Raw genomic sequence first — 288,358 nt, 5'->3', positions numbered from 1 at the left:
TGAGCTAGTCAAACAGAGGAAGAAAATTTAAAGGAAGAAGGACTATCAGAGAAAAAGTTACAACAGGAGGCTGCTACTAAAACCTTTCTATCACCAGAGGGCAAAAGTGACCAACCAACAGCTCCACCTATGGAGACATAATATGCTGGGGGGGCCCCAAACCCCATAGTGGATAGATGGGACCCTAAGACAGGACCTCAAAGATTAGCATGCCCTGTATTTGAGCAGGCAGGAGGGCAACAAATTCACCATGCTCTAGATTTCAAAACAGTGAAGCAGCTAAAAGAGGCTGTAACCACCTATGGTCCCCAAGAACCCTTCACTGTAAGCATGGTCGAATCCATTACCAACTTGGACATGATGCCAGCAGATTGGACTAGCATATGTAAAGCTGTGCCAAATGGAGGATAATATTTGTTATGGAAGATTGCCAATCAGGAATTTTGCATGGAGATGGCTAGGAAAATGCAGCAGGTGGTTATCCTCAGAGAAATCTAGATATGTTGTTAGGAAAGGGACCTTATGAGGGTCAGTGGCAACAAATTGAATATGATCCTGCCATATACTCACAAATTGCTGCAGATGCAGTTAGGGCATGGAAGACTTTACAAGGACATGGAGATTTACAAGGTCAATTATCTAAGGTAATACAAGGAGCTAATGAACCTTACACTAAATTTGTAGATAGGCTTATTCAAACAGCTACCAGAGTTTTGGGGGATACATAACAAGCAATGCCATTAATAAAACAACTGGCCCTTAGTTGGTATTACTTAGATCCTTTTGACTTTCCTTATACGCATGAACTAACATAGCTTGTTTTGTTTCTACTTTGTTGAGCCTTTTTTTGAAACATTTTAAAATAACATATACTAAAACAAGAAAAACTATGCCAAAATAAGTGAGGTTCCAATTAATAGGGTCAATTAAAGCTAACAATTTATCCCAGTCACTGATCAGTAATTAAAGCTTCCCATATAAAAAGCAAGACCCAGATGTCATCACTGCTGAATTCTACCAAGCATTTAGAGCCCAACTTATATACCAATTGTCTTAAACTCTCTCAGAAATTAAACAGGAGGAAATTCTAACAAAATCATCTTATGAGGCCAGCACTACCTGCTGTGGTTCTAGTCAAGTAGTTGCTCAGCTACCTTGTCACAGGGTGGGGTGGGGTGGTGTACAGACGTGGAATCAACACACAGACTCCAGGAGCTGGTAAGAGAACTGGCTGGAGACCCACCTCAGGTCATTGTCCAGTAGCTCAGTTTATTTTTGGAATGCATATAATTGTTATAGGGTTCAAGTGGGGCGTGCCCATCAATCATACACAAGCAAAATAGTATCCATAAGCCAATCATCTTATGCCTAATGTAACCACACTATGAGGATGTTCTAAATATTGCTATTATCTGGAAGGGTCTTTGTCCCTAGGGGAAGGGGTTTCAAAGTTAGAAGTTCCATTCCTGAAGCTCCTGGCTATCAGTTTCATGGTCTGGCAGCTTGGCAATGCTAACCACAAGTGCTAAGGATGTGGTTTCACTAATGGCTCACTAGAGCAGAGCATCCCATCCTTCAGGCCTTCCTATCAGGCCTGAACGAGTGCAGATTCTCCAAGCACTCTGAGATGCTCATAGCTGCTAACTGCTAGCTGTAAACTGAAAGTTATCCCAAAATTTCCTCCCTTTTTATTAAATTTGTTGCTGAAGGAGAACCATGATGAGAGAAGAAAGGAAGAGGGAAAAGCATAGAAAAAGGGAAAATAATCAAGAAAAAGAAAAGGGGAAAGATTCTGACCTGGCCCATTCCTGTAACTGCAGTTGTTTCTTGCTGTGCTGAGAGGGCAGCTGTTGCTGACTAGGTTTCTGTCTGTCACTTGGGTCCTGATATGAGCTGGACATGGGCAGCAAAGCAGCCATGGGGCAGGAGACCTCTCTCAGAAGGGGTGAAGACTTAGGCCTTTGCACAGGTAGGGGGGTTGGGTTCTGGGCCTCACCTCTGTTGTCCCCCAAGTTTCTTCCTGATGGCACTTCTGTGGCTGTGCCTGTCTTAGGTTGTTCCTCCCTTGAGGAATCTTATCCATCTTTGACTAACTGGGTCCAAACAGGGTGATGTGGAGTGTGCAAGGCATTGTCCCCAAGAGGGTTCTCTGTCTCCTAGGTAGATAATGCCCTCATGGCTTCCATGCCAGCATTTACCTTAGGATTGGGAAATTCATGTTTCTTCTCCATGGAGGGCCCAGCTCACAGCACTGGGCTGGTGATGCTGCATTCAGGAAGGAAGGAAAATGCCATAGACAGACAAACAGTAATATAGTGACAGAGCTGAGAGAGACAGATGAAAAGGAGAGCAGTGCTAAGACTCAGGGCATGATCCCTCATAGGAAACTGGCCCTTAGTTGGTATTACTTAGATCCTATCCATAGCTACCACCCATACAGATGTGGGGGAATCATTATTTTCCTTTTGACTTTCCTTATATGCATGAACTAACATAGCTTGTTTTGTTTCTACTTTGTTGAGCCTTTTTTTGAAACATTTTAAAATAACATATACTAAAACAAGAAAAACTATGCCAAAACAAGTGAGGTTCCAATTAATAGGGTCAATTAAAGCTAACAATTTATCCCAGTCACTATAAGATTGAGGGGTTAAGAATTATCTCTGCTCTGGTTTCATTTGGGCTGAGGATCTGAGCATGTAGCATCATAGTGAAATCTCTAAAAGTCATATCCTGTTGAGAGCCACAGCTGAGTTGGGATGGCACCTGGCATTTAGCCAGAAGGAGTGGTTAAGAGGTGACACCAGCGAGCCATTAAGATGATGATAATTAAGTTAAGCTGTGTATAATTACTGGGACTGGATGATGCTGGATTGTAACAGACTGTGTATTCAGTTGTATATAGACCCCTGCTGTCCAGCAATAGGGTGGCTCCTGCTGCCTCGGGTGCCTGCTACTTTTGAGTTCTCATGGAGTTCCTGTTGAGTTCTCATGGAGTTCCCGTTGAGTTCTCGTGAAGCCCCATTGAGAGCTGAGAGAGTTCCCGGGGAGTGCGCGTGGAGTGCTGGTGGAGTTCGGGCAATAAAGTAGTTCCTGTTTGAACCTACAAGTGCCTTGTGGCGGCTCAATTATTTTGTGCCCAGCCAGACTGTGGCATTTGGTGGCCCATATGGGGAATGCCTGAAGCTTGGGGGTAAGTGAAATTGCTCGCCCCTGAGTGCAGGGCGAGAGAATGGGTGACCATTTCAAAAAACAACGTGTTCTTGTTTTGATTTGTTATTTGTTATATTTCAAGCTGCCTGCCCCTAGAAATAAATAGGATGCTAGAAAAGTTGTTCAGCCCTGAGGAAGAGATAAAGATAGACCACAAATATACATGTCAAGAAAATTGAAAAACTGATACAATGGATTTTGTACCGTTTTTGTTTCATTTTGCTTCGGTTTTGTTTTGTGTTATCTTGCTGGGTTGTGTTATTTTTATAGCAGAAATATGGAATTAAAAATTAGTAAAAACCAAACCAAAAGGGTGTTAAGTAAATTGCTAGATGAAGGAGGCATCTCAGTAAAATCAAGAATAGTTAGGGCGTACGTTAAGACAATACAAAGGTGTAGCCCATGGTTCATTAAAAAGGGGTTATTAAATATATCACAATGGAACCATCATGGTGAAGATTTAAAAAGGATAGAAAAGGAAAGCCCAAGAACTCTTCCAGTTGGCACATTACCGTTATGGACGTTGGTACAATCTTGTTTGCTTAGTCAAGGAGAAGACATTTTAGGTCAAGTAAAAGAGGAAGTCTCTTGAGTTAGTCAGACAGGGGAAGAAAGTTTAGAGAAGGGAAGGCTATCAGGGGAGAAGTTACAACAGGAGGCTGCTACTAACACCTTTCTATCACCAGAAGGCATAAGTGTCCAATCAACAGCTCCACCTATGGAGACAACATATGCTGGGGGCCCCCCAACCCCTGTAGTTGATAGATGGGATCCTGAGACAGGACCTCAAAGATTAGCATGCCCTGTATTTGAGATGACAAGAGGGCAGTGAATTCACCATGCTGTAGATTTCAAAACAGTGAAGCAGCTGAAAGAGGCTGTAACCACCTATGGTCCTCAAGCACCCTTCACAGTAAGTATGGTCAAATCCATTACCAACTTGGACATGATAACAGCAGATTGGGTTAGTATGTGCAAAGCTGTGCTAAATGGAGGACAACATCTGTTATGGAAGGTTGCCAATCAGGAATTTTGCATGGAGACGGCTAGGCGAAATGCAGCAGCTGGTTTTCCTCAGAGAAATCTAGATATGTTGTTGGGAAAGGGAGCTTATGTGGGTCAGCAGTAATAAATTGGATATGATCCTGCCATATACTCACAAATTGCTGCAGATGCAGTTAGGGCATGGAAGACTTTACAAGGACATGGAGATTTACAAGGTCAGTTATCTAAGGTAATACAAGGAGCTAATGAACCTTATGCTGAATTTGTAGATAGGCTTATTCAAACAGCTACCAGAGTTTTTGGGGATGCAGAACAAGCGATGCCATTAATTAAACAGCTAGCCTATGAACAAGCAAATCAATGGTGCAAGGAGGCCATTAGACCATGGAAACATGAATATTTAAACACATATATTAAATTATGTAGAGACATTAATGAACAAGGGCAAGTCGTGGTAGCTGCAGTACAACAGACTTTAGGTGCCAGGCCAAAAACATGCTACAATTGTGAACAAACAGAACATTTTTAAAGGAATTGTCCCATAGGAGGAGGGTTTAACAAAACTAGGTATCAAAGGGGTAGAATACCGGGTATTTGCCCACGATGCCATAGAGGGAGACATTGGGCTAATGAATGCCATCCTCAAACCACCAGAGAGGGTACTCCATTATCAAAAAATGGACAAGGACCAGGTGTTTACCCACAATATCATGGAGAAAAGCATTGGGCTCCATTGCCAAAATACAGACAGGTGGACCCAATGCTCTGGGGCCCATGACCACAAATATACGGGGCACTGGAGGAACCCAGCAACACCATCAGGGTAGTGCCCAGGACTCATTATCCATTAGATCCCTCATTAGACATACCAGAGGGAGTGCAGGATTGAACATCTGCACCTCCACCAGAGAAGTACTAACCCCAGAGATGGGAGTTCAAATCATTCCCACAGGGGTAAAAGGGCCTCTTCCCCAAGGAACAGTAGGCTTATTATTGGGACACAGCTCTTCTACTCTAAAAGGACTTATGATAAGTCCTGGGGTAATTGATCCCGATTATGAAGGTGAAATAAAAAATTATAGCCAGTTCTCCAAAGGGTATATCAGTAATTTTACCAGGAGATAGAATAGCACAGTTACTAATAATACCCAGCCTACATGATAAATTTTCCAGTTGTACTGTAGAAAGAGGTTCCAAGGGATTAGGCCCCACAGGTGTAGATTGGGCTATGCTTTCTTTAAATTTAGATTCTCGCCCCATGCTAAAACTAAATATTCAAGGACATGAATTTAATGGGCTACTGGATACAGGTGCAGACCTTAGCATCATCTCTCATCAAGAATGGCCAAAACATTGGCTATTACAACAAGCCACTCAAATGCTTTGAGGCCTAGGAGTGGTGACTAATCTCCATAGAAGTGCAATGGTATTAGATTGGAAGGATCCTGAAGGATGTGAAGGAACTATACAGCCATATGTATTGGATCATCTTCCTATAAATTTATAGGGATGAGATGTCCTAGATCAATTAGGTTTGACATTAACAAATAACATCAACCAAAATGCACCCACTATTATGACTAGACAAGGTTTTAGGAAAGGAAACAGATTAGAAAAACAAGAACAAGGTATAGCAGCACCAATACAAATAGATCAAGGAACAGACAGACATGGGTTGGATTTTCAGAAAGGGCCACTGAGACAATAAAAATTACTTGGAAATCAGAAAGACCAGTATGGGTTCCTCAGTGGCCCCTGACTAAAGAAAAGATAAAAGCAGCCCATGACCTGGTCAAACAACAATTAGCGGAAGGACATATACAACCTTCTGTATCTTCTCATAATATTCCCATTTTTATCATCAAAAACAAATCTGGTAAATGAGATTATTGCAAGATTTAAGAGCCATTAATAATGAGATGGTTATTATGGGACCTGCTCAATCAGGGATTCCTCAATTGTCTGCTTTGCCAAAAACCTGGTATGTTTTAGTTATAGATATTAAAGATTGTTTTTTTTTTCAATTCCAATTCATCCTGAGGATAGTCCACGTTTTGCATTTACTATCCGTGCACTCAATCATGAAGGTCCTGATCAGAGATATGAATGGAAAGTACTCCCTCAAGGGATGGCTAACAGCCCAACTATGTGTCAAATTTATGTTAACAAAGTAATCCAGCCACTTAGAAATCAAAATCCTGAACTACAAATATTTCACTATATGGACGATGTATTATTAGCACACAAAGCTAAAAACACATTGCTAGAATGTTATGCCACACTTACAAACTTATTAAAAAATTATAATCTAGAGATAGCAATAGATAAAGTACAATTAAATTTTCCAATTAATTATTTAGGAGTTCTATTATCCTCAACCATGGTCCGTCCACCAAAAATTCAAATACGAGTAGATTAACTCAAATCACTTAATGACTTTTAAAAGTTATTAGGAGACATAAATTGGATAAGGCCTTATCTAGGTATACCAACAGGAGAGTTGGGACCTTTACTTGATATCCTAAAAGGTCCATCAGATCCAAATTCACCCCGAATATTAACACCTGAAGCAAGAAAGGCATTAAAAATCATTGAAACATATATGGAAAATATGCATTTGGATAGAATTGATATAAGTTTGCCTTTATTATTTATTGTACTACCAACAAAAAATATTCCTACAGGAGTATTTTGGCAAGAAGGTCCATTATTATGGATACATTTATCTTATTCTCCTAACACTATTCTTACTAGGTATCCTGAGGCTGTAGGACAATTAATACGCAAAGGAATAAAAGCAGCAAAGGGAGTTTTTGGAATTTCTCCCAATAAAATTATTACTCCATATACTATGAATCAAATTGATGAGTTAGCTAATGAGTTAAATACTTGGGCAATAATCATGTGCAAATCTAATGTTTCACTTGATAACCACTTACCATCTAATCCTTTATTGTCTTTTTGGTCCTCGCATCCTGTAATTTTTCCAAAAATAACAAGAAAAACACCTATCATGAATGCTCCAAATATATTCACTGATGGATCAAATAATGGTACAGCAGCAATAGTTACACCTGATCAAACTTTTACATTTTTAGTACCCAAACAATCAGCTCAAAAGGTAGAGCTTAAGGCAGTATTACAGGCTTTTGTGATGTTTAAAGATTCTGTATTTAATTTATTTTCTGATAGTCAGTATATAGTTAATGCTATAGTATCCCTTGAAGATGCTGGTAGGATTTCCCCTTCCTCTACTGTTTCCTCTTGGTTTTCCACTATACAAAGTCTAATCTGGGACAGAAAAGATCCATTCTTTATAGTACATATCAGGTCACATACAGGATTGCCTGGAGCCCTTAGTTTGGGCAATGATTTAGCAGATAAAACTACACATGACATACATATTTTCTCTACACTAGAAGAAGGTATAAATTTTCATAAAAAGTTCCATGTCAATGCTAATACTTTACAAAAGCATTTTAAAATAACCAAGGAACAAGCTAGACAAATAATAAAACAATGTCAAAATTGTGTGACCTTTTTACCACAAGTTAATCTTGGAGTCAATCCTAGAGGATTGATACCTAACCATATTTGGCAGATGGACGTCACACACTTGCCAGAATTTGGAAAATTAAAATATTTACATGTTACAGTTGATACTTCTTCTGGATTTTTGATGGGCTCCCTTCATCCCGGAGAAAAAACTAAAGATGTTATAGCTCATTGCTTACAAAATTTTGCCACTGTGGGCGTTCCAAAACAGTTAAAAACAGATAATGGCCCTGGCTATACTTCTACCTCTTTTAAACAATTTTGCTCATGATTTGGCATTACTCATATAACAGGAATCCCATACAATCCACAGGGACAAGGCATAGTTGAAAGAGCTCATCAAACTATTAAAATGCGCTTATTAAAGCAAAAAGAAGGAATTGGGAAGGGGTATATATTCCCCAAAGATAAACTTAAAATAACCCTTTTTAGTCTAAACTTTTAAAATTTGGGTTCATCAGGGCTTAGTGCTGTGGAAAGGCGTATGTGTCCAAAAAATGTACATAAGCCTAAGGTACTTTGGAAGGATATTCTAACAGGACAATGGAAAGGTCCTGACCCAGTAATTGTCTGGAGTCGGGGGTCTGTTTGTGTGTTTCCACAGGGAGAACAGCAGCCGATTTGGATTCCAGAGAGATTAACTAAGGTCCTGACCCAGTGATTGCCTGGAGTCGGGGGTCTGTTTATGTGTTTCCATAGGGAGAACAGCAGCTGATCTGATTCCAGAGAGATTAACTAAAGTGATTTCTACAGACCAAAAAGAAGATGATTTGGCTCAAATACATAACTGCTGATACCCAGAACTCCAGTTTAATTATTCTTACATCTGCAACAGAACCAGAATGCTTTTTTCAATATCTATTTTATTATTGCCCTTTCCCATATCATGAAGTTCTATTTTGTTTTTTGAGCTCATACAGACCTAGGTTAATGTTTTGCTGATCAGTTCTATTTTTTTGACTATAGAGTTTTTAAACATTGCAATGGAGATTTCACCTGTAAAAAGTTATAAGGCCTTTACTATTATGTTATGTGTTATGTATGTATTATATTATGTGTGCGTACTTGTGTTTTGTGTTATATGTTTGAATGTACGTATGTCCATATATCATATATGATGAGCGTTCATGAAAAAATGGATCCAAAGTTTTTTTTATTTCACGTGATTTAAATGGTTTAATTTAAATTGGGTAAACAACTGTTGATGATTGTTTTAATATGTGAACAAAAAAGGAGGTTAACAGATCTGTTTGTTTACTTTCACCTTTCCTTTTCATTATATTTAATAATTCTCTTCAAGATAATGTAAATTGTTAAGAAAATTGTTTTCTTTTAGTGCCTTCTGGAATGTTACATAAGTTTTTCTTTAGCCATTATTGCCAGAATTCCTATCTTCATCCCATGCCAGTGAAGACAAAGATAAAACCAATCTACAGCTTCTGCAATAGCCATCACTGAACTGCTTGCAGAACTTGCCTGGACTATGTGTCACTTGTATGCATTTTGAACTATCTGTTGGTGCAGCGACTTGTGGTAGTGTTGGGGTATTTATGCTGATGGTGTCATCAGTGGTACAATTTTTCCAAAAGGAGCCATCAATTGGCTTGGTGTATCTTCCTCCCTTCTGCTTGTCATGATCGTTCAGCTAAAATTTGGGGGCCAACAGAGGTGACACAAAGAACCCCCCCCACTGGTACAAAGACCTCTACACAGGTGTGGCTGTATACTGGACCGGTAGTCAGTGACGGGTAAGATCCAATTACAATGGTACCAACCTATGACAGGAGGCTGACACCTTGAGGTCAGCTCATCCGATAACGGGTAAGAACCATATGTACTATTGGACAATGTAAGGCAGGCATGGTCCCTAAGCCACATGCTTGTTGTTTAAACAGAGAGGGGGAGATGTTGAGAGCCACAGCCAAAGGGGCCCCAGCAAACTTTCAGACTGCCAGCTGATGATTGGCTCACAGCGGCCCCAGCAACATCTAGCTGATTGGCTCCTCTGCAGTGATGCTCATTGGAGATGCTCATTGAGCTGTTTCCCCGCCCTTTCAGACTACCAGCTGATGATTGGCTCATAGCAGCCCCAGCAACATCTAACTGATTGGCTCCTCTGCGGTGATGCTCATTGGGCTGTTTCCCTGCCCTTTCAGGCCACGGAGCTACTCATTGGGGGACTTTTTTGGCTCTGCCCACGTGACCCAGCCAATCGGCCTCAAGAGCAGGAGGATTGTGGGAGGTGGAGAGGCTGGTGGTGGGGGGAGTGGCTTGTGGGAAGCCAGTGGTGGCAGTTGGGCTCTGAAGGTTTTTCCTGAGGAGCTGTTTTGTTTGGCGTGTTTGGTTCTAAAAATAAAGTTAGTTTCTTTTGACAAGTGGCTCCTGAATTGTGCCCAGCCAGACTGCAGCACTCCACTAGAGGAGAACTATCCCACAGACAGTCATTCATGAGTGATATAGCTATCTGCAAAGCAATTTTCCCTCATGGTACATACTTTGAAGTGTGTCCATTTTTCTTGGACAGGCCAGCATAGGGCCTTGAGTTATCAGGCAGAGGCCTTTCTTCCTCCATACTTTCCTGTGAGTTGCAGGTTATAACTGCACACATAAGCAAGAAGAGAGTACCAGGGCTCTGGTCTCCGGCAGGTGACATGGTCTGAGCTTGATCTGATAGGGCTTTGATATCACCCCAGGTTATCTTGTAATCCCTCAGGTGGGGAGGTTGTGATGATCTCTTCTTCTCCTTTTGGCTCGGTTTCCAAGGCCTGCCTATTGGTGGCTGGTCAGACATTTCTTGCTGGTACCCAAATTTGGTGAGAGGCATCCTCTGGAAAAACACAGGTGAAGCCTCTACCCTGGGTAATCAAAGGGTGTGGCCCTTTCCATGCATTAGTGAGTGAATTTTTACACCATATCAGGGGGACTAGAGTCAGGGAGGGAAAGGAACCCCAGTTCTTTTATGCAGGGCTTATTCCATTTGAGTCAAAGGTAAGAAAATTGAGGGCAAAGAGAGCATGCATCAATGCAAGGATCTAATGTATGAGCATTCTTTTGTTCTGCAATGTTTCCTTAAGTGTCTGGTTAGTCCTTTCCACTATACCTTGCCCTTGTGGGTTATAAGGAATGCCTGTTGTGTGAGAAATCTTCCAGGACACCAGGAAATTTTGGAACTCCTGTGAGGTATTGGCTGGTCCATTGTCTGTTCTTAGAGACCAAGGCACCCCAAGCACTAACATTGCTGCTTTCATTGCCTTTATGGCATTTGAAGCTGTGTACATTTGGAGTAAGTGTCCAGTATAACATGGACATACTTGAGCTTACCAAGGGAGGGGAAGTGAGTGACATACATTTGCCAAAGTTTATTAGGGGAGAGGCCTCAAGGATTTATTTCATGTGGTTACAGAGGTCCAAGTGGCACCAGAGGGGCGCAATTCTTGCGCCCTGGACTAGATGCTTGCATTGTGTCATAGTAAGGTCAGGAAACAAGGCCTTCAAATTATTTGCAGACAGATGAAACAGTGTGGAGGATGCGGGCTTGCTCCAGCAAATCCAATGACACAGGACAGCAGGAAATAAATGCATCAGTTTCCTGTGGTACAGCATCATTATATCCATTGGAGATGAGTTTGTCCACTTGAGAGTTGCCTGTAGCAATGAATCCAGGCAACCCAGTATGGGATCTCACATGTGAGATGAACCATGGATGTTTCCTGTTTTCTGTAAGATCCTTAAGGGTCTGGAGAGCTTGATCAATAGGCTTACCTGTGGGTCTAAAAATTGCACAGAGAATCACTTTTACCACATGGACAGAGTACTTATTATCTGAAAAAAATATTGATGGCAGTGTCTGCACTCACAAGGAGTGCCTGTATGATTGCCCTAAGTTCTCCCAGTTGCACTGAGCCTGAGTGGTGCTCCACATGGGAGATTTCCTGTTTATTGGGAATTTTCAGGATAACACCAAAGGTGTGTTTGTTTGTATTGGTAAACAAACATGGTGCTAAAGGTATGGGCTGAGATGCAGGGAATGCATGCTTAGGAGTTGTAATCTCCAGCTTTTGCAGTGTTTGGAGCATCTTATCAGGAGGGAGGTGAATATCAATTTGTCTAGGGAAGTCAGACAGTAAAGTCTGAAACAGAGTATTATTCTGTAGGAGTGTTGAGACCTCCGTGTGTGTTAATGGTAACACCAAGGTGTCTGGCTCTGTGTGAAAAATCTTGTTACAGTAATATCTTACTTTTAGCCCCACAAGAATTATACTTTCTAGCCTACTTGGTTTTAAGACATTCATTCCAGGCCAGATGCACTCAATATAGAGGTCCCTGGGCTTGCCATATAATACCAAGCAGTGCTCCAGAAGTCACTAGTATTATTTCTAACAGGGGTTTTGACTGGTCATATCTATGGGTCTTTAACCTCGAGAGACTGTCATTGATCATTTGAACAGTTGTCTCTGCTTGCTTGAGAGTGAGCCTTTTCTTGGAGGAAGGATCCTTCCCTTTTTTTAAGCAAGTCAAACAGAGGTGTTAGTGCATCTGGAAGCAAACAAAGAAAAGGCTTGAGCCAATTGATTTGACCACATAACTGTTGCAACTCATTAAGTGAGTATTGAGGTCTAATAGTCAGATTAGGTTTAAGGGGTTGTATTCTTGCAGCAATTCTGTAGCCCAACAGCTCATATGTGGCAGAATGTTCCACTTTATTAGTGGCTATGTGAAGGCCCAAAGTATCAAGGTTAGACCTCAACTTCTTAAGACAGACTTGCAATTTATCAGAATTTCCACAAGCAAGTAAAATGTCATCCATATAATGTATGACCAGGCAATGCTGTGTAAGAGGCCTGGTCGCATGAGAAACAAAGAACTGACATATTAGAGGGCTATTTTTCATCCCTTGTGGGAGGACTGTCCAGTAATATCTCCTGGCAGGTATCATGGTGTTAGGTTCCCACACTGTAAATGCAAAAAAGAGTCTGTCCTGATGTGCTATAGGTATGGAAAGGAAGCAATCCTTGAGGTCTATGACAATAATAAAATAGTTGCTTGGGATGCTGGCTGGATGAGGAATACCTGATTGAAATGAACCCATCTTTTTCATATGTTTATTTATTGGCCTTAAATCTTTTTTTTATTGGTTGTTCAAAACATTACAAAGCTCTTGACATATCATGTTTCATACATTTGATTCAAGTGGGTTATGAACTCCCATTTTTACCCCATATACAGATTGCAGAATCAAATTGGTTACACATCCACGTTTTTACATAGTGTCATACTAGTGACTGTTGTATTCTGCTGCCTTTCCTATCCTCTACTATCCCCCCTCCCCTCTCCTCCCCTCCCCTACCCTCCCATCTTCTCTCTCTACCCCATCTACTGTAATTCATTTCTCTCCCTTGTTTTTTTCCCTTTTCCCTCACTTCCTCTTATATGTAATTTTGTATAACAGTGAGGGTCTCCTTCAATTTCCATGCAATTACCCTTCTCTCTCCCTTTCCCTCCCACCTCTCATCCCTGTTTAATGTTAATCTTTTTCTCATGTTCTTCCTCCCTGCTCTGTTCTTAGTTGCTCTCCTTATATCAAAGAAGACATTTGGCATTTGTTTTTAGGGATTGGCTAATTTCACTTAGCATAATCTGCTCTAATGCCATCCATTTCCTTGCAAATGCCATGATTTTGTCATTTTTTAGTGCTGAGTAATACTCCATTATGTATAAATGCGACATTTTTTTTATCCATTCACCTATTGAAGGGCATCTAGGTTGGTTCCACAGTCTAGCTATTGTGAATTGTGCTGCTATGAACATTGATGTAGCAGTATCCCTATAGTAAGCTCTTTTAAGGTCTTCAGGGAATAGTCTGAGAAGGGGAAGAGCTGGGTCAAATGGTGGTTCCATTCCCAGCTTTCCAAGGAATATCCATACTGCTTTCCAAATTGGCCGCACCAATTTGCAGTCCCACCAGCATTGTACAAGTGTACCCTTTTCCCCACATCCTCGCCAGAACTTGTTGTTGTTTGACTTCCTAATGGCTGCCAATCTTACTGGAGTGAGATGGTATCTTAGGGTGGTTTTGATTTGCATTTCTGACTGCTAGAGATGGTGAGCATTTTTTCATGTTCTTGTTGATTGATTGTATATCCTCCTCTGAGAAGTGTCTGTTCAGGTCCTTGGCCCATTTGTTGATTGGGTTATTTGTTTTCTTATTGTTTAATTTTTTTGAGTTCTTTGTATACTCTGGATATTAGGGCTCTATCTGAAGTGTGAGGAGTAAAAATTTGTTCCCAGGATGTAGGCTCCCTACTTACCTCTCTTATTGTTTCTCTTGCTGAGAAAAAACTTCTTAGTTTGAGTAAGTCCCATTTGTTGATTCTTGTTTTTAACTCTTATGCTATGAGTGTCTTATTAAGGAATTTGGAGCCCGACCACACAATATGTAGTTCGGAGCCAACTTTTTCTTCTATCAGAGGCAGAGTCTCTGATTTGATATCAAGCTCCTTGATCCATTTTGAGTTAACTTTTGTGCATGGTAAGAGAAAGGGATTCAAATTCATTATGTTGCATATGGATTTCCTGTTTTCCCAGCACCATTTGTTGAAGATGCTATCCTTTCTCCATTGCATGCTTTTAGCCCCTTTATCAAATATAAGATAATTGTAATTTTGTGAATTGGTCTCTGTGTCCTCTATTCTGTACCATTGGTCCACTCGCCTGTTTTGGTACCAGTATCATGCTGTTTTTGTTTCTATTGATCTGTAGTACAGTTTGAAGTCTGGTATCGCTATACCGCCTGAATCATTCTTCCTGCTTAGAAATGCTTTTGCTATTCTGAGTCTTTTATTTTTCCATATGAATTTCATGATTGTTTTACCTATTTCTACAAGAAATGCTGTTGGGATTTTGATTGGCATTGCATTAAACCTATAGAGAACTTTTGGTAATATCACCATTTTGATGATGTTAGTTCTGCCTATCCATGAACAGGGTATATTTTTCCATTTTCTAAGATCTTCTTCTATTTCTCTCTTTAGGGTAATGTAGTTTTCATTGTATAAGTCTTTCACCTCTTTTGTTAGGTTAATTCCCAAGTATTTTATTATTTTTTTTGAGGATATTGTGAATGGGATGGTTGTCCTCATTTCCATTTCAGAAGATTTGTCACTGATATACAGGAATGCCGTTGATTTATGCATGTTGATTTTATATCCTGCCAGTTTGCTGAATTCATTTATTAGCTCTAGTAGTTTCTTTGTAGACCCTTTTGTGTCTTCTAGGTATAGGATCGTATCATTCACAAATAGTGATAATTTAAGTTATTTTTTTTCCTATCTTAATGCCTTTAATTTTTTTGTCTGTCTAATTGCTCTGGCCAGTATTTCGAGAACTATATTGAATAGAAGTGGTGAGAGAGGGCTTCCCTGTCTTGTTCCAGATTTTAGAGGGAATGCCTTCAATTTTTCTCCATTTAGAATGATGCTAGCCTGAGGCTTAGCATAGATAGTTTTTACAATGTTGAGGTAAGTTCCTGTTATCCCTAGTTTTTCTAGTGTTTTGAACATAAAGGGATGCTGTACTTTGTCGAATGCTTTTTCTGCATCTATCAAAATGATTATATGGTTCTTATCTTTAAGTCTATTGATGTGGTGAATAACATTTATTGATTTCCATATATTGAACCAGCCTTGCATCCCAAGGATGAATCCTACTTGATCATGGTGCACAATATTTTTGATATGTTTTTTATCTGATTCGCCAGAATTTTATTGAGGATTTTTTCATCTAGGTTCATTAGAGATATTGGTCTGTAGTTTTCTTTCTTTGAAGTGTCTTTGTCTGGTTTTGGGATCAGGGTGATGTTGGCTTTATAGAATGAATTTGGAAGAGCTCCCTCTTTTTCTATTTCCTGAAATAACTTGAAAAGTATTGGTATTAATTCTTCTTTAAAGATTTTGTAGAACTCTGCTGTATACCCATCCAGTTCAGGGCTTTTCTTGGTTGGTAGTCTTTTGATGGCTTCTTCTATTTCCTCCATTGTTATTGGTCTGTTTAAATTGTGTGAATCCTCCTGACTCAATCTGGGCAAATCATATGACTTAAGAAATTTATCAATGTCTTCACTATCTTCTATTTTATTGGAATATAGATTTTCAAAATAATTTCTAATTATCTTCTGTATTTCTGAAGTGTCTGTTGTGATATTTCCTTTTATCATGTATGTTAGTGAATTGAGTTTTATCTCTCCTTCTCTTTGTTAGCATTGCTAAGAATATGAAATTTTATTTATTTTTTCAAAGAACCAAATTTTTTGGTAAATTTTTTCAATTGTTTCTTTTGTTTTGATTTCAGCTCTAATTTTGATTTTTTCTTGTCTTTTTGTCTATCTATGCTAAGCCCCAGACCCACATCATTATAAATGGAGAAAAATTGAAGGAATTCCCTCTAAAAACTGGAACAAGACAGGGATGCCCTCTTTCACAACTTTTATTTAACATAGTTTTTGAAACACTGGCCAGAGCAATTAGATGAAAGAAATCAAAGGGATACGGATACAAAAAGAAGAAGTCAAGTTGGCACTATTTGCTGATGATATGATTCTATACCCTAAAATTTTCCACCAGAAAACTTCTAGAATTAGTAAATGAATTTAGCAACATGGCAGGATATAAAATCAACACCCATAAATCAAAGGCATTTCTGTATATCAGTGACAAATTCTCAGAAAGAAAAATTACCACATTTTCAATAGCCTCAAAAAAATATGTGGGAATCAACAAATGAAAAAGGTTATATATATAAATTTCAGAACTCTAAAGAAAGAAATCAAAGAAGACCTTAGAAGATGGAAATATCCACCTTGCTCATGGATAGGCAGAATTAATATTATTAAAATAATCATACTTCCAAAACATTATATAGATTTATTGCAATTCCAATCAAAATTCTAATGACATCCCTCATAGAAATAGAAAAAGCAATCATGAAATTCATTTGAACAAATAAGAGACCCAGAATATCTACAGCAATCCTTAGCAGGAAGAGTGAAGCAGGTGGCATCACTATACCAGACCTTAAACTATACTATAGAGCAATAGTAACAAAACACATGGTATTGACACCAAAACAGGCTGGTAGACCAATGGTACAGAATAGAGGTCACAGAGACTAACCTACAAAATTACAATTATCTTAGACAAAGGTGCCAAGAACATCCACTGGAGAAAAGATAGCTTCTTCAACAAACAGTGCTGGGAAAACTGGAAATTCAATTTATAAATGGAGAAAAAAATGAAGAAATTCCCTTCAAACAAAATTAAATTAAACCCCTATCTCTCACCATTCACAAAATTTAACTCAAAATGGATCAAGGACCTAGGAATTAAACCAGAGACCCTGTGTCTAATAGATGAAAAAGCAAGCCCTAATTTTCATCATGGGGGATTAGGCCCCAACTGTTGGAACTGCCCTCAGACAAATGTTTGGGGAAAGCACGAGACCAGCTGGTGCTTTCCTTATCTGAGCGAGAGGGTGAGTGTCGAGACCCAGCCCGCTACCCAGCCTGGCCAAGAATCACACTGAGTCGGGAGTTGAGTCAACCATGGTGGTGCAGCAATCTCAACTTTATTGTATCAGGGAAAAGGTTATATAGTGATAAAAGGAGGGAGTAAGAAGAGACAGTAGCAAGAACCAATAAGGGGCAGTTATGTCACTATCACTAAGGGGCCTAGCAGATTTCAGATTAAATCATTAGGCTGGGCTAAGGTCATAAAAGCCCATGCATGGGCTAAAAGCCCGCACATGCCAATCCAACCAGGTCACTTATATGGAAATGCTCTGGAAGAACCCATGAGGCCACCTCAGCCAACACCCAATAATGTTCATGGTCCCAAAGGAGGTAAAAGGTTCCAACACCAACTTCCTTAATAAGACTCCTATAGTGCAAGAATTAAAACCAAGAATCAATAAATGGGATGGATTCAAACTAAAAAGTTTCTTCTCAGCAAAAGAAACAATCTGTGAGGTGAATAGAGAGCCTACAACTTGGGGTCAAATCTTTACCCCTCATACATCAGATAGAGCACTAATCTCTAGGGTATATAAAGAACTCAAAAAACTAAACACCAAAAACACCCAAACAACCCAATTAATAAATGGGTGAAGAATCAGAAGAGACACTTCTCAGAGGACAATGTACAGTCAATCAACAAATACATGAAAAAAATTCATCATCACTAGCAATTAGAAAAATGCAAATCAAAACCACTCTAAGATTTCATCTCACTCCAGTCAGAATGGCAGCTATTATGCATACAAACAATAAGTGTTGGCGAGGATATGGAGAAAAATGTACACTCATATAATGCTGTATGGACTGTAAGTTGGTGCAGCCAATGTGGAAAGCAATATGGAGATTTCTTGGAAAACTGAAATGGAACCACCACTTGACCCAGGCATCTCTCTCCTCGGCCTATATCCAAAGGATTTAAAAACAGCATACTACAGGGACACCACCACATCATGTTTATAGCAGCACAATTCACAATAGCTAAACTATGAAACCAACCTATATATCCTTCAATAGATGAATGAATAAAAAAGTGTGGCATATATACACAATGGAATATTACTAAGCAATAAAAGAGAATAAAATCATGCCATTTGCAGGAAAATGGATAGAGGTAATAATGCTATGTGAAGTTAGTCAATACCAAAAAAAAAACAAAAAACAAAAACAAATGCCAAATGTTTTCTTTGATATAAGGAGGCTAATTCATATTGGGGTAGGGAGTGGGAGCTTGGGAGAAATAGACAAACTCTAGGTATGGCAGAGAGGTTGGAGGGGGAAGGGAGGGGGCATGGGGTTATTAATGATGGTGGAATGTGATGATCATTATTATCCAAAATACAGGTATGAAGACATGAATTGATGTGAATATACTATGTATGCAAACCAGAGATATGAAAAATTGTGCTCTATATATGTAATAAGAATTGTAATGCATTTTGTCATGTATAAATTTAAAAAAGAGAAAATCTTAAGAAAAAACATATACATGCTAATATTGAAATAAATGTGGTAGCCATTGAGGACAGGTGGCCACCTGAAACTTTGATTTCAGTGTGCCATGGTTGTCAGACTTCACATTTTGTACTTTGAACTGAACAGACCTGCCCCAGTTTTATGTCATAATGAGAATCTGATAGGCTTTAATTTTATTTCTAACAGATTAAATCTAATAGAGATTTTAATAAACATCTGTAGCATTATCTCCTACCTGTGGAGATTTACCTACAAAAAGCTACAAGATCTTTGTTTCCTGTCTGTCTTATGTATGTGTGCACATCTGTATATTGTATTATTGTGTTTACATATTGCGTGTGTTCATATAGCATGTACATGATATCAAAATTTGCATATGGATAGTGTGTTTATTAATCAAAATTTATATAAGAAATTGATGCATACACCTATTACTTCATGTGAGTTAAATAAGAAATTTATAGTAGGTAAATAGATTACAGTAAAGATGTTTTCAAAATTACTAACTCACATGTTTTTCTAAGTGGCCAGACAATAAAGTGTGGGTTTCTATAACATGTCTAAAATGTAATATACACTGGTTCTGGGTATTTTCTTCAACAGGGAAGAGATGACTAATACTGTTATATGCATTTGTCTGATATCCTGATTTTACATTTAATGTATAAATTAGATTTTAAATAAAGTTGTTTGTTAAAGAAGATATCTTCTTAATTTGCAAAGTTAAAATACTAAAATATCAACTATTAAATATAAAATAAAAACTGTTAACTTCCTAAATTTTGTCAGTTAATATATTTAAAAATTAAATGTATTTTTTTATGTGAAAAATTTTAGATTTCTTTATTTCTGTGTCTTCGTGAAAAACAAGGTTACTAAGAGTTAGGATTGCTTAAGGTGTAATTTTATATACAAAGATTAGAAAAGTTTTCAGTTAGGCTTTAATTAAAGTATCATAAAAAGCAAACTATGCCATCTTTTAAAAGTGGAATAATTTGTCTACATTTAGAAATTGCACAAGGATTGTTTCTATTATTAATTTAAAAAGAGATTATCAGATAGGAAAGAGACATAAGAGGGTTCAAAGTATGGAAATGTATTTTAATAAAGAAAGAAGAAAATAGAAGTGTTTCTGGATAAGAAAGTCTTTTATGTATTTTGTTAAAAGTTGTAGAATGTTTAAGTACATGGTACAAGATTTGTGGAGGGTAAATATAAAAATGTTTGTGCTACAAATTTGGCTATCATTAGCACAATCACTTAAAGTTATTTAAGGCTTTTTTCCTAAGATCAAATATTGATGTACTGATATAAACCAAAGTTTAATCCTTTACATGTTAAACTAATTAGGATTTAATTTTTTGTTATAGTTAAGGGCATATTCCAGTCAATGTGCTTCAAGCATATATTCTTTTAAAAAAAGTTTTAAAGTTTATTTTAATTAGTTATACATGACAGGAGAATGCACTTTAATATGTAATGGAGTATAATTTCTCATTCTACTCTTTGTACATCATGTAGAACCCCACCTGTTGTTTTGCTATATAATTACAGAGGGTAATAATGTGTGATTTGTTCTATCCTTGCTATCCCTTTAACCTCCCCTTCTTATCCTCCCCTCTACCTAATCTAATGTAACTCTATTTTCCCTAGCTTCCCACCCTTATTGTGAATTAGCATCTGCATATCAAAGAAAATATTTGGCCTTTGGATTTTTGGGATTGCTATTTTTTGCTTAGAATGGTATATTCCAGCTCCATCTATTTATTGGAAAATGCCATAATTTCTCTCTCTCTCTGTTGAAGGGCACCTAGGTTTGTTCCATAATTTAGCTATTATGAGTTGAGCTTCTATAAATATTGATGTGACTGCATCAGTGTACTATGCTGTTTTCAAGTCCTTTGAGTATAAGCCAAGGAATGGGATAGTTGGATCAAATTGTGGTTCCATTCCAAGTTTTCTGAGGAATTTCCATAATTCTTTCCATAGTGATTGCATCAATTTGCATTACCACCAGCAATTTGTGAGTGTAAAGTTTTCCCCATATTCTTGCAAACAATTATTGTTGTTTATATTCTTAATATTTGCCATTCTGATTGGGGTGAGATGGAATCTTTAAAATCTAGAAGGTATACATGATAAACTCAAGGCCAACATAATTCTAAATGGGTAAAAATTACAAACATTCTGTCTAGGAACTAGAACAAGACAAAGAAGCCCTCGTTCATCACTCTATTCAATGTTATCCTTGAAAATCCTGCCAGGGAAGTTAGGGGACAGAAATTAAATGTATATGAAGAGGAAAAGAAAAACACAAACTATCACTATTTTCCCATGATATGATTCTGTATTTAGAAGATCCAAAAAATTCCAACAGAAAATGTCTAGAACTCATAAATGAATTCAGCAAAGTAGCAGGTTATAAAATCAACACCCATAAATAAAATGTATTCACCTTAACAAGACCCCTAAAGATCAAGAAGTAAAATCAAGAGTCAACAAGTGGGATGGATTCAAGCTAAAAAGCTTCCTCTCAGCAAAGAAAACAATCAAGAACATGAGGAGAGAGTCTACAGAATGGGGGAAAATATTTATCACATTCACCTTAGAGCATTAATCTCCAGGATACATAAAGAACTCAAAAAACTTATCACAGATAAATCAAATAACCAAAATAAACAAATAGGCTAAGAAACTGAACAGATCCCTACAGATCCCAAGTCCATGGGATGCTCCTGGGTGTTGGAGGACACCCCCAGGCTGAAAGGGGTCAGGAATCTCCATTCCTGATTTTCAGGTTCATCCCACAGGTAGGGGTCCCACCTGGGTCCAGTTGTAGGCTGTGTTATCAGGTCCTAGGGGGTCATGCAGGTGCTGTTGCAATGTGTTCAGAAGGGGACACCAAAGGCTAAGTGGGGGAGGTGGATGGAAAGGAACCTCTACAGTCTTGGCTGAGGCTAGAGAGTCCAAGGATGATTTTGGGTGGTGGGGAGGGGGAGTATGAGTGCAAGGACTATAGGTTCAACTGTGAACCTCATGAAGGTGTAGGAGGTTAATGAAGTGCCTGGGATGGCTAGGTAAATAGTTCAGTCATGTGTTCCCCTCTGCTCAAGTGGATGGTGAAAGTTGCCTTATCTGGTGACAGTTTCTAGGAAGGGGCAGGGGTTCTTCATGGTTTTTCCTGTCCCTGATTCAGGTTCTAGAGCAAGAACACTGGCCCATGTTGGGTCCCTATGGTCTGCACAGGAGCACACATGCTCTTGGCTTTTTCTCTTGGGAGGTGGAGTTGCCCTCCCCACAAACCACCCTCTTTGTAGGAGCCCAAGTTCCCATGCCTGAAAACCTGATCTGATATTGGCCTCCAGGTATTTGGGCTTTCCCATACCCAGGGGCCAGTGACCACCTGAAAACCATTCCTGGAGCTGTCCTGACCTCCCATGCCCCTTGGCATCCTCACTTTCCCACACTACTTTGCAAGTGGTGACCTTCAATGTGGCCACCCTGAGGACAGCTGCTTTTAACAGGGGCTGAAAAATCAAAAGGAGGGCTCTTTGCTGTGGTTGTTACACATCTCTTTTGCTGTCAGCCAAAATAAAACAGATCAAGATAAAACCAGTCTTTTCCTTTTTTGGGGTTTAATTAAACTACAAAAAGGTAGTATAGGGGCAGTCATGATGCCATTTCGTGGCCCCTGACAAGTAGGATTCCATGTGGTCTTTTTGGCATCTGTGGGAGACTAACACCAGTATAAAAGAAAGAATAATCATGAAGGTACTAGGAGCAAAGGAAAAGATAGGGGAATTACATGGCCCATGGAAATGGGCAATGTCAAAGCAAAAGAGTATATTCAAAAGGGAAGAGAAATACTGCATCTCCCCAAATTGGTAGAGTGGGCATTCATGGTCCTGTTCACAGGAACTCAGAGGAAGTGGTGCACACCCAGTATAGGGGCCTAAGGTATCTGGCTACAAATATTAGTTGGGGTGGGGTTATGGAAACACCTGGGAGATACCCAATGTGTGTTCCCTAATTTCCCAGAAGGACACTTTGAGTGGAATTAGGGCCTTGATTATAGAACTTAAGAATTCCCTTGTAGGGCTGGTAGACTAGCTCTGTGGTAAAGTACATGCTTACCATGTTCAAAGCCCTGGATTAAAACCCCAATACCACTCAAAACCAACCAACCAAAAACCAGAAACCATTTTCTCTTCCAGAATACCCAATCTGGGGAGAATCACCTCCATTTCACAGGAATCCCTGCTTGGATGTCTCTTCAGTCATTGGAAATATTCATCCTAAATAACTTGAAAAAACCTCCTTTAAAAAAATTAATGCTTGCCCCAATATGAGCTAGAGGATTCAGGCCAACAAATGGCTTCTGAAAGAAAGCCAAAATTACAATATCAACCTGAAACTAGACCTCTTTTGCAGGAGATGAAGGTGTGGTCAAAAGTCCTCTACATCCAAACCTTCATGGCCCTATATGCAAACACATTTCTACACAATGACAAGATCCCATAGGGGGCCCTAAGGCAAATTCACCAAATCCTGATGTCCTGGATGACCATTATTAAATCACTTTCTTGTTTCTCAGGGGGGACAACGATGACAACCTCATTCATCTCTTGGGGTCAGTATTTCTTATTCAATAGTCTTTCAGGCTCAAAATGACAACTTTCCTTACTGCTTAGCTTTCTATCAGATATCTGTCTCTGTAAGGCTTGCATCTGGAATGTAAGCTGCATAGGTGATTGTCCAAAACTGATTTGGGTTCAGAGGGATTAAGGTGTCACTTTTAAATTGAAGCTGCTCTGGGATCAAAATGTGCCACAGTCTGGCTGGGCACAAATCACAAGCCACTCAAGCAGGAACAAACTTTATTTTCCAAACTCCCGCAAATGCCACCCACGCAGCCCTACCAGGAACACCACACACCAACCGGAACTCTCTCCACCGGAACTCCACCAGCCAACGCGAACTCTCCAGGAATGCCTGCGAGAGCTCAACCGGAACTCAACAGGAACTCTATGAGAACTCAAAAGTATACACAGCTTAACCCAATAATCACCACCCTAATGGCTCACTGGCATCACCTCTCAACCACTACTTCTGGCAAAATGCCAGGGGCTATTCCGACTTCGCTGTGGCTTTCAACATCTCTCCCGTTCTGTTTAATTAAACAACAAGCATGTGGCTTAGGGACCGTGCCTGTCTTAGGTTGTCCAATACTACATATGGTCCTTACCCGTCATCGGATGAGCTGACCTCAAGGCATCAGCCTCCTGTCATAGGTTGGTACCATTGCAATTGGATCTTACCATCATTGATTACTGGTCCAGCATGCAGCCATACTTGTGGATAGGCCTTTGCACCAGTATGGTGGGGTGAGGTTCTTTGCCTCACCTCTCTTGGCCCCCAAATACCAGTGTGGGGGGGTAAGGTTCTTTGCCTCACCTCTCTTGGCCCCCAAATACAGTGGGGAGGTGAGGTTCTGTGCCTCACCTCTGTTGGCACCCAAATTTTAGACCATCAGAAGCAGAAGGGAGGAGGATGCAAAATGCCACGACACCAAGCCAAATGATGGCTCTTTTTGGAAAACTTGTACCACTGATGACACCATCAGCAAAGATACCCCAACACTACCACAATTCACTGCACCAACAGATAGTTCACAATGCATACAAGTGATACATAGTCCAGGCAAGTTCTGCAAGCAGTTCAAAGCAGAGGAATCCATTAATATGTCCATTTCCTCCCAAAGTAAATCGACTCCTTGAATGAGCATCACTTGTTGAGCTACATTATTCATTGATGGATCAGTTTATACAGTTTGTTGTGATAGGTATCACAGAAGCTGTAGTTTGGTTTTATCTTTGTCTTCACCAGCACTGGGATGAAGATAGAAATTCTGGTAATGATGGCTAGAAAAAAAAATTATGTAACATTCCAGCAGGCACTAAGAAAAAAATTTTCGGAACAATTTAGTACCCTGAATAAAATTAGATATAATGAAAAGGAAAGGTGAAAGTAAACAAACAGATCTGTTAACCACCTTTAAAAACAATCCTCAAGGCCTGGGGATGTGGCTCAAGTGGTGGCCCGCTTGCCTGGCATGCGTGCGGCCCAGGTTCAATCCTCAGCACCACATACAAACAAAGATGATGTGTCCGTCAAAAACTAAAAAATAAATATTAAAAATTCTCCCTCGCTCTCTCTTTAAAAAAATAAAAACAATCCTCAACAGCTGCTTACCTAATTTAAATTAAACCATTTAAATCACGTGAATAATAAAAAATATTTGGATCCATTTTTTCATGAGTGCTCCTCATATATGATACATGGACATATGCACACCCAGACATACAACACAAAACACAAGTGTGCACACATAATACAATACATACAATACATAAAATGATAGTAAAGGCCTTGTAGCTTTTCACAGGTGAAATCTCCATTGCAATGTTTAAAAACTCCACAGTCAAAAAATAGAACTGAACAGAAAAACATTAACCTAGGTCTGTATGAGCTCAAAAAACAAAATAGAACTTCATGATGTGGGAAAGGGCAATCAAAAAATAGATATTGAAAAAAAGCATCCTGGTTTCATTAGCCTTCAGATGTGGGAGAATCACTGTCGCAGATGTAAGGATAGCCAAACTGGAGTTCTGGATATCAGCTGTTATGGATTTAAGCCAAATCATCTTCTTTTTGGTCTGTAGAAATCGCTTTAGTTAATCTCTCTGGAATCCAAATTGGCTGCTGTTGTCCCTGTGGAAACACACAAACAGACTCCCGACTCCAGATAATCACTGGGTCAGGACCTTTCCATTGTCCTGTTAGAATATTCTTCCAAAGTACCTTAGGCTAATGTACATTTTTTGGACACATATGCTTTTCCACAGCACTAAGCCCTGATGAATCCAAATTTAAAAAGTTTAGAGTAAAAAGCGTTATTTTAAGTTTATCTTTGGGGGATATATACTCCTTCCCAATTCCCTCTTTTTGCTTTAATAAGTACATTTTAATAGTTTGATGAGCTCTTTCAACTATGCCTTGTCCATGTGGATTGTATGGGATTCCTGTTATATGAGTAATGCCAAATGATGAGCAAAATTGTTTAAAAGAGGTAGAAGTATAGCCAGGACCATTATCTGTTTTTTAACTGTTTGGGAACACCCACAGTGGCAAAATTTAGTAAGCAATGAGCTATAATATCTTTAGTTTTTTTTCCTCCGGCATGAAGGAAGCCCATCAAAAATCCGGAAGAAGTATCAACTGTAACATGCAGATATTTTAATTTTTCAAATTCTGGCAAGTGTGTGAAATCCATTTGCCAAATATGGTTAGGTATCAGTCCTCTAGGATTGACTCCAAGATTAACTTGTGATAAAATGGCCACACAATTTTGACATTGTTTTATTATTTGTCTAGTTTGTTCCTTAGTTATTCCATCCAATCTAATACCATTGCACTTCTATGAGGATTAGTTGCCATTCCTAGGCCTCGGAGCATTTGAGTGGCTTGTTGTAATGGCCAATGTTTTGGCCATTCTTTATGAGAGATGATGCTAAGGTCTGCACCTGTATCCAGTAGCCCATTAAATTCATGTCCTTGAATATTTAGTTTTAGCATGGGGCGAGAATCTAAATTTAAAGAAAGCATAGCCCAATCTACACCTGTGGGGCCTAATCCCCTGGAACCTCTTTCTATAGTACGGCTGGAAAATTTATCATGTAGGCTGAGTATTATCAATAACTGTGCTATTCTATCTCCTGGTGAAATTACTGATATACCCCTTAGAGAACTGGCTATAATTTTTATTTCACCTTCATAATCAGGATCAATTACCCCAGGACTTATCATAAGTCCTTTTAGCGTAGAAGAACTGTGTCCCAATAATAAGCCTACTGTTCCTTGGGGAAGAGATCCTTTTACCCCTGTGGGAATGATTTGAACTCCCATCTCTGGAGTTAGTACTTCTCTGGTGGAGGTGCAGATGTCCAACCCTGTGCTCCCTCTGGTTTGTCTGATGAGGGATCTAATGAATAATGTGTCCTGGGCACTACCCTGATGGTGTTGCTGGGTTCCTCCAGTGCCCCGTATATTTGTGGTCATGGGCCACGGATCATTAGGCCCCCCTGTCCGTTTTTTGGCAATGGAGCCCAATGCTTTTCTCCATGATATCATGGGGTAAACGCCTGGTCCTTGTCCATTTTTTGATAATGGAGTACCCTCTCTGGTAGTTTGAGAATGGCATTCATTAGCCCAATGTCTCCCTCTATGGCATCGTGGGCAAATACCCGGTATTCTACTCCTTTGATACCTAGTTTTGTTAAACCCTCCTCCTGTGGGGCAATTCCTTTAAAAATGTCCTGTTTGTTCACAATTGTAGCATGTTTTAGGCCTGGCATCTAAAGCCTGTTGTACTGCAGCTGCCAAGACTTGCCCTTGTTCATTAATGTCTCTACATAATTTAATATATGTGTTTAAATCTTCATGTTTCCATGGTCTAATGGCGTCCTTGCACCATCGATTTGCTTGCTCAAAGGCTAGCTGTTTAATTAATGGCATTGCTTGTTCTGTGTCCCCAAAAACTCTGGTAGCTGTTTGAATAAGCCTATCTACAAATTCAGCGTAAGATTCATTAGCTCCTTGTATTATCTTAGATGACTGACCTTGTAAATCTCCATGTCCTTGTAAAGTCTTCCATGTCCTAACCGCATCTGCAGCAATTTGTGAGTATATAGCAGGAACATATGCAATTTGTAGCAGTTGACCCTCATAAGGTTCTTTTCCTAACAACATATCTAGATTTCTCTGAGGATAACCGGCTGCTGCATTTCGCCTAGCCGTCTCCATGCAAAATTCCTCATTGGCAACCTTCCATAACAGATATTGTCCTCCATTTAGCACAGCTTTACACATACTAGTCCAATCTGCTGGCGTCATGTTCAAGTTGGTAATGGATTCGACCATGCTTACAGTGAAGGTTGCTTGAGGACCATAGGTGGTTACAGCCTCTTTCAGCTGCTTCACTGTTTTGAAATCTACAGCATGGTGAATTCACTGCCCTCTTGTCATCTCAAATACAGGGCATGCTAATCTTTGAGGTCCTGTCTCAGGATCCCATCTATCAACTACAGGGGTTGGGGGGCCCCCAGCATATGTTGTCTCCATAGGTGGAGCTGTTGATTGGACACTTATGCCTTCTGGTGATAGAAAGGTGTTAGTAGCAGCCTCCTGTTGTAACTTCTCCCCTGATAGCCTTCCCTTCTCTAAACTTTCTTCCCCTGTCTGACTAACTCAAGAGACTTCCTCTTTTACTTGATCTAAAATGTCTTCTCCTTGACTAAGCAAACAAGATTGTACCAACGTCCATAACGGTAATGTGCCAACTGGAAGAGTTCTTGGGCTTTCCTTTTCTATCCTTTTTAAATCTTCACCATGATGGTTCCATTGTGATATATTTAATAACCCCTTTTTAATGAACCATGGGCTACACCTTTGTATTGTCTTAACGTACGCCCTAACTATTCTTGATTTTACTGAGATGCCTCCTTCATCTAGCAATTTACTTAACACCCTTTTGGTTTGGTTTTTACTAATTTTTAATTCCATATTTCTGCTATAAAAATAACACAACCCAGCAAGATAACACAAAACAAAACCGAAGCAAAATGAAACAAAAACGGTACAAAATCCATTGTATCAGTTTTTCAATTTTCTTGACATGTATATTCGTGGTCTATCTTTATCTCTTCCTCAGGGCTGAACAACTTTTCTAGCATCCTATTTATTTCTAGGGGCAGGCAGCTTGAAATATAACAAATAACAAATCAAAACAAGAACACGTTGTTTTTTGAAATGGTCACCCATTCTCTCGCCCTGCACTCAGGGGCGAGCAATTTCACTTACCCCCAAGCTTCAGGCATTCCCCATATGGGCCACCAAATGCCACAGTCTGGCTGGGCACAAAATAATTGAGCCGCCACAAGGCACTTGTAGGTTCAAACAGGAACTACTTTATTGCCCGAACTCCACCAGCACTCCACGCGCACTCCCCGGGAACTCTCTCAGCTCTCAATGGGGCTTCACGAGAACTCAACGGGAACTCCATGAGAACTCAACAGGAACTCCATGAGAACTCAAAAGTAGCAGGCACCCGAGGCAGCAGGAGCCACCCTATTGCTGGACAGCAGGGGTCTATATACAACTGAATACACAGTCTGTTACAATCCAGCATCATCCAGTCCCAGTAATTATACACAGCTTAACTTAATTATCATCATCTTAATGGCTCGCTGGTGTCACCTCTTAACCACTCCTTCTGGCTAAATGCCAGGTGCCATCCCAACTCAGCTGTGGCTCTCAACAGGATATGACTTTTAGAGATTTCACTATGATGCTACATGCTCAGATCCTCAGCCCAAATGAAACCAGAGCAGAGATAATTCTTAACCCCTCAATCTTATAGTGACTGGGATAAATTGTTAGCTTTAATTGACCCTATTAATTGGAACCTCACTTGTTTTGGCATAGTTTTTCTTGTTTTAGTATATGTTATTTTAAAATGTTTCAAAAAAAGGCTCAACAAAGTAGAAACAAAACAAGCTATGTTAGTTCATGCATATAAGGAAAGTCAAAAGGAAAATAATGATTCCCCCACATCTGTATGGGTGGTAGCTATGGATAGGATCTAAGTAATACCAACTAAGGGCCAGTTTCCTATGAGGGATCATGCCCTGAGTCTTAGCACTGCTCTCCTTTTCATCTGTCTCTCTCAGCTCTGTCACTATATTACTGTTTGTCTGTCTATGGCATTTTCCTTCCTTCCTGAATGCAGCATCACCAGCCCAGTGCTGTGAGCTGGGCCCTCCATGGAGAAGAAACATGAATTTCCCAATCCTAAGGTAAATGCTGGCATGGAAGCCATGAGGGCATTATCTACCTAGGAGACAGAGAACCCTCTTGGGGACAATGCCTTGCACACTCCACATCACCCTGTTTGGACCCAGTTAGTCAAAGATGGATAAGATTCCTCAAGGGAGGAACAACCTAAGACAGGCACAGCCACAGAAGTGCCATCAGGAAGAAACTTGGGGGACAACAGAGGTGAGGCCCAGAACCCAACCCCCCTACCTGTGCAAAGGCCTAAGTCTTCACCCCTTCTGAGAGAGGTCTCCTGCCCCATGGCTGCTTTGCTGCCCATGTCCAGCTCATATCAGGACCCAAGTGACAGACAGAAACCTAGTCAGCAACAGCTGCCCTCTCAGCACAGCAAGAAACAACTGCAGTTACAGGAATGGGCCAGGTCAGAATCTTTCCCCTTTTCTTTTTCTTGATTATTTTCCCTTTTTCTATGCTTTTCCCTCTTCCTTTCTTCTCTCATCATGGTTCTCCTTCAGCAACAAATTTAATAAAAAGGGAGGAAATTTTGGGATAACTTTCAGTTTACAGCTAGCAGTTAGCAGCTATGAGCATCTCAGAGTGCTTGGAGAATCTGCACTCGTTCAGGCCTGATAGGAAGGCCTGAAGGATGGGATGCTCTGCTCTAGTGAGCCATTAGTGAAACCACATCCTTAGCACTTGTGGTTAGCATTGCCAAGCTGCCAGACCATGAAACTGATAGCCAGGAGCTTCAGGAATGGAACTTCTAACTTTGAAACCCCTTCCCCTAGGGACAAAGACCCTTCCAGATAATAGCAATATTTAGAACATCCTCATAGTGTGGTTACATTAGGCATAAGATGATTGGCTTATGGATACTATTTTGCTTGTGTATGATTGATGGGCACGCCCCACTTGAACCCTATAACAATTATATGCATTCCAAAAATAAACTGAGCTACTGGACAATGACCTGAGGTGGGTCTCCAGCCAGTTCTCTTACCAGCTCCTGGAGTCTGTGTGTTGATTCCACGTCTGTACACCACCCCACCCCACCCTGTGACAAGGTAGCTGAGCAACTACTTGACTAGAACCACAGCAGGTAGTGCTGGCCTCATAAGATGATTTTGTTAGAATTTCCTCCTGTTTAATTTCTGAGAGAGTTTAAGACAATTGGTATATAAGTTGGGCTCTAAATGCTTGGTAGAATTCAGCAGTGATGACATCTGGGTCTTGCTTTTTATATGGGAAGCTTTAATTACTGATCAGTGTTCTTACTTGTCTTTGGTTTGTTCAGAGTTTCTATTTCTTTGTGAGTTAGTTTTGGTACATTGCATGTGCCTAGAAACTGATGCACTTCCTCTAGGTTACCCCCTAGGTTGTCATGTAATTATTCATCATATTCTCTTTGCATTTCTCTGAAATCAGTGGTAATCTCTTCTCTTTCTTTTTTGTTTATTTGTGTCTTCTATCTTTATTCCTAGTTGAACTAAAGGATTTTCAATTGTGTTTATCTTCCAAAAAGCTAACTCTTAGGTTTTTTTCCTATTGTTTTTTCATGCTCTATTCTACTTATTTCTGCTTTTGTCTTGTTTCTTTCCTTCTCCTCACTTAGGTGTGGTTTTGTTAGGTAGGAGCTCAGGAACAGCAAGATGGCAGAGATGGGTTATTAGAAAGAAACTATTGGAGGAAGAGACAAGGAGATGAGTCTTTTCCCAATTTACAATAAATCCTATTACCATAACAACATCAATCACAGGTTCAGTATTTTAACATGACCAAAGAGTTTAAAGTGGGCCATATTTTAATCAGGTTTTCTAAATAAACCAATGAGGGATGTGTTTCACAATATCCTAATCAGGTATCATAAAGTAACCAGTGGGAGCCAATGGCATGAAGTCTCCAATCAGGTCTATATAGGGAAAAGAATTCCTGACAGCTAAGTATATAAGACACTAATTTCCAGGATTGGGACCTGGAGTTCCTCTCCCCTTTTTTGGCTCACTTCCCTCTGCCTAATGGAGTGCTACTTCCACCTTCACCTTCAATAAATCTGTACTTTATTACTTTTATATGTCTTTCTCAGTTCTTTGTTTGGGACACCAAGGACCTGGACTGACATGGACACCCTGACAATAATATTTTGACCAGGATATAAGCCCCTTTCTGGTGACACCCCATTGCAGCCACATAAGTCTACCTCTCTTTTTTATCAGGATTTCTGATAGTACCACATGCAGGCTGAGGAGCAATAGGTGACCCCAAGGGATACTCTTGATGAGAAATCACCCCCTTCAGAACATTGGGAACTTGATAGCCTAGAGGTGTGGAGATGCTGTGACCTTGCCAAACTCTACAGTACTGCTCAGTCTCTCACATGTGCTTAACCTGGCCTTTTGGGATTTGGAGCTTTATCATTTGTGGTTTTTAATCTCATGGTGAGCCTGTATGCTCTCCCTCCAATTCTTATATATAATGTCATGTCAGAGCTCTTGGTTCTTTGCCACACTCTCAGTGGGCATGGTCAGGCAAGGTAAAAGCCATTAGAGTGCCTGTCACCTGAAGATCCCATGCAGTTAGACTGAATCGGTGCTGGACATGAGGCAAAGCTCACCAAGGCAGGAACACTGTACAATCATCCAATTACCCCAACTTCATGCCATTTCCAAAAGGAGATTAGGTGATTCAGAACTCAACATGGAACTGTCTCCACCTCTTCTCCATCCCAATATTTGGATCCTTCCCAAACTTCTCCTGTCTCCTGTGGAATTTTGCTCTTTCTCTGTCAATCACTTCTCCTTGCTTGTGGGCATCACCTCCTCCAAAACACCTATTGCCTTTTCTTTATATGTTTATCAGAAATTTACTATAGGAGATGAGTGATGTTAGCTGTGAGTGTTACTTATTTCTTTCACTGTGAGTCAAAAAGAACAGACCAAGATAAAACCAAGTCTTTTTCCCCTGGGTTTAATAAAACTACAAAAGATAGGATAAGGACAGTTGGAATGCCATTTAGTGACCCCTCATATATAAGTTTACTTTTTTTGGAATCTGTATGAAGACTAACACCGCTAGAAAAGAAAGAAAAATTATCAAGGTGATAGAAGCAGAGAAAAACACAGGAGAGTTACATGGCCTGTGGAAAGGGGTCACATTAAATCAAAAGCATATATTCAAAGAGAAATGTTATGTTTCCTCAAATTGGTAGAGGGTACTTTACTCCTGGTCATAGGAATTCAAAAAAAGTATTGCACACCCAACATAAGGGCCAGAGTTATTTGGCCAGTAATGTTAGTGTGGTATTTCTATGGGGACACCTGGGAAATAACAAATGTGAGTTCCCTGATGCCACAGAAAAATGCTTTGGGTGGAATTCAGGGCCTAAATTATATAACATAAGAACATTTTTCTATGGCTAGGAGACTAACTCTGAGGTATATCACAGGCTTCACATATACAAAGCCTAGGTTCAATCCCCAGCACAACCCAAAACAAATCAACCAAAAAACAAAACCCCTCTTCTCTTCCAGAATAGCCAATATTTGGAAAAACAGCTCCATTTCACAGAAATCCCTGCTTGGACATATCCTCTGTCACTGGAAATGATTCAACTATAACAATTTGAAAAAACAATTCCTTTTTAAAAATTAATGTGTGCTGCATAATGCATTAGGGAATACAAATCAAGGGCCTCTGAATGAAAGCCAAAAATATACACAATACTCCAACTAGGCCTCTATTTCAGGAGACAAAGTTAGTGGTAAGAAGTCCTCTACATCCAACCTTTTATAGCTCTACACACAAACCCACTTCTATGCAATCACAGGATATCACGTGGGGCCCCTATGACAGCTTCCTCAAATCCCAATGTCCTGGATGAACATCATTAAACCAAGCTCCTGTTTCTCAGGGGGAACATCTATGACAACCTCATCCATCTCTTTTGGTCAGGGTTCCTTATTTTATGGTCTTTGACTCTCAGGCTCAAAATGGCAGCTTTCCTTACTGCTTAGCTTTCTACCAGATATATGTCTCTCCAAGGATTTCATCTGAAATGTAAGCTGCATAGGGCAATTGTTCAAAATTGGTTTGGGTACAGAGGAAAAGAAGTGCCACTTTTAAATTCAAGCTGCTGTGTAACCTAAATGGCCATTGTATCTTGTACTCTATGATTTTGCTCTCTCAAGTTCCTACCAAACCATTATAGGGAGGGAATTTGGAAAGATCTCATATGTTTAAGTTTTTTTTTTTACCTTAAGAACATTTACCTGAGGATTTCAAGGGCTCCCACATTCTTTCAATATAGACTGACTCTATTTTGATCCAAAATTGCACTCTTGTCTGACAAAGATGTTCCACATGCAACTTTACTAGAGTAATTATAGCTATGTCAATTTTCCCCCAAAACGTTTGTAATTGCTTTTTTAGTTCATGTTTTTGTGATCAATTCACATTTGAATTCTGTACACCTAAATTAATATATTTTTTTCAGTCTTATTTATAGAACCATAGTTTTTTTTCTCTATTGTTTTTCCCCCTTGCTATCTTTACTCAGAGGTCAATTATTCAAGGAAAAGCTCAAAAATCCTTGTTTTCTTTTATATCTTATGTACATTTATGCACAATTATGTATGGCCTGGGTGTCTATATATATGTTTTTTGGCCAAATATCACTTACATAGTACCAAAATTGGCATGTAGATAAATGTCATTAAAAAGGGAATGGATACAAATACTTTTTAGTTCATGTGACTTAAACCTTCTAGAAAAGGGGTTTATTAAAAATTCGTTAGGTCTTTAAAATTACACACAAGGTTTCCTAGGTGGTCAAGCAATTAAAAGACTGTTGATTTCTATAAAATATTGGAAGTGTAGTATCCATGTCTTCTAAGATTATTTTTCAGCAGGGATGGGATGGCTAATAGTGGCAACTATGCCTCTCTGACATCTTGGATTTTACCATTAAAAATGAATAAATTAGATTCAACATAAGTGGGATTAATCTTCATTAATGTGTTTTTTCAAGGAGACATCTGATTAAGTTGCAAAATCAAAATGCTAAATCATTATCTGATACATATAAAATCAAACACCTTGAGTTCTTAAATTCCAAAAGGTAATATATATTTTGGTTTATTATATTTGACTTTACAAATTGGTAAATAAAAACATGCTTAAGATTGCTTTTTTTCTGGATCTTCACTAAGAGTAAGATTACTTAAAATCCGAACAGGTGTAATTCTATATGCAAAGAGTACAAAAATATTTCATGTGTGTTTCTATTAATGTATTGTAAATGACATAATTTACAATATTATTATTATAATTATATAATAATTATTATTATTAGAGGAGTAATTTTTAAATTATTGAATTTCATAAAAATTGTTTCAGAATATAAATTTAAGATAAGGTCAGCAACTAGGAGAGAGATATAAGAAAGTTCTAGATATAGAAATATATTTAAGTATAGAAACTAGAAGAAATGTTTCTGAATGAGAATGTATTTTGCATGGCGAAATGAATAGGTTAAGTAAGTTGCACAAGATTTGTGGAGGGTAAATTTTAAAAAGGTTTGTGTGTCATTAAGTTGGATATAATTAGCACAATCAGTTGAAGTTATTTAAGGTTTTTTAAGGTCAAATGCATGAATATAAACAAAAATTTAATACCCTATGTGTTGAAGTAACAAGGTTTTCTTAAAACATTAATCTGCTCCAGCCATGTCAGATCAGGCATCCCCGACAGGATTGAGCCTCACTCTCCTGGTCTATTGTATACAGCTTTTTCACTTCTGTGAGTGGAAGATCTGACAAGAACAATTTTAGAAGAGAAAAAATTATTTGGGGGAGATCCAAGATAGTGAACTAGACAAGGTTACATTTCTGGGTTCACTGTTGAACACAAAGAAGGCACACAGGCAGCTTTTCCACAAGATGGGTGAATAAAAAATAATGAGGGTGGAGTACCTTACTTGAGCCTAAAACTAGATTTTCAAACCTGAACAGAGGCATAGGAGATTGGAAATAATAAAACATGGGAAAAACTCTACAGTGGCAGATCAGAGGCCATAGCCAGGTCAGAAGTACCAGCCAGAAAACTAGAGAAGGAAGGAATTTTACTAAAGGAGCATAGTAGAGGGATAAGTGAATTAAAGGAACCTGCATTTTGGGGATGCCAAAGGCATGTCTGGATATGAAGTATTTAAGATCAAAGACATTGTCCAACAAACCTGAAGGATGCACTGCACAACATTTGCATGTTAGTAAAGAAGTTACCAACTCTCCAGGCAGCATGTGGATGACAAGGTAAGAAAATATTTTGTAGCTGCAGTGTAGGGGCCAGTAACTGAGGAAGCTAATTCTTGGAAAATCTGAGTTTGGTCTGAAATACAGTTTCAGTAAACACTGCACAACATAGAGTGTGCTTCAGTGACCAGAATAAAATCAAACATGAAGAGAGGTTTACACAGGGGACAACTGGTCATAGAAATCCACCTAGCTCTACCCCTCCCACTCAAATCTGGTGCTTGCAGGGCCACCTTGGAGAGACACATCAGACTGAGAATTCAAAATGGTGTCAGTTGGAAAGATTAGAGACTGAACATAAGACCTGGAAATGTGGAGTCCATATGTGGTGTAGGAGACCAAGAATTGGCTACTCCATCACAAAATTGAACCCAGGGGAGCACTGGGGTAAAGTCTTCCAATATGGACCAGCAAATACTGGCAGTGTAGTTGCACTTATTTATAATCTCCAGAACAATTGGCATTCAACAAAGAGCATAGAGCCCACCTGAACCTAAGCTCTGCCTTCAGGAACTCCACTTATAAAATTAAATCTCTCACACCAGCAATCCAGAATTTGAAACATAGCACTTCAGAAGACCCCACCTAAAACTGCTGAGAAGAGAAGCTGAAAACATTTTGAACTCCAATGGAATGAATTTTTTAACTTTTCATTATTGTATTTTTTGTTTCTTCCTTTTTTAAAAAATTTTCTTTCTTCAGTTTAATTGTGTCCTTGATGCTACGTGATATTTATACATTTTCATATTTGTTTTGTTTTCATTTCTAGCATTTTTGAAGCCAGGTGTTTTACATAAATTAGTTTTTTTGTTTTTTTATTTTAAATCTTTGTATATATTTTATTCTCATGCCTGTTTCCCTTAAATTTCTCTTTTCTTCTGCTAATAGCCAGTCTCTATTGTTCTGTCACTCTTCCTTTAATCTTTTACTTCTGTTTTCTCTCCTTATCCCTCATAATCATCACATCCTATATCAATTTTGTTCTTTTCCTGTCTACCATTTGAAATTGTAAACCCTTTTTGCAAACTTGCAATTTTTATTGTAGGCAATAACAGATCATGTCATATGTGTTTTATGTTAATTAACATTATAGATGTAATAATAGAAACTATTTGGTTTAATGCTATATACTGTTTTCATTGGTTGTTGCTATTATTTTTTTCTCTCTAAAAAGTGAGGTACAGGAATCATTCAGGGACACTATAAGTCCATAGGGTAGAAACTCTACTGCCTGTTATCTATACTGTAAGATGATTAGATACAAAAACAACATGAAAGAGCAAGAAAACAAATCTCCCCAAATAAACCAAGATACAACAATAATGAAGTCCATCGACACCACAGTGGAAGAAATGTCAGAAAAGGAGTTTAAAATGAACATAGTTAAACTAATCTGTGAAATGAAGGATGATATAAATGAACAAATACAGGTACCAAAAGATCACTTCACTAAAAGGGCAGAGATTCTGAAAAATAAACCAAAGAAAAATCCTCAAAATGAAGAAAACAATAAACCAAATTAAAATTTTAATATAAAGCATCACCATCAGACTAGACCACTTGAATGACAAAAATTCAGACAATGAAAACAAAATATATAACCTTGAAAATAGAGTTGACCATGGAGAGAAGGTGTTAAGAAACCATGAACAGACTTCCAAGAACTGTGGGATAACATGAAATGACCAAATTTAAGATTTACAGGATAGATGAAGGCACATATATACAAACTAAAGGAATGCACAATCTTTTCAATGAAATAATATCATGAAATTTCCCAAAACCAAAGAATAAAATGTAAGATCAAATTTGAGAGGCTTACAGGACACCAAATGTGCATAATTTAAACAGACTTATTGCAAGGCATATTATCATGAAAATGCATAGCACACAGAATAAGGATAAAATTTTAAGGCTGTGAGAAAAAAACATCAGATTACTCATGAGGGGAAACAAATAAGGATCTCAGCTGATTCCTCAATCCAGATCCTCAAAATTAGGAGGACTTTCAAGAAGATGGACATCAAACAAGAATCCTACAAGAATTCAGTGAAATTAAGCTTCTGATTTGAAGATGAAATAAAAACCTTCCATGACAAAAAATATTAAAAAGAATTCACAACCAGAAAGCCTGCAGTATAGAATATTCTCAACAAAATATTCCATAAAGATTAAATGAGAAAAAAAAGTGAAAACTAGTGAAGGAAGGAATTTTACTAAAAGAATAGTCAACCAAAGGAGAAAATAAATCAAATTAAAAACTAAAAATTAATCATAATGACTAGGAACATAAATCATATTTCAATAATAACCTTAAACATGAATGGCAGGTTGCATTGAAAAGCAAGACACAAAAATTCTATCTCAAAGAGACTCACGTTATAGGCAAAAATATCCACAGACTGAGGGTGAAAAGATGGGAAAAATATATCATTGACATGGATTGCATAAACAAGCAGGAGTTTCTATCCTCATATCAGAAAAAGTGGACTTCAAGTCAAAGTTCATCAGAAAGGACAAAGAAGAGCATCTCATACTGCTTAATGGAATAATACATCAACAAGGCATAATGATCATAAATATTTATGCCCCAAACAATGGAGTATCTAGGTACACCAAACAAATCCTTCTCAACTTCAAGTATCAGATAGAACACAACACAAAAATACTGGGTGGCTTTAACACACCTTTCTCACTACTGAATAAATCCTCCAAAACAAAAACTAAACAAACTATAGAACTAAATAATACAATTATTAATTTAGACTTAACATACATAGACTATTTCATCCATCAATGAGGAAATGTATATTCTTCTCAGCAGCACACAGGTCCTTTTCTAAAAAAGAGCATATCTTATGCTATAAAGCATAAAGGTATAATTCTATTTGCAAATAGTACAAAAAGATCTCAGTTGTATTTCAATTAATGTATTGTAAATGATGTAAAGTATTTTATCTTATTAGAGGAGTAATTTAAAAATTCTTGAATTTCACAGGATTGTTTCAGAATACAAATTTAAGAATGGGTCAGCAACTAGGAGAGAGATATAAGAAAGTTCTAGGTATGTGATATATTTTAGTATAGAAACTACAAGAAAAAATATTTCTGGATGAGAATGTATTTTGCATGGTAAATGAACAGGTTATACTGTGTCTAAGTAAGTTGCACAAGGTTTGTGGAGGGTAAATCTCAAAAAGGCTTGTGTGTGATTAACTTGTCTATAATTAACAAAATCAGTTGAAGTTATTTAAGGTTTTCTAAGGTCAAATATTATTGCATGGATATAAACCAATATTTAATTCTCTATGTTTTGAAGTAACAAGGTTTTCTTAAAACATTAATCTGCTCCAGCCATGCCTGATCAGGCATCCCTGGCAGGGTTGAACTTCACTCTCCTGATCTGTTGTTGTGCACAGATTTTTTTTACTACTTTGACTGGAAGATCTGATAAGAACAATTTTAGAGGAGAAAAATTTATTTGGGGGAGATCCAAGATGGTGAAATAGAGGAGGTCACATTCCTGGGTGCTCTGTGGCACACAAAGAAAGCACACAGGTGGCTTCTCCACAAGATGGGTGAACAAAAAAAAGGGAAGAAGAATACCTTACTGTAATCTAAAATTAGATTTTCAAAGCAGAACAAGGACATAAGAGGTTGGATATAATAAAACATGGAAAAAAATCCACACTGGCAGAGCAGATATCACAGCCAGGCCAGAAATACCAGTCAGAGAGGTTCCTCAATAAGCATAGTAGAGGAATAAGTGAATTAAAGGAATCTGAATTTTTGGGAGACCCAAGACATGTCTGGATATGAAGCATTTAGAGATCAAAGACATTGCCCAACAACCCTGAAGGATGTATAGCACAATATCTGTGTATGAGGAGAGAAGCTACCAATTCTTCAGGCAGCATGCATAAAAGGACAAGGAAAGGAACCATTTTGCAGCTGCAGTGAGGGGCCAGGAACTGAGGAAGCCAATTTCTGGAAAACAAAAGTTTGGCCCAGTAAACACACACTGCACAACATAGAGTGTGCTTCAGTGACCAGAAAAAAATTGTATGTGGAGAGAGATTTACACAGGGAACAACTGGTCACAGAAATCCACCTAGCTCTACCCCTCTTATTCCAATCCAGTGCTTGAAGTACCACCTTGGAGAGATGCATCAGGCTAGGAACTCAACATGATGGCAATTGGAGAGATTGGATACTGAACACAAGACCTGGGAACATGAGGTCCACAGATGTATAGGGGACTAAGAAGTGGCTACTTGACCCCAAAAGTGGAACCCAGGAAAGCTCTGGAGTACAGTCCTCCATCATGGACCAGCAAGTACTGGCACTGGAGTTGCACTGATTTATAATCTCCAGGCAAATTGGCATTCAATAAACAGCCTGGAGCCCAACTGAACCTAAATCTTGCCTCTAAGACAGGATTAAATCTGCCTATAAGATTACTTCTCTCACACCAAGAATCCAGAATATGAAGCATAGCACTCCAGAAGACTCCTAAAACTGCTGAGAACAGAAAATAAGAATATTTTTAACTCAAACAAAGAATTCTCTAACTTTTCATCATCATATTTTTTGTTTCTTCTTTTTTTTATTCCCACCTCAGTTTAATTGTGAACTTGATGGTACATGAACACTTACACATTTTCATATTTGTTTTTTTTCCTCAATTCTAGCATTTCAGGTGTTTTACATGAATTAGTTCTTTTTTAAACTAGAATGTTTGATTAGTATGTTTTAGTTTTGTTTTGTATTTTTTGTTTTTTAATTTTAACTTTTTGTATATATTTTATTCTCATACCTGTTTCCCTTGAATCTCTTTTCTTCTGCTAACAGCCAATCTCTATTGTTCTATCACTCTTCCTTTAATCTTTTAGTCCTGACTTCTGTCCTCCTCCCTCATAATCATCAAATCCTATATCAATTCTGTTCTCTCCATGTCTACCATTTGAAATTGTAAACCCTTTGGCAAACTTGCATTTCTTATTGTAGGCAATAACAGACATACCATTTCTGTTTATTGTGTTAATTAACATTATAAATGTCATAATAGAAACTATTTGGTTTAATACCATATACTGTTTGCATTGATTGTTGCTATTATTTTTCTCCCCCTAAAAAAATGAGGTACAGGAAGTATTCAAGGACACTATAAGTCTATAGGGTAGAAACTACTGCCTCTCATCTATACTGTTAAATGATTAGACAAAAAACAACAACAACAACAACATGGAAGAGCAAGAAACAAATCTCCCCAAACAAACCAAGATACAACAATAATGATGTACATTGACACCACAGTGGAAGAAACATCAGAAAAGGAGTTTAGAATGAACATAGTTAAACTGATCTGCGAAGTAAAGGATGATGTAAATGAGCAAATATAGGTACCAAAAGCTCACTTCAATAAAGAGAAAGAGATTCTGAAAAATAAGGCAAAGGGAAATCCTCAAAATGAAGAAAACAATAAACCAAATTAAAAATTCAATATAAAGTATTACCAACAGACTAGACGACTTGGAAGACAGAACCTCATTCAATGAAGACAAAATACATAATCTTAGAAATAGTGTTGACCATGGAGAGAAGATGTTAAGAAACCATGAATACACTTCCAAAAAGTATGGGATAGTATGAAAAGACCAAATCTAAGATTTATCAGGATTGATGAAGGCTCCAAGATACAAACCAAAGGAATCACAATCTTTTCAATGAAATAATATCAGAAAATTTCCCAAATCTAAAGAATGGCATGGAAAATCAAATTCAAGAGGTTTACAGAACACCAAATGTGCATAATTTAAACAGACAAATACCAAGGCACATTATCATTAAAATTCATAGCACATTGAATAAGGATAAAATTTTAAGGCTGTGAGAGAAAAATATCAGATTACATATGAGGAAAAAACAATACGGATCTCAGCTGATTTCTCAACCCAGACCCTCAAATAAAGGAGGACCTGAAAGAAGCTTGATGCCAAACAAAAATCCTACATCCAGTGAAATTAAGCTTCTGATTTGAAGATGGAATGAAAACCTTCCATGACAAAAAAAAATTCACAACCAGAAAGTCTGCAGTACAGAATATTCTCAATGAAATATTCCATGAAGATGAATGAAAAAATAAAATTGAAAACACATGAAGGGAGGAATTTTACTAAAGGAATACTCAATCAAATGAGAAAATAAATCAAATTTAAAACTAGAAATGAATCATAATGACTGGGAACATAAATCATATCTCAATAATAACTGTGAACATAAAGGGCCTAATCTCATCAATCAAAAGACATAGATTAGCAGATTGAATTAAAAAGCAAGACAACAGGGCTAGGGATGTGGCTCAAGTGGTAGCGCACTCACCTGGCATGCATACGGCCTGGGTTTGATCCTCAGCACCGCATACAAATAAAGATGTTGTGTCCGCTGAAAACTAAAAAAAAATTAATATTTTTTTAAAATTCTCTCTCTCTCTCTCTCTCTCTCTCTCTCTCTCTCTCTCTTAAAAAAAGCAAGACAACTATATGCTATCTCAAAGAGACTCACATTATAGGCAAAAACATCAACAGACTGAGAGTGAAAGGATGGGAAAAATATATTACTGACATAGATTGTATAAACAACCAGGGATTTCTATCTTCATATCAGAAAAAGTACACTTCAAGTCAAAGTTAATCAAAAGGGACAAAGAAGAACATTTCATACTGTTTAATGCAAAAGTACATTAAAAAGACATAACAATCATCAATATTTATGCCCCAAACAATGGAGTATCTGTGTACTAAAATCTAACCTTCCTAAACTTCAAGAATCAAATGGACCACAACACAAAAAAGAACCTATAAGCCTATAAGGTAAAAACTGTAACACATGGGGAAAAAAGTACACTCATACACTGCTGGTGGGACTGCAAACTGGTGCAGCCAATATGGAAAGCAATATAGAGATTTCTTGGAAAATTGGGATTGGAACCACAATTTGACCCAGATGTCCCTCTCCTCAGTCTATACCCAAAGGACTCAAAAACAGCATACTAGAGGGACATAGCCACATCAATGTTTTCAGCAACACAATTCACAATAGCTAAACTATAGAACCAATGTAGATGCCCTTTAATAGATAAATGGATAAAAAATGTGGCATATATACACAATGGAATATTACTCAGCAATAAAAGAGAATAAAATAATGGCATTTGCAGGTAAATGGATGGAGTTAGAGAAGATAATGCTAAGTGAAGTTAGCCAATCTCAACAAAACCAAATGCTGAATATTTTCTTTGATATAAGGAGGCTGACTCATAGTGGGGAAGGGAGGGGTTGCACTGGAGGAATGGACAAACTCTAGATAGGGCAGAGAGGTGGGAAGGGAATGGAGGGAGCATGGGGTTACAAATGATGATGGAATGTGATGGATATTATTATCCAAAGTACATGTATGAAGACACAAATTGATGTGAATATACTTAGTATAAAACCAGGGATATAAAATATTGTGCTCTATATGTGGAATAAAAATTGTAATGCATTCTGCTGTAATATAAAAATAAATTTTTAAAAAAAAAGAAAGTTTGAAAAATATATATATAAAAATTTTTTAAAAAAAAACTGTGACTCCAGAGATCCACAGTGGTATAAGGGAAGACATATGGACAGCATGAAAAAAACAAATTTATTTGGGAAGAAAATGACCCAAATAAACCAAGATACTATATTATTAGAATCCATAGCCAGCACAACAGAAGAAATCACAGAGAAGGTGTTCAGGATGTACATAATTAAAATATTCTGTGAACTAAAGTATAATATAAGAAAGCAAATTTATACAGCAAAATATCATTTCAATAAAGAGTTACATAAGCAAATACAGGAAGCAAAAGAGTATTTCAATGAGGATATAGAGGTTCTAGGGGAAAAATGAACAGAAACCCTTGAAATGGAAAAAAACAATAAACCAAATTAAAAACTCAATAGAAAGCACCACCAACAGATTAGGTCACTTGGATTAGATCACTTAACAATGAAGACGAAACATATAATCTTGAAAAGAATGTTGGCCACACAAGGGAGATAATAAGAAACCATAAAGAAAACACTTAAGAATTATGGAATAACATAAGAAAACCAAATTTAAAAATTATTGGGATAGAGAAATACATAGAATTACAAACCAAAGGAATAAAGAATCTATTCGATGAAATAACATCAGAAATTTTTCCAAACGTGAAGAATGATTAGGAATATCAAATACAAGAGGCTTGCAGGACACCAAACATATGAAATTACAACAGATCCACATCAAGGCACATTTTAACAAAAATGCCTAGCATACAGAATAAGGAGAGAAATTTTTTTATTTTTTAGTTTTGGTGGACAAAACATCTTTATTTTTTTTTTATTTTTATGTGTTTCTGAGGATCGAACCCAGAGCCCTGCACATGCCAGATGAGTATGCTACCACTTGAGCCACATCCCCAGCCCAAGGTCAGAATTTTAACAGCCATGAGAGAAAGCAATCAGATTACATATAGGGGGAACCAATTAGGATATCTGCAGATTTTTCAACCCAGACTCTGAAAGCTAGAAGATCCTGGACAACATACACCAAGTTCTGAAAGCAAATGGATGCCAACTAAGAATCCAGCAAAGTTAAGCTTTAGATTTGATGACAAAATAAAAACCTTCCATGATAAACAAAAGTAGAAGAATTTACAACTAGAAAGCCTGAAATTCAGAACGTCCCTGGAAAAATATTCTATGAGGAGGAAATAAAAAAAAAAAACAATAAAAATCAGCAAAGGGAGGTACTACAAAAAAGGAAAACCCAATCAAAGGAGAAGCCAAGTCTGCCATGCAACCAGCACTGGCTTCATGAAAGATTGTTCAATTCATGAGTAAACACTAGGGGGTTTTAAATTAAAGAGACAAGACTCTTATTATCTTTAATACCAGCTCCGGGATGGCTTCTCCAAGCTCCTGCCTCCAGCTACCTAATGCAGTAGTGAGGTTTACAGAAAAGACTAGCAAGAGAGAGAGAAAGAGAGAACACACCAGGGAGTGGGCTTTTATTGGGGAACAAAAAATTCAAGGGAAAGTCCAATACAATGAAGGTTAAGAGGGGCAGCATTCCAAGGTCAGGGACGACAATTGGGTCTTTGGGACAGTGGCCAGGCACACCTCTGCACCGACAAGCCCTTGGACCTAGAAAAGAGTGGGGAAAAGCTCTGACACAGCTGTGTCTGAGTGCCTCTCACCCAGCCAGGGAGGTAACTCAAATCACGTGCGTGGATGGCTTCCCACATAGTCCCCCTTTTAAAAAAAAAAAAAAAAAAAAAAAAAAGCAGGCATTGATTTACTCTCTTGAGTCTCTGCACTCTCACTCTGAAGACTTGCCATCCTATAATTACAACACAAAAAAGAATTAACAGCAAAGAGAACAACTCAATAATGTACCAGGCCAAGTGTTTAAAAATATTTCCAGGGTTAAATTCATTTAATTCCTTCAATATTTGATTAGCCAAAGAAAAAGGATCTGAAAAATCAGTTCTATTATTTTGAATATCTTGGATATGGTGATGGAGTTCCAAAAGATCCAAGCTATTATTATTATTTTGCCAAATACCCAACAAATGGTTCTTAACCTTCTCCCAATCCCAGAGACAAGCATTGTACTTGGCAGCTATAACACACACATATTTATAACTTGTGTGGCACTTAAGGCTTTCTTTAAACTTTAAAGCCAAAAGTTCATTAACTATATTTATAACAATCACCTATAAGGCGTTTAACTTAGTCTCAATACTTTCATCAATATTTACTTGATTGTGCAGAGCCTTGGAAGTATTTTGGGCTAAATTATTAAGAAATTTTGCATGTTGAATATTTTGAAATAAAGTCATCGAGGCTGTGACCATGGATGCAATGAAAGAAACCAAGGCCAAAACTCCCACAATTTTAATTCCAATAGAACATCTAAGTCTCGCTAGCTGGGTATGAATTTGCTGTAAGACTTGAAAACCAGCATTAGCATACCATGGCTCTGAAATATTAGCAGGCAATAAAACAAAAGAGGGCTGATGAAGTACCAGCACTCCTTATCCTCTATTATATCTAGTAATCCAATTGGTTAGGTTACATTTGTTACATGTTACAATATATCTGTCATCTATCCATTTAACTTTTACATTTTCAGTGATTAAAATGTAAGGAGATTGGACACAGGCTCATAAGCCATAGCAAGATCCTTCCTTACAGCTCTTGCCAACAAATTTTGGTAAAGGCTTGTCTGTAAATTGTAAGAATTCTGAGGCAGCAATTAAGCACCAAACATCTTTTTGAATATCACCCTCACTGTAAGTCAAAATATTGCTAACAAATCCTGCAGGTGTCATAGCAGATTTTTTTTGTAATTATCTCTTATCAATTTTTGGAGACCAGTCTAAAATATACTCACTACTTTTAGACACCTTATGTTATACAGGAAAAGTATTTACACAATCTATCCATCCAGGAAAGGTGCCAATCTCAATTGTAGAACTATTTGGACAGTGAAGTATTCATGGAGGTTTTGCAGAAATGACTGGTCTGTTATGAGAAAGTCCCATTTTGATCACTGATCTAGTATGAGGTTTTAAGTCTCCATAAATAGTATGATTAGTCAGTCTAGGTCTCCCAACCGCTGTCTTTTCCTCAAATGATACTCTCAGACAGCCAGTGTGTTTATCATGGGACCAACACAAAGGTAATTGGGCACTGTAGCAAATAATTAAATTTAGTCACATGATTGGGAGTAATATGAGTATCTGTAAAACCTTCCATCATGAATGAGTCATTAGTAAACACTGGAATAGATTCTCCAGTCCACACAGCTGGATGTACCAGGGGTGGATCTGGTAAATAAGTCCAGTAAGTGTCTGCTCGACTCCCTTTTACCTGACAGCCCAGCAGGGCAATCACTATAACTACCATCATCAAAGGAGTCTTATTCCTTCCTAGAAGTCAAATTATTCATGAAGTGTGTGTTGTCAGCTTCTTCATGTCTTCCCATGAGATCAGCTTGTCAGCTGGGTCATGTTGGTTCCTCTTTATTCTTCTTCAATATCTCTTCCTTTTGAGTGGAGGCTTCTCTGGGTCGATTTTCAGTTGCTTGAATCTCGTTCTATCTCTTCCATGTATGATTGCGCATTCAGGCACCCAGGTAGGATGGAAACCACCTTCTGGAAAAATGCAAGCATGACTTCTGCCCCACATAATCACTGAATCTGGGCCTTTCCATTGACCAGTCTGTAAGTCTTTCCACAAAACTCTGCCTAAAGGGCCTGTTGTTGTGGAAGACATATGTCTCTCAGCTGCAGTGTGACCTTCTGTGTCACAATTTTAAAAATTTAAAACAAACAAGGCACAGTTGAGGCTATTTTTGGAAGCCATAAACCTATTCCTCTCTTTTAATTTTTCTAATTGCAGCTTAATAGATACATGAGCTCATTCCACAATAGCTTGACCTTGGGGGTTATAAGGAATTCCTGTTTTATGGTCAATTTGAAACTCTTGGCAAAATTTTTGAAAAGAAGATTTTATACAAGCTGGTGCATTATCTGTTTTAATCTATAAATGGCATCCTAACACAGCAAAGGCTGCTAGGCAGTGAGAAATTACATGTTGAGTATTTTCTTTTGTATGTGCTTTGGCAAAAATAAATCTGGAATGGGTATCAACTATTACATGTACATAATATTGCTTACCAAATTGAGGAATATGAGTTGCATCAATTTGCCATATTTGATTTGGTTTTTATCCACAGGGATTTACCCCTGATGGCAGAGATGAAGTGTGAATAACACACTTAGGGCAGTGACTTACAATTTGAGGAGCTTGTTCTCTGGTAATATTAATTTTTTTACATAAGCTAGAAGCATTCTGATGATGCAAGGAATGTGAAGCTTGTGCACAATCATATGGAGACATCTGTTGACACACGGCTACCAATTTACCAATCTTGTCATTACCTGAAGTTAAAGGTCCTGGAAGATTAGTGTGAGCTCATATGTGTCCTATGAAACATGGGTATTTTCACATTTGCACTGCCTTTTGTAGATTATGAAATAAATTAAATAGCTCTTGTTATGAGGTATATCCAATAACTGAAGTTTCAATATTTTTGGTAACTCTGACTGCATATAAGCTGTCAGAATAAGTATTAATAGGCTCATTTGTAAAGTAATTTAAGGCACCAATGAGAGCTTATAGCTCTGTTCATTGGGCAGAAGTATATAAGATTTTATTACCTCTGTGTGAACATGGCTATAAAAACCTGATTTACCTGAGCTTGAACCATCAGTGAACACAGATAGGGCTTCATCTATGGGCTGGGCACATACAGTCTTTGGAAAAATAAGTGGTGTTATTGATGTAAATTGAATAATTTTATCACGAGGGTAATGGCTTTCTATCTGACCAAGAAAATCAGCAAAAGCTATTTGCCATAAACTAGAAGCTTGAAAAGCCAATTATTTTATTGCACAGAAAATGGAATAATTATAATATCAAGTTTAGATCCAATTAATTGTAAAACTTTCATTCTACCTTTAATTACTAATTGAGCAATAGAGTCATGAAAAGGAGTTAATGTCTTTTGGGGAGAGTGGGCTAAATGAATCCACTGAATAACTCCCAATCTTTGCCATATAGCTCCTGTTGGGGTATGCACAGTTGGAAATATTAATAAATATATAGTTCATTAGGATTAATTCTAGAAAGCTGTGCATTTTTAATTGCACTTTAAACCTTTTTTTAAAGCTACTCTAGCCTCTATTGTCAGCTGACGTGGAGAGGTTGGAGAAGGATCTCCTTGTAATATCTGAAATAAAGAACTTAAATCAGAAGTAGTTAGTTTTAAGGATGGCCTCAGCCAATTAATATCTCCTAATAATTTTTGAAAGTCATTAAGGGTATATAACTCCTTAATTTTTATCTATAGATTTTGAGGATGGATTGTATGTCCTTGAATTATCTGATCTAAATATTGAAAGGGAGGCATCTTTTGTATCTTTTGAGGAGCAATTGCTGTAAGTGAAACCTCTGAGTAAAAATTTCTGAAAGTACTTCTGATTAGCATGAGCCAATAATATATCATCCATAAAATGAATAATATATGCATCAGGAAAGTTATCTCTTATAGGAGTTATCACTTGACCCACAAGTTTTTGACATAAAGTTGGACTATTACACTTCCCTTGAGGCAAACCCTTCCAGCAATATCTTTTAACAGGTTCCTTAAAATTAATTGCTCAGACACTAAAAGCAAATTTTTCACAATTCTCAGGATGCAACCTTATTGAGAAAAAAAAAAACAATCTTTTAGATCTATTACCATTAAGCTATAAATTAAAGAATTGCTGTGGAGGAAGGAAGTCCAGGCTGCAATGATCCCATAGGCTGAATTGCATGGTTTATTGCCCTTAAATCCTGTAATAACCTCCAATTACCTGACTTTTTCTTAATAACAAAAATGGGGGTGTTCCAAGGACTCAGCATTGATTCTATATGACCAGCCTGAATTTGTTACTCAACTAACATATGAATTATCTTAAGTTTTTCCCCTGGGATGGGCCACTTAGAAATCCATATAGGCTCTTCTGTGAGCCAGGTGATCTTTTCTGCTGTCTTCTGAATTGGGGAGACACTCAGGGCCCCTAGTAAAAATTTTGGTTTGGAGTATTTACTAATCTCTATCAAGAAGACTGGTTTGTAAGCAGCTACTCTCCCTGATAAGTTCCCTCATTATCTCCAGGAAGAAGCCCTTGATTAATTTTCTCAAATCATCTCATAGAATTTGGAGTTACTAATAATAATATTATTTGTTTAATATATCTCTTCCCCATAGGTTTACTGGTAAGGACTCTAACACATAAGGTTTAAAAACTCCACTGTTCCCATTAGGATCCTCCCAACGGAGATAATTTGCACTTTGAGCAGGCTGTGAGATTTGTCCAATTCCCTTTAGGTTAGCTGGTGTTATATGTTAGGGCCCATTTTTAGGCCAGAAGTGACTAGACAGGACTGATATGTCAGCTCCTGTGTCCACAACACCTTTGAACTTTTTATGATTAATTTTAATTTTCAGTAGGGGGTGCTCCTGCTGCACTAATTGAGACCAGTACACTCTGTATGGTGGTTTAGAAACTGAATTTACTTGTGGGTGTCCATCTGAATTACAGGGTAATAAAATTAATTGAGCAAATGTATTTTTTGGAGTAAGCCGAAGGGCATAATTTGATTTCACAGTAACATTTAATTCTCCTTCAAAATAAGAATCTATTACTCCAGGTATTACCTTGATGGCCCCTTTTAAATTGTTACATCCCAAAATTAACCCTATACTTTTTCTAGGGAGTGGCCTGAAAATCCCAGTAGGGATTTGTTGTGGCCCTAATTCAGGATTTAATTCAATTGTCATTGAGGGTCATAAAGAAATTGTGAGATTCACTCCAGTAAACATGGCAGCTCCCCATGATCAGCGGTGATAACATTAAATTGTGCGACCTTCCTTCTAGGTCCCCTGTTTTTTCAGCCTGGGGATGGGCTGACAAGAAGATTTTTGTCTTCCTACTAGGCAGAAGTGAGGGCAAGAAAGCAGGCTGATCAACGCCATCTTGGTCTGCCATGTGGTCTTCAAACCTGTAATATCTACTTCTTTTTTTTTAAGAGAGAGGGAGAGAGAGAGAGAGAGAGAGAGAGAGAGAGAGAGAGAGAATTTTAATATTTTTTTTTTTTTTAGTTTTTGGAGGACACAACATCTTTGTTTGTATGTGGTGCTGAGGGTGGAACCCAGGCTGCACGCATGCCAGGCCAGCGTGCTACTGCTTGAGCCACATTCCCAGCCCTGTAATATCTACTTCTAACAGAAGAGAGATCCCTGAGTTTAAAATTACAAGCATTACAATTTCACAAGTAATTGCTGTTCCTTTCACAATGAAAGCATCTCCCACAGGGTCTGAGTACTAATTCTTGGGGCTGCAGAGTTTGTTTTAAAGCCAAGGTGAGCGTAATTATTTGTAAATGGACTGGATCGATATCAGAACACAAGCAAATAAATTCTGAAACTGTGCCCTTTTTCTATGGGGTCTGAGAACATCCTGACCATATTTATTTGCATTTTCAAATGCCAATTGTTTAACAATAAACTCACAATCAGCGGGATCTCCAATAGAACAGTTTGCGGTTTGATAAAGTCGCACTACGAAATCAGAATAAAGCTCATTGGCACCTTTTTTAACTTTAGTCAGAACTAAGCTAGATTGGTCCCTGGAGGCAATCTGTCTCCAGGCATGCTTTGCACAGGCTGTAATCTGATCATACACTACAAATTCATAAAAACATCTCCACAGGTGTTTGGAGATCTTGTCTCCAATTTCTCTCTACCTGCTTGGAACAAAAGTCTGTCCAGTATCGCCTCCAAAGTAGAAAATCCCCCACAGTCAAGCAAGCCCTAGCGATGTAAATCCAGTCACTCGGTGAGTGTGGTTGAGAACAAATAGTCTCAAGCAAGCTCTTCATGAATGGTGAATTTGGACCATAGACCTCGCAGGTGTTTTTTAACTCTAATAGTTTTAAAAGGAATTACCGCGTGGATGCCAACACGCTGGTCTTGATCAATTAACCTGTTCAAAAACTGCGAAGACCTGAAATTCGCTAGTATCCTCCCCAGCTTCCTGCACCTTCCTAATTCCCTGCTGGAACAGAGTAAGAAAGTCATTGCCAGCTCAGAGTATCTTAAAATTTGTCCTTTTAACAGACAATGGCCAAACTTGAATGGCTGGGGCAGGTGATGTTAAGCACAGCCTGTTGAAATTCCCTGGTAGATCCTGGATTTCATCCTCCAATTCCTCTCCCTCAGATTGTGATTCCACGCAGATTCTCCCCTGTAGCCATGTTGAATCTGGGCTTGTAAGCCACGTGGAGGAGGACTTTCTATCTCTCTATGTATTTCTTCTGGATTTTCTTCTCAGGGAGAAGGACCTTCTATCCCCCTGGAGGCTTCCTCTCTATGATCTCCCTTTCTATGGTCTTCCTCCGAACTACTCTGGTTTGGTGCAAGGCTAGGTTTTTTACTTTCAGTTTTTCCCCGGAAGTTTTTTGTTTGAATATAATTTGTCTTAGTTTTTGCCGACTTAGAGGAAAAGAGATTTCCTTAACCTCAGGCAATTTTTCCATTTGAATAGATTTAATGGCTCTCTGAATATCTTTCAATAGATCTTCAGGGGGACCATGGACTATGGCCTGTGTAATCAAAAAGGCAGATCTCTAATGCAGTCTAAACCTTTTGAATATTCTCAAAGTTTCCAGGTAATTCATTAGAAAGGCAAATTTTATGTACTTTCCTTCCTATTGTCCCATGTATGTAAATTTGGTGAATTTTGGTCACAAAACCAAGGGCAAAATTCACCTACAACCTTTAAGAATTGTAGCAACTGAGTCTTTTCAACTTGCCTTCCCTTCTGATTAATTATTGTCTCTAAAATAGTCAAATACATGTCTTCATCAGTAGAAGTTGAATTCCCCATTATTAAAATTATTTTTAAAGAGAGAGAGAGAGAATTTTTTAATATTTATTTTTTAGTTTTCAATGGACACAACATCTTTATTTGTATGTGGTGCTAAGGATCAAACCCAGCGCTGTGTGCATGCCAGATGAGCACACTACCACTTGAGCCAAATCCCCAGCTCCCATTATTAAAATTTTTTAATGTCTCTTCACTCCAAAAACTGCCTGGTACTTCCATGACCCTAAAAATGTCACAAATTCCATATTTCTTTAGCATGTTCCCTAACTTAACCTAGTCAATTTAACCCAAGAGCCCCATGTTGGGTGCCACTTCTGCCACACGACCAGCACTGGCTTCATGAAAGAAGGTTCCATTCATGAGTAAATGCTAGGGAGTTTTAAATTAAAGAGACAAGACTCTTATTACCTTTAATACCAGTTCCGGGATGGCTTCTCCTATCTCCTGCCTCCAGCCACCTAATTTGGTAGCGAAGTTTACAGAAGATACTAGAAAGAGAGAGAGAACACAACAGGGAGTGGACTTTTATTGAGGAACAAAAAATTCAAGGGAAAATCCCATCCAATGAAGGTTAAGTGGGGGAAGCACCCCAAGGTCAGGGGAGATGATTGGGTCTTTGGGACAGTGGCCAGGCATGCCTCTGCATGGATAAGCCCTCAGACCTGGAAAAGAGGGGGGAATAGCTCTGACACAGCTGTGTCTAAGCGCCTCTCACCCAGCCAGGGAGGTAACTCAAATCACATGCAAGGATGGCCTCCCATAGCCAAGACAAGTTAAATACCAAAAATGGCTGGGAATACAAATCATGTCTCAATAATAACCCTAAATGTTAATGGCTTTAACTCACCAATCAAAAGACATTAACTGTCAGGTTGGATTTTTTTTTAAAGATCCAACAATATGCTGCCTTCAAGAGACTCATTTCATAGGAAAAGACATCCACAGACTAAAGATGAAAGGTTAGGAAAAAACATGCCAGTCACATGGACTCCAGAAAAAAGCAGGAGTTTCCATCCTCATATCAAATAAGGTAGACTTCAAGCCAAAGGATAAATAAGGACATTTCATAGTGCTTAAGGGAACCATACATCAATAAGACATAACAATTATAAATATATATGCCACAAACAATGGAGCATCTACATTCATGAAACAAACTTTTCTCAAGTCCAAGAATTAAATAGACCACAACACAATAATTCTGGGTGACTTTAGCATACTTCTTTCACCACTGGATTGATCTTTCAAACAAAAGAAACTATGGAATTCAATAATACAATCAATAATTTAGACTTAATAGACATATATAAAATATTTCATTCATAAACAAGTGAGCACACTTTCTTCTCAGCAGCACATGAATCCTTCTCTAAAATAAACCATGTATTATGCCACAAAGAAGCTCTTGATAAATACAAAAAAAGCAGAGATACTACCCTGCATTCTATAAGATAATAATGGAATGAAATTAGAAATCAATGAAAAAATAAAAAATAGAAGCTACTCCAACACCTGGAGACTTAAAAATGTGCTACTGCATGAACAATGGGTTGCAAAAGACATCAAAGAGAAGATTAAAAAATTCTTAGAGGTAAATGAGAACACCAATACAACATATCAAAATATCTGGAACACTATGAGTGCAGTACTAAGAGAAAAATTTGTTGCATGGGGTTCATTCCTTAAAAAATGAAAAAGTCAACAAATAAACCTAAAATTACATCTCAAAACCCTAGAAAAAGAAGAACAAATCAACACCAAAAGCAGTAAAAGACAGGAAATAATTAAAATCAGAGGTGAAATCAATTGAAAAAAAAAGCATCCTGGTTACCACCTAGGTTTGACACTTCTTTTGATATTCCATCGTTCTTCCTGTAACTTGAATAATGGGTCTGAAAGTATTCCCACAAGCAAGCCCCAAGGTTTTTTACATTTGAAATAGGCTTTAATGGTGTTTATTATTCATTAGCCTCCAGGTGTGGGAGAATCACTGTCATGGTTGTAATGATATCAGCTGTTATAGATTTGAGCCAATTCATCTTCTTTATGGTCTGTAGAAATCGCTTTAGTTAATCTCTCTGGAATCCAAATTGGCTGCTGTTCTCCCTGTGGAAACACACAAACAGATGCCTGACTCCAGACAAACACTGGATCAGGACCTTTCCATTGTCCTGTTAGAATATCCTTCCAAAGTACCTTGGGCTTATGTACTTCTTGGACACATATGTCTTTCCACAGCACTAAGCCCTGATTAATCCAAATTTTAAAAGTTTAGACTAAAAAGGGTTATTTTAAGTTTATCTTTGGGGGATATATACCCCTTCCCAATTCCCTCTTTTTGCTTTAATAAGTACATTTTAATAGTTTGATGAGCTCTTTCAACTATGCCTTGTCCCTGTGGATTGTATGGGATTCCTGTTATATGAGTAATGCCAAATGATGAGCAAAATTATTTAAAAGAGGTAGAAGTATAACCAGGACCATTATCTGTTTTTAACTGTTTGGGAACATCCACAGTGGCAAAATTGTGTAAGCAATGAGCTATAATATCTTTAGTTTTTTTCTCCAGCATGAAGGGAGCCCATCAAAAATCTGGAAGAAGTATCAACTGTAACATGCAAATATTTTAATTTTCCAAATTCTGGCAAGTGTGTGATGTCCATTGGCCAAATATGGTTAGGTATCAGTCCTCTAGGATTGACTCCAAGATTAACTTGTGGTAAAATGGTCACACAATTTTGACATTGTTTATTATTTGTCTAGCTTGTTCCTTAGTTATTTTAAAACACTTTTGTAAAGTATTAGCATTGACATGGAACCTTTTATGAAAATTTGTAACTTCTTCTAGTGTAGAGAAAATATGTTTGTGATGTGTAGTTTTATCTGCTAAATCATTGTCCAAACTAAGGGCTCCAGGCAATCCTGTATGTGCCCTGATGTGTCCTATAAAGAATGATCTTTTCTGTCCCAGATTAGACTTTGTATAGTGGAAAACCAAGAGAAAACAGTAGAGGAAGGGGAAATCCTACCAGCATCTTCAAGGGATACTATAGCATTAACTATATACTGACTATCAGAAAATAAATTAAATATAGAATCTTTAAACATCACAAAAGCTTGTAATCCTGCATTAATCTCTACCTTTTGAGATGATTGTTTGGGTACTAAAAATGTAAAAGTTTGATCAAGGGTAACTACTGCTGCTGTACCATTATTTGACCCATCAGTGAACATATTTGGAGCATTCATGATAGGTGTTTTTCTTGTTATTTTTGGAAAAACTACAGATGCGAAGATCAAAAAGACAACAAAGGATTAGATGGTAAGTGGTTATCAAATGAAACATTAGATTTGCACATGATTATTGCCCAAGTATTTAACTCATTAGCTAACTCATCAATTTGATCCATTGTATATGGAGTAATAATTTTATTGGGAGAAATTCCAAACACTCCCATTGCTGCTTTTATCCCTTTGAGTATTAATTGTCCTACAGCCTCAGGATACCTAGTAAGAATAGTGTATCCATAATAACGGACCTTCTTGCCAAAATACTCCTGTGGGAATATTTTTTGTTGGTAGTACAATAAATAATAAAGGCAAACTTATATCAATTCTATCCAAATGCATATTTTCCATATATGTTTCAATGATTTTTAATGCCTTTCTTGCTTCAGGTGTTAACATTCGGGGTGAATTTGGATCTGATGGACCTTTTAGGATATCAAGTAAAGGTCCCAACTCTCCTGTTGGTATACCTAGATAAGGCCTTATCCAATTTATGTCTCCTAATAACTTTTGAAAGTCATTAAGTGATTTGAGTTGATCTACTCATATTTGAATTTTTGGTGGACAGACCATGGTTGAGGATAATAGAACTCCTAAATAATTAATTGGAAAATTTAATTGTACTTTATCTATTGCTATCTCTAGATTACAATTTTTTAATAAGTTTGTAAGTGTGGCATAACATTCTAGCAATGTGTTTTTATCTTTATGTGCTAATAATACATCGTCCATATAGTGAAATATTTGTAGTTCAGGATTTTGATTTCTAAGTAGCTGGATTGCTTTGTTAACATAAATTTGACACATAGTTGGGCTGTTAGCCATCCCTTGAGGGAGTATTTTCCATTCATATCTCTGATCGGGACCTTCAATATTCAGTGCAAGTATAGTAAATGCAAAATGTGGACTATCCTCATCCATAGCTAAAACATACCAGGTTTTTGGCAAAGCAGACAATTGAGGAATCCCTGATTGAGCAGGTCCCATAATAACCATCTCATTATTAATGGCTCTTAAATCTTGCAATAATCTCCATTTTCCAGATTTCTTTTTAATGGCAAAAATGGGAGTATTATGGGGGAGATATGGAAGGTTCTATATGTCCTTACGCTAATTGCTTTTTTTAATTAATTTTTATTGTTGGTTGTTCAAAACATTACATAGTTCTTGATATATCATATTTCACACTTTGATTCAAGTGGGATATGAACTCCCATTTTTACCCCGTATACAGATTGCAGAATCACATCAGTTGCACATCCATTGATTTACATATTGCCATACTAGTGTCTGTTGTATTCTGCTGCCTTTCCTATCCTCTACTATCCCCCCTCCCCCCTCCCCTCCCCTCTTCTCTCTCTACCCCCTCTACTGTAATTCATTTCTCCCCCTTATATTTTCCCCCTTTCCCCTCACTTCCTCTTGTATGTAATTTTGTATACCCCTGAGGGTCTCCTTCCATTTACATGCAATTTCCCTTCTCTCTCCCTTTCCCTCCCACCTCTCATCCCTGTTTAATGTTAATCTTCTTCTCATGCTCTTCGTCCCTACTCTGTTCTTAGTTACTCTCCTTATATCAAAGAAGACATTTGGCATTTGTTTTTAAGGGATTGGCTAGCTTCACTTAGCATAATCTGCTCTAATGCCATCCATTTCCCTCCAAATTCTATGATTTTGTCATTTTTTAATGCAGAGTAATACTCCATTGTGTATAAATGCCACATTTTTTTTATCCATTCGTCTATTGAAGGGCATCTAGGTTGGTTCCACAGTCTTGCTATTGTGAATTGTGCTGCTATGAACATGGATGTAGCAGTGTCCCTATAGTGTGCTCTTTTTAGGTCTTTGGGGAATAGACCGAGTAGGGGAATAGCTGGGTCAAATGGTGGTTCCATTCCGAGCTTTCCAAGAAATCTCCATACTGCTTTCCAAATTGGCCGCACCAATTTGCAATCCCACCAGCAATGTACAAGTGAACCCTTTTCCCCACATCCTCGCCAGCACTTGTTGTTGTTTGACTTCCTAATGGCTGCCAATCTTACTGGAGTGAGATGGTATCTTAGGGTGGTTTTGATTTGCATTTCTCTGACTGCTAGAGATGGTGAGCATTTTTTCATGTACTTGTTGATTGATTGTATGTCCTCCTCTGAGAAATGTCTGTTCAGGTCCTTGGCCCATTTGTTGATTGGGTTATTTGTTATCTTATTGTCTAATTTTTTTAGTTCTTTGTATATTCTGGATATTAGGGCTCTGTCTGAAGTGTGAGGAGTAAAGATTTGTTCCCAGTACATAGGCTCCCTATATACCTCTCTTATTGTTTCTTTTGCTGAGAAAAAACTTTTTAGTTTGAGTAAGTCCCATTTGTTGATTCTAGTTATTAACTCTTGTGCTATGGGTGTCCTATTGAGGAATTTGGAGCCCGACCCCACAGTATGTAGATCATAGCCAACTTTTTCTTCTATCAGACGCCATGTCTCTGATTTGATATCAGGTTCCTTGATCCAATTTGTGTTAACTTTTGTGCATGGCGAGAGAAAGGGATTCAGTTTCATTTTGTTGCATATGGATTTCCAGTTTTCCCAACACCACTTGTTGAAGATGCTATCCTTCCTCCATTGCATGCTTTTAGCCCCTTTATCAAATATAAGATAGTTCTTACACTAATTGTTGTTTGACCAGGTCATGGGCTGCTTGTATCTTTTCTTTAGTCAGGGGCCACTGAGGAACCCATACTGGTCTTTCTGATTTCCATGTAATTTTTATTGTCTCAGTGACCCCTCCTGAAAACCCAATCCATGTCTGTCTGTTTCTTGATCTATTTGTATATGTGCTGCTATACCTTGTTCTTGTTCTCCTAATCTTTTTCCTTTCCTAAAACCTTGTCTAGCCATAATAGTGGGCGCATTTGGATTGATGTTATTTGTTAATGTCAAACCTAATTGATTTAGGACATCTCATCCTCATAAATTTATAGGAAGATGATCCAATACATATGGCTGTATAGTTCCTTCACATCCTTCAGGATCCTTCCAATCTAATACCATTGCACTTCTATGGGGATTAGTTGCCACTCCTAGGCCTCAAAGCATTTGAGTGGCTTGTTGTAATGGCCAATGTTATGGCCATTCTTTATGAGAGATGATGCTAAAGTCTGCACCTGTGTCCAGTAGCCCATTAAATTCATGTCCTTGAATATTTAGTTTTAGCATGGGGCGAGAATCTAAATTTAAAGAAAGCATAGCCCAATCTACACCTGTGGGGCCTAATCCCCTGGAACCTCTTTCTATAGTACGGCTGGAAAATTTATCATGTAGGCTGAGTATTATCAATAACTGTGCTATTCTATCTCCTGGTGAAATTACTGATATACCCCTTAGAGAACTGGCTATAATTTTTATTTCACCTTCATAATCAGGATCAATTACCCCAGGACTTATCATAAGTCCTTTTAGCGTAGAAGAACTGTGTCCCAATAATAAGCCTACTGTTCCTTGGGGAAGAGATCCTTTTACCCCTGTGGGAATGACTTGAACTCCCATCTCTGGAGTTAGTATTTCTCTGGTGGAGGTGCAGATGTCCAACCCTGTGCTCCCTCTGGTTTGTCTGATGAGGGATCTAATGAATAATGTGTCCTGGGCACTACCCTGATGGTGTTGCTGGGTTCCTCCAGTGCCCCGTATATTTGTGGTCATGGGCCATGGAGCATTAGGCCCCCCTGTCCGTTTTTTGGCAATGGAGCCCAATGCTTTTCTCCATGATATCATGGGTAAATGCCTGGTCCTTGTCCATTTTTTGATAATGGAGTACCCTCTCTGGTAGTTTGAGAATGGCATTCATTAGCCCAATGTCTCCCTCTATGGCATCGTGGGCAAATACCCGGTATTCTACTCCTTTGATACCTAGTTTTGTTAAACCCTCCTCCTGTGGGGCAATTCCTTTAAAAATGTCCTGTTTGTTCACAATTGTAGCATGTTTTAGGCCTGGCATCTAAAGCCTGTTGTACTGCAGCTGCCAAGACTTGCCCTTTTTCATTAATGTCTCTACATAATTTAATATATGTGTTTAAATCTTCATGTTTCCATGGTCTAATGGCGTCCTTGCACCATCGATTTGCTTGCTCAAAGGCTAGCTGTTTAATTAATGGCATTGCTTGTTCTGTGTCCCCAAAAACTCTGGTAGCTGTTTGAATAAGCCTATCTACAAATTCAGCGTAAGATTCATTAGCTCCTTGTATTATCTTAGATGACTGACCTTGTAAATCTCCATGTCCTTGTAAAGTCTTCCATGTCCTAACCGCATCTGCAGCAATTTGTGAGTATATAGCAGGAACATATGCAATTTGTAGCAGTTGACCCTCATAAGGTTCTTTTCCTAACAACATATCTAGATTTCTCTGAGGATAACCGGCTGCTGCATTTCGCCTAGCCGTCTCCATGCAAAATTCCTCATTGGCAACCTTCCATAACAGATATTGTCCTCCATTTAGCACAGCTTTACACATACTAGTCCAATCTGCTGGCGTCATGTTCAAGTTGGTAATGGATTCGACCATGCTTACAGTGAAGGGTGCTTGAGGACCATAGGTTATTACAGCCTCTTTTAGCTGCTTCACTGTTTTGAAATCTACAGCATGGTGAATTCACTGCCCTCCTGTCATCTCAAATATAGGGCATGCTAATCTTTGAGGTCCTGTCTCAGGATCCCATCTATCAACTACAGGGGTTGGGGGCTCCCCAGCATATGTTGTCTCCATAGGTGGAGCTGTTGGTTGGACACTTATGTCCTCTGGTGATAGAAAGGTGTTAGTAGCAGCCTCCTGTTGTAACTTTTCCCCTGATAGCCCTTCCTCCTTTAAACTTTTTTTCCTTTGTCTGACTAACTCGAGAGACTTCCTCTTTTACTTGATGTAAGATGCCTTCTCCTTGACTAAGCAAACAAGATTGTACCAACGTCCATAATGGTAATGTGCCAACTGGAAGAGTTCCTGGGCTTTCCTTTTGTATCTTTTTTAAATATTCACCATGATGGTTCCATTGTGATATATTTAACAACCCCTCTTTAATGAACCATGGGCTACACCTTTGTATCCTCTTAACATATGCCCTAACTGTTCTTGATTTTACTGAGATGCCTCCTTCCTCTAGCACTTTACTTAACGTCCTTTCAGTTTGGTTCTTATTAATTTTTAATTCCATATTTCTGTGATGAAGATACCCCTCACTAAGATAATGCAAAACAAAACCGAGACAAAATGGATCAAAAATTCATTATATCAGCTTTTCTATCCTCCTAAAATGTCCATCTGTCCTTTCTCCCTATCTGTTCCTCAGACACAAATAGTTTTTCCTCAGATATGAGCGGTTTTTCTTCCCTCCTACCCATCTCCAGGGACTGGCAACTTAAAACAAAAGTGAAACAAAATGAAAGAAGAATCTTTAAATGGTCACCCATTCTCTCGCCTTCCCTCAGGGGCGAGCAATTTCTCTTACCTCCAGGCACACTTTTTCTTCAAGAACAGAGTATCTGGTCTAATGCCTAGGTCCATGATCAGCTTTGAATTTTGTACAAGGTGAGAGAAAGAGGTTCAATATCGTTTGCTACTATGAATTTCCAGTTTTCCCAGAACCATTTGTTGAATTGGTTTTTCTCAAATTAAGTTTATGTCACTTTTCTCTAGTATGAGGTAACTATTTATGTGAGTGTGTCTCTGTATCTTCTATTCTGTACCATGGTCTGTGTATCTGTTTTAGTGTCAGTACCATGCTGTTTTTGTTACTATATAGCTCTGTAGTATAATTTATGGTCTGGTATTGTGATTTCACCTGCTTCACATTTCTTTTGGAGAATTGCTTTGGCTATTCTGGGCCTCTGTTTTTTCCAAATGAGTTTCATGATTGCCTTTTCTGTTTCTATGAGGAACGTGATTAGTATTTTAATAGGAATGGCATTAACTCTGTATAGCACTTTTGGTAGTATGCCCATTGTGACAATATTAATTCTGCCTATCTGAGAACATGGAAGTTCTTTAAATTTTCTGAGGTCTCCTTCAAGATCTTCCTTGAATGTTATGTAGTTTTTATTGTAGAGGTCTTTATTAGATTGATTCCCAATATTTGGGGGGTGGGTATTATGAAGGGGATAGTTGTCTTGATTTCTTTCAGCTTGGTATGTTACTGGTGTATAGGAATGCAATTGACCTATTGCTGTTGACTTTATATCCTGCAACTTTGCGGAGCTTGTTTGTGAGTTCTATAGGCTTTCTGGAGAAGTTTTTGGAGTCTTCTAAACACAGAATTAAGTCATCAGCAAATAGGGATAGTTTGAGTTGTTTTCCTATTCATATCCCTCTAATTTCTTTCTTTCTTTCTTCCTTCCTTTCTTTCTTTTTTTCTTTAATTGCTCTCACTAGAGTTTCAAGGGCTATGTTGAATAGGAATGGTTAAAGAGTGCATACTTGTCTTCTCGCAGTTCTTAGAAGGAATGCTTTCAATTTTTCTGCATTTAGAATGATGTTGGCCTTGGGTTTAGCATGCATAGTTTTTAAAATGTTGAGGTATGTTCTTACTACCCCTAGTGTGTCTAGTGGCTTGAACATGAAGGGATGCTATATTGAGTCAAGTGCTTTTTCTGCAGATGTTGAGATAGTCATTTGGCTTATATCTTTAAGTCTGTTGATGCGGTAAATCGCATTTATTGGTTTCCATATGTTGAACCAATTTTGCATCCCTGGAATGAACCCCAATCCACCATGGTGCACTCTTTTTAATATGTTTTTGTGTGTGATCTGCCAGTATTTCATTGATAATTTTTGCATCTATATTTATCTCAGGAATATTGGCCTGAAGTTTTCATTCCTTGATGTGTCTTTGTCTGGTTTTGGTATTATTCGTAGAATGAATTTGGTGGGGTTCCCTCCTTTTCTATTTAGTGGAATAATTGGGGGGGAGGAATTGATGTTAATTCTTCTTTGAAGACCTAGGAGAACCCAGTGAGAATCCATCTGTTCTTGCGCTTTTTTGGTTGTTGTTGTTGGTAGGCTTTTAATGGCATGTTCTATTTCATGCTTGAAATTATCTGTTTAAATTTTCTATGTCCTCCTGATTCAATTAGGATGGGTCACATGTCTCTAGAAATTTGTTCATGTCTTCAAGATTTTCTATTTTACTGGAGTATAAATTTTCAAAGTAGTTTCTGATTATCATCTGTTTCACAGTGGTGTCAATGTTGATACTTCCTTTGTCATCATGAATTTTAGTAACTTGAGATTTGTCTCTCTTTTCTTCATTAGCTTGTCTGCATCATTGTTTTTTTTAATATTTACTTTTTAGTTATAGTTGAACACAATATCTTTATTTTATTTATTTGTTTTATGTGGTGCTGAGGTTTGAACCCCGGACCTCGCACGTGCTACATGAGCTCTCTACCGCTGAGCCACAATCCTAGCCCCTGCATCAGTTATTATATATCTGCTCCTAAACTGGGAGATGTTATAAATCTTCAGGGACATTATAATTCTATAAAGTAGACACCCTACTTCCTCAAAACCAACTGTTAGATGGGTAGACATACAAAAAAACATGAAAAAGCAAGGGAATAACTCACCTCAAACAAACCAAAATATATTAAAAACAGAATCCATAGACACCACAATGGAAAAAATGTTAGAGAAGGAGTTGAGAATGTTCATAGTTAGAATGATATGTGAGGTAAAGGATGATGTAAGGGAGAAAATACAAGATGCAAAAGATCACTTCAATGAGGAGAGAGAAATTCTGGAATAAAAAAAGAAGTCCTCAAAATGAAGGAATCAATAAAACAAATCAAAAATCCTTGGATGGTGTTACTAACAGACCATTGGAAGACAGAGTCTCAGGCAATGAAGACAAAACATATAACCTTGAGAATAAAGTTGACCACAGAGAAGTTAAGAGACCATGAACAGAACTTCCAAGAAATATGGGATAACATGGAAAGACCAAACTTTAGATCTCTCAGGATAGACAAACTCTATAGCTAGATAGTCTATCCTGAGATAGTCTATCCAGAGATACAAACCAAAGGAATGCATAACCTTTTCGATAAAGTCATGACTGAAAATTTCACAAATCTAAAGAAGGAAATGGAAATCAAATACAGGAAGCATGCAGGACCCCCATATTCAAAACTACAACAGACCCACAATACACACATTGTTATGAAATTGCCCAACAGAGAAAATAAGTGTAAAATTCCAAAGACTGCCAGAGAGAATGTCATATCGTGTTTAGAGGGAAACTAATTTACATCTCAGCTGATTTTTCAACCCAGATTCCTAATGCTAGAAGGTCTTGGAATAACAGATCAAGCTCTGAAAGAAAATGGAGGCCAACCAAGAATACTATACCCTGCAAAACTAAGGTTCCGATTTGAGGAAATAGAAACCTTCTGTGATTAAAAAAAAAAAAACTGAAAAGAATTCACAACTGAAAAGCCTACACTCCAATATATCTCATTAAGAAAAAATAAAAAATAAAACCAGAGAAGGGAGGAACTATACTAGAAGAACAGTCAATCAAAAGATTAAAAATTTTAAGATAAAATATTTACCTCAAGAAATAATTCAAAATGACAGAGAATAATTATAATAATCAATAATAAAAATTATTTTATTATTATTATCTCAATAATAACATTGAATGCAAATGGCCTAAATTCATCAATCAAAAGACATAGACTGGATTAAAAAACAAGACCCAACAACATGCTGTCTCCAAGAGATTCACCTCATAGGCAAAGACATCCACAGAATGAAGGTAAAATGATTGAAAAAAAACCTACAATTCACATGCATCTCCCAAACAAGAATGTTTTTATCATTATATCTGATAAAGTTGCAAGCTACAAAACATAAAAATCAGCAGCATTTATATACCCTAGCAACAAACTATCTGAAAAACAAGATCAGTAAAACCAACATATGCATAATAATTACAAAGAAATAAAGGAATAACTGTGACCAAGGAAGTAAAAGATCTCCATAGTGAAAACTATAAAGCACTCATGAAAGGAATTAAAGTCAAAAATAAATGAGAATATATACCATGTTCACGAATTTAAAGAATTAATTGATGTTCTTAAAAATGTCCATATGAGCCAGATGCAGTGGAACGTGTCTGTAATCCCAGCAACTTGGGAGGCTGAGGCAGGAGGATCCCAAGTTTAAGGTGAGCCTCAGTAACTTAGCAAGACCCTGTAGTTCGGTGGTAGAGTACCCCAGGTTTATTCCCAGTACCTAAAAAAAAGTCCACACTTCCCAGAGCAATCTACAGATTTAATGCAATCCCCTTAAACTTGTGGTATTTTTTCACATAAATAGAAAAAATCCTAAAATTATGGAACCACACAAGATAAAAATAGTCGAAGCAATCTTGAGCAAAATAAAACAAAGCCAAAGCATCATACTACCTGATTTAAATACTATTACAAAGTTCTAGTGATCAAATAGGGTAGTACTTCATAAAAACAAACCCCTAGACCAATGCATCAGAGCAGAGTGCAGAAGTAAATCCATGCACTAACAGTCAGTGATTTTTCAAGAAAGATGCCAAGAACATACCATGGAAATGACAGTCTCTTCAATAAGTGGCGCTGAAAAACCCTGGATGTCCACATACAGAAGAAAGAAATTGGACCCTCATCTCCCACTATATACAAAACAATTCAAAATGGATTGCTAGAAACATAAATGTCAGTCCTGAGACTGTAAAACTGCTAGAAGGAAACAGAAGCAATGCTACAGGGCATTGGTCTGGGTCGATGAGTGCTTTTTATGTGACCCAAAAGCACAGGCAACACAAGCAAAAATAAATAAGTCATCTTCATCAAACAAAATGCTTCTCCACAGCAAAGCGTACATCAACAGAGTGAGGAGACAACCTACAGAGGGTGTATATTTGCAAATTCTACATCTGATTAGGGGTTAATATCCAAAATACAAGGAACTCAGAAAACTCAATATCAAGAAAACAAAAACTCCAATTAACAAATGGACCCAGAACCTGCCAATTCATCTTCCAAAAGAAGTCATGCACATGCCCCAGAGGACTATGGGGAAATGTTCAACATCACCAGCCAGAGCAATGCAAACTAAAACCACAGTGAGAAGTCACATCATGCCTGTCAGGATGGCAATTACCAAAAGACGAAAGATAACAAGGGTTGAAGAGGATGCAGAGAAAAGGGAGCCCTAGCACACTGCTGGAGGGAATGTGAATTAGTAGAGCAGCATAACCCGCTACCTGAACCTAAGAAGGACACAACAGAAAGAAAAATACAGATGAATATCCTGCATGAATACAGATGCAAAAATCCTCAATAAAATACTTGAAAATCAAATTCCACATCACATTTAAAAAAATCATACACCATTATCAAGTTATTTTGATCCAGGGATGCAAGGTTGGTTCAACTTGTAAATTAATAAATGAAATACATCACATAAATAGAATCAAAGATTAAATTGCATGATCATCTCAAGGAATGCATTAAAAGCATTGATAAAATGCAACATCCCCTCAAAATAAAAACCCTGAATAAATTGGTGATAAAAGAAAAAAAAACTCAACACAATACAATAAGCCCATTGCCAACATCCCACTAAATGGGGAAAAACTGAAAGCATTTCCTCTACAATATGGACTAAGACAAGAGTACCCACTCCCACCATCTTGTTCAACATAGTGTAGAAGCTTTAGCAGGGCATTCAGACAAGAGAAAGAAATAGAAGGATACATAGGAAAAAATAAAGACAAATTCCCTCCATTTTCAGATTATATTATTTGAATACCTTGAAAAAAAGTAAAAAGTCCACCAAAAACCTCTTAGAACTGACAAATTCAGCAAAGTAATAGGTTACAGAATCGACAAACAAAAATCAGTAAGTCTCCTGTATGTCATCAGTGAACTCACTGAGAAGGAAATCATGAAAACAATCCCATTCATAAAATCCTGGAAAAAAATAAGATAAAAGGCCTAGAAATAAGCCTAAGGAGGTGAAAGAGCTGTGCAATGAAGGGAAAAACTGAACATTCAAGAAGAGGGGAAGACATCATCCCATGTTCATGGACGGGGAGAATTAACAAGGCCAAGATGACCCTACTACTGGAAGCAATCTGCAGATTCACTGCAATCTCATCAAAATACCAGTGATATTCTATACATAACAGAAAAAACTATCCTGAAATGCATATGGAACCATAAAAGGCCCCAAATTGCCAAACCAACCCTGAACAAAAATGAACATTGCCAACTGCAGCCCAATGCCCAATTTCAAAATATACTCTAGAGCCACAGTAACAAAACAGCATGGCATCAGCATGAAAATAGACAGATCAGTGAAACAGATTAGAGGACCCAGGAATAACCCCACACATCAGCAGCCATCCAATTCTCAACAAAAGAACCAAACACATACATTGGAGAAAAGACGGCCTCTCCAGCAAATGGTGCTGGGAAAACTGGACCTCCACTGTGGAAGATTGAAACTAGATCCCTGTCTCTCACCCTGCACAAAAATCAACACAAAATGGATTAAGACCTGAAATTCTGAAACTCCTAGAGGAAAACACATAAAGATACAGGTATAGGTAATGATTTCCTAAATGGGACTCTGATAGCTCAGGAAATAATAGCAAGTATTGATAGATTCTTTTTTAAAAAATATTTTTTTAGTTGTAGTTGGGCACAATACCTTTATTTTATTTACTTATTTTTATGTGGTGCTGAGGATCAAACCCAGGGCCTCATACATGCTAGGCGAGTGCTCTACCACTGAGTCACAACCCCAGCCCAAGTATCGAGAGATTCTTGACATCAAATTAGATAGCTTCTGCACAGTAAACTAGACAATCGGCAGAGTGAAGAGACAGTCTTCAGAATGCAAGGAAAGCTTTGCCAGATGTTCTTCTGGAAGAAGATTAATATCCAGAGTACATAAAGAACTCAAAAATTCAACAATAAACAGTAATCCTGTTAATAAATGGGGGAAACAGCTGAACAGACACTTCTCAAAAGAAGAAGTACAAATGGCCACTGAATGTACAAAAAAAATGCTCAATATCTTAGCCATCAGGGAAATGCACATAAAAACTACATTGAGATTCCCTCTCATCCCCACAGAATGGCTGTTATCAAGAAAACAAGCTGGGTATGGTGGCGCAGACCGTGATCCAGGGACTGAGAGGCTGAGGCAGGAGGATCTCAGGTTCAAAGTCAGCCTCAGCAACTTAGAAAGGCTCTAAGAAACTCAGTGAGACCCTGTCTAAAAATTTAAAATCTAAAATGGGCTGGGGATGTGGTTCAGTGGGTAAGCGCCCTTGGGTTCAATCCCCAGTACCAAAAAGAAAAGAAAAAAAAAATAACAAATTCTGGAGAGTACTGCCCCCGGCCAGTGCAGGCAGCCAACTAAGGGTCACTTTCCTAAGGTACCAAAATAAAACAGACACACAATTTACCTTTAATACAAGCCCCGGGACGGCTCCTCTGCCCTCAGCCTCAAGTTCCCCAAATGGGAGAGTGAGGAATGTCACAAGAGGCTGGAGAGAGAGAGAGAGAGAGAGAGAATTCAAGCAAGAGCGCTAGTGGTCTTTTATTGGGGGGACTCTCATTCTTTAGAAATTTCCACCTAATAAAGGTCAAGAGGGGCGGGGTTACAAGGACAGGTAAGGTCACTTGACCCCTGGGGCTGTAGGAAGGCACTTCCACACATGAAGACACATTTTGTGACATTTTTACGACTTCCAAGATGGGGCCGCTGTCTAGGGCCACTTTAATGTGGCCAGATCACAGGAAGTGACCGGCAGAGCCTCACCAATCAGGGAAGGAAAGTGCTGGTCACGTGGCGTGGTGACCTTCCACAGGAGACGATATGGAGAGAAAGGAACCTCACGCACTGTTGGAGGGAATGTAAATGAGTGCAGCCACTATGGAAAGCAACATTAAGGTTCCTCAAAAATCCCAAATAAGGGCTGGGGTTGTGGCTCAGCGGTAGAGCACTCGCCTAGCACCTTCAAGGCCCTGGGCTCCATCCTCAGCACCTCATATAAAAAATGAATAAATAAAATAAAAGTTTTTAAAAATCACAGATAGATCTACCAAACGATCCAGCTATACTAGTCCTGGGTGTGTATCCTCAGGAATCAAGGCGAGCACAGTATGGAGATACCTGCATGCCCCTTTATTACTGCAGCATTACTGCAGTACCTTAGGAAATTCACTCTGTCCCAACAGCCAAGTGGGATACCCATCAGCAGACAAATGGATAAAGAAAAAGCAGTCCATGATGGAGTATTATTCTGCCATAAAGAAGAACAAAATGGTGTCCGTTGCAGGAAACAGATGAAACTGGAGATCATCATGTTGAGCAAAGTAAGTTGGACTCAGAAAGACAAGGGTCACATGTTTTCTCTCCTATGTGGAATCTAGAAAGAAAACAAAGACAATATAAAGTGGAAAGGGGGCCATTAGGAAAGGGGAAGGGATCAGGGGAGGGAAGAGGCAGGCTCCCATCAAAGCTCATTGTGTGCGTGTGTGGAACCTCCACAATGAAACCCACTGTTTGTACAATTAATATGTGATAATAATTATAATTTAATTGTATTGACACCTTATCAATTTTATTGACAATCACCTGTATCCTCAGTGACATTCTACAGCAGGGAGAGAGAAGGGAGGACTTCTTGTGAAAGAAGCTGATTCATGTAAAGCAATGGTCGGCTCAGCCCCCACTCTGGTCCCCAACTGGTGAGGTGCTCAGGGAGTGACCAGGCCTCTGGGTGACAGTGCTTGAGTGTGGCAGACGTCATCCACGTCCCACCATCTGCCTTACTCAAGCTCATGGGCTTTCTGACCAGGCCCAGGCAAGCCGGCAAGCCAGGGATGTGGGGGGTCTCAGCAACCCCCCAAATCAGCCCACCACAATGACCCATAAAGGTCAGCGCATGAACAGCTGGGCTCTCCTGGCACCTCAAGTGACACCGTCCCAAGGCCTGTGTTTGACCCCTCTTCCTGGAGACCCCTGCAGTGCCTGTGGTCACTGGCTTAATAACACACTGTTCTGACTGTGTCCCCTCCAGGTGCCACTCCACTCCCTTCCCACAGGAAGTTCTGCTCTCAGATGTTCAGGACCAGCTTTAGGAGGACCACAGCCAACAGTAGTGGTGCCAGGAGCAGTCCCCAAAGCAGGGGCTCTGGGGGGATTCTGGACAGACCACCAGCCACAAGGACATGGTGTGAGTGGGATGGCATTCCCTGTGGCCCCTCGCAGTGTCACGCTCTGTAGGGCTGTCACCTGTGAGAGGCAGGTGAGGGGCGTGAAATAGCTCAGCTATTCACAGAAAGAAAAAAGACAGCACAGGCAGCCAGCCACTAACCCAGGGCAGCTGTGACGGTGCCAAGGTGGCCCCATCTCCTGCAGCTGCAGGGCAGGAGCTGATGGGGGGTGAGGACTGCAGGCAGCCTCTCTTCCCAGCCCAGAAACCTCCTCGGCTACCTTCAGGGCTCTGCCTGGAGGACGAGGGTCTGAACCCTGATGTGGTCATCTGGTGGGTGCACGTGGTGAAGCTGGACAGTCCCCTGGCCCGCTGGGCCATCAGGGACAGCCCATACACATGTTGCAGGGAATGGGTTCCCTTCTCCTTTGTACAGACCCTAAGAGCCCCTGCTGAGGCTCCTCAGGATTTAGACCCTACTCACTGCCCCCCACCTCAGGTCCTAGGACAATAAATAGAATATGACCTCTGAAATAAATAGGTGGACATCACAAAATATGTAGTGCATATTGTTTTGTACAATTAATATGCAATAATCATAATATTTATGTATTTAAATAAAAATACTTTATATTAGAGTCCCTTTATAATAAAGTAAATAGGCTGTAATCCAGGCTGAGCTTGGCTGGCAGTGGCCAGGTCTGCGGTTTAAAAAAAAAAAACCAGCAAGGACACAGGCGGTCCCAAGGGCTGCAGTAAGGACTATCCTGAGGCCTTGACAACAGCTTCGCTGAGTCCCAGAGCTTCCCCACGGGAAGCTGAGTTAGCCAAAATGCTGCAAAGCCGAGTCTCCTTCAGTCTCGTGGTGCCTGGGTGACAGAGGCCCTCCAGGCTCCTGGGGACAGGTGCAGGCTGGAGTCCCCAGGAGCATCAGCTGACAGGAGCCACTGCTGCTTTTCCTTGGGACACTTGGGCTGATGAATAATGACAGTTTCTGACAAAGACCCGGAGGGAGTCTGTCCCCAGGGAGTCCAGATTACAACAAGTCGCAGTCCTTCAGGTGGAAGGAAGCCCTCCAGACCCAAGCTCTGGAGGGCAGGTGGGAGGGAGGAGGCTGCGGCTCACCTGTGGTTAAATCTATGGCAGCGCTGACCGCCCAGCAGAGCCGGCAGGGTCATGCGGAGCTTGGTACACAGGCGTAGAAGGGGAATCTGACCCAACAGAGAAGCAGGATGCAGCCAAAGACCCCCTCACGTCCAGCTCCCCTGGGAAATGAAAGAAAAATGTATCCCAGTGTCAGGAGTCAGGCAACGTGTGCTAGACCAGACGGACATCCAGTGCAACCTCACAGGACAGCAAAAAAGACAGTGGCACAACTGGAGCCGGAGGAAATGAACAATGTCAAACACTGAAAGGCTGAGGGAGGACAGAGGTCAGGAGGAGGCGGGTAAGACCCAAAGCCAGGACGACCTGAGAGGAACGAGCCTGGCTACATCAGCAAGGGCCAGAAACACGTTCCGATCACCAGGACAGAAACACAGACACAGCTGTAGCCCAATATGAGCTCACCAGAGGGTGAGAGCCAAGGGAGGAATAGGAAGAGGAAGAGGAAGAGGAAGAGGAAGAGGAAGAGGAAGCAAAGTGAGCAAGGCAGATGCACCCACACCCACCCTGGAAGAGGGCCAATGTCAGGCAGATGTTACCTGGAAAAGGAAGCAAGGAGTTACCCCCCAGGAACAGTGCACACCCTAACTCCAGATGCACTTGGTAAGGTGGCAGTGATAGACATTTGCACAGAGGCCACCACCTTCTTTGGGGGTGGGGGTTTAAAACCCAGAAGATGGCACAGAAAAGCCCCGGAGGCTTGGCCCTGGTAGCTTGATCTGCATGCTGGTTCCAGAAGGTTCTACTTAGTGAGCATTCCTCCAAGTGTGCACTTGTGACCTGCAGAGCTTTGTGTGTGTGACACTTGAACCAAGCTCTGTTAAAGGGTGGTGTCCCACTATAACTAAAATAGATATATTATAATGTCTAGGACGCTTCTTTGCAAAGGGCAATGTCTTCAGGAGAGGCTGGCGTGGTGGCAGCTCTCACCCCGCACACCTGGCCCTGTGCCTGTGGCTCTCCAACACTGCCCAGCTTGCTCTTTTCACCTTGTGGTTTTTATGGTCATTTCATCTATTGTTCGAAGGGCTGGGCTGGCTGTCCTGAATGCTGAGTGGCACCTGTGTGCTGTTGTTAAAGGACGGTCCCTCCCACCAACAGTCTGGATGCTCCCAGCAGGGAAAGCTGCCTTCTTCCAGACTCCATGGTGCTGACCCAGAAAGCAGGCCACTGTCCACGAGCCATGGGGTCATCCATTCTTTCCCAGACACTGACCATGTGGTGTTCATCATGCACTGGACGAGGTGCTGGCCATCTAGGGCTACACAAGTCAAGCACAGTAAAAGGTGAACATTCCCATTTGGTTTGTTTTTGTTTTCTTGGTTTTGGTGGGGGGGGGGGGTTTCCCCTAGGAAAAAAAACAAGCTAATGCACTTCTGAAGACCTTGTTGTCCCAATATATAATTTTTTTTAAAAAGTCTTAAAATTAATTTTAAACTAGGAGCTGAGGTTGTGGCTCAGAGGTAGATCACTCGCCTAGCATGCATGAAGCACTGAACTCAATCCTCAGCACCACATAAAAATAAAATAAAGATATTGTATCCACCTATAACTAAAAAATATATATTTTAAAAAATTAATATTAAAATGATTTCTATCAAAAGTTTTGTTAATATCAGAAAAAGTAGCACTTAGAATGAATAGAATTAAATGCATTTAAGAAAGACTGTCAATTAATGAGCTAGGTCTCCATGGTAAAAAGATAGAAAAAAAAACACAGAATAAATGTAAATAAAATTTTAAAAAGTAATAAACATAAAAGATGAGATTAATATATAAAAAAGAGAAAAAAAAGCCAAAATCCATGCTTAAAGCAAACTAAATAAGATACACCTCTGGTGAAACCAACATGAAATAAAGAATGCACAAATAAAAAATACTTAAAATATTAAAAAGGCCAAACTAAATGAAAAGGAAGCTGCATCACATCAAAGTAGGATATTGGCCAATGCAGTATTGAAGGAAACTTAAGAGTATTGTGTTATTATACTAGAAAAAATGAAGGTCTCAAATTAATAATCTTCATTTTGTTTATTTTTTTAATGTGGTGCTAGACATCGAACCCAGTGCCTCAAGTGCAAGACAAGCCCCCTACCACTGAACCCAGCCCCAGACCCTCAGTCAATAATCTAAGCCTCTATTTAACAAACTAGAAAAGTAAAAGCAAGAATAAGCCAAAAAACACAAAAAGGAGGAAAACGGAAGAGCAGAAATCAATTAAGTTGAAAACAGAAAAACAATGGAGATGAATTAATGAAATTGGAAGCTGATGCTTTGAAAAGATGGATAAATTGACAGAATACCAGTCAGACTGACAGACAGGAAAGAAACTGGGACAGAAATAAGGAGCATAAAGGACAGAAGTTACTGATTTCAGAAATGAAAGAGGGGCTGGCTGCAGTCCGCACGACCACGGCAGGGCCAGGGAGGACCGAGCACAGCTCTGCCCATCGGCTCCACCATGGAGGTGAAACGGCATCCCCAGGGGGCACCACCTACCCAAACTCACCCAGGGAAACCGGGCAACTGCCAGCCTCATGTATAGGAAAGAAATTGAACTTACAGCTTAAAATCTTCTGAAAAGAGAACCTCAGTGGGCTGGGGATGTGGCTCAAGCGGTAGCGCGCTCGGCTGGCATGGGTGCAGCCCGGGTTCGATCCTCAGCCCCACATACAGACAAAGATGTTGTGTCCGCCAAAATATTAAAATTCTCTCTCCCTCCCTCCCTCCCTCTCTCTCTCTCTCTCTCTCTCTCTCTCTCTCTCTTTAAAAAAGAAAACATCAGGCCCACGTGGTTTCAATGGCGAGTTTTACCAAATGGCTATTAAAAAAAAAAGAAAAGAAAAAAGAAATCAGGTCTACACAATCCCTTCCAGAAGTTAGATAGAAGGTCCATTTGATTTGATGAGGCTAGTGATTTCCCTGATACAAAAGAAGGAAGGAGGAAGGGTGGGGAAGAGACCAAGTCAGTACAAGAAAAAAACATTTTCTAATTTGGGGAATGTGCTAAAACAATGTTTAGAAATAAATTTGTAGATTTAATTGCAAAAGGTTTACAAAATTTTAAAAGGCCTAAAAAACAATCAATTACTTAAGCTTCATCTCAAAAGGATAGAAAAAGAAAAGTTAATAAATTGAAGGAAAGTAGAAAATATGAGCAGAAATTAATAAAATACAAAACACCCATTTAATTGAGAAATTAATGATATTGAAGTTGATTCTTTCAAAAATGAATGAAATTTTAAGCCCTAACAAGAATGATAGAGATAAAACAAAGACAAAAATCAAAATTGTTTATATCAATTTTTAAAATAGAGTTGTAGATGGACACAATAACTTTATTTTATTTATTTGTTTTTATGTGGTGCTGAGGATCAAACCCAGTGCCTCACATGTGCTAGGCAAGCGCTCTGCCACTAAGCCACAACCCCAGCCACCCCCCATGTCAATGTTTTGAAAAGGAACAACTCCTCATACCCCACAGATGTCAAAAACAATGGTGAATACATAAACACAACATACCCATAAATTTGACAATTTGGATTAAATATACAAATTCTTCAAATAATATACCCTAACAAGCTGACAGAATAAAATTAAAATATGAGTAGTCCAATAAAGTAATTGAATTTGTCTAATCTTCTAATAAAGAAAAACTCAGAACCAGGTGGCTCTGCTTGTGGATTCTCCCAATTCTGTATGAAATGACACTAATATTGCCCAATTTATTCCTGAGAATAGAGAAAGAAGAAATATTTTCTAACTCTTTTTATAAGGCCAGCATAATCTTGACAAAGCTATTACAGGAATATTTTTAAAATATACAAACCAATTAGTCTCATAAACAGATATGCAAAAATATTATAAGCAAGACTAATTTAACAAATCAAATTCAGTAACAAATGTTAAGGGAGAAACACACAGTTGACCTGTATGGGAAAATACCTAACAATGAACCAGGATTTATTCCAAGAATGCAAAAGTGCTTCAACCCTTTTTTTTAAAGCAGACTAATTCTCTACTTGTGATGATTAATTTTAGGTGTCAGTTTGATTAAGTCACAGGGTGCCCAGACATTCAACCAAACATAATTTTGGGATTGTCTCTGAGGGTCTTTCTGAATGAGATTAAAAATTGAACCAGTGAACTCAGTAAAACAGATTGCCCTTCCAAAAGTAGGTGGGCCTCGTACAATCACTTGAAGACTTCAACAGAATAAAAAGATCAAGTTAGGAGGGAACTCCTCCTGCCTGCCTACCTGTGCTGAGAGAGTGTACGTGTTTACACACATATGTGCTGTATGTGTATGTTCTTAGTGTACATATAGTATATTATATATAATTCTGTTCAGTATGTTATATATATTATACATTATATAGTAATATACATAAAATAATTATGTATTAATATATTATATTATTATATTAACATAAGTGACATTGTATATCAATATACTCATATATTATAAATATGATGAACATAATTATATAGTATGCTGTATATTAATATTTGTACATAAATGTAATTTTATATATGATATACCATATGTACTCTCAGCTCTGTCTTTCTGGAGAACCCTGACTAATAAAATTCATCAACAGGTAAAAAAAATTTTTTTTAAATCTCATGACCACTTAACAGATGAAGGAGAAGTATTTAACAGAATGAATGATTAAAAATCTTTAGAACACTTAGAATGAAACATTCATCATCTGATAAATGATCTGCAGAAATCCCACACAAATTGGCAAAATATTGAGAGTTTAGCCCCTGAAATCCAAAACAAGACAAGAATGTCCACTCTGACCATGCCATTCAACAGTCCTGAGGGTCACGGTCAGGAAAGAGCCAAGGAAAGAGGTAAACAGGATCCAGGATTTTAAGACTGTCCCTATTTGCAGATAACAACTATGTATTAGAAAATCCAAGTGAATCACCGACAGTCTAGCACATGCAAGGCCATTGATTGGATCCTCAGCATCACTAAATAAATAAATAAGACTTTCTGATTTCCTTCTTCCTGAGTGCTTTGAATTCAGCAATGTTGTTGGATATAAGAGCAATATAAAAAAATCAATTCCATTTCTATAAGCCATCAATAAGCCAGAATATGAAATGTTAGAAACCATACCATTTACCAAACCATTAAAAAATATAAAACCTATAAGAACAAATGCACAAGATCTTTACACTGAAAGCTAAGGAGCACTGTTAAGAGAAATTAAAGACTTAAATAAACAGAATATCCATGCTGGTTGGTTGGAAGTCTCAGTATTTTGAGGTCAATTCTGCCCCCAACTCATCTAAAGATGTGGTACAATGAGAATGCAGAGAAGACAATGATCCATGTGACCTTCAAAAAGGAGATGGTGGAGGATGAAGGTTCAGAGGAACTAGAGGTAAGGAAGGCCGTGATGTGGGTGCAAAATCAGAGAAACCGGCCAGCCAACAAGCACTAAGAAACCCTCACACATACTCAGTCACCTGACTGTGACATGGTGACCCAAGCACAGAAATCTGACTCACCACTAAATGGTGCTGGTTAATGGATGTTTATCTAGAAAATAAAATTATTGTCACCCACTAATCCAAACAGGCCCTGCACAACTGTGAAGTCCAGACAGATTGCAGGGTTGTTTTGTTTGGGTTTGGGTTTGGGTTTGGTTTGGGAACCAAGGATTGAACCCAGGGACGCTTCACCAGTGAGCCACGTTCCCAGCCATTTTTATGTTCTATTTGAAGACAGGGTCTGGCTAAATTGCCTGGGTTGGTCTTGAAATTGCGATCCTGCTGCCTCCTGTGGTGCTGAGATTACAGGTGAGCTCCATCAGACCCAGCCAGACGATGGACCTAAACGATAAAGGTCAAACACTAAACCTTTTTTCTAAAAAAAATAGATTTTCTCTTATTTTTTTCCATATTCAATTTAATTGGTCACTACTCTTACATTTGTGATTGCCTGGCTGGGGTGCAGCTCAGTGGGAGCCACCTGTCTAGCACATGCAAGGCCATTGATTGGATCCTCAGCATCACTAAATAAATACATAAGACTTTCTGATTTCCTTCTTTCTGAGTGCTTTGAATTTGTTTGCTCTTCTTCTGGTTTCTTAATGCACATAGACTGTTGGTGTGGAAACTTGCTTGGTTTCTTGCATACAACTTCAATGCTACAAATGCTTAGCCAGAACTTCATAGAGGTGAAATGTGCCTGTGTCTCCAAATTACCTTCAAAGGGTTCCAGAAAAATATGCCTACATAAAAAGACTGAGAGAAAACAAATGTGGCAAAAGGTTATCAACTTTGAACAACTACAAAAGAATTTTTCAGCATGCTGGGCATGGTGCTGTATGCCTATGATCTCAGCACCTCAGGAGGCTAAGGCAGAAAGATTGAAAGTTCAAGGCCAGCACCAGCAACTTAGCAAGGCCCTCAGGGACTTAGCAAGACCCTGTCTCAAAGTAAAATTTTAAAAGGGCTGGGGGTGTGGCTCAGTGGTAGAGCACCCCTCGGTTCAATCCTAGGACCAAAAGCAAAAACTATTTTGGCCTCCCATCTTTCTGTGGATTTGGATATTTTGTCTAGTCCCCAATCCTAACAGTGTGGTGTCACACCTGTCCCAAGCACAGTGACCTGTGACCTTCTCAACTACAGGGAAGAAGCCTGCAGGGAAGAAGGGACACCAGGAGGGGCATGCTCAGTGAGGACCTCAGGCTGCTCCCTGGGGCCTCGGGAGTGTGGAGTCCTCCCACGACCATCCACCTGTGGCTGCACGGCCCAGGCACCTCTGGGTTCCACAGCACTGTCTCTGAGGTGACCTGTTCATGCAGAACTCAGTCCCACCAGGGCATCTCCCCACACGGTGCACACACACACTCACACACGCCCTCACCCCACCAGCACCACCTGCAGCTGCTCCATTAGACACTATTCCTTTTTCTTCAATTGTCCACGCCTACTAAGAGCATCTGTCCTCGGGATGGCCACCCTGAAGGCCATCACTGTGAAGCGGTGTGGGAAGGTGAGGAAACCAAGCAGAAGATGCCCTCCTAGGGGCACGGGACCTCAGGGCAGCTCCAGGCATGGTTTTCAGAATTTGCCCCTGTCCCTGGGAAGGGGAAAGAAAGCCCAAGGACCTGGGGGCCACAGTCAGATCAGGTTCCCAGGCACAGGTACTTGGGCTCCTACACCCAGAGGGTGGTTCATGGGGAGGGCAACCCCACCTCCCAAGAGGAAAAGGGCAGAGCATGTGTGCTCCTGTGCAGACCATAGGGACCCAGTGTTGGGTGGGGGTCTTGCCCTGTGACCTGGACCAGGGGCAAGGGCAAATTCTAAAACAGCCCCTGCTACCTCCCAGGACCAGCAACTTTTACCAACTGTCATCTACCTGGGCAGAGGGGACACATCAATCACATGACTGGGCCGCTTACCCAGCCAGTCCCAGGCACAGGCACTCCATTGAGAGGAGACCTTCTACACCCTCATGGGGGTCACAGCTTGATCCTATAGTGCTTGGACTCATGCTCTCCCCCAACCCCTAGCGTCCCCAATCAACCCTGGACTCTCTGTCCTCAGCCAAGACCCTGGAGGTTTCTCTCCACCGGCCTCCCTGACCTTAGCCTTCAGTCTCTCCTTCTGGCCACACTGCAGCAGCCCCTGCCTGACCCCCCACCCGGGGGGACCTGATGACTCAGCCTACACCTCCCCTGACCCAGGGGGAAACCTGACCTGTCTGAAGGACCTGAAGGTCAGGGATGGAGAGTCCTGGCCCCCTTCAGCCTGGGGTGGCCTCCTACACCCCGTAGCATCCGGTCTGCTCCCCTCTAGCCTGGACTTGGGATCTATTGGGCTCCCAAACTTGTGAGTCTGGGCCAGCAAGGCAGCCCTCCTGACTCAGCAAATGTTCACGGACAGCTCCTGGGAGCCAGGCCCTGGGCTAGGCACTGGGACACAGGGGAGGGACAGACATTTCTCACCCTTCCCTAAGATCAGAGGCTGCCCTGGAGAGAGACCAGGCGGGTTTTCCTAAGGAGGACCCTCCCAGACCAGGCAGGATGGCAGAGATTCCGTCAAGACAGTGTTCCGGTCCTTGAGCAGAGGGCTTCGGGCCACTGCTGTAGCCCATCCTCCCAGTGACACTTCAGGGCAAGGTCACTGCCCCATTTTTCCAGGGACAAACCCTTGGTGTGGTGGGGACCAGGCACAGAGCTGTGGGGAAGGATGATGAGTGGTGGCAGGAGAAAGAGGAGGAGGGGAGCTACAGGGAAACAGACCCCTGCGGCTGGGACAAGGGTGGCTGCTGGGGACACACAAAGGGGCTTCAGGAAAGATCTGCCCTCCCCCTCCCCCTGCAAGCAGTAAGGAGGTGAGTGGTCTCCAGAGAGTTTAAAACAATAAGAAATGGGCTGAAAGCTCCATCGAATTCTAATCATCAGTGATAAAATAGCCCTTCCCGGCTCCAGCCGCAGACCCCGCGGAGCGACAGATGCAAAGTGGAATTAACAGCCCTTCTGTTGTCAGCGTCTCCATCTTTAGCTACCTTTGGTTTCCGGGGAGGGACACAACTCATCTCCATTTCCAGCCTTGATATAAGCGTTGATTTTACAAGCTGGACTCCGAGTCCCCCCAACAAGAGGCCTGGCGGATGGCACGTGGGGCGCACTCCCCTTGGCCCGTGGACTTGACCTCCCTGGGTCACCGGACCCTGAGGACCTCGAGCGCCCACGGTGCAGAGCGCAGGGGAAAGAGCAGGGAGAGGCCGGCTTTGCCGCCTGCAAGACCACACGGAAACGCCCCGCAAGCCCAGGGGGGAGGGGGGGCTGGAGCGAGTGGTGGGACCGAGATGAGGCTCCCGCGCCGGTGCCCAGGGAGCCCTGGGGTACGGCTCGACAGCCTCCCCCAAGCACTGAGCGCCCCCAGCCGCAGCCCAGGTCCCTGCTGCAAGTACTGACACGCAGGGATGCCGACCAGGATGGGGGAGGGTGTAGGGGACCTCGGGGACCGGCAGATCTGCAGGGATTAAATCCTCAGCACGGCCCCGCGTGCACCTGCAGACCGGAGGGCTGCCCTGCCTCCCCGCCTTGTTAGCCGCCAGGGGCACCAGGGACGGGCGCCGTTCTGAAGCGCCCAGGGCACGGTATCAGCGCAGCGTCCTGAGGAGGCTGCTAAGCAAGGTCCTAGGGGCTGGCCCGCAGCAGTTAACCACCAGCTGCTGGCTGCAGTGAAGAATCACCCAGCTGGGCACAATCTTGGGTGTAATGGCAGACTGTTGGCCACCAGATGACGCTAAATGATCAGCTTTGCTTTCAGTATCTCAGCCCGCAGAAAATCTCAGCACGCGTAAGCCACTGGTGCAAGCTTATTGCTTGTATTAACACACTCCTCACTCCACAACCACTGTATAAGAAATCTGTTGCCATTTTACTAATTAAGTTCAGAGAATTGCAGTAACTTGCCTGAGGTCACACAGCAGTGACACTCGGAGGCAGGTTCGGGAAAGATCTGCCCTCCCCCTCCCCCTGCAAGCAATAAGGAGGCCTTGTTTCCAGAGACTGTACTCTGCACCCACTATATTGCTTCCTGTTTGACCTGTGTGCTATCTTATACAGTTCATGTTCTAGCATATTCTCTTGTCTATGATGGCAAACATTAACTTGAAATGATGAACAGGGCACATACAGCCCAGGGAAAAGTCTGTGAGTCATGGGGTACAGGTTGTGCCCCCGAGGCTTCCTCATCCCCACCAGTGTCCAAGTGTCCTCAGCACCATGGATGGCCACCCTGGGCCCTCCCAAGCCATCATGCAGGCTGTTTCAGAGGGGAACCTACCCAGGAGTCCACCTCTGAGCTGGTGAAATACATTTCCAGCTGGGCCCACGGAGCAGGCTCAGCAAACATGGCACATGGTCCAAGACCTAGGAAGTCCTGGCCAGGTCTAGCGGCTTCTGTAACATTGTCAGCTGAGGAGGGGCCACGCGGCATCAGCTGAAGCTCCCTCCCTATCCCCCCTAATCTGCAGCTTCAGATGGTCCTGGAGACCCAGCTCTGAGAGAACTCCAGCTCTACATGGCAGGGGCCACATCCTCACCCCCAGCTCTGCAAAGCCCCAACAGGGAGTGATGTCCCCCATGAATAGTCAGAGGGAAGGAGCAGGGAAGCGAGAAGGCAGAACACAGGGAAGGGAGTATCCGACAAAGGACCGCAGATACACAGCCAGCCTGGTCCACTTGAGAATCTGCAGGGGTTCCATGTGCCAGCTGAGGACGGTGAGTGTGGACAGCAAAGAGCCACCTGTGTGAGCTGGGAAGGACTTGGGCCTTACCCTAGGTGATGCCGTGTGTCCAGCTCACATGAGCAGTTACATTTTGGAAATGTTTTTGCAGATTGGCTTTTTAAGCACAAGCATTATTAAAAATTAAATTATATACATTTTTAAAAGGTAGTGAATGCAATTAATCCCTCTTTATTATTTCCTTGTGTTATTGCCCCTGCTGTTGAGACTATGTCCATCTGGGGTCTCTGTATGGTGGAGACCCTGTAGCACTGTGAGCTGTGACTCTTCCTGCCCCGCACACATTATAACTTGCAGGTTGCTTTGAATTTGGCCCCAGACGGCATATTTAAACCATGGAAACCTCAAATGCTCCGAATGAGGGCTCTTTGTCCAGAGTCGGCTGCTAAACATTCACGTGTAAGCAACCCACTGCTGTCTGTTGGGATCCATGTGTGCAGACTGTACTTTTAAAAGATCTTGAGAGCAGGAGAGCCAGGAAACGTGGCTCAAGTACAAGCCGGAAGTGGCAGGACCAGGACGCACCTGAAATCCCAAGGGCTTTGTGAGCAGCTGCTGACTGAGGCCTGGCAGAGACCAAGCCACCCCCAGTCAAGGCCTCTCGCTTGCACCACGAGGCAGAGTTTAGACCTCTGGTCCAACTTCTCAACAGACAGAGGAAGCTGCCTGCCCAGCACAGCCCCTACGCTGGGCCCCAGCCTGCTCTGGGGTGTGTGTCTCTTGCTCCCCACTTCTTGCTGGGAGGGCCTCTCTGCCAGGGCCTTTGGCTGCCCAGGAGGAGGGTAGGGGGTGGCTATGCTGGTCAGCAAGCTGGAGTCGCCACCCAGGCCTCCCATTGCCAGAGATGAGGAGGCTGCAGGGAAAGAGGGCAGGGCCGAGGTGGGGAGGCCCAGGGCAGGTGAAGTTCCAGACTCTGGTCACACTGAGTCCAAAGCCAGGGCGGCAGGAGAGGCGAACTTGGGCATGGTTGGCTGATAGATGAGACCTCCAGGGATAAGCAAGGTAGACAAATAAAAGGGTTGAGGGGAAGAGAAGGAGCTGAGGACGTGGGGCGGGGCCCTGACAGAGACAAAGGGCCCCTGCAAAGAGCTCACACCCAGGCTGGAGAAGTGCCTGCTGCAACCATGACACCCCACTGCCTTTGCTAGTCCAGCTGAGCTGCAGACATCACGGCCTGAGTGAGGAGACAGAGGACGCATCTGCCCCAGATGTATCTTAGGTGACCTGGCTCCTCAGACCTGCCCTTGGCCCTCAGGATGGACTGTCCATCAGCACAAGGGTCCAGGAGGTGGGAAGTGGAAAGGTGATACCTTTTATGCAGTGGCCCTTCCACGGACCACACCTGCTGACCACACCTGCTGCCTCATGTGCCCCTACCAGTGGCTGCAGTTTTCATTCATTCCCCCAGGGGTGGCTATCCCTGTAGGGGATAGGCGGGGAGGCTCAAAGGTGAGCTGTGGTCAAGAAGCCCTCCTCCCCAACCAATATCACAGGCGAGGCCCAACACTACAGAGACAGAAGCAGAGCTGCCCCAGCTTAGCGGGTGTGGGCAGAGTCCACCTGGTCTGCAGTTTCCTCACTAGGAACACTGGGGTTCACAACCTCAGGCATTGCCAGGAGCCCACTCAATCCTTAAAACCATCTGTGAGGCCAGTACCAACACTCTCTGCCCAGAAGACTGGGGTTTCAAGAGGCCCACCAACAGTCCAAGAGCACACATGCAGGAGCAGGCCAGGCCCTGCCCAGCCACCCCACCACACTCCCCGTTCCCTCTCTGCCCTCTTAGCTCTATGTGGGAGCAGGCCAGGCCCTGCCCAGCCACCCCACGGTGCACAGAACAGGTCACCAGGCTGGAGACCTTGTAAAGCAGCAGTTTGAGCTGTTGCATTCTGAGTACCGGTGCCAAGTCTGAGCCAGTTTGCACTTTGTTTGCCCAAGTGAACACCCACAGCTCCACCACAGGCACAGGGTGATAAACAACTTAAATATGCCAACTCAAACTAAGCCAGGAGCACCTGGACATGCAGACATCCCAGATCACATCTCACTGCTATCAGAATGGCAATCATGAAGACTATAAGTAACCATAAGTGTTGGTAAGAATGCACAGAAAAAGGTACACTCATACATTGCTGGTAGCACTGCAACCACCTAGAAAGCAGTATAGAGAATCCTTAGAAAACTTGCAATGGAACCACCATTTGACCCAGTTATTCCACTCCTTGGCATATACCCAAAGGACTTAAAATCAGCACACATTAATGCTCATAGCAGCTCAATTTACAATAGCTAAGTTATGGAACCAACCTAGATGCCCTTCAACAGATGAATGGTTTAAGAAAATATGGTATGTATACACAGTGGAATATTACTTAGCCTTACAGAAGAATCAACTTACAGCTGTGCTGGTAAATGGATGGAACTGGACACTATCAGGCTAAGTGAAATAAGCCAATCCCAAAAAACCAAAGGCTGAATATTCTCTCTGATATGCAGATGCTGACTCAAAATAGAAGGTGGGAAAGGAGGAGTGTCACCAGATTGGACAGTGGAGAGTGGGGGGAAGTGAGGGGGGATGGGCATAGGAAAGACAGTTGAGTGAACTGGACATCACTTTCCTATGTTCATATATGAATACACGACCAATGTAACTCCACATTCTGTACAATCACAAGAATGGGAAGTTATAATCTATGTATGTATAAAATGTCAAAATACATTCTACTGTCATGTATATCTTAAAAGAACAAATAGAAAAAAAAAAATCCTTATCCGACAGCCTACAATGACTCTTTGACCCTTTACATTCATATCATTCTCTGCCTGCGCTCTGGGCACATCATCATGTAACCCTGTGGCCATCTTAACCCTTTTTAAGTCTTTCTGTGATACACACACGTGTATGTGTGAGTGGGTTGGTGTGCGTGTGAAGTATGATACATGACTTGAATATTATAGAAATTAAGATGGGAATAAAAGGACTTGTGTTTGCATGGCTTATGACCACAGACAGCCCTCCAGTGTCCTGTGGATGCCATTGCTCAAAGTGGGACAGCCTGTGGATTGACTGGTATTCAGTACACAAAGGCACTTGGTCCCAGTTCATGGCGTAAACTTGCTCACACAGTACAGCTTTTGGGCGGCGGCCTTGTTGATGGTCTTCACTGGGCTGATTCTGGTTTTCCTGTGACCTTCGCCTCTGGCACATGTGACTCTGCCCGCGAGGCCCAAAGCTGCTTCCACCTAATTATTTGGCTTTTCATTTTATATTTAGCACCAAGAACCTGGAGCCATGGGGGTGCCCACTGGAAGTTACTGCCCGGTTTTGGGTGCCAGGCACGGGGCTGGGAGAGGCACCCCCAGTAAATCAGCACCACCGGCCTCATCAGCTCCTGCAGTCTTTGGATTTCTGTCATCAGGGCCTGTCGGGCTCTCTCCAAACAAAACAAAATAAAACATGTAGGTAGCCCACCAGAAGACACCAGCAACTCAAAGGACCAAGGGGCGGAGGGTGCTACAGTCCAGGTGTCAGCGTCCCCCAGAAAGTGAAGTGTTGGCATCCTAGCCATCACAGCAACGGCATTCGGGGAACTTGACACCGAGGAGTAGGAGCTGCTGTGACAAATACCTAAGCAGCTTTGGAACCGGGTAACGACTCGGGGCTAGAAGAATTTGGAAGTGCCTAACCCGAAAAAGCTTCCGTGCCTGAACAATCTGAGGCGATCCTGGAGAGGGCTCAGGAAGAAGGGCAGAGGCTGCGGGGAAAGCCCCCTGCTCCTCACGGGGCCACAGGATCCTGAGGAGGCCCTGCAGAGAAGGGGGCAGCGGAGGCCACGCCTGGGCTCCAGGGCAGTGAGACAGCTGTGGCAGCGCAACAGGAAGAACTTCCCTGCTGGAAAGCCAGAGGACCTGCGGGTGGAACTGTGTCGCGGAAGCGAGCCCAGGAGAGGTGAGCCGGGTGTCTGGCCGAGGAGCTTCCAGGCGGTGCTGAAGGGGCGGCCTGGTTCCCCTTGGCTGCTTCTTAAGCATGTGCTCATCAAAGGGACTCGGGACAAAGATTTGCAAGACCCTCAGCTTTCCCTGCATGGTGAAGAGTGAGGGGCACTTTCAGAAGGAAGTGGAGGTGTGGCCAAATGACCATCGGCTGGGAGACTCCCCAGCCACCTCAACAGCACCAGAACCTGCTATTGTTCAAGACAGTGGACCAGCCCCACAAAGGTCAGGGCCGGCCTCTCAGAGCACCAACCTCAGAGAGTGAGCGGCCACCACATACAGCCCCAGGCCGGGCATACGGTGCCAGAGGGGCCACATGGCCCCAGACTGATAGAGCCACCGGAGGGGATCCCTGAATGATCTGGCACAGATCCACCATGGAGCTGGGGCCACCAGAGAACCTCCCTGGATCAAGGCTTGGAACGGAGCTGCTGCAGGGCACAGCTGCCAACCTTGAAGTTCCAAACCCTCGCTGGCAAAGCCACGGAGGCAGGATCTTGGCCTCCGAGCCTCTGGACGTGGATCCTCACCCCCTCACCCGCCGTGTGTGTGCAGAAGGTCCCTGCCCTGAGCAAGCAGAACCGCCAGCCCAAGAGGATCTCCCTCAGCCTCAGAGTTGAGGGGGTTTGCCCCTCGGGCGCTGGACTAGCTCGCTCCCTTCTTTGCGAAGTCCCTTTTGCATGGGAACGCCAACCCCATGCCTGACCTTGTCACAGGTTCAGAGTCGGAGAGCAGGTACCCTGAGCCTCACCGAATCTGATTTGGGTGATATTTATTTATTTATTTATTTATTAATATTTATTTTTTAAGTTTTCGGCAGACACAGCATCTTTGTTGGTATGTGGTGCTGAGGATCAAACCCGGGCCGCACGCATGCCAGGCGAGCGCGCTACCGCTTGAGCCACATCCCCAGCCCATTGGGTGATATTTAGATAACACTTTGATCTTTAGACCTTGGAGATGATGCTAGAACAAGCTGAAACTGTGGTGCTGTTGCAATGGAGTTTTGCAAAGAAGAAAAATATGGACTTGGGGAGCCCAGGGAAAAATGTTCAGGTCTGAATGTTTGTGTGGCACCAGACACGCGTGTTGAACCCTGTTGAGCCGCTGACCTTCAAGGCCGCGTGCCGGGAGGCAAGGCCCTTGGGGTGATGACATCAGGAGTGTGAGGCCTCAAATGGGAACCAGCGCCTCTGGGAAAGGAACCCCAAGGCCTCCACATCTCTCCTGCCCGTGAGGACACTGCCACGGAAAGCCAGCTGCAGATGAGCCAGTGAGTGGGCCAAGCGGCTCGACCCCACGTGAGTCAGAGCCCAGCGGTGACTCTCTCTGGTGGGCCACAGAACACACTGGAACATCAGGACTGAGAATGAGATGAAATCTCAGAAAGAATCCACAGTGAAGACCCAGGAGCCCACGGAACCAACTCCCAGTGGCCAAAGCTGGGACCATTTGAGCAATAAATAAATAGCAAAGCACTGGATTATAACCCAAAGCACAAAACAAACACCCACCCAGCCCCACTGATAAACAAACGATCAGATAAATAACTGAATGGGGAAGAGAGGAACCTCCCTGCAGAATCCCAGACCACTGCACAGAAACACTCCCTGAGGAGGCAGAGCCTGGCCCCTCTCCTCCAGAGCACCTACACACTGAGGGTCCTGCAGTGAAGACCCGGAAAGGCAAGGGGGACCAGGGGAGGAGTGGCTTTTATTTTACTTTATTTTATTTGTCATTTTGTCGGGAAAGCTTGATAAGCATTATCTCAGCCAGGTGGTCAAGGACAACATAACAGTGACAGATCGCGTGGATAATATTTCTTGTTGATGTGATAGAATGGCTTCTACTTCTGCGGACCTCCCTGTACCCAAAACCCCAGTCAATTATGAGAGAAACAGAAGACAGGTCCCTGCAGAAGGATGTCCTTCAACGGGCTCCACCGATGCCCTCAAAACCATCAAGGTCAAACACCGGACAGCGCAAGAGACAGGCTCCAAGCGGAGCCTCGGAGACCTGATGCGTGATGATGGGCGCCGTGGTGTGCCAGATGGGGTCCCGGAACCGGCAGGGAGTCATGAGAACTCAGGAAATGCGAATGGATTTCCTTGCCTTGGGGTGAACGGGAACCCTCTGGCCACCTGCACAGTGACTCTGAGGCTATAAAACTGTCCAAAAGGAAAGACTTTTTTAAAAAACGCCAGTTGGTAAATATTTGAGTAACCTTGAAACAAGGAAGTTCTTCCTACATGTTGCTCCAAAGGGAAAACGCACGAGAGAGCTTGACTTCATGATAAAACTCCTTGCGTGGCCAAGAGGAAGAAACCACTCTCCACAAACTCTCTGTCCTGCTCACTGCACCCAGGCACCGCTGTCACCTCACTAACCCAATTAATCCCACGACACACCTAGGGAGTAGTCATTGTATCCCAAATTATAGATGAAAAGTTAAGGTCCCTGTAGGAGAAGCAATCTGGCAAGGTAGGTGTTGGCAGGGAGTGTGACTCCAGCTGCACCCTTAACCGCAAACACAGAGGACACACCACAACCGGAAGACTCCGGAAACCATATGTAAAAAGCAAAGATTGGTATTTTTTTTTTTTTGTAGTTGTAGATGGACAGAATGCCTTTATTTTATTTGTCTATTTTTATGTGGTGCTGAGGGTTGAACCCAGTGCCTGGACAAGCGCTCTGCCACCGAGCCCCAGCCCCAGGCCCAGCCCCAGGCCCAGCCCCCGCCCCAAGATTGCTATCTTTATGACAGTAACGAATGTGTGCACTCTCACCAACAGGAGAAAGACAAGCCCCTCAACAGAAAGGCAGGCAGAGGAAGTTACACTTCAATCCACCCAGGAAGTCGTGGAGGAGATTGACTGTGAAAGGAGATTGACCTTGGGCTAGCAAAGAAAGGCCCATTGAAAGGAGCACCTCCCACCCATGCTCATTTTAAGGTTCCAAGGGTTTAACAACTGACTCGGGCCAACTGTCTCCAGGCAGCGGGCCCTGCAGGTGGGTCTTGGGAAGCAGTGAGCAGGCAGCAGGAGTCTGTGAGGAACTTACCTGAGCACCAACAGCTGTGGAAAGAGGACAGAAGCAGGAGTGCACGGAGGAAAGCTCATACAGACCCACCACAGCCCTGGGGATCCCACAGGGAGAAACTGGGTGGGACTGGTCCAGGGAGCCTTGTCCAGAGTTGGCAGAGATGACCCCCATATTGATGTGTCACTCAGTGAGGATGCCCAGGGAGGGGCAGGACTTTGGGAAGGGTGCTTTGCAGCACGTCCTGAAGGATTGACAGCTGAATCACCCCAAGAAGCTGAGGTGGCAAGTCCTTCCTGGACAAGAAGTCTACAAGGCTCACCACAGTGACAATATAGAAATATTAAATTGTGGAAGCCGGGCTCAGGGGTATGTGCCTAGCCACTTGGGAGGCTGAGGCAGGAGGTTTGCTTGGGCCCAGGAGTTCAAGATCAGCTGGATATCATAGCAGTACCCTGTCTCAAAGAAAGAGCTGTTTATATTAGAGGAATGCAAATCAAAACTACAGTGAGCTTCGAGTGCACTGGTATTATTACTGAAAAAAGAAAATAATAAGTGTTAGTGAGGATGTAGAAAAGTTGGAACTTGGACACTGATGGTGGGAATGTGGTCTAGATACTGTGGAAAACAGCATCAGGATTCATCAAAAAAATCGAAAATAAAATCACCATATGCCACAGCAATTTTACTTGTGGGTATATAGACACTAAAAAAAAAAAAAAATTGAAAGCAAGGTCAAAGAGCTATTTGTACAGCCACATTCGTTGTAGTATCATTCACAATAGCTAAATGGAAAGCAACCCAAGTGCCTGTGGATGGACGAATGGATACCATGGAATATTTTTCCACCTTGAAAGAGAAGGAGATTCTGAAGTATGCAGGAAGAACCTTGAGGACATCATGCTAAGTGAAAAAAGCCCGACACACAAAAATGCAACTGTAGGCTGTGCTTGCACCAGCTCCCAGGGGGTGCAAACAGAGAGAAAGAAGAAGGGTGGTCTTAGCATCTAATAGGGAGAGAATTTCAGTTTTCAAGGTGAAAGTGCTATAGAGACAGTCGGCAGTGGGGTGGTTGCACATCACGAAGGTACTTAAAATGTCCACTTAAAACGGTTGGGATGGTAAACTCTATGTCATATGTATTTTAGCACAGGAAAAAAAATTCTGAAAAACATAAGTCACTGAGATGTGCAACCCAGAGTCTCTATGCTCTGTGACAGAGGTTGCAAGGGGGTTACAGCTCTGAGCGACTGTGACAAGACCCCAGACCCCTCCCCAGCCTGCGGCCCTCTCTTACCTCACTCCACACCCTCTGTTTTAGAGACCACTGGTGCCTACCCAGTGGGCCTCAAGCCGGTGGTCTGCTGCTGGAGCTGGCTTGTAGCCACTTGCAAGAGCTGATTGCCAAAAAGTTAGGTTTTGTGCAAGCCAGTTATTACACCACTGAAACCTTAAAATGGTGTGAGCAGTCACCCCACAAAATCAGCACACACTGCCAGAGGGGCCACGGAGTGGGGCTGACTAAGCCTGTAGCACACAGCTGGTCTCCTTCACCAGACACCCAGGACACAAGCGCCCTCCACACCAGCCCCTAATCCCCATCAGGCTGTGCTCATTCCCAGCCCAACTTCACCCTCCTCCTTTCTCTGTTTCCAAGGACCCTCGATGGCCCTGCAGAGCTTCTGCGTACCACGAGCAGAAGTGCCTTTCCTGCCCTTTCTCTGGGCCTTCTTGCTCTGCCAGCACCCAGCTCCCTGCAGTGCCCTCCTTGCCTCTCAGGGGTATCTCCAGGTGGCCAATGCCCTTTGCTTCCCCAAACCTTCCAGCTTTGAAGCTCATACCATGGAAAGATAGATACCCTTCCTGGTGTCACTCCCCTGCAGACCCTAGCCTGCTGCCCTTGTTCCTAGAAGAACAAGGCTGGCTCATTGTCACTCTGGCTGAGCCAGTCCCATCCTGATTCTTGGTGGTTCAAATCTCCACAAAGAGGACCTCTTTGTTCCTTGACCTTCTTCCACCAGTGAGCTTGTCTTCCACCCCATCTCAGCCACCTCCCTCCCAAGGTCATTCTCTAGCCCTGTGCTATCCAATGCAGTGGCCCCAAGCCACCTGAAATATGGCTGTTCAAAAATGAGCTTCACTGTCAGGGTTTCAAACATGACAGTTTTCAAAGACTTCATTCGGGGAAAATGTAAAGTACTTCTGTGATTTTTGATGTTGACTACATGCTGGGATAATGACATCTGGGATATATTTAGGCTTACATAAAATATATTCTTTAAATTAATTTTGCCTGTTGCTTCTTACTCTTTAAATGTAGCTCCTAGAAAATTTTTAAATTATGCATGTGGGATTCGGAACACGTGCCCCCCGTGCTGTTTCTGTGAACAGCTCCTCTCTAGGCCTTTGCAGTATCCACCATCCACCCATAGCCTGGGTTCAAGCCCACCATGTTCTGACCACCAGCTCCTGTCTTTCCAGTCCCCAGGCTAAAAACTCTTCAAGCCACTGGGACCTATAAGCCATTAATTAGTCCTTCCACCTTTTTTTTTTTTTTTTGGTACCAGGGATTGAACTCAGGGCATTTAACCACTGAGTCACTTCCCCAGCCCTATTTTGTATTTTATTTAGAGACAGGGTTTCACTGAGCTGCTTAATAGCCTTGCTTATGCTGAGGCTGGCTTTGAACTTGCCATCCTCCTGCCTCAGCCTCCCAAGTCACTAGAATTACAGGCATGTGCCACCAAAACAAAGACAACTTCAGACAAATGAATCCTAAAGAATTCATCACCAGCAGTCCTGCACACAGGAAATGTTAAAGGACATCCATAATGCAGAAAGAAAATGGTACCAGGTAGAAATATGGATCTATACAATAAAGAACACAGAAAATGGTGACCTCATGGTTACTAGTTATCTTAAAAATTTTCCTTAAATTTCTTTAAAATATAGTGTACTCTTTAAACAAACTAAAAATAATGTGTGGTGAGGTTTTATGACATATAAAATAAAATGTATCATAGTGGCATATATGAAAAGAGAGGTTATACCATGAGGTATATTATTGTATGGTTCTTTAAATTTTTTTATTTGTTCTTTTTAGTTATGCAGGACACTGGAGAGTGGTTTGACATATCACACATACGTGGACTATAAGTTGCCATTTTTGTGGTTGCATATTACAGGATTCTTATATGTGAAGTGATATAACGTCATGAAGGTAGACTAAGTTAAATATGCATATCATAACCCTAAGCAGCCACTAAAATAACAATGACTTATAGCTTGAAATCAACAAAGGAATAAAATGGAATCATAAAATTTACTCAATAAAATAGAAAGCCGAGAGACAGGAGGAAAAAAATAAAGAACAAATGGAACAGATAAAAATAGCAAGATGGTAGACTTAAATGTAACCATATTGATAATCACATGAAATGGCTCTAAACACCCCAATTTAAAGGTAGAGATTCTCAGATTGAGGTTTTTGTGGCTTTTTTTTTTAACCAGCATTCAACCATGTACTACCTACAAGAATTGCAATTTAAATATAAAGCTATTGACCAACTAAAAGTAAAAGAAAATGACATAGTATACTAACACTAATCAAAAGAAAGATGGTGTGCTTCTATTAATGCAACACAAAATAGCTTGATGTGGTGGTGCATACCTGTAACCCCAGTGACTCAGGAGGTTGAGGCAGGAGGGTGGCAAGTTTGAGACCAGCCTTAGCTATTTAGCAAAACCCTCAGCAACTTAGTGAGACCCTGTCTCAAATTTAAAAAATAAAAAGCACTTGGGTTATAGCTCAGTGCCAAACCACTTGTAAATCCAGTCCCTAGTACCAAGAAAACAAAACTATATATAAATATTTATATCAATCTATTTCTATTTACATACAGATATATAGTTATTTTCATATGTAGTTATCTCACCCAAAATCGATTTCAAATAAAAAAAATGTTTCAGGGAGAATGAAGATAGTTCCCCAATGATGAAAATGTTAATTCATCAAAAGGACTTAACGATCCTAAACACTTTTGCACTTAAAGTCAGAACTTCAAAATACATGAAGGAAGAATTATCAGAATTGGAAAAAGAAATAGATAAATTCACAGTTATAATCAGAGATTTCAGGAGGTTTTATTTTTCAATAGTTTATAGGACAAGTAGAAAACCAGTAAGGATACAGCAAAAGTTGAACACCATCAATCAACTTGAGCTAATTGACATCTATCGACACTCATCCCACAACACCCAAATATACCTTCTTTTCAAGTGCACGTGGAACATTTATTAAGATAGATAATATTCTGGGCCAGAAAACAAGTATCAATAAGTTTAAAGGATTCGTAGAATTCAAAGTAAGTTTTCAGCTAAAAACAGCAGAGAACCCAATGAAGCCAAAGCTGGATCTCTGAGATCAGTCAGATGGATACGGCAGATGGATCAGGGAGCAGGGAGAAGCCACAAGTCACCAAAACCAGGAGTGGAAGGCATAACACCACACAGGCAACCGTCCCAAAGGGTGATAAGGTGATATGCTGAGCAGCTTTGCGCCTACACTGTAGACAGTCGAGATCAAAAACAGAAGTGCCTTACTTGATGTGAACAATCCAAATTTCCTCAAGAAAAGAAATAGATAACTCCAATAGGTTTGCCTATTATTTATTTATTATCTACCTATTATCTTTATTAATTAAATAAACATTTATAGCTAAAAATTCCACTCAGATAAAACTCCAGCCCCAGATGTCTTCACAGTATGAATCCTAATTGACAAAAAAAAAAAAAAGCTCTTCCCAGAAAATTGAAAAAAAAAAAAAAAAGTGAACATTTCCCAATTTACATGAGTCCAGGATGACCCTCATACTAAAACCAGGAACGATACTACAAAAAGAAAAGAAGGAAGAGAGGGAAGGAGGGAGGTTAGAAGAAAGACAACTACAGACCAAGTCTCCTTGTGCACAGGCACAGAATGCCAAACAAAATTGTGGCAAATAGAACCAGCGACACATGCAAAAGGCTACCATGCCATGGCCGATTCAGGTCTGTGCTGGAATACAAGGTTAAGTTACTGACACACTGCTATAGGGATGAGTCTCAATAACACGGAGTGAAAGACAGACAAGAACACATATCACATGACTACCTCTATGCAAACTTTTAGAAATCCTGTATTATACACAGTAATAGAAAGCCAGTCAGAGTTTGCCTGGGGTAGAGGGGACGTGGAGGAGTATGGGTGGATTCCAAAAGACCTGGAAGAACCCCACACATGAGAAGGGGCTTGCTCTTCCCTTGTCCAAAACCTGCTTTCCTATCTACTGGGCTCTTCTCCTTCTTCTGCAGTACTGGGATTGAACACAGGTGCTACTGAGCTACATCCCCAGCAGTTTTTATTTTGAGTCACAGCCTCACTAAATTGCTGAGTCTGGCCTTGAACTTGTAATTCTCTTGCCTCAGCCTCTGGAGTTGCTGGGATTACAGGCGTGTGCCACTGCACCTGGCTTCAGCTGTGCTCTTGAATGACCAAGCTGGATGCTGAGAGCCCTGAGGCGTGCCTGCTGTCCCCAAGCTCAGAGTGGGGAAGGGGCATGGGAGAGGTACTTGGGGCCCACTGTAGTTTGGTTTAGGTCAGAGTTACTTATTTCAAAGAGGGCCAAACCTGAGTTGTCCTTGGGCATACTGTGCATTATTCTGCAGTTTCTGGTGATTTTCAACTTCCTCCCAGAGATAGCAACTGTGCAGGTACCTAGGAGTATGGGTGAAACTACCAAAAGAAAGAAAAAAAAAAAGAAAGAGAGAAAGAAAGAAAAAGAAGAAAGAAAGAAACTAGTGCTTGATGCTTTTAGCAATCTCTCAGATCAGGGGTTTGCAAACTTTGGTGTCTGCATCAAAGTATGAGGAAGCCTTGCTAAAAACGCAGGTGTCTAGTCCCGCCACAGCCTACAGAATAAAAGCTCTTTGGAAGGTTCTAGCTCCCCCACCCCCCCACCCAAGAGATTCAAACACTCACAGGTGTTCGCAGAACTCTCCCTTGGGACTGAATGACCCAAACTCTGAGCACAGAGCTGTCCCTGATCACTCTCTCCTACATGGCAGCTGAGAGGAGGAGAGGAGGGCGACACCAGGAAGACTGGTGCTGCTGGAGGCATTTGAAGCAGGAGTTGTGGGCTGGAGCGGTGGAAGGAGAAACATGGGCTTCCCAGAATCCTTGGTGCAGGGCACAGCAGGGCTGGTGACAGAGCCCTGGGAGCCAGAGCCAGCTGCTGAGAAAGGGCCACCTGTCAATAGCAGGACCTTCATGCTTCCCTGCCTCCGTCTCTTAAATCCTTCCAGGTACGGAAGGAGGTGACTAGAGGCTGGAATGAACAGCCTTTGCCCCTCTGAAAGCCCATCAGCAGCAAGGGAAGAGCAGGGAGGAGGGCTTAGAGGAGCCACAAGCCACCCTGCTGAGAGTGTGCTGGGAGGCAGTCCTGCCCCGGCCCGGACCGGAGGTGAGTCACCCACTGTGTCCTCAGCAGCGAGACTGTCCTCATCAGGCCAGAAGACTGTCACTAGCAGAAAGACCTTGGACTTTGCCCCCAGCAGTCGTGGGTTCAAACTCCAGCTTTATCATTTACAAGTCCTTGGGAGCTACACCCACACGGCACAGCCCCTCCCAAAGCTTCAGCCTCATTTAATATTCATAATTTTGCATTCTTTCTTCCAGGGGCATCCCAAATATAAAATCTTTAAGCCCTACGGGATCTGAATCACCCACTTGATGGGCAGGATCTCCCCCACACGAGGATACTAATCACCACTAGGGACCAAGAAGACGGAGAGCAACGTGTCACACACCCAGAAGGCATCCAGGCCCAGTGCCTGATGTTACTACCCAAACACCATCACATTGACCACAAGGACATGCGTCCCTGAATTTTTTCCTAAAGCTTGGGGCTTGGGATAAAAGCCCACTGCAGGGCTTCCTGTGCCAGTGTATCTTAACAGCTCCTGCAACCAAAGCATTTCAATATTTAGACACTGCACTTTTCTGATTGGTGCTGGGATCAAAATAACAAAAATTCAGTCCAGAAAGGCAGGATAGAAACCATCAGGTTTATTATTTCACAGGCTGTTCTTCCCAGGTAATCACGCCTAATAATATCTGCTTAATTAATGAACAGCATTGTCTGTGAGGCCCTAGCTCCAAGGATGTTCTGAATCTCTTAGCAGCCTCCACCCACCCATCTCAGACAGCCTGGCTGATAGTTAAGTGGGGCAGATGAAATTGTGCATCCAGTAGGCAATATCACGTGCACATGCTGAAGCATGCCATGTGTAGATGGCCAGGCAGCATGGACAGTGCCCATGCGGTCAGCTCGTGTCCTACAGGCCCACTTATGTGCTGTTCCAGCCACTTGTTGCTGTCTTATGAATCATCCCCAAACGAAGTGGCTTCAACAGCAAGAAGCCTTTTACGATGGCATGCTCCATCCGGGCGCTCCTGCAGCTGCAGCCGACTAGGCTGGGGTCCTCTGAAGGCCTGCTCACTGGCACAGCTGTGGGGGATCCGCTGGGCCCTCGCATGTGACTGTGCTTCCTGCTAGCAGGGGGCTGGGCCCTGAGCCCCAAAGTCCAGAGAGGGGCTGGCAGAAGCTGTGTCACCGATTACGGCCTGACCTCAGCAGTTACATGGGCTACGTCAGCCATGGTCCTAGGCCTGCCCGTTTCAAGGTCAGGGAGCACAAATTCCAACTCTTGACATCATAAGAAGAGCAAGTGGGATGGGAGACCTCGTTCAGCCACCCTGGGAATGGTGACCCGTCATATACACTTAAGCACGAAGAGTAAAGAGTGAATCATGCTTCTCTGGTGTTCAGCCTCTGAGGAGGCCTGGAGGATGTGCTCTGAATCTAATTGCCATCACTGTCCACGTGATGAATTTACGATTAATGAGGAGTGCGGTCCCTTGAATAATGAAAATCCATGACTCTCAGTTTCCCTGTTCACATCAATCTCTCCACTTCTCCATAAGAGTGGTTCCACTCTATTTTCTGGGAGTATCCATCTCCTGAGTGGCTCTTGCGACTCCCAAGGCCAAGCAGGGGTCTCTCTCTCTCTCTCTCCATATTAGCATAGTATATCTGTATTTATATGTATACATATGTATATATGTGAATATAATCACACACACACACACACACACACACACACACACACACACACACGAGAAGGCCTTCCCAGACACATGGGTTCCATTTTGCCCCTCTCCTTTTTGGCTTGGGGACAGACCCTTGTGAGTCTCCCACCCCAACAGCCCTGCAGGCAGTGGCCTTGGGCTGTTGGAAAGTCATGTCTGGAGATGCAGAGAAGAAGTGTCAAAGGAAGGAGGAGAGCTCACTCGCCTTCAAAGCCACTCTGGACAGGAGCTGCGCCAAATGCTGAGAGCAGCAAAGGTTCTCTCTGGGTGACAAGTTCAAGAGGCACAGCCCAGAATGACGCTGAATGTCTCACAACCAGACTGGGTTCCATGCCAAGGCCATTTGCTCCCAAGGGAAACTCACGGAGCTCGTCACTGGGGGCCTCAGCACTTAGGGGCCACTCCTAGATTCTGGAAGAGCTCTGTACTAAGCTCCGGTTGAGGAAGTGGCCAGACACAGCTGGCCCTCAGGTTCCCAGTGGGGTGCACAAGTTTCTCCCTGTAGGGAGACAGACCAAAGAGGGCTAAGGGGGCCCCAGAACGGTTCCCTGGCCCCAGAGTGAGCCAGATGGTGGAGAAGGAAGCCCAAGGAGAGCTAGTTAGCCAGGGGAAAGGAGGGGCGGGAGGAGCTTTGGGAATCCCAGGAAGAAAACGCAGAGTCGCAGAGTTGCATGAGCCCTTCAAGAGCTCCAGGCCAAGCCCAGGGGTGGAGTTCATCCTGAAGGGAGATAACAGGACCAGATTTGGGGTTTTAATGTGTGGTTCTGGCTGCTGGGTGCAATGGGATTGGAGGGAAAGGGCTGGACTCTGAGGTAGGCTGATGGGCACTTTCGAAGCTGCAGATTCTGAGTTTGAGAAGCCCCACAAACACCAGATCCATTTGTTTAAAATGCACTCACAATCTACACTTGAAATATAATTCCTCTGTGCTAGAAGACATATTTGGAAGATTTTTAAATATTTTACTTTTGAAATTCTTTGACCGTGAAATGCTTCTCATGCAGTCATTCATCAACTCTTACTGTGCATACCAGCAGACTCCCTCCTCACCTCCAGGAGACTGGGGCAAAAGTACAGATGGAGGCCCGTCCCTCACCTACACAGGTCTCACATGTGTGGCTGCTGAGATTCCAGCCTTCACATCAAGCTCCCTGCACCCTGCCTCTTAAACAGCCTGGGGACTAGAAGGCCAGCTGTCCATGCTTGGGAGAAATGGAGGAGAGCTCTGCACGGTCCAAGGGAAAAGCCTGGGGTTTGGGAGTAAGGAATTTCAGGATCCCGAGTGCGGGAGGGAGGGGGCTTTAGGTGAGGCCCTTGTTCCTCCCAGGTAAATGGGCTTGCTGGAGATGGTCAGAGACGCCGGCGTCCATCCTTATGGCTGCACTTTGTCTTCGGGAAGCCTTGGGAAGCCGGAGGCCCTAGTGCTGCCATGGCTCTCAAGAAGCTTTGTGGTCTTGCTCACTGTGACCACTGAAATTGGCATGACCCCAACTTGCCTCTTTGTGTTTTTCTGGCCTCTGAGACACTGGTCCTTGCCTAGTAAGTGCGGTGGCCTGGCTGGGACACCAAAGGGGCTGCTGCTGTCCCTGTGAGGGGTGGGAGGTGGGGGCCCAGCAGCCCCGAGGCTTTGCCAAATGCTGCTGGGAACCCTGTGTGTGCCACACAGTCTGCTCTCCTCCGGGCTCCAGCCTTCTGCAAGAAGATGTGGCCTGCTGTGGGGAGAGCCCAGCCCTGCTCCGGGGTGGCCGGCTGCTCCTGGCTGGTAGCCCATCTGCAGCCAGGGACGCAGCCCGATGCTGACCGTCACTCAGCCTGCCTCGCCTTCCTAGAGGGAAGTGATTCATTCCCTGCTCAGGCTGGGGTTCTCTTTCCCTCTGATTTCCTCACCTCTGAGAAACCTCTCCCAGCAGCCCAGATGCACGACTTTGAACTTCTCTAAGACTCCAGCCCTGGAGCTCAGAGCGTGACCTATTTTCTCAATATGCGGCTCCCTGGCCCTCCGGATCCTAGTCACTCCCTCCCCCACCTTTCCCTTCCCTTGAACTGCCCAGGTCTTCTCTTCCCCCTCCAAATCACACCTTTAGGACGTGATTCGAAGGAGTTCATCCTTGAAAGAAGCCATTCCAACAATCTCCATCTCAGCGCAAGCTCAGCAGGAAGCTCCTTAGGAGCAGCTCAGGCTCCCTCCAGGCACGGCTTTGACCCCCGACCCCTCCACCCGCACCCGTCCATCCGCCTCCCCAGCACTTGCTGCCCCTTGGCTGGTCCCCAGGCAGAGGCTCCTGGGACAGAGGGGAAAGCAGAAGATCCCGATGTCAAACTAGATACACTTTCAGCTCTCTGGAACCCCAGGCCATAAGGTGACCTCTCCTGTCGTGAGTAGAATTAATTGTGTCCCCCTCAAAAAACACACTGAAGTCTCAACATCTAGTAACTTAGAAAGAGACTCCATTTGATTATGGGGTCTCTATCTATAAGTTCTTTATTAAGGAAAGGTAAGGTCATTAGGATAGATCCTAACACCGCACAGTTGGTGGGCCTATGAGGAGGGAGTGTGAACCCGAAACAGGCACAGAGGGAAGAGGTGTAAAGAGACAGGGAGAAGGTGGCCATTCACGAGCCAAAGAGGGGCCTGGAATAGATGGTCCCCTCACTGCCTTCCAAAGGAACGGACCCTGCCAGTGTGGCACACACCTATAGTCCCAAGTACTCAAGAGGCTGAGGCAAGAGGGTCACAAACTCACAAACTGGAAGCCAGCTTCATCACCTTAGCAAGACCCTGACTCAAAATTAAACGTAAACCAGGGCTCGGAACTGGGGTGCAGCTCAGAGGTAGAGTATCCCTGCATTCAAACCTCAGCACCAACAAAGAAGGAGGAGGAGAGAGAAGAAGAATCCAGCCCTGCCCAGGTTTTGACCTCAGACTTCCAGTGTCTAGAACTTCAAGACAAAAAAATTGGTCATTGTCACACACATCTGCGGGGCTTTGTGACAGCAGCAGCCTGGGGGCAGACTCACCTGCCTGTTGAATTTCCACGTAGAGCTGCTGCGTAAGGGGGAAGACCGCTGAGACCGTGTCCCATGAGCTGTCACTGAGCGTGGACAGTGTGCCCGGGGCCACAGCTGGGTGCAAGGAGTGGGCACAACCAACTCTGATAAAGCCTTTCACCTGTTTCCTCTCCAGGAGTCTTTTGCCAGGCCTCTGTAGAGGTGGGGTCCGCCTGAGTGGGTGACGGTCCTCACAGCTCCCTGTGAATCATTAAGCACATGGCATGTGCTTCATGAATGCCTAAAGAATTGGCTTCCTGTGGATTCGAAATAATTGCAAGGTTTTCCGTGTGTAAGTCTGCGCGTGGGTGTGGGTGCTGGATATTTTACAGCCTACAGCAACATCCAGAAAAACAAATCGCAGCTTGGGATCAAAATTGCCTCATCTTGCACCATGACAGGCCTGCCCTGTTGTGTAGGGCACAGGACAATGAGCCCGAAGTGACAGCATGCTGCCTGCCTTCACAGCCCCATCCTGTCTTGCAGGGTGTGAATGGTGGCTCTGGAGAGTGAGGCCACATTTTCCGCAGGCAGCTGCCTGTGGATTCATTTAAGCATCTGTGTCTGTCACTTCAAACTGGTCTTTCGGAAGCTCTGTACTATTCAAGGGTGTGTGGAGGGAAGACAGGAGGAAGGAAGGCAGACAGATATCTGGGGCAAAATCAGTGTGGACATCACGTGATACCTGGCAGAAGGGTCCTCAGCACAAGACAAGGAGGCCAAACGCATCCATCCCGGTGCTGTCTTTCTCTGGCGATGATTATAGGAGCCAAGTGCCTCAGGGTGCTATGGCACCCTGGGGCCAACCCATCACTTTTCTTTGCTCCTCTGGGGTCCAGAGAACTCAGCATGACTTAGCACCTGGCCACAGCACCCCAACCTGGGAGAAATGAATGAGGGCCTGCTTTCAAGATGTGTTCAGAACACATTTCCCGAGTTCCCAGGTCCTGCGGGAACCCAGGCAGGCCTAATGTGTGACATGGCCTGTCAGTTCAGCCCCACAGTCATTTATTGAGTGACTACTGCATACCAGGCACAGTGCTGGTTCAGGGGTGGAGGCATAAGATGAAGCTTTCATGATTCTGGCCTCCAAGGGATCATAGATCAATGGAGAAAGGTACATAAAAGTCACTTATTTTCTCTTTTATTCTCATAGCAGAGGCACCATGATTTCACATATGTGGCAAATGCCCTGAGGAGTCTGGGCAAGGACCCAGCACAGCTCCCTGTGCTGGGCTAACAGAATGGGTGAAAGACCAGGGGATGGGCTGGTAAGCAGCCCATGAGGATGCAGGAGAGGGCAAAGACTGCCTCCTAGAGGTGCTCAGACAGTGTCCTTGGAACTAAGAGGGGAGAGACTGCAACAGGGACACTGGGAGAGGTGTCTGAGTTGGGGTGGGATTTGAGCTGAGTTTGGAAATCCAGCTGATGTGAGGACCTCAGGGAAGCCATGTCCACCTGCCCAAAGACCAAGAGGAGGCTGGGAAGAGGCAGAAGACAGGCCTGACAGCCAGAAGGTGGCAGTCCTCCGCTGACTGTTCTCGCAACACAGAGGGCTGCCAGGAGGTGACTTTCAAGAGCTCAGCAGAGAGAGACAGAGGGAGGCAGGCAGGGGACGTGGAAGGTGACTGTGCCTCTGCTCCAGGGCACCAGGGTGAAGACAACCTCCCCAGCAGGAGCACCCAGAGAAGCCCCACAGGAGCAGGCCGGGTGCCACCACTAACAGCATTGTCTTTGGAGAAGTCGATCACAAAACTGTAGGTTAGTGTGGTCACAATTGAGTCAACGAGGAAAATACCTAAGCACAGACAAAAAACAACAACAAAAAGATGGACACAAAACACGAACCACGATTGTCTTCAGGCGGTGGGGATTATGGTATTTTAAAACTTTTCCTTCTCTTGTTCAGTGGGCTTGCTAAGACCCATGCAGTGGGTATTTTACTTGTGGAGTGAGCCGAGTGTTGCAGAAAGGAGACCGACGGTACAAGAAGCCATTCCTGGTCGTGTCAGAACCGATTCTAACAGCAGTTTGTGAACTTGGTGTCACCAGGCTGGTTGGTGTCACAGCAATAACACAGTGAGCCCCAGAGTGACAAAAGTGTGACATTATCAGATACTTTTTTCCTGTACAATCGAGGTGATCCTCTTTGTTCTGAAATCGTGCTGGAGTACATTGATTGACTTTTATTCCAGGAATAAATTCCCCTTGGTCCTGGGGTATAATCCTTGGAGTAGCTGTTGAATTCTGCTTGTCAGTATTTTGTTGAGCATTGTTGCACTGATATTTATCAGAGATATTGGTGTGCAGGTTTTTTTTGTGTGTCTAAGTTTAGTAGCACGCTATAATTGTTTGGATCTAAGATTATTCCCCAAAGGCTCATGTTTAAAAATTGGTCCCCAATGCAGTGATGTTCAGAGGCGGGACTATTTGGAAGTGATTGGATCATGAGATTTCTGACCTTGTCAGTGGATTGTCATTGATGTGTTCATAATTTGATGGCGTTATTGGGAAGAGGTGGGAACTGTGGCAGTAGGGCATGATCGGAGGAATTGGATCACTGGCGATATTCCCTGGAAGAGCGTATCTTGTCCCCTGCCCCTTCCTCCCTCTCCTCTCTGCTTCCCAGCGGCCATCAAATGAACAGATCTCCTCCACCACACCTTCCTGCCATGATATTCTGCCTCACCTCAGGCCCAGAGCAATGGAGATGGCAGACCATGGAATGAAACCTCTGAAACCTTGAACCCCAATAAATCTTTCCTCCTTTAAGTTGTTTTTCTCAGGTATTTTGCCTCAGTGACCAAAAGCTGCCTAACACCTATACTAACCTTAAAGAATGAGTTTGTAAGTGTTTCTTACTATTCAATTTCTTGGAAGATTTTGAGGAGCACTGGTGTGAATTTTTCTTTAAATACTTCATAGAATTCCCCAGTGCAGCAATTCAATACTGATTCCATGACACTGCCTTTAGAAGGAATTTTATAATTTTTACATCCCCCAAAAACTTCTGTCAGAGGAATAGTTCATCACTTTGGGAGGTGACTTTTTATAGTAATGTGATTTTCTCAGAAGATTATTAGAACATCTTGTTGAGTTTTGATTACTTCACTGCCATAATTTCTAGTTCTTAAGTATCATAATTTGTTTTCTTCTTAAACAACCCCCATCCCCCTAGGAAAAAAAAATCGAGTAAAACCAGTCAGTAGCCTTGACCTTACCCAACGTGGCACACATGACCTTTGGCTTTTCGGGTTATCCAATCCACATTCAGAAAATAAAGATTTGCTACCATTCCAGGTACATACTAGAATGTGCCAAAGGCTGTGGATGAGCTCTAATTCACAGAACATGAATTCACAACTGACGACAGATGGTTCCTTTGCATGAAAAGTTCTTAGGGAGGGCTGTCCACAGGCCTTGGCAGCCCTGATTTCACGGCAAGAACAGAGAGTGCAAGGCGTCCTGCATGGATATGGCTTCGGCCACGTGCTGCCCGTGCTGTCTTGAGCAGCCTTGCGGAGCTGATTTTCTGTGGTTTCTCAGAGCAGTGATAGCCCGGGAATAAAGCCATTAGCTCTGGCCCAGTGACAGTTAGCATCCTTGGGATGTCCCTTAATGTGAACTTGTGGACTAGTGACAAGAACACCAACTTTGAAGTTAAAGCCACCGTCATTCATCCAACCACCCATATATTCATTTATCCATTTATTCTTTTCACTAAGTCCCCAGAAGTGCACTTGTTCACTTAATTGCCTTGGGGCTCAGCTTCCTCATCAGTTCCATGGTGATAAGAGTACCCCACCCCCCAGGGCTTTGTAAGATGAAGTTCCCGGTAAGTGTGCAGTTGGGGTTGGTTTCCTGGACCTGTGACGTGTACAGTCGATCAGGGCATCATGCATAGGAGAGCCCTCTCTTTGCTTACTGCTCAAATATTACCATCCTGAAACTCTTCAGTTTCTTGAACGAGGGGTGCTGTGTACACTTTTCCTGTTGGGCCCTTCCATCACCTAGCACGTGAAAGCTGCCTGGGTGCTGGAGGGAGTCCTCATGACAATAGTCTCTAGACCACCTGGTAGCTGCTCATACTTTTCCCCACCTCTTTTCTCTGGGCTTTCTGAATCCTGAGAAGCTTCTGGGAGGCACCCAAGTAGGGCATCTTCAGCATGTACCTTAACTGCCATGGTCTACAACCTCACTCTGAGCCATGACGTGCATATGCAGGTGTTAGATGTCAGCAGGGGCCCTCTCTGTATTGCTCTACTTCCCAGTTTCAGGGCAATGTAGCCTCTCTGCCTTGGGCTCTATACTAGTCCTTTTTTTTTTTTTTTTTTTTGCTATAACAAAGTACCTGAGGCAGGGTACATTATTTAAAAAAGATGTTCATTTACTCTACAGTTTTGAAGAATGAAAGTCCAAGATCATGTGGCCCCATCAATCTAGCCTCTGGTGGGAGCCTCCATGGCAGATGGCATCACAGTGGTAGAGGTGCCTGTGAGGGTGATCACACAGTGAGGCAGGAAGCCTGAAGTGGAGAGTGACCAGTCTTGCTCTTTTATAACAATTTGCTCTAATGAGAGGTGAGTCAGGGTCCTGTGAGAACTACCCTCTTGAGGGTGCTCCAGGACCCTAATTACCTTTCACTAAGCCCCATCACTTAAAGGTTCCACCATCACCCAATACTGGGATGAAAATAAACATTTCCACCAGTTGTGTTCTGTGGGCCACAGGCAGGAGCCCCCGGGAGCACATGATCCAACTACAGATTACATGAAAGCTGGGCCTCCTGCGCACAGACAAGACGCAAGCACTCGTAGCCAACACTCAGAGCTCTGTAAGTCTTGGAGGATACATGGCAACGCCTCTGGGCAGAGCATTGGAAAAGCACTGTGGATAGCAGTGCACAGCGACTGAGGGGCGTGTGTACGTGTGTGCCTCCAAGGCTCACATCAAAACAAGACAGAAACATGAAAGTCAGGTACTGTTTAACCCATCAAAGCCATATGTGAACATCTCATCTATTTTTTCTTTATATTTATTTAGAAATGATTTTCAAAATTTACAAATATAAAAATAGTATGGAGAACATCCATATACCCCATACTCAGATTGACCTATTAACATTTACCTTGTTTGCTTGACCTCTTTCTATCATCTGTTTGTTTGTTTGTTATTTTGTGGTTCTGGGGATGGAATCCCAGGGCTTCACACATGCTGGGCAGGCACTCTATCATGGAGCCACATCCCCAGTGGTGCAGCCCATTGCCCTCCCAGGACCTGAGTTTTCATTCCCTGAGATTGGGGCTGCTCTCACACGGACTCAGTCCATAAATTTGTATCAACTTAATGCTTTAATCTATTGCCCTCCTTCCCCTTTCATCAGTGGACCTAATATCAGCCTTTATGACATGTTTTTGCCCTTCAGTATAGGACCCAACCTAATGTCAGGCATCGCATTAAATGTTGACGTCTCCTTAACCTCTTCCACCTGGAGCATCCTCACAGCCTCTCTGTGTCTCTTGTGATACTGACATTTTTAAGGAGTACAGCTCTCCCCCTCTAAGGAGAACTCCTCATTTTTATATTTCCTTTGATTCACTTATGTTTATCCATTCCTCCCTTTTTATTTTTGTGTGTGTGTGTGTGTGTGTGTGTGTGTGTGTGTGACACTAGGCATTGACTCCAGGGATGCTCTACCACTGAGCTATTCCCCTAGTCCTTTATTTTTTCTTTGGGGGACAAATTCTTGCTAATTTACTAAGGCTGGCCTCAAACTTGCCATCCTCTTGTCTCAGACTTATGAGGCTCTAAGCAACTTAATGACACCCTGACTCTAGATAAAATATTAAAAATGGCTGGGATATGGCTCAGTGGTTAAGTGCCCTTTGGTTTAATCCCCAGTTCCACGCTCCCCCCCCCAAAAAAAAAAAAACCCATAAAACTCTTGGAAGGAAGCCTAGAGGAATAGCTTCAGGACATTAGATTTGGCAATGATCTTTTGGATATGACAGCAAAGCAAAGACAACAAAGGTAAAAATATAAGTAGTGCTACATCAAAATTGGAAACTTCTGTGCATCAAAGGACACAACTGACTGAAAGGCAACCCAGGGGATGGGAGGAAATACATGAAAATCATATAAGTAATAAGGAATTAATGTCCAGAATACATAAAGAATTCTTACACCTCAACAACACCCAAATAACCCAATTTTAAATGGGCAAAGAACGTGAATAGATGTTTCTCCAAAGAGTCTACGGTACAATATCTGACATGTTCAGCATCACTAATCATTGGGGAAATGCGAATCAAAACCACAAGGAGGTGCCATCCTCACACCTATTAGGATGGCTGTGATTAAAGAAAGAAGAAAGGGAGGGAAAAGAAAAACAAGTGTTGGAGAGGATGTGGAGAGATTGGAATGTATGGGCATTGTCAGTGGTAACATAAAATGGTGCAGCATCTATGAAAAACAGGAGGGTATTTCTTCAAACAAATAAAACTAGAATTCCACATCTGGGTGCATATATACAAAAGAATTGAAAGGACCTCAATTCTTGTTCATAGCAGCATTACTCACAACAATCAAGAGATGGCAGCACCATCCATGGGAGAGAGAATTAGAAAAAAACAATTGTGATGTATACATACAATGCAACATCATTGCACTTTAAAATATGAGGGAAATGCTGGCAGATGCTGTAGCATGGGTCAACCTCAGGACAAAGCCAGCCACAAAAGGATGGACATTGTACAATTCTATTGCATGAAGTCCTTTGAACGACCCTTCAGAGACAGAATGGTGGTTCACGAGGGACCAGGGCGGAGGGCTGCAGAGTCGTTTACTGGGGATAGACTTCAGTTTGGGAAGATTAAAAAAAAAAAAAAAAGTTCTGGAGATGGATGGTGGTGGTGACAGCACAACAGCGCAACAGCGTGACCAGCATGAGGGTACTTAGTGCCACTCAAGCGTGCACTGAACAATGGTCAAGGTGATGCACGTTACGTGGTAAGGGTTTTGCACGACAAGCAGGTGCAAGGGCTGTCTTGCTCCTCTCGTCACAGCCTGGATGCCAGTGCCTGCAGAAGTCCATCTTTCCAGGTCTCACAGTGGACCTGGAAGATACTCCCTTGGCTGGGGCACCAGCTGCTCTCATCTGTCCGAGGCACGTTCAAGGTTTCTCTTCCTCCACACAAAAGGCCGCACAGAAGACAATTGTGCAGGGTGTGGCGTGCAGAGCTCCATTGGGTGGAGAATGTCTTCTCACAGGATGTTGGAGGGCACAGTCTGGCTTTGGCCACTGTCCTCTGAGACACCATGGGCCAGTGAGGGGCGGGCAAGTTGCCACCTCCACTCTCCCTGAGTCTAGCCAGCTTTCTTCCCTTCAGTGCTGCTGACTTTGGGGGCTGGAGGGTCCCTGCAGTAGGGGCCACTCTGCACCTTGTGGATGTTGCGTGGAATCCCTGCCTCTACCCACTAGATGCTGATAGCACTCCCCACCCACCCACTGGGGACAACCAATGCCTTATCCCCGGGGGAGGGAGGGAGACTACCCTGTGTGAGTACTTTCCTTTTCAGTGTTTGAGACTCACAGTCCACGTAAACCACATCTGCTAATTCCAAGGGTCCCATTTCGCCACAGCCAGGTTGCTCTCCACCTGAAGTGCCCTGGAGAGCCACGGCCTCTTTCAGCCCTGCTCCCAGCCCTGGAGCCCATGCCAGGGCACACCCCACTGGGCTCCCTGACCCTCTGGCTCCGGGTGGGTTGGGACAGGGGAGCACTGATGTGAAAGGAGGGGGGTACAATAGCTGCCCACCCTGCCCCACTAGCTGCACCCCAGGATTCTGACAGCTGCTCCTGACAGGCCCTGGCAGTACCTTTGCCTCCCTCTGACCAGTCAAGTTGCCACCCCAGGACACTGGTGCCACTAGCCCCATGCATTTTGCTCCCTCTCGTCCAGGGGCCTGACCCTTGCCTGTCTCCAAACACACACACTTTTTAAATTATTTCCAATTAACTCCCATTGATGGTGCCATCTGTTTCCTGCCTGTCAAAACCAACAACCCCAAACTTAGGACAAGAACTAAAATCCGAGGCTTTATCAAAGCCTCTCCTCACAGCACACTGGCACCGCCCACATTGGTCCGGATCTGGGTCTCTAATGCTCTTAAGGTATTCTGTCTCCACCTCGGGTTATTTCCGTACCTTCTTATCTCCTCTGCTGGACTTAGGGATTTGTGAGGAAAGAAGAAAGGGATTGTATTTCACCCTATTTATCTAAAAATGAATTATTTGTGTGTTGTTGCCCATTTTTCTTCAATTCTTGGAGATAAAATTTTATTAGTTTCTAGAACATTTCACGAAACTTACAATTTTTAGAAGTTTATGGATTCTCCCATTTGGTGATCACAGGGTTAGTAAGTAGCCTGCATGTGTTACCACAAGGCCAGAGGGTATCTATACCCAACCATGGGGCTGACTGGTCCTTGGTGTCCACAGAAGCTCCTCAAGAGCCAAGCAGAAGACTTGCTTAGCCTAACAGAGCTCTCTGGGTACCCTTGGACCTTAAAGGTATGGCTTTGGGGTTTTCCTTGGAGTCCTCAGAACCCAAAGGCACCTCATGTCAAATCACTGTGCTCTTGTTGGCAACTGGATTTACTGAGAGCTTGATAGGTGCCTGGCACTGGGATCCACAGTCTGTATGTGTGGATAATTAATTTAAAAGTAATCCCACTTGTATCTACTCCCCACCCCTCTGCCCCAAATCTACAAGCAACTTTGTAGTGGAAGGAGTTGAGTGTGTGAATTCATAGATCCAAACTCAATAAAAAATGATTATGAATGACATTTCAGTGGAAATGAAGTGAGCACAGGGCAGGGGTTGAACTTCTAGTTTGGTCCTTGCTTAGCATCTGGATGGCCATCTTAAGTGATAGCCACCATCTTAAGAAAAAGTTTTGCTCTCCGCCCAAGGACGGAGAAAGGCTCACTACTCCCTCATACCAACCCCACCCTTCTCCACCCACATTAGGACCCACTGGGCTCTAATCCCTGAAAAGTCTGGAACCCAAGCCTGTATTGCCTCTCTCCATCTATGGAGACACAGCCTTTATTTGACAGCTCTGACAAATAAATTCTTGTATGTATCTCTGCCTGGTCTCTGTCTTTCATTTCTCACTCGCCTGACTCCTTGTTTTCCTTTCAGCCTTAGAGAAGTAACTGTTCAATACAGACAGTCCCTGGCTTGGAAGGGTGAGGAGGGTCTGGATACTGGGGCTGGTGACATGGACAAGGCTGGGGGAGACAATAGCACAAAGAAAGGTGGCGTAAGGTTGCAGAACATGTCTCAGACGTGGGGCCAAACCACAATAAGCAGTAGACTCAGTTTCCCCCAAAGCTGAGTACATGGGTAACAAAGACACGAACACTGCCCCTAGGAAGCTCAGCCAGAAATCTAAGCATGTCCCAGGCATGTTGGCCCTGGCCTGTAATCCCAGCAACTCAGGGGCTGAGGCAGGAGGACAAGTTAAAGGACAGCCTCAGCAACTTAGTGATAGTCTGTCTAAAAAATAAAAAGGGCTGGGGAGGCAGCTCCGTGGTAAAGCACACGGGGTTCAATCCCCAGTACAAAACAAAACAAAACACACACTCACACACACACACACACACATACACACACACACAGAAATCCAAGTATGCAAGTTTGCTTTGACATCCAGAGCACCTGGATGGGCAGCAATGACATGAAGGAAGTCCCACAAGAAGTGACTTCATGGGGCAGAAAGGTTACCGCTGCAGCAGGTGAGGCAACACAGCTTCACACCACCTTAGAGGTAGCGAACCTGCAGCAGGTCAGGTGCAGGACCAGCACCTGAGCAGACAAAATAGCAGGATGGGAGGCCAGCAGAAGCTGAGTGTGGGCAAGGGTCGACCCTCCTCCTGCTCTGCACTGCCCCTGCTCCCCAGTGTGTGCAGGACTCTGCAGGTCCTTGCCTGACGGGGGGTCACCTGGGAACCTCTCTGACCCTCCAGAGGGATGTTGGGGGTGTAAGTGAAACCATCCACCATTTATCCCCTCCTGTAGTAGCTGGTCATGGAGAAAGTACACCCAGGTTACCTGGCTCCTCCTTGAAGTGTCCCCGAAAGGTGGGGGCCTGAAGAAAAGGAGTTTTGTGTGATATGAGATATGCCTTTATGAACATAGAAAAGTGGGGCTGACCTGGAAGAGGTGCCACTCAGGCACACTCACACCCTTACACACACACATGTGCACACACACGCAGGCACACACATTCACACTGTCGCCGAATCCCCTGGTGATAGCCTATTCTGAACCTGTCTTTTGAGAGCAGGAGCTACATCTCTCATTGGCGTTCCTGTGAAGGCCACAATATGTAGCACACTGCACAATACCCAGGATCCTCTGTGAGTGGCCAAAAACTCTCAGTTAATATTGGTCATGGAATTGCACCCTCTAATGTGGGCCCATGAAAACCAGTTCAGTGTGCCACTGTCACGTGTGTCAGGTGACAGTGTTGAGTCAGATTTCTCCAGTTACTATGGTTTCAAGGTCACTGGGTGTAACTAGGCAGCTTTTCTATTATTGCTATGCTTTCCCTGGAACTCAAAATTGACCTGACAAATACCCAACTTGACAAGCAGCTAGACCTCTCTGCTTTGTTTCCAACTGCCACTTGGACCCTCAGTATTTTGCACACATAGTTCAAACTCAACATGCCCCAAACCCAAATCACCATGTTCTCTCACAGCTTGCTCTCTATTTGCATCCCCTCATCACTGTTATGCAAATGGAAAACACAGCTCTACTCTTTTATCTGTTACCCTACCTCTACTGCCTCAGCCACATCCTGGGCATCTGTGAGCCTGCCTCCTGTCACTGCAGAGGATGAGCCTCACACCTGGACAGTTCCTGCCTCCTGTGGGCTCTTGGCCTCCTGACTTCCCCGACTCTAAGCTCCTTCCCACACTCCCACCACAGATGCCTCCTAAAGTGCAATTGTGAGCACACCACACATCACTCTCCAATTTAATTATTTAGGAGATCAGCAACCCTACATTGCATTCAGAAACAAATCCAATGCTTTGGCAAGCCGAATCAAGTCTCGATCCAGAGCCTTTGTACGTACATTTTTTTTTTTTTGTACATTTCTCTGGCCACAAGAAAACATCCTGTGCAGTATTCCTTCATGCTTCCAAGTTCAGCCACCCTCACCCCAGTCCTTGAAGACTTGACATATGTCAAGACTTCTGAGAGGGTTTTCTTGTTTCCATCCAAGCATGTAAATCGCCAGAGAACAAGAATAGTGTAGAACCTCTTGCATCGTGCTTTACACATGGTGGATATCCAAAAACTGTCTGTTAAATCCAAGAATGATGTGCAAAACTGAATCAGAGGCTGTGATACAAGGATGTTAGTGGCACAGACTTATCTTGGAGAACCCCTCAAGTCTCCTTAGAGTTCAGCAGTCAAAACTCAATAATTTTAGTTACTCCTATTGATATGGATTTATGATAGTGTTTTATTTTCAAAATATCATTAAATTAACTACAGACAACGTTCTACCCTCTCACGTTTTTAGCTATTTATTTTTGGGAAACTATTAAAAAGCAGTTTCTTTTCCAGAGATAGCTGTTTGGGACTGTTCTGCTTACCTGCAGACAGTCCTCTGCGAGCACAGAGGCACCTGCAGGCAACAATTAATCTCAGAACCCCCCACAACAGCCCTCATTTTAGATCTTTTCCTTTTTTTTTCTTCTTTTCACTTTTCTGTTGTAGGGCAACAGAGAACATCCAAAAATGCTTTACTTGGCAACTTTCAGGAACAAAACGGGGGCTGAGAGGATTTGTAAGTGTCCAGTCAAGATGCTGCTCCTTAATGTTCAAAGCCCCCAATGCCTTTCACGCTTGAAATCCGTTCACTCCCAATCTTCCTACCTAATGCATTTCCGAAATCTCGGATATCTATCATTAACACCTCCAAATTGCTTGGGGGCTCCAACCGGACTGCGGAAGAAGTGTAGTAAAAAGTTAAGTTTTTTCCCTTGGAAAATTCATCTCCCCCGGTCTATTAGTGAGGCAACAGAAATTAAGTGGCCCCTGGTCATCGTACAGAAATTTTCTCACGCGCCTTAAGATAGAACCACAGCGGGGAAAAAAAAAGAAAGAAAAAAAGAAAAAGAAATAAACCCCCTTGGAACAGCACCGCCCAGTTTGCGGGTGGAGGCGGCGAGGGAAGGGTGGGTGGGACTGGCCAGGTGGGCGGGGCCTGGAGAGGCCCTGCGAAACCCCGGCTCCTGGACTTCCTCGGTCACCCACGTGTACCGCGTGGGGCCCCCCTCGTTTTGCAAGAGCCGGAGGGACGAGACCGGAAGGCCGCCGTTCGCGCCCCTCCGGCTGCAGAAATTATTGTCACACATTTCAAACGCACAATTTCCATGCTTCGCTCGTCCCCGGCTCTCTCGGTCCGGCACCTTCTCAGCAGCAACGGCCCTGTCACCAGTCACCAGTCACCACAGTAGCAGCCGCACCCCAAGTCCCGGCCGGGTTCCCCAGGCCGGCCCGCCCACCTCAGACCCCGGACCCCAGAGCCTGACGCTAGCCGAGCGGTGCGAAGGGGGCGGGGCTAGGCCGCGCAGGGGCGGGACGGCGCGGCAGAGCGTTAGGCCACGTGAGGGCGCATCGCCCAATGGCAGGGCGCCGTTGAGGGCGGCGGGGCGGGGCTTGAGGCGGCGCCTGGCGGGCCGGGGCGGGCCGGGGGAGGGGCGGAGAGACGCCGCCGCCGCTGCCGCCGCCGCCGCCGCCGCCGCCGCGGCTGCCGCAGCCTCTGAGAGCCTGGAAAAGGGGAAGCGAGAGCGAGCGAACGACTCAGTCCCCGGGCGGCGGCGGCGGCAGTGGCGGCGGCGGCAGCCGGGGCGGCGCGACGGCCGGGGCGGGGGCGCTGCTGCGGCGGGGTCAGGCGGCGGCGGGGGCAGGAGCGGCGGCGGCCCGCACTAGCCATGCCGAATAAAACCAAGAAGGAGAAAGTGAGTGGGGCCGGGGCCGCCGGGACGGGCCGCGGCGCTGGGGGCGGGCGGTCGGGGGCGCAGGTGCGGCGGGCCGGCCGCCAGCCTCGCGGCCGGGAGGGACGCCGAGCCGGGCGGCGAGCGGAGCGGACCCGCGACGCCTGCAGAACTGCGTGCGCCGGAGCGACGGCGGGGCTCCGGGCTGGGCTCCGGGGCTCGGCTCGCGCTGCTGGCGCGGCGGCTTGAGCTCTCGGCGGCCTGGGTGCGCTGCCTCAGGTGGAGCTGGAGCGTGTCAGGGTGGCCCCAGAAATCCTCGCTCCCAGGAGCGGGTGGGCACGAAAGAGCTGCGAGGTGGTCCTTTGGAAACGCCAGGAGCACCGGATGGACTTGGGCTTCTCTGTCCCTCCTTAAAGTTTTCAACCCCGAATGCTGACGAAGGAAACCAGAGAATCCGAATTTGGGTGGGTGGGGTGTAGTATCGCAGTACTGTATCTTTAAACAGTATGACGTAAATTTCCTGACGGTGTGGATTAAAACCACCAGAACCTCTAGTTAAATTATATAAATCAGTTTTGAAACTACATGTAGTTTATCTGATGTTTAACAGTCTAAAGATTGAGAAAATTAATTGCTTTTGTTTGATGTTTCCCAGGAACCACCAAAACCAGGGAAGAGTGGGAAAAGTTCAAAAGAAGGACAAGACACAGTAGAATCAGAGGTAATGGTCTTCAGATATTCACTTGAGTTTTTCGTGAACAGCTTTTAATTTAAAATATGAAAACTGGGGGGTGAGCCTCCTGCCATGGCACACACTTGTAATCCCTGATCCAGGGGTTGGGGTGGGGGACTGAGGCAAGATTGCAAGTCAAGGCCAGCCTCCTTAAATTAGTGTACCCTGTCTCCAAAATAATAATAATAATAATAATAATAAGGGGTGGGAATGTAGCTCAGTGGTTCAGTAGGACCCTTGGGTTCAATTTGAAGTATTACCCCCCCCCCAAAAAAAAACAAGCATAATAAAACCCAGGGTCTTCAACAGAAGTTGTTTATCTGTGGAACTGGTTTTAGTTCATTTTCCACCTCAACCCTAGCAGCCCTCCTGTGAAGGGGGTGCCTTTGACTGGAATTCCTTTTAGCCTTGGGGATCCCCCCCCTACCCCGCCCTCCACCTTTGCAAACTGCCAGGTGGCTTTCTGAGGGGCTTCTGTCACCCTTGTTCTTCTTGGTGCAATCTCTGCTCCTGGTGTTCTGGGAAAGCTTCCTTTTTCTGTTGTTGGCTAGTTGCTTAGCCTTTTTCAACCCAGTAGTAGTGGTATTTTTGATATACCTAGTTTGGGTATTTTTGTAGACTCTTGTATTTCTCCTCTCTTCCCTCCCCCACCTTTTTTGGTGAGTTGATTTTTTTTTTTTTGGCTTATGGTCTTTGGTCCCATTTAAGAGTTGGAACCCTTATGTCTACCTGCTGAAGTCCGTGTTCCTTGACATGGTTGTGCCTTGAGAGGATTTTCAGAGTCACCACTTTCCTTTGCCTTTTCTTCCTTGTGACTAATTGTCAGGAACTAGAACACCTAGGGCCAAGGGTTCAAGAGACACATAGGCCCAGACAGAGCTGGTAGGTCCTTTTGAATGCATGCGTAGTGTCAGTTCTCCAGGCCTGGATCATGGAGGTCCCTGGTCTTAGGTAGATGACATTAACTTTGTGAGCATCAGACCCTTTCCTATAAACTAAATTAGTAGTTAAGTTCTGCCTGGGAAGTACAGTAGACTTTTTTTTAGCCCCAGGTTATCTTTTCTCTGTCATTTGGTATATTCTAAGCCGCCCTCCTCGGCAGCAGGTGGTTCATTCTAGCAAATCTGTTGCCCTGCCTAGAGCAAATAGTAGAACTGGAAAATGTTCCTTAAGTACCAATAGTTCAGATTATTTGTGCCAGTCTTTCCCTAGCCTTTCTTTACAGCAATCAAGTTTTACTGTGGCATGCTTGGATTTGACTTGCTTACTTCCTGTGCCACCCTTATGAGAGTGTAGCTCACATAGTTGCTCTGCAGGGGTGCATGTAGCATGCTTTCTTTTTCAGTGTGTTGCTTTCATTAAAACTGCTAAGACTTCCTACTGTTCCCCAAACCTTTCTTGCTAATATATCTGTCTTCCCTTGCTGTTAGGATCACAAAGAAATGTCAATCTGCACATTTATTTTATTCCCATTGTAGTGGAAAGAACTTGGCTATAAAAATGAATAATGTTAAGTTTGAACCTGAAAAATCCATCAGTAATTCAAAGATGCCAAAACTGCTGCTGTGTGTGTTTGTGAGATGAACTGGGTTCTTGGGCTGTCAGTTGAGTAGACTAGAGTGGCCTGCAGTGTCTGAGTGTGATGCCCCACTTGTCTTTTTGTATTTTTTCTAGTGCTACTGTCTAGGAGCTGGAGCCACAGAGTTGAAATTGCCACTGAAAAACACTGAAATATTGGGTCCTTCACTACTTCCTCATAAGGAGACCAGAGGCAGCATGGCACATTAAGCATGACACTGTGTCGTTATCTTGCAGGAGTACAAACTGAGGCTCTTCAGTTCATGTGAACTTTGAGTTGACTCTGTTTGATTGTTGCTTCCCCCCGTCAGCTCACTGCTTCACTTCTAGTTCCACCCACTTACCAAATATGATTGACTCACGCAGGTGAATTGAACCATTTCTGCACACATTTCTCCTCTTATGTGTCTCAGTGTTACTCTGGATTTGAATATTTTAACCAGAACAATTTAAATAGGTTTGATATTCCCATGTTGCTTTTCAAGCCTTTCTGATATCACATCACCTTCACAAGCACTCCTGGAGGCACATGCAAGAGTCCCCTTCCAGGGCAGACCAGCCAGGTTTGGGAAATATTTCCAGCAGAGAAAATATTCCAAGATCTTGGCCTGTGGCTGACTTAATATGCTACCTCTAGTGTGTAAAGCATCCTTGTGCTTTGGAATCCTGGAATCCTGCCTGGCTGTCTTTTAGCCTCACAGCAGACCAGGTAGCACCACCTGGCTTATGTTGCAGAACGCCTTTTGGTTAGAACAAGAGAACATTAGATGGCATGGGTGTTTCATAAATTGAAGTGTGGGAGAGAGAATAGAGTAGGACAGTGACAGTATTTCAGCCTGGGGGTTAGGAAAAAAAAAATGCCATAAGTGACACTGCTTAACTTTTGTGACCCAGTTGAGTAGGTTGTGCTTTTCTTCAGAAATTCCTCTGACAAGATGTACAGCAGGACATATCTTTCAGGGTGACAAAACATTAAAGGTCATACAGGCTTCTGAGCTCATTAGAAATTTCTACTTAAGTGACATTGGTATATCCCCCTCCCCGCCCATCTTTTAAATAGAATGTTTAATTTGACTTGTTACTTATCCACAATTTCTGGAAATAAAAGTTTCTGTCTTGCACTTGCTCTTGGTTTATTTTATAGCACACCTTTAAAGAATGGGGCCACAACTGTGTTCCTTGGTCACTTGAAGTTGGAAAATGTTGTGGATATAGACAGAGGGAACATGTTTTTGAGCAGCTGATCTCAGGAACATTTGCCTCAAGAAAAGCATGACTAGGCACATTTTATGAACGTTTCGAATCTTCAGAAATTGCTCTGAGATCCTCAAGTTCATTTTATAGGGTCAGACCAGAGGATGTTGTTGCTGCATTGTTTTGTTTTTTCATTTGTGTACTGGGTCCAGAGTTGCATTTTCAGAAGTGTTAATGCTTTTTCTGAAGTACTTTGCTTTCTGCTCACTAAAGGTGGTTTGGTACTGTCCCCTGATCATGTGTTTTGCTTGTCTGAAAGTCCTTTCCAACCAGGGAGCTTATTTGGACACTTACCTTTAGGAATGACTTCTTTCTCTGTATAATTTGTGCTTTTTACATTCCATTGCCACCACACCCTAGCTTTCCAGAGATAGGGAGTCAGACTTGCCTGAGGTTGTATGGTTCTAGGTAGTAATTTTAATTTTATAAATTAAAATTGAAATTTTAAAATTTTTAAACTAATAATATACCCATTACATGTTATGTATGTTTTCAAAATGCTTTTTGACTTTCCCTTCATTGCTTCTGTAGCAGGAGTTTTCTCTTGAGTTGTGGGATGAGGGCCGTAAATGAGGGCCGTAAGAGTCATTTAGGGAAAGTGGTATGGTGGTGTAGCTGCCTCCAGGGAGATTCCCCTCCATGAAAAACCAAAGCCACCATCTGTAGACTGGGTCCTGAGCTTCAGGCTTCCACTGGGGGTCTCCTGTACCTCATTTTCCATCACTCTTTCCAGCATTTTTCCATACAACTCTCAACTGAAATCTGGAGAGGACCAAAAGAAGTCCTCTTAGTACTTGAAAAATCCCTTTGGAGAGTCCTATGTAATAATTATGTAGGAATGGAATTCCCCACTCCTAATTGTCATGCCTAGGTTCGATCTTCCCAGCCTCCCACCATTCTTGCCCAGAGCCCAGGTATGTAGGAAGGTAGAGGCTATGCAGTGGATCATCAGTGCAAGTGTAGAGCTTGGGAGTTAGGAGGTTCTGCCCTGAGCTTGCTGCCCTTGGGACCTCCAAGAAGCAGTTGGATCTACTGTGAGCCCTGGCTTCTGCTCCTGTCCATGTATAAGCTGCACAGCTGGTAGACACCCAGTGCCCTGTGGGATCACCACAGCTCCAGACCAAGGGTCTCAGTGTCTACACTGGACATGTGGGGCCATCCTGGGGTTCTGTGTTTTGTTGAAGGTTCACAATCTCCTGGCTTATCCACTAGGTGTCAGTAGCAGGCAAAAAAGCATCTAGGCATTGCTGTCTCCAGGAGGACAGTCCCCCCTGCTGAGCGGTGTGCAAAGCAGGACTGGCACACTCACCTGGTTATGCTGGCTCCTGGAGAATAGCAGTGTTCAAGCAGAGGGAGAGCATTCCTTACACTCTTCAATTGTTGAAAACCCCACAGAGTTTTTGTTTAGATGGGTTATATCTGTCTATTGATATTTTTCAAATTAGAAATTAGAACAAGGTTTTTAAATGTTAATTCATCTAATGATAACTCCCATTACACATTAACAAATGTAACATTTGTATGAAAAACAACTTGAAAAAATTGAGAAGAGTCATTGCTCTGGTTTTGCAAATCTACTTGATATCACATATGTAGCCTGTGAAAAGTTCTATATCATGGTGGCTCAAAGGACGAGTCAGGTCCTAGTGTTATGAAAACAATTTTGACCTCTTGGATTCTGGAAAATACCTAAGGGGACCACACTGAGAGAGCTTCAGACCATGCTTTGAGGGCCTCTGTTTTAGAATACTTTTTCCATCTTCTATTCCTGAACACTTTATCTTTTTAGCTCCAACTTGAACTCATCTAAATTTAAGGGATGCTTTTTTTGTTTTTATGTGGTGGGGATGTAGCTCAGTGGCAAGTGCTTGCCTGGCATGTGCTAATGCCCAGGGTTCATTCCCTGGAACTACCAAAAAGGGGGCTGAGTTCCTATCTTGGATCATGTTTTTTTTTTTTTTGTCTTCTAAACTTGGGTAGTAATTATTTTCTGCATTAATTGTAATTCATGTTGGCTTCAACCACCTTTATTTACCCATAACTTGCCTCCTTAAATAGAGGAAACCCCATGATTCCTCTTTACACTTGCCATGTATACTAAGCTATGGAGTTAAGAAATATTTGGTTGGTCGATTTTAAAAGCGTTCAAGAAAAAGGAGAACTTCAAATCAATTAGGTTGCTGATTTTTCTGATGCTATAAATTGGCAAAAAAAATCTTTTGTTTAAAAGGTTTTTTTCTTGGGCCGGGGTTGTACCTCAGTGGTAGGACACTTGCCTAGCATGCGCAAGGCACTAGGTTCGATCCCCGGCACCATGTAAAAATAAAAACAGATAAAATAAAGATATTGTATCCACCTACAACTAAAAAAATTTTTAAAAAAAGGTTTATTTCTTTACTACCTTTTTGATAGCCTAAGGGAATTTCAGTACAGACTGTTCATTTATTGTTATTTGTTTTAAATAAACAACATTGGGGCTGAGGATATGGCTCAGTTGTAGAGCACTTGCCCGGCATGTGTGAGGCACTGGGTTCAATCCTCAGCACCAAATGTAAATAAATACATAAATAAATAAATGAAAGAAAAGATCCATTGATAACTAAAAAAATATTAATAAATAAGTAAAGAACATTATACTAATGCAGAAAATTGTGATACTTAAAACTTTTTGTAATGTCTTGTGACAGTTTTAAGAAAGAGTATTTTTAGTTTGCTTTTACATACTTTGTAGAAAAAGAGTAGTCTTATAAGATCTTGCTAATATGGTCTCATAAGCTATTTAATTTAAAACATTTCAAAAGAGGATATCCATTGAAATATATTTCCTAATTTAAATTTATTTGGGGATTGTTTCTCAGTGGAATGTATTTTTAGTATGTTTTGTGAGGTGGATAGAGTGAGATACGGCTTTGTTTTGAGCATCTCTGGCCCTGCACAGGTCTGTATGGAGTATCTGTGAGGATCAAAACAATACACACAGTCCTGACCTGCTAAGAACTTAAGTTGACTGTTGCACTATTTGTGACATGTGACACCTGTTGCCTCTGGACGTAAGTGTACTTGGGAGTAACTTGACCCCCACCCCCATTCAGTGAGACTGTCATCACTGAATGGATGGGACAGGATGGCACCCATCCCATGGAAGTAGCCCACTGGAGCTTTGGGTAAGAACCTCAGGTGCTTGAAAGCACCTAAGCAGACTATGCTGAGTTGTGGCATTCAGAGAGTGCTTTGTGTGGTGGGTCAGGGTGCAGACATAACCACTCAACACTCCTCTTCCCCTCAGCAGCCTAGAAGGAGATCATGGAGAGGAGGTAGGAAGCAGTCTTCAGTTGTCTTGGTGGTGAGGAAGCTAAGAGTTCCTGTATTCAGGCAGCTGCTGAGCCCTGCCTTGCATCAATGGGGACGTTTCCACCTGCCCTTGTGGAGTTGCTGGCGGTCAGCCAACCACCAGCATGGATCCTGGCAGTGTCTTCCTAAGGCAGGGGGAGTTTGTCTGCAAGAACTCAGTCATGAGAAGAGTCTCCAGTGTTTCCTTGAATGTTGGGAACCTGCCCAAGTCAGGCTTGGCACCATGCTGTGTTTAATCTCCATGAATTTTCCTATCAGGGAGTTGTGATAAGCCAAGACTTCCCTGTACCCTTCTTGATCAGGTTTCAGATGTGTTGTAGTGAAGTGGTGCCTCCTGGTCCAAATAGGGTTGTCGTTTTTGTTTTATCCACTTGGGGGAGGCAGAGAACAAGCATAGAATTTAAACTTCAGGGGAAAAATGCTTTAATTTGAGGACACCTAGGATTTTTCTTCATCTTCTGCATGTTGGGGGTGTACATACACGTTTTAAGATGAGGTTTATGGTCACTGTCTTAAAAAGAGTGGGTTTTAGACACCTGAAGCCTGCAGGTGTTAGTTAGTACTGATCAAATGCTGGGTTTTTGCCCAGCAAAAGTTTATATCTAAGTAATGTCAAAGTACCTCAAAGCTTTGAAGGTGTTAGAATGCTCCAGAAAAGTATTAGACATTCTTTTTAGCAATTTTATTTAAATATAAACTAGTAAAAATGAAATTAAAAGTTTAGTTACTTAGGGCACTAGGCACATGTCAAGTGTTCAGTAGCCACATGTGGCTATTGCCTGTTTTGATAGCCCACAAATATAGAACATTTCCAGCTTTCCAGAAAGTTCTCTGGGACAGAGCTGCCTTGGGACCCTAACAAGTTCTCCAAAACCAATTCTAACATGAGCGTCTTTAACTTATCTATTGTTAGCATTATTTGTAATATTAAATACCAAATTTCAGGTTAAATTTAAAGCAAAAGAAGACAAATAAATTGGCAGAAGAGGAGGAAGTAGATAAAATTCAGGAAAGGAGGAAGGCAAGGAGTAAAGGGGGCACCTCGATGAGGAAGGGAGCTGCATCTGCCTTTCGGTTCATGACAGCCTACCCAGAGCCACACATGAGGAAGACTCCCAAGTCAGGTTCCAGGGAGCCCAGGAGGCCTCACTTTCTTCCAGTTATTCTCAAAGACAGTTTCTCTTATGTATTTGTTTTTGGGTCAGAAATCACACATGGCTAATAATAGCACAGTACAGAAGTATGTGGCTCCCCCTGCCCAGGTGCTTCAGGGGGTCCAGGTGTCTCACCAAGGAGGCCACATTCCTAGTGGGGCCCGAATGCCCAGGGTCTCTTTGAACTATTTTGCTTAGCTCAGGGGAAGCAGCACCATGGCTGGGGGCAGCTCTGGGTCAGACACCTGTTGCTCCCTCAGGGTTCTCTCTTGGTATGTTTTCTTTCTTTTGTCTTGGCCATTCTCTAACTTTGCTTCCCTCCAGTGACCTAGAAGGTACTTCTGGGGTTCAGCCCCCAAAACAACACATCCCTGCATGATGGAGTCACCCTCAGTGAGGCACAAAAACTGAGTACTGTGAAGCAGGAATGTTCTGAGTGTGCTTATTACATTGGGCCTAAGCAGTGGCCCTTGGGCTCTCAGCACCTCAGTTACAGCTAAATCTGTCCTCATGAGTCTTCAGGCCCCCTGCTAGGTAGGGCCACCCTTGGCAACCTGTGTGCGGAGAGCAGAGGCTGCTCAGGTAGGTAGAATGATCTTGACATAGGCACAGTGTTAAAGGTTGGAGTGGAATCTTAAGGACCCAGTGGCACAAAGAACATTCTAGCCCAGGGCAGCAGCTAGTGCAAATGTCCTAAGGTAGAGTGAGCTTGGCATGTCCACTGGAAAGTCTGTGTGGCTGAAGAGAAAGTGATGGGAAGGGTGTGGGAGGATGGAGGAGAGGTGGGTTCAGCAGACTGGAGCAGGATCTTGCAAGCAATTCTGGAAGGGTTTTGGGGTTTTGTGCTGAAGGTGATGGGCAGCCATCAGGTGTTTGGAACAGGGAGGTAGAATGCTGTGATTTCAGTATGTACAGATGTCTTGCAGGCTGCTCTGTGGGGCAGCTGCAGAAGTAGAACAGGGCCACAAGCTTGAGGACTGAGTGGTTCTTCCTTCATAGGAGAGTGAGGTACTGGCACAATAGCCAAAGGCCCTGGACTTGGTGGACTTGTCAGCTGACCACTTGTTTTAGAGATTTTGGCGGGAGCTAGCTCTCAGGCTTTTGACCCTCAAGGGCCAGAATGTGGAGACTTTTCCCTGAGAGCCAGCTCCAACACTGGCAGCCTCAGTTTTCCTAGTCAGTTTGCTTCTGTGGAGACTATTTTTTTCCAGTTCCGAGTTCTGTAAAGATGCTGCAGGAGAAGAAAATGCTATGGGAAGATTAGTATCAGATGGAAAGTGAATCTCCTGCTCTGTACTCCTCCTCTGCTCTGCCAGGTTTCTAGACTCTGGGGATGCCTGGAGTCAGATCAGTCTCCCCTGGGTGACTTCCAGGTCAAAGCCACATCTGTGGAGTTAATCTATCTTGTTGCACCAGTGTTCCTGGAGGTCATAGCTCTCTTCAGCCATCCTTATCACTAGGAATGAGGCTCAGAGTTGTGTTGATACTTGTAAGCTCTTTGAAGACCTTAATCAAGGACAGTGCTCCTGTTCTTTTTCTGCTTCTGCCTTTCAGCTAGGAATTGATGGCCTAGAAAAAACTTTTCTGTGAAGAGCCAGAGAGTGAAAATTCTAAGCTCTGTGAGCCTGTAACATCAGTCTCTGAGCAACTACTCAGCTCTGCTGTTGTTTCGAGAAAGCAGCTTTAGACAGTGGTAAACAAATAAGTACCATGTTCTAATAAAACTTATTTTCAGAACAGGAGGGAGTCAGATGTAGCCCAGGGGCTACAAACTACAGGAACGCAGGTAAGGGTCATCATTGACAAAGTGTCTGGCAAGAGAGTGGTCTTACTGTCACCCTGAGATTCTGTCCTAGGACTCTTCTCTGAAATCAGCGCTAGTTACTTCAGTGAAAGAAGTATCTTTTGAATTTGGCTTCATTTGCCACCTAGAAGCTGTTGAGAGACCAGTGATTGGATCTGCCCCCATTTAACAATAAACACCTTACAACTTGTTGTGAATTTCTAGAATTTCGAGTTTGAATGAAGGGAAGGAGCTGCTTGTGTAGTGTAGTAATCTCTTATACCGTAAAATGTCTGGTAGTGAGGCTTTGTCATAAAGCCAGTTGCCTGATGTGCTGTATGAATGAATAATTTCAAGGTGTAGAAACTAGCAAACACCCGTGTAATCTGCTGCCTAGATATTATTATTTTTTTTTACTCCAACTTATATGAGACTGTAGACATCTGGCTACAGAGGAGCTTGTGGGGAGTCCAGTGACCTCTGGGTACCTAAACATTCAGGCATGATATGTTTCATGTTAGAAGCTTTTCCTGAGGGTGAGGGAATCCTCTAACATCTTGTTCCTGTCCTCAGGTAGCCTTGCCCTATGGCTGTCGGAAACGCTTGGGGAGTAAGCCTTGTGCTCTTGACGCAAGCAGTGCGCAACGGGGACCACAGGGCAATGAGCTAACTCCTCGGGCTGCCTGAGCCCAAACATAGGGTCATGGGTCTGCCTGGGTAGTACCTTGCCCTACCTCACCACAGGACCAGCTGCTCTACTTTCCCTTTTCTCAAGACCCCTCCCCATTCATGTGACTCCTGCAGCCCTAGGGCCCAGGTGCTTAGTCAGGAGGCCCTGAGAAGGGCAGAGGGTGGAAACTTCCATTTTATGGTGTAGCTTTCATTGATGTGGCCGCTGAGGACCTCAAATACATCTCAGCATCCCAAAGTTGCCCTTGGTAGCCCAGCAATGCAGCTACTTTGCAGACAGGTGGGGACTGGGGTACTCACCTGGAAATCTCTGGGGCACTCACTGTAATGGCTTCAAGTGAAGGGAGAAGGTCAGCCATTTTGACCTGTGTGATAAATAATAAGGCATTGAGCAGTGGGGCACGCCTGTAATTCCAGCTCCTTGCGAGGCTGAGGCAGGAGGATTGTGGGTTCACAGCCGCCTCAGCAACAGCAAAGTGATAAGCAACTCAGTGAGACTCTGTCTCTAAATAAAATAGGGCTCGGGATGTGGCACAGTGGTTAAGTATCCTGGGTTCAATCCCCGGTACCAAAAATAAATAAATAATACTGCATTGATCAATGATTTTCCAACATTGAGCCAAAGGAAAGGAGCTGAAGTGAATCCTGAGGCTTCTCTCCCCTCATGAGTAACAGGTAAAAGCAGAACTACCCATCACTTACATTCCAGCAGAGTGGTAGTAAAGGGAGAATCAGATCTTTTTTAGAATTAGCCCAGTCAGGTAGCACAACAGTGTCATACTTCTTGACAAAAATTAATTTTAAGATGGATGCCTAGTTTTTATTTTATGAGGAACTCCTAACCTATAGAAGGTCTTACTGTCACCTTGGGACCCTTCTCTGAAATCAGTGCTGGTTACTTCAGTGAAAGAATCATTTTCTGAATACTTCATCTGCCATCTAGAAGCTGTTGGGAGGCCAGTGATGGGACCCTGCCCCATGAGCGACCTGCTGTTGCTCACTTAGTGTTCAGCAGGGGAACAGTGGCCCTCCCACCCCCAGGCACCTTGCTGGCACTTATGGCACCCTTGCTGTTTGTGACAGCAGGGCTACAAGAATCTAGAACATGCAAACCCATGCCCATTAAGCAGTCTCTCTTCCTCCCCTGCTCAGTCCCTGGTGGCCACCAACCTCTCAGTGGCTTTGCGTGCTCTCTATTTCTTACCAACGGATCATGCACTGTATGGCCTTCCGTGTCTAGCTTCTTCCACTCAGCACTGTGTCCAGGCTCGGCCTGTTGGGCCCTGTGTCAGGGTTTCATTCCCCTGTGGCTGAATCCTGTTCCATGGTAAGGACAGATAGATTTTATTTTATCTGCTGATGAATGTTTGCGTGGTTTGTACCTCTCACCTCCTGTGAACCCTGCTGCTGTGAGCATTGTGTACACACTTTTGTTCGAGCACCTGTTTTTAGTTCTTTGGAGTGTATACCTGTAAGTGGATTGCTGGGTCACATGATAATTCTGTGTTTGACTTATTGAAGCCCCCAAACTGTTTTCCACCTGTCTTACAGGAAAAAGTGTGACAAACACCCAAAGCCACCAGCAATGCACAGGGTTCCAGTTTCTCCACAGATTGCTACAATTATTATGTTCCACTTTTAAAAAAACAGTCATGCTGCTATGAAGTAAGGTGCTAGTGTAATTTCCCCGTGGAAAGGTCCTGGCTCATGTCTAACCCACTGACTTGTGTGTCACATCACACTATTTTGATTAAAATATTCCACTTATGTATGATATATGAAAATGCATTCTACTATGATGTATAACTAGTTAGAACAAAAAAATTCTATCCTTAAAAATTTCTCTTTTAAAAGTTCTTAATCAACATACAAAAACAGACTTTGGGAAGACAAGCAGTTTGGCATCGTTGGAACCCACATGTGTGCTGTAGTTGGGACAACCAACTGGGGGACAGATCTAGAGGTAAGAATCAGGGGGCAGTGTAGTAGTCAGCCAGCCCCACAGCTGGCACCTGAGTACTGCAGAGGAGACCGACGAGACATGGTTCCTGCTCTCGGAAAGCTGGACAGGTCTTGTAGAGGCAGACTGTGACTTGAGGCACGGCATCAGTTCAGGGCAGCACCTTAAGAATGTCAAGGACAGTGTGGCTGAGCCTGACTCCTGTGAGGAAGTGGGGGATGTTGAACAGAAGTGGCACTTGAGCCAGGACCGAGGGTTGAGCGTTTCAGAAGCTTTCAGAGAGATGGAAATGTTGGAAGGGGAGGAGGACATTTCATGTAGAAGGACCAGATGTTGAAACAGCATGTGTTAGAGAACATTCTCAACCCTGAGCTGAGCGTAGCCTGGCATGCCTGAAACAGAGATTCAGCAGGGGACGTCTGGTAGCAGAATATGAATAGGGTTGTGGCAAAGGCTGGGCTGTTCCATTGCTCTGGTCTAGTCTAGAGGTGAGGGCTTGAACCCGAGAGAGGAGTAAAGGTTTCTCGTATACACAGAAGTGGAGGGAAAAGTGTGACAAACACCCAGGTCCTTGTCACCCATCTTCGTGAGGAGGCCAGCGATACAGCTGGTCCCCCTGCGCTTGCCGCCCATTCCCCTCCTCTGACTGCTGAGGCCCATCTCATCCTGGGATGTCATACCACATCCCTCAACCAGGCCTCTTTATCCTGAACACGCCTTGGCTGTGTGTGTACTCACGGGGGCCAGCGTGACATTTCAGTACATGCAGCAGGGCCTTGGTCACATTCAGCCTCTCTTTACCCCCTCTAGTGATCCCTCTTCTACATTCAGGCCAGCTTTATTTAACTTCCACGATGAGAGAACATGTGGTACTTGTCTTTCTATATCTGGCTTTTTTTCCCAATGTCCTTGTTTCATTCCATGTTGTTGCAAACAGTAGGGTTTTATTATTTATGTCTGAATAATATTCCATTGTGTATATGTCATATTTTCTATATCTGTTCATATGCTAGGTACCTAAGCTGATTCTGTATCTTAAATTATTGTAAATAGTGCCACAATAATCGTGGGCATGCAGGTATTTCTCTGGTATGCTGATTTCATTTTGACTTTATACTCAGAAGCGGGATTGCTGGATCCTATAATAGTTCTGTTTTTAGTTTATTGGGGAACCGCTATCCTATCCTCGGTAACAGTGGCACTATTTCCATTCCTACCAAGTATAGTTCCCTTTTCTCCACATCCTCACCAGCAGTGGTGTTGGTGGTGGTGGTGGCAGGGTTCTTACTAGGGTGAGGTGATATCTCATTGTAATATTTTCATGTATTTGTTGGCCATTTGTATTTATTCTTTTGAGAAGAGTCTATTAAGTCGGTGACCCATTTTTTATTGGATTTCTTGCTCTTTGTTGTTTTTTTACTGTCTTATACATTCTGGATGTTGACCCTCTGTCAATGGACACTTGGCAAATATTTCCTCCCATCTATAGGTTGGCTCTTCTCTTTGTTTAATGTTTCCCTTGCTGTGTAGAACTTTTTAGTTTTATATAATCCCATTTGTCTCTTTTCGCTTTTATTTCGTGTGCTTTTTGCACTCTTAAAACAAAACCAAATCACAATCATCAGACCTAAAAAAAATACTAAAAAGTTAATGATGAATATTGGAATCACCGCTGCCCCTGCCGCCTTCCTTGATCAGCTGTGTATATTATCAGCTGTTATGTGTCCTACATTTCTCTTTTTAGATCTCTGCTTAGATTTTTTTTTCTTTTCTCGAAGTTTAGTTGTTAAATCAAATTGTTCACACATGTTTGAAGGATGTGATTGTCAACCAAGGATGATTTCACCCCCCAGGGCACATTTGGCAGCGTCTAGAGACATTCTTGGTTGTTACAACTTGGGCAGGGGCTGCTTGCTTCTTGTGGGCAGGGGCCAGGACAATGTAAACCTCATACAGTGCAGACTGCAGCCCAAATAATGAAGGATTTCCTGGCCAGATGTTAGCAGCTGCAGTGGAGAGCCTGCCACCGCTCCCCACGCCACGCTCTGCAGAGTGTACCCCTGTGCTGGTCAGCATCTTCCCTTTTCCATTCCATAAAGGCTTGATCAGATTCTGGCTGGAAAACACTTCTTAAATGGCATGTCACAGGATATCATATAGTCTCTGGCTTATAAGTGATGGTAGTTGGGTCAATCTGTTATCAAATTGCAGAAGGGGAGAATTTTGAGACTGCAGAGCAGAATTGTTCTCCAGTGTGTGGCGTCAGTGGCAGGTGATGAGGCAGTGCTGGGCTCACCCTGGGACGCAAAGTCCATTGATGGAGCAGGGTCCAAGTGTGGTGACACCATGTACTGTGTGCCGCTGGTGATCACCCCACACTCTGCATCTCATTTTCCTTGTCTGTGAAATAAGGACACTGCACAGCATGGGAGTGCCTGCAGATTGTGTGCTATTCTGGAAGAGCTGCTCCCAGGAGTCTGCCCTGGCCCCACTTCCCTCCAGGTTATGGCATCACCAAACAGGGCCACAACTGTGTCACTCCCAGGGTCTAGCATACACGTGCACTGGACAGATATTTGCATGGTAAATAGGAGGACTCTATGTGCATAGTGCTCCCTTGGGGCACTGGCCCTTGCTAGTGTGTTGACCTGATGGGCTGCTTGCTCATAGCTACTCACTTCTCCAGGCACCTTGCCCTTTGTCCTCCACCAGGTGATCCCCCCTGACCTTTTCACTCACTCAGTCTCCTCCCTCCACCTCTTTACAGTGACTGTAGACAGATGGCTTCATATCGTTCTTTTTTTCCCTCTCTCCCTCTGCCCCTCCCTATACAAAATCATCACACTGGCAGGTGTCTGTACCTCATACCATCCTTTTCCTCTCCTACCCTGTTATTCCTGCAGACCCAGGTCCAGGCCTTCCCTGCATAGCCCTTCTCTCAGCTGCAACTCCTTCCTGGGGCCCCATCCCCCCAGCATCCAGGTATGCCAGCCTTTCTCATCCTAAATTCTTGGAGGCTTTCTCCCCAACCCTCTGCTTCTTCCAGTGCCCTAACTCCTCTTTTCTTTCCAACCAGTTCTTTCAGAAATATTGCTAATCCTCATGGATTCTGCCTCGTCCTCAGTTCTAGTTGCTTTTCCCAACCCCACTCCAGGAAACCGACCTCCATTCGCCACAGTCTCTGTGCTGCTAAATCTGGTAGGCGCTTGGCCATTTCAAGGCATTGAAATCCATCCATCCTGAAAGGCTCTCTCTGCCTTCTTCAGGAGACCACACCCCCCAGTGTTCTTCCTGCCTTGCAGCTTGCCATGAACTCCTCAGCCCCAGGCTGTCTCTTTCCTCTTTTCTCCCTTTGTCATCCTCTGTCTGGGATGTTCACACCCAAGACTTCAGGAACCAGTTAGGGACTGTTGACTTCCAAATTTACATCTCCAGCCCAGACAAGATTTCCTGAGTGCTCACTGGGTAGCAGGTAGCACTGCCCTGGACACTGGGACATGGGTGCAAGGGAGGCAGAAGAGATCTTGCTGTCTCTGGAGAAGGGTAGGACAGCCAGCAACCAAGAAAGTAAGCAAAGAGAAATCCTGCTGCTGATTTGTTAATGAGGAAAATAAAATATAATTGGTTCTGGAAGAAGTAGGGAGAAGTACCTTGGCTCCTCACGTATGAGAGCCGGAGTTGCCACAAGGGACTTGAGACTGCACACTCACTGCACCTCTGAGGCCTGTGTGTGCTTGTCTTTCTCTCTTAGCTTTGGCTTGCCACCATGCTGAGCCTTTGGGGGACCCCCAGAGCTCCTTTCCTTGGGGGGGCCCTCTTTGGCTTGGTGGGTCCCAAGTCCTCCAAAGAACTGACAGACAGACAGGCCCTGCCCTCCTGGACTCATGGACCTGGTCAGGGAGAAAGGTGTCTATCTCATTGCTGACAGAGGAGAGTAAAAGTGCCACATGCTGGGACCATCAGGTCCACCGTGTGACATGACACAGGAGCTGACAGTGCCTTGTGGGCCCCATAAAGAATGAGTCTAAACATGGTGGAGGGTGGGGCCTGAAGGAACCAGAGTAGTCACTTGGCAAGAGGACAGAAACATGGTGGTAGGACATGGCTGGGCAGAGGAAGGTAATTTCCCTGAGGCCAGAAGACCTGGGAGCTGCCACAGTGGGTTAAGCTTAGAGTATGGGAGCAGATTTTCTTTTCTGGAAGTTCACTCTGTTGCCTCCTGAGAGAAGGTTCTGGAGGGGGCTGGGTGGGGAGAGTATGGTAGGGTTCAGGGGAGAGGAGCCAGTGGGATGGAGTCTGGGTGATTTTTTTATTTCCACAGACATTAGAAACCTTATTTCAACCTGTTCCCTGTGAGGAGCTTCATTTCCTATGGATTTGTTTTGCTCCTGATTTATAAGTTAGCCAGATCACCAAGTTGTAGTCTTACAAGAGTGGCCACATGAGATGCCCAGTTTATTATACTGTTGGGGTAGAAGCAGCTATGGAACTGTGTTTATCTATTTTCTACCTATTGTTTATCAAGGTCATTATGTGTATAGCACTGGATTGGGCATTATGGAAAAATAAAAATAAAATTTATGATCTCTTGGAACACATATATGTAGCTTGCCATTTAAAACAAGGATAGGTCCTGGAAGTATCTCTGTGACTTTGGAGTAAATGCTAGAGGTTTTTCTAGGGGCATCTCAAGAAAGTTGAGCAGTTAAGTTTTACCTAGGGGAATTCCGAGGAGGACGTGAGTTATAGGTGGTGTTTTTAAGAACAGTATATGTATTCTTTCATAATCTGACAGAAAGACTGATAGATGGTGTATTAGTTGGCCTTCATCACTATAATGAAATGCAAGATATAGGATCTTTACAAAGAAAAAGAGGTTTAATTTGCTCCCAGACTTGGAGGCTCAAAGGCATAGCACCTGCATCAGCTCGGTTCTGGTGAGGACCAAAGGGCAAATGGTAATGGTGGGAGTGTATCCGAGCCAGCAGTTCCATTTCAGATCCAGAGCAGAGAGAGATTAGTGTCCCACAGTCACTCCTGAGGACACACTCCCAGTGATGCATGGGCCTCCCAGTAGGCCCTGCCTTTTAAAGATCCACAGCACCTCCCGGCACCACCATCTTGGAGACCAAGTTCCCATGATATGAACCTTTGAGGGGAACATAAAGTATATTCACACCATAGCAGATGTCAAGATCAAAGCCAAGAAAGTACATTTTGACCAGGAACAGGCTGTGTGAGAGAAGGTAACCTAGGCCTGAACTCCCAGTTCAGAATTCTGTCTGCTGTTTCTTGGGCAGTCTCATCTTGGAAAACTCTTTTTAATTTTTCTTAGGTAAATTATTGAAAAATAAAGCAGCTCTTACTGCTTAGTGAAAATTTTTTTTTTTTCAAAAATGAGAACAGATTCGGGGTTGGGGTTCTGATTCAGCAATAGAGTGCTCGCCTAGCATGTGTGAGACCCTGGGTTCGATCCTCCGCACCACATAAAAGTAAATTAATAAAAATTAGGTATTATGTCCAACTATAACAAAAAAAAAATAAAGTATTTTTTAAAACGAGAACAGGTTTGTTTAGGGCTCAGTTACATTCCTGCTCCCTTAGGCCCTGTACAGCTGGGGAATGGGTTGGGTGGTGGTTGGCTCTAGGTCAGAGCCTCATGGCCTTTGCAAAGTGCATCTGGGCAGAAATGAGCTCCACTGCTTTGGGCAGACAGATGGGGCACAGCGGATATGTTGTGTCAATCCTACAGGCAACTGCTGGGTGATGGTGGCAACAAACTATCCCAGATGGTCATTGCCCAGAGAGCCCTCCTGATGGGGACCCAAGGCCCAGATGATCTCCACGGGGTCACAGTGGAGAGCACATCCCTTTAGGCCTTTGTGGATGACAAGGTCCCTGGTGGCTCTGCTGCATGTTCCCTCTGACTCTCCTCTACTCTGCCCCAGTATTTCACTGGTGTGTTACAGGCCAGCCTCGTGAGTGGGATATGCCATCTGGAGATAAGTGGGAGAGTAGGAGCCTAGAGATAGGCACACAGGAGAAAAGCCAGGAGGAAGAAAAGTTCTAGGTTCCAGGGGAGCACCTTTCTGCAGCCTAGTGAGGGGGCCAGCAGGGAAACCTTGTCTCTTAGGAGGTGCTAGACTGAGTTCACTTCCTGTTGCTTCTGTTACACATGGCCATGAACAAAATAGCTTATGGGAGCACAAAACTTAGCATCTTACAGTTTTGGAGATCCAAAGTCTGAAAGGGGGATGGGCATGGCTCTGCTGCTTCTGAAGACTTCAGAGGAAGACCTGCCTTTTGGACCTTTCCAGGTTCTAGAGGCCGCCTGTATAGGGGCTTGTGGTCCCTCTTTGGTCTCCAGCTCTCTCTGACTCTGACTTCTGCTTCCACCTTCCATTGCCCTTCCAACCCTCTGCCTCCTCTTGTCTGAACCACCTGCCTCCCTCCTGGAGCCTGAAATGGTGGTGCAGGCCTGTGATCCCAGCTACTCAGGAGGCTAGGGCAGGAGGATTTCAAGTTCTTTAGTGAGACCCTGTCTCAAAATAGAAAGTTTAGAAAACAGCTGGGGGTGTAGCTCAGTGGTAGAGTACCCATGGGTTCCATGCCCAGTACTGTTTTAAAAAAAAAAGAGACACAATGAGAAAGAAAAGGAGGAAAGAAGGAGAGAGAGAAAGGAGTGAGGTATCTTGTGAGCCTCTGAAGTCCAGCATTACTGGAGGTGGGATGTGAGCCTTGCCCTCCAGCAGCTCCAGGGAATCGCCTGCAGCAGAGCAGAGAACATTGTCCCAGAGCAAGACTTGAGGGTTGTGTATTTTTTCTATATTTTGTTTGTCCCATAAGCACAGCTGTTTTACATGTTCTGTTTTTATTTGGAAAGCAGATTTCCAGCAGGAAGAACAGCCTTGTGGCTGTCCAGTCTTCAACATCTTCTAAAATAAAGGTACCAGCCCCTCAGCCCATTGTGAAAAAAGACAAGCGGCAGAATTCTTCACGGTTTAGTGCCAGCAATAATAGAGAACTGCAAAAACTACCATCTTTAAAAGGTAATTTTTATTTGTCTTTTAAAAATTAAATGTTTCAATACTTGGGGAAGAAATAATGTTTTGATAGTTGCTGCTTCTTATTCCTTTTCTGTGTTTATATTTCTTGGCATCATCTTCTCACTTACTTAAATGGAATGCCATTAATTTATTTACTCAACTAACATTTTACGTTTCAGAGCTATTAAGATACCAATCCAATAACTAATGTATTATAAGTATTCTACACTAAGAGGAAAAGTTTCACATCTTTTCATAGTAGTTTCAAGTAGGCTAGCCAATTTTTCTTGCAAATTATTCCCTTTATTAGTCTTTGAACTGTAGCAGTTCAGAAAGGAGTTTCTACAAGTAGAGTAGTTGTAAAAGTTACAGTAGAACCTCTTCATTCTTCTAGTATTAAAGAAATGAAGAAGTAGCTGTGGTACTCCATGGACTTGCTTTGTTATGAATCATTTGGAGATCACCGCCAACCAGGCCTCCTCATGGGATCAGTCAGGGGAAATTGCAGTTCACTTGAAATTTTCCCCCAAATGGCACAGCTGTCTCTGTCCATTTGACAGTGCAATTCCTAAAAGTTTCTTTCAGATTTTGAGGTTGAGATTTTAAAAATCTTATCAAGGAAATGGGGTAAGGACCCTAAAGAAAAAAATGTGAACCTCTGAAAACCTTTATATTTGCCAATATAAAAGCTGGTACATTAAATTAAAAAAAAAACACTGGTGTTTTTTGTATCTTAAATTCTATTACTGGGCCTTTTACAGTTAATCTTTATTGGGCTGGAAAGTTATCTCCTTTATAACTGTATTCCTAGCACCTTCACACCATGGGGCATAGCAGGAGCTCCATGCAAATGTTCAGGGATTGAGGGGAAATGGGTACATGGACAGGTGAGCACATGAGTGGGTGGGTGGTTGGAGGGATAGTTGGAGGGATGGAAGTGGGTGGGTGGCTGGATGGATAGATGGAGGGATGGAAGATTTATGCATGAATTTCCTGTCATTTGCTTGCTAAAAATCCAGGTTCTCCACTCACTGCATTCTGCAGAGCCTGTATTTGGCTTATTCACTTTAGCTTTGTGATTTGATAATAAGGTCACTACATCATTTTTGATGATTCTTTCCCCTCCCAAACAGCCCATGCCTTTCTGGTGCTACTTGTTCCCATTCAGCTGGACACTTAGGGAAGCAGGCCTGTTCTAGATCCTGGGGGTGCAGCATTAAACAAAATGAAACCCCTGCTCTCTGGCACTCAACAGTGGTAACTTAGCAAAAGAAGGGATGTGTGCATGATACTCCTCCCTTCAGTGCTCTCAGTAGGCCCAGGATCAGAATGACTTGGATGTCTGGGATGAAAAGGCTGGGCATAGCTATTACTGACCCTTCAAGCACCAAGCCCTGCCCTAGTCCTATCCCAGCTGGCATATTGGGTCTGTGCTGTGCCCCTTTCACACACAGGTCAGAGCCTGGGCAGGCACCAGTGTAGGCTTGAGTGTTCTTCTGGTCTTCCTTCACACCTTCCAGGGAGTCTGTGTACATGCCTCTTTTTCCAGCCATCACTCTGCCTCTCTGTGCTGCTTTCAACCCCCATTTCTTTCTTTTCTGATTATACCTGTCACACAGTATTCTTCCACTGACACCTAAATTTTCATTGTTCTGCAAAAGTATAAACTCTACATGATCTATCCATGTCTAGGAGCATTTCACACTGATCAAGACCTCACAGGAAGCCAAGCATGGTGGCACACGCCTGTAATCCTAGCAGCTCGGGAGGCTGAGACAGGAGGATCACAAGTTCAAAGCCAGCCTCAGCAAAGTGAGGTACTAAGCAACTCAGTTGAATGCTGTCTCTAAATAAAATACAAAATAGAGCTGGGGATGTGGCTCAGTGGTTGAGTGCTCCTGAGTTCAATCCCCAGTACCCCCCCACCCCCCAAAAAAAACCTCACTGAGCTTGTTTGATAATTCTTTCTCTGGTATTCTAAAACATCAGTAATACTGTCTGGTTCAGAAAACATCAGAATTTATTGGCATTATCTTAAAGTTCTCTATTAATTTGGATAAGAATGATATTTTTTATAACTTTCTCCTTCTGGAAGAAGACCCATTTTTGTGGGTCCTGTTTTCTGCTATGTTTTGGGCTTCTTATAAGCCTTCACCTTTTCATTAAATTTATTTTTAAATACTTTGTAATTTTTGTCACTCTTGTGACTGGATTTATTTTTGTCATTTTGATTTATTTTGATTCTTGTTAAATTCCTAAAAAAAAATTGGTTTTTAAATGTTTTCTTTTGCCATCACTATACCAAATTTTCTTATTAATTTAAGTAAGTCTTTACTAGAATCTGCTTATATAGCTCTTAGAGCCCTGTCAAAGGTAACTAATCAGGTCTTTTATCTCTTTTCCCTTCCCCTCCCTGCCCCAGTATTGGGAATTTCTTGCAGGGCCTTTCACATGCTAAGCAAGTGCTCTACCATTAAGCTACATCCCCAGTCCTCTATTTTGTTTTGTTTTGAGAGTATCTTACTGAGTTATCCCGGCTGGCTGCAAAGTTACAGTCCTCTTGCCCTAGCCTCCCAAATAGCTGGGATCACAGTGTGTCAGCACTCCTCGCTCTCTTCTAGCATTTATACCAGTACAGGTGAGCACGAGTGGGTGGGTGGTTGGATGTATTCTAATTTTATCTTAACACTGACCAGGACCAGTTAAGCCCAGGTAATAGGGGATAGCAGGCATCCTGTTTCTCCCATTTTGATGAATAGCTTCAGGATTGCTGCATACAATGTGAAAGTCGCTCTTAGTTCTGAGAAATGATCTTCACTGGGTGGCTGGTGTCCAGGACGTGCACCAGCATGGCCCTGGCTGGCTGTGCAAGCCAGGTGGTACTGTGCCAGTGCACGTGCTATTACGGAACCAGATTAAATGCTGTGTGATTTTTTTCTCTGCAAGATGTTAATGCAATATTATGATTGCTGTGTTGATAGATCTTTCTGGTTTTGCATGATCTTTGTTGGAATAAATCTCAATAATATGCTGAAGCATATTATTGTTTTTATATATTGCCTGATTCCATTTACTTAATTTTCTTAATCTTTGATTTTATAATAAATGCTGGAGAGGATATAAAGAAAAATAACATTTTCACACTTTTGATGGGATTGCAAATTAGTTCAACCACAATGGAAATCAGTATGGAGGTTCCTGAAAAGAGTAGGCACCATATGACCCAGCTATACTACTCCTCAGTATTTATCCTGAAGAATTAAGTTGTCACACTACAGTGGTACATGCATTACCCATGTTTAAAGCAGCACCATTCACAGTAGCCAAAGTATGGAAGCAGCCCAGGTGTCCATCAGCAAATGATTGGATAAAGAAAATGTAATGTATAAACACAATGGAGTTTTATTCAGCCATAAAGAAAAATGAAATTATGTAAATTTCAGGAAAATGGATGGAACTTGAGAACATTATGTTGAGTGAAATAAGCCAAACTCAGAAGATCAGGGGTGGCAAGTTTTCTCTCGTGGAAACTAAAGAGGGAAGAACGGTTGGGGGGAGGGGATTTCATGACAATCCAAGAGAGATGAATAGAATAAAGTGACCGGGGGAGGGAATAAGTGCAGGGGAGTGATAATTGGCCCAATTATATATATTTTTTTTCTCTCATATTGTTTTATGAGTTCCTTGAATTTTTATAACACTGCTTTGGGAAAATATCAACCTGGTGAAGGCAAAATAACCAAATTTTTGTCTTAAGAGTTGGTTAATCCATGTTAAATCTAATTGTAGTGACTCTGTCACTGTCAAAGAGGTGATAAAACCGCTAACAGTTACAGCATATAGATGTAAGAAATAACACAGGTTTGAGTGACTATGCTACAGTGTTGGGACAATTAAAATGGAAACAACTTGGGAATAAGAGATACTGGGTGTGTGTTTTCCTTTGAGAATAAAGTCCTACCTGAATTCACAGGAGATGTAAATCTTGAGTTTATAAATTTGTAGGATTGACAGCACACTACTGCAGTAGAATAGTGTGTGCAGTTTCTTAAAGCTTTGATGAAGAAGTTTATTTCCTGAATTATTTCCCTTGCTTTAAAAAATATATATATGTATATATGTATGTGTGTGTGTGTGTGTGTATGTATAATGTGGTGCTGAGGATCAAACCCAGTGTCTCATGTGTACTAAGGGAGCGCTTTACCACTGAACCACAAGTCCAGCCCCTCCCTTGACTTTCAGACACAAAATTGAGGAGAAACAAAAAGACAACAAAAGTTGATAGAGATGCTCCAGTTTAAGGATCAAGAATTCAAAAGACAAGGAGTTGGGACACCTTAGATGTATATTTTCAGTTACAAGTAGTTATTTTATTCAAGTAGTTATGTCCCTTGCTTCTAGAATACTTGAAAAAGTATTGCAGCATACTTGAAAAAAAGTAAACTTAAAACTTTGTTTATTACAGTAATCTGCAAAAATAAGATGTATTTCCATTAAGCGATTAGTCATGTGATGAAGGTCCAATAGATCTATTACTTTGGATGTTCAGGCATTAAAAATACTTTTTAGCATAATTATATATTGTTATATTGTGTGCGCGTATGAATATGTGTAACAACGAATCCCACCATTAGTACACATATAGTGCATCAATAAAAAAATGGGAAAAAAACAATATTTACTGCTTGAAGCTAGCATGTAGTGTTCTTCCTTTTTGGTACAATCATAGCTTATTGAATCTAGGTGCATGGATACTGGCACTCTGATCTTTCCTGAAGGTGGTCCACAGATGGTTTCTACCCAGCTCCTCATACCGCCATCTCATGGCAAGGATCGATGCATCGGCTTCAGAAATAATAAAATTGTCTTCATGAAATAAAGTTAGAAGGTTGCTATAAGACCCAGCTGGGCAGAGTGCTTTTCTCTGTAATAATTCGTAGCTTCCTTTTATAGTGGGTCACATGGGAACTAGTACATGGTACTGCTTAACAAATTCTTTTGTGGTCCTGGGGATAGAGTCTAGGGCTTCATGCCTGATGGACTAGAGCTCTATCCCTGAGCTATATCCCCACCTCTTTATTATTCCATTTTGAGACAGGGTCTCTAATTTGAAGAGGCTGGCCTCAAACTTGGGATCCTCCTTCCTTAGCCTTCCATCCATACCCAGCTTAATGAATATTTTCATCTCTTCCACCTCTGTGGTTATTATTTCACTTTAGGAGTTCATTTATCCTTTTGACTATTTTGTTTGTGTTCAGTATCATTCATCTCTACTTTTATCTTTAATTATCCTTCTTATTTATTAAGTCAAATTCACTTATCTTTAGTTGGTTTTTAATAATAAAGGAATTTATTTATTTTTTATTGGTGTTCAAAACATTATAAAGCTCTTGACATATCATATTTCATACATTTGATTCAAGTGGGTTATGAACTTCCATTTTTACCCCGTATACAGATTGCAGAATCACATCGGTTACACATCCACGTTTTTACATAATGCCATACTAGTGTCTGTTGTATTCTGCTATCTTTCCTATCCTCTACTATCCCCCCTCCTCTTCCCTCCCATCTTCTCTCTCTACCCCCATCTACTGTAATTCATTTCTCTCCCTTGATTTTTTTTCTCTTTCCCCTCACTTGCTTTTATATGTAATTTTGTATAACAATGAGGGTCTCCTTCCATTTACATGCAATTTCCCTTCTCTCTCCCTTTCCCTCCCACCTCTCATCCCTGTTTAATGTTAATCTTTTTCTCATCCTCTTCCTCCCTGCTCTGTTTTTAGTTGCTCTCCTTATATCAAAGAAGACATTTGGCATTTGTTTTTTAGGGATTGGCTAGCTTCACTTAGCATAATCTGCTCTAATGCCATCCATTTCCCTGCAAATTCCATGATTTTGTCATTTTTTAGTGCTGAGTAATACTCCATTGTGTATAAATGCCACATTTTTTAATCCATTCATCTATTGAAGGGCATCTAAGTTGGTTCCACAGTCTAGCTATTGTGAATTGTGCTGCTATGAACATCGATGTAGCAGTATCCCTATAGTACGCTCTTTTAAGGTCTTCAGGGAATAGTCTGAGAAGGGCAATAGCTGAGTCAAATGGTGGTTCCATTCCCAGCTTTCCCAGGAATCTCCATACTGCTTTCCAAATTGGCCGCACCAATTTGCAATCCCACCAGCAATGTACAAGTGTACCCTTTTCCCCACATCCTCGCCAGCACTTGTTGTTGTTTGACTTCATAATGGCTGCCAGTCTTACTGGAGTGAGATGGTATCTTAGGGTGGTTTTGATTTGCATTTCTCTGACTGCTAGAGATGGTGAGCATTTGCCACAGTCTGGCTGGGCACAAAATCACAAGCCACTCAAGCAGGAACAAACTTTATTTTTTGAAACTGCCGCCAATGCCCCGTACGCTCCCGGGAAGATTGCCTACTGACCCACGACGCATTCTCCCGGACACCAACAGGAAGTCCCTCCTCCGAAATTTCCTCCTACCGCACTTCCCCAACCAATGGGAACTCTCCAGGAGTCCCATAGCAGGCCGAGATGGACAGCAGGAGTTAAGAATGCAGATCTTAACATAATCATATCATCTCAATGGCTTGCTGGCATCATCTTTCAACCAAAAATGCCATGCATCATGCTGCTTGGCTGTGGCTCTTAGCAAGCATTTTTTCATGTACTTGTTGATTGATTGTATGTCCTCCTCTGAGAAGTGTCTGTTCAGGTCTTTGGCCCATTTGTTGATTGGGTTATTTGTTTTCTTATTGCCTAATTTTTTGAGTTCTTTGTATACTCTGGATATTAGGGCTCTATCTGAAGTGTGAGGAGTAAAGATTTGTTCCCAGGATGTAGGCTCCCTATTTACCTCTCTTATTGTTTCTCTTGCTGAGAAAAAACTTCTTAGTTTGAGTAAGTCCCATTTGTTGATTCTTGTTTTTAACTCTTGTGCTATGGGTGTCCTATAAAGGAATTTGGAGCCCAACCCCACAATATGTAGATCGAAGCCAACATTTTCTTCTATCAGACGCAGAGTCTCTGATTTGATATCAAGCTCCTTGATCCATTTTGAGTTAACTATTGTGCTTGGTGAGAGAAAGGGATTCAGTTTCATTTTATTGCATATGGATTTCCAGTTTTCCCAGCACCATTTGTTGAAGATGCTATCCTTCCTCCATTGCATGCTTTTAGCCCCTTTATCGAATATAAGATAGTTGTAATTTTGTGGATTGGTTTCTGTGTCCTCTATTCTGTACCATTAGTCCACCCGCCTGTTTTGGTACCAGTACCATGCTGTTTTTGTTACTATTGCTCTGTAGTACAGTTTGAAATCTGGTATCGCTATACCTCCTGATTCACACTTCCTGCTTAGAATTGTTTTTGCTATTCTGGGTCTTTTATTTTTCCATATGAATATCATGATTGCTTTATCTATTTCTACAAGAAATGCCGTTGGGATTTTGACTGGCATTGCATTGAACCTATAGAGAAATTTTGGTAATGTCGCCATTTTGATGATGTTAGTTCTGCCTATCCATGAACAGGATATATTTTTCCATCTTCTAAGATCTTCTTCTATTTCTCTGTTTAGGGTTCTGTAGTTTTCATTGTATAAATCTTTCACCTCTTTTGTTAGGTTGATTCCCAAGTATTTTAATTTTTTTGAGGATATTGTGAATGGGGTGATTTTCCTCATTTCCATTTCAGAAGATTTGTCGCTGATACACAGGAATGTCTTTGATTTATGCGTGTTGATTTTATATCCTGCCTCTTTGCTGAATTCATTTATTAGCTCTAGTAGTTTCTTTGTAGACCCTTTTGTGTCTTCTAGGTATAGGATCATATCATCCGCAAATAGTAATTGTTTAAGTTCTTCTTTTCCTATTTTAATGCCTTTAATTGCTTTTGTCTCTCTAATTGCTCTGGCCAGTATTTCGAGAACTATATTGAATAAAAGTGGTGAGAGAGGGCTCCCCTGTCTTGTTCCAGATTTTAGAGGAAATGCCTTCAGTTTTTCTCCATTTAGAATGATGCTAGCCTGAGGCTTAGCATAGGTAGCTTTTACAATGTTGAGGTAAGTTCCTGTTATCCCTAGATTTTCTAGTGTTTTGAACATAAAGGGATGCTGTGCTTTGTCGAATGTTTTTTCTGCGTCTATCGAGATGATCATATGGTTCTTATCTCTAAGTCTATTGATGTGGTGAATAACGTTTATTAATTTCCATATATTGAATCAGCCTTGCATCCCAGGGATGAATCCTACTTGATCATGGTGCATGATCTTTTTGATATGTTTTTGTGTCCAATTTGCCAGAATTTTATTGAGAATTTTTGCATCTAAATTCATTAGGGATATTGGTCTGTAGTTTTCTTTCTTTGAGGTGTCTTTATCTGGTTTGGGAATCAGGGTGATATTGGCCTCATAGAATGAATTTGGAAGTTCTCCCTCTTTTTCTATCTCCTGAAATAGATTGTAGAGTATTGGTATTAGTTCTTCTTTAAAGTTCTTGTAAAACTCTGCTGTATATCCATCCGGTCCTGAGCTTTTCTTGGTTGGTAGTCTTAATAAAGGAATTTAAAGCCATATATTCCTCTGAGAATAACTTTAGCTCTATCTCATGATTTTAGAGTCACAGATTTTATTAGAATTTTATTGAGGCATAATTTGCATACCTATTGTGAATGGGAAAGTTGTCTTACTCCATGGGTAGCATTGTGCATCCATTACTGCACTCCAGTTCTAGAACATTTCCATCTTACCTCATGTGCTCATTTGCCATCAGCACCTACTCCCAGCCCCCGCTGCAGGTGACCATTTCTATGCTTTCTGTCTCTAGATTTGAGATTGTACAAGATGTGGTCTTTTTCTTGTAAAGTTATGTGTTAATAACCTTCTGACTTCTCTCTTCTAGTTTTCTTGATATAAATTAACACCTCTACTATGCTCTGGAACACTAGAACTTATTCCTCAAACCTGATTTTATTTTGGCATCCATTTTCTAGCCTCTCATCGCCCCCCAACCCTTATCCTTCTCAGCCTCTAGTAACTACAATTCTATTCTCAGTTTTTCTGAATCAGCATTTTTAGCTTCCACATATTAGTGACAACATAATGCATTTGTTTTTCTGACTGATTTATTTCATTTATTTATTTATTTCACATAATGCATTTGTTTTTCTGACTGATTTATTCATTGTGTTAGTACAATGTCTTCAAATTATATTCATGTTGCCATATAATACAGGATTCCATTCTATTTATAGCTCAGTAGTATTCCATTGTATATATACTCCACATTTTCTTTATCCATTCATTCTTGATAGATATTTTGGTTGACGCTACATCTTTGCTATTGCAAACATTGCCACAATAAACATAGGAGTGTGGAGGTCTCTTCAAGATACTGATTTCATTTCCTGTGCATATACCCAGAAGTGGAATTTCTGGATCATTTTGGTAGATCTATTTTTAGTTTATTAAGGATTCTCCATAATAGTTGTACTAATTTACATTCCCACCAAAAGTGAGTAAGAGCCCCTGTTACTCCACATCCTCATCAGCAGTTGTTATTTCTTTTGTTTTGATAATAGCAATTCTAATTGGAATGAAAAGATACCTCATAGTTTGAATTCATATCTCCTGGTTATTAGGGATATTGAGCATTTTTCACTTACACATTGTGTTTGGATATTTTCTTTTGAGAAATGCCTATTCAGATCATCTGCCTAGCTTAAAATTTAAATTATTAGGAGTAATTTCTTGCTGTTGAGTTCTTTATATATTTTGGGTATTCTTCTTGTCAGAAGAATAATTTGCAGATAATTTCTCCCCTTCTGTAAGTTGTCTCCTTGGATCATTTCCTTTGTTGAACAGAAGCTTCTTAGTATGATAGAGTCCCGTTTGTCTATTTTTGTTTTTATTGCTTATCCTTTGGGGGTCTTAACCAAAACATCTTTGCCCATACCAATGTCTTGAAGTGTTTTCCCTGTTGTTTTTTTTTTTTTTAAAGTTTCAGATAATTTTAGATAATGGGATTTCTTTCTTGATTTATTTTTCAATAGGTTTGTTGTTATTGTGTAGAAAAAATCTGATATTTTTATATTGAGTCCTGAAACTTTACTGAATTTTTAAAATCAAAATAATTTTTAAAATCACTTAGGTCTTTGATCCATTTTGAGTTGTTTTTTTTAATATATTGTGAGAGATAAGGGTCTACTTTCATCATCCTTTGGGGGAGGATAATAGTTTCTTGGTGGAGTCTTTAGGTTTCTGCATGCATCCATCTGTCCCGGCACCATTTATTGAACACACTGTTCTTTCTCCATTGTATTTCAGCACCTCTGTCAAAAATCAATGGCTGTAGATGTGTGGATTTATTTTCTGTTCCCTTTATCTAGGTGTAGTTTTTATACTATTTACCATGCTGTTTGGGTCATTATAGTTTTGTGTAGTTCATTTTGAAGTCATGTATCATAATGCCTCCAGCTTAATTCTTTTTACTCCAAGGTTGCTGTGTCTATTTGGGGTCTTTCGTGCTTCCATATAGACTTTATGAACTATTTTTCTATTTCTGTGAAGAATGTCACTGGTACTTTGATAGGAATTACATTGACTCTGTAAATTAAATTACACAGGCTATCTTTCCACTTATGTGTGTCCTCTTCAGTTTTTTTTTTTTTCATCAGTGTTGTATAATTTTCATTGTAGAGATCTTTTACTTACCTGTTTATTTTATTCATAAATATTTTAATTTTTGTGTCTATTGTGAATGGGATTTCTTTCTTGATTTATTTTTCAATAGGTTTGTTGTTAATGTGTAGGAAAAAATCTGATAGTTTTATATTGATTTTGTGTCCTGAAACTTTACTGAATTTTTAAAATCAATTTTCATAGTTTCTTGGTAGAGTCTTTAGGTTTCTCTCCATATAAGATCATGTTGTCTGCAAGCGGAGATAGTTTGATTTTTTTCCTTTCCAATTTGGATGTCCTTCATTTCTTTTCTTGCTTAATTGCTCTGCCTAGGATTTCTAGTATTATATTGAATAAGAGTGATAAAAGTGGACATGCTTGTCTTGTTCAGGATCTTAGAGGAAATGCTTTCAGCTTTTCCCTATTCAATTTACACAGCCTTTATTTTATCAAGGCATATTTCTTCTATACCTAATATATAGAGTTTTTTTCTTCTCATGAAAGAATGTTAATTTCATCAAATGCTTTTTTGTGAGTGTATTGAGACGATCATATGGGTTTTATCCTTTATTCTCTTGATGTGATGTGTTACATCAAGAGAACCAAAAATGCGTCGACCAGTCTTGCGTCCCTAGGATAAATCCTACTTGGTCATGGTATATAATCTCTTTGATGTGTTAATAGATTCAGTTCACTAATATTTTGTTGAGAAGTTCTGTATCTTTTTTTCAGCAGGGATATTGGCCTATAGTTTTCTTTTTTTCAGTTATGGCCTTGTCAGATTTTTTTTCCTTATCAGATTTTGGCATCAAGGTAATGAATTTGGAAGGGTTTTTTTCTTTTAAATTTTTTTGGAATGGTTTGAGAAGAACTGATGTTAGTTCTTTAAAAGTTTGATTAAATTCATCAGCAAAGGCTTTTCTTTGTTTAGAGATTTTTTTTTTTTTATTCCTGATTCATTCCTGTTTCTTATTATTGGTGCATTTAGGTTTTTGTTTCTTCATGGTTCAGTTTTAGTAGGTCATATGGGTTCAGAAATGTATCTTTTTCTTCAGTTTTCCAATTTGTTGGCCTGCAGTTTTTTATAATAGTTCCCAATTATGTGTTTGTGGTTTTATTTCTGAAATATCAGATGTAGTGTCTCCTTTTTCATCTCTGATTCTATTTGTTTGACTCTTCTTTTTTCTGAGTCTAGGTAAAGGTGTGTTGATTTTGTTTCTTTTCAGACTTTCAGTTTTTTGTCTTAACTGATTTTTTTGATTCTTTTAGTCTCAGTTTTGTTTCTTACTTCTCTGATTTTATTGTTTATATTCTTCTACTAATTTTCGGTTTGATTTGTTCTTGCTTTTCTAGTTTCTTGAGCTGCATCATTAGGTTGTTTATTTGAATTTTTTTTAGTGGAGGCACTTATTGCTATAAACTTCCCTTTTAGTACTATGTTCTCTGTATCCTATAGGTTTGGGTATGTTGTGCTCCCATTTTCATTTTTGTCAAGAAATTTTTTTTTATTTCCATTTTGATTTCATAGTAGGTCCATTACCTGTTCAGGAGCATGTTGTTTAATTTCCACGCATTTGTATGATATCTAAAATTCCTGATTGATTTCTAGTTTTACTCCATTGTAGCCAGAGAAGACGCATGATATATAGTTTTGAGTGTTTTTTGAAATTGTTAGGACTTAGTTTGGGAGTGACATATGATCTGTCCTAGAGAATAAGTACCATGTGTTGATTAAGAAAGATTTGTATTCTGCAGCTGTTGGATGAATGTTCTGTAAATATCTTTTAGGTCCATTTGCATCCTCCAATATTTTTGTACTAGAGTCTATCTCTTCCTTCAGATATAATATTTGCTTTGTATATTTGGGTGCTCTGTTATATCCTCTTGCAATTGTTATATCCTCTTGTTGAGTCGATCCCTTTGGGATCTATGATCCCAAAGTAAGTTTCTTATAGGCAGTATATAGTTGAGTCTTATTTTTTTTTAATCCATTCAGCCAATCTGTTAACTGTAGGATTTGGTCTTTTTACATTCAGGATTATTATTAATTGTTAATAACATATTCCTTTCATTCTATTAATTTTTGTCTTTATGTTTTGCCTATTATTTGTTCCTATATTCTTCTCTTATTGTTTATCTTTGTGGTTTGATAGTTTTCTGTACTGATGTTTGATTCTTTTTCTCTTCTGTATGTCTGCTCTACTGATAAGTTTTCTACTTTTGCATTTATTCATGATCATCTATTTGCTTATACATATAAGAGTTCCTTACGTGTTCTTTTTAATGCTGGTTACTGGTAATAAGTTTCCTCCAGTTTTGTTTCTCTAGGAAAGACTTCAGTTCTTTATTTATGAAGGATAGTGTTTTAGGCACGTTTTTCATCACTGTGACCAAAAGATCTGACAAGAATAATTTTAGAGGAGAAAAGGTTTATTTGGGGGCTCTTGGTTTCAGAGGTCTCAGTCCATAGATGGCAGCTCCATTGCTCTGCCTGGGATGAGGCAGATATCATGGCAGAAGCATGTGGCTGAAGAAAGCAGCAGGGAACATGGCACCAGGAAGCAGAGAGAAAGAGACTTCTCTCCCCAAGGAAAAAATATACACCCTAAAGGATGCCCTAATGACCCACCTCCTCCAGCTACACCCTACCTACCTGCAAGTTACCACCCAATTTATCGCTACCAGGGGATTAATGCACTGATGAGGTTAAAAATCCCAGCCTAGTCACCTCACCTCTAAGTGTTCTTGAAATGTCTGACATGAGCTTTTGGAGTACACCTCACATCTAAACCACAACAGATAGCTTTGCTGGGTGTAGTATTCTTGGTTGGCATAGTACATGATCTTGTATGTCTTGCTTGATAAAGGTTTTGGAGGCTCATCCCTGTTGAGTAGTTTGTTTCTTTTGTTATTGTGAATATTGCCACTTTTTGTTTGTCCACTGACCAATTAATTCGAATGTGGGTTGGTTTTTTTAAGCTAGTATGAATGATACTGCTGTTATAAGTCTTTGTGTAAACATAAATTTTCATTTATTTTGTGTCAGTATCTATGAATTGAATTGCTGGTTGCTTGGCTTATGTGGTAAGTTTCTGTCTAGCTTTTTAAGAAACTTGCCATATTATTTTTCAAAGAGGTCCCACCATTGATTCATCACAGTTCCCATGTGTCCCCTTCATTTACTTGATATAGCCTAGCCACTGGACTGTAGCCTTTCTGTGGGTGTGTGGTGGTTTTTATTTGTATTTCCCTAGTGATTGAAAATGGCATCTTTTCATGGGCCTATTGGCTGTTTGTTTATAATTTTTAACGAAATGTATGTTCAAATCCTCTTGTATGTTTTTAAGTTGATTTTCTTATTATTATAACAGTTCTTTATCTATCTTGGATATCAGTCCTTTATTTTATCATAAAGTACAATAAAAATAAATAATTGCAAAAGTGAAATATAAAATACTCCCATAATTTTTTTATTATTATAGTCAGCAGACATAAAATTACTGCTAAATTGCTACCAAAGTTTCTAAATCATTGTTCTCAATTTCTACCTGATTGAGAATTTTCAGGTTTGTCTTTATGTGTTTGACCCATTTGTTGACCTTTTAACTTCAGAAATACTTTTTCATGTCTGAAAATTCTATTTGGTTCTTTTTAAAATCTGCAGTGTCATTTTTAAGGCTCTCTCTATTCTTTTGTACATTCCGTGCAACTTTACAGTAAGCATCACTATTCACAGCCTGCATCATAAGACCAGTGTCTACAGTTTCTGTCACATTTTGTGCATAAATGTCTTGTTTGTTTGTGTTCCTGATCATCATCATCATCTCTGGTGTTGTTATATACTGGTCTTGTATTCAAATATTTGAAACCTGAAGTCAGGGTTTTCAACAGGGATTTATTATCATTTTAGTAGACACCTGGGGACACCTTTGCCAGAGACTTGCCAGTCTAAACCACAACAGTGACTTATTAAGTTAGCCAGGCCAGTTGTTCTGCCCAGGTGTACCCTATAGATGCTGTAATGGCTAGACTACGACAGGGTTGGTGCTGCATAACTCAGCAGATGGTGTCCTCCTTGTGGGAGATACGTAATCTCTGGTTGCCTAAGAAGTGAGGCTCAACTTCACTAACACATGGGAGCAAGGACAGATTGCTCTCTCCATATATAGTTAAATGCTTCCCTTTGCAATTCAAAACCACTAGTAATAATCTGTGAGGTATATCCTGACACCCAGCCGATGTTTATTCCCCATCAACCACATTAATCTTTTAAAAAGCTGTTGATAAACCTTTCCTGGATCTACAATTTTACAAGTTAATTTGGCATTCTTTTGGAAATGATTATTTTTCATACCAACTGGATAGTTAGTTATCCTGAAACATGATTCATGATAGAAAAACAGGATCAGCATAATTCCTTTGTCTTTGAGTTACCGGTTTCCCAGAAATGGTGACAACTTAAGCTTTTTTCTGACTTCTTTTCCGTGTATATTATTGTGGATTCTAATGTATTGTCTTTTATTTCAGTGTTTTAATCTAAAATCATTATTCTTCCTGTGTTCAAATGCATAATTTCGACCTTGGTGTCCTTTAGGCTAACTCCTATGTATTTTTTAGATCACGTAGTTTTGATTTCTTGGTTTTGAGCAGTGAGATTTGCTACAGGCTCATTTTGCACCTTTCCTGCCCCAAACCTGGAATCAGCCAGTTCTCAATAGCCCTGGTTCCTTTCAGTGAGAAATGCTGTAAGAGACCAGAATCTGGATAGCAAAAGTACTCATTACTATAGGACTGAGATTACTTTTAATTGTTTTCAGTGGAGGGAGCTAGAGTATAATTATTTTTATTTTATTTATTTATTTATTTATGAGAGAGAGAGAGAGAGAATGAATTTTAATATTTATTTTTTAGTTATCAGTGGACACAACATCTTTATATGTGGGGCTGAGGATCGAACCTGGGCCACACGCATGCCAAGCGAGCGCGCTACCGCTTGAGCCACATCCCCAGCCCGAGTATAATTATTTTTAAATCATGCATTTAATTTGATATCTTTAATTCAATTTCATTATTATATAATAGTATTTTCACTTTTTTCTTGGATTTTCATAGTTTTACCTCTATCTTATACTGAAAATCTTGGGAACATCATCAATGTAATTTTGGCTATATAGTCTACTAAAACAATCCAACAGTGAGTGATTCTACTGTCATTACAGTTGGAACTTCTAATTGGCTCATCTCATTGTAGAAAGAGCTGTTGGCATTTTTGTTGGAATCCTATTAAATTATAAAGTGTCCAAGGAATGGTTTTCATCTTAAGGTGTTTGCCTTCTGTTTTAGGACTATGCCATGTTTATTTTCCAAAGCCACTTTTGTTTCCTTTAGGGATATTTTATAGTTTCTCTCATGTGGATTTTACACATTTCTTATTAATACCCAGATAGTCCATTATTGCTGCTGTGGGAAACGGAGTTTTGTCTTACATGTGTCTTCTACATAGTAGTCATTATTTCTGAATGTTGGCCCTTACTTTTGCCTCATGCTTCTTCACTGAATTATCATCTTACTCCTTACAATATTTCTCAGTTGATTCTTTTGAACATTCCAGCTATCTAGATCATCTGCATAAAAAGACAGTTTCACCTCTTTGCTTTGATTCTTACACGTTGCATGTCTTTCACTTGAGTTGATTGATAATTCCAGTACAATGGTTCACAGTGGTGGTAAGAGCGGGCATGCTTGTCTTGTTCCTGACATCAGTGGGAATGGCAGGTGTGATTTCTAACCATTGTTTATTATTTCATTGTGTGGGTACCCCAGATTTTCAGCTGTTATAAACAGTGCTCTTATGTAAATCTATTATTGTCCTGTTCTCATCTCTGAACGTTTCCTTAAGCTGGATTCAAAGTAAAGAAGTAGTGGATCAAAGAAGATAGATTTTCAAAAACTTGCCAGACTCTCCACACATACCAACTGGAGAGAGGGCACCATAAGCTCATACTCCCAGAGCCTGTGGGGTGTCTGCACGATGGCATTTTTCCCACACTGTGATAAGGCTTTGGTCATTTGCTAAGTGAAAGACGGTATTTTGTGTTTTAGTTTTTGGTAACAGGTTGAGTATGGTCTTCAGACCTATTCACTGCAAGATTTTTCTAAATCGATCCCATCGTTTGGTATATTTAGTTTGAAAGGTAGAAGTATTAAATTTAACTGAAGAGATCAATTTTTTAAAGTGACTTACGGATACAGTAAACTAATCATATTTCTTGAGAACATTCTCCCTGTTTTTAGAAACAAAAGACCAGGAAGAAGCCAAAGTTATAATGGAATGACGTGGGCTGTAATTTTCAGTTACCAGGAGACCCTGAGGTTCTGGCCTTCCGTGAAAGCAGTCCTCGCGATGTTGTAGGAGAATGTGCTTGGTTTTCCCAGTTTGGCTTTTGAGTGGCAGTTAACGTTTTATATATCCTGCTCTGCTTTCATCAAAATGCAATATTTCACCTCATTCAGAGCAGTTTCTTTTCAGTACAGTTGAAAGTTTTGTCATAACAATGCATGTTTTTACTGCTTAAAAATGAATTATGCATATATTTACAGAGGGCTTAGCCTCTTGCCTCTTAGTTGAAGAATCTAAGAATGGGGTGTGAGAAATTTACCAGACTGCTGACTTGCTCTGGTCAGCCTAGAAAGGGCCAAACAGGAAGACTCTGCTCTGATGAGTACTTTCTTTCATCGTGTCTTTGACATGGTGCCTTCTTTTGGTTACCTACAGTCCCTATACTTGGTGAGGCAGGTCCCAGATCAGAGCAAATATTTGACCATCTGTGTTGGTCAGAGCTGAAGAGGAGCTGGATGATAACCAGATGCCCCTAACCCTCCAGGCATCACAGAGTCATGGTAGTCCTTGGTCAGCATCTGGGCAGCAGAGGTATAGCCAGTACTGTGCTTGTAAGTAATTGAGAGCTAGCTGCTGCTTCTGCTCCCAGTGTCCCCTGAACTGCCTTGGCTCAAGCCTGCCTTATCTTCTTTTTTCAGTTGTGATGAAATATGCATAGCATATTATTTATCATTTTAACCATTCATGGTTGTATTTCTCAGGGGCATCAGATACATTTACTGTGCTGTAGATCTGCAACCAAGACTTTTTCATCAGACCCCATAGAAACTGCCCCCATGACACAGGATGTTCCCCTTCCTCCCAACCCCCTGGAAGCCTGCACTCTACTTTCTATCTCTAGAGCTTGACAACTCCAGAGACCTCATGTAAGTGGAGTCTTATCTGTCCTTCTACCTTAATTGACTTAGCACAACCTTCTCCAGACCCTCCTGCTGGGGTTTAACTCTCCTCAGTTCCTAGGAGGGCTCGTCCTTCCTGGTGGTGAGTAGGAAGAGCTTCATAGAGCGTGGTATCCTGGGTGAGGAAGAAGAAACTGGGCTACCTCCTCCCCTCCAGTGTTTAGATGGAATCAAAGCAGAACAGCTGTGGCTGTGAATTAAAAGGACTGTCCTGGTACAACATGAAGAAACCGTAAGAGCAGTGGCGCAGCCTGTCCTGTACCTACACCCCCTATTGCGGGCATGGGCTGCCTTCCATGTTGCCCTAGCCTGCTGCCCTGGGGAGCACCTGAGGAATAAAATGGCCATACTCTCTCTGTTGAGTTCTCTGGGATTGGGAAAATGCTGGGGCCTTTGCAGACCTGGGGTTGAACACTATCCGTGTGGCAGCATGTACTAAAGGTTCAGTTCCTTTCTAAGGCTGTGGCATTCCATGTTGCAGACTTACTACATTTTGTTCATCCATCAATCCCTTGATGGATGCTTGGGCTCAGGACACTCCGACATGCTACTCCACTCTCCATGTTAGCTGCTGTCAGTGTTGTCACCAAGGGCAGGGGCCGTAGTGCCTGTGTCTGTGGTATCCATGACCACATCTGCCAAGAATCCAGGGAACAGTGCAGCCATACTGCCTGTCCTCTCCCTATCCTTGCAGTTTTCACAGAGACTGCTGTGGCATCACCTCTCAGGGCGGCTAAACCTAGCCTGGACTCACCGCTTCCTTCACATCACTCCACCTCAGGCTTCTTCTTGGAAAACGAGGTTTATCGCTCCATTGACCTACCGTAGGTTTGGCAAGGGTATGGGCCAATTAAAAAAAAAATTGGTATGATAGTCTTAGACATAAACAGACTTCATCTACTGCATGGGGTCTTCCTGTGCTGTCAGAACAAGGAGCGCTGAGAGCTCTTACCTTCCTGCAAGGCTTCCAGCCCAGTGCAGGGAGTGGTGAGCAGTGATTGAGCCCAGGCTTCACCCAGGAGCCAGGGTGAGGTCTTCACAGCTCCTCCACCTAGCTGTGCTGAGCTTTCCTGTGGGTGAGCTCAGCCGTGGCTTTCTAATTACTCACAGGACTTAGATCAACAGGGCAGCCAGTGCCTGTCCCTTTGTCCTTGCTGTTGGCAAGCAGAAGTTCCCTGGCAGCCTTTGAGCACAGCTGAATGTTAGGTACCTTTGATCTGTCTAAGGAAAAGGTCTATTTTAAACTGCAAGTGAAGCCAAATTTTTTAGGTTAGATTTCTTACCCAACGATCTATGCTTGTGTGGTTTCCAGTTTTTTGGTTTTTGGGGTTTTGTTTAAAAAATAGTGCTGGCCAGCCCAATGCCTCTGCATTATGGCTATAGTGTCACAGATCTCTAGGCTCAAAAAAAATCTGTTAATTACTGTAAAACTTATCTACTAAGATGTGAGAGTATGTAATTTGCCTACAAATGGGCTTGGGAGATAAAAAGAAAACCTTTGACTGAATTTAGAAATGAAAATATGAAAGTTTTATTCAGAAATACTACCTAGAAATAAAATCAGTGGGATGTATTTACAGACAGTTTGTTTTTAAACAGAGAAGAAAACAGTGATGGAGGGATGAGAAAATAAAAGGTAATTCCTTTTCAGAGCTAAGCTGTCATATTGTGCAGATTTTCCACATTCGGCATTTGCTGGAGGGTGCATTGAGAGCCCAGGTCTTCTTGCCAGTTTCCTAGTGGAAGGTGCACCGTGCCGAGCCAGCCACCAGCCTTGCCTTTTGAGCCCTTCCTGGTGTAGTTGCAGCCAGGAGGGTTATGGAAGCATCGTGGGAGGCCAGCCTAACAGGCGGATGGGGCTGGTCAAGGTGACGATTAGAGGTGTCCACTCCTGGCACCAGAGTGGAACAAGGTCTGTTTCAGGGGCATGGAAAGTAACTGTTCAGGAGATGATTCAGTACACTGACAGGAACCCCCTGCTGCCAGAGACTGTCCAGCGTCTAAGCAAAGAGAGAAAACCTGTGGCTGGAACTCTTGCTGAACCTAGCAGGAAATAAAAGGAAGATTGCCCAAAGGGATTACCCTAAGTGGAGGTCCCTTGCGTGGCTCAGTGATATCTGTGCACTGCAAACAGGGGTCTTTCCAAAATGCTATTGGTGGGCAATGAGGTTTTTAGAGTGAGGTAATGCACACTGCTTCCTGCATTTGGCCTGTGCTGGCTGGGGCTGCATTTAGTGGCATCCGCCTGGGTCCTATACTCTCTGCTCCTACCCAGCAAGGGAGTCTACTCCCTGTATGATGTGAGCCCTCTTAACAACATGAAGAATCAGGTATATCCCTTTTCAGGTGAAGACAGAACCAGCGGGGTTCTTCAGGGCAGTCTCTTGCCCCATGCTGATCTTTTCCCTCTGTCCAGTCCCTCCCAGGAAGGTGTCAAAACATGTCCTAGAGTGAGTGACATGGCTGTATTATGAGCCCCTCTGGGTTGCATTTGCCAGTACTTGTTTCATCAGGGCAGAGAGCTCCACTCCAGAGACCACTTGAACCTTGACCACTTAGATGAACCCAGACTCCATGCAAAGGTGACAAACTCATGGTGAGAAACTCAAGCAGTTCATAATTGAGTCTTTGAGACAAAGAGTCATCATCCTTATCTGTTATTTAAATTTTTTATGCCTGATTTCAGCAAAGTTTTATGGGTTTTTTTGCATCCATGATCTCATTTATCATCACAATAAAATCTTTTGTATCAGACTTCTTGGGTTCCTATCACCATCCTTTCCCTGTTCTTAGGCTCACATTTAAGAGGAAACTTCATTAAGGATTCTTTCTGCTATAACTTAATATATATCTCCTTTTAAAAATTGTTACTTTTATATCATTAAAATAATAATGTAGTTTTCTACAGTGTTAATAAACACAGGGAGTTTCTAAAAGAAAAGACATCTATAACTCTACCACTCAGTGATGACCATTGTTAATATTTTGAGACTATTTTCTGATCATACTATTTATGAAAAATCATTCTCTGACTTTTTCACTTATATTTCAGTTTTTTAAATGTGTAAGTATTTTTTAAAATATTTTTTTAGTTGTAGTTAGATATACAATATCTTTATTTATTTTTTGTGGTGCTACCGATCAAACCCAATGTCTCACTCATGCAAGGCAAGTGCTTTATCACTGAGCTACAGCCCCAGCCCCTGTATAAGTATTTTTGATGGATGTATAAAATTTCACAGAGTATATGGGGTAATCCTTTTGACCTTCAGGTAGTTTCCATTATTTTGGAACCATGAGTAGAATGTAATACTCTCAAAAAGAATAAAATATTTAAGCCTGGCATGGTGGTGCATGCTTGTAATTCCAGTGATTTGGGAGGCTGAGACAGGAGGATTGCAACTTCCAGGCCACCCTGGGCAATTTAGCAAGAGCCTGTCCCAATAAAATAAAAAGGAGTAGGGGGTGAGCTCAGTGGTAGAGTGCTCCTGGGTTCAATGTACCAAGTAAATAAATAAATAAAATGCTTATCAAGGAATTGAAAGGCTTATTCTCTCCAAATTACAAATGCTCCTGAAAGAAATTAATGAAACCCATAAATGGAAAGACATCTTGTGTTCATAGACTGGAATACCTAATGTTGTTAAGATGTCAGTATTTCCCAAAGTGATCTGGAGAGTCAGTTGTAATACCTGTAAGAATCAGTGGTAGAGCGCTAGCCTAACATGTGTGAGGCACTGGGTTCGATCCTCAATATTATATAAAAGAGGAGAGAGAGAGAGAGGAAGATAGGAAGATGTTGTGTCCATCTACAACTAAAATAAAATTAAGAATCCCAATGTAGTTTTTTCCAGAAGTAGAAAAAGTTGGAGGACTCACCATTCCTCATTTAAAAACTTAAAACAAAGCTACAGTAATCAAGACTAGTGTGGTATTGCCACCAAAACAGACATACAGATCAATGGTATAGAACAGAGCTTGTGCATATGTGGTAAGACTATTCAGTGAGGAAAAGACAGACTCTAACAGATGACACTAGAAACCTGGATATCCACATGAAAAAGTCTGGTGTTAGTTAGACCCTTACCTAACACCGTATACAAAAATGAACTCAGAATGAATCAAATCCTGGATGTTAAGAGCTAAAACTATTAAACTTCATGACATCAGATTTGGCTGTGATTTCCTGAATATGACACCAGAAGTGGTACACAACAGAAGTAAAAACAGGTAAACTGGACTGCATCCGATTAAAACAGCATTGAAGGACACAGTCAGCAAGGCGAAAGGCAGCCTACAGAATGAGGAGGTTTCTGTAAGTGCTGTATCTGAGAAGCGATTAACGTCCAGACAAACAACTCCTACAACTCAACAGCAACCAAAAAGTCTTGGTTTTAATAATGTATAATAAACTTAAGCAAACATTTCTCCAGAGAAATACACAAATAGTCAGCTTGCCCGTGCAGAGGAGCTCAGCATGACTTGTAGTTCGGGACTGCAGCTCAGTGCACACCCCGAGGAGGGTACTGTGCAAAGGCGTGAGTGCTCTGAGGATGTGCAGGGGCCCGGATGCGTTCCTGGGTATGCACTGGTATGGGGTGTGCAGTGGACAGCCACTGGGATAACAGCATGACAGTTCTTCAGAAATAAAAAAAAAAAGGGTATACCATGTGCTCCAACAGTCCCTCCTAGCTGTGTTCCCAAAAGAATTGAAACAAGGACATGAATGTAATTAATGCCACTGAACTGTACTCCTAAAAAGCAGTTTGGATGGTAAATTTTATATCATGTGCTTTATTTTAGCATAATTTCAAAAATAGGTATTTTTTTAAAAATACTATATTTTTTAAATATACATTTTTTTAAATGTGGTACTCATTCATGGTTATTACATTTCTAGAATGAATTCCAAGAAGTAAAACAAAAGTTTACTACTTAAAAATATTTTCTGAAATCATTATCTGAAGTTGCAGTCAGGTTCAATGTTGTACACCCGTAATCCCAGCAACTCAGGATAAACTACCATTAAATGCCATTAATCTGCCATTTTAGGAAAAAATTGACATTAGCAAATTTATAGTATTTATGTCTCCAAATCAGAAATATGCCTTGTTTGTTCAAGTCATTATTTTTTATGTATTTTTGTTTTATCAATAATTTCTTGATCTCAGTCTTTAAAGAACTACTTTATATGCATAAGGTTTTTAAAGAATGTGGAGGGGAATCATTAATAAAGTTGAGATCCTTTGATCTTAGATCATTAGGAAAAATACATGAAAAAGTATCTTCCTTTTCTGTCCACCTTGTGCTTCTTGCTGATGCTCCTGGGGTCTCTGGGACAGGCGCATCTCCCCAGACTATCTCACATGAGTGTTGAATATGGCCGGAGTTCTCATCCTGTTGAAAGTGCAGACCGCAGCAAGCACGGGCTTCTGATCCTTCCCAAGCCTCTGAGCACCCTATTCCCCATGAGTTCCCTGGTGTGGCTCCTGGGGAGGGGAGGTAGCACTGAGTGGAGGTGAGTGCAGCAGTACCTCAGCACTGAGGGCTGGTGGTGGTCCTCTTCTCGAAGCCCCGGGCAGGGGAGAGGTCCTTGGAGACAAGTGGACAGACAGAATCTGAGTTCAGGTCACCTGACTCGAGGCTTGGTCTTTTGTTTAACCATGTCTGCTGCTCAGGTAGCATTGTTGCCAGGGCAGGCGTGAGGCCAGCAGTGTGCACTCATAGGGAGACAGCCTTGGGGTGGTGTCTGCTCTTGGGGCTCAGGCCCACTGGAAACTGTTGGACCTGCCATGGAGTCCTGCAGTTCTCAGCCCTGGGTAGAAGGGGTGGATAAGATTCTGGTCACTGCTTTTCTGACCATCACACAGCTGTTGGCACAGTTGCATCTACCCTCTTACTGCGGGGAAGACCAGGAAAGCACCTCCAAATGGGTGCAGCAGTGCCCTCATCTGCTGAGGTGTGTGGCATCCAGGCCCACAGGTGTCATGGCCACCCAGCAGCAGCACATGTTTCTTTTGCTGCAAATTGTGTTTTGGAGTTACAGGGCTTTTTGGTTCTTATTCACAGGTGGAGCAAATGGGTGAGGTGGGGATTGTGTGGGAAATGATACAAAGGAAAACTTTCTTGTTTGTACAAAGAAGTGAGGAGATAGCTTCTGCTCTGCTAAAGAGGTTTTTCTTAGGTTTATTCATTTTCATTTGGCACTAGTGTCAGTGCTTCTCTCTGTGGAGTCGTCTCCCTGCCACCTCCAAGCACTCCAAGTCAGAGTGACCTTTCTTCTTGGAGCAACTTTTTCATTAACTTTGTCTGAAGACAGGAAACTAGGATCTGAATGTTGCTTTTAATAATATCCCATCAAAAGTTAGTGAAATATCAATTTTGAATCTAAACAAAATATCTAAAACCTAAATAAAAGAATCTGATATGTTGACATCTTTAAGCTCCAGAAGAAAGCACCACAAGGGCTAGGATTGTGGCTCGGCGGTAGAGCATTCGCCTCGCACGTGTGAGGCCCTGGGTTCGATCCTCAGCACCACATAAAAATAAATGAATAAAGGTATTGTGTCCAACTACAACTACAAAGTAAATATTAAAAAATAAAAAAGAAAGCAAGCACACATTTTATGTCTGTTTTAGCTCCCACAACCATGTGGAATAAGGACTTTAATTTGTAGCACTTTCTAGCTATTGAATACAAAGCAGCCTTCATTTTTCATATAGTTTTTCAGTCTATGTTTTTCAGAGGGTGGGGGAAACAACTAGGTCTCAGGGAAAACCAGTGTGTGGGGATTATAAATTCATAACTTGCCCACTTGGTGGGGGGAAAGTTGAACAAGAGTCTGGACTAATGAATTGGAATTATGTAATATTTAAATAGCCATTGGCTTTAAATCACCGGTTGGCTGTAATGATACATAGAATGTACATGTGAAAGTACAACTAGAAAGGAGAAGATGGACGGGGGACATAAAGTGCCGCTGAATTTGGGGTATCAGGGAAATGCCAAAATGAAAAGTTCCCACAGAACACCTCCCATGCACACACCTTTTTTTTCTCTCTCTCTCAGAATCATTTGTTTACAGTCTGGCTGGGGATTGTGGCCTCCAGTCTGTCCCCAGAGAGGTGGGTTTTCTGCCTGAAAGTTACTGAGCAATGAAGACTGCAGAAAGCCGGAAAATGCCCAGGCTCTCAGTGCACACTGACAGCCAAGCAGAAAGCTCTTTCCATTTGCAGGTTTTTTTTTTTTTTTTTTCAGTGTCATTTTAAGTTGCAGCTTCCAGCCAATCAGCGAGCTCCGTGCCTGCTGACATCACTAGCCAGCCAGTTCCCTCCAGCTGCAGAGAGCTTCAGTTTGTCTTTTTTTTAAACTAAAATGGAGGCTGGTTTCTTGCCCTAGGAGTACACTGCCTTCCCCGCAGGAGTCTAGATGTTGACATGTAATAAGGCGGGCAGCGGGATGGTGGTGGATGCGGCCAGCTCCAATGGGCCTTTCCAGCCCGTGGCCCTTCTCCACATTCGAGGTGAGTTATTGTGTGTTCCACTGACCGGAACCTTCTGTGGGTAGTTAATAAATGGCTATTGTGCTTCAGATAGGAAAAGCAGGAAGTCCCTTCAGTAGAATTCACTCCACTTTGCTGCAGGCTTCACGGGAGCAGATGGGGTGTGTCACTGCCGTTTGGCATTTTACAAACTACTTACAGAATCTGCCGATCGAGAGAGGCCTTGCTTGCATAGTTCAAAGCTGGTTTTTCTGCTTTCAGCTCGCTCTCCCATCCCCCTTTCGAAGCTGTGCTGATGTCAAAGGATGTGAAGTCACTGCCCGGGGAAGGTATTGGGTGGGGGTAGGAAGGAGAGGCGGGCCCGGCCAAGCCGGGCCAAGTTGCTGTCGGTACGCAGAGTTTCTGTTACATTGGTGTTGCTTAATACTGCAAAGGCTTTGCTGGGGACATATCTAAAAATTAAAGATAAATTGCAATCTGAAAATATGCAGAATTGATCAGAAAAGAGCTTCCTTTAGAAGGACTATCATTCTTGCCATAGAGCCTTTTTAAAAGAAATGTGCTCATGCTTTGAAATCTGAAATCTGTTGTGGGTTGTAATTTTTAAGATGTTAGCATTTTCATGGAGTATTACAAACTATTTAGCATGCACATAGGCTGTGTGTTGCCATTTGGTGTTTAAATTTAAGATGGCAACAAGTTTCTAGGGTGTGCAGACATCATTATTAGACATCATTATTTTAATAATCGCAGGTAGCCTTTTTACAGTTGGTACATATTTGGGGTTCAGATTTAGCTTAAAAACGCAGTTCCTATTTGTCGTGTTGAATTGTTACCAGGGTAGTACATACTTAGTTGGCATTTTAAGATATTTGTTATGTAAATTTTGCTCGTAACTGGGTGAAAGAGAAAATGGTGTTAAGCCTCACCAGATCACTTTTTAAATATAAGATCACAGCTTTTCCCTCATACAAAACAGTTTTCACTATCAAAATCTCCTTAAGGACCTGTGTGAAGGAAGGGTGGGTGCAGGATCTCTAGGTGACTATCCCTGTGACTAAAATGCTGGGCAGGATTTTTCAGGTCCTAGGGTGTACCCAGGAAGATAGAAGCACGTGAACACCCAGCCTGTTAGAATGAAATGCATGTTGCTTTTCTCCCCAAACCCTCTTTGACAGAGCTGGTGGAAATCAGCTTTCACTATAACCAAATATTTTAGGGTCAGCTGTGAATTTATTGTTTGGCTGTGCAGCCAGCCAAGAAACAGGATGACTACAGTTAGCATTAGGTGTTCTAGCTGCAGAACCCAAGTGGTCAAGAGCAAAATGTAAATTGTTTGGATTTCAGTTTGACCTTAAATACTGAATAGTTAGCAGTTAAAAAGAAAAAAATTTGATTGCATATAAAATTAAGATTTTTCGTTTGTGGGTCTTCTGATTTTTATTAGATACCTAATGTACTTGTTACCTTTTGAATTATGAATTTATTCTGAAATAGAATCATTTGATTTTATGTTAAACCACCACTGTTGCTATTGTTAATTCCAAGACCTTGTTTGCTGTTAATTCCAAGATCTCATTTGCCCAGTTTGGATTTTTCCCTGTGGCTGTTCACTGTGTAATTGCAGCAGGGAAACCAGTGAAGTGTATGAACTTGAAAAAGACTTGACTTTTTACAGAGCAACCTTTAGACTAACTACTAATTCAAATGGTGAGGGTATTTCTAATTTTAAAACTCAAAGAATGCTTGATTTACTCCTAAGAACTTCTTTTTTTAAAAAATTTATTTTTTAGTTTTAGTTGAACACAATACCTTTATTTTATTTATTTACTTTTATGTGGTGCTGAGGATCGAACCCAGGGCCTTGCATATGCTAGGTGAGCGCTGTACTGATGAGCCACAACCCCAGCCCGCCTAAGAACTTCTTAGAGCAAGCTTGTTAATACGAGGTTTCAAAAATGTGTTTTATTTATTGAGCTCTTAGATTCTTAGTTGAACCTCCGATTAGCAGCTGCTGTGTGCCAAAAGTGACTAGGATATAGCCCCTGCCCCAGAGGAGCTTATGGTTCTGTGGGAGAGACCCAGCCATAGGGAAAGGGCACAGGAGGAACTCCCCATGGGCAGGGTGCTCTGGAGGGAGCAGGGAGCTGGGAAGGAGGCGGCACAGGAGAGGGTTTGGTGCTGAGTTATCTGTTTGCTCATCCATCCCATTTAGGGAGGAGGCGGGTAGCTCACTCAGAATGGAAAATAACTTACCCAAGGTCTCACAGCTGGCCCTTACACGGTGGGCCCAAAATCAAAACCCCGATGGCTTTTGTGTTTGGAATCTTTTTTTTTTTTTTTTTTTTAACTTACTTTAAGTAGAAATTCCAGCTGTTTGTAGAACATCTGCTGCAGGGTTACAGTGGTGTATTTACCCACTGCAATATCACCTGTTCAGTTCAGCAGCCTCTTTTCACAGGATGGTTTTGCACCCGGGTTTATTTCTTATTCATTTTACCAATACTGTATGTGTGTCAATATCTATCGTGTGTGCTGGACAGGGTCCTAACTTGGAATACAAGCAAGCACAATGGCCCAGCTTTCACAGAGTTTACAGTTCACTGGGGATAGAAGGTAGTTAACAAGTAAGTAAAAATGACCACCTGATGACTTGTAGTTTTTGTTGGTTTACAGTTATTGTATAGCAAATAGTCTGAAGCTTGTGGTCATTGTAGTGAATAAGCATATCCTAGGAGTTCGAGTGTGAAAGGGATATATTTTAACTCAGTGCAGACCTTTCTAAGGAGAGAGAAAGTAACCCAGAACTTGATGACTGTAAATTTAGCTTGATGACTTAGATCCTGTACTTCCAGCACTGCCCAAGAAAACTGCCTGCAATGGTGGGAATGTTCTCTGTGCTCTCTGTTGCCTTAGCCACTGGCCACATGTGACTGTTTGAGCCAAGAAGCTGGATTTTTAACTTAATTTTAGTTATCTTAAATTTAAAATGTGTCTAGTGGTTACTGTATTGAACCGCACAGTTCTAGACTGGAATTGGCAAACATTTTCGGAAAAGGGCCAGATTGTAGATATTTTTGGCTGTGTGAGCAAACGCAGCCATAGACAGTAAAGGAATAGGCATGTCTGTGGTCCAATAAAGTTTTATTTACAGAAACAGGAGGCAGGCTGGATTCGGCCCCTGGGCCTCAGGCAACTAACCCTGTTCTAGGCTAATTCTTGATTTTTGGTTACCTGTGAAGACCAGTAAAGCCTGTTTCCTGGAGGTTCCCAGTACTGCCTCTCCTGCCTTTGATGGCCAGGCCAGGTGGAGGGGGGCTGGGATTTAGTGGCCATTTCCTCCTCCCACCCATTCAAGAGCTAGGTTTAAAGCAGTGAGAGCCAGGCCAGGGAAAGGTTAGTGGCCAGGGAAACCATGAGAGGCCTGGCATCTCTTCCAGCTGGCCTCTGTCCGGGCCTCCAGGGACTGCTCTCACCTGTCCTAGTCTGTGGGGGAGGCTTTGCAAGCCCTGTGGAACCTGGAGAGCAAATCATTCTTTTTGAGGAAGATACTTCTGGAAGTGGACGTCTACTCAGGGGAACCTGTGGTTTCTCACAAGTACATGCTGAGTTGCCAGCCCAGTGGTCTTCACCTTTCTCAGAAAGACACACAGGAAGCACGTGAAGAAGCCAAACCCTGGTTTTCATTTCCTGCCACACTGAATCTCATGACTTACTCAGCGTTAACAATGATACGCAGGTTGCTGAATTTAGAAAACACCTGCATGGCGCCATCAGTGAGCGTGCAACCTGTTACCCATGTTACCAAAACTAAGAAGGAGAAATATTTGAATGACAAAAACAAAAGACCCTTCAAAAGAAGAGCAAAACAGTGAGTGATTCTTTCTCTCTGAAGAGTGTCTCAACTCAAGATCCCAACTTCATAGACACCTAATTACAGTGTAGCTGCAGTTAGTTCTCTGTGAAGTAACTGTTCAGAAACACACCTATACACCTGAACACGGGTGAGCCTGTATACAAAGGTGTTTTTTTATGTCCCTGGGGTGGAAGGTAACCTTAGTAACAGACAGCCCTCTGGGGGGTGGTTGTGTAAAGTGCACACCTTTTGGTAATTAGTCTTGCCCTTGAACTTGAGCATAACATCTACTCATGGGATTTCTTTATAGTAGAAGCTGCTGCCTAGAACTTCTTCACTGAGATGTGTTAAATCATGTAGAGAAATGAAAAAAAAAAAAAGAAAGAAAGAGAGATAGAAGTTATTAGTCAAATTTTTCAATCTAGGAAGAGGGCAAATGGAAACTCAGACCTGGTTTGGGGCACATCCTGCTTCCGGTTGCTTGTGTCAGGTGTGATTGTAACTTGTTCATTCTGTAGCATTTGGCCAATCCCAGCAAGCTTTTGTGAGCACCAGTGTACTCGCTCCTGTGTGTAGGATGAGCGGGACAAATTCAGGTGTGTCTTCTCCCCAGAGTCACCCAGCCTGAGATCCTCAGTAAAGGACTACTGCCCCGGAAGCTGCTACTGGTGATTGTCCTGGAGGGAGGAGAGCATCGATTGAGCACCTTCAATGTGCTGTGCCGGGCCAGAGTTCCTTCTGTCTGTTCTCTCCTTGAATCCGCCCAGCACTGTGAGGCATTGTTTTTGATTTTTGTTGCTGTTTTTGTTTTCCTGGAAGAAAAAGGAGAGCCCCTTGCCCAGGGCCACACAGAATGTTGAGAGCCTGGCACAGTCTGAGCTCAGCACAACTCCCACCCCCTCTGCTCCAGGGTAGTTTTCAGTGTGGGGAGGTGGGAAAGTCTCTACCATAGGCGCCTCTTGGTTTGCACTGCTGTCCTCAGACTGCAGTATGCCTTGGAGTGTCTAGAGCTCGGCACCTGGGCTTGCAGGTGTCATTCTTGGTGTGTGGAAGCTCCTTCTTCTCCGCCATCCCGCTTCACTTCCCAGGTCTGCCAGGCATTACTTTCTGGCTGTTTTCTTCTTTAGAAAATCGTGAGCATCCTAAAGACAGTCATTTGGGTTCCAGCTCTCTCATGGGACACTGAGCATGGTTTCTAAGTCATTGTCAGCGCATTGAAAAGAAAAAAGTTATCTCTTTGAATACTCACTAAGACAATAACTATCCAGTGTATTTCTTGGCCAACTACCTGGTCGGTGGGAAGGACCTACCAAGCTCAGGAGGTGCTGCCCATTCCTGCCTGGCCTTACTGAGAGTAGACCTCCTCTCTCTGGCCCAGGGGAAGGTTGACATATGGAGAACTTTAGCAGGGTAGTTTTCTGTCACTAATACGCTTTTTTAAAAAATTATTTTCTTTTTAATCTTATAAAGACATTGGCTCAAGTGCACAGTTGTGTGGACATCCTACCACAGCAAATTAAGGTCTGATTTTATTTTAGGTCCTTGAACTATTTATAAATCAAAACCCTCTAGTTTAAAAATAAAGACTGAAGTGATAAGACAGTGAAATACAACAAGTAAATCTAGATCAGATCCTTGTAATAAAAAACACAAAATCGAACCTATAGAAGACATTTTGGAACATTTGGGGAGAGCTAAGTACAGAGTGACACTGGCTGCTGTGAGAGTGCTGTGCTTGCCCAGGTGCAGTGCAGTGCAGGTGGTGTGGTTTTTAAGGAGCTCCTGGTTGTTGGGGAATGTGAGGTGTCTTGTTCTCTGTAACAGACTCAGACCAGAAAGAATGATGTGGCAACAGTTATTGCTTCTAGGGAAGGAGATACACCAGTGTTCACTCAGCTTCTAGATGGATCAGTGTTTGAGGGAAATATCTTTAAGAAGGTTCTGCTTAACACAAAAATGTGCAAATCAAATGCAGTAGTTTGGAAGCTGTTTCAGTGAGCAGCAGTCTTGGCGTGGTGGAGATTTTGCCTCCCGTCACTGACTCATAGCCCCACGGATGGCCAGCCCTGTCATATCAAAGGTGTTTGGGATGTTCACTTTGTTTGCTGTTCACTGGAATTTTTACTGGTCTTAAGAGTAAGGCACACTGGGAGAGAAAACCAAGGTTCCTCTGAAGTTGAGATGCTCATGGTTAGTGGTCAAGGGTAAGAATGAGGTCTGGAGCCTCACCAGAGTCAGACCCCACCCCATACCTCTTGCCACTGACTAGCTGAGCCATGGTGGGAAAATGTACCTAGAAATGAATACAGCCTACCTCTTTGGAGTCTGTGAGGTTAAGTAAATAAATACGGGTAAGTTGCTTAAAATGGCGTCTGGAGTGTTATAGGACAATTCAAGTGTTAGTGGTGGCCATGGTGACCCCTTTTGTAGGTCACATGTGGTACTTCAGAGCTCAGCAGTTTAACCACAGTCTGTTTTAATTTTCTACAGCTGTATTACCTATATTTGTTCATCTTGAAGCTCATCCGTCCATCTATCTGTCTCTCATTTCCGGAGCCTTTTCATCTCTTGCAGTCTAGTTGGCATTTTGCCACTGAAAGCAGTTAGTGTCTTCTATACTCTAGAGGGTGTGAAATCAGCTGCCCAGATGAATCCAGACGCCACCTCCATGGCCTCTGCCCCGAGTTACTCACTGGTCCCCGTCCATCTTTCTGTCCAGAGGAAAGTAATGACTTGGTACAGATACTGTTAACCCCTGGAGAGAGTTCAGCATAAGGAGGTTTATGTTTAAAAGCCAGAAAGCATCTGTGACTAATCATAAACAGTGTGACTTCAATGTGTCCTTCCCTTTAGTCGCTATAAATGCAGATGTTGCTCTCTGCTACTTTAAGCCACTTGACTTTCCAAAGGCTCATCATGTTATGTCAGACCTCATTACATTAAACTCTGCTGAATTCCTGATTTGTTCCCACCACCATGGGGTCTCAGTGTGTTATTCAGGCCGTCCTTGAACTCCTGGGCACAAGTAGTCTTCCTGCCTCAGCCTCCATAGTGACTGGAACTGTAGGCATGTACCACAGCACCTGGCCAGTGCTGTTTTTTGTTTGTTTGTTTGTTTGTTTTGTTTTGTTTTTTTTTTAATTAGATAGATCTGAGCTATAACCCTTGAAATTTTAGTATAGTGGTGGGGGTGAGGTTGTGGCTCAGTGGTAGAGCGCTTGCATAGTATGTGTGAAGGACTGGGTTTGATCCCTGGCACCACATAAAAATAAAAACAAATAAATGAAGGTATTGTGTCCATCTACAACTAAAAATAATAATTTCTTAACGAAATTTAGTATAGTGATCTTTCCAATCAAATTTGAGCTATTAACACTGTTGGATTAGGGAGTTTTGGGCTTCTTCTTTGACATATGGCAACTTTTTTATCATACAGCTGAATTTTTGTCTGTTGTGTTATTCATAAGCAATGTGTTCTGATCATGGTATTTTAATTTGTAAAATGATGAGGTTAGTGATGTGTCACTCTAGGGAGCAAGCCTAATTCTTCTCTACTTTCCCAGCCTTTCATTCTTGGTAGGCTTGAAGGAAGACCTGGGGGAGGGCTGTACCTGTGTGTGTTTGGAGGCACTTTGTGGACATGGACAGCTAGCGATGGAGTTTTTCCAACCTCGTGGCCTGGGTAGTAGGCCAAGAACATTTGATAGCCACTTCCTCAGAACTCAGACTCTGGGGGTGCCCTCAGTCCACACAGAAGAGCACCTCCGGGGTGGCCTATGGATCTTCAGTTGCTGAGCTGCTTTCAGGGGTCTGCAAGGCCAAGGCTATCTTCACAGAGATTCCACACCACTGGGTTCCAAGGCAGCAGGGGTAAAACGGTTCCTTCATGAGGGCCGTGGTGTCCAAGGGCAGCCATTCTGCCCTGCACACACGGTCAGACCTGAGGTTGTCCAGGGTGGAGCCTGAAATCACCAGTTCAGCTCCCAGTGCTAATCTCACTCCTGCTGGGATTGGTGGTATTGCTAGCAAAGGGACTTTCCTACATATGGTGGAAGGTCCAATAACTTAGCACACCACTGTGTTTCCAGCGAGTAGGATAAATGAAGCCACATAACACACACAGGAAGAGGGCTATTCAAAGTGTGAGACACACCACTGGATTTTAACATAATTGAACAATTCAGTATGGTTTCACATGTCACATTGTAACTTATCTTTAAAAAGCTATCAATTGTTGAACTTTGGTGTAGGATCAGAGAATATCAAAACTTTTTTAGAAAGGCCATTGAAGTACTCCCTTTTTCAGAAACATCTCTGTGAGCCTGGATTGGTTTGAGCTTTTTTGGTTTCCCATATACTTCAGCCAAAACAGTGTATCATGGTACCTTGAATACAGGCTCAGATGGGCAAAGCTACCTGTCTTCTGTTGAGTCAGAGGTGAAAGATGTATACCAAAATACAAAACGGTGCCATTTTTCTCCCTGATTTTTTAAAATAACTTTCATAAAGTTGTTATTTGACATGAAATGGACCTATTGCTATTTTAAATGGGTTAATACATAAATATTTTTTAAATTCCCTGTTATAGTCAGTATTACTGGCTATAACCTATGTAAATAAAGCTCTTTTGGGTCCTCACACTTTCTAAGAGTGTAAATAGGCCCTGAGACCACAAAAATTGAAAATGCCAGGCCTAGGAACTCTAGCATGAGCTGGAAGTGCCCCCTGACCCTGTATGTGCCAAACCTCTGTGCTTTCTCTCTTCCCTCTCAAAAAAAAAAAAAAAAAACAAAGTAGGGGCTGGGGCTGAGTGATAGAGCACTTGCCTAGCATGTGTGAGGCACTGGGTTCCATCCTCAGCACCGCCTAAAAATAAATGAATGAAATAAAGGTCTATCAACACTAAAAAAATTATTTAAAAAAAAAGAAAGATAGGAACAGCAACATGAACCCAGTCACCAGCCAGCCTTGTAAATGTGTCTCTAGGGCCATCCAGGTAACAGCAACCATCCGGGGCCAGCCAACCTGCAACCTCTCCTTCCTTTAGTTGGTTTCCCTTTCTCTTTTCAAATTTTTAATCAATCAATTACTAAAGTAAATGTAACCTTTTTTATTTTTTATTTCTTAATTACATCTGAAACTAAAATTCTCCCTGATCTGGTGATGCTGCAGATTGTCCCCCACATTCCCCGTATTTCACAATGACTATTTGGAGTTTGCTGTGTGCTATCCCAGAGGTACCTTGACCCCACCCCAGAGCATCTCCATTTATCTGCATAAGTAACTTATTCATTCATGGATAGTACATAGAGAGTGGTTTCTCTTTATTCTTAAGGGGAAAAAATTTGACAGAACAATTTCTCTTGTTTGTTGAAAGCTCTCTTCAATGGTCAGCTGTTGCCCTGAGCTATGTTACATCTTATTATCCTGTCTCGTGCTGTGTGTACATATGTGCATTTGGTTTTCAGACTAGGTACATGTCTAGAAGGGGAGGCAAGTGCCTGTGACCATCCTTGGAGCTGTCACCAACACTCACCTCCCACAGCCAGCAAACACAGCACTCTGCTCTGCACTCATTTTACAGGTGTCAAAAATGGCAAGGCCAGAGCAAAACCTTGCCTTGCCTGATTTTAGAATGGAGGCCTCTCTGCCTCATCAGACTGTCGGAAATGTGGGTTTTTATTCCTCTGTTCTTCAGACCTGGTCCTGAGGAAGCATTTTAATTTAGAGAACATCACTTACCCTTTTAACCCTTGACCTTTACTAGGTGTTGGAAACTTTGAGGTCTTGCTCATCAGAGACCCTTCCCCACATACACATCCTTTCTAGAATTAGCAGCTCAAATCATACAGGAATCCAGAACTGCTGAATCCTGGTTACAAGCCCAGCAGTGTAATGGGGTCCACGTTTAGGTAGATGCACCTCGCTGAACCACCATGAAACTGTGGTTCTCGTCAGAAATGCATTGAATTCCTTATTTTCAGGGAAGTTAAAAGAAAGGAACTTAGATTCACATTTCAGTCTGATATTCCCAAGAATAAGAAACACAAAATGAAAATGAACAGATTTCTCTTTTTATTCGCTCATTAGTTAAAAGAAATGTCCTGCCAGTAGACTATCCAATGGGCAGGGGTTTGTTGTTGTTGTTTTAAGAATCTTAACGTTCAGATATCCTTTTTCTTTAAATGACAAATGGCATTTACTAGGCTTGTCATTACTATTAAACAACAGTTAAATTCATACTTTAAGCCAAAGTTAATTTTCTGAAATTTTTTATTTAGTTTACTGTCCTCCCTACTTTCTTTCTTTATATATATATATTTAGTTGTTGATGTACATTTATTATTTATTTATTTATATGTGGTGCTGAGGATTGAACCTAGTGCCTCACACATGTTAGGCAAGCACTCTGCCACTGAGCCAAAAACCCAGCTCCCTACTTCCTTTCTTAAGAACTCCATTCTTTTATCTCTTTATTTCCTGGATGAGGCCATCTATCAGGTGTTGAAACCAACCCTTTTTTGTAAAGACAGTTTTAGGCTTTGTTGTTGTTGTTGTTGTTAAAACACAATATTGGTGATCTGAATCTTGTATTTTACTTCTAAATTTTATGCCTCATTTAATTGTCAGCTTTTAATATATATTTTTGCATTTTATGTTTGTGTGAGTTGGAATCATTACCACAGATTGTCCTGCTTACCTACATTGGAAAATACCTTTTGGTGGGGTGCTTGGGTATGGGCACACATGGGTTTGTGTAAAGCCAGATACCAGCTCACACAGCTGGGCCTGCAGTTTGTTTGGCTAACCCAAGCCTTTTAGGATTTGAGCCTTTTCACTCTTTGTTTCTTACAAAAAGAGGAAGGCCAGAGTGAAGGTGAGCCACACATGAAGCTCCCTGAGTGATTTTTAACATTCCACTTCACATTTAAATGTGAAAAAAAAATAAAATAAAGGGAAGTTTAAGAAGCATGTTCTGGGAAGAGTTCTTTGGCAGGAAACAGGGACTTATCAGCCAAGTTAATAGCCTCAGCTGAGGCGTCCATAGTAACTAGACATGCCGCCTGGGTAAATATTTACCCAGTTATCCCTGCTGCAGAGCCCAGGCAGCTCCAGTGCAGCCACCAGAGCTGCGTCTTTCCTTTTATCAGGACACCAACGTTCATCTCTTCCAGAGTTTTTCAAGATTGTTTAAGAAAAAAAGTTTACTGGGAGCAGTTCCACATGCTTTCGGCAGCTCCAGGATGAGAATAGATAGGCTATTATTGTTTGTCATTAGCACCCAGGAACCTTTTTAATCTTCAAAGCTCCTTACAACTGTTCATTAACCACCGCCCTCTTTCCTGTGAGGTAGTAAACAGGTATTATTAGTCCCACTTTTACAGTTGTGGAAACTAAAGCAGAGAGGTTCCCCAACTTGCCTGAGGACCCAGAGGAGTTGGTGACAGAGACCAAGGATCACTTGGGTTTTCTGACTCAGATTTTGGGCCTGCGCTGCTCTGGATGGGCCTGGGAAGCTGCTCTTGCAGGTTCCTTTATCACAGAGACCCATCTCCGTGGCGCTTTCTGCACTCGGTTTGTACAGTGGTGTAGAGTGCAGTGCCACTGAAACCAGGTTAGTTGATCTTATGGTGTCATCTAGAAAAACAAGAGATGCAGATTCTGGGTCATGAAGGTAAGCCTCTTCCTTGGGGGTTTGTGGCTATGGGTGAAGTTAATTCAGTCGGCCTTAAATTGTCTAGCTGCACCATGGCCTGGCATGGAGCTCCTGTTGGAAGGGTACAGGCTCATAACTTACCTACCTCTTGAGTCCACAGTCTCGCACATCCTGGGAGGTTCACCTTCCAGCTGCATTTTAAACAGACCTGGTGAGAATATTTCAGTGTTGAACGTGAATTTTATACTGGTAAAGATGCTCGATGAGTAGTTTTTAGAATCTGGTAAAAAAAATTAGATATACTTTCTCTTGGTAGTGATAGAGTTTGGAGCTCTTGAGTAGAACAGAGAGGTATTCTTTTTTAAATTATTTTTATGTTTAGTTATAGATGGACACAATACCTTTATTTATTTTTATGTGGTCCTGAGAATTGAACCCAGTGCCTCACAGGCTAGGCACGTGCTCCACCGCTGAGCCAAAACCCCAGCCCCAGAGAAGCTTCCCTCCACCACGGAAAACTGGGTGTTTTGGTTTAGGCATCCAAGGGACAACAGTAGTAAGGCAGAAATATTCTTCAATGTATACAGTGAGATAATGTTTACATTGTAGTAAAAAAGAATCATGTTCATGGTTTTAGCAAAGCTCTGCAGAATCCTCCTCATCCCCTGCTCTAGGAACCTGGTATGTCCTGTGTTGGTTGTGTAGCAGCCCTGCAGCCTTTTGTTGTGTCACGTGAGGGTGAAATTCAGACTAAAAACTTTTAGTTAACCGAGTTTATTTCAAAGGAAGGAGAGCTTCATGGAACATACCTAGCACAAAAAGTAGAACTGAGTTTTAACCTTTGGCCTAAGGCCTACCAGCTGGACAGCACTCACCAGGCTAGTGTTTAGATAGCAGCAGTGTGGTGCTTGCCCTCTGCGAAAGTGCTGGAGTTGTCAAGAGTGCTGTAGGTGCTTTGAGAGGCACAGAGGGGATAGCCCAGACATCCTCCTCTGCTCGAGTTTGATAAGCTAATCAGTGGTCCCAGGATATATATCTGTGGAGATGGGATTCAGCCTGCTGGAGCATGTGCTGGGGATGGGTTTGGCCAGGGGAGAAAAATCCTGGAAAAGGGTTCAAATGAAGTAAGCAGAAAAGCAACAGCCCTTTATGAACTGATAAAAGGAGAACAGCAGAGAGCCATAAGTGGACGGATGGCAAGACAAAGCAGTGGGGTAGTGTGCCACTGTTGTCATTACACAAGGGGAGGTCGGGCTAAGAACACACGCGTTATCTTTCCATGGATATGGAGGACACTCTCAGCAACACCTGGTGGGTGGTGGTGTAGAATGGTTTGCACCATGGGTGTGTGCATATATGCATGTTTGAATCAAACAAACATGTTACCTGTTTGAAAAAAATAAAAGGAAGCAAAAGCCTTATGCGATGGCTGCATCCCAGCGACTCGGGTCTGAAGCAGGAGGATTGCTGGTTTGAGGCCACCCTGGGCAACTTAGCAAAGCCCTAAGAAACCTAGCAAGACACTGTCTCAAGATTTAAAAAAATAAAAAGGGCTAGGGATGTGACTCACCTGCAAAGCACCACTGGGTTCCATCCCCAGCACCAAAACAAAAGGAAAAGCATAGCATTCAAAGTGGGGGCACATGTCCGTAACTGAGTCGGGCAGCACAGCTTTCTCAAGTGAATGCTGTGATGGTAGCCTGTGCTGTTGCCCAGGTAGTTCAGTACTGAAAGGCTGCAGTCGTGAGTTTGGATTTAAGACGTGGCTAGAAGTCTACTTTCCCAGTCCTTGTTATAGGGTATGCCCTCTCAGCTTTCCCAACCCTGTGGGAGGGCAGGCTCCTGTCTGCAAGGACACCACAATATAGGAATGCAGGTAAATGGCACTACTCGGTCACCTTTCAACTTGCTCACCAGGGCCTCATTCAGGTCCTCTCCTGTTCAGCTGATATTTCATTCGTGCATTTCATTCAGTTCAGAATGAACCAGTATTGCTATTTTAGATGCTGTCACTAGGTGGTCAGCCCTGTTCACTGCTGGTGAACCAACTCTGGCTAGCAAAACCAACTCTACTGAAAACCAGAACTTTTAGTGTTATCTTTAGCAGGGGTGGTGTCAGAAATTTCTGTTGCAGGAGGGGGAATTTAAGAAGAAAGTTGGGAAGATAGGGCCTTGTGACTTTGATAGGAGGCCTCAGCAGAGAATTTTGAGGACAGAAAAATAAATGAGACCAAAGATGGTTGGAAATGTGGGAGGCCTTAGGGTGTGGCCAGTAGTGGTGCTCATCCCTCCACACAGCCAAGGCCTCTGCTCTGGGTGCCTGGTTTGGATGTGAGGTGTCCCCCCAAAAGCTCACGTGTCAGGCAGTGCAGGAAAGTTCAGAGAAGAAATGATTGGGTTGTGAGAACCTTAACCCAATCAGTGAAGTAATCCTCTGATGGGATTGACTGAGTGGTAACTGGAGGAGGTGGGCATTGGGGCCATGGCTTTGGGGTATATATTTGTATCTGGCAAATAGAGACCCCGCTCTCTGCTTCCTGATCACCATGTGAGCTGCTCCACCACGTCCCAAGGAATGGAGCCAGCTTCCTATAGACTAAGACCTCTGAAACTGTGAGCCCTCAAATAAAACTTTCCTCCTCTACAATTGTTCTGGTTGAGTCCTTTGGTCACAGCGGAGAAAAAGCTGACTAAAACAGTGTGGGTCTCTGTCACCTTGTCCTTAGTTCTGTGGGACTTTGTGCTATCTCGATGGTGTCATTTGCAATACAGACTTCTACTTCGGGCAAGCAGAAACTCTTAACACTCAGCTGAGCCCCAAATTCTTTATCTCACCTCAGAAATGGCTTTTACCAACTTTACACTGAAAAACTAGAATCTTTGAAGATACACTCACATATACACTCACAGTCAGCCTGTGCTGAGTGTTGGATAGAAGTTCCGCCATCAGAGATGAAGGCAGCCATTCGCTCCCAGGCTATTAGCCTTAAAGCAAGAGAATGAGATGATTTTAAAAAATTAAAATACCTTCTATGTTGTTCAGATAAGTCATTATCCTCGTGACAAGTTCTGAGTACAGCTTTCTTTTTACACTGCTGCTTCCATAGTGCTGTGAGGTGAGAGATAAAGAGGTCACCCAGTTACAGAGTAGAAAGTAAATGTCACCACCAGGGCAGCCTTCATAAGACTGCTGGGCCTTTAGCAGCTTCACACAGGACTGGGGAGATGGAACACGAGACCTGGCAGGGAAAACTGCATGGACAGTGAAGAAACACAGGGAAGCCTAGGGTCATGGTGGGGCAATGGATGTGCGGCTATGTTGAATACTTAGTGAAATGTGTCCACTCAGCAAATGCTTCTGGTGCCCAGTACCTGCTATAGGCGGCTAGACGAGCATCCATGTACAAGTACAGCAGTGGCACGAGGCACACACCAGAGGAAAGCTGTTCAGGGATTGTGCCAGAGCCCAGAGGAAAAGCAGCTCACTCCGCTTTGGGGGAAAAGATGTGTGCTGGTCTTAGTTTGTTCATTTTGCTGCTTTGGTTGTATCACTGACGAAGCATGATCCTTCTTGATATGTTGGTGACAATGATATGTTGGTATTGTGTCTTAATGTGTAAGACATGCCCTCCTTTTTGTGGGGCATTATCATGCTTTTTTTTGGCTACTTCCAGGGAAGAATTTGATTTGAATCAGCTTCAACTATTAGAACATCTTCAGAAGTGTATTACATGGGGAAAAACTTGTGAGAATCCAGTTAGAGGAACAATTCACCTTTGAATGGAATTATTCAGCAGTTTCAGAAACTGTTTTAAGCCAACAGGCTGATGGGCATGTTACCTTCTTAAGCTTCCTATGAATTTGTAGCTGCAAATCCATTGCAGATCAGCTCTTCCTGTGTGATTGATAAGGTGGAACATGCCACCTGATTGTATGCAATTCCTTAAGTTAGTAAGTAAAAGAGTTCATCTGTTATTTACACTAGCTAATGTTGTTTAATTTGTCCAAAGACATACTTATTTGATCTGCAATATTATGATGTGTATTCGAAAGCAAAATTTAAAAAGGAACCAGTGGGTAGCTTGGGACCTGGGGAGAGATTCTAACACTGGGCTCCTAAATACTACTTCATTTATAGAACCAAAGACTGGCAGGGCCGGTCATCCAGGCTAGAAAGCGCCTCCCTTGCAGTGTGCTGAGGGATGCACTGAAAGGCTAAGAGGACATGGTCAGTCTAAAGGGTGGAAGAACCACCATGGAGGCTAAAATGATTTTCCTTTTCTCATTCAAGATGTTAGTTGGAGACTTCAGATGCAGTTTGCCGAGCAGCAGTCATCGTCAGCTTAGAAGTTGTGCATTAGGTAACAGGGTTTCTTGTCCTATCCTTCACACCATGGGACAGCCCAGGAGTCCTCTGAGTGTGGTCAGCACACAATGCCACTGGCTATACAGGGGACAGGGGCGGGATTTTAAGTCAGAGTTGCACGTCTGTTTAAGCTAAACACCCAGGTAAATGATGGCATGACCACAAAGATGTGTCAAAAACCTCAAAGGAGCTGGTAAATGGCTGGGGTGTGGGATGCCTGGGACCAGCCACCAGGGGCTCAGGCCTATCTAAAGAGGCCTTCCAGGCTCTTCCCCTTGGCTGCAAGCAGCAGCAGCAACAGCAGCAACAGCTGCTTGCCTCTCCCTGGGAATCAGATCAAAGGGAGGGTGTTCAAGACATCACTAGAGAAGAGACCCCAGCAGAGGAGCCTGTCAGAGGAGCCAGCCTTGGGGCCTTGGGTCAGATCCCAGAAGCATAGCTGGCTTCCTGTGTCCTCAGCTTTCCCTCAGGGGCTCGGTACATTTTCTGTTTGTGTGATCTGAAGCAAGTCACCCGTCCTATTGAGTGTTGTCCATCTGTAAAGTGGGAACAATAGCAGTATCTCCTTCACAAAAGAGCTGTGGCTGTTCAATAAGATTGGGGGTGTGACCACTTGCCCAGGTCTAGAACACATCAAAATCAGTAATACCAGCACTGACACTAGATCCACCTGCTTCCTCCCGTCTCCAGATTTTAGATAGTAAAAGCCGGTTGTTGGTAGCTTCAGTTTAGGGGAGACCAGCTTTGACATGGCCTAAACATTGCCTCTGGTCAAGTAGTTTTGTCCAGTCCAGTCTGCATGGGAGTGGGGTCCAGGTGCTAACCAACATGGCAGGCTGGGCCTGCTTTTCTGACTGATAGTGGGTCAGCAGGTACTGAGCGCTACTGCTCACCCATCTAGTGCCAGGTTTTCCTTGAGTAACAAGGAGGTGGAGCTTTTTGGCCATCCTGAAAATGAGGAATCTTTCCCAGTTGGTCCTGGTCAGCTTTGTCTTATTTGATCCAAAGTTTTAAGAAGATAGCACTACTAAGGGTCACAAGTTTGGCAAAAGTGTTAGAGGATCACAAAGCTACTGAAAGTGACAGATAATTTTAATTAAGTGGCTTGTCACCACCATGGGTGAACCCGTGTGTTAATTCTGCATTTGCTTCTGCTCCCTCCAGTCATCCAGGCTAGAAAGCCCCCTCCCTCGCAGTGTGCTAAGGGATGCACTTCACAGGGCTCCCTGGGAGAGGACAGAGGGTGAGGGGGCAGAAGCACCTGTGTGAGTTCCATTTCCCCCAGTACTCGCCAAGTCAGGTAACTGGTCCAAAACTGTTTTTTTTTTTTTTTCTCCCCCAGAATTATGAGAGCCACACGATGTGGTGTTTGCAAATATGCTATCTGAAATGTCAAAGTTCTGTTAACATGTTTTTGTCTTCCATTCTCTATTATGGTCAAAGGTCTTACTTCCCAGCCATCTTTACTGAATCAGAACTTTGAAGGGATCTGCCCTCTGCTTAACCAAACATGGTCCAGTCAGGACAGATCATATCCCAAATGAAGTGTTCTCTTGAGAATTTGAGCAGGGGACCTGTCTGGAATAAAAAAAGACCTTGCCTGGCCCTGTGCTCCTATCCACTGTGTGTGACAGCGGTACTGAGGCTCTGTGTCTGCAGAGAGTGCTCTTCCAAGCTAAACAAAAAGTCTTCTCAAATCTGGAAAGAAGGGAGGGCTGGGAATGTGGCTCAGCGGTAGTGCACTGCACTTGCCTGGCATGTGTGAGGCACTGGGTTTGATTCTTAGCACCCCCATAGAAATAAATAAATAAATAAAGGTCTATCAATAACTTAAAAAAATGTTTTAAAAAAAAAGCTGGAAAGAAGGAGAGAGTGGCATACTTCTCCCTTTGTTTGGTGTGAGTGGCTGCAGAGGTTCTTAGGTCACTAGCATTTTCCTCCGTATATTGTGCAGCTATTCCAGCAGAAATGGCTCAAGGAGAAATTCCCTTCCCAGACTCAATGTTTCACAGGTGAAACCTTAAAGGCACATTGCCACCCCTGGTGTCTGCGTCTCTTAAAAATTTGGGTGTGTTATGTGTGCTTACAGCTCCAGGGCCATGAAGTTGATCCAGGACATTTCCTGCTAAGAATTTACCCATCAAGACATTAATTTGGTCTTATCAGGAACCTCAGGTGGGATTGGAGAAGTAAATCCTTATTATAGGCTGATAGATCAGAAGTCCACCCTCTTAACAGACCACCACTGCCCTCCTGGCCTGGGATGCAGTGAGAGGAGTCTTAGAGATTGTCCGGCGGTCAGAATACTTGTTGACATGAGAATGGGTGTCAGGAAACTGCCCAAGGCCTGGAAGCAGCTTATGCAGTGCTTCCCTTCCTACCAGATGCCAGAGAAGTGGCTCTTACTTCTGGAAGTGTGTTCAGAGCACATTCACAGTAAGAAGAAGATGCCGCCTGTGTCTGTGGGACTTGGGATCTCTGATCCCAGCTCTGCTGATTAACTACCACCTAGAACTGGGAGGCTGGACATTGGACTTCTCCCGAGCAAGGGGAGCACAGCCTGCTTGGATGGAACACCTAAGTAGGGAGGTGTAGGCTGTCTGGCAGATGCAGGGAACAGTGACATGGGGTGAGGGATGGCTGAGGAGCAGGCATTGGTGGAAGGCTGGCCGGTGACTCACCAAGGAACCAAGGAACCTAAACCTCACAGTGCCTTCCAGTGGGACAGTTTCCTGTTGATGAGCATTCTAGAGGACTGAGTAGAGGGAAGGTCCATGATGTGAGTACTTGAGAGGGCTCCTTGTACTTGCCCCTCCTTGTACTTGTCCCTCCTCAAGTGTGATGCAGGCTAATGGGGAAACCTACCTGTGTCCAAGTTATATTAGGAAACATTGCTTATAATTCACAGGTGGTTTCCATTGGGAGAATTAAATTCTTAAAAGTATGACCAAGTGGCCCTTGGTCATATGTTCAAACACATCACTCTGATTTTTTTTTTCTCTCACACATTTTACTGCATTTGCTCTACTGTTTCTTGCTTCTGGAGGACGGCTTTGCCTTGACAGCACCTGGAAGATGACAGGGGCACAGGGAGAAAGAGGCTGCAGTTGAGCACTGTGCAGCACCTGTCCCCACAGGGATCTGCAGACTCTGGAGCCACCCTGCCTGGGCTCAAGTACCAGCTCTGTCACTGCTGAGCCATGTCACCTTAGCCTCTCTGTGAGTCCATCCTCATTTGTGTAATGGGGGAAATAACATGTTATAAAAATTAATGGGCCTAGAAAAGTTTCAGTGATACCTAGCATATGGAAAATACTCAATGATGGTGAGTTTCTGTTTTCCCTTAAAAGAATTAAAAATAGTAGGAAACATTAGTAAAATTAAAATATGAAAATTAAGTGAGAAATTTAATGTTTTTAATTATATAAGGAAATTCTTAAGTTTATAAGCAAAAATAAATAAGAAACTTAGACTTTCCAGAAGCTGAAATGCTTTGTGCAGTTGAGGCTGTAAAGCTGGACAGAGCTATGGACTGAGTGCCAAGGCTAGAAGTCCCCTGGCTTCCAGCTGGAGCCACCCAGGGGAAAGAGATCAAATCAGCTTTCAGGCAGCACAGGAACCTAGACCAAGTGCCAGCATCCCCTCCTTTCTCTGCTCTCCCACTGCACGCCTTCAGACCAAAATTACCTGTACTGGAACCATACACTCAGTTGCAGCTAATTTCTGTGACATTGTTCAGTCATCATAAATAACTCATTCTGTTATTTTGGAAATTTATATCTCACACCAGGGGATCTGAAGATAGTTCTTCAAGATGTTGTTTCTAACTAATCAATTTTTTTTAAAGTATGATGTCTCAATTTTAAATATCTGGGGCGTTTCATGCATTTTTTCCTAGAATGTGTTGGGCAGATGCAAAAGAAAAACAGGGGTCATGACAGTACTTATTAGGCAAAGTTGAATTCAGGGAAAAAATAATAATAAATGAGAGTAAGATGACCTTGTGATGCTGACACATAGGTTTTTGGGGTGATGGAACTGGCATGAACCTAGGTGGCGTGATTGACGTTGAAATATCTGAAGCCAGAACTGTAGAGAATACAAGACTAACTGACGATGGCAGCAGTGGCAGGAAACGGCTGGACTTCAGCCCTGGCGCGTCCTGTGGCAGAGAGAGGTTGTTACTGTGGAGGTTTGATGGCTGAACAACAAGCATTCACAGGAGTGTGTTTTTAAATCTAAAATATGATGACTTACAAAATACCACTACATTGTGTTTCTGAAAGGTGACGTAAGCAGGAACTGTACTCTCCTCGGAGTACAGTAGAGATAGCATCAAATACACAGTTAGCAGTCCCCAGGGCCTAGGGCTAAGGGGCGGTTGCTCACACCCAGCCCTCATTGGCACTGGCTCATTCTTGGTGTTCACATTTTGGTCCTTGGTGTGTCTGTGGGACCACAGACATCTGAAGTGGCCCTTGGTCATACATTCAAACATATCACTCTGATTTTTTTTCTCTCACACATTTTACTGCATTTGCTCTACTGTTTCTTGCATATTTATATTTGTATTTATATGTATGATGAACAGAGGTTTCACCAGGCCCTTCCCCACCTTCAGGGCCCTGGCCTTGTTTTTTTTTTTTTTTTTTTTTTTTTTTTTTTTTGTCTTATTCACCAAAGAGGCTGTAAAAAGCAAAGGGCTTGTGCTTCTCACCACCTGTTCCAGAAGGGCTGAGGCTTAGTGCAGGAGAAGTCTGCTCAGGTGCAGCACTCATCCCGTGTCTTTTCTCTTGGTCTTATAAGTCTTCACTATTTTGCAAGCTTATCAATGCCTTTCAACAGGCATGGTCTGGTTTGAAGGCTTGTTTGTCACCATGCAATGGAGTGTTGGCTGTAATGACTCTATTTTCATCAGAGGCAAAGGCCTTACAAGTATAGAAAGCCCCTCATAGCCCCAGGTGAGAGCCCTCTAATTATGTGATCACAGGTGGCATGGGCTCTGGGGGCTTTTGAGTAATTTTTCATGGCTGTCTACCTGCACCCCTCTCCTACAGATCCCTGAGCCATCCTGATCTGGGCCTTTGGGCTTCACCAGTGCACATTGGGTTGCTGCTCTACTGTCCCATGGCCACACTGATATCCAGTGTCCCCACTTCCTGGATGCCTGGCTGCCCTGTCTGTCCCCTCCTCTTCAGTGTGGAGTTCCCGGGCCTTGAAGGCACACGCCTTTACAGATGCACTGTCTTCTCAGAGGTTTTAGCAGGGTGCACTGAGCGAGTCTGCTCCCCTCCGCCTGTAGTCATAATGGAAGCATTATCTATGATGATTTTTGCTTAAAAAGAACAAAAGAAGAAAGCTGGTTCAGTGTCTTAACTTGTAGTATAATGTACAGTGAGATTTAGACAACTAAAGGTGATATTGATCTCTTTATTGGACATTGGACACCAGGACATGGGATGAGAGGAGTAACAGCAAAAGGGCATGTAGTGCTTGGTCCTAGGGCACATTCATATGACTCTGCCTCACCAGGAGACCCCTGTGTAAGTGACATCCAGATAGGAACAGCTGAGTTTTTCTTTCTTGTCATTTGGATCATTATTTTTTTAATTTTACAGGGAGCCTTTCTTTCTAAAGATAAATTTTTCAAAAATATGTAGTATATATTTATACGTGATATGTTGGCAGTCAGATACTAAGGTGTTGTTTCACGTAAACACCAGCAGTCAGCTCTCTGCAGGGAGGGGGATTTCATTTATAGATTTATAGGTTCCAGCCCTGGGTCTTTACGTGTAGTACCCCCTGGTAAATTCTTCTGGATTTAAGTACAAATGCACGTACATACACACCTACATCATTCTTTCCAGTTTCTGTTTAGGGCCCTGTTGTATTTTTCTTGTCCTCCTCTAGGATTTTCTGCTAGTGCTTGAGTTCCTGAAAGAACCTGATTTTTTAGTTGTAGAGGATGAGGCCCAAACAGGTCAAACAACTGGTCACACTGGATTGACAGCAGTGTCTTCTGCTGCCTGGTCTACTGAGGAGTACTTTGCAGTTTTTCTTTATCTTCTTACCCATGTGAGCTTCCAACACTCCCCCCCCCCAAAAAAAAAAAACCCACAAAAACAGAAAGGAAAAACCCATTTCCACCATAATCATTTTAAAACAACAAACTTTAAGAATATTTTTCTGTTCAAATCTAGTTATGCCACATCTTGGTAATACTAACACATTCGTGAACTTGCCAGAGAGATTGGCTTCCTTGACCTAGTGGGCACGTCTGTAATAATTTGATCTGGGGTTCATTCAGTCTGTTAGCCAATGTCTAAGTAGCTGTATTGTGCTGCCCTGCTCTTACAACAAGAAGAGCAGGCCCAGTTTCTGGGCTCTGTTTGCAGGACAGGCACACACTTGTCTTGAACAGAACCAGTCGCTGTCCAGTGGGGACTCTGGCCTTTTATTAGGTACAAATTAGTTGCTGAGTACAGTGTATTAGTGGCTGGCTTGGAAATGCCTGAGAGGATGAAAAATGTTGCCTCCCTTATGGACATTTTTAAGGAATTGGAGAACAACAGAATTGAGTGGTAGAATAGAGTAAGTCACTTGGCCTATGACTAACAAAACAGAACAACCTACATTGACCAAGGGCACACCATTTTAGGGATCACGCCAAGCACATTAACATTTCTTAATTCACTTCATGTATATGTGACAAAATACATCCTACTGTCATGTATAACTGAAAAATAAAATAAAATAATGCATCATATATGAAAGCAAAAAACATACATATCTCTTAATTCACAACAACTCCAGGGAGTACACGTATTCCCATTTTCCAGTTGAGGAAACTGAGACCCACAGAGAGAAAGCTTGCTGGCCAAGATCACTGAGGTCTTCGAGGAGGAGCTGGGATCCAGACTAGGAACTCCCTCTTTCTGCCGGGTTCCTGACTCCTGTGCTACTGCTACCTCATGTCTAAAGATTTGCCAAATGAAGGATTCAGATTTAGAAACAAAGGGGCAACTGTACCATAGGACGGCCTCGAAGTACTTCAGTTACACCTTTTACCTAAAATCTGGACTATAAAGGACAAATCTCAGAAAGTATCATATACAGAAACGTGGAACTTAGGAGGCTAGATTAGAAGTTCCACAGAGGTGGCACTGAGGGTCCCCAGATCCATCTGTGGCTTGCAGGATGGGAGGCTTTAGTTTGAGGCATGTGCCAAACTTCTGTCCTCACCTGAGGAGTGGGGCAAGGAAAAGGGCTGTCCTGACTAATGGTTTGTGCATTTTGCAGTAGAACTGTCTAGTTTTAGCGCAGAGACAGAGGACTGTCCATGGTCCTGGGAGGTAGAGGGCAGGGCCTGCCACTGGAGCAGGCGCTGAGCTGGGCAGCTTCAGGAGGCTGGCACCACGCTGTCCCCGGGACAGCACAGGCGTCTGGGGAGGAGCACACACAGCCTGCTGGGCCTGCCTGTCCTTCCTCACACATTGTGCTAGCCCTTGCCAAGCTCCTGTGAGCAGTTCTGCCGCCCACCCCGTCCCCCTGCATTGCTGCTACCAGTCAGCCATAGAGTCCACCCTTCTTGCCAGGCAGAAAAAGCGGCTGTGCCCTGGGGGTGCCCTCATACAGCAGGTTTCCCTGGCCTGACCCTGCTGCGTCAGGAGAGTAGGAGTTGAGAGGAAGTGCATGTCTGGTCCTGAACACAGTCTCCATTTCCCCTGCAGGTGTGGCAAGGGGGTCAGCTTTGTGACTGGGTGTGGCCCTCTGGTAAGGCTTGCCTAGCGCGTGTGCGGCCCTGGGTTGCATCCCCAGTGCTGCGAAATAACAAAGGAAGGTTTGATGTCTTTCAGCACATACCTAAGCATTGCCACCGGAATGTCTCTCTTTAACAATAAAAACATCAAATGTTTATTACCACATTGGCAAACTCCTCCAAGGGAAAAATGAGCCCACTGATAGACCCCGGGGACAATGTGCTAACCTGAACCACATTCACAGTTATATCATCCAGGGAGCATGAGGTCACAGCCCCTTTTAGAGTGGCAAAATGGTGACTTCAGTCGAAGGCCAAGGCTCCTCAGTGCGCACTCGTCTCCCTTGAGTCCCCATTGAGAAGGATGAAAGGGCAGAGTACTGACAGGTTCCAGGGTGGCCATTTTGCAGATTGGAGCTGCAACTGACGTCCTCCAGACAGTGGAGCGAGCAGCTCTTGGCTCCAGGCAGAGTGTGCTCATGTGCTGCCATCCGTGGAGCCACCCAGATGTGCTGGTGACATACTGCAGGGTGTGGTATTGAGGGCTAAGTGCACCACTGACCACCCCTGCCACCTCACTGTCGAGTCCCCTCCCCTCTGTGGGAGCACAGGGCATGGGGAGAGGTGAGCACTGCAGGGCCACTGCTGGTTCTCCCTTTGGGAATTGCCCCTCTAGGCACAAGTCTGTGTCCGGCCCTCCCCCAGGTGACTTGTAGTACCCTCGAGAACAGTGCCATGGCATCCAGTCACACTGTGGGCCCAGACCCCTCAACTTGTGAGGGGCAGTGATGGGAGTTTCCCTGCTGGAGGAAAACCCTTGCTTTTTCTTTGCATGTCTTATTGTATCTAAGCAATTAGTTTGAAGTATTTATTACTTGAGACAGTAACATAACAGGTTTAAGCAGTGTGGAAGCTTTGCCAGGAGAGTTGGTACATGCCTGTAATCCCAGCTCCTGGGAAACTGAGGCCCAAACATCACAAGTTCAAGGCCAGTCTTGGCAACTGAACAAGGCCATGTCTCAGAATAACAAAGTGTTAGGGATGTCACTCAGTGGTAGCTCAGGGCTGGGTTCAGTCTCCAGTACTACCAGAAAAGAAAGGAAATGTGTAAGTTTCCATTCACATTATGCTTCAGAATCTGTGTTTGCTTGCTCCTAACACTGGGCGGTAGCTGCTGCTGGTCACCTGCAAGCCCCCCACACACACACACAGGAAGAATTTCTGTCCCCCAGGGGATGCCCCTGGTCGGCTTCTCTTAACAGCAGATCAGCTACAGACAGCAGGAGCATGGAATTCATGGGTCATGAGCACCTGTGGAGTGATCAATATCATTAAGACGCTGTTGTCATGTGCCTGTTATTTGTGGACACCAAGCTCGGAGCTGGAGATGTTCAGAAGCTGATGGGCCAGAGTGCAGGATGCATGGTTCTTTCTTGACCACAGTTCTCTCCAAAATCACGGAATGAGATCAAGTTCAGTGTCAGGGATAAGTCAGGTAGTCCCCAGGAATACTTGTCCAAGTCTCCAAGCAGTGAGTGCAGCATGGGCCACTCTCCACCATCAAAGTTCTGCTGAGCCCTGAAGAACCCTCAGAGACGGAGAGAGCTGCCACGCATCTTCACTGGCTCATAATGTCTCTGATACTGTAGCATCTCAGCAATGACAAGGTGATGGCCAGGTGAGATGGAGTTATGTTAACACTAATTGTTTTTAGTGAGTTTTCTTTTCTATGCTGATATTCCTGAGGTTAGGAAATTTATAAAGGAAAGAGGCTTGTTTAGCTCAAAGTTTGGGTTGGCCTATTGTTTCCACCTCTGATGGGGACCTTCTTACTGACAGAGTCCCAGCTTCACTGAGCATCATATGGCAGAGCAGGGAGGGCAAGCCAAGGTCTGCATGTATTCTGTCTCCCCCTCTTCTTACAGAGACACCAGGATCCAAACAGAGGGCTCTACCCTGACAACCTTATCTAGTCCTAGTCACCTCCCAAAGGCCCGCTCTGAGCACAACAGTGGATAAGTTTTCATCTTCTTAATACTTCACAGCAGGGATTAAACTCCAACACATGAAGCCTAGGGGGACACACTTAAGCTGTGTCCGAACCATGGTAGTGCGTCATTTGCATTTTAGCTATAAGCAGAGGCACGCAGTGGGTTTGGGGAGGCAGCTTGCAGGAGGGGGCCAGAGCAGTTTGGTGCCCATCTCTCTCTGCCTCATTTCCCCAGAAAAACAAATGCACACGTTCCTGACTTCATGGTGCCTGGATTGCTTTGTGATTCTGATTCCCAGGTTGTCTTGGTAAGGCTGGAACTGCAGGTGAGAGCCCAGGACTGCAGGTCCTAGTACCCAGACCCTTGAGGTATACTGCATTATGTCCTTCAGTGATTCTGCTCCCAGGCCTGGGCCATCAGGTGTGAAGAAGGAGCCCAGAATTCGTAACGAGAGTTTGTGTCCAGAAAGAAGCATTCACACCTGGTCTAAGACACAAAAAAAGGAAATAGAGAACATGGAATAGAATCTGAAAAAACACGTATTTGTTGTCACTATATCCTTCTGACAGCACCACACTGATTTGTCTACTGGTAAACATATTGAAAGTTCTGGAATCTCTGTTCATCAGTCTTTCATTAATCAAATGTAATAAAAGCTGTTACTTTTACTAAAACAGTATCTGCCCTTGTTCTTAGGTAAATGATCTACATGTTGCTAGAGCTGCTGGTCTCCAAGTACAACAATATTATTTAATATTTAATGAGTAAAGGACAGAGTGAGAGAGATCCACCCCAGCTGTCGAAAATTTGCTAATTAGAGTGTGTAACTTTGTTCCCCACAACTCAGTTCTGAAATGGGGAATGTGGCCTGCAGTAGCAAATAATGCTGTGTTGGATCCTGGATCATTCCTCAGAATTTGTTTGACCTGTCTTAATCTTTTCCTATTTAAAAAAAAAAAAAAAAAAGCCAAGTGTCCCATATGGCTCACACCTGTTAGATTCCTCTCTTCTGGATCACCTGCACCAAGAGGCAGAGACACATCCTGTATGTGTGTGTGTCCACAGGAGCTTTATCGCTTCAGGAACCTGCAACTTCGAATGACTTCCATGCTCTTTTTCTGCAGAATCTAGACTAGAAGTTGGCCTGTCTCTTCTGCGCAACTCAAGTCTTCACTACATGTTCACCTAACAGAATTGAAAACTTTCTGAGGAAGCCAGTCTCTCCTGGTGTCCGTCCTGTCTCTGACTGACCTTGCTCTATCTCACCTACCCTTCCTCACCTATCTCCTGTTCCCTGGGGTAGGCTTGGCTTCCACCACTGCTCTTCTAAGTGAAATTAATTGCTCTTATGAATTTCATGGGAAAGGGAGTTGGGAGTCAGTGCTGGCCTGTCGTAGGACAGCAGATCAGACCCTTCTCTTGTACAGCAGCTGAACACAGGCCCAGAATCAGCAAGAACCTCAAAGGGAGGACCCATGTGTCCAAGGCAAGAGCAATTTAGGTTTGTGGAGGACCCAGATTTGGCCCTGGGTGAGCAGTTCTTCCTGCAGGAAGGAGGCTACAGGCAGGGTGAAAGTGTACGACAAGGAGAAGAAGCCACAGAACTGGGGTATATGAAAAGGTAGCAGCTTGGGAGCAGGGGCTTTGGAGCTATAGGTTGTCTGTATCCAAAAGTCTCAAATAGAGTGGCAGTGCAGAAACCACGAGCCCAGCTGCGTTTCCACATGCACGCCTGGTTGGCTTAGTAGGCAGGGCTTTTGCTCTACCTGAAACCCACCCATAAGGTATGCAGGAAGGACAGTTTCAGGACCATAACGATGGCCTCACTGTGGCTCCTCTTGAAAGACCTCCAAACAAAGTGCAGCTGCGGGTAGACAGAGGGACATGCCTAGGATGGTGACAGCACTGTCTGCCTACCTTTACCAGATTACCTGGCGGTTACTTCAGCCCCCCTTCTGTCAAGTACTAGAGACAACATGAAGAGAGGCAGAGACGTTGGCTGCTTTTGAATGAAATAACATCCATTCAGAAACCTGAGCGGGACTGGGGTGTAGCTCAGTGGCAGCGCCATTGGCCAGCATGGACCAGGCCCTGGATATGTGCAGCACTTCAGAAGCACACACCTGAGCCAAAGCACTACCTATATGTGTAGTGAAGCTAGACTACCTTATCTCATCAGACAGTGTTTTGAGAATTATCAGGAAAGAAAGTGAAAGATGAAACTTTATTTTAGAATATTTGAAAGAGGACACTTGCACTTTGAAATTAAGAAAGATTTATTATAGGGCTGGGATATAGCTCAGCTGGTAGAGTGCTTGCCTCACATACACAAAGCCCTGGGTTCGATCCCCAGCACCACATGCCAAAAAAAAAAGAAAGAAAGAAAGAGAAAAGATTTATTGTAAATTTAATTTTGAGAAGATTAATTTAGTTTTGAGATTCCATGTGCTGCTAAGGGTCAAGGTCAAAGTCAGTGATTCACATCACCTTGTACACATTAGTTATGTGTGTTTATTCTGCTCTCAAATATTGGAGTTTGGATCTGTAGAGTGATAGGTTATTTTCACCACAGATGACAGCCTGGTACCAGCACCCAGGAAGCAGATTTTGAGCATTGTGACTAAGTACTTCCAAAGGGGTCTTCCTGCTTCTTGCCCCAGGTCCAGGTGCACCACTCATCTGCTCACAGAGCCTCTGGGGTTCAAATTCATCCCCACATAGAGCCCTGGCTGCGGAGACCTCAGGGTGGGGAAATGCTGTCAAGAGCAGATGGCTTCTCTGGCGCTCTGGATCTTGTCTTAAAGTTCATGTAGACATTGCATTCTACTCTTGATATGTGTGGCATTATTTTGATGTTAATGTTTTAAATTATGGTACCTCTCAGTTTAACTTGTTTCCCTCAGAGCTAACACTTCATTCAGCAAAAAATTGAGGTCCCACTATGGGGATAAAATGGTGAACAGACAAAGCCATCGCTCCATAGAAACCTGTCATTAAGTAAGTGTGCAGCGTGATTAGTCTGGGGCATGTGACGCTCACCCAGTATCATCATCAGTCAAGGCAATTGTCTTTCAGGAGCATTGATTTTTTTCCAGGAGAATAGAATTTGTCCTGTAACTCCAGAGCCCCCCGCCCCGATTTGAGTAGTGGGAACCCCTGGATGACCTCTCCCACCTAGTATGGATGTCAGCACCTCCATGGCCGCTGGTGTTGGCCTCCCTCACCTGCAGCTCCAGTTCTCCCTGGACCTTCGTGCCTCTGAACTGAAAGCAGAATGGCTCTCCTCCTACCCAGTCCCCCTGGTGCCTCCCACCTGGCTGTACTATAGCACTTATCATGGCTCACACATTTTCAGTTCTTTTTCTTTTAGAGCAAGGATTTTGCCTTAACTTACCTCCATCAGCAGTGCAGGCACAGTGCCTGGCACATAGTGTTGGATCAACTTCTAAATCAGTTCCTAAAGACATGCACTGTGTCCTCAAGATCACACCTGCTCCACGATGGTTCTCACACCTGTCCATTCACACAGATGCTTTAGGTCCCATAGATAAGCCAAACCACAATTTTATCTTGTACACTGGGATCCTAAATACTGATGTTTTCTTGAAGAGAGTGAGAGATAATCTTTATGTAAATGGAATCAGAGATCGTTCAGATCCTCATTTTGGTAGGGAAAATTTTTGAACAAAAGGAGGCTATCTAGAGCCTGGATTCCTCCACACAAAGCTTTGTGTAGAGGAGCATTCGGGTGTGTGGGTTCTCCCATGTGGGTGTGCCCCAGTCCCAGGTGGACCTTCAGTTAGTTTAGAGTTTGTGAGTGTTGACTCCTCTCAAGCCCTGTTGAAAGCCACCAATTTGCATATGCCCACTGGCCTGCCACACCCTGGACCAAGCAGCAGAGATTGCCTCTGGGAGAAGAGCAGGAGGCCACAGATGGTGTGGAAAGAGGAGTCTCCCACTTCATGGTGTGTTCCTGATGCTTTTGATTGATCTACATTTATTTATTTATTTTTGCTATGTGCATGCTTTCTTTAGTCTTTTTTATTTGAAATACAAGTCACATGCAAGAGCATATGAAGCAAATGTAAAGTGTAGTGAGTGGTTATAAAGCAAATACCCATATGACCACCACCCAGGCCGTGTACCCCCAAAGTCCTGTAGGTCCTTCATAATAAAGTTTTAGGTGTGCTAAATAAGGCGAGAGTGAATAGAACCGGTTGGTTGGTATGTTGCCTCTGCTGTGCAACAGCATTTTGTAAGATTCATCCATATCATGTCACCCTTGTAGTTTTGGAATGTTGGTAGGCCACAGTGTCTGATCCACCACTAATGGATAGTCTGGGCTGTGAGGACAGTGGTGCTGTGGACACGTGTTGTGGTGCATATGTGCACCTTGTCGTGAGGTCATGTGCCCCATGTGCAGATGTCTGCTGTACCGCTGGGTAACTCCCAGCTCTGCAGCCCACTAGATGGTGTGCACTCAGCTCCTCGCACACTGTTGAGTGTGTGCTACTCTCTTGAGTGACTGGTGTGTCTCATTGTGGTTTTAATTTGCATTTTTCTAGTCATTGAGAGGGGCGATCCTGTCCTGTGTGATTAATCATGTAGATACATTTGTAAGAGCCTGGTTAAGACTGTATCTACTTCCCTGTTGATGTTCTGTGGGGTTTTGTTTGTTTGTTTTTAACTGATTGACTGGAAGAGTTCTATATTCTGGATCTGAGTTTAGTGGTTACATGTATTCAAGTAAGTCTATTCTGTGACTCTCCTTTCCATTCTTGATGGTTTCTTGAAAGTGTTTGGTTTTAGAATAGTTCACATGATTGGCTTTTGCTTGTTTGTTTTTATACCCTTATTTATTTGTTTACTTTTATGTGGTGTTGTGGGTCGAACCCAGTGCCTCACACATGCTAGGCATGTATTCTACCGCAGAACTACAACCCCAGCCCAGTCCAACTGATTGGTTTTGAATGATTACTCGGTTTTGTGTCTAAAGAAGTCCTTTCTGATTCTTTTTTTTTTTTTTGGTTGTGGGGACTGGGGATTGAACTCAGGGGCACTCAACCACTGAGCCACATCCCAAGCCCTATTTTGTATTTTATTTAGAGACAGGGTCTCGTTGAGTTGCTTAGCGCCTCAGCCTCCCGAGCTGCTGGGATTACAGTTATGCGCCACCGCACCCGGCCCTTTCTGATTGTTCACCTAACCAGATACCTTTCTATATTATTTTTTAAAGCAATATAGTTTTGCCTTTCAGATCTAAGTCTGTAACCCTCCAGTTTGTTTTATTTTTGTATATAATGATCCATTTTTCCCTTCTTCCTCCTTCTTCCCCCGTACCCCATTTTCTGGTCCCTGTGTACTACTTGTCCTAGTGCCATATGTTGAAAGAGTGACCTCTAAACTGTGCCACTCTGACATCCTGTGATGTCAGCTGTGATATTAGTGGCCACTTAGGACTCCTTGACAAAAGCCTACAGTGGCTCTTCACTGCCTAGCAATGGTCTCCAGACCCCATTGATCACATCTGCCCAATCGTAATCTACTGTTTGCTGATTTGTATATGAAATGTTATTACATTAATTTCTTGCTTTTTATAGAAGAAAACATTAGTAGGCACACTGCTGTTTTCTTTCCCTGTCCTGCTAGTCCAGGGCTTACCCTGCCTCAGTGGAGCCAGCTCAGGCCCTTGTGACTCATTCTGGTGCTGTGCGATTTAAGAACACTGCCCTTCTGCACACTGGCACCAGAGACATTTGCAAATCTAGAAATGGACTTGCCCATCCTACTTCAGGGGTAGCTTCTGTTGAGCATAACTGTGTATCACTCATGAATGACAGGCTTCCCTTCCATAGACAGGCTTTTATACATTGTTCTTATTCCACCATCTTTCTTTTTTATGTGTTTTTATTTGTTTTTCATAGATATACATGACAATAGAATGTATTTGGACATGTTATACATACATAGAATGTAACCCATGCTAATAGGATCTCATTTTTGTGGTTGTACATGATGTAGAGTTAACACTGGTGTGTATTTATATATGAATGTAGGAAAGTTATGACCAGTTCATTCTACTGTCTTTCCTATTTCCATCCCCTCTCCCTTCCCTTCATTCCCCCTCACCACCATCTTTGTTGACCTCTGTTGTTTCAGAGGCCCTAGTATGTGTGTTTTTCTCCTGGGTATTCATTGAAGATCTATCCTGAAAAACTGGGTGGTATCTCAAGTTCATAGGAATAAATTAATGAAAACTGGGGGATGCTGAAATAATCTGGGCAGATGTTAGATGTTTCTAATAATGTTTGCACTGTTAAGAAATCAGCCGGGTGCAGAAGCACATGCCTGTAATCCCAGCAGCTCTGGAGGCTGAGGCAGGAGGATCACAAGTCTGAGGCCAGACTGGGCAATTTGGTGAGACCCTTTCTCAAAATCAAAAGAGTTGGGAATGTAGCTCAGTGAGAAAGAGAACCCCTGGCTTCAATCCCCAGCATTGGGGAAAAATCAGAATCCATTAAGATATAAAGCCCATTCCTCCACCACCTCCATCCATTTTTATTCCCCTGTGTTACTGTCCTATTAACACAGCAGAAAATAGCCTCTTTTTTTTTTTAAGATGTTGATCAAATGCAATTTTTATTTACTAAAATGTATTGGGTTTAAGATTTTAAAAATGAATGGTGAAACACACTCAATACTTGGATTGGACTTGAATTAAATACACTGCTACAGTTAACAAATAAAATTGAATTGTGTGCATTATTCTTGAAAAGAGTTGACTTCTGTTTTTCGTAAGTCATCATCTTCTGATAATTTGTCACAAAGACTTTCTCAGTTTTAGCATCAGCACTCAGTTTAGGTAGGAACTTCTCAAAATTTGCCTCTTAAAGGTTTCTTGGTAGCCTTACTGCTCTTTTTTTTCCCTGAATCTGTCAAGCTCCTTGTCTGTTCTTTGATTTTAGGAGTTTTATTTGTTTTTGCTTTCTTCTCCTAAAATTCTTTTAGTTCTTTGCAAATTGTCTTTTTTACCTCCTTTACAATATCTCAGTATTTTGGAACAGGTGGTGGTTCTTGTGATAGTTCAGTGAGTTTAATCTTGAGTCTGTTCAGGGACTTTGGAAGTGCCAACTAGCTCATGCATCATAAGACAATATAAAATCAGCGAACTCTTACCTCCAAAATTGAAGAATATGGCGAAATCCTGGCCCATAATGGGACTTTGTTGTTGATCTCGAGTCTTCCTTGACTACGGACTTTGCATATGCTCTTGGATTCTTCAAAGTTTTCAGAGGTCTCGGTAGACAGCGGACTCTGTGGCTCTAGGTCCAAGGTGAGCAGAACTTCATGGTGTGTGGAAGAGGAAAGCAGCTCAGAACATGGCAGTCCAGAAGCAAAGAGGGCTAACTTGCATTTTTTTGAAATGTGAAAATATTTGATATGACCTAAGGATGCAGTTTTTTTTTTCATTTCCATGCTCAATTAGATTGTTATAGATTTTTTTAACATTAATATTTTTTAAATGGCCAAATGGAAGTTGAACAGTTCATGAGATTGTAATGACAAATCTATTTGTAGACCATAAACAAAAATATTACAATAACATCTCAACTGCCTGGGATCCTGGGAGAATTAAGATAATTTCTAGAGAGTTGAGACTTACTTGCTTTTTAAAATCATTTTAATAGAAATATTATAGAAAGAAATGGCTTATTCTTCTTTCTTAATCACAATAGCTTTCTGAATATCATTTATCGCTTTTATCATTTAAAAGCAGTTGATGGTTTCGTCTCTGAAACTTACTGATCTCACCCTGAGTGATCACAGCATCCTTTGGGTTTCCATTCCCAAATACAAGGCGTATCTTATGTGTACCCTTGCCCTGTCACTGAGCAGCACTGGCCAAGCTCTTCATCACTCAGCATGTCCCTGTCTCAGATGGGTCTGAGTGTACCATCTCGATACCATCCTTGCCAAGGACTCAGCAAGGAAAACTCCTCAAAGGCAGATCCTGACTGAGGGTGCTGGTGGTCCTTGGGGTGACCGTGGTCTTCTAGGTTCTCTGCACAGTACTGAGAAGATGAGAATGCCAGAGACAGGTTCCAGGTAGACAGGCTGTACCAACAAGTGGGAGCTCACTGAGGGATCCTGGTAAACTGGAATTGAACCCAGGCATGGAATAGAGAGGACCACAGCCAGCAGGGAGGCAGTTCAGAAACTCTGTTCTCGCAAAGGCCCTGTGCATTAAAGATGGTCGAACAGTCACTGGAATACGTGGAGTATTTAGGGTCCAGTGTTGGATCTTGGGATTTCTAAAAAGCCAGTGCACTGCCACCCCATGCCTGCTTGTGTCCTGCTCATCTCTGCATGCAGTATAGCAAATAAGGAGGCTGTGGCAGGAGGATCGGGCTGCGAGCCGTCCAGGTCACAGTGTCTGTGTGCCTGTCAGCCAGGCTCATGCTGGGCAGTAAGGGATTCCGAGGACTAAAAGCAGTAGGGTCCATGGCGCTCATGGAGCTTGCAGTCAAGGAAGCCACAAGCAAGGTTGCTGTTTAAAGCTGCAGGAGGCAGATGCTCAATGAGGGTGTCTCCTTTGTAACTAGGAAGTAAAGAAACACCTGTAGAATATACCTAAGCAGAAACTGGCAATCAGTAGGACAGGAAATGGCAAGAAAAGCGGGAGGAACCGTGGCCTGAGAACAAGCATATTTGCTGAGGAAAACTTGGGGGGCGGGGGCATTCAACCTGCTGTGGTAGGGAGGTAGATCTCAGGATCCCAAAGCTTCTGTTCATGACCTTACTTTTCAACAAACCAGAGAAAATTTTAATATATATTTAATAATATGAATTCATTTAAAAGAATAAGCCTACCACGTGTTAACAAGTTAATATTTTTATGAAGATGGACATATTTTCCAAAACAAAACAGCTTGAGTGAGAAGAGTGACATTGTTTTCTATTTTTCAAGTGTCTGCTGTATCTGGCTTGCTGGGAGTGACTGGATTTTGCTGCCTGCCCCTGCATCCATTCTTGACTATACGTCACTTTGGTGGAGTGTAGGAAGACGTGGTTGAGAAGAACAGAAGTGTTTTAATGGTCTTTTAAGAAAATATGGCATTTTCTTTGATATTATACTAAAACTTAATAAATGGGCAGTTTCCTAAAGGAAATCTGCAGTGTGAGACCTGAAATCGTGTCTGTACATTTATTGCACTAAAATCTAGTGACTTGCCTTGCACTTCAAATGCTTCTTTTGCCCTTGGATGCTGTTATAACACCATTCTTTATTGTCTAACTGTAAAGGTTAAGTGACAAAAAGTGTGTAATTATATATAAAAGTTTTAGCACAAGCTCTGGCTCAGGTAAGCACTCACTAAATAATTGTTATTTTCTCATTGCTACTCCTATATTGCTGTCACTAACACCCCCGTCACCACGTGTGACGGGCCAACTCTAGCATGAGGAATGAAATGTGCTCAGGAGCACTAAGGTGCTTGCTGTTATTGGTTGTCTTACTAGTAGTTTGACAGTCTTCAGATTGATGCAAGTGTTTGTCAGTTAGCCAGAGTGGACCGCCACCTTTGACCTGCCTGTGGAAGTTCAGAGCCAGCACACACACATGAGCAAGCACCCCTGCCTCTGGTCCTCTGCTCACCTGCACCTGCTTTCTGCAGTCGTCACATGGATTAAAGATCCACACCCCTGACAGGCTCACCCTTTTTTTTTTTTTTTTTTTTTTTTTTGAGAGAGAGAGAGAGAGAGAATTTTTTTAATATTTATTTTTTAGTTTTTGGCGGACACGTCTTTGTTTGTATGTAGTGCTGAGAATCGAACCCGGGCCACACGCATGCCAGGCAAGCACGCTACCGCTTGAGCCACATCCCCAGCCCAGACAGGCTCACCCTTTACCTCTTGTTCTTCACTCCTAGTCCAGTGTAGTGCCAGGCGTGTGATCACTGGCACTTAGAAAGTATTTGTTGAATAAATGCATTCAGAGGGAATTTATTTTGAACCTTACGTTCAACACAGTTTCAAAAAGTGAAAAACAGGCACAGTGGCACATATCTGAAATTCCAGCAACTGGGAGACTGAGACAGGAGGATTCAAGTTCAAGGCCAGCCTCAGCCATTTAGCAAGACTCTAAGCAACTTAGTGAGATCCTGTCTCAAAAGGATGTGGCTTAATGGTTAAAAACTCCTGGTTTCAATCCTTAATATCAAAAAAATTTTTTTTCTTAATTTTTAAAAATGTGAAAAAAATAGCTGCGCATGGTGATGAATGCCTATAATTCCAGCAAGTCTGGAAGCTGAGGCAGGAGGGTCTAAAGTTTGAGGCCAGCCTCCACAACTTAGGGAGACCCTGTCTCAAAATTTAAGATTGGAAAAGGTGCCAGGATGCGGGTTAGTGGTAGATCACTCATGGATTCAATCCCCAGTACCGAAGAGAAAGAAAAATCCTACTTTATCATAAAAAAACTGTGATCTGAGCAGTGACTAGCTGGTTGTTTAAGGAATATTTAACCTCTATCCACCCCACCCTCTCTCCTTCTTCTTGAACCTCTATTAATACAAAATAAGAAGAAACAAGCACTTAGGCATGTCATAGTACCTTTGGGTTAGGCACTCGAGATCAATGTCCTTTGCCTTCTTCCTTTCAGATGTTCCTCCTGCGGATCAAGAGAAGCTTTTTACCCAGAAGTTACGTCAGTGTTGTGTCCTCTTCGACTTTGTTTCCGACCCACTGAGTGACCTCAAGTGGAAGGAAGTAAAACGAGCTGCTCTAAGTGAAATGGTAGAATACATCACCCACAATCGGAATGTGATCACAGAGCCCATTTACCCTGAAGTAGTCCATATGGTAAGTAACTGCAGCCTGACCAGTGCGTCCCAGCCCTGAACTGCAGAAGGACCCTGATGTTCTCAGGACAGGCTGGGACATCTGAGCCCAACACAGCACTACCCAGAAAAAGCCTCCTCCCTTTCCAAGATTTGTGCTTGTCCCAGGAAGGATGAAAGTGTTCTATGTGCTGCACGCCGGATTGTTGTGATGATAGCAGTGAAAGGGCCAGCTGCCTTCTAGCAGGTATTTTGCGTTATTAATTTGTTCAGTCTTCACAACTACCCTGTCGGGTAGAAATACTAGAACTTTTATTCATATTTATTATTTTATCCTCTTTAAACTTTTTGTTTTTTAAAAACATATGTGCTGGGAGCTGTTGTGGACACCTGTAATCCCAGTGACTCAGGAAGCTGAGACATGAGGATAATAAATTCAAAACTAGCCTTTGCAACTTAGCAAGGCCCTGAGCAACTCAGCAAGACCCTGTCTCTAAAGTATTGAAAAGGGCTAGGGATGTGATTCAGTAGTAAAGTGCATAGATTCAATCCCTTGTACCAAATAAATAAATATATATATATATATATATATAAAACACTAATATACTAGAGCCCTTATGTTGTTTAGAAGTAAGCACACTGTCCCTCCGTGTTCTAATGCTGCAACAGAGTTAAAGTGTTGATGGGAACCAAGCAGATATCAGCATGCTGTGTCCAAGCCTGTTGGCTGGGAAGGCCTTCGTCTGTTGGTCCTGAGATCAGGATGGTATCCCAAGTGACTGAGAGAGTCTTGTCCTGCAGCCAGGTCTCTTCTGCAGACCTCCTCCCTGCCTATCTGCAGGTCAGTGGCGGCTCTTACTCAACCCATTGTTACCTCAGCCCTGAGCATTTCACAGGATGGTCACAGAACTGTTGTTTGAGGCTGAACTCCAGTTTTCTGTTACATTTTTTTCATTGTTATTATTTTATCTGCCTTTGAAATTAGTCCCCCCAGTTATTGGTAAGTTATCATTGCTTAACAGGGAATTTTAAATCCTAGTTTTCATTGAACTCTCTCTTGTAAGTTACTTATTTTTCCCACCAAAGCTATGTATTTCAGAGTGGACTAGACTTATTGACCTAAAATACTTTTATTTCTTGCTTTAGTACTTTTGCTTTGGAAAAAGAAGATGAAAGGAATGTTCCTTTTTATAATTGAGTCTTTTGTCAAAAGATGTGATCAGCTTGATTATTTTCAGTTACTTTTTCTGACCAGCACAGCTGTGCGTGGCCAGCCTCAAGGCTATAGGGCTGTGTGGCCCCTCTGCCTGACTCCTTGGAGACGAGTGACAGGTATGTGCTGAGCAGAAAGTAAATGTTAAAATGTCCCTTCTGTGGATCAAGGAAATGGTGTGTCTTTTTCAACTCTCACTTTCTTTGGAAGGCTACCCCAGCCCCAGAATAGTACAGAAAAAAACTCTAATATTTTCTCCTACAACTTAACATAATTTTGTTCTTCACTTCACCTTCCTTTTTTGTTTTTTGAGGTTGTGAGGACAAAAACCAGACCTCACATGAGCTAAGCAGCCTCTCCCCTGAGCCATCCCCAACCCCATGTCACGTTTTTAATACTTATGGGACTTCTTTTATAGTACAGGCTTCATTTTCTCATAGAATTATTGAAAAGTCATTTGTCCCTGCCTCATACATTGAATATGCCATTTCCCCATTTGAAGTGCTTATTGTTAGTTGTCAGGTTATTTCCTTTTTAAATTAATTTCTTGGTACATATTAAGTTTATAGATACATAAACCACCTGTATGAAAGACTGATCCATTTTTAAGGATTTCTGTAACCAGGAGTCCCTGATGTGCCAGGAAGGAAGAGTCTGCAAAGATTGAAGGGACTCTGGTCTTCCTGGTTGGGTTCAGTGCCTGTACTTGAACCAAGCATGCTCCTGACTGCCATTCCTCTGCTCCACACTGTGATTGTTCCCAACTAGAGTTCCTCCTGTGTCTTCATTTGCCCTGCCCTGAGCATCAGCTAGCTCTTGGGTGCTGCAGCTGGCTCTCGGAAGCGCCTCTGCAGACCTGTCCTGAGCTCCCCTGGAGGAGTGGGTTTCATTGCTCTTTGGGTGATGAAATAGAGTTGGGCACAGGTTTCTGCTCTCCCGAAGCTTTCGTTTTTCAGTGGAGTCAAGCATAAAATAAGCCAGCAGTGCTGTACTGTATTAGATAATGGTACTTTGCAAGGAGAGTCACCCAGGCCAGGCAGGTGGGCTGCAGTGCTGGAGGTATGCCTTCTGCCCTCTGCCCACATGGGCCGGAAGAAGGTCCAGAGAGAAAATACCTACAGGCCTGTTGCACTGTCCCCTGAAGAACTGTGCCATGCGGTTATCTTCTGGAATCACTGAGGGGCAGGGGACACTTTATTCTCCTTTCTGCTCTGATTCAGGGAGATAAGTTCAGAAGAGAACACAGCCTCTTCCCTGGCCCTAGTCCTCAGTTTGGGGATGGAATGGGAGCGGGGACACGCTGGGCTCTCTGACCTGATACTGCTCTTTCACATTGCAGACAGTGCTGATGAGATGTGGAATGGAAGAGAACATGGTGGGGGTGGGACTGTACTGTGTAACTCTCTATCACCAGAGGCCACAGAAGTCCGGCTCCCTCCATCCCCAGGGCCTCCACCCACAGGCAGAGTCCTCCTGGGGGAGGGGGTGGGTGCTGGACTCTGGCAGGGTCCTTTCTGCTGAGGAGCCCTGCAGCCCGCGGCTCTGCCTGCTGTGCTAGTCACCTAGGCAGCAGTCAGCCGGCTGGTCTGTGTCTCTGTGATGCTTGTGTATATTTTGGTCATAGTGTTTTTAGAGACATTAATTTCCACTGACTTTGAGGAATTGGAAGCTCTATATATGTTGTACTCCTGTCGCTGCCACTTTTAAATATATTGTCTGCTAGACTAGACTGCTATGTTGCTTTTTTTTAACACATTTATTGACATATTATTCACATACCTTAATTCACCTTAAAATATGTACTTCAGTGGCTTTTGGTTTGATTATAAGACTGTACAGCCATCATCGCATCAAATGTTAGGACATTTCTACCACCTACAGGAATTCTTGTCCTCACTGCTGTCACTCCTTTTCCCCCAGCCCCTGCCCTGAGCACCATGGTCTACTTTCTGTCTCTATGGGTTGCCTACTCAGGACATTTCACGTGCCTGAAATTACCCAGTACAGGGTCTTTTATGACAGGTTCCTTTCACTTAGCCGGGGTTTGGCTCATCCATGTGCTACCATTGTAGCAGGAGCTTATTTCTCTTTCTTTTTTTTTTTTTTTAACGAAATAATTTTACTACCCTATAATATTCCCTTATTCAACATCATTACATCTTACTCATCTGTTGGGTCACCTCGGGGTTGACTGCTGTGCACGATGATGCTCTGGACGTTTCTGTGCAGGCTTTTGTGTGACAAACAAAAACCATCCATCTGTTTTTGTTTTAATTAAATTTTCTAGTTAGTTTGCTTCTTAAGCTGGACGTTTTTCTGATAGTCAAAATGTTGGTCAAAAAAACAAGTAACGGTATATTTAAGAAATTCAAAGCAATAAAAGTAAAACTGCTTTGATAATAATGTTTAAGGAGTTAAATTCTAGGATTGGACCCTTTCAAAATCTGAAAAATGGATCTATGTGCCAGTTTTTACCTATGATTTCAGAGCATTTTGGTTCCTTACAGCCTGCAGTTAGATCCCAGATTCAGAGCCCTGGAACCTCTCTATTCTGAATCAGTGGATCAGAGGTTCCTGGCCTGTGGACCCTTGCAGAGGGTCTATGGAGTCAAAATTATTTCCATAATAACGCTAAGACTTGTTTCACTTTTTCACTGTATTGTCATTTGCACTGATGGTCCAGAAGTGATAGTAGGTACAGCTTCTGGCACCTTAGCAAGAAGCCAGGCAGTGGCACTAAGGTGACCTAACATATTAACAGCCACATACTCAGTTTCACTTGATGGCCTGGCTAAAGCAGGACGATATTAAATATATTACATCCTAGCATTTTAGCCCCCGTCTGCTGAGCTGTGGGGTTTGCGTAAGTACTGGGGCTACAAGGCTTAGTGGAGTTGGGAGGGTAGGGAGGCACCTGTGCGGTGGTGTCCTGAGTGGAACTGCCACATGTTCAGGGAACACCATTTTTGCCTGGAAAATGACTAATAGACAAATGAGTTATTCAGACTTAAATATTTAACAGGCATTTTCTCAAAACATAAACTAAATGAGAATGTCACTTGAAGGAAAATAACTGTGTTGTCAATGATAAAATTTGAGCTTTTAAGGGAACTTCGGGCTCCCTGGTGATGCAAATGAGTGGGATTTTTTTAATAGATACCACGAAATGAGTCACCACTTAGAAAGTCTTTGTAACTCAGTGAACCAGTATTTTCCAGATGACCAATAAATGACATTATACAATCATTCATGGGCAAGAGAGCCATGGAGAGGGCAACGTCCACCACTGGGCTTGCATGTAGGAGAGAAGAGGCCTCCTCTTGAAATTCGCCATCCATGTAGCAGCACCCCTGTAACAAACCGTCACACTCCCCTTATGTAGTGTCAGAAGCCCACAGTCATCTGGAAGTGCTACCACCTGCTCCTCCCTTCCCAGGTGTCCTGCCTGTATTTCAGTCAGAACAGCCCTCTGAGCACAGGAGCTCGAGTGATGGTCCTGATCTCACATTGATGAGATCGGCAGGAATGGAGAACACGCCACTCTCCTCACTACAGTCATTTGTGTTTTGGGAAAAATAGTTATTTCTCATAAATGTATATTCTGTATATTAAGACATAATAAAGCCGGCGCAGTGGCGCACATCTGTTATCCCAGTGGCTCAGGAGGCTGAGGCAGGAGGATTGCAAGTTCAAAGCCAGCCTCAGCAAAAATGAGGTGCTGAGCAACTCAGTGAGACCCTGTCTCTAAATAAAATACAAAATAGGGCTGGGGATGTGGATCTGTGATCAAGTGCCCCTAAGTTGAAGCCTAGTACCCCCAAAAAGAAAAAAGGAAAAAAAAGATATAATAGTCATTATTGTTAAATTTCTCTGGTTTAATTTCTAATATAGTAAATATCAATAGATATCTCATAAACAAAAATTCTTTGTGGTCCTCAATAATTTTTAGGAATTTAAAAGGGTCCTGAGACCAAAAAATTTAAGAGCAGCTCTTCTGAAACAGTACTTTTCAAAGGCTGCAGCCTCAGCACCACCCGAAAGCTTGTCTGAAGTCTATAAATTCCTAGGCCCTACCCTAGCCCTGCAGAATCAGACCTTCTGGGTGGGCTGCAGCTCTCTGTGTCTTCACTCATCTTCCAGGTTGATCTTAGCCATGCCGGAAATTTAATAAAAACACCCATCTTTGGGTTGTAAAGTTTCTAAGTAATATACACTTGCATTTTTTCCACTGAATTCAGCATGTTTATTTGGTAGAGTTTCTGAATTGACTTGCACACTGAGACTAGTCTTAGTAGGCACAGGTGAGTATAACTGAAGTCCAGAAAGGGAAATGGTGATCAATGTTTGTATGAGTTGGACGATTAGAGGCACTTCATATCAGATGGGCCTCCCTGGAATTACCCATTCAGTTGACTGTGCAGGATTGCTAGATGGAACACCACCGCTTACTACATCACTCGGAAACGTGTGTACTGCACAATGCTGGATTCCAACACAGGTATTCAGTAACAGTCTTGGCTTTTGCAGAGCCTGCCCTTTCTTGTTTAAGGGATAAAACCAGAAAGCAGATAGGCACAGGGGCTGAGTGCTATGAAGGAGCCTGGAGTGGAGCAGAGGGGAGGGTGCCTCTCAGGGCAGCCCGCCCAAGCCCAAGACCATTGGAAGAGAAAGATTTGGGGATGGAGCACTTAGTAAGGCCAAAGTCTGCTGTGCCTGGAGCCTTGGGCTGCCCCAAATGATCTGGCAGCACAGTGAAGTACACACTGGTTTATGAAGAGATGCAAAGGAACTGGGTTGGGGCTGAGAGAACATTTCAGTGGACGGGGTGGATTGAACCAAGTGGCTGTGACAGTAGAGAGAACCAGGCAAACAGATGTTAAGGTAGAAATGAGATTAGTGGCAGATTTGGTTTGAGTTATTTAGGGAGAAGGAACAATGACCCAAGTGTGTGGGCCCTGGTGTGAGAGAGGGCAGATTTGAATCATGGCACACCCCATTCACCACTGTGCATGCTCAAAGGGGAATCTCAGACACAGGGATAGCTCCCACTTGGTCCACAGTGTACCCCAGGCCTCCTGCTCTGTGTTCTGTGTTCTCTTTGGTGTGGCTTCCAGGAAGGACTAGTATGCCTATGTACCTCCTGTCCATCTTTAAACCTTTGTTGTAGCTGGGAAGGTGGGTTCTGATTGTTACCCACCAAATCACATGGTAGACCTGGGGAGAAAGACGTCCCCAGAGCAGGTGTGTCCATCTCTGTAGCCAGCCACTGATGGTGTTGCATTGGGCAAGCAGGCTTGAATGGGTGGAGTAAAAAGAGGTTTTGGCAACCATCTGCCTCATAGGAGGAAAGGGGACAGTGTGGAAAACTGGATGGCCCCCAAGATAAAGTTGCCACTCAAGCATCCTTTCCTTTCAGTGGCCTCAGAAATGGCCCAGAAAGCAGCTGACTTCCAAGACTTTTCAGAACTTTCACCAGTGGGTGGAAAAATGCGTTCTCCTCCTCAGAGTAGTGTAGGTCTTATTCCTTGATATTACTTTTTTTTTTTTGGTTAGGCTGTGCAACTGCCTCATAAAGAGATAGTTAAGTTATTTAAATAGTGATTGAAGGATTAAAAACACATGATCTGAAGTGTGATTTCATGTTTGTAGCATAGAAATGAAATCATAGAAGTAAAATTAAATTTGGGGAGAGAAAGCAAGTCTTGAAATGCTACACACAGCACAGCAGCATCATGCACGCCAGAGATTGATTTATTGATGGCACTTTATAAGTGGGTTATAAAAATGAATTTAGAGGAACACAAACTGTAGCTGCTTTTCGATAGTATGATCATGTAAGTTTTCCAACCATACTGTATATTTTAAAAATTTTAACAATCATCATGTACCACAGTACATGATCAAAAATCAACAAAGGGGCCTGGCATGGTGGTGCACTCCTGTAATTGCAGCTACTCAGGAGGCTGGGGCAGGAGGATCCCAAGTTCAAGATGAAACAGAGCAACATAGTAGAAAGAACTAGGCAAACAGAGGAACCTCATTTCCAAAAAGAAACAAAATCAGTAAATGTATGTTTTTCATTCTTTGAACAAAACTCAAGAATTAAAATCAGGTAGTTTTTATGAAGTGTAGTGGAAGTGCTGCTAGCATTCATGTTAGGTCCCGGGAGCATGAACTTGTTCCATTCTAGTCCTTCCACTCTGTGAATGAGTAGAGGCTGACTTGGAAGCTGATGGGTGCCATTGCTGTTCCAAGGGTGTGTTGGCCGGGTCCTTGGGGAGGCTCATTCCGGGCCCCAGGAGGGTTGGCTTGTGCTTCACTTTAAAATCCACGTTGGACATCTTCACCCTCTTTCTCACACCTGATACTTGCAGTGGGTTCTGGACAGCCTCCCTTTCTGCCATAAAGCTGATGCTAGTTGGGAAATGGGTGAGAAAAGAGCATCTAATGCTGAGGGGTGTACAGTTACAGGGAAGTTTCCAGTGGTGTGCATCTTGCTTCAGGAGAGGGTTTAGACCAGCTTCCTCATTTTGCTTGGTCATTTTTTGTTTTGCCAAAGTTAAAATAGCATGGGTTAAAGAAGAGCAGACGTCAATGCTGAGCCAAAGGTACATTTAAAAAATATACTTTCTGAAATTCAGAGAATATTTTTTTTTTACTTTAAATAGCAGTGATCCGTTTTTAGAGATATGCTCTTACTGTTTTGAGATTTTTCTTTATTTTGTTTGATAGTTTTTAATTACAAAAGGAATGCATCCTTATTTTATAACATATGGAATAAATGTTGTTTTCTCAAAAGTCTGTTAGGAAGTTTGAGGCTTAGGGAGCGAGTTCATTATCTGATTGTAAAAGGGTTTCACAGGTGCATACATGTGCTAAAAGCATCTAGCCCAGCACCTTGAATATGTGCAGTTAGTTGTATGTCAGTTGTGTCTCAGTACAGCCTGGCTTTAGCTGCAGAGTTCTTAAGTATTTCTGTAGTCTTGGGACACAGCGATCACTCAGACATTAAGGACATGGTGAACCAGGAAGCTTTGCAAAGGGACTTCTTGCCTAGTGAATCTTTTTTCTGCAACTTCTTTTAATTTTTTATTTATATTTATATTCAGCAAAAGTTACTAGTTTGTGGAGGTTTGATATATAGAGTCCCATAACCACCACACAATAGAGATCTATTATGCTGCTGCTTTGTAGTCAGAACCTTACCCCTGACATCACTAATCTGTCCTCTGTAGCTATCAAGTTGTCACTTTCCAGAATGTCATAGTAGATTTGTGCCTTTGAGTCTATTTTCTCTTGCTTAGCATGATGTGCTCAAGATTCATGCATGTTATTGCACATACCAGGAGTTGAATCATTTTAATCATCATTAGATAGAGGTCGCTGGTTTGTTTATTCGTTCCCCAGTTGAGGGACATCTGGGTCATTTCCAGTTAGGGACAGTAAAGCTGCTGTGAATATTCATGTACACGTTCTGGACGTAGGTTTCCGTTCAACCTGGGTAAACACCCAGCAATGGGATCATCAGATTAGTGTCACGTCTGATTTCCTCAGAAACTGCCATTTGTGCCCCTGTCCCAGCAACGCATGAGCTGAGCCTGCTCACATCCTGTTGCGTTTGCGCTGCCTAATGACTAGTCATGCTGAGCATGCTTGTCCTGTGTCGTCTTGCTTGGTGAATCTCCTCACACTATTTGCCATTTTTTTTTTTTTTTTTTTTTTTTGAGAGAGAGAATTTTTTTTTAAATATTTATTTTTTAATTTTCGGCGAACACAACATCTTTGTTTGTATGTGGTGCTGAGGATCGAACCCAGGCCGTCACACATGCCAGGCCAGTGCACTACCGCTTGAGCCACATCCCCAGCCCCTATTTGCCCTTTTTTAGTTAGGGTTTTAGTTAGTCTTTTTGTTGAGTTTTGAGATTTTTTCTTTTTTTTTTTTTTTTTAATGTTTTAGTTGTAGTTGGACACAATACCTTTATTTATTTTTATGTGGTGCTGAGAATTGAACCCAGGGCCTCACACATGCGAGGGGAGCGCTCTACCACTGAGCCACAACCCCGGCCCCGAGATTTCTTTATATACTCTGCATATAGATCCTTTGCAGATATATGATTCGCAATTATTTTTTCTCACTCTGAGCTTTCTTTTTTACTTTTTAAAGGATCTTTTGCAGAGCAAAGGTTTGGTTTTTTGTTTTTTGGGTTTTTTTTTTTTTTTTTTTTTAGTACCTTTATTTCACTTATTTATTTTTTTTGTGTTACTGAGGATCGAACCCAGGGTCTCGCACGTGCAAGGCAAGTGCTTTACCACTGAGCCACAACCCCAGCCCCCAGAGCAAAGGTTTTTAATTGAGATGAAATTCACTTTACAATTTTACCAGAGGTGCTTTTGGTGTTGTATTAAGGAGCCTGTCCTAACCTAAGCTCAGAAGGGTTTTCTCCTATGTTTTCATCATAGTTTTACATTTTACATGTAGGCTTATGATACATTTTGACTAAGGTCCACCTTTGGATGTTAAAGTGTTCTGTTTGTTGAAAAGACTGACCAAGGGACTGGAGTTGTATGTAGCTCAGTGGGAGAGCACTTGCGTAGCACATATGAGGCACCGGGTTCAATCTCGAGCACCACATAAAAATAAGTAAATAAAGGTATTTTTTAAAAGTTGAAAAGAAAAGACTGACCCATCTCCATTGAATAGCCTTTCTGCCTTTCTCAAAATCAACCGACCCTGTCAGTGAGACTTTCTGCACTCCGCTACCTTCTGTTCATTTTGTCCGTGGATCTCCCTGTTCACCAGTACCTGCTCTCTTCAGTATTGTCACTTTGTGGTAAATCTTGAGATCAGGTTGTGTTAATCCTCTTTGTTTTTTTCCTCAAGTATTTTGGCTATTCTAGTTATTTTCCATTTGTGTTTTAAAGTCAGTTTGTCAGCCAAGAATGACAGTTCATGCCTGTAACCCCAGCTACTCTGGAGGCAGAGGCAGGAGGATTGCAAATTCAATGGTAGCCTCAGCAACTTAGTGAGGCCCTGTCTGGGCAGGGGAGAAAACATTAAAAGTCTTCATCTACCAGATGCCCTTTCAGGGTTTAGTTGGAATCTCTTTGACTGTGTGGATATGGAGGGAATTGGCGTCTTAACAGTATGAGCCTTGAAAGCAAGAGCATAAGTGTCTCCCATTTGGGTCTTCTTCATTTTGTGTCTCTCAGCTTACACATTCTTTTCCTGTTTCATAGGCTCCTCAATCAGCATTTCATTTTTTGGTGCTATTGTAAATAGGGATGTTCTTTGTTGGTTGGTTGGTTGGTTGGTGGCCCTGGGAACCAAACCCATGGCCTGGTGCCTGCTAGACAAGTGCTCTACCAACTGAGCTACAGCCCAGCCTCTGTTTCTTTGTTTTCTATTTGTAAGTCTTGTCCTTTTCTGCCCTGCAGTACTGTCGCTTCTCGCTTCCTGTGGTTTGGTGCATACCTTGTAGTGTGTGTATTCTTGTAAGTTGCTCCCTTACCACCACCCTTGTTGTATCATGTGCCCTGGGAGCCGCTCATACAGACCCTCCACCCTGCTTTTCCTTTTGGTCAGTTTGTATCTTTGTGCTCAGAGTGGCTTGTTGTAGATGGTATATAGTTGGTTTTTCCTTTTTTATTCAATCAGATAATCTCTGCCTTTTGATTGGAGTGTTCAGATAACTTACTTTTAATGTGATTATTAAAATTAAATTTAATATGTAAAGCTTAAATTTACCATCTGGGCTCAGATATAGCTCAGAGGCAAAGCATGTGGTAAGCATGCATAAGGCCCTAGGTTCAATCCTCAGACAATATTTAAAAAAAAAAAAAAAACCCTACCACTGTGCTGTTTTTTCCTGTTTGTCCCATCTCTCCTCCATTCCACTTTCCTTTTTTTCTGCTTTCTTTTGAGTCAGTTCTGTGCTGCTTATGACTGCATTCTATCTCCTCTCAGATTTTTTTTAATATTTATTTTTTAATTGTAGTTGGATACAATATTGTTAATTAATTAATTTATTTTTTTAATGTGGTGCTGAGGATCAAACCCAGGGCCTCGCCTAAACTAGGCAAGCGCTCTGCCACTGAGCCACAACCCCAGCCCCTCCTCTGTCAGCTTTTTAACTTCAACTCTGTCATTTGATTTTGTTATTCTGATTAGTTATCCATGACAGGAGAATGCACTTTGACACATCCTACATAGATGGAGTGTAACTTCTCATCCTTCTGGTTGTACCTGGTGTAGAATCACACCAGTCGTGTAGTCATATATGCACATAGGGTAATTAATGTCAGTTTTATTCTTCTATCCTTCCTATCCTCCAACCCTCCCTTTCCTTCACCCTGCTCTGCCTAATCCAAAGTAACTCTGTTCTTCTCTGTCCCCCTGCCTTTTTGTGAATTAGCATGTGCATGTCAGAGAAAACATTTGGCCTTTGGTTTTGGGGGATTGGCTTATTTCACTTAGCACAATATTCTCCAGCTCCATGCATTTACCAGCAAATGCCATCATTTCATTCTTCTTTAAGGCTGAGTAATATTCCATTGTTTAAATGTACTTCATTTTCTTTATCCATTCATTTACTGAAGGGCACCTAGGTTGGTTTCACAGTTTAGCTATTGTAAGTTAAGCTGCTGTAAACCTCAATGTGGCTACAATACTATAGTGTGCCAATTTTAAGTCCATTAAGTATAAACCTAGGAGTGGGATAACTGGGCCAAATGAGGGTTCCATTCCAAATGTTCTGAGGAATCTCCATACTGATTTCCATAGTGGTTCCACCACTTTGCAGTTTCATCAGCAATGTATGAGTGTACTTTTTTCCCCACATCCTCGCCAACTTTTATTTTTGCTTAAATTCTTGGTCTTAATGTTTATTTAGCTTTTCTAGAATCCACCTTTAATAATATCACAGTCTGCCTTAAGTTACAATGCCATGTAGAGTGTAAGAAAACCTCAACAGTGCTCCTGTTTCTTCCCTCCCAGTCTTTCTGCTGCTGTTGCCACACATTTTACTTCATGTTGCAAACCCCATGATCCATTATTAGTTTTGTTCTAAGTGGTTGTCTTTTAAAGAGATTTTATAATTTGTAACATCTTTTGCAGACATTTTCCAGTTTCCAGTGATCTCCATTCCACTGTGGAAGTCCAGGTCCAGAGGCCCATCTGCTCTTGGTGTCCTGGCTAAGGGGCTTCCTTGCACGTTTCTGTAGTGTGGGTCTCCTGATGGTGATATGGACTGTTTCAACTTAAATGTGTCTGAAGGTCTTTCTTGGACTTCAGTGCTCATCTGGCTGTCTTGTTTGCATTGTTTGTGATGAGAAATCTGTGGTCATTACATTGTTCCTCTGGATATAAAATATTTCCCCCTTTGGCTACTTTCAAGATTTTCTCATTCATGGCTTTTTTCAAACCATTTGATGGTGATGTGCTGTGGCATGGTTGCCTTTATCTTGTGTCTAGAGTTTATCTGTAGTTTTCATCAAATTTGAAAAACTGGCCATTAACTTTTTTTTCTTTATTCTTTTTATCCCCCTTGCTATTATCTTTTCAAAAACATTTTTCTGCTGGGCGTGGTGGCACATGCCTGTAATCCAGTGGTTCAAGAGGCTGAGGCAAGAGAATCACAAGTTCAAGACCAGCCTGGGCAACTTAGTGAGACCTTGTCTCAAAATAATATAAAAAGGGCTGCAAGCGTAGCTTGGTGGTAGAGAGGCCCTGGTTCAATCACTAGAATCACATATATAAAAAAATTCCGTCCCCTGCCCTTTATCAGAACCACTTTAGGGACCCCAGTGATGCATGTGTGAGGGTTCTTAGTCATCCCGCAGCTCGCTGGTGCTGTTTCTTTTCTCTTCACAGTGCTGGGGGGTAGACCCAGAGCCTGTGTGTGCTGGCACTCTCTGCCACTGAGCCACACCGATTGTGCGATTCTTTTCATCCCCCATGTTTTATTTGCATAGTTTCCTGTCCTCAAGTTCACTGATCTTTTCTGTAGTGTCCCATCTGTTTTTAATTCCATCTACCACGTTTCTCGTCTCACATGTCTCACGCATATCGAATAGTTTGATGTGTCTATTCTTACATCTTCCACATCTACACGTAACTTCTTCAATACATAGAATTAACATCCTCACTGCTAATTCTGATACCCATGGCAGTTCTAATTGAGTTCAAGTGACTGGTTTTTTCTGGTTATTGTAAAGCATATCTTCCTGCTTCTTTGGCCTTTTTGTGTGTGGGTGGGGCTAACCAGGGATTGAACTGAGAAGCACTCAACCACTGAGCCACACCCCCAGCCCTATTTTGTATTTCATTTAGAGACAGGGTCTCACTGAGTTGCTTAGTGCCTCATCATTGCTGAGGGTGGCTTTGAACTCTCAATCCTCCTGTATGTGTGGTCATGAGATGTCTGACGTTGTGAATTTTGCCTTGTGGAGTGCTGCACACTTAGGTATTTCTGTTAATGTTCTTGTGACTTGTTTGTGAGTGTAATTAAGGTACTTCTTTTTGTTCTTGTGTTAGGTAAGATTCCAGCCATATTGATTTGAGGGCTCATTGCTTGCTACTGAGACAAGAGCCTTCTGATGATGAATCCGAGGTTCCATGAATTATGAGTTTCTCCAGTCTGCTTGGTGGGAGAAGGGACTATTCCCAGTGCTGGGCTGGTATAATCATCCCTCGGTTTCTGTGGGGGCTGGCGTCAGGACCCCTCACAGAGGCATGTTCCGTACAAACAAAACATTTTTCCAAACATTTTTCAACCTTGGTTGGTTTAATCCAAGGATTTGAAACATGGATATGGAGGTCCAGGCTGTTCTGGGTTCTCAATAAGCCTTTGGGTGGTTTTTTCCCCCAACTCTGGTAGTTTCTCATACACATTTGTGGATTAGCCTTCTGCTGTTTGACGAGGGACCCCACAGACCTCTGGGTCAGTGTCTCCTGTGTGAAACCCTACCTTGTAAATCTTAGCCCCTGGCTGCTGTCTCCACCTGGGTTCTGTCTCCAGGCCCTGCAGCCTGCAGACCTGTCAGGACTGTAGCTGAGGTGATTGTAGGGCTCGCTGTTTCTCAGGGATCACTAACCTTCATTACCTGAAATTCAGTGTCTGCAAAGCTATTCCATGTAATTTTGCCTAGTTTCTTGGTCACAGTTACTCCATCTTGCTAGAAGCATAAATCTCTGCTTCATTTTTAACATATTCTCAGTAAACAGTTCTGTCCACACAGATGATCCAGCAATAATTGTAAAAAATGTAGTGAGGATGTAGCTCAGTGGTAGAAAGTTGCCTAGCATGCACAGGGCCCTGGGTTCAATCCCTGTGTACTACCAGAAAAATTAAAAATAAAATAAAAATCACTGGCTACTTCATCTCTCTTTTTAAAATATATTGATCTAGCTATGTGCATCAACTAGAATTCTGGGTTTGGGGGTCAGGGGATGTAGTGTGAAGTTGGTTGGCTCCACACATGTGACTGAGAAGTGACAAGCCCTGTAGTTCTCAATGTCCCAAATCACTTTACTTATAGCATGTGGGAGCAGATTATGTTCCTCTGAATTCAATCCCTGTACCCCCCCCAAAAAAAAAAAAAAAAGCCTACACTGAGATTTCATCTCAGACCAGTCAGAATGGCAGTCATCAAGAATACAGATAACAAAAAATGCTGGAGAGGATGTGGAGGAAAAGGACCACTTTTTACACTGTTCTTGGGACTGAAAATTAGTACCACCACTATGGAAACCAGTAGTTTCTCAAAAGGTTCCTCAAAATGCTAGGCATGGAATCACCATACAACCCAGCTCTACCACCCCTTGGTATTTATCCTAAAGGATTAAAGTCATCATATTACAGTGTTTTTGTCAGCTTTTTCACCTCTGAAGTATTCTAAACCTCCTCACATTTTATTTTTAAAACTTATTTTATGATAAAGCAAATTATTAGAATGTTGATGTCAAAATCTAGGTGGTAGCCATTCACTATACAGTTCTTCCAACATTTTTGGAAATTGGTTATTAAAAAATGTTGGGATGCATTATTTAGAATCTATATAAAACTAACCTTTCTCCCACAGTTAAGTTACGATAGACTTCCAAAGCCATTGTTATTCTTAAATGACAGTAATTAAACTGGATTACAAATATTATGAATTATTACTTATCATGTATAGATTTTCTGTTCTTAAGCTTGAAAAACAAAAATTTTAAAGTAAATGGCCAACAAATGCCGCAGCCCAGCTGGCTGGGCAAAATAACGGGGTGGGGGGGGGGGTCGTGGGTGACAAATGACTTGTGTAGATTGATGCAGCAGGAATAGGAGCCGGTTTATTGTAGGATCTGAGCGATATTTATACATTTTACACAGCTTATCTAATTAGCATAAAATAGATACAGCAGTCAACCAATAAAGAATCTCCACACTTAATGGCTCGCTTTTGTTACTTCACAAACCACTCCCTCTGGCATTTGGCCAGGCGCCATCCAGACTTGTTTACAGACTTTAACATTTCTCTGGCAAAATAACAGGTGCCAATCTGACTTGTTTATAGACCTTAACAAACAAATATATGAAAAAAATGTTTAACATCATTAGCAATTAGGTAAATGCATATCAAAACTACACTGAAGCTGGGCACAGTGGTACACACCTGTAATCCCAACAGCTCAAGGGGCTAAGGCAGAAGGATTGCAAGTTCAAATTCAGCCTCAACAACTTAACAAGACCCTAAGCAACTTTGCAAGACCACATCTCTAAGTAAAATATAAAGGAGGGCTGGAGATGTGGCTCAGTGGTTAAGTTCCCCTGGATTCAATCCCTGTACCAAAAAAAAAAAAACTACACTGAGATTAGGACTGAGATTTCATCTCAGACCAGTCAGAATGGCAGTCATCAAGAATACAGATACCAATAAATGCTGGAGAGGATGTGGAGAAAAAGGACCACTTTTTACACTGTTCTTGGGACTGTAAATTAGCATAACCATTATGGAAACCAGTTTGAGGGTTCCTCAAAAGGCTAGGCATGGAACTACCATACAACCCAGCTCTACCACACCTTGGTATTTATCCTAAAGGATTAAAGTCATCGTATTACAGTGTTTTGTCAGCTTTTCACCACTGTGACTAAAAGCCCTGAACAGAACAATTGTAGAGAAGGAAAAGTTTATTGAGGGCCCACAATTTCAGAGATCTTTGTCCATAGAAAGTGAGGCAGAACATCATGGTGGCCAAGTGTGGCAGAGGGAATAGTTCACATGATGATCAGGAGGCAGAGAAAGAGACTACACTTGCCAAATACAACTATATACCAGGAAGCCATGCCCCCATGCCCCACCTCCCCCTGCCACACCCCACCAGCCTTCAGTTACTACTCAGTTAATCTCATCAGGTGATTAATTCACTGATTGGATTTAGGCCCTTGTAACCCGATCATTTATTTTATGAACCTTCTTGCATTGTCTCACACATGAGCTTTTGGGGGATGCCTCACATGCATACCCATGTTTATAGCAGCACAATTCACAGTAGGCAAACTAAGGAACCAGCCTAGGTGTCCATCAACAGATGAATGAATAAAGAAAATGTGGTGTATGTACACAATGGAATTTTATTCAGCCATAAAGAAAAATGAAATTATGGCATTTACAGGAAAATGGATGAAACCAGATATCATACTGTCAAGCAAAATAAGACTCAGAAGGTCAGGGTCATATGTTTTCTGTCATAGGCAGAAGCTAGCAAGGAAAAAGGAAGAGAAAGATGGGGGTGGATCTCATGAAAATCAAGGAGAGAGCAGTAAAGGGAAGGGAACAAGGGGTGGAAGGTGGGGAGGGAGCAGGGAGTGATATCAGGCAAATTATATTGTTATGTTATGTATAGTGTGCATGAACGTATATGTAACAGTAAATCCCATCAGTATGTACGACTATAATGCACCAATGGAAAAGGTGGGGGGGGTGGATTTTAAGTAAACTCAAGCCAAAGCTGGGCACACTGATGCACGCCTGTGATCCCAGCTACTTGGGAGGCTACAGCAGGAGAATTACAAGTTCCAGGCCAGACATCATAGCAAGACCCTATCCCAAAGTAAAATAAAAAGGGCTGGGGATGGAGCTCAGTGGTAGAGATCTTGCCTGACATGCTCATGGTCCTGGTTTCTGTCTCCACTACAGCAAACACAAACAAACTCAAGTCAGGTGGGTGGTAAAAGCCTGCAGCCCAGCTACCAGGAGGATCACTTGGGTACACAAGTTTGAGATCGGTCTGGACAACATAATGAGAACCCTGACTCAATAAAATAAACTACATTCATACACATAATTATGGCTATCATATTTTCATGCTTATCTGAAGTAAGGTCTTGTACATTCAGTTATAAAATACTTATAAAAATTATTCATTGTTGGACTGGAGTTGTGGCTCAGTGGTAGGGTGTTTGCCTTCCATGAGTGGGGCACTGGGGTTCGATCCACAGCACCACATAAATAAAATGAAGGTATTGTGTTCATCTAAAAATTTAAAAGATATTTTTTAAAACTTATTCATTATTTCAATAGTTGTAGTTAAATGTCCTTTATTAGTATTGTACAAAGATTCTGTAGGTTTTTGTTTCCATGCTTTCACATTTTATTTAAGAACAAAATGGAGCATCTAGTCTGAAAACTGAAATCTAAAATATTCCAAAATCTCTAACATTTTGAGCATCAGCATGACAAGTGGAAAATTGCACATCCAACTTTATGTGAGTGGTCACAGTCAAAATGCAGGCATCTAAAAATGTTGTATAAAATTATTGTCAGGCTTCAAAAAAAAAGCTAAAGTATAAAAAATAATTAAGTGAAAAAGGATTTTTAGATTTACCTTCAGGCTATGTATATATGTAAGATACATATGAAAACTAGTATACTTGGATCTCATCCCTAAGATATCTCATTATGTAAATATTTCAGAATCCAAAAAAATCCAAAACTCTTCTGATCCCCAGCATTTCAGATAAAGTATATTCAACCTATATTTGAGTAGATGATGAAAATAGCAAGCTATTCAAAATAAGAGTTTTAAATATAGCTTTCTTTCCTTAAATAGTATATTCTGGCATCTGTTTTAGAGGGAAGATTGCATTCTTTGAAAGCAGCTGTGGCCGTAGAGAAAGTGGCAACAGGACTGTTTTTGTTCTCCTGGAGAATGTGCTGAGTACCTGTGCTGTCTCCTGTGGGGCAGGAAGAGGACACCCCAGAACCCCCTGTTCTCTGGTTACATTTGAGAAAAGTGTCAGGAGAAAACATGCGCCTGAGTAGGAGAGCATGCAGTCAGGGACCCACATGGGACTGTCATCAGGATACAGTCGAGAGCTGTCTGATCTGGCAATTTCACAGTTCTCAGGTGTTACTGGGTGTCACAGTTCAAAGATGACTGATGTGTGCTTGTCCCAGAGGATCCAGTTGCTCTCAGAAAGTACTTGAGGACCTCCTAGGTGCCAGCGCTTGAGTCTGAGCAGTGTGTGACTTGGGCTTTCATTTCCAAGTTCTGGCACCATGACAGCCAACTAGAAATCACTAGACTGGTGAGGAAAGGGGCCGTTTAAGTTCCTTGAGTTCATAAAAAATTCAGCTAAACTTGTTTAAAGGTTGCGTTCAACCAGGGTACTGTGATGCGCACCTATGATTCCAGCTACTCTGGAGGGTGAGGCAGGAGGATCGAAAGTGCCAGGCCAGCTTGGGCAGCTTAGTAAGCCCCTGCCTCAGAATAAAAACTGAAAAGGGATGGGATGTTGCTCAATCCCCACCAAAAAAAAAAAAAAAAACCACCACCACTTTGCATTCCCCTTGCGAATTTCTGTGTGAGCCCGCTGTTGTGGATGGCAGCTTCTCCCTTTCCTCAGGTCTTCCTGAGGCTCTTATCAGAGGCTCTACTCACTCCACTGAGGCCCTCTGACTCCAGAAGTTATCTCCTAGGCATTGAGAGTATTGGTTGGGGGTGGGGGCGGTCTTCCTATCTGGTACACTTCCTCATTGCTTTGATAGAAGAGAGTTCTGCTGTCAGCTTTGTGCTTCGGTTTTTTGCAGCTGGTTGTGGACCATCCAGCTGTGATGTTTTCTAACAAATGACAGCTTTGTGAGTTTTTCTTGTTATTTAGGAGTTTTTATTTTTTTCTTGTTGTAGTTTGGTTGGTTGGTTGGTTTTGGTACCTGAGATTGAACCTAGGGGTTCTTAGCCACTGAGCCACATCCTCAGCCCTTTTTGTGTTTTTAGAGACAGGTCTCGCTGAGTTGCTTAGGTCCTCGCTAAGTTGCTGAGGCTGACTTTGATCCTCCTGCCTCAGCTTCCCCCAAGCTGCTGGGATCACAAGTGTGTATACTACCATACTCTGCCACAGTTTTGTATTTAAAAAGCTAATGTTGGGCTGGGGATGAGGCTCAAGCGGTATCGCGCTTACCTGATAGGCGCGGGGCGCTAGGTTCAATCCTCAGCACCACATAAAAATAAAATAAAGATGTGTCCACTGAAAACTAAAAAATATATATATAAATTCTCTCTCTCTCTTTCTCTCAAAAAAAAAAGATAATATTGCCAGGCACAGTGGCACACACCGGTAATCCCAGCAGCTTGGGAGGCTGAGGCAGAATGATCTCAAGTTCAAAGCCAGCCTCAACAAAAAACAAGGCGCTAAGCAACTCGGTGAGACCCTGTCTTTAAATAAAATACAAAGTTTAGGGCTGGGGATGTGGCTCAGTGGTCGAGTGCCTCTGAGTTCAATCCCCCATATCCCCTCCCAAAAAAAGCTAGTGCTAAAGGGACTTACCCCCTTTCCCAGGAATTTATCTCCTAGCAGCCCAACTCTCAGAACCTCATGTTCAGTGTGTGCGTGGAAGAGAGAGGCCACCATTCTTCTAGTGGACTCACCTGTTATAAATTCTTTTCAAGCCGGGTGCAGTGACACACACCTCCCAGCCACTCTGGAGGCTGAGGCAGGAGGATCGCGAGTTCAAAGCCAGCCTCAGCAACTTAGGAAGGCAATAAGCAACTCAGTGAGATCCTGTCTCAAAATAAAATACAAAATAGGGCTGGGGATGGGGCTCAGTGGTTGAGTGCCCCTGAGTTCAATCCATGATACCAAAAAAAAAAAAAAAAAAAGAAAGGTGGGTAGGAGTTACAAGTAGACTTTTTTTTTTTCCTTACACAAGAGAAATACTCCTAATCAACAGAGTGACTCTAGGAGGGTCATTGTCAAGGATGCCATGTTATTCTGCCGGAGCTGCCAGAACTGAAGATTACAGGATGCTGGCCTGACCTGTGGGCATCCATTTCTCTCTAAGATCAAGGTGCTGGCAGGGCTCCAGCTTGCAGAGGATGGCTTTGTCCTCACAAGGCCTTTCCTCTGAGCAAGTGCAACTGGGTGAGGGAAGTCTGATCTCCCCTAAGATCAGAACCCACCCTTAAGGACCTCACTTTCCAGTTACTGCCTGCACGCTCCAGCTCCAGTACAGCCACGAGGGGTTAAGGGCTTCAGTGTCTGAAGGAGGGCTGCAAACATTCCATACTGAAAGAGGGCCCACGGGTCACAACAAGGTGTTGTGTTCACCAGGCAAGCACCTACCCAGCACATGGTCAGTGAACATGGCCTGTGGGCCTCGGCTGAGCACTGCAGGGGGCTTCAACTTGAAACTGCAGTTACTACAGCACAACCAGTTCACTAAGAAACCCCAGCTAACTGGCGTTCCGTCAGGATTTCACCCGAGAAAGAGAAAGAGCCGTAGAGAGAGAGGGTTTTCAAGCAGCAGGAGGCAAGTGGGTGGAAGGCAGGCAGCTCTGGGCTGGCGAGAGGTGGGATCTCTTCTCCCTTCAGGAAGCCATAGCTTCGATCTTAAAGGCCTTTGACCGATTGGATGAGGGCCACCCGCACCATGGAGGGTCATCTCTATTCAAAGTTCACTGATCATAGATGCGAACCACATTTACAAACACCTCCACAGGACACCCAGTCAGTGTCTTCTTGAATAAACCAAATTCTAGCCTAGCCTGGTGGGCATGAGGTGAACTGTCACACTGGGGAACCTGTGCCTCTGTAACTCTTGCCTTTAACTGTGATCAGTCACATCACACCCTCCTGCCCCGGGTACATCTTGAGCAGAAGGCTTAGCTTTCCAGTCATCTCTAGCTACAGGGCCCCCTTGAGCTGAAAGCTATCTTTTCAGACTTGCCCAATCTCACCCAGCCCCGTCCCCACGGGCAGCCAGCTCCCTGAGGGACTTGAAGTGGGGGTGGGAGAGGCTGCCCCTCTGCTCCCCCTGAGCCGAGCTGGAAGGCAGTTGCCCATTTGTGCCTTTGCTCTCTGTGGCCTCCACAATGTGGTGGTTCCTCCCTGTGTGGTGCGCCTGGGTCTCCAGGTGGTGCTCAGCCTCTGGGAGGACAGCACCACCCCTTCCTTCACACTCCAGCCTCCCTGCTGCGTGAGAGCCATCTGTCCCATGGTGGTCTCCTTGGCGGCCCCATAGACCACTCTGCCATCTGCTTCTGCCTCTGGCCAGGTGCCATCCTGGTCCCCAGAGGCCTTTGCTCCCAATTGGGCACCTAACTGGCCCTGCAGCACCCACTCTCTGAAGAGCCAAGTGCCCCCCCTGTTCTGAAGGCAGCCCTTGACCCCTCTCCTACTGTTTGCTTTGAGGGGAGCCCAGGCAGCTGCAGGTTAGGAGGGCTGGAGACTTGTTTCTTGCTCTCCTCTCAGCACTTCCACAGTCCCAAGAGGCACAGAGCTAGAGAGGGGGGTTGGCGATGACAGATGCCATTCTTCGACCCCCTTTACAAGCCCTGGAGGAGACAGTGGCCCCCACAGACTGTGTGGCCTCCTCAGTGGCTATGCTCCTTGTTCCTCCTTGCCTTGTCCCTGGGCTCTGGGAGCAGGGGGCAAGAAAAGCCCTCCCTGCCTTCTGCTGAGGGCCAGCGGGCTGGTGACGAAGAGTGTCCTGCCCACCAGTCTCTGGATTCACTGCTGGAGGTCTGGGAGGACTCACAGGGTCTGGGCGCACACCTGGTTCACAGAGGGGAACATCGCTGGAGACACAACCCAGCAGCAGCCAGAGCTGCTCAGGGTTCAATTCCAAGTTTTTTCCCTTTCTACTGCAATCTTAGGAAAATCACTCCTGTATTTTCACTAAAAGATTTTTTTTTAATTAGTTGTGGGCTTCTGGTCATTTTTTCCTCCTCCATTCCTGTACCACCTGCACCCACTGCAGCTGCCCTTCACGTCAACACCCTGCAGATGACACACAACGAGCACTGGTGCTCTGGCCTTGGTAACTGACGACTTCACAAGTTGGGTATTAATAACTGTAAAGAAAAGAAGAAATGGGCAGCTGCAAGCACTCACTGACCTTGACCAGAGGGGACATCTCAGCCTGCTTGCTGGGCTCCCTGTTGGCATCTCCTTGTCCCTGTCCTGCAGCTGGATTTTATCTTTATGTCAGATATTTGATTTGCACATTTGAAGATGCTCACCAGTAAGCCAGGCTCCAGAGCCCAGAGCTGTAAAAGGCCCTCGTTGGGCTCACAGATCGGCAAGGTAACAAGTCACATCTAGACTTGGTACAAGAGAAAAATAAGCTGGAAGTTAATACAGAAAAACTAAGCTTTGATGCTTATATCGCTGACCTGTCAATGTGTATTGTGCAAGTCCAAACGAACTGTGGAGTTTAACCAGCCAGTCCCTAGGGATATCGTGTGTGACACTGCTGCTTCTCGTCGTGACAGGAGCGGTGACAGGGCAGTGCGGTGCAGCCTTAGCTGGTTTTCAGCCTCTATTCTGCCACACTAGAACATTCTCCTTGCTTTCCCACCCACTGATGGGACAGGACCTCAGAAGTTACCACTGCCCTCCCAGCATTCGTTGGCATCATGTCTTTGAAAATGTGATGGTTAAGGCAAGATGTCTCTGGGGGTCAGCTTGATGTTCACCTGCCTGAGGTGGCTGATTTCCTGCTGCACTTTTGACCCAGGCTCCTTTTGGGGACCCACACTACTTCTGAATTTTGAGGCTAACGACGGGTCACTTAAGATAACTAATGTGTTTTAAATGCTCTTGGTAAATATTTTAAACTTCCTGGTTGTAATCATAGACTATGTGGATTTTAGTTTGCAGTTAACATGTTTCGAACATTGCCGCCTTCCTCCAATCCCACGGGAGCAGAGTTTGACCCAGAGGAGGATGAACCAACGTTAGAAGCAGCCTGGCCTCATCTGCAGGTGCTGGACTGGGGGGATGGCAGGCCTGAATAGGAGGGTTCCAGCCACATGTGTGTGTGTTCCCCCAGCTCAGTAGAGGCCTGGCTTCAGCTCGGGTCTTTAGTGGCACAGACCTTATAAAACTATAGATAAAAGAAAAATGTTTTAGCAGAGAAGTGTGTATCACACTTGATACTGACTGTAAAGACATGGAATCACTGATAAGTCTTCTGTGACAGTGCCCTGTTGGTGGTTAACCATTGAGTTCAAGCCTACAGGACTTGGGCGGGTATGTTTCCAGCCTTCAGTACCTGGATTTAACTGTGCCACTGTGTTCCCAGGCTCCTGAGCTGACTGACCCCTTTTTATGACGTATATGTGAAACACAAGATTGTTGGGTTAAGAGGCACCAAGGCCAGCATGAGCAAAGCAGGGTCAGGCGTGAGGATAGGGAGGGCACATCACCCCTAAGGCAGAGCTGGGAAAACGAGGAAGGAACCAGACAGTGGGACACATGGGGAGGGTTCCTTGGAAACCAGGCCCTCCCCCTCTCAGCACTTGGCTTCCACATGTGCTCCTGACAGGCAGGCCACACAATGATGCCCTGTGCACTTACCAAGGGGAATCATAGCAGCTGTCATTGAGGGTCTCGTCTTTGTGCCTGTCTTCCCTAGCAGACCCAGAGTTCCTGTCAGCTTGGCTCTGTGCCTCAGCACTGCAGGACACTTACAGGTGACAGGTTGCAGATCCCACCTGGAGTTTGGTCATGACCTGAACTGTGCACCGTGGGCTCTGAGCAGTTACTTAAGCATGGGTGACACAGGCCATGGAAAGCATTCTACTGAAGTGCCATTTAAGGGAAGTCTCAGTTCTCACTCAAAAAAAAATAATAACCATCCCTAGTTATTATGTGCAAGGCCACGGCGCATTCCCCAGCACCCCAGCACAGAACAGAGCCCAGTCCTGACTATCCAGCTGTCGTCATTCTGTAGAGATGTGGCTTTTTGTAAAAATCTAATGTTTTCAGGACATTAAAGATTCAGCTAAGCATATTTTCATCTCTTGATGAAATTTCATGATGTTTGACTCACTGTTGTTTTTTTTCCTCCTAGCTTGTTTATGAGTTTTTCTTAAGATTTTTAGAGTCTCCAGATTTCCAGCCTAATATAGCGAAGAAATATATTGATCAGAAATTTGTATTGCAGGTAAGGTCACAGATTAACTGAAATTTTAGGAGCCCTGATCTGCAGAGTGTACATGTCACTGAGTGTCTTTTTTTCTTGAAGCTTTTAGAGCTCTTTGACAGCGAGGATCCTCGGGAGAGAGATTTTCTAAAAACCACCCTTCACAGAATTTATGGAAAGTTCTTAGGCCTGAGAGCGTACATCAGAAAACAGATAAATAATATATTTTATAGGTAAGTCTCTGCATGGTTGGCATTCCTCCTTGTGCATGGTGTGTTCATTTTCACATTTGACGCCAGTGTCTCCCTGGCCTGGGTGAGTACAACAAAGGAAGGCTGCAGCAGTGTGGCGCTACAGGCCCAGTGACACAGTGTCAGTGGGCCAGGCTGCTCCTCCTTCCTTCCCTCCATTCCCTGACCCTCTCTCTGCATGCTCCAGGGCCTACTGTATAGGTGGCTTCCCTCCTTTGCTCCATTTCTGCTGAATTATCCTGTTGTCCAAAAATATGGATAGATTAACTGTCTGAACCCACTTGTTCCCTCTACCCATGTGCTACCTCATTCTTTTCCTGTTGGATCTCAGTATGGAAGAGGAATGAGCAAGAAAGTAACTAGCCTTAACCTGTCAACATCTGTGAACACAGACCCAGGAGAGGAAGCACGCTGGGCACAGTGGGCAGAGCAGGACAGCTTTCCAACGCTGCACCCATGCCTGGGCCTGCAGGACCCTGGGGAGCAATCGCAGACAGCCCGCAGCATAGAAGGAGTGCTCCAGGTGGCCCCAATTGCAGGGTGCGCCATAACGTCCTCACACAGCCCCGCCTCCCCAGCCTTGTTCACGTCTCTGGCCAGGCCTCATGGATTCTAATGTCCCTCAAACTGCTAACAAGCTTCTGCTGCTGCCGGCATCCCCCACACGCCCACTCTGCTCTGGATGGTGGGGTGCAGCCTCCTAGTCTTCTGCTCGCGTCCAGCTATCCGTGCCAGGGCCTTGCCGCCTTTGTCACCCTCCCGGCTCACCCTCTTCTTCTAGCTCTTGGTTCCCTGAGCTCTCCAGCTTCCCGAGGATCCTCTTCCCTGGAAACCCACCTGACAGTGTCTCTGTCCTATCACATCCTGTGCTCTATTGTGTCCCCAGGCCCAGCACCAGCTTCATGGGCTGCCTGCAGTGCACAAAATGAATGCCTGATGGAGAACACGGTTCCTGTGGTTTCTCATCTGTCCCTGGAAGGCTTACCAAATAAGCAGTTTAATCTGTAATTTCAGTTGCTCAAGTAGCTTGCCTTTCTATGATATCTGACTATAGGAAGTGACAAATCCAAGTGGTGATGGGAACACTATAACAGTGTCCCTTCATGAGATAAGAAAGTGGAGGAGTTCCATGTAGTCTAGCCACAGGGCCTGGCCCTGGTGATTGCCCAAAGAAGGAGCCCAAGATGCCAGCCACAGTAACACGCAGGCCTGGCAGGTCCTCCCTGCATCACAGTGACTGGGCAGGGGAAGAGGAGGCAGGGGCTGAGACAGGCTCATGGAGCAGCAGCCCTCCTTCACCCGTCCCTCCCTTCTGACCTTTGGGCACCCAGTGGTTGGAGACATGAGCCGCTTCTGTGCCCTTGTCTTCACCCTGATGGCATTTTGGCACTGGTGCTCATTGTGTATGTGGCTTTCCTTTGAACTCCTTCCAAGTTCCCCAGGTCCCATTTGTATCATGGAGCCCACGGCTGAACAGAGCCCAGTCCTGACTCTCCAGCTGTAGTCAGAGAATGACGTCATTCTCCTAAATATCATGTTCCTGTTTTATGTTTCTTGGTACTGCACTTCCTTTTTAACAAGATCATTACTTGCCTGCTGTGGGTATCTATCAGAACAAATACACACTATTTAAATAGCACCGAACAGGTGCAACTTAAATCCCAGCCTTTTAATCCTAAAATTAAAGCTTTGCTTCCAGTGGTTCTGTTTCCTCAACACTAGTGGGTTTGCTCAGATAGCAGAACCACAAGTGCATTGAGCACCTGCACTGAGCAGAAGGTGGGACTGGCGTGCTGCTTGCTGGTGGAGCACCTGCACAGCACATGCAAGGCCATGGTGCATTCCCCAGTTCCACAGGATCAGTAAGCAAGTAGATCTCAGACCCAAGGGAAACTGGATAGCCAAAATACTTAGCTTATTGAAAAGTTATTACACATAGCTTAGTTTTTTGGTTTTTTTTTTTGTTTTTTTTTAATCAAAGGGTCAGTGCTAGAGTATCGTATTTTTGTGGTTTTTTCCTCTAATCATTTCTGTAATTATTTTGGAATATACAGTCAAAAGGGAACATGTTATTTACATTCTGTGATTGGCTTAGTCCTTCATTGTTATTTCAGGTGAGCTTTTGAGAAATGTATTCAGCTTACCTAAGTTCTGTGTCATACAGGTTGAACATCCCTGATCTAAAATCCAAAACACTCCAAACTCCAGAACTTTTTGAACCAGGTGCAGTGGCACATGCTTATAATCCCAGCAGCTCCAGAGTCTGAGGCAGGAGGATCACAAGTTCAAGACCAGCCTCAGCAACTCACAGCAACTTAGTGAGGCTCTAAGCAAATTAGGAAGACCCAGACTCAAAACATAAAAAGGGCTGGGATGTGGCTTAGTAGTAAAGTGCCCCTGGGTTCAATCCCAGGTACCAAAAAAAAAAAAAAAAAACCTTTTGAGCGTTGACATGATGCCAGGAAAATTTCACACATGACCTCATATGATAGGTCACAGTCGAAATGCAAGCATGGCATAGCCAAGTGTAGTACTCCACTCCTTAAATCCCAGCTCCTCAGGAGGCTGAAGCAGGAGGATCACTTGAGCCCAGGAGTTCAAGGCAGCACAGGGAGATATTGTCACAAAATTCTTTTTAATTTAAAAAAATAAATGACAGGAATACTAAAACCATTGTATGAAATTACTTTGAGGCTATGTATAAAAGATGTATATGAAATATAAATGAATTTCAGGTTTCAACTTGGGTCCTGTCCTCAAGATTGCTCATTTTATGTATATGTAAATGTCATAAAAACTGAAGAAAGTTTGACATCCAAAACTGTAAGGGATTCTCAACCTATACAACTGCCTCTTGTAAGAAAAGTATTTCAAACCTGTTTCATTCAACTTCTTGAAAATATTAATACAACCAAGCACAATGGCACACGCCTATAATCCCATCAGCTCTGGAGGCTGAGGCAGGAGGATCACAAGTTCAAAGCCAGCCTCTGCAACTTGAGCCGGGTGCAGTGATGCATGCTCATAATCCCAGCTAGGCCCTAAGCACCATAGTGAGACCCTGTCTCAAAATATAAAAAGGGCTAGAATGTAGCTCAGTGGTTAAGAATCCCTGGATTCAATCTCTGGTCCCCCCCCCCCCAAAAAAAAAAAAGAAAAGAAAATGTTAATATAAAGTTCATGCTCATGACATCCCATTGTAGTCAGTTTGCTTTGGATACCTCTGGGTGCTCTGCGTGGCAGGTGGTGGATCCAAGGTTAGGTGAGCAGGGCAGAGCAGGGGGCTCTTCTCATTTGCTGCAACACCCCACAGCCTAGTAGCCTAAGTCACCATCTGTCATTCCTCACAGTGCTGTTGTCTAAACTGGACTCAGCAGGACTGCTCTGCTCCACATGGCATCTGCTAGGGCTGGAATGTCCAAGGTGGCTCCTCACTTGTATCTGGTGGCTTTGCTGGAGTGGCACACATGGCCGGGGCTGCTGCACGTCTTTGTCCACATGGCCTCTCTGGGTGACATGCTTGAGCTGCCATAGTTGCTGCTAGGAGAAAAGATGCAAAAGCTGTCGGTGCTGGTTTCCTAAAGGCTTGTTCCAGAACTGGTGTGGAGTACATCTGCCCTTTGTATTGTGGAGGTGGTCACAAGGACAGCCCAGATTGACAAGAGGGGAAACAGCCACCTCTTCCTCTGAGGCAGGAACACATCGCGCAGGAGGAGAGGAAGTGGTGCTGTCCATCTTGGAGACCTCTCCACAAGCAAGTTCTAGCCTAGATCTTAGGATTCTTTTCTGCTAAAGAATGAGAAACACTTTGCTTGCTCTAAATGGATTTTTATGACTTCTCCCATTCTCTCTCCTCTGGAAAAATAAGGAAGAGAACTAGCTTCATTTTCTTATTATCCTCTTTAAATTGAATTAAGATAATTAGAAATTAAGGATTGTTTAATAAGAATATAGTAATGTCAGCAGAGTGTGGTAGCACACACCTATAATCTCAGCAATTTAGCAAGACACTGTCTCAAAATGACTGAGGGTGTAAGGATGTAGCTCAGTGGTAGAGCATCCCTGGGTTCAATCCCTAGCACCTCAAAAAAAAAAAAAAATGTCGTGCTGGTTTAGGAAAGCCAGATGGCTCAGAGCCGAGGGCCATTCCCATGTAAATGCATACAGTGGGGGAGATGACCAGAAGCAGCACCCAAGGGGTCCCCTGCTCTGGCTCACCTCTCAGCTGCATGGATGCACTGTCCACAGAACTTCAGCCTCATGCATTTAAACCATTATAAGTATTTCAAATAAAATAAATAAAGGGGAGCCTTCAGGTTGAGTTTTAGAAATCGTGCTTTTCCACATGGATGCATGCAGAAAACGGACTGTGGTTTGGTAATGCTGCGTGCTCTCAGGGTAGGAGCTGGAAAGAGGTGGGAGAGGCAGATGTGACCGCAGCACCAACTCCTGAGCACAGGCCAAGATTCTCTGGGCACCCTCTTGCCATGCTTTCAGACCAATCCAAGTGCATCTTCCTGTTTCTGTGTTTGTCTGCCCAGTCCTGCTGCTTCTGGGGTTAGATCTCTGTCACCGAGTGGCCATGGAGCCTTCCTCGCTGCCTTCCTACCTGTCACCCTGCCTCCTAGACCTATGTTCTTTCCCACTCCACACCCCATCTTTGTGAATCTGTCAGAAACCCTCCTTTGGAGCTCAGATCAGGCCCCATCCCTCATAATCCTGACCATCTGGGAGTACAGAAACATCAAGACCTATGTTCAGGCATATTTCATATCTCTAGGTGTTTGCCTGTTCTTCACCTTAAGGTCAGTAGTCCCTTTGTTTCAAATGAAGACAGTGAAACTTCTTTTTTTTTTTAATCTTCACAAACTTATGTTTGGCTTAGAGCAATCTCTAAATGAAAGGTTTCATCTGCTAGGCAGGGACCTTTTCAACACCTCTCACTTCATGCTGATCCTGTGCATGTATTGGTGTAAACCATCGCCAGGTGAGCCTAGGTTGGGGGCAGTAGTGGGCCTTCTGCTCCTGTGAGAGTCCCTTGGGTGAGAACTTTTCCTGTTCTCTCTTCCTATCCCCAGTTCATTTAGCAGATTTAGGCATTAAAAAGATTCCAAGATTGGTCCTTGAACTGGGAGCAAAGTAGCTAGAAGTCCTTGTCCCTGCCTGGAGGGAGACAAGCTGGGGAGGCTGGGGCATGTGGTCTTGGAGCTCCGCCAGAGGCTCACTCAGGGAGTATGACAAGCAGAGGCTGCTCAAAGAAGGGACCCAGGGCTGCAGCAAACTCACTCACATTGGTACTTTGGAAAAATTGCCCTTGAAATGGCTCAGAGGAAATGCAGGATGTCAGCAGGGAAGGAGTCGACGTAGTCCAAGAACCATTCAGGAAAGAGCTTGTTCCTGTTGCAGAGACTGTGCTGAGTAATAGAGGCCATACGAGTGAACAAGACATCCACTGTGTTAATGCAACAAAAATTAAGATGAATTAATGAGTGGATAGAAGGACAAACGGGTGTTCGTGTGACAAAGCAAAGAGAGCCCCTCATCAGTGGCTAGATCTGGGTGGTTGACATGTAGGTAGTCCCTCTGAAGTTCTAATTTTTCAAAATAAAATATTGGGAAGAAATTTGAGCAAGAAGAGCCCTTTACATTCAAGACATTGACATCCCCAGGCTTTGTGAAGCTCTTTGGATTATTGAAGGGCCACTTGGGCAGGGAGCAGCTGCCCTGGAAAGTTTTCACAGATGCACCAGCCTCTTGCCACCTGGTTCCCTGGCTTCCTTCTGCAGGCTTTGTTTTTTCAGAGGATTTTAGTCTTTCCAGCTGTTGTTTAGATTCTGATTCTAACTGGCAAAATGTTTTTTCTAGATTTATTTATGAAACAGAGCATCACAATGGCATAGCAGAATTGCTGGAAATATTGGGGAGGTAAGTTTCTGTGACTGGCAGCAAAGGACGGTGGGTGGAGTATATGCCAGAATGACCCAGCTCATGAAGCTCAGCTGTCTCTCTCCCTGAGCAAGACAGCTTATCCACTCTGAGAGAAGAGACTTGGAGCCGGTGAGCTCTTGGGTTAGAGCACGCCAGATAGAGGCTCCATCTAGGGTTTTGGTTGTATCCAGGTTCCGTTTCATACACCTCAGTGTTGATACTGGAACTGCATTTCTGCGGGAGCAATGTAATTACCTGAAGCAGGGTGCAATGGTGCACACCTGTAATCCCAGGGGCTCAGGAGGCTGAGGCAGGAAGATCGTGAGTTCAAAGCCAACCACAGCAAAAGCAAGGCGCTAAGCATCTCACTGAATAAAATACAAAATAGGGCTGGGGATGAGGCTCACTGGTCAAGTGCCCCTGAGTTCAGTTACCTGAGGTTTATATTAGATGCTTATTAGAAGATTTACACTTGGGGTATTGCGTATTAATGTACACAATATCTCAAATTGTTTTGATTCTGTGGATTTTTCATAAATATATATGTATGTACACACACACACACACACACACACACCTGTAAAGAAATTGCCATTTCAACTTTTCATCATCTTAATCCAGATAAAGTTCTCCATTACTGTGTCATTCTTTTAAAATCCGTAATCTGTAGATTTTATATTAGGCCTCCAAATCCACTGTTCCAGAGTTCCTCAGGGTTCCAAGGTAAATGGCTTGGGAGTGCTTTTCCACTCTGCCTTTGATGTACAGGAGTGGCTTGGGGTTCTGAGGAGCCTGCAGTAAAGAAACCTGTTCTCATACTGAATCCAGTGGTCCCCACAGCATTTGAACACAGAATCTCGTCTCACAGACACTGTTGTCTGGTCCTGAGCAAGAGTTCTGAGAAAAACTTTGCTTCTGTTTTGGATGTGGTTTGAAAAAGCTCAGTCCCCATTGGGAGTTCTCTTAGGTTAGTGTCCACATGCTGGACGGGGTCTCTTGAAGCATGGCATAATGTGGTTGAGGATTGGTCCTTCCCAGTTGCACAACCTGGGACAAGTTCCTTCTTTCAAGTGGGAAGGATGATCACGTTCCCAGTCAGGTGCCACAGAGAGGGCATGTGCTTTGTAGGTGAGAAGGCCACTGTGCGGCTTTCACTCCTGCCATCTGGTTTTTATCCTTCTGGGGGTTTGCCCAGGGGTTTTCCCATGTGAACAAGCTTAGGGCCCCAGGGGGTACCCACTGCACCCTAAGCTCATTGATTGTGGAGGAGCATGTTAGAATTGCTCTAACTGCTCTGTAACTCTCAAACATTTATCTGCATTTGCCTAATTATAAGAATAAATAATTAAACCAGTCGATGCTTGAGACTAAAACTTGAGTTTGGAGACCTTTGCCCTTTCCTTGCACAAGGGAGCAGCTTTCTAACTGATTTTTGACCAGCCATTGTGCCCACACCTGGATTCTGTGGCCAACACTACAATGAGCTTGGATACTCCAGGGACACCTTCCCAAAAGAGAGATGCAGCCCAAAAGAAGAGCTGGGCCCCATCAGCTGTGCAGACTTTCTTCCCCCAGGACCCCTGGAGTACAGCCAGTTTCCTGCTCCTGAGCCACTCCCTATAAGCCCAACTTCATCATTACCTTGTAATCACAAGGATAAAAATGGTTATGCTTCATCAAATATATTTATTTTATATTCTGCTGATTCATATGAAATATATGAAATACATATTTTGTCTACTAGATTTTCATGCTAGAAAGAAAAATACAATGTTTGATTGTAATCTGAAATTTGTAAATATTTAAACTTTGAATAAATTCTTTCTTCACAGTATAATTAATGGATTTGCCTTACCACTAAAAGAAGAGCACAAGATTTTCCTGTTAAAGGTGTTGCTACCTTTGCACAAAGTGAAATCTCTGAGTGTCTACCATCCGCAGGTAAGGAGGCAGGCATGAAGACATGCCATCATCAGAATCCAGGGCAGGGATCCAGCCTGTTCCAGCCTGTTCCCAGCGTGTTTTCTTTCTCATGTCACCACCTTCTGTAATAAGGCCCTGGCAGTAATCGAATAAGGAGCAAAGAGAGATTGCCTTTAAAATATTCAGGAAAATCTCTGAAATACAGAATAATATGATTCACTTTTAGCATACAAAAGGGAGTGGCTGCCTCTGCAAAAGGAGGCAAAGAGGACTACCAGATGACAGCTGTCTGTCGCAAAGTCTAGTAAGACAAAAAAAAAAGACTGGATTTCTAAGATACAGATCTGACCAAAGGGTACTGCAAGATCAGCCAGCAAGTGGTTCCATCTGGTTAGGTGGCTCTGTTGGCCTGGGAGACTGAGTCTCCTCCGCTCTGTGTCCTCAGTGCTGGCGGTTCAGGAGGGCTCTGCCTTGAGCAGCAGGCCACTGCATGTGCATCCTTGGCTGTCACCACTGTTAGTTCCACCAGTCAGTTGCTGCTAACGGGGGTATTTTTACATTCAGTTTGTTGTTGTATTAATTGTACAAAAGGAATTAATAGTTCAGAGATTTCAGATGGAACCAGATTTTAATTTGTTCCCAGCTCTTTGATTTCTTGTTCACTCCGAAAGGACCGCAAGGAAAGCCCATCGTACTGGGTTATCTTGGTCACCTTGGTGGGTGGGTAATCTAAAAGGTGCTCTTCTTTTTTTTTGCTTTCAGATCATTACCAACTAATTGGGAAAGAGCAGGGGTCCTGGGGTCCCTCCCTGAGCATCCCACTCAGAGCCCTTGGGGTGGGTGAACACCCTGGGGCAGCCGCTCAGCCACATCAAGCTGTCTTGTCAGAGAAGGGTGTGAAGGGGGACGTTCCCACACTGCAGCCAGGTGCTCACTCTCTCCCATCCTTTTCAGCTGGCGTACTGCGTCGTGCAGTTTTTAGAGAAGGACAGCACCCTCACTGAACCAGTAAGTGTGCTCTCTCAGGCCCGACTGCCTTGCCTGCTCTCCTCCTCCCCTCGAAGCACCCCCGCCTCACCAGCATGTGGATTAATTCACTCTAGTAACCTACAAGCTGGTCTCATTTGAGCTTGACAGGTTTTCAGAGTGCGGTTGTTTTCAATGCGAGGTCCTTTACTGTGTGGTTCTGCTACGTGATGAGCTTGCCCTGCCCACGCTGTGCTTCACACCTGTGAGAGCAGAGCACTGAGCAGCTACAGCCCCCAGCCATGCATACTCAGGCCTTCACATCAGTGCAGACCTACAGCATGTCCCGACTCCAGTTGGAGGTGGCTTAGTGAGAGTGTGAAATGCTTTTTATACAGAGGTTGTATTATCCTGAAGATTCTTTCCAAGTTAGGGTGTAGCTGTTCTATGAGCTTTGAATTACAACTCAAAACTAGATGGATGCCATTCAGTTTTGGATTTCTAATTTTCTTGGCATTTTATCTTCATTAAAAAAGGCTATTGTAGCCAAGATTAACAGAATCAGGCGTGTCAAATGATAGTTTCAGGATTTGAAACAGCTTTGTTAAGATATAATTCACATACCATATAATTCCACCATTTAAAGTGTACAAAGATTTTTGGTATATTATAATACTGATTTTTTTTATTGTGGTAAAAGATATACATCTGGAACATAAAATGTTGCCTTTTCAACTACTTGAAGTGTACAGTTCAGTGTCAGCAAGTATTATGCAACCACCACCAGTCTGTTTCCAAAACTTTGCCATGCTACCAAACAGGAACTCTGTCCCTGGTCCATGATGACTTCCCACCCCTCTCTCAGCACCTGCTCCCTGAATCAGTCTCTCCTGAAGCTGACTGCTCGGGTTTCTCAGGAGAGTGGAGCCTGCTGTACTCCTCCTCTCCCGTGGTGCAGTGCCTCACAGGCTTCGCCCATGTTGTAGAACATGGCTCCTTGTTGTGGCCGCATAGTGCTCTATTGTGTCAGTGGACACTGGTGGCCCTTCCTCTGACTGTCGTGAATGATGCTGCGTGAACAGGGTGTCGACTGTCTGCTCCAGCCCTGCTTTCAGTTCCTCAGGGTCGGCTCCCAGGGTGGGACTGCTGGTTACATGGGGACTGTCTGTTTTTCTGAGGCTACCCCATTTTGCACTTGGGGTAGCAGCTGTGGAAAATAGCATGGCAAGGATGCAGGTGCTCCACGTGCTCATCAGTGCTTGTTTTCCTTTTTGTTTTTTGTTTTGTTTTGTTTTTAATTTTTAGTTGTTGATGGATCTTTATTTTATTAAATATTTGAGTCTTCTTTTTCTAAAAAGCTTCTGTTAGAATTGAAAAGGTAGATACTACAATTCCTGAGTCCTTAGTCCTATTAGCTATTCTTCATGGTTTCCTTGTGAGATTATAGTTTTTCTTTTTTTTTAATATTTTTTAATTGTTGAGGACCTTTATTTTATTTATTTGTATGTGGTGCTGAGGATCGAACCCAGTGCCTCAGGCATGCTAGGCTCTACCACTGAGCCACAACCCCAGCCCCGAGATTATAGTTTTTCTAATAAAAATGAGTGAGAAGTTCTTCACAAATTCCCAAGTTACACTGACTTTTGGTCACTGCCTCCACGTTATTAAATTCTATATGTAATCCACTCCCAACCCCAGCTCTCCCATGAAATTCAGGAAAAGCTCTCATTCTGCAGACTTCAGAGGCAACAGGCTGCAGTGCTGCATACCAGACCTGCCAGCAGCCCTCACGGGTGCCCTGTCCTGGCCCTCTTCTCCCCTGGTCTCCAGATACCTCTGCCTCTCCTCTAAATGAGGTTCAGGAAGACCACAAGGAATATGCCAGATCATATCAGACTTCAGAAGAAGCATGGTTAAGATTCTTAGTCAAATTTTCTGTGAGGATGTTATTTTTATCCTCTTCACTGGACTGCAATCATGTTTAGGTAGAGAAGAGAAAAAAGAAAGTGTTATTAATAAAAAAACGTGGGTAGAGCACCTGCCTAGTGTGTGCCAAGGCTGTGGGTTTGGTCACACAGCACCACCCACTGGTGGGTGGCAGGGGGCTATAGTATTTTCCCCCCTGGTTATATGCCCTAATCCCCCATCTATTTGATGTTTTTCCTGAAGAAAGTAACATGCAAAGAAGTTCCACCAGCCCCACCCCATTCTTCCATTCAAACCAAAGGAAAAGAAAGATATAGAAGAGGAAAAAGTACACAAAGTATTGTGATTTTTCTCTGTACACTTTTCTCATACTCTTTTTTTAACTGTGCTTTGAAAACATTCTTTACCATAGCATGCACCTTAGTAGGAAAGATGGGGAAATTCACAGTTCACTCTTTTATATGCTTTTGAAAAGATCTTCAGAATACAGCTAGTAAGTGGTTGTTGAGTGACACATACTCTTTATCAAGCAAATCTTGTCCCTTAGTGGTAATCTATGGGAGTAGGAAGAGATGAAAATGATTTCCATTCTTATATCCTTAAAATGTGCTTTTTTTTAATTCTAATTTGTTGTATGACAGCAGACTGCATTTCAGTTTCTCATACTCTTTAATGGCTAAAGAACTCACCAAACGTCTCACCTCATTTACTACAGCCTGAAACTTCTCCCACCCGTCACCTCCCACAGCACCCTGCCTGCCAGCCGCTGTCGCCTGGAGCCCTGGCCACTGGAGCTCAGTGTGCAGGCTCCACCCTATCCCCTCCCACCTGGGAGTTGGTGTAAGCTGATGAAGTTTGTAAATGACTTTAATTCCCACTTATATAGGAAGTAATCAAGCACACAACACGTGGCAGAGCGAGAGCTTGACTGCCACAGTCTTGAAGAAGGCAGGAGCCATGTGGCCTCGCTTTTAAGCTGTCATGCTGAGCTCTGGCTCAGCATCAGCACAGACAAGCCACAGACCCAGTCCCTGGCATGTCCACCCAGGACCACTTCGTTTCTTAATTCTGCTGCACAGATAATGTAACAGTACTCTCCTGCCTACGTAAAGCAGATTTAATTTTCTATATATTAAAAACATTCAGACCCTCACCTCAATGAATTTTTTCCTTTGAAATTAATGATTTAGGAAAATACAAAGGCCATTGTGTCTGACTTCAGCAATAGAAACTAACCAGGAATGCAGTCCAATCATGGAATCTGAAGGTGTGCCTCCACTTGAGTACCTAGAGCTACCTTTCCAGGCTCAAGAATACTTTTTCGAAGTATGGTCCACTCAAATATTACAGTTTTATAAAGGAGATTTGTCCTGTTTGTAACCTACAGTTAATGTTATTTCATTTCACATGGTAGGCCATGCTCACAAGCTTCTGGGCACATTAAACCGATTTATCGTTGTAAGAATAAAGGCTCATTAGAGAGTTTACAGACAAGTGTTATGCCTGTTTTCACCCACCTGCCTCTGGGCTAATCGAGTTTTACTACTCAGCCTGGTGCAGCTCTTTTGCCTGAGTGCACCAGGACAGGAAGCTTCCTAGGGCTTGAGGCCATGCCCAGAGCCGTGCTCACCAGGACTGCTCACCCTCCAGAGGGCAGGTAGTCCATTGGGTTTCCAAGGAAGCTCAGAGCCCAGAACTGTAGGCAAGTAGCCTTCTGCCCAGATACCTCCTCTGCAAAATCCCACCATGTTCAGGAGCAGCTGAGATGGCTGAGTACTGATCACAGGGGTTTCAAGAAGCAGGAGGAATAAATCCAGTGTGTGAACCTGATTGTACAATTAATACCTTTTCCAGTGAAATAAATAGCTAAATCAGTTGTTTTGTGTAACTCAAAAATTAATATATTTCTCATTATAATATTCCATTGGCAGACATAAACGCTTATGAAGTGATTTGTAATCAGCGTCTTCGTAACAATAATTCCAGCATGCAGAATAGGTAGTTAATAAATGTCTACTAAACAATTTTGAGCTACAAATAGAAGGTAAATGATTAAATGATGCACTTTTAGAAATAATCCCTTTAAGACAGTTTTGTTGTTGTGAATTTTTATGTCAGACTTCAAAACTAGGAACACTTTTTTTCAGTACTGGGGCTAAGACCAGGGCCTTGTGCATGCCAGGCAAGCACTCTGCCACTAAGCTATAACCTCAATACAAAGAGCACTTTTTTAAATAAAGGCTGGAGTTTCATGAAACATAATATTATAAACAATTACCCAGGAACCCAAATTCTAAAAGCATCACACAGAATTATCTAGGTGTGCACTGTGGGGCACTCCTGTAATCCCAGGAACTCAGGAGGCTAGGGCAGGAGGATCTAGGAGGATTACAAGTTCAAGGCCAACCTGGGCAACTTAGCAAGACCCTATCTCAAAATATAAAACAAAAGGGTCTGGATTGTGGCTCAGTGATAGAGTGCCCCTGGGTTCAATTTCCAGTACCACAGAAAGGAAGGGAGAGAGGGAGAAGAAGTGAGAAGGAAGAAAAGCTTCCCCTGCAGAATCCCTTTCTAGCTGTCTGACTTGAGCGAGGAACAACATCCACAAATCAGTAACCCCTGTGGTCTGATTAGGTGAGGCTCCAGGCCAGAGTCACTACTGCCACATGCTCCTGCTGGCTGAGGGCCGACAGGCAAGCAGTGGAGCCAGTGAGGACCCTGCCCAGGTCTGCCACCGCACCCTGGGTGAGTTGGCATCTGCTTGGTTCACTGCACTCTTCTTGATGCTTTTTAACACAGTTACAAACTGTTCCACATGCATACATGTGTGGGTGTGCATAAATACATCAAGTGTTCGGTTAATCTGAGAAGTGGATTGCACATGCCTGTACATGTTGGCAATAGTTTCATATGTGGCCACTTCCACCCCAGAATGCACAGATGAAGGCATATGCTCTGCAAGGTCTCCTCTAGTCTTTGACAGAATTCTCCTAACTGCTAGCAGGTTTTGTTTTTGTTTTGTGTTTTTTTTTTTTTTTTTTTTTTTTTTTTTTTTAATTAAAGGAACTGACTTACTGAGATGGTGGTTGATCAGAGAGTGGGTCACATAAATTAAAACTGTGAGTCTGAAGTAAAATTAGGCCTGTTTATCAAATTATAAAATACTACGTGTGAATTACTGAGTCTGATCGTCCCACCAGAGGCCAATACCACCTCTGTGCTGCTCAGCAGTGGGGGCCCCTGACTAGACAGAGACTCTGCCTGCCCAGGTGTGGCAGCCTAGGGGCGTCACTTCCCATGTCATTTCTTTTATAGGTGGTAATGGCACTTCTCAAATACTGGCCAAAGACCCACAGTCCAAAAGAAGTAATGTTCTTAAATGAATTAGAAGAAATTTTAGATGTCATTGAACCCTCGGAGTTTGTGAAGATCATGGAGCCTCTCTTCCGGCAGTTAGCCAAGTGCGTTTCCAGCCCACACTTCCAGGTATGTGGGTTTGGGAGAAAGATAATTAGATGATTTCAGAATGTAACTTTTGGAAATAAAACATTCCAGTATATAACTGTGGTTTGCTTCTCATATAATTTTAAGGTAAAATTCAAGTTTTTACTTTAATTATACTTCAAAAATAAGGTGGAAAAACTTTATTTCTAAAAACTATATCCTAGAACCTTGCCCTCACCACTGAAAGCATTTTTCTCAATAAGAGCTATGAAAAGCAGCTTCTCTGTGAAAGTGTCATCAAGCTCCAAGTCCCCCAGACCACCTGACCTTGTTTCCACAGCTGACTGATCAGTAGTGATAGATGATGTGATGTTCAGAATCTCCAGGTCTGAAATTCTCTTTCCCTGTAAGTTTATTTCTGACATCATATGTCTCCCCTCACACTTAAAAAATTAATAATAATGTTTCTAGTCAGGAGTGGAAGTGCACATCTGTAATCCCAACAACTCAGGAGGCTGAGGCAGGAGGATTGCAGGTTCAAGGCCGGGCTGGGCAACTCAGTGAGTCCCTGTCTCAAAATAAAAAATAAAGAAGAAGCCAGGCACAGTGGCACACACCTGTAATCCCAGTGGCTCAGGAGACTGAGGCAGGAGGATCTCGAGTTTGAAGCCAGCCTAAGCAACAGTGAGGTGGTAAGCAACTCAGTGAGACCCTGTCTCTAAATAAAAATACAAAATAGGGCTGGCAATGTGGCTCAGTGGTCGAGTGCCCGCAAGTTCACTCCCCAGTACCAAAAAGAAAGAAAGAAAGAAGAGCAGAGCACTTGCCTAACATGGCGATGGTCCTGGGTTCCATCCCTGGTACTACTATTACTCTACTAATAATAATAAATTGCTGATGTTAAAAACTGAAAAATAATTCAAAATTCAAGCCATTAAGCATCTAAAACTTCTACTTTCAAATTTAGACTTAAAATATTACCACAAATATATTTATGGATGTATGGGTGTTTTTTAAAACTCAAAGTATCCAACTCTTAAATAGGAGTGATCCTAGAAGCTACTGATGCTATCCTGATTCCTTTATAAATTAATGCTCTCTGTTCTCAAACACCTTTCCCTCCCCTTCATCATATTCACCCCGATTCTGCAAAGCTCACCCACCTGGCTTTCTCTGAGAAATCACCCCTGATTCTTGAGCCCTCCACAGGCCTCACCCACCATACCCTCAGCCTCTGCCTGCACCACCACACATGAACTCAGAATCTCTAGGTTTCTGGCAACAGAAATGCCATCTCTGCTTTGTTCTGAGCTTCTGAGGACTGCTGCCAGATCTGCACACTGAGATGTGATGTTGGGAAATAGTTATGGAGGCGGGTCGACTCTACCTAGGGAAGCACATGCCAAGTCAGGGATGGGCCACATGTCCTAGTGGCTACCACACACTCTGACTCAGATGGTTCTGCAGAATGTGCATGGGTGTGGCTGTCAACTACAGCCGGACAGCAAGGAGGGTCGAGGTGCACAGCCACAGTCCTAGGTGGAGGGATGTGGGTGCTCATACAGCTTTGTGTGTTGGGAGTTTTTAGTAATGAATATTACTAAATAATAATAATGGGCCCTCCCACAGCTTCCTTCTCACCAGAGTGTGGGCTCTGAAATGCTGCTTTGGGGTCTTAGCTCCCCATCCCCCTTGCTGGTTCCTCCCCTACTCCTTCCTCCTCACTCTTAGGACCTGTCCTCCCCCAGGGCCTGGCTCACATGTCACCTTCTCCATGCTGAAGTCCCACCCACAACCCACACGCCTGCCCTTCCCTACTGCCTTTCTCCATGACTCATCATTTCTAGCAAATCAAATAATCACTGTCCTTTGTCTGCTCCCCTCCAGAACGTAAGCTCTGCAGAGTCAAGCATTTCTGCCAGCCTTCATCCACTGCCGTATGCTCAAGTTGAACACATGTCACATACTAGCAACTAATGATGTTAGTAGGTAGATGGAGAGATAGATAGGTGGATGGGTGAATGGATGGATGGATGAGTAGAATGAACTTATTTGCTTTATATCCTGAGCATCTAATCTAATATCTAGCATAAATTGAATAAATGGAGAGGTGAATGACGACGTTCTTCATTTCTTCATAATAAGAAATTATCTGCTGCCCCATTGTTGTAGGCTCTTTAAGGTTACAGCCTAGAATATTTTGAAATAATTAATTTTCTGATGCCTTGTAACTCGTTTTCCTGTGTATAGGTTAACAGTGAGGATATTTGCCTCCTGTGCTGGAGCATGAACACCAAGGACACTAACACATCCTGTCTTCCAGGTGGCAGAGCGAGCACTGTATTACTGGAATAATGAGTACATTATGAGTTTAATTAGTGACAATGCAGCAAAGATTCTGCCCATCATGTTTCCATCCCTGTACCGCAACTCAAAGACCCATTGGAACAAGTAAGAAAGAATGGGCTCTCTCTCTTTCCTGCATATTTTTAAATGTTTATGTTTTTCTGTTACTGCAATTAGAATGTAAATCCAAATTTTAATATCAGTTTAAAATTATGTTGATTTCTTTGAGGTTTTTAAGTTACACATGTAGAGTGTCTGCATTGGCTTTTGTTTTGCTTCCTTACTCCTATTTCAAGCCAAGACAGAGGACCCTGTTTCTGCACCCTGCTGGTTTCAATAGCTGCACCTTCCACACATTTCCTGAGTGCCCCCAGGGGAGTTGAAGGTCACCACAGAGCTTGGGCTCAGTGCTGTGAGAAGCACAGGGGCCAACCTGCTGACAGACCCCCTGGAGCCCCTCTATGAGACCGGGAGCCATCCTGCTGTGGTCACTGCCTGGAGGGCCAGAGGGAAGAGCAGGCATCTTTAACACACCTGAGGAACTGAGAATATCTACTTCTCTCCTTCATCTTTTCACTTAATGAAGGTGAAGAAATGGAGTCTCCCAGTGACAGCCTTCTGAGACCTTAAAAGGAAACTATCCATGTGGGTGCTGCATTAGAATTAATACTGAACTTAATATTCGTGTTATTCAAATAAATGTGGGTACCAGAGTTTTTCTTTCTCCATCATTTTTTCTTTGTGTGTTTTCATAAATTAGAATTTAAATCAGGGCCAGGCACAGTGGCACACACCTGTAATCCCAGTGACTCAAGTGTACTGCTATAATCCCAGCCACTCAGCAGACTGAGGCAAGAGGATCACAAATTCAAGGCCAGCCTGGGCAATGTAGTGAGACCCTATGTCAAAAATTGAAAGGGCCTGGGATACAGACAGCTTCAAGCTGTACACCTGGGTTCAATCCCCAGTACAAAAAAAAAAAAAGAAAGAAAGAATTTAAAGCAATAAGGGCAGAGCTGTGATAGCTAGATTCCTGCTTGTCCTGTAGACAGGAAAGCAAACTGGAAGGGACCGCACAAGATCCTGTAGTCCTAAAGCTGGTCAGCAGCTCCCTGGCTCCAGTGTGGTCTCCTAACCTGCAGTGTCTGCCATGTAGTGCTCCTACTTCCCATGGCCAACCCTCTGCGGAGCTCTGTCCTGCCCACTTGAGGCTGCAGGCCACATGGCTTCTTTCCCAGAGTAAGCCCAGGGCAGCAGGCTTGCTCTGTGTTTTTCTGCCTGACACTCTGGGGCAGCAGGGGCCATCCAGGTGGTGAGCAGAGAGCAGGCAGGTCAGAAGCAAGCTCCACCTGGGCAAGGTGAACCTCTAGGTCTTCCTCAGCCACGTTTCCTCAACTGAAAAATAGAGAAAATACTGACACTCACCACATTGTTTTGCTGTTTAAGGTAATGCCTGTATATATTAAGTGCTTTGTTTTGTGGCCCCCTTTGCCTGCTTGAAGACTTCCTAAAGCCAATATACATAAAATGCCTGGCATGAACAGGCCTCCAGTGCATGTGGCCCTAGCTTTGCAGTTGCAGGTTTAGCCAGGTGCGGGCCTCCTGTCATGGGAATTGTAGTGTTGAACCCAGGGGTGTTTTCCCCACTTTACCACTTGTCACATCGCCAGCCCTTTTTATTTTTATTTTGAAACAGGACTCACTGAGTCACTGAAGCTAGTCTCAGACTTGAGACCTTCCTGTCTCAGCCTCCCAAGCCCCTGGGGTGGCAGCATCCCTCATCCAGTCCAGCAGGATAGTGACTTCCAGTGACCTTTGTTTTGAAGCACTTAGGGTTTTTACTGAGCACAGCGGGTGATGGCAGAACCCCAATCTGGCCATACTCCTATACATGTGTGCAGCATGACGCCAGAGCACAGCTGGTGGCTCGCTCCTGCTTTTGCAAGGAAGGAAGCACTTTCTAAGATAAAGGAGTTTCATTATGAAGATTAAAAAGTGGTTTTGGTTTGGCACTCAGTCCTCTTCATTTTGTTTCCTATTTTATTGCTGCTCACAACTGTGGGTCAGTGGTGCTCTGCTGGACAGTTTCCTTGCTCTTCTCCGGGCTCTGCATAGATTCAGCTACAGCTGGGCCCCTCCTCCTCCATGTGCATCAGGCCAGAGAGCTAAGCTTTGATCGTGCTCTTTTATGGTCTGCTTCCACATTATTTTTGGTTTTCTTTTTGTTATTTGTTGACTTTGAGGTTTCTTTTTGTTTTATTTATTGTTATTTGGGGGCAGGGTTAGGGTTAGGGTTAGGGTGAAATTAAACCCAGGACCTCATACGTGCTTAGGCAAGTGCTGTACCACTGAGCCACACCCCAGCTCCTGGCATTGTTAAAATTATCCTCAATGAATAAGATTGAAAGGAAACTGACTTTTATAGACAATAAGATGTTTACTTCTGTATCCTATTGTCTTCATTATATTTGTTGGGGTTTCAACATTTTTAAATCAGTTTCCACGCAAGATGGCCTTGGCTGCTGGTGGCCAGGTGGTGAGCTGAGTGGCCTGTGTGGGGTCTCCTGGACTGAGTAGCTGACCCCAGGACAGATGGGAGTCAGACCACAGGCCTCCCCTGTTGAGAACTGGGAAGGTGGGAGGGGGACTGTTGAAGTCCACAATAGCCTGAGAAGTCTGAAAGAGGAAAGTGGGGAGGGAGAATGACCAAAAGGTCCAGGGTTGCGTCTCAGTGTGTAATCTTCTCTACAGGACGATACATGGCTTGATATACAATGCCCTGAAACTCTTCATGGAAATGAACCAAAAATTGTTTGATGACTGCACACAACAGTTTAAAGCAGAGAAACTGAAGTAAGTTGTTCCTTTTGCAAGTTGCTGTTTCCAGGGTTCTGGAATAATACTGAATAAGCCTCCACCATTGTTCCATTCTAAAAAAGTCGTTCTTAGCTTTAGATCAGTACTGGTCCTCTCATATGTGGAAAGCAAACTAAAAGTTAGTTAAGGTGAGTTATTTTCAAGGAATACAGGTTAAAAAGTTGGCCGTCCTCCCTTCTGTGGTTAATCAGTCATCTTTGCGGATGAGAGTATGTATATGATCAGGAATCTAGCATTTGGGGTGGCTGTCAGGTATAGTCATTTGTCATGCTTATAAGGCAGGAATTAGAATCCCATCCTGAAGGGTTTATGAGAGAGCAGGAACCCACACATCAGCATAGATTTTTCTAATTTAATCATCTCCATAACGTGGGCATCCTCAGGAACCTTCTGTCCTTGACAAAGTTAGGGTTCTGCTTTTGTGCCTTTGAGAACTTCAGAGCTCACATCTGCCCAGGGACAGCCTGGGTGACAAGGTGCTCTATCCCTAGGCCAAGCTCAAAATCATGTGGTTGGTTAGTAATTGAAAGTCACTCTTCAGAGTCGAGTGCAGACTGTTGGCAGATTTTATTCTTTGCTTGGCACTTAAAACTGGCTAGGGTAGATAAACTTTGAATTTTTGTAATTCAAATTACAAAATGTCTGTGTGGCCAATTTATTCATTCTTTAGACAAATGTGTGAGTGTAACATGTACTGCAGACTCTGTTTTAGTTTCTAACAATACGGCCGTGAATACAACAAATGAAATCATCGCTGTGACAAAATTTATATTTTGCGTAAAGAAAGTAAAAGAGAACAAAATACAAAAAAAGTGAAGTATAAGGTATGTGGGATGACAGCAAAATAAAGGCACCAGGCCATAAGGAGGCACAGTGACCCTCTTCCAGCCTTCCAGCCTATGCTCCTCCTTATCTGAGGGCTGAGGCTACATGCAGGTAGGGAGTTTCTAAGCATCATGGCTTCTGTAGTGGCACATCCTCCCTTCAGGGAATCAGTACTCTGAAAGAGGCCTTCAAGCTCTTCCTAGTACATTTTTCTGCATTTAAAAAAAAAAAAAAAGTAGACAAATTCATTGTCTTCCAGAAGGTCTTATGATTCTTAACAGCAAAATCAGACAAGAAGCCAGGTCTCCTGGCTCCCAGGACTATTCCCTGGTGACCCATCAGTACTGGAATGCCGACTCTTGCCAGCTTGCTTCCTTCCAATCTGTGATGGAGTCTGGTTCTCAGTGAATGAGTAAGCTCCTCATTAGAGTAGTCTAGGTCCTCTGAAGAAGCACCTGACCCCAAGAATGCGAATATCACACTTGAATGAGTGAAGAATTTAAATTCTCAGACTTATTAAATTTTTAGCATTTTTCATTGTTTAATCTTCTAAATCTCAGCCAGTTTTTAATTTCATTGTTCACATTATGCACCTCTTGAGAAGCACTGTGAGGCGTGTGGACTAAGACCCAAAGTAACAAGAAGAAACAGCGGTGTCACGGCTCTCTCCCTGCTTTCCCTCCTGTGTGTCGTCTTCAGTATCAACCATCTCTAAAACAAATAATGTTTTACTATTTTTCAGAGAGAAGCTAAAAATGAAAGAGCGAGAAGAAGCATGGGTTAAAATAGAAAATCTAGCCAAAGCGAATCCCCAGGTACTAAAAAAGAGAGTAACATGAAAATGTCAAGGGTGTTGCTTGAATGCCTTATCAGATAGGGGCGTGGCTGGGCATGGGAATTGGCTCTCACTGACATTGTATGTGGAAGTGTCTGCAATAAAGGAATAATTTTCACCTTCATGATCCTCCTCTTGTACAAGTACTTATTTTGCCCCATAACGTTTTACCACAGAAATGACATTTTTCTACTTTTAAAAGAAGATACCAATCTTATGAAACATACTGTGGTAAAAAGAAAATCAGGATATAGCCTCTACTCCAGGATGTGGTTTGTTTTCTCATGTCTTATGTGCAATAGCTCAAACCATGTTTCCCTTTCTTTTTATAATATTAAATTAATTCTAGAAGTAAGAAAATTGAATTGATATAGATACAGTGGGAAGATGATGTCCTCTTTCCTGAAATAAGATTTCTATAAGCTTGGTATTTCGTTGTTAAAAATTAACCAAATTCTGCCTTTTAGCACTAACCCTCCTCTTACCCCAGCCAGGAGCCTTGTGCTGGTGTCTTCGGAACCCCCCAGTCCAGCATCATCTCCTGCAACATCAGCCCCTGGGTGGGCTCCAGGGCTGCTGTGGTCCTGGAGGTGCTCACAATCATTGCCTTTGGGTTTGGCGTGCATTAGTCTAAGTAATTGGCAAGAGGTGGCTGTAAATGGTCCCTCTTGCCCTCTGCCTTTCTGTGTAACAGTGCCACTTAATGAAAATCACTAGGAACTCCTAGGCCATCTCAATTCCCCAAAGAAAATACCTTATTAAACAATGTATTTCTTTTGGTGAGGAAGATACATGGTCATTATCTAAATTGGGATGTAGGTTTTTAACTCTTGACATGATACAGGAATATAAAGTTTGCAGTAGGTATTTTACCTATATAAAAACAAGTTGACCTGTATTCCCTTTGATAAAACTGTAATCAAGAGACAGCAAACCATGGGAAACTGAATGACATTCTCAGTCATGTGTCCTTGATTCTACCTAAACCAGTAGCCAGCATTTTTCTAAAAGTATTTTATCCACGTTCTTACAGAGAAAAATGCTCTTTTGAGACTACTGTGAGAAACTTAACTGAGGTAGATAACTGTAGTTATCTGCTTTAGTAAATAGAGTTTATGTTCCAAGTGAAATTCAGTAAGTCTGGGGCAAGTTTAGATGGTTCAACCCTGCCTGGTATATGCCCTGGGAGCATCAATTCGTTTTGAAGGGCCTAGGCTGAAGGAGTGTGGACAGGTGTTCACACCATCCAAATCAGCAGCCTTGAAAAACTTGCAAAATATGTATGAATCAGAGCATCTGGTTGTTTTGTTGTTGTTTGTTTGTTTTGCTTTGCTTTACCTGGAATATAGAAATAACCCATTGAACAAGCTGCATAAAACTTTTGTGTTGCAAATGAAGATCCTGTGGCTGCGCCAGCGCCAGCGTGGTGGCCTGTGTACTCTGCTGCGCTGTGCTGCTGCAGGGGAGGCCTCAGCATTCCCTTCCCCAGTTTGCTCGGGTGGCTTGCTTATTTCCTGGGTTCCTTTTACACTGTGACAATCACTAACAGTGCCGAGTTTGGCATTAGCACTCTGGTGATCTCCCTGTTCCTCCATCCTCACCCCCCATCTCTGTGTGACCCATCATGAGTCCCACGTGCATACCTTAGCTCCATGACATTGTCTCCAAGTGGAAAATACTTCATGAGCTAAACGTCAAAACTGAAAATGCAGCCTCAGAACTCACTTTTCATCCCCTGAGAGAAAGAAAGCCTTCCTAAACGCGGGTTGCTGCCTGCCTCACGGCACGGTAGAGTCTGGTGGATGACACAGTATGTGTCTTATTTCTCTAACAAAGATGGTTCGGTTTTGAAACTCGATTTTCTTCTCGATCTGCCTTGGTGAGAGTTGGTTTGCTGGCTTCACTTTCTGAAGGTAGATCCTGTCATTCACAATCTGCTCGCTCTCCCTGGTACTCACCTCCATGTTTCACAAACCAGGATCTTGTCCCCTCAGACAATATGGAGCACCTGGCTGACAGGGCTTTGGAGCTATTGCACCTTTGGAGTTTTATCCCGTTGTCTTAGCAGTTGTGGTAGCTTCACTGGGGTTTCTTAATGTCACACATGATTTAACTTTTGAAATCCTAAAACACTGAAGACTTCTAATTTAAATGTGCTTCTCCTAAGCCCCAAGAGAGGTCAGTGCCTTCTAACCACTCATATCCCTGGCTTTGGTGGGAACTGTGTATATGAAGAGAGTACTTCTGTGTACTTCAGGTGTGGCCGTGCGAGCGTCAGGGCTGGCGCCTCTGCTAATAGAGGCTCCAGTGGGTCGCGTGTGGAGGCCAGCACTCCCTGTGAGCCACCACACACTGTGGTGTCTGGTGTGCTGCAAGCCTTGTGCAGTGTCCCTGAGCTCCTTTCCATCTGATGCCAGGAGGGCAAGAGCCTGTGCTGAGCACTGGTTGCTGGCACGTTCCACAGAAAGCACTGGCTGTTTTTCTCATAGAAGCCAAATATTGAAAGATTGGTTTTAAAACAGTCCCTGGCACATCTCATGACTGCTGCAGTAGTTTCTGCTTCTCGGTCTCCCCACCTAATGGTGAACCCCTTGAAGACAAGGTGGGAATTCCCAGGTAGATGGAGCTGAGAGCAGGACACAGCACTGGTGTCATGGAGGCTGTGGTCCATTAAGGGAGCAAGTTAGACACAGCTTACACACTTTTGAGTGATGTGCCAGAGATAGTTGACGTCTTCAAAGAAACAAGGCAGGTGTGGATAGGCCACAGCTGCGGGTCCAGGGCACCAGGAGCAATCACAGGGCAAGTAAGGGACCCACTTGCATTGGCACCCATGGTATATCAGTTATGGGGAGGGGCCAGGTGAAGCTGGGGAAGGAGCAGAAGTTGAACTTCATCCCCCCAAAATTGTACAGATGTGAAAGGGCCAGGACGGACAGAGTGGCCCAGGCAGAATTGTAGTTTTGGAAGCTTCTCTGGTGACAGCAGGAACAGAGTGCCAGGAGGAAGCAGGCCCAGAGAGGAACTTGGAGGAATGTGTAGAAAGGATGCTCATGTTAGAGCAGGTGACATGAGGGGCAGGGGGCACTGAGCGGACCAGGGACTCATTGGTAGTAGAAGAAAGAATCTGAGCCTAGGGTGTGGCTCTAGCAAGGTAGCCACCGATTTTCAAAGACTGTGTTGGAAAGACGTGGACAGCCAAGGGGCCCATGCTTGAGAGGACTAGACCATGGATGGACAGGGAGGACTGAAGGCCATGGGGTGTGAGATCCTTAGAAATGGTAAGCGACTGTCATCCAAGGAATAGGCAGAGAAAGGGGGACCTAAGACGGGCCTCAGAGGGAAGAGAGAAGCCAGGAAGGAAGGACTGTGTCACAGAAACCGGGGGGAAGGCTCCAGGGGATGACTGTTGGTACTTCGTGCCACAAAGAGCCCCTGTAAGGTGAAGCCAGATGTGGGATGGCATCCAAGAGGCAGCTGGTAGCCCTGGTACCAGCAGCTCCAGGCTAGAGGCTGGGGCCTGGATGGACAGTGGCCTGAGGTCAAGCACACTTCCCTCTGCCTCCTGAGACCACGGACAAGCTACTGTGTCCCTTCCCACCTCAGTTCCTCCAGCATTCATGTCACCCATTGCCTCAGTTCCAGGGAATCCTGAGCCTGGACCTGCCTGCCGCAGACACAGACTCCCCTCTCCCCTCTCCCCGCCTCACAGGGAGAGTAGATGCCACCCGCTAATCAGCCATGCTTCCACAGCCTCTGGCCGGGAACACCAGACCCGCGGGCTGGGTACCACTAGGGGCAGCTGCCAGCAGTTCCACCTGCTCAGCCGGCCCCCAGAACACAGGAGGGTAGGGGAGGGAGTCGGGGCCTGCAGCTGAGCTGAGGGGCCCCCAGCACTCAGTCCTTACTTGGAGCACCAGCCCTCCCACAGCTCCATGGCAGGTTGGCAGTGCAAAGGAGGCTGTGTTTGTTTTGGTAGCAAGAAAGACACTGGGGGAGAAGGTCTAAGCTAAACTTAGAGGTCCCCTGCAGTGGTGTATGCAGGGAGGAGGACTGAGGTCAGCAGACTGTGCACAGACAGGAGGTGGGGGAGGTGTCTGCTGAAACAGCCTGTCTGCCCCTCTGTGATGGCCCTTATGGAATCAGTGTCAGAGACTGTAGGCTGGTGTGGGCTGGCTGTCCATCAGACACAAGAGACCCAGGATGGGTGTGGAAGTGACCTTGGGTCCAGCAGGAGGCCACCCATGGCCTGGACTACAGGAGGTTGAACAGCTTTGTGGTGTGCAGCAGGCACCAGGGCCCAGGGGGAGGGCAGCAGGGAAGACATGTCCCCTGTCAGTTGAGACCCTGGAGCACAGAACCTAACAGAGAGTGACTCCACACTTTGCATTGCAGTACGCAGTGTATAGTCAAGCCAGCACCGTGAGCTTGCCAGTTGCCATGGAGACAGATGGGCCTCTGTTTGAAGATGTGCAGATGCTGAGAAAGACAGTGACCGAGGAGGCTCGTCAGGTAACAGTGCCCTGAGCACTGAGCTCAGCAGGGAAGCGCCCACTACAGATTTGCTTAAGAAATGAGAGTCATAGCCAGGTGGGTCCAGCCACTCAGGAGGCTGAGGCAGGAGGATCACAAGTTCAAGGCCAACCTGGGCAACTTAAGGAGATCCTGTTTCAAAATAAAAAGGGCTGGGATGTGGCCCCTGAGTTCATTCTCCAGTACCAAAAAGAAAAAGAAAAAAAGAAAGAAAGAAATGTGTGTGATTTTAGTAGGTAACATGATATATACATCAGGGCCTTCTGTTTAAGCCAAACTTATAAGTTAAATTTTGGTAATCTTTTTTTTAAATACCTTTATTTGTTTTTATTTTTATGTGGTGCTGAGGAGCAAACCCAGCGCCCCACACATGCTAGGCAAGCACTCTACTGCTGAGCCATAACCTCAGCCCTAAATTTTGGTAATCTTTCAAGAAACATTTTATCTATAGGTCTTAGTGATCAAATTATATTAACTTGAGCAAAACCAAAATCTTTGCAGTAATATCTGGCCACTGCTTTCCCTTTCCCCCTCTGGCTTCTGCTCTGGCCCAGAGATGTTCCCTTTCAGTTCTTCATAACAGGGTACTAACCCTACCCCCACTCAGGACACCAGGCCAGGGCTCTGCCAGGTACGTCTGGTAATACCCACAGCCCGATGGCTTCTTTTCCACTGTGGGAATAAACATTGTGATCACCTCTAATCCAAAGAGGGCCTCTTACCACTAAGTTGGGAACATACACAGCCTCAAGAGCAGCCCACCTAGCACCTGCGTGGGTCTGAGGAGCCTTGTGCCACTGTGCTCCCTGACATAGTGTTAGCAGGATGTCCTAATGGACTTGAGGACTGCAGCTCCAGTCCCCTTTGACCTGTGAGACAGTTCCTGAAGACAGCCAGCACTAGAAGCTCACAGGTGGAAGGAGTGGCTGGAGTGACCCCTGCTGCACACTGTTCACTGTGCACATGGCTTGTCAGTGCCCGTGTCATTCAAGGCTCAATTAAGTCATCTGTTGCCATTTTGATGTTAGAGTTTGCCAGAAACCAAGCAGCAGGCCCCCGGACACTTACGTGCAGAAGCTTGGAAAGAAATCAGAATGTTACCTATTTTGGTTCATTTCCCACAAAACAGGGTGTTTTACAGACAGCCCAGCACCCTGTGCTTATCTCCACAGCAGCATGAAGCCCCATGAGACACGAGCACTTGAAAGGGGCCCAGGATCAGGTGTAAAGACAGCAGCGCTCCAAGGCTCAGTGTGTAAAGGGGGGTGCGACATCCCATTCATGATTTTTTCTTTTCACTCATGATTTTTATTATTGATCATGTGTTGAAATGATTGCATTTTTGATATGTTGGGTTAAATAAAATATAATGTTGAGATTAATGGGACCCATTTCTCTGTACTGAGGCTACTAAAGGGCTTGAAGGCACAGGCATGGCTGGAGTTGTGCTTCAGCTGTACAGCTGCAGCCCTGGCTCCCACTAATGGGCTCTGAAAGGAGAGAGCCTTTTTCTTGCCCAGTTAGACCCTCTACTTAGTTTCAAGTCCAAAATAAGTGAACAAGTACTTCTTTCAGCTCACCAGAGATTGAAAGTACCGTTAACACAGTAGGAGCTCCGCGACCGCTCCCTGGACGCAGGAACTAGTTTTGCGTCTGATGCAGGTGTGTTTCGTCCTTCCCTCAGTGATTAATCTCAGCAGTGAGTAGTTTTCATCAAAAATGTGAAAACCCATATATTTGATTCTGTCTGTGGAGTGTACATTTCCCTCCTTGGTCTTTTTTTTAATTTGGAAAAAAAAATCAATGAAAGCTTTTATATAACCATTTGAGTTTACAGCTTTGAGTTTGCCAAAGGCAGGCCAGCCAGAAGGAAATCATAATGCTGTCTGTGGGGAAACCTGCATGGGAATTTGTAACCTCGTGGGGGTTTTTTGTTTTGTTTTGTTTGATTTTTTGTAATTGCAGATGGACGAAATGCCTTTATTGTATATCTGTATGTATTTATTATGTATTTTATGTACTGAGGGTCAAACCCAGTACCTTACACATGCAAAGCAAGTGCTCTACCACTGAGCTACAATCCCAGCCCCTCAGGTCATTTTTAAAACACTTGGGCCATACAGAATCAAAAGGAAATTGATGATTAGGAACCATATTTCACACAATAAATATTTGAGGGTTGAAGGAAGTTTTCTTCTTGGTACATCCTTCAACTTAATCCAGAATCAAAACTAGAAACAGTCATGAACTTGCCCGAATGTAATGAAGCTAAGATATATTTACAGTTTACGTCCTACTCTATAGTAGACCAAGAGCCTGCTGGTTCAGAACACAGACCAAAATAGCATCTGGAGTGAAAGTGCTCTTGAGAGTGGGCTCTGGTGTCGGCAGGATGTTGGGCTGAGGAGCCCTGCTGGCTGCTGGGTGCTGCTGTTCCAGGAGGGCCCCAGGCGATGGGCCAGGCCTGCAGTCCGAGGCAGTCTAGTCTCAGTGGAGGCCCAGACAGGAGTTTCTGGGAAGTGGCCACGGCACGTCCTTACTGGCTTTCGTGGTCCTCGATACTAGAGGGATAGCTGAGTCTCCCTGGCCTTTCCTGGGTCTCGTTCCCAGGTCAGAAGACTCAGGTGCCCTGGGGATAAGTCTGTTCTACCCACATTCTTGTGTTCTCAGCTAGAATCCCAGCAGGCTTTTTTCTTTTTTTTTTTTTTTTTCTCCCTTCCCCTTCCTTAAGCAGTTGACAAACTGACTCTAAAATCCCTGTGGGAACGCAGAGGACCCAGAGTAGACAGACAGACTGAAAAAAAAAAGAGAATGGAAGACCACCACCACCCAGCGCCTAGCCTTATCATAGCTTTCTATGTGCTAATTGATTCAGTGAATCCATTAAATTCAGTCGAATCTCATCCTATAGAGGAAGGTACTTATGAAGTGTGGAATCTTAGGTATGATATTTGAAATGATAGAGTCATAATTTGAAAATGTTTGGAACCATCTTCCTGAAATTCTCTGAAGCACTGTTATAGCAAGGAGGAGTTACAAAGATACAGGAAAGGGCATGTGCACAGTTTGGTGACCAAATTGACATAAGAAGTTACACTGAAAATTAATGGTTGGGTTTTTTAATAGAGTAATTTGAATATTTTCAGTGCCCCTTTGAGTTTATTTTCAGCTATTTTTCCAAAACAATTCCAAGTTTCTTTAAGCTGATTTGAATGCTGGGTTAGGACAGGGAGGGAGGCAAGTGAGGTACGCAGAAGACCATCACACTAAGGGAAACACTTGGTTTGATCTTTGTGGAGAAATTCAATGATGTATTTGCCTATCAGAGCCATTATCTGACTTTTCTTTGAGAAACTCATGCAAACCTATACAGAATATCCAAAGAAAACTAGTAAGTTTCTCATGAATGACAATGATACAGAGGCTTAAAATGTTTGCAATTCTCATTTTTGACAGTTGGTCGGGAGGAAATCAATGTCAACCACGCAAGTAAGGAAGGTGTAGAGACTAAGGTAGGCAGTACAGGTATTTGCTGTTAAATATGTAGAGTATGTTTAATAAGGCTTTTATCTACAAAAAGATTTGACAAACTAACATCGTGTACATGAAGTATTTTCCCTTTTCCATGTCATTCCAGCCTGTGATGGTCAAGACAAAGCTAAAGAAATTTAGTCCCTTAAGAAATTTTGATCAGTCCTACCCTAAATTAAGTAGTAAAGTTTAAACCCATGCCTTTATGAAAGGAAGAAAATTTTCAAAATGGTGTGCACCCAGCCTTCGTTCCCACACCACATACCATTTAGTTCTCCTGGCACACCCAGAGCAGAGGCCACGGAGATGCCCCACCAGAGCTTTCCCACCTGCCCGTCCTCTTGCCCAAGCCAGCATGCTTGCCTGCACGTGTCTCCACCAGGACCACCACATCGCACATCTCATTTCTGCTCACCTCCTGTGTCTCTCATTTCCCCCTTGTGGTTTCTAAAGTCATCCTCTGCTTCCTTTGTGGATCTGAAATACATGCGCAGAAAGGCCCAGGTGTGTTCGTCAGCTCTTTGTCCTTCCGGAAGCTCTGGGGTCAAGTTGGGTTCTCAGTTTGCCTCACTGGTTCTAGCTGCAAGTGTTTTGACGATGGCCTTTCTCTGTTAAAATGTGTCTCCTCTTTACCTTATGATTGCCTTCCTCTGTTAAAATGTGTCTTCTCTTAGAAGTGCCTTTTTCAATAATAATTACATACTTTATGTGCATAAAACTCTTGGTTTTTGCTTTGCTTTATTTTGTGTACAGATCAACATATAATGGGCATAAAATTCAGGGTAGAATTTCACCTTTGAGTTTCTGATGGGTTGAGGCAAACCTGCTTTACAAAGCTAGAGTGTTCTTACAGGTACACTGAGTGGTGACACAGTTCTAGGGGGACATGACCTTCACCATCTCCTGATGTGGCTCTCCTAACACCATCTCACACTAGCCCCAGGGGAAAAAGACAAAAGTCTTGCCTTCCCATGATGAATTTAATGTTCAAGTAACATTTTTAGAAGTAATTCTAAAATGATATCACACAAGATTCCTTCTATACCTTGACGTCATTGCTGTTTCATAGATAAATTTGCAGAGAACTCTGTTAGAAGCTACTTGGCTCTGCAGAATGGTGGCCTTTTCCCTTATAACCCTGCAGGCCCTCAAATCTCCAAAAGCAAAGAGAGGCATATTCTACACACCAGGCTGAAGTCAGTTTATCTGGGAACTCTGAGAAGTTGTCATTCTTTTTGTTATGAGATTAACTTTAAACAACTTTTTTCTAGTAGATGCACCACAGAAGTAACTTACTTGGATACTGTCTTCTTTTTGATGGAGACACTGAACAGAAAGGGAGGCAATTCTGGTTAGGGAATTTCTATCCAACATAGTTGCTAACTAATTGGCAATCTTCCAGCATATGCATTGCATTGGGCTGGTGTAGATGGTTTCTTGTTTTGTTTCAAGGCCCAGGTGTTATACAGCAGTGGTCCTCCTTTAGAACTGAATTCTCACAGAAGTAGATGCTTTGATACATGAATGCTCCAAGTCAGGCTCCCTTCCTTTGCAGACAGTTCTAAACCCTTCTGCAAAAATGGCATTCATTTAACTTTTAAAAGAGTAAAACCAACATTTTCTGAACTTCAGAAAGAGAATGGAATACAGAGGAGAGTCTTTTGGTTTTTACCCTTAACATCTGGAACGTTTATATAAATAAATACGGTTTTTCTAAATGCTAGAGGTGCTTTTTTTTTTTTTAACCCCATGTCCCATTCAATGCCTATTCTCTTAAAAAATCTTTTTAAATTTTATAGTAGATTTCATATGTGTGTGTGTGTATGTGTGTGTGTGTACATATACTTTTAGTTGCCAGTGGACCTCTATTTTATTTAATTTCCCTCCAAAGGGAATTTCTCATCTGGAGTCCATCTGTAATGGACACAGTCATAAAGTGGCTTTGGTAGCACTTTATGAACCAGGCAGGTATTCACTAGGGTGGGTGAGTTCTGCAAGCCCCAAGTGCCAGCCCCACACCATTTCCCCATGCTGCTTGTCAGATTGTTTTCATCAGACGAGATGTTTTTTGGGAATGACCACAAGAAGAACTATGCCCTGTCCCTGCAGCCAAGAGCCTTGGCAATGGGAGGTACACATTGGCCCCATGATTCTTCTTTGAATTCTAACTTGGAAGTGAGCTGCTGCTTGGGTGGCTTAGTTTATAGCCAACTCCATTGCATTTTTGATTGCAGGCACAGAAAGATCTGAAGAAGGACCGTCCTCTTGCGCGCCGCAAGTCCGAGCTGCCTCAGGACCCCCACACCAAGAAAGCCTTGGACGCCCACTGCAGAGCTGATGAGCTGGTCTCCCAGGACGGGCGCTAGCCAGGCCAGCAGCCGCCACACCAGTGCACTTCTGGGTTCTGTAGAAAATCCACACTGTCTGTGCCATACCAATCAGTTACTCAAGGCAAACCTTCCTCCACCTGTTCTGTAGGCAAAGGCGCTCGCTCGCCTCAGCTCAAGATTAGGAGTTCAAACAATGGTGGCTTCTCAGACCTGCTGGCCAGCCGGGCTGATGACGGTGTCCTCACAGCGTCATCCCCACCCCTGCGTGGCCTAGGTCAGACTGACAGTCCAAGCTATAGGAAAGCACCCTGGTCGTCATCTTCATGTTCTGCCCACACAGAATCGGGGAGCCTTTAAAATAGGTGCTCCTGTGATGATGTTTTCAAATTAAAGGAATACTTTTAGAAGTATCACCTGTTTTTTGAGACTTCAGCCTCTGCAATTGTTTCCACCTGATGGCTAGGCCAGCAGTTTTTGTTTGCTTATTCTCACAGAAATGGCTCTTGCTTTCACATTCTAACAGCCTACTGGGAGAGTGACACGACAATCCTCCGCCGCGGGCACCTCTGGGCGTTCCTTTTCTTTGGTCAGCGGCATGTACACCCTGTCCTCCTCGTATGTCTACTGAAAGCCATATTCCCAAGCCTGTGGGACAGCACCAGGATTCCAGGGGTGAGCTCATACAAGAAGTTTATTTCAAAAGAGCTTTCTCATGTCTACCTTGACTGGAATTGAAACTTTAAAATTATGTGTTCGTATTTTTATTTGCAGAATCAGTTTTTCACCTATTTACACATTGTTGCCCTTCAACAAGGCTCTCAAATTAATAGAATCATATTGTCTAGGAGTCCCACATTCTGTAGAGAGTTAGGATGAGACCCATTTGAGTTAAGCCCGCTCTTGGCCCAGTGCAGATGGCAGCGCCTTTGGCGTTAAGTAACACAGTGGTCAGTGTGGCCAGCCCACTGCTGGGACATGGTCCTCAGAGCCCAGAGGAAGCACCAGTCTCGGTGGCGCTGGGTGAGCCTCCTCTGGGGAAGAGCGCACATCACCATCCCTAAGGAAAGAACAGTGTCTGAGTTTCCATCGGTCTTCAATGCTGCTGTGTGTTCCCCAGACTTCTTGCATGGAGTACGCTTTTGTCTAGATGGAACAGCATGAGAAGGAGAACCTTTCACTTAGTGCTTTGTCTCTTCTTTATTTCTCTCAGGGTGGCCAGTATTTTGACTTGTTTATCCTGCTTGAAAGCTACTTGAGATGTGTGCTGCTCTTCTAAACAGTGGCTCTAGTTTTTTTGTTGTTGTTTTGTTTTGTTTTTGTCTCTGGCATATATAACTTAACGTTAACTGTCTTAATGCATAAGATAAGAGATAAAGTGTGGCTTCTTTTAGGATCTGATTTTAATCGTGGTCTCTGGTATCCATGGAAAGACTGTGGAAATTAGACATGGGTCCTGTGTGGCTGCAGTGCCTGATGCCCAGGTTCCTTTACGCCCACTGACGACGCTGATGTCCTGGTGTCTTGAGGGAAAACCATCTGGGGGAGGGGATTCCTCATGTTGAGAGCAAGCACAGCATGAAAGGAAAAGATGGCCCCAGCCGAAAGTGGACAGGTCAGTCCACTTGGCGAGAACACTTCCTGAAAAACTTGACAAGTATCTATCCATTTTACCATTATGAAATCTATAATTAAAAAAAAAAATTTAGATGCCTTCTCCTTTTGAGGGAAAAAGGGTGCTTTTATTGTATAAAGCAACGTCCTACATATTTTGATATACCATTGTTTGAACTTCTGTCTTTAGCTGATAGGTTCACACATCCCTGATCTTGGATGTTTGGTATGTTTGAGAGAAAGGTTTCTGGGAAGACTCTCCTTCTGCCCTAGGGAAAAAGCAAAATATCATTGTCTGGCTGATTGTGTAAAGCTCAATGTGTAAGAACATCTTTTGGTCTAGGTTTTATTTTGGCTCTTTATTGAAGACAAACATTCACCAATAAGGGGGGGGAGGGTTGAAAGAAACTAATTTTATTTGACAAGAGTATTACTTAATATTTTGGCCTATGGAAGTTTCCCTAGTTAGTACTCGGATTCCCTGTGCTAATTGTTCAACTTATATATTATAAATTATATAGAGACACTGTTTATTCTGTACCAAACTGATTTCAGAAGTACTGCGTTGAAAATAAACTGGTGACTGTTTTTCTTCATAAAGCTCCGCGTGGCATCTTCACTCTCCACAACGCACCTGTGCACCAGAAGTGTCCTGGTCCGAGTGTCTGTTCCGTGTGGCTGTAGTATGGCTTCCTTTTAATATTGTACATACATTGTATCTTTGTTTTATGGTAATAAGTAATAAAAATGTAGACTTCATATTTTGTACAAAATGTCCTATGTACAGAATAAAAAAGTTCATAGAAACAGCAAAAGTAGGTAAGTGGCACAATTATTTTTCTTTAGAAAATATCTGTAACTTTATGCTTTAGTGAAATGTTAAGTACCTACATATTTTTTAACATTTTGTAATTCAAAACTTTTTTGTTTTGACATTGTTTATGAAGATAAACTTCATACACTTGCCATTTAATATGCTCTTTTACCTAATTTTAAAAATCTCTAAAAACGGTGTATTATATGGACTAAATAAAGAACATGTGAATTTTATTGCTCATCATGAAACTAAATCTGGCCCTGGCCTTGGGCAGCCTGGTTCTGAGGCTGTCAGGCTGCTGTCAGGTGCAGGGACGCTGGCCTGAGGCTGGGAAGCTGTCCCTGGCGCAGCCCCACAGGGTCCCCCAACGCCAGCTCCCATGCACGCTTTCCAGAGCACATCCCCACACTCATGACGCACCTCTTAAAGGGAAAGGCAGAAGTGACTGCATAGACATCTCTTGTTTATTGAGGAGGCAAATGTGAATCAGAATGCAACCTATAGAAATTGAATTATTTCCAGTTCTGGGTTTTCAGAAATTTGTGAAGAAATTAAGCAATTAGATGGAGAACTAGAGCAGAACTGGTGAAGACAAGTTTGGAGCCTGGTTAACCGGCCTCGTCCTCTGCAGACAGATCGCCATCCTCACTGACATGGTTTCTGAAGCCCACAGGAACAGTGCCGGGGTGAGGTGGCATTTCCTCTAGGTGTTCAGGAAACTCCCTTCTACTGGCTTGAGCCCAGTCCATGTGCTTGGGGTGGGTGACCCTTGCCCTGGAGTTTCTCACCTACCGTCTGGTCTTCCCTACGCAGTGGCTTCTCCCAGGACCAGGTGTTCACTGCGGCCAAGCCCCAGGTAGAGAGGCCTTGGGCTGTCCCAAGTTCTTGGGCCTAAGTAACAGTGAGTTGGGTATTTTGGAAACCACCGGTACCCCAGCCCACCAGGAGCAGGTCAGAAGACCGAGTAGATCTGGGGCTGCGACTGAGACCAGAGGCTCACCCTCTGCGTCTCCTCTTCTCCATGTGGGAGAAGCTGTCCTATCGAGTAGCACACATGGCAGGATCCCTGTGAGGGCCTACTGGACAGGAGCATGCTCGAGTGCTTTGCAGCAGCAGCCCCAATGCAGGTCTGCCCTGGTGCTCAGTCCCCTTCATGGGAATTGGCATCACCCAGTCAGCAGGGAACACAGGGAGGGCTGCCTTCTCTTCAGCTTGTATCAGGACCCATCACAGGCACCTCATGTCCCTGGCTGGTTTACTTAATTTTCAGAACTCTCCTGAGTATTTGCCACACATACCCTCATTCACAAATGAGACAAGCACATAAAGGTTAAGTCACTTGCCCAAGGTCACACAGCACTGGGTAGAACTAGGTTTTGACCCAGGCAGTGTGGCCCTGGGGCGCAAGCCCTTGGCCACCCTGTTAGTGGGTAGAAACACCCTCTGCATAGACCACACAGGTGGCAGTGACACAAGTGAGGCCCCCATCTCTGTCACCATCATGCCAGACTGTAGATGCACCCAAGTGGGCAGTGTGACGAGAACTCTAGGCAAAGGCTCCATGTCTGGTCTCCACCTGGTCACGCTATGGAAAACCCCTAGGGTGGCAGCATGACCATGAACAGGTGGCAGGGCCCCCCATTAGCTCTGTTCATAGCCCTGTTGCCCATCCAAACCCTACCCTGTGCCCACTGGGAAATCTGCCTGAAACTGTCAAGGGACAGCATGGACTCGGGAGCATGTGGACAGTGCACTACTTCTAGAACCAGAAGAACGTGGAAGTCCAGCCTAGTGGTGCACGCCTGTCTAAAGAAGCCACTGTTGTCATGTAAATTTTAATTTTATAGCATTTTAACTTCTAAAAAACTCTGTGTTTTAATGCGCGTTTTCACTGCTATGACTCAAAGACTCAACCAGAACAATTGTAGAGGAGGAAAAGTTTATTTAAGGGATCATGGCTTCAGAGGTCTTAGCCCATATATAGTCAGCTCCATCATGGAGGAAGAGTGTGGCAGAGGGAAGCAGCTCACATGGTAATCGGAAAGCAGAGAGAGACTCCACTTGCCAGATTCAAATACGTAGCCAGAGCCATGCCCCCAATTCCCACCTCCTCCAGCCACACCCCACCACCTCAGCTACTAGTCAGTTAATCCCTATCAGGGGATTAATTCACTGATTGGGTTAAGACTCACAACCCAATCACTTCTCCTCTGAACCTTCTTGCAGTATCTCACATGAGCTTTTGGGGGATGCCTCACATCCAAACCATAACACTCTAAAAATATACAAAATTTCAGCACTTTAGAGACCAATACGTGAACCTCTATTCTCATAACTTTGTTATGAACATCAATCTATAGAGTTAAATAGAAATATAGCTCTTAAATGGTTTCTCACAAGATTTGATGGGGGGAAAAATGGGTTCTATTACCAAAAAGTATGAAATCCACGAACCATAATTTAAGCCTTTTTTTTTTTTTTTCCTCACAAGAGAAGAAGCCATTCTGTACCTTGATGGGATGAGGCAGGTCAAAAACGAGGAAGGAATCATCTTTCTCTGTCCCTAGGTTTCCTGATTGTATCCAGCTCAGGGTCAAGTTAGCCTGCTTTGTTTACTTTTATGGCAATTTTGCAACTATACCATTAAATATAGGTCATGCTGAGCTGAGTATTATGGTTTGTGTATTTTTTAAAAATACATATTTTTAGTTATTGATGACCTTTATTTATTTATTTATATGCAATGCTGAGAATTGGACCCAGTGCCTCACATTTTAGGCAACTGCTGTACACTGAGCCCCAGCCCCAGGCCCAATTTAAAGGAAGATGTGTAACAAGTTGGTTGCTAGTCCACCCAAGAGTTTTTTCCCTGTAGTAAAAGCAGCCAGTAACAGCCAGATACTGTGGTGGACATTCAGCACCACGTGATTGGAAAATGGCAACGGAGGAAAAGCAAGGAGCTGCAGGAAACCAAGTGGCCTCTCAGTGCGCCTTCTGCAGCCACTGAGTAGCCTCCTCAGCTCTCCATGGTGACACATCAGTCATCTGTCTTCAGAACACACCTTAGAGGAGTCTGCCTCCGAGGATTTGCAGGTTGGAAGGCACCATGCAGCCAGTGTCTGCACCCCTGTTGGTGTCTGTGCTGAGCCTCCTGCTCAATCCTTTCCTGCAGGATTCTCTCCAGGAGCCCCGAGTTCACCCTGTGGGGTGTTATGAGTCACAGCTTCCACTCCAGCTTGAGGCAAACAACAGACTTTGGTGCCCTTCATCAAAGGCTTCCATTAGTGCTGAGAAGTCTGTTGAAAGTGGGTCCCCAACCAGGTGAGCCCCTCAGAGTGGGCACACTGCCTGAAGGTTAGAGCCAGAGCAGGGTCTGCAAACCAAAACCTTGAGCCCCACAGAGCCCACCCAATCCCACTGCCCTGTGATTACATCAAGTGACTGGTCTTAAGCTGAAAGTAAGGACTCTTGTGTAAACTACTGAATGAATCCAGACCACTTTTTTTTTCCCTGAAGTTCATATGATTCCATGGTGAATTTCTTTGCTATGAAATCTAGAGTTTTCTTCTTTCAGAATGGTTTATCTTGGGTTTCAAAAAGACATGTTAAGAAACCCTCCATGTAGAATGAAATATCTGTTAAGCTCCCGAAGCTTCTCAAGAGCAGGTTGGTGTGAGACCCACATGCCTGGCAGAGATGCCACCTGCACCAGGAGCCCGCTCTGCGCCCAGGCGTGACAGACTCCGGTGTTGCTGTTGCAAACTTCAAGAAGTCCCTCCCTCAGGCTCAAGAACTCCCAGCAGGGCTCACCAAGGTTAGTAAAGCTGTTACTCACTGTTAACACTTGTGACATGGAAAGGACACATTCAGGTCAACAGGACGAGAGGCACAGGGCAAGGGACTTGGGGCTCAGGGCTGCCAGTTGTCTTCTGCCAGCAATATGCCAAGAACACACACTTGGCATACTGCCAGCCTGGGATGCTCGCCTGCGCCTCAGTGCACATGGTTGTACTGGGATTAATTGTGTTTCCATGCTAGTCCCTCCAGATGTTGAACCTCTGCCTTGCGGCCCAAGACCCCCACCATAAACCACAGTGTTAGCAGGAGCATCCCACATGGCCCAAGGCCCCGTGTGGACAAAGCACTCTAACCAGGCAGGATGTCCCCAGGGCAGAGTGGCTACCTGGGGAGATGGGGACTCAGGCCAGCCCATCTGGGGAAAGCTAATCCATTACGAAGGAGCCCTCCTCGCCAGAAAAGGAGCTGGAGCACAGGTCCATGAACCTGGCCAAGCAGATGGTAGACGGGACAACCTGAAGCTCTTCCCACTGCCAGCCAGGGGCAGCCAGCAGGAGAACTTCTAAGCTCAAGTGTGAGGCCAGCCCTCCAGTTTACCTGAAAGGAGAGGACCCCAGAGACCCCTACAGTGACAGCTGAAGAGCTTGCTGGGTAGGAGAGGAGCAGCAGAGCCTGGGGATGTGGCCTCTCTCAGCTTTGTAATTTTTTTTTCTTCCTGCTTATTTCTAAACATCCATGAACAAAAGCAAGTAAATAAATAGAATCTAAATGGTGGGGGCTTGGGGACTTAGCTCAGTGGCAGAACGCTTGCCTAGCACATGCAAGGCCCTGGGCTCAGTCCTCAGCCCTGGGGGGGCAAAAAAAAAGCTAATAAATGAGTGGGCACAGGATGGCCAGTTCCAAAGCCAGCGGTCATCGCCACCTATGAAAGGCTCTGGCCTCCATTATCTTCGGATGATCTCTCTGTTTGTTACTTAGGTTGACAGAAGGTAGAGCCATGAACATCTGTCTTCAGTTCTCACCACCACAGAAAACTGACCCCTCCCCACGTCCAGACATAGAACGAGACTTGGAGCAGAACCTAAGTGGCCAGGCACATCCTACAGCTACAGATGAAACTCAAAACAGATAACACTGCTCGCCAAATCCACCTGCAGCATTTATGAAAACTGGTTATATACCAGGCCACAAAAATCCAAAATTCCAGAACAATACAGCAGCACTCTGACTGCAGTAAAACTGAAAGTTAAGAGGGAAAAAAAAAAGGTAAGGTTCTTTCACCTGAACATTTTTAAGCCACAAAAAAAAAAAAAAATGACTCTAAGATGAAAAGGGGAGGAGGAGGAAGGAATTTTTTGTTTGGTTGGTTTTGTTTTGTACCAGGGGTTGAGCCCAGGGGTGCTTTACCACTCAGCCACATCCCCGGCCCTTTTCAGGGTCTCATTAAGTCACTCAAGACCTCACTAAGGTCCTAAAGCTGGCTTTGAATTTCCAATCCTCCAATCCTCCTGCCTCAGTCTCCTGAGTTGCTGAGATTACAGGTGTGCATCACCACGCCCTGAGGGAGATTTCTTTTAAGGAATTGGCTCATGCATTAGGGAAGCTGGCAAGTCAAAACCTACAGGATGGACCAGAAGGCCAGGGACCCAAGGAAGAGCCAGCACTGCAGTTCAAGTCTGAAGGTGTTTGCTGCAGAATTCCCTCTTGCCAAGGGGAGGTCAGGCTTAATCTATTTAGACATTTATCTGATTGGATATGACCCACCCACATGGAGTGTGATCTACTTTTCTTAATATCAACTGATTTACGTGTTACAATCATCCTGCAATGCACTAGCCCTTTCCCCTGAAGAGGATGCAAAGTCCTTGGATGGTTTTTATTCTTCTTGACATCCCATAACTGAAATGCTATAATGCAAAGTTAACAATATAAATGCTGTGATATAAAGTCAGTATATCTATGTTACATGATAAGGATTAAGAAAAAATAAAGATTACATATATTTATGTACATGAATATGTATATATGTACACAAACATAACAAAATTAAAAAGAAATAGTCATGGGCTGGGGTTGTGGCTCAGCAGTAGAGTGCCTACCATGGGTGAGGCCCTGGGTTCAATCCTCAGCACCACATAAAAATAAATAAACTAACTAAAGATATTGTGTCCAACTACAACTAAAAAATAAATTTTTTTTTTTAAAAAAAGAGGGGCTGGGGTTGTGGCTCAGTGATAGAGTGTTTGCCTCCCACATGTGAGGCATTGTGTTCGATCCTTAGCACCACATAAAAATAAATAAGCAAAATAAAGGTATAAAAAAAAACACATTTGTCTTTAAAAAAAGAAAGAAAGAAAAGAAAAAGAAATAGTCATATGACAATTACATATCCCAGAAGGTTTCACAGGTAAATCTATCAAAACTTTTTTCTCAGTCCATTTCGTATTACTGTTACAAAACAGCTGAGTCTGAGTACTTTAGAAAGAAAAGATGTTTGGCTCACAATTCTGGTGACCAAAAGGTTGCTCGGCGACTTTAATTCCATCTACACCTTCATTTCCATTTGCCAAGGTCCACAGAGCATGGCACCAGCATCCTGGCAAGTGCTCTGTGGCTATGTCAAAATATGGCAGAGACTGGAGACGTGGCTCAGTGGTAGAGCACTTGCCTAGCCTGTGTGAGGCCCTGGGTTCCATCCCTGACACCACATTCACAAGTGGCAGAGAAGGAAAACAAACGAGGCAAGTCCTAGAGGGCTTTGTGTCCAGAATCAATTTGGAGACCCCGGCACAAGGAAGGGAGAACCCGAGCAGAGGCAGATGGGTTTAGTGAGCTGATGAGACAGGGAGCCCAGGAAGGCTGAGGTGGCAGAGTGCGTGAGGTCAAATGCCTCACTGCAGAAGATACACAGGATTCCAGAAATTCATACAGGAATGCGTAGGGTAGAGGACCCTGGGAACAGATCAAAAGCAATTTAGAGACAAAGCAATCACCAGAGAGCTGCTCACCACATGACTTCCAGAGTTCCCGGGTGTTGCCACCAGCTAGAGCAGAGGGGGTTTGGTGGGTATGGGGGCAGCAGTAGCAACCCACAAGGTCCAGTTTCAGCAGCAGCTAAACTGTTCCCAGGAAGGACACTTGTGGACCCACACCAAAGATGCAAAGGGGCCAAACTGACCTGCAGGAACTTAACTGCCTTCCAGAACAAAGCCAAACAAACACCATTAAATGAAGGCCACGACATGGAACTCATGAAAATTGAAAAAAAAAGTATTAGACACGCAAAAGCCAGAATACAAGTCCCATAACCAGGGGGATATGTGTGTGTGTGTGTGTGTGTGTGTGTGTGTGTGTGTGTGTGTGTATTAAAAGTATATAAATCTATTTTAAAGTCAGTATCCAAAATATATACTTATAAAATATGCTCAAACGTATGAAGAAAAAACATTATGGGAACAAAGGGATAGGGAACATATTGAAACTGAAGGTATAGCAAGAGATTCCCTACAATGAAAAACAGGCCAAAAAAATGTAAAGAGCATCACATCAGTAAGCTGTAGGGCAATTTTTGGTGGCCCGGTATACCGGAGTGGGAAGACAGAAAATACACTGAGAAATACAGAAAATTTTGAAACCTAATGAAAGCTATAAACTCAGATCCAAGAAGGCCAATGAAGCCCAAGCACAAGAAATAAGAAGAAAACATCAGTTACATCTCTCCCTGATTCTCCTGACCTGCCTCCCTCGTCCATTGTGATGACATTGGGCCCATTGGGATGGTACATAATCATCTCCCTATTTTTAAAAATATTCGTTTTTTAGTTATAGGTGGACACAACATCTTTTTTTTATTTTTATGTGGTATTGAGGATTGAACCCTGTGCGCATGCTAGGCAAGCGCTCTACCTCTGAGCCACAACCCCAGCCCAATCTCCATATTTTAAAGTCAGTTGCTCAGCGACTTTAATCCCATCTACACCTTCACTTCCATTTGCCAAGTAACAGCATATTCACAGGATCCAAGTATTAAGATCATGCTTAGCTCTCACACACTCCTGTTATTAGGTATAGTCATATTGGATAACAAAGCATGACCCAACTGTATGCTACCTACAAGAAACCTCATCTAAACATAAAAGAATAGAAAATGCATGCCATATGGTAGTAGCTAATCAAAAGAAATGTTGCTGAAGAGCTTGGTTCATCAAGAAGACAGTGGGAGGTGGGAATGTGAATGTGACAAGCAGTGGTAACAGAAGGATTGAGGTTATATGAGCAACCAAGGAAATGAATGTGATGGCTAATTTTTCCTCCCTTAATAGTGAGGATTGAACCCAGGGGGTACTGTACCACTGAACCATACCCCAGCCCTTTTATTTGTTATTTTGAGACAAGGTCAGCAGTGCGAATTGCCCGGGCTGGCTTTGAACTTATGATCCACCTGCCTCAGGTATCTGAGGATTACTGGTATATGCCACCACACCCAGCTGTGGTTGCTAATTCTATGTGACAATTTGACTATCCTAAGGGATTCCCAGATAGCCAATAGAATCTGTTTCTGGGTGTGAATGTGAAGATGTTTCCAAAAAAGATTAACATTTGAATAAGTAAAGATCTGCCCTTGGCATTGTGGATAGTTATCATCCAATCTGTGAAGGGCTTGGAGAGAACAAAAATGTGACGGTAAGTTTACTGTTTCTGTGCTGGGACATCCATCCTCTGCCCTCAGACATCAGAATTCCTGGTTCCTTGGCCTTCAGACTTCAAGCCTTGTGCAGGTGGCCCAAGTCCCATCCCTTGGGCTAGAAGGTACACTGTAGGCTCTCTTGGCCCCCCGGCCTTTGGACTCAGACTAAATTGCACCTTCGGCTTTCTTGGGTCCCCAACTTGCAGATGGCAGAATCATGGAACTTTTCGGCCTTCATAACCACGTGAGCCAATTCTTGTAATAAATATCTACTTAAGCAAATAAATAAATAATATTCAGGAATATGAATGTCAGATTTTTCACTATTTGAGAGGATTTTCAAACATGGAAAGAAGAAAGCTAGCCAGACGTAGTAGCACACTCCTGTAATCCCAGCAACTCAGGAGGCTGAGGCAGGAGGATTACAAATTCAAGGCCAGTCTCAGCAATTTAGTGAGGCCCTAAGCAACTTAGAAGAACCTTTCTCAAAATAAAAAGGTCTGGGGATGTGTCTCAGCAGTAAATCTCTGGATTCAATCACCAGTACCAAATAAACAAACAAATAAAATAACAATTGAAAAAAAAGAAGGAAGCTAGAAAAGGTCCTAAGGGAGGCTGAATCCAAAGTGTCAGTGTGAGGGCTGGAGTCATGGCCCAGTGGCAGAGTACTTGCCTAACACATGTGAGGCACTGGGTTTGATTCTCAGCACTGCATATAAAAAAATAAAGGTCCATCAACAACTGTATGCTACCTACAAGAAACCTTGTGAGCCGACCACAATGGCACCTACACCTCTAATCCCACTTACTCTGGTGGCTGAGGCAGGAGGATGGCAAGTTCCAGGTCACCTCAGCAGCTTAGCAAGACCTTATCTCAAAACAAAAAATAAAAAGGGCCTGAGATGTAGCTCAGTGGTAGGCACCCCTGGGTTAAATCTCTAATACAAAAAAAAAAAAAATTATATGATTTCAGGATGTATACATGCATGTTCAGACATACGTACAGACACACATTCCAAAATAATTGTGGGCATGTTTCCTACCCGTCTGCCAAGAGGATCTAGAAATAATGATGTGCAACAGTGAGCATGCCAAGTGCCAGCACCTTGTTCTCTAAAATCTGTATAATTCTCTACTCCACCAAAAGGAAACAGTTCCTTGGAGAAATGGCCAAGTCTATCAACAGTCTGGAACATCTTTGTGTACCCGAAAGTAAGGAAGTGCTCAAAGAATGATGCAGACACGTTAAAAGAACACAAGAGCCAGCTGGAAGGGCATTTCACTGTTCAAATCTAGGACAACATAAATAATTATCAGGTGACAATCCACTGAATAAAATAGTATGCATGCATCCATAGTAATAAATAAATGGGAAAAAAAACTGTACAGAGGAGAAGGGAAAGCCCTTCTTTACAGCAGAAGGCCAGTTAGTAAATATGGAAGGATAGCCGAGACAGATAGGATCTGGCACGGCACCTGTAAGGGAGGCGGTTGACGGAGGTAGGGGTTCTCAGTGGATGCCAAGACTGGTGCTATGGTTTGGATGTGAGGTGTCCCCCAAAAGCTCATGTGTGAGACTGCAAGAAGATTTAGAGGAGAAGTGATGGGGTTACTGAGTGGAAGCTCCAGGCAGGGAGGGTGTGGCTGGAGGAAGTGGGACTGGGGCGGGGCTTTGGGGTGTATATTTGTATCTGGCAAGTAGAGTCTCTGCTTCCTGATCACCATGTGAGCTGCTTCCCTCCACCACACTCCCCTGCCATGATGTCCTGCCTCACCTTGAGTCCCAAGGAATGGAGCCAGCTGACCATGAACTGAGACCTCTGAAACCAGGAGCCCCCAAATAACGGCTGGAGTCAGCCTCACCCACTTTTCTTATTTTTTGAGTTGTAGATGGACACATCCTCCTCAACAATTGTTCTGGTCAGGTCTTTTAGTTACAGCAGCAAAAAAAAAAAAAAAAAAGCTGATTAAAATGACTGGCAAGTGGACATTTGATGAGAAACCCAATATTGGTGTAATGGTGGAACATCTCTCCAAAAAATGCCAACCAAATATAAAGTAGGAAATGGTGACCTCATGGTGGACACTGGCAGAACACGTTGACCAGGTGGTTCAGTTAAAGCAGGACCCTCTGAAGCTCCAGGTGTGAAAACCAAGAGGAACACCTCAGCTCTGTCATTGTCTTGCCAAGAAGGTTGCCTGAATCTGGTCCTGAGGACACATGGCCAGGACCCAGGTTGACTGTCATCCCACAGAAGATGACTTGTATTCTGTAAGGCTGTGGTCTCACTGGAGTGCTTGTATCCCCTCCAAAACTCATGTTGACTGAGTCCACAGTGCAACAGTATTGGGAGGTATGGCCCTGAGAGGTACTGAGTCCTGGGGGATTCACCCTCAAAAGCTGGTATACTGAGTCCAGAGGGATTCACCCTCACGAGCAGGTGAATAAAATAATGGATCAACAGGGGCTAGGGCTGGGGCTCAGTGGTAGAGCACTTGCCAAGCACACGTGAGGCCCTGGGTTCCATCTTCAGTACCACATAAAAACATAAATACATAAACTAAAGGTATATGTCCATCTACAACTTAAAAAAAATGAGTCATGGGCTGGGGATGTGGCTCAAGCGGTAGCACGCTCGCCTGGCATGCGTGCGGCCCAGGTTCTATCCTCAGCACCACATACAAAGATGTTGTGCCCACCGAAAACTAAAAATAAATAAATAAATAAATATTTTTAAAAAATGAATCAACAAAGGGAGTCCAAACATTTTTCCTTGCAAGAATTCCTCCCCTCCAGAAGACGCAGCATTCAAGGGGCCATCTTGGAAACAGAGACTGGGCCTCCAGACAACAAAACCTCTAGCACCCTGATTCTGGACTTCTCAGCCCCCAGACTTTGAAAAATCAAATCTGTTCTTTATAAATTACCCAGTCTGTGGCATTTTGTTACAGCAGCACAAACAGATCAAGATAGACTGCTGAAGAATACTGGAGATAGATAGGAAGAGGTTGAGGAACTGTTCCAGACCAAAGGAGGTGGCTGTGACATGACAACTCACTGCAATGCCATTCTTGGAGAGAACTGGACCAGAAAGGAAGAGACCAGCAAAAGTGGGTGAGGTTGGGCTGGGGCTGGGGCTCAGTGGTAGAGTGCTCACCTCGCACATACGAAGCGTTGGGTTCGATCGTCAGCACCACATAAAAATAGATAAAGTTATTATGTCCATCTACAACTTAAAAATAAAGAAAAAGTGGGCGAGGCCAACTCCAGCTGTTAACAGTGTTGATTCCCTGATGGGAGGAGGTCCCTGGGTTCTGGACTACAGTCAGTGAGTGTAGGGGTCTTGGGTATTAAAGAAGGCAGTATAAATACACCTATGTGAGAAAAGGTGGGGAAGGAAATAGGACAAAATGTCCCCAAGGGGAATTTGGGTGCAGGGGGGGGGGTATATGGTCAAGAGGTAGGGAAGAAAATCAGGGGACTTGTGTCACTGAAGCTAGAACACGTGTTTCAAAGCCCAGGGAGTGAGGAGGCAGCCAGGGGGGCCCAGAGGCCAAGTGCAACCAGGCAGAGTCAGGACTGCTGGGTTACACATCAAGCTCACTACTGACCTGGGAAAGAAATCTCCATGCCATGGCGGAGTTGGGATGCACACTGGAGGGTGACAACGTGCACACGAACTGTCTGGGCATCTTAGACACCGTGGCGTTTAGCAAACAAAACACATGGCGTTGGCAAGTGCGGAGGGAGAGGGGAGGAGGGGTCAGCCTGGGCAGGAGATCCATTGTAAGAGGAGGGAGAATTTATAAAGGGGCAGGGAGAAGATCCTTCAGGCAAGCATACCAATGTGGGGTTTCTCAGCAATTATGAATGTACAAAGGAGGCCATAGTCACGAATTTAAAATGAAACCAATGATGAGCTTCTCTCTGGCCGTGTGGGGCAGGGGCGGGGACTGGAATTTCTCCCCACCCCCATGCCCTTCCCCAGGAGAGGTTTTCCTTAAGCCTGGTTAGGGGCCCATTCCACTTGCACCTGCCCTTTCAGAGTGACACTGGGCGATAGCCCAGAATCCAGGAGGTAGCTAGCACTTTGCTCCCTAATGGAAGGGAAAGCCCCCTTTCCTCCAGTCAGTCCCAGGAGAGCATCCCTCTGAACTGTGAAGAGACCTCAAACAGATCATTACCATGCTGCTCACTAAAGCTGTAAAAGCAGAAGTCCCCAGTGCTGGGGACATGGCATCCCTGCAGCACTCCAGCCTGACCTCCAAGGTGGGCTCTAGAAGGCCAGCTCTGTCCTCCTCTCCCTGAAATGGAAGTGGCAATTCCTTCCATGTGGGTGCTGAAGAATTGGAGAGATTTGTTCACAGCAGGCGGAGGAGGCTCCAGGCGACACCTGCTGTGATGAGTGTAACTGTCCTATCCCCATTTCACATGAGAAAACAGAGGCCTCAGAGAGAAAGAAATTCCAGTGGCAGTGTGGAGCATGGGAGGAGATGATTCATGCCACCCTTAGGAAGGGCAACTAGGTAATGTTTAAAATATCGGGTGTTGAACCTACTTAAGACATCATACAAGCTAGGCGTGGTGGTACACACCTGTCATCCCAGCAGCTCAGGAGACTGAGGCAGGAGGATTGTGAATTCAAAGCCAGCCTCAGCAATTTAGTGAAGCCCTAAGAAACTCAGCGAGAACCTATCTCTAAATAATATAAAAAATGGCTAGGGATGTGGCTTGGTGGTTAAGCATCCTGGGTTCAATTCCCTGTATTTAAAAAAAAAAAAAAAAAAGGAAGAGAGGAAGGAAGGAAGGAAGGGAGGAAGGGAGGGAGGGAGAGAAAGAAACAGAGAGAGAGAGAAGAAAGGAAGGAAGGAAGAAAGAAAGAGAGAGAAAGAAAAAGAAAGAAAGAAAGAAAGAAAGAAAGGAAGGAAGGAAGGAAGGAAGGAAGGATAACATACTTGTGAGCCTGCAATCCTGCTTCTAGGGATTTCAGCAGTGAGCCCAGAGGGCTAACTACAGCACCATTTTCCAAAAAGCAATAGAAACCACAGGAGCCCATCAATAAATAAATAAAAGTGTATCCTGAGAACTGCAGAGCTCTGACACATTGACTCCTTCCACATCCCTGCACTAAGAAATGACCAAGCTTAGTCCACGTCCCCCAAGATGATCCCTGTCCCCCAGGAAAATGCCTGCCTGACAAAGACTAATGATAGCAGAACTGTTTTAGCCAAGACCAGATGCTATGGTTTGAATGTGTCCCCCAAATTTCACGTGTTGAGAACCTGGTCCCCAATGCAGTAGTGTTGAGAAGCAGGGACAGAGTCCTTCCTCATGATCGGATAAATTCACCCGTGGATTAACGGGGCTGCCCCAGGCGTGTCTGCTGTGTGAGCAGGAGCTCTCTTGCAGGACATGCTTACTAGGTCTCCCTATCCACCAAGGCATGACCCAGCAGGAGGCCTTTACCACAGGCTCACAATGTTGGCACCATGCCCTGGGACATCCAGCTTCCAGACCTGTGAGCTAAAGAATCTTCTAGTCTTCATAAATTACCCAGTTTGTGATATGCAGTCGTAGCAACAGAAAATGAACCAAATCAAAAAAATGATAGGCCCTTCACCTCAGAGCATTTACCAAAAATGCCTTACAAATAAGAATACTTCCGTCTCTTTGAGATGCATATGTGTCTCTACAACTCAAGAGTGTCTTTCTCAAGGACCTGAAAGCCATTCCTTATATCACTTGGCCAGGCATGGTGGCACATACCTGTAATCCCAGAGGCTTGGGAGACTGAGGCAGGAGGATCACAAGTTCAAAGCCAGCCTCAGCAAACAGCAAGGTGCTAAGCAACTCAGTGAAACCCTGTCTCTAAATAAAATGTAAAAAAGGGCTGGGGATATAGCTCAGTGGTTGAGTACCCTGAGTTCAATCCCCAGCACTCCCCACCCCCCAAAAAAAGAAGTCTCTAACTTCCATAATTGCAAGCAGACAAACATAGATGGCTGAATCACTGTGACTACGGTGCCCCTTTGTAATGTTTCACTGGAACCCATTCCTTCCCTACACACACACATTATCCTTTGTCACCTCTGCACAAATTAGAATGAAACCGTCTCTTTCCCTTACTGCCAGTAATTATTGAATACAATGTTTCCACCACTTTAATGTCCAGCTCTGTTATCTTTTGAGGTGGAGAGAATGTTCCTTTTAAAGGAACTGCTTTGTGAAAAGCACTGAAAGTAGTGCCTGATGCATTAGCTATTATTATCATCATTATTATTAAATTTTCATCTGTTGGGAAAATGCATTATGGGTGCATACATATATGAAAATTCATTGACCTGTAGGTTTAAAATTAGCCTGTTTATAACTGTATTTGTCCACTAAAATGCTTTTTTTTTTTTAATTGGAGAATGTGTTAAAACTATACAGGCTCATATGGAAAGTTATCTGTCATGTTCCATGACTAAACACTTAAGGTCACTTCAGGTGAACTGGGCTGGCACAAAATAACCACACAGAGACAGAGAAATACCTTTTACTTTGGGTCCTGTGTTGGCTCCTCTGACCTTAGGGGTCTGTAGAAAGAGAAAGAGAGGAGCACATGCTGAACCCTTTTATTGGGGAGAAGCCATTCAAATGAGGCAAGGGGTAGGATTACAAAGGAGTAGGTGAATATAGCTCAACCCCTGTGGGTGATACCTACACCTGAAGCCATGCCTTGCTATCCAAGCTGGGACAATGCCCAAGTTACCACAAAATGTAGTGACTGGTCAGAGCCTTGGGCTTCAGGACTGGAAGGCGTGATCATTCAGAGTGGCTCCCACAGTTATCCAAGATAAACAAGCAAATTACAAAACAGCATAATAGAAACATCTCAAACATATATAGTCACCTAAGATCTAGCATATATCATATACTGTGTGTTAGTGTGTGCACAAAATTAGATGCGTATCCCAGGGCACTGTATCTCTAAGTGCCCTGCACAGCGTGCACTGCCTTTCTAGGAGATCTTGCCCAGTGCCTCCTCTTCCCACCCTGAGCCACCAGGTCCTGCTCACCTTTCAGACAATCACACTGCTTCAGAGGGCACTTGGTAACTCACCAGGGGGTAAGAGGCCACCACAGATTCTCCTACCACCTGGCAGCGTGTGGAATGCCTGTAAAAATCCTCTACTCTGCTGTCTAACTGCTGTCAACTGAACTCTCAGCTTTGTGACATTTCCCCAGTTTTACACATTCTAAAAACCTCTGAATGACATTAAACTTTGAGATGAAAGAGGTAAACATCAGTTGGTCACATATCTCCAGCGTAACCATGATAGGCTCTTCAAAGCCAAAAGCAGAGAAAGAATGGCAGTCCCCTTCACTGGGCCCCTGCAACATCCTGGGCTGGCCCTGTGCACGCACTTGTCTTCTCTCATCACATCCCTTACTACTGAATTGGTCTTGCTGAGATTCTGAGGGGTTATGTACTCACACCAGCTCATCAGTGAGTCCAGACACAGGCCCACACTGTCCTAGTATATTGTTTTGCCCTCTATAAAACCTTCACTTGTCCCAAACACATGAAGAAGCTAAAACCCAGTATGTTTTGGTGTCACGCTCTCAACAAAACTCGGGTCCCCAGGAACCTAGAACATGTCCTTGTCAATACAACATCTGCCTTCCAATCTTACTAAAATTGATAAGATACATAAGTGTAAAAACAAGAAGTCCCGACAGCTCTGAACTGCCATGTTGCTTATAAAAAAAAAAAAAAAAAAACAGTAAAAAAAATTTTCTTTCCAATTCTGTCTGTCCCCCAAACCCCAACAAATACACCAAACATTCAGTTCTACTCTTTGGAGGCAAACCATATTACCAGTCTATTTTCCCAAAGAAGATTTAAGTAAATGCATGTTTGTTTGTTTGTTTGTTTTTCCTGAGTTGCAGTTCCCTATGACACCGCCTAAAACCCAGTGTCACTTGGCAGTAGTATCGTGCTAGTAAGAATGTCACTTAGTACTGATGTGGATCACTACTACACATGTTACAGAGGCAGAATCTGAGACACAGAGAACTGGGTGAACTGCACAAGGTCACACAGCAGAACACTCAGGGGTCTGAATCTGAGAATAGTTATCTTGACCTGGAGGCTCTGGGTCCTGCTCTCCCCAATGACCCCACGGTGTCTGTTTCCTCCCTCTCTCAAGCTCTCATGTGTCTTCCTTCCCATTATCTTTCCCATTTTAACCGCCTGTAAATTCTCACCTGCCTGAAATGTTGCTAAATTTGAATCAGAGGTGGGAGGAATTTAAAGGATTCCAAGTCCCACACTGTACAGATGGGAGAACTGAAGCCAGAAAGGCTCCGCACATGTTCACAATTCTACACCCACCCTTCGCTCAGGCTGTTTCTTTTCCCACCTCTGCCTGCCCAGCTCCCTCCAGTCTGCTCTCCTTCTCACGTGACCCACCGCTGCAGCCAGAGGGATCTTCCAAAAACACCCTTCTAACCTTGCACAATCCTGCCTATCATCCTTAAGGACCCGGAACCTGGCCTCAAGGCCTTCTCCACTTTCCTCGGGAGACAGACCCAATCTCACCCATGAGCCTTCCAACCCTAGCCTGCCTCGAGCCCTGACCTGGCCACTGGCTGCTCATCCCTGAGCCTCAGATTCTCTGGTGCAGCTCCTCCCCTGCCAGACCTTGAGCTTGGCGGATACAGTGCCCAGCTGCCGGGTTCACCGCCACCCCCAGGTCTGGCCCCCCTCCGCCCCCTCCTCACAGGCTCAATCGAGGTCTGATCAAAGAAAGGACGGGAAACTGGGGCGGAGCGAGGCGCACGATCCCGGGAGGAGGGCGCGCCCCCAGGAGCCGGCGGGTCGAGAGAGCACCGGGAACCAAACACCAGGTTCGCTTCCGTTTTATGGGCACCTGGGGCAGGCCCTGCGCTGACGGCACGCAGGTGGACCGAGAGGCCCTGGGAGGGTCCCGCCTCGGGCTGACGGGAAGCACCTAGGCGGCCCATACGCTGCATGTAACTGAAGGGGGTCGCAGCCCCCAGAAACCCACTGTGGGCCTCGGCTTACACCCCCCGGCCGGCAGGAGGAAAACAATGGGCGCTCGGAGCGCAAGCCAGGCGGTGACAGAGAGCAAAGAGCCGCGGGCTTCCCAGGCGGTCGAGGGGACGGCGTCTGGGGTACGGGGGAGGGGGGAGGCGACCGAGCAAGGCTCGGGAGGCGAGTGCTGAACAGCAGGGGAAGAGCGCGGCTCCCAGACCGGGCTCGGAAAAATGACGCGCGTGGCGCTCCGGGCCGCGCCAATACGGGACTGCCCCGCCCCGCCCGGTGCATTGTGGAGCTTAGAGGCCCCTCCCGGCGCTGAGTCTCGCGAGAGAACGAGAATCACGAGGACCGCGGAATCGAAGGCCGGAAGAACCCGCTTCCTCCGCTCTGACCGGAGTTCCGCCCCCGCGCCGGGTGGGCCAATCACTATTCTTCCCTTTCCCGGTTGCGGGGATTGGTCCGACGGAGCATGTGACCAGGTCCCGGGCCCTTTACCCCAACACAGGTGCGGAGCGGCGAAGGCCTGGGGGACCGTGCGGGGACGCGGTCCCCTGCAGACACGTTCTGTTGCCTGCCAAGAGCCCAGTTAATGTGCCCCTTATGGTCCCATCAGTGACTGGGGTCAGGTCCCTCTTTCCCTGTCCTGCAGTGGCACAAATGTAAGGCTTATGTTCAGAGGCAGTGATCCGCTGCGTGTGGGGCAAGGCGGCCTCAGAAGTGGACACCCCACTCCAAACGCTCAGAAGGCCGACCAGAGTCGGGGTGTTGAGCAGAGCAGAGCAGAGCCCCGTGTCCTGGGCTGGCATGAGCCACCCGTTGTTCGGGATGGTGGGCATGTGGCAGGCCAGCACTCCCTGGGTTAACCATCCTGTTATTTCCACAGCAGCCCTGAGGGTTCCGAAGTGGCTGTGAGGCCATGGTCCTGGAAGGATTTGCCTGAAGCCAGCAGACTCCAGCGCCTGGGCTATAACCCTACTTGGCCCATAAACCGTAACCATCCGGCCATGAAGCTCTTGTACCTTGAGAGGTGAGGGTGGGCATCCAAACCCCGATGACATCCCTTTTCGCTGCTTCCTGCCCAAGATGGTGACCCTAGAAGATGTTGCCTGTGCCTCCCGGGCTCCCCTCCCTACAGCCACAGAGCTGCTGGTCCCTTAAGTTCTTTGCATCGAACGCAAGAGAGTCTCAGGGCAGGGCCAGCAAAAGAGGAGAAGCAGAGGGTGAGGAACGAGGAACATAAATGGAAGAAGGGAGATGAGAAATGCAAAGGCCTGAAGAGAAATGACTGTCCACTTGTAAAAAGGCAAAAATCTTTGTCTTCATAGAATTTAACTCCTAGTGTCTAGAGATAAGGAACAAAAACCATACTATGGGGCTGGGGATATAGCTTAGTGGTAGAGTGTTTGACTAGCATGGGCAAAGCCCTGGGTTCCTAGGAGAGCCACTCCAAATGCACGCACCTTTAACTCCTGCTGCACCACGGGGATCTGAAAGATCACTGTGGTCTGGCACAGTAGTGCCATGACTTGTGACTCTGGCAACAGCACCCAGAGGGGTTGAGCTACACTCACCTGTTCCCTTGTTATCCTACCCCTTGCCTCATTTGACTGGCTTTTTCCCAATAAAGGGGTTCAGCACATGCTTCTCCGTCTCTTTCCACGGACCCTTAAGGTCATAGGAGCCGTCATAGGACCCAAAGAAAAAGATTTTTCTCTGTTTCTAGATATTTCGTGCAGCCCAGTTCACCTGGAGTGACTTGAGTGTTTATTCGTTCAATGCAATAGGTTCCATCCCCAGCAAAGCACACACCATACTGTCAGAAGTTCCTGCTGCAGGAGAAAAAATAAAGCTAGGGAGTCGGGTAGGAATGGTCCAAGAAGTGGGAGAATATTTGCAAAAGGAGCAGAGAAGGCCTAAGGTGACTTTGAAGGAAGTGAGGGAAGAGACAGACAGAGGGCACAGTGTGCTGAGGACCCTGTAAAAGGAGCCGTCCTGCAGTGGAATGAACATGGTTTGAGTAGTAGGAGATGGTTGGAGAGGAAGTAGGTGGCCACAGGGAGACTCAGCAACAAGAGACCACTGCAGGGTTCTCAGCCTGGCTGCCCTGCCCTGCCCTGCCCTGACAGCTAACAGGCACTCTCTGGCTATTGAGAATGAACTCTAGGAAGCCCCCCAGGAGCTGTGAGGCTGGCGAGGAGACTACCGAGATCTTCTGTTGAAGAGGTGGGGGTGGCTCAGACACCCGGGTAGCAGTGAAGAAGAGAAGGGACACTCATTTTGGACGTACTCTGAAGGTAGCATCTGGTGGATGTCAGGTCCAACTGGAAGCCTTTCTTCCTCTTCATAAAAGTCCCTCCACTTCATTTCTGCTTCAGGCATCCAGTTCAGAGGGACAGAAGCTCAGTTCTAGTCTATCCAGGTCCCCTCTTCATTTCTAGTGACTGTGGCTGTCAAATTGTGGGAGATGGGGAGTCAGTCCCCTGGGAGCCCACCCACCAACACTGGCATCTGTAGAGCCACCTCAGTCCCTCAAGTCCTGCTCCACCTGCAGCTTCCCCTTTGCTGGCTCTGCAGCCCCCTTTGCATCTTAGGAACTGTTCATCTGCTCTGCAACTGCCAGGTGGTCTTGGGCCTCCTGCCCAGACAGCCCTGGGAAGCCTCTGCTATTTCCCTGAGCAGGACACAACCCAGAAGGGTTAAATGGATGCTGTTAAATGGATGCAACTGGAGACTATCATGCTAAGTGAAATAAGCCAATCCTGAAAAAAAAAAAAAAAAAAAGGCCAAATTTTCTCTCTGACACGCTGATGCTAACACACAATAGGAGGTGGGGAGGGAGGAGTGGAGGTTCACCAGATTAGACAGTGGAGAAAATGAAAAAAAATAGTAGAATGAATTGGACATAATTTTCCTATGTTAATACATGAGTATATAACCAGTGTAACTCCACATCATGTACAACCACAATAATGGGAAATCATATTCCATGTATATGATATGTCAAAATACATTCCACTGTCATGTATAACTAAAAGGAAAAAATAAGAATTTTTAAAAATAAAAGTAAGGAGCTGGGGATGTGGCTCAAGCGGTAGCGCGCTCGCCTGGCATGCGTGCACCCTGGTTCGATCCTCAGCACCACATACGAACAAAGATGTTGTGTCCGCCAAATACTAAAAAATAAATATTAAAATTATCTCTCTCTCTCTCTCTCTCTCTCTTTAAAAAAATAAATAAATAAAAGTAACTTTAAAAATACATAAAATGCGAATGTCCTTTGAAGTAAAGTAGGAATTCTTTCTTCAAAGTGTATACTTGTATGTTTAAACTTCTGAGCAGATTTTTGGACAAATCTGACCATGCCAGGCTAGCAACATAGTTCTCTGTACCTAGCTCATGAGGGGAATGCAGGAGATTGTCTCTGCTGCCTCTTTGGCAGTCCTGGATGAAAGGTCTTGTGGCATTACAGTGGCCCCTTCCTTATCCACAGGAGATATATTGTAAGACCCCCAAGGGATGCCTGAAAGTGCAGATGGAACCAAACCATGTACATTAAGTTTTCCTCTCTATATATACCTATGATTAAGTTGAATCTATAAACTAGGCACAGTAAGAAATTGTAATATACCATATATCTCTGCAACTTCAGCATACAATTTTTTATTTCCTTTCACCTTTCACTTCATGGATTCTCTTTGGCATACCTAAATTGCCAGCATCCCTACTCTTATATTTAGGGGCAATTACTGTGTAAAATAAGTGTTGCTTGATACAAGCTCTGCAACACCATAACAGTGGATCTGATCACCTAGAAGGCTACTAAGTGACTAAAGGGCCGATGGCATATACAGTTTGGATACTCTGGACAAGGGGACGTATGTTCTGGCAGGTTGAAGCAAGACTTAGAGGACCAGGGTCCCAGGAGCATTAAGAATCAGGCCCTGCAGTTACACAGATCAGCCAGTAGATGGCAGAGCGGCCCGGCTGGAAGTAGGCAGCCCCTCCCTTCCTGGCCACCCAAGGGGCTCAGTGACAGCAGGACTTGAGTGCCTGCCCTCAAAGCTGCAGCTTGGTGAGTAGCCTCTGGTATGCACTGGGACATGGGAACAGAGCGCTGAAGGATCTCCCATGTTTGGTTTCCTGTTGGGCACTGGGAAAACAAAGGGGCACAACCCAGCCCTTGTTCCTGTGGCTCAAAGGCACCAGGGACAGTCTGAGTTTGAACTCCTCCTCTCCAGCTTTGCTGTCCCAGACCTTCTGCAAGTCTCCTTTAGCAAACTCCCTCCAAACTGCCCCGCCCCCAACCTCAAACTTCGGAGATAATAACATTTAATTGTGAATGTTGGGTAAAGCCTTGGGAACAGGCTGGTGTGTGGGGATGACAGTGTGATTACCGGTGGCACTGGGAGACAGGCAGGATTCTCCGCCCAACAACGTGGGAGTGCCCGCACAGTGCTCTTTCTTTTAAACAACAGCCTAATTTCTGACGAATCCACGGGCTGCCACATCACAGGAGCCACTTTCAGGGTTCTATCTGACCCCCAGACAGGACAAGGACGAGTCAGGGACGAGCAGGGATGGGCCCTGTGGGAGAGCCTGCTGGCCACTGGTCATCCGTCACACCAGTCACTGCTGTCCCTTCCTGCTGCCCCAGCCTGGATGGATACAAGGACCTCTGTGGGCAGCCTGCCTGGAGTCGCATCAACTGGTGCAGCCCCCGACTCCAGCACTGCTCTTAAGCTGGCTCTGGGACTCACCCCAGGCTGGGGATCTTCCTGAGGTCCAGGGACGCTCTGTGGTCTCCTGCTCCTATTGCCTGCAGGTGGGAGATCCAGCTCTCCCCTTTCTCCTCCGTGTATGCCCTATTCTCTAAGGGGGTGGACCAAAGTCTGAAAGGCTAATAGGCCCCTTGTGCTTTCAGTCCTAGAGCCAGAAAAAGCAGCGGAGAAATAAGCCGATTCGGCAGTCCCTGCGGGGCATGGTTCCACCACGCCCAATACCACCAGTGCCCCCACAGTCCGAATACCAGTTACCACCGTAGGTTATAACGGAGGGTGCTGAGGATCGAACCAGGGCGGCTCTATCAGAGTTGAGTTGTATCCCCCGCTGGGATGTACCCCAGCCTTTTAATTTTAAGACGTAAGTACATAAATTTCTGAGGCTGGCCTCAACTTGCAATCCTCCTGCCTCAGCCTTTAGTCGGGATGATGGGCGTGCCCACCGCGCCCGACTCCAGGTTGTAATTACATAAAGTGCAAACTTTGTCGCTAAGTCTCCAGTCTACAAACCGCCAGGTGCTAAGTGACGGCTGCACATCCTAATCCCGGATCCACCACGTCCCCTCTTCCAAAGTCGTCCGAGCGCCGCCCTGCAGACGCAGGTGTGTGCAGCGCTCCGGGCACAGACCACCTAATTGAAAGAGGGACCCGGCCGCCAGGGCGAAAGCGCAGCCAGGAACCGGAAGACGACGCTGCTGGAAGCGCAGTTCCAACCCCGGAGAGCGGAGCGCTTGGAGGAAACGGCCCCGCGAGGCCACGTGCGGCCAGAGGCCAGGTGACGGCGGCCGGCGGCCGTGACACGGCTGAGGCAGGAGCTGATGAAGGTGACGCCAACCACACACTGCACAGGAAAGGCGCTCGGGACCTCCCACGACACTGCAGGTGCCAAGGGTCGCCGTGGGAAGCAGACGGATGGACTTAGGAAGGAAGGAGCGCTCAGTGCTCCAGGGGAGGCAGGGAGGCCCGGCTCTGCGGGGCGAGGCCTTGGCCAACGCCCTTCCAGCTACTCCTAAGTCATTTATATTAAAAAAAAAAAAAAAAACCTGCGGTAAGACACACAGGATAAAATTTTCCACCTTGACCACTTCCAAGTCTACAGATCTGCAGTTTTCAATACACCCAGCCTCTGTAAAAGTATGGAATGCTTCACGCCCGGCTCTGGGGCCTACGGACCCTCCTTGCATGGGTCCAACTAATACCTGGTAAATTCTGGTAAGGCCTTATCACTGGTGCATTTGGACCTGATCATCAACTCCACAGTGAGCATCTCTGATAGGGTTAGTCCAAAGACATAAAAAATTTTCAAGTTCCTAAATGTTCCAAATGCACTAAATATGCATTTTATTATTTTTTTCTCTATACATTTGTACCCAATTGTAGTTTTGATGTTTGAAAGTCATATAGAGCAATTGTAATGTTCCCACTAATTATTTTTCTCCCCATGTGTTCATTTATAAAAACAACTTTTTTTTCTTTGTGTACTGAAGTTGGAACCCAGGGCCTTGCACATGCTAGGCAAGTGCTCTACACTGTAATACAACCCCAGCCCTGAGTAAAAAACCAATGTGAAGTCAGTCAGTGGCTCAGCCTGTAATCCCAGAGGCTCAGGAGGCTGGGGCAAGAGGATCTCAACTTCAAAGCCAGCCTCAGCAACCACGAGGCGCTAAGCAACTCAGTGAGACTCTGTCTCTAAATAAAATACAAAATAGGGCTGGGGATGTGGCTCAGTGGTCGAGTGCCCCTGAGTTCAATCCCTGGTACAAAAAAAAAAAAAAAAAGTGAGGCCAAGATCCAATGTTTATGGAGACAAAACTCACATAACATGAAACTCGCTGTCCATTTTAAAGTGTGAATTCAGTAGGTTTGAGTATTTTCACAATTTTGCAAGTTGCCACCACCCACTGATTTTCAGGACTGCTTACGAGGCTCGGGTTTGCATGTCTGCTCTTACAGTGGTGACAGGCAAGGACCTCGGGGACCTGAAACACTGCCCCCGGCACAACTGACCAGCCCCCAGAACCCTTCCCTAGCAGAGGGGGTGGGAGGTCTGGCTGGGGCGGTCTCGGGGAGCCATTTTCAGGGGGGTCTGTGAGCTCTCTGAGACTTGGTCTTCTGTCAGTTAGGTACACTCATCCATTTGTTCATTTGGCAGATATTTTTTTAGCCCCGGATTTGTGCTGAGCCCTGTTCTAGAAGTAAGGGATATGAGACCGTGAGCTTCACAGTGGGGCTTCAGCTCCCAACATGAAGCACAGTAGGTACTTTCTGTGTCTGTGAGACAAACACAGTTGACAGAAGGAGCCAGGCAAGGGACACTCTGGAGACAGGGTGCCCCAGGCATCCGTTCCAAAAGAGTCCTTCACCGGTGGCAAGGGGAAGGCAGCGTGGTTTTGACTGGCTTCTTACTAAGCAGCAGTGCAAGCTCTCCCACCAGCCTCCCAAGTGGAATCCTCCCTCCCCTCACTGTGCCCTTCCCTGTGGCTCACCCAGTTATCAGCCCAGATTCTTGCACACTTGGAAATCCTGGTAAGGCCTTATCACTGGTACACTTGAACCTGATCATTAATAACAAAATGTTGGTTAAAGCTGAGAATAAAAACTGCTATTACTAGAGAGTCTGCTACTTTAAACCATTTTTATTTAAATACATAAAAGAATATTAATTCATTTGCCATTTGTAACAGAGGATCTTTTTTTTTTTTTTTTTTTAAGAGAAAGAGAGAGAGACAGAGAGGGAGAGAGAATTTTAATGTTTGTTTTTCTTGGTTTTCAGCGGACAAACATCTTTGTATGTGGTGCTGAGGATCGAACCCGGGCCGCACGCACGCCAGGCAAGCGTGCTACCGCTTGAGCCACATCCCCAGCCCCCAACAGAGGATCTTTCAACTTTCATTTCACCCATTTTCTCTCCAGGGAGGTTGGAAAACTAAAAAGACCTAGATTTCCCAGTCTCTTTTATAGCTAGGGCTTGATGGAAATTAGGTTTCACCAATTAAGCAGAAGACAGAGGGTTCAGGCAGGTGCGTGGGCTGGCAGTGACTGGGCATAGTTTCATCATGTGGAACAGGTCACAGGGGTCAGGAGCAGTCCCCTGACAGCCAGGGGATCGCAGCCACCATGGGGGTCTTCACACTTAGGACCCGACCTGTGTGAAACTACTCTGGGGTGGGGGTGTGGCTGCATGACAAGGCGTGTGCTTGGCATGTGCCACAAGACCCGGAGTTTGATCCCTAGCACCATATTTTCTACTTATTTTTTTTGGGGGGGTACCAGGGATTGAAACCAGGGGCACTCCACCACTGAGCCACATCCCAGCCCTATTTTGTATTTTATTTAGAGACAGAGTCTCACTGAATTGCTAATCACCTCTCTTTTGCTGAGACTGGCTTTGAACTCAAGATCCTCCTGCCTCAGCCTCCTGAGCTGCTGGGACTACAGGCATGGCCACCACACCCAACACCATATTTTTAAAAATTCCTTTTTATTTGAGATACTTGGAGTGATTTGTTTCCTCCCTTGAAGGCTGCATGACCCAACAGCCTTTTTTAATTTTTTTAAATTTTTTGTTTTTGTTTTAGGTGGACACAATATCTTTATTTATTTTTATGTGGTGCTGAGGATCGAACCCAGTGCCTCACACATGCCAGGCGAGCGTGCTACCACTTGAGCCACATCCCCAGCCCCCCAACAGCCTTTTTTTAAATATGAAGCAAACCCTTTTATTTCAAGCTGAATCCCCCAATCTGAATGCCACAGCACTTGCACGCACAACCCACACACTGAGATGTCAGGTGCATTCTCAGTCTTGGGTCTGTAAAGTGGAGTGAGACTGAAGAGCTCCAGCATTGTGCTGTGCATCTGTGATCCAAGACTTTTAACTGTGGGACTCGCCAGCACTTCCCAGGTACCTGCCTTCAGCGGGCTGTCCAAAGCGCCCCGCTGTTTTCACGGAAACAGCAAATGTTTTTGCATTCCAATTTCATGGATTTACAGGAAAGTGAATGGAATGACATGATTACAACACGCACACTAGCACAAATGGAAGATCAACATAAGTTTGTTTGTTTATTTTTACAGTAGAATGCATTTGGACACACTGTACACAACTTCTCATTCCTCTGGCTCCACATGGTACAGAATCACTCCAGTGGTATAATCATACATGTATATGGGGTAATACTGTCTGTCTCATTCTACCATCCTCCCCTCGCACAAACCAAAGTTCCTTCATTCTTTCCTACCCCCCCCCCCCGCCCACCGTGGATCAGCATCCACTTATTAGAGAAACCATTCAGCTTTTGGTTTTGGGGGACTGGCTTATTTCGCTTAGCATGATATTCTCTAGTTCCATCCATTTACCTGCAAGTGCCATAATTTTATTCTTCTTTAAGGCTGAGTAATATTCCATTGTGTATGTACCACTTTTTCTTTATCCATTCATTTGTTGAAGGCATCAATGTTGGTGCTATAGTTTAACTATTGTGAACTGAGTTGCTATAAACATTGATGTGTTTGAGTTACTGTAGTTTGCTGATTTTAAGTCCTTTGGGTATAAATCAAGGAGTGGATAGATGGGTCAAATGGTGGTTCCCTTCCAAGTTTCTGAGGAATCTCTATACTGCTTTGCATAGTGGCTGCACCAATTTGCAGTCCCACCAGCAATGTATGAGTGTACCTTTTTCCCCACAGCCCCATCAACACTTATTATTGCTTGTATTCTTGATAAATGCCATTCTGACTGGAGTGAGAAGAAATCTTAGAGTAGTTTTGATTTGCATTTCTCTAATTACTAGAGATGATAAACATTTTTTAAATAATTTTTTAGTTGTTGATGGACCTTTATTTTATTTATTTATATGCGGTGCTGAGAATTGAACCCAGTGCCTCACACATGCCAGGCAAGTGAGCTACTGCTCAGCCCCAGCCCCAGCCCCAATAAACATTTTTTCATATGTTTGTTGAGAAATTGTAGTTTTTCTTCTGTGAAGTGTCTGTTTTGTTCATCAGCCCATTTATTTTTTTTTGGTGTTGATTTTTTGAGTTCTTTATATATCCTGGAGATTAGTGGTCTATCTGAGGTGCATGTGGTAAAGACTTTTCTCCCTTCTATAGGCTCTCTCTTTACATTATTGTTTCCTTTGCTGAGAAGAAGCTTTTTAGTTTGAATTCATCCCATTTATTGATTCTTGATTTTACCTCTTGCACTTTAGGAGTCTTGCTAAGGAAGTCAGGTCTTAAGCTGACATGGTGAAGATTCTGGTGTATTTTTTCTTCAATTAGGTGCAGTGTCTCTGTTCTAGTGCCTACTCTGATCTGCCTTGAGTTGATTTTGACACATGGATTCTCGGTAAGCACATAACAAGGGCATTATTAGATAGGGTGATTCAAAAGGAAAATGAACACTTAAAAAGTTATCACCCAGTAGTTAGTACGTAGAAATTTATAACCTTGCAGGGATGTTCAAACATACAGCATGACCTAAAAGTCCCACAGAGAACCTCACAGACCGTGGACTCACTGAGGCCTTTCATTCCTCTCCCTGTGGAGAGATGACACACCCTTCTCCACTCACATCATTCTTGGCAACATGACCTACCTTGACCAATAAAACCAGTGCAAGGGCTGGGGATGTGGCTCAAGCGGTAGCGCGCTCCCCTGGCATGCGTGCGGCCTGGGTTCGATCCTCAGCACCACATACAAACAAAGATGTTGTGTCCGCCGAGAACTAAAAAATAAATATTAAAAATTTTCTCTCTCTCTTTAAAAAAAAAAAAAAAAAAAAAAACAATGCAAAGTGACACATGGCACTTTTAAGCATGAACCTGAGGGCCAATGGTGGTTCTCCATATCACTCTTTTCCTTCTGCCATAAAAGGGCAACAACCTCTTGGGCTGGGGCTGGGGCTCAGCTGTAGAGCGCTCGCCTCGCATGGGTGAGACCCTGGGTTCCGTCCTCAGCACCACATAAAAAATAAACGAATAAAAATAAAGATATTGTGTCCATCTACAACTAACAGTTTCAACCAGCCTGGCCCTCAGAATAAGATGCCCAGAGCAGAGCCACAGCTCACCTTTGATGAAGATCTAACCGGAACATGGTTGCAGCCCCAAGACTAGACTGCTGCTTGTCGCATCAAGCCTCCTCTACTGCGGTGATGACCCTTGCGTTCCTTGATGGCGTGTGTTGGAGTTTACTCACTTGGCTCTGTGACTACAGTGCAAAGATCACTCAGACACCTCCACCTGGTCACGACACTTATTTCTGATGTAAACACATGGGACAGATTGGTGACTGAGAAAGCCGTGAGTTACCATTCAGAAAGTCCCAGGAAGCTGACCAGAGAGGGGCATCCCTCAGCTGGTGATGGAGGGAACGCTTCGTGGGGGGCCGAGTTGCCAGAGGCATCCAGGGGAGGAGGCTGACATTGCAGGTCCTCAAGTCAAGGACCAGACTGCGTTCAGTGTCTGCCGCGCCCCTCCCCTGATTCAGGCAAAGGCAAGGCCCTACGGAGGTGGATGGCGCAAGGCGTCCATCCTCTGGAGGAGCACAGCATGTTTCAGGGAATGGGATGGTTTGTTTTTGCACTTCTGTTAATAAGTATAATTGTAACTTCTTGGATGACCATTAAGTACGAAGGAAAAAACATGACTTGCCCAATTAATGCAACTATTTCTAAAGAATAGATCTGTTTGCTCTAAGTGCAATGATTCAGGTGTGGAATGTAAATTGTTAATGTTTAATGAGAAACCCCCTGTAGAAAAAACAGTCAAGGAAGTTTTTGAGAAATTAAATTAAAATCTAGAGAAGAAAAATTAATATTAAGAAGACAGATTAGTGCTTGGTACTGGGCAACTTGTTCTTGTTCCTGTACACAATGATTTCTGCTCTTACTCTTGTTTGATTAAAATTAGTAGCCTCTCTTTTCAAGTTAACCACTTGCCATAACCGCGGCGACGGTTCTAGTCAGTAAGTCAAGAAAGAATCGTCAAGGTGTAGGCCAGTAGTCTGGGACATTTCCAACTATTATTAAAAGCTAACTAAGCAGAAACAGCTCAAAGCAAAATGTGAACTGAAAGTAAAAATGCTTGCTTATGCATAAGCCAAGAGACATTCTTCTTATCTAATTGTAGCTACGTAAAATTTTGTTTCTTTGAATAATGATTCCTGTTTTGTAACTACAAAATACTGTGAGCCTCCCAAAATGAAAAGTATATATGATTAACTTCACAAGTAAAGAGTCAGATGCAACACCTTCCCTCTTGTGTCTATGTTGTTTCTCCGCCGCCTTTCGCCTGTTCATCTCCTGAGAACCTCTGGACTCCAACAAGTTTCCAGAGAAAAGCACAGGCCTGCAGGCCCTGAGAGCAGCCACAGCCATCACACAGAGGGACTTACCAAAGTCACTGTCTCCGTGCCACATCAAACGCATAGGCCTTCAACCCATTCTGTTTTGTGAGGAATGCAGGACAGACGGATTTGCCACTCTGTCTGGAAGAGCAGTGGTTTATCCCACAGCCACAGGACATCCCAGACAACTCCATGTCCTGGCAGATGGAGTCCTCTCCCATCACGTGATCTTTCAGTTCCCTGCTTGATAGTTCTCATGGTGTATGACTGTCGCTCTGGTCAAAGTACTGAGCTGCCCCTGGAATGCAGCCCTGGTGGTTTCCTAGGGATGCTGTAGCAAAGCACCCCAGAGCACGTGGCTGAAACACAAGAAATGGATTCTTCTCCAGGTCTGGAGCCTAGAAGTCTGCAGGGTTGGTTCCCACAGGAGTCCAGAGGGAGAATTTGCTCCAAGCCTCTCTCCTGGGTCCCGGCCACCCTTGGTGTACCTTGGCTTACAGATGCATCTCTCCAAGCTCACGGTGCTCGTCCTGTGTGTATTCACGGATCGGGGTCCATATTTCCCTCTCCTGAGAAGAATATTGGTCACTGAATGTAGAGCTAACCCTGATCCAGACTGATCTCAACTCAGTGACATCTGCAAGGACCCTGTTTCCACATAAGGTCACGTTCACAGATACAGGGCTCAGGTCTTTTGGAGGAATACAATTCAACCCATCAAAGGCTATCCCTCAAGACCTTTGTATTTGTGTCACTTCTTTTCAAAGTCTTGAAGAAATGCATCCTGGTTGCCATTCCAACTATGGATGGAGAAAAACTAGGGAGCCTGGGATGGATCCCACCAGGGACTGGTGGGTATGTGACGTCAATGTGCTTAGTGCACATCTTTAATTTCACAGAAGTAATCTGTGGGGGGTTCTGCAAATCAGTTTTGCTGTGTTTGCTTGGTCACCAAGGAGCATATCATATATATATAAATATTTAGTTGTAGATGGACACAATACATTTATTTTTATTTATTTATTTTTATGTGCTGCTGAGGATCTAACCCAGGGCCTCGTGTGCGTGCTAAGCAAGCGCTCTACTGCTGCGCCACAGCCACAGCCCACAAGGAGTGTATCTTATTAGGCTCTGTTCTCTTAGACTCACCCTGTAATTAGCCTTGGGGATGGAAGTACCCTGTTCATTGACTCATGCCCCAAATAGCTCTTGCACTCACACGACTGGCAAGCAGAACGGCATCGTCAGCGCTGGTGCAGGCCAAGAGCGCGCAGCTCACTGGAGAGGGAACTTGCCCTTGTGGAACTGCGTTCTAGTTGCGGGACAGAGATCATGAACTAAAAATCCAAGTATGTGTACTTCAAAGAAAGGAGCTGGGAAGAAAAACAGAGCCAGGCAAGGGGGGCATGGTGGGGGTGCTATTTTGGAGAAGGTGTTCAAACAGGCCTCCTCTCCCTCAGGGGGACTTCAGCAGAGGCCTGAGCATGGGTTGAGGTAGGAGGAGTGAGCCACCGAAGATCCTGGAAGAAAAACATTCCAGAAAGAGAAAGAGGAAAAACATTAGGCTAAGGCATGGCTGGTGTGACCCAGGAACAACGCAGAGGTGAGCAGGCTCCGGGGTGGTTTTCCCCAGGTGAGAGGAGAAGCCACAGGAGCATTTGGACATAGAAGAGATGACTTTGACTTACCTTATGAAGACCAGTCCCTCTGCTGTGGAGAACAGCCTGCAGGCAGCTCAGGCAGCAGTCCTGGGAGGCAGGTGGGGTTTGGAGCTCATGAGGCAGCAGGGCAGGTGGGAGAGGCAGGATTTCAGAGGTACTTGGGAGAGCGAAGAGTTTGCTGGTGCACCAGATGGGCACGTGGAGGAAGGCGAGGCATCAAGGGTGGACAGGGGCTTTGGCCTGAGCATCAGGGTGGACAGGGGCAGTGTGTCCTGCCAGGGGAGCTCTGGAGGAGGAAGGGCTGTGAGAGGGATCAGAGTTCAATTCTGGACAGAGAATAGATGGGACAAATAGAAATCAAATAGCAAGATGGTAGGCTTAAACACCACCCATATCCATAATCAACCCCCAAAGGCAGAAATCATCAGATTTTTTAAAGCAAAAACTAACAATATGCTGCCACCCAGAAACCTACTTTAAATAAAAAGACACAGAGAGGTTAACAGGAAAGAATGGAAGAAGCGATACCACACTAACACCAATCAAGAGAGACTTAGAGTGTCTGTGTTAAAATCAGACAGTAGATTTTAGAGCAAACAATATTACCAGAAACAGAGACATTTCAAATAAAAAAAGTGTCAAGGGCTAGGGATGTGGCTCAAGCAGTAGTGCCCTCGCCTGGCATGTGTGAGGCCCGGGTTCGGTCCTCAGCAACACATACAAAGATGTTGTGTCTGCCGATAACCAAAAAATAAATATTAAAATTCTCTCTCTCTCTCTCTCTCTCTCTTTAAAAAAAAAAAAAGTGTCAATTCAGGAAGGGACACAGGCATGCTGTATGTGTATGTACCTACCACCAGGGCTTCCAAACAGCAAAAACTGATTGCACTACAAGGAGAGAGAAATCCACAACTTCCACCAGACTTTAGCACGCCTCTCTCAATAACTGACAGAATGAATACACAGAAAATCAATAAGAACACAGATTTGAACCACACCTCCAACCAACATGACCCAACTGGCATTTTCTAGAACACTCCAGCTAACGACATAGAACAGTCTGCTAGGTTGGAATAGGGGGGTGCAGCTCGTTGACATCTGCCGCTGGGGACAGCCCGGCCAGGGATGGTTGGCAGAAGGCAAAGCAGATGAGGACCAAGCCTTGGGCCACGCCAACCTTCAGAGTGTGTGGCGGGGAGAGGCTCCAGCAAAGAGACTAGAAGGAACCGGAGAGGGCGAGAGGGCGGCTGCCGAAATAAGTGAAGGAGGGATGCAGAGAGGGAGCGAGGGCCCACTGTGTCAGAGCCGACAGCACGTCCAGCAAGAAGAGGACTCTCAGTCTCGGACGCTGGGCCTGCCCAGGTGGAGGCTGGCTGACATGGGCCAGAGCACTTGCTGGGAATGTCTGGGTGGAGGGAGAAGACTGGACAGCGCATCCAAGGTGGAGCAAGAGGCAGTAGCCGTGTACACTTATTTCCGAGGAGTTTGTGGAAAGGACAACAAAGAGATGGTGTGGGTATGGCAGGGTTTCCCTTCTCTTTTAAAGAAGGGATGTGTCAGTGCAGGGTGGGAGCTGGGAGGGAGAGAGAGCATCCTGAGAGGGGACAGGGTCCTGAGCAGCCTGGAGCAGAGGTCTTGGCTAGGGACACAGTTTTTGATAAGAAAAAGCGCTGGATGCCCCTGGGAGGGACCAGAGTAGCACCAGGGACTTCAGAGGGCTAGCAGAGTCACACTTAATCCACTAGTCAGGAGACCCCATCAGCTGCCTGCCCAGTTAGAGAAAAGCTTTAGCAGTAACTTCTCACTTGGGATGTGGGTAGAACCACAAGCTGGCAGTCCCCTTTGGTCACTGTCCTTACTCACTCTGCGATCCTGGACAAGTGACCCAGACACCCTTGAGAAGGTGAGTCTGGAACCTCCACCCACATGGATGGGCAGCAGGTTGGGAAGCCAGGACTCCTCCCAAGCAAGAGGGCCCCCCAATCCTCCTGTGCACCACCAGAGGGCGCCAGCGATCCGTTCTGATCCTGCAGGTGAGCACCCTCTCCTCACCCCATAACCTGCGGGTTACCTCAAGGCTTACTTGACAAATAGCCCAGACAGAAAAGGGGGTGGGTCCTGGAAAGAAGCTTCATCAGAAGCGTCCTGTATCCCCGTGGAGCCCTAGCTTAGTCCTCTAGCTGTGTCCTGGTCAAAGGCTGTGGCCTGCCTTGAAGTGGCAAGGAATGTCAAACCCATAAGTACTCTGTTGCTTCCACCACCAGCATCATTCCTGGGGCCCTGGGGTAAGACGCTAGTTTCACACCCAGTAACCAAGTGTCCACTCTGGGCCACATCCAGCTGGTGCTGATAATTCTGAGCTTAGAGGACCTCTCTGCTCCCAGAACTGGGGTTGAATTAGCCCATGGAATGAATGAGGGTTCAATGTGGAATGTGAGGGAGAGAGAGGAGGGGATTTCCATCCAGGAGCCTGAAGATGGGGTTCAGGGGAGTTCCACCAGAGGGTTCTGGGCTGTCTACAGGTTAGGTGAGGCAAGGATGGGGATGAGGCTGCCACCAGCCAGAACTTGAGAAGCCATTATTATTATTTAGTAGTAGCAGTAGTAGTAATAGTAGTAGTACTAGGGATTGAATGCAGGGGTACTTTACCACTGAGCCACATCTCCAGTCCTTTTTAATTTTTATTTTGAGACAGGGTCTTGCTTAGCTGTTTAGGGCTTCATTAAATTTCGGAGTGATTTTGCAGTCCTCCCTCAGCCTCCCAAGTCACTGGGATTACAGGCCTGTGCCACCATGCCTGGTGCCCACATACTATTTTAAAGAGAGGTAGGATGTGGTATGCTCTCAGTTGTGCAGACCACACATCACCAATTTCTGATAAATACAAGCAGCTGCTATCATCCTACACTGACTTAGAAAGACCTCTCTCCAGCACTTCCTGACAATCGAGAGTAGGTTCTACCATTGACAGGCGAAAGCAGAGATATTAAAACACAGAAATGCATGGGAGAAGCAGGTGGGTAGATCCCCCACCTTGGGTCAGCTCAGGGTGTGATCAGGCCTATGGAAGGAGGCAGAAGGGGCCCCATGAGAGCCTCCTCTCACCCTCAGCACCGGTGCAGTCTGGCCAGCCTCTGGCATAATGCACATGGAATGTCAGCACTCTGTGTAGAAAGCCCCTAATCACAACTGACCTTCTTCTTTTTACATATTAAATACAACAAACACCACAAGGACATTTGGTTCATTTATAAATCCTTGTAGATGGATTACTCAGTTTTTTTCTGATTTTCATCCTCTTAGAAATAATAAATGATTTTAGTTTTGAGCCCCTTGTGCAGGACTGGGAATTTGGAGCCCGTTATCTGTATCCTTGGCTCGGAGCCAGGTTGCAGATGTTTGAGTCCCTTGGATGCCTGAGTGTCTCCCATGCTGGTGCTGACTCACGGTGCAGCCAGTATGCAGTCTCTTTATCTTCCAGGTCTCTGCGGATTTCTGTGTCTCAGATGGTGACCTGCCTAAAGGACATATGGAAGGAAACTCTTAGCACAGTGCCTAGCATGGAATGAGCACTCAGTATCAGCTATTGGTCGTGTGTTGTTGTCATTCATTACTATTATGACCATAACACAAACTTGTTGCCGCTGTTCTATTTTTTCCTCCTAAAAGATATTTAGAACTGTGTGGGCATATCATACAAGGGTGGGTTGATGAAGGGCAGGACAATGGGATACCAATCTGTTATTTATTTCATAAACTCCTTAAAGATAAGAACCATCTGATTTGCCTCTGTGTTCCAGCAGTCTCTGGGGCCTGGCACCAGGTAATTGTGCAAGGAATAAGCATATTGTAGGTTTTGCAGTTTTCCAAAGATGATTTGGGACAATAGAATCATACCATC

At 43.6% G+C, this 288,358-nt stretch overlaps 1 protein-coding gene across 11 annotated transcripts; it reads left to right on the top strand.

The window, feature by feature from the left end:
- Positions 1 to 112,765: 112,765 nt before the first annotated feature.
- Positions 112,766 to 253,369, top strand: Ppp2r5c (protein phosphatase 2 regulatory subunit B'gamma). Of its 11 annotated transcripts, XM_076849636.1 has the most exons (17): positions 112,781 to 112,887; positions 113,519 to 113,584; positions 132,250 to 132,415; positions 194,197 to 194,396; positions 217,720 to 217,830; positions 218,922 to 219,014; positions 219,096 to 219,226; positions 225,110 to 225,169; positions 227,005 to 227,113; positions 228,050 to 228,103; positions 233,303 to 233,473; positions 235,755 to 235,882; positions 238,529 to 238,630; positions 240,222 to 240,294; positions 244,710 to 244,826; positions 248,304 to 248,359; positions 250,613 to 250,700. In XM_076849636.1, exons 1-16 carry the CDS (start codon positions 112,861 to 112,863, stop codon positions 248,349 to 248,351), a joined length of 1,656 nt encoding a protein of 551 aa, XP_076705751.1. In that variant the 5' UTR covers positions 112,781 to 112,860; the 3' UTR covers positions 248,352 to 248,359; positions 250,613 to 250,700. The 11 variants fall into 11 exon arrangements, with proteins under 11 accessions (XP_076705749.1, XP_076705751.1, XP_076705750.1 ...); XM_076849634.2 differs by lacking the exon at positions 248,304 to 248,359 and having other exon boundaries at positions 112,766 to 112,887; positions 250,613 to 253,369; XM_076849635.2 differs by lacking the exon at positions 248,304 to 248,359 and having other exon boundaries at positions 132,253 to 132,415; positions 250,613 to 253,369.
- Positions 253,370 to 288,358: the final 34,989 nt, after the last annotated feature.

Source organism: Callospermophilus lateralis, chromosome 3 (assembly GCF_048772815.1).
Source record: "Callospermophilus lateralis isolate mCalLat2 chromosome 3, mCalLat2.hap1, whole genome shotgun sequence".
NCBI lineage: Eukaryota > Metazoa > Chordata > Mammalia > Rodentia > Sciuridae > Callospermophilus > Callospermophilus lateralis.
Note: the sequence above shows the minus strand (reverse complement) of the source record. Positions and strands in the feature narration are given on the sequence as shown.

Bases quoted from the DNA above. Each gene is read 5' to 3' on its own strand.
- Ppp2r5c (XM_076849634.2), top strand. From the start codon at position 112,861: ATGCCGAATAAAACCAAGAAGGAGAAA. The intron at 112,888-113,518 runs GTGAGTGGGGCC...GATGTTTCCCAG, and splicing joins ATAAAACCAAGAAGGAGAAA to GAACCACCAAAACCAGGGAA. The intron at 228,104-233,302 runs GTAAGTGTGCTC...TTTCTTTTATAG, and splicing joins ACAGCACCCTCACTGAACCA to GTGGTAATGGCACTTCTCAA.